At 46.1% G+C, this 288,358-nt stretch overlaps 3 protein-coding genes and 1 pseudogene across 5 annotated transcripts; 3 read left to right on the top strand and 1 right to left on the bottom strand.

Annotated features, from left to right (window-relative positions):
- The first annotated feature begins 64,217 nt into the window (after positions 1-64,217).
- On the top strand, positions 64,218-136,126 carry NPAS2 (neuronal PAS domain protein 2). Its single transcript, XM_065891595.1, has 20 exons — positions 64,218-64,261; positions 64,320-64,468; positions 71,931-72,022; positions 79,228-79,317; positions 90,856-90,976; positions 91,969-92,082; positions 104,136-104,254; positions 105,061-105,143; positions 105,886-105,992; positions 108,815-108,962; positions 111,302-111,386; positions 114,495-114,636; positions 115,159-115,259; positions 117,924-118,013; positions 123,117-123,263; positions 128,753-128,950; positions 130,756-130,931; positions 131,274-131,366; positions 133,898-134,063; positions 135,959-136,126. Exons 1-20 carry the CDS (start codon positions 64,218-64,220, stop codon positions 136,124-136,126), a joined length of 2,433 nt encoding a protein of 810 aa, XP_065747667.1.
- On the top strand, positions 77,576-78,768 carry LOC136134144 (protein Njmu-R1 pseudogene; annotated as a pseudogene).
- A 4,873-nt stretch (positions 136,127-140,999) lies between the features above and the next one.
- RPL31 (ribosomal protein L31) lies at positions 141,000-146,191 on the top strand. Of its 2 annotated transcripts, XM_065891109.1 has the most exons (5): positions 141,000-141,032; positions 141,434-141,540; positions 144,588-144,713; positions 145,684-145,796; positions 146,127-146,191. In XM_065891109.1, the coding sequence occupies exons 2-5, from the start codon at positions 141,434-141,436 to the stop codon at positions 146,156-146,158; spliced, it is 378 nt and encodes a 125-aa protein (XP_065747181.1). In that variant the 5' UTR covers positions 141,000-141,032; the 3' UTR covers positions 146,159-146,191. The 2 variants fall into 2 exon arrangements, with proteins under 2 accessions (XP_065747181.1, XP_065747180.1); XM_065891108.1 differs by lacking the exon at positions 141,000-141,032.
- An 809-nt stretch (positions 146,192-147,000) lies between these two features.
- On the bottom strand, positions 147,001-270,456 carry TBC1D8 (TBC1 domain family member 8). 2 transcript variants are annotated; one of them, XM_065890718.1, is made up of 20 exons: positions 270,330-270,456; positions 230,121-230,276; positions 203,107-203,225; positions 198,639-198,867; positions 196,006-196,246; positions 178,912-179,119; positions 177,387-177,581; positions 176,281-176,457; positions 174,854-175,004; positions 173,080-173,294; positions 172,117-172,234; positions 169,053-169,338; positions 168,149-168,278; positions 167,914-168,012; positions 167,260-167,328; positions 161,519-161,759; positions 160,604-160,669; positions 149,935-150,024; positions 149,422-149,519; positions 147,001-148,050 (listed from the first exon to the last, which is right to left on the bottom strand). In XM_065890718.1, the coding sequence occupies exons 1-20, from the start codon at positions 270,454-270,456 to the stop codon at positions 147,589-147,591; spliced, it is 3,477 nt and encodes a 1,158-aa protein (XP_065746790.1). In that variant the 3' UTR covers positions 147,001-147,588. The 2 variants fall into 2 exon arrangements, with proteins under 2 accessions (XP_065746790.1, XP_065746791.1); XM_065890719.1 differs by having other exon boundaries at positions 230,166-230,276.
- Positions 270,457-288,358: the final 17,902 nt, after the last annotated feature.

Below are 288,358 nucleotides of genomic sequence, written 5' to 3'. Positions count from 1 at the left end.
AGTCTCCCATTATTGGGTGCAATATTTCATGTATGTCCATTAGATCTCTGCCATTCGATTTTATATGTACTAATTGTCGTATTGCCTGATGTATCATTTATGAAATGAGATATGTCAAACATGTGAGTGTGATAGAAGAGTTGTCAGTTTCTCCTTATAGTTCATTGCTTTTTGCTTTATATATTTTGATGCTCTGTTGTTAGGTGCATACAAGTTTAGGGTTCTTTAATCTTCCAGGTGAATTGAAACTTATAATATTCTGTGACCCTCTCTAGTTGTGCGTATTGCCTTAAAGTCTATCTATCTGATATTAATAGAGGCACACCATATTTATTTTGTTAGTATTTAGCTGGGATTTGTTTTTTCTCCTTTCACTTTTTAGTTCGCTGTCCTTACATTTCAGAAATGTTCTGGTAAACAACATTTCCTGTTTTCTTAATAAGCAAGTCTGATGATCACTTTTTTAAACTGGAGAGAATAGTCCATATCTTTATTATGATTACTGAGATATTTTAATTTATTTTTTAAGAACTCTTTTTTTAAAAAGTATTATTTATTTATTTGGCTGCACTGGGTCTTAGTTGAGGCATGCGGGATCTTGGTTGCTGCGTGTGGGATCTTTGTTGCGGCGTGTGGGATCTTTAGTTGCAGTGTGCGGGATCTAGTTCCCTGACCAGGGATCGAACCTGGGCCCCCTGCATTGGGAGTGTGGAGTCTTAGCTACTGGACCACCAGGGAAGTCCCTTTAATTTATTTTTAATCATTTTGTAGTATACTTGATATCTGTCCCACTCTTTCTGCTTCCTTTTTTCTCTTTTTCTTCCTCCTTTTGGATTTTTCTTTTTCACTTCATTACATTTTTCCCTCTAATTTGAATTTATAATGTCTGTGCCTCTGAGTTTAATGATTGCCCTAGTATTTTAACATGAATACTTACCAGAGTTCAATATTAATAATAGTTTTCTTCTTCCCACCAAACACAAGGACCTTAGAATGATTTATTACGTACATGCTGTTGTTATCCACCATTTTATTTCCATCTCTTTGCACCCTAAATGGGTCATTACTATTATTGTTATTATTAGTATAAAGCACAATATCTTTTCCCACCGTTTCTTCTTGCCTCTTAGAACTCCCATCTGGGATAATTTCCCTTTTTCTGAAGGATATCATTTAGAATTTAGTTTGGTGAGAGCTTGTTAGTGGAATCTCCTTTTTTTTTCCTGCATCTGAAATCTCAATTTTATCTCAATTCTTGAAAGACAGTTTTGTTGGGTAAACAACTCTAGAATGATGGTTGTGTTCTCTCATCACGTTGAAGTTAATATTTTCCTGTCATCTGGCCTCCACTGTTGTGCTTGCAAAGTCTGGACCAATCCAGTTGTTGTTCCTTTTTAGGTGTTCGGTGTTTTCTCTGTCTGGCTTCATGTAAGATCATCTCTTTGGCTTTGGTAGTCTGCAGTTTCATGGTGACTGTCTCTAGGAGTAGATACATTTTTATTTATTCCATTTAGGATCATTGGGCTTACTGAATCTAAAGATTCATGTTTTTCATAAATTTTGGAAATTTTTCTTTTGAATATTTCCTGTTCACCATTCTCTCCAATATCTCTTACTAGAACCAGTTTGACATGTATTAGATCTCTGTCTGTTAGACCTCATTGCCCTCTGTAGCTCTTAAATTACCTTTTCTGTTTTCCGTCTTTTTGTCTCTCTATTCTGCAATCTAGATCATTTCTTCAAATGTGTCTTAAACTTTACTGATTCTTGCCCCACCTGTGTCTCAACTTAATTTTAACCAGTCCATTGGCTAATTTAAATGATTGTATTCTTATTCTTTCTTCCTTTGTCAAAATTTCAAAATGTTTTGTCTTCCTTTTTAGTAATTCCTTGTTCCTTGTTTTTATCTTCAGGCCTCTTGTTTATATCTGTATACATATTAAACATACTCATTGTAGAGTTTAGGTGTGATCCCTCCAATACTTGGAATCATTGCAAATCTGATTGTGCTCTTTATTGTTTCTGCAACTGTCCTTTTTCCTTGCACATTTTGTAAATTTTGACTGGGCTCATATCCCTTGGAACTCGATCTGTGAAAATTTTTTGAAGCTTGGGTTAAGGTTACTTTCCTCTAAAGAGGATTTGGGTTTGTTCTGCTCTGCACCTGAGTCCTGTCAACCTGAAACCACTTAAATGCTCTCATAGATTTTCAAATCACACAAGTGGAATTTGGGCCTGAAACCTATGTGAAGACCATCTTGTGATTATGACTGTTTGGAAGAGATGATTTTTCTCCTTGGGATTGAAAAGTGCAAATTCCTTCCTGTCCCTTCTGTGTAATCCTTCTCATTCCCATCCACACTGATCATAGCCCTCCTTAGCTTTATGCAAGGGTCTCCTATTGGATTCCCAACACGGACAGGCTTTGTGTCTTTCCTTCTGCCTCATCCTACACAATGTCATATCAAAGGTCGAGGTCACCAGGGTTCGCCTCCTAGGAGAACCTAGCTTCAGCCTCATTTACTCCCAGGACCCCTACTTCCACTCTGTGTTTGGCCTGTACAGACTCCTGTTTTCTTATCAGCTCAGCAGTGATTTGGATATTCTTTTATTCTTTTATCCTTCATTCTTAGTTGACTTCAGCAGAGGGTTGTCCAAAGTATCTGGAATTAGAACCATGTACAGTTAATCTGCGTTCTCTACTGTGAAGGCCAAGGGTCGCCATCTTGTCCCTCACAGATGCCTCTTCCATCCAGTTGCTCAACCGAAGGGTGGCGTGACGGGCCCCGTCTTCTTCCACATCCTTGGTCCTTCAACACCCGCAGCCCAACCATCACTCTAGCGTGAGGGGCTGTTTGGATACCAGCAGACATGGGTGTGGCAAAGGCTGATGCCTCAGACGCCTCCAGGTGATGGTTCCTGTAGGGGCTCGGTGCTTCCTTTTGTGCCTCTGAATTGAGCTGTGTGACGCTTAGTGGCACCTTGGACTTTGGAAGGGTCACGTCCCGTATCACTCAGGCCCGAGATCAATGACTCTTTGCTCTTTGTCACTGCTGTTCTGGCAGCCTCCTCCCAGGAGAGGCTAGCTAGTGTCCTGCCACACTGCCCCAGGCATCCTGTCACCCCTTTTCAGCACCCCGCCCCCCGGCTCTAAGGCAGGGGCTGGCATACAGCCTACAGCTGCATCTCACTCACAGCCTGTTTTTGTAAATAAAGTTTTATTGGGACACAGCCATGCCCGTTTGTTTTGCACCGTAATGTCCCACCCACAAAATGGAAAATATTTACTATCTATCCCTTTACGGAAAGCATTTGCTGGCCCTGCTCTGAGGCCTCACTAGGCTACTCTCCCCTCCTTCAGCTCCTCCCTGGAGCGTCCTGTATCCAGATGCCCCTTCTGCATTCCTGTACTCACAGCCCCACCAGCTCAAGCCTTGTTCCCCCGATGGCTCCCTCCTTTCCTAAGCCTGGTCCTCATTTGCCCTTTGAAACACTAGAAATGCGTCTCTGCTTGTTAAAAGACAGCGCGTGACGTGCCCTGAGAAACCCTCCCTTAATGAAGTTGGACTCTGATAGTTGCTGTGCGCCGTCGGGAACCTTCCTGCACCTTGGAATGGGTCTTCAATTTCAGACCTTTTGGGGAAGACAGCTATCTTGCCTCCATCTATTTACATATTCACGGCAGATACACGTTTCAAGCAGCAGACATAGTCTTGGGAATAAGACAACAGCAAACATGTAAAACACTATTTTAGTGAAGTTAAATAGCACTTAATGGCATTAGAGGAGCTTTTCTTTTAAAGCAAAATCTTGAACAGTGGAGAATTAATTTATACCGAAAACAATGCCTGTTTTGCAGAAGAGGCTCATCTATAGCTGAAAGGACACAGGCCGTTGATGGCCTCATGGCCAGGAGCATGGACTGTGGAGCCAGACCGCTTGGTGGCAGTGCCAGTAACTAGCTGGTGACTGTGGACAAGTCACTTAGTCTTACCGTGCCTCAGTTTCCTCATCCGGGTAAAGGGGTCAGAGGGCCACTAACAGGATAAAATGAGATCAAATGTTTTAAAGTACCTAGAACAGTGCCTGGAACCTAGGAGGCCTTCACGTGTTAGCCATTATCATGTTACTTAATTTTTCTGACCTTGTGTTTCCTCATCTGTAAAATGGACATCACAATAACAAACTTCTGTTTTGTTTGAGGAGTAACCGTGATGGGTTCAAAGCACCAAAACAGGGCAAATAAATGGTAGACAGATACTATTTTTTCAGGTGTCATTAATATTGATAATTGTCCCATATCTCTTTTTCCCTGCTGAGGCTATCTGTAAGTTCCTTTTTTAAAAAAATGGATTCTAGAAACATCCTCAATATGGTGGGCCTTCAGTGACTGCTTTTGGCTTGTTCTATGGCTGAACACTGCATGAGAAGCCCAGAAAGGTGACTGTTATCTTTTCTACCAACTCTGTTTACCCAACGCTCAGCCACCACCTCCAGGAAGCCATCCCAGATTTCTAAGCCCCACCACCTTGGCGCTTCTGTTACATCACACAATGACTTTGTCTGTCTGCAGAGACAGAATTATTTGTCTGCATATCTGTTGTGACTGGCAGACTATGTTCCAGTAGGTACCAAAGACCTACTGGTTCTGTGCACAAAAAAAAATTAACAGATAAACAGATGCCAATTAAAAGTTCTTTGAGAATACACAATGAATATACCTATCTTTAAGAATTGTTCAGTATGGCTCATTTTCTCAACACAATTTCAGTCTTGCAAGAGTACTCTATAAATAGAGGCCTTTTTTTCTCCCTGGCTCCAAATTGCAGAGTTAATGGAAATACGCACACAAGATCACCAGTGATATATGCCAGTTCAGCCATGTTGTCCTTTAAGCTTCTGTGTTTTCTTCTATTCTTTACATTTTGTTCAAATGCCACTTCACTTATTAATGTCACCTCTAAATATTTTAGAATTATGTTATTAAATGTTTAATTTTATAATAATTCAACGGGGATTTGTTTGGTTTACACAATAAGCAGGGTTGCTGGACCCACGTCATGGAAGGTCTGAGTAAACTCATAATCCCAGTCACCACCCTTTATATAGGTGTTGTGTCTTCTCCCTTTATATAGGTGTTGTGTCTTCTCTGTTGCTCCTTGTTGGAACTTTCTACAGCTTTATAGAGCTTCAGAAGTGCTTAAGGACAGAAAGTAGCTTTACAGTTCAGTGAACCTGAAAAATGGGAGGGGCCTCTGGTTGCTTTTTATCAGAGGGCGGTTTTAAATATGTAATCAAGGCTTGATTGTCCAGCAAGTAGAGAAGAGTCGTGGAATAAAACCCGCACAGTGGAGTGTGACAAAGATTGATCGCACTTGAACTTGCCACGTGCTGAGCACCCCACGTTGCCTCACCCAGGCTGGAGGCATGGTTTCTGCTTCAGCAGAGAAACTTGCGATTCTTATATAGCAATTACGATTTTAAGAGATAAAAATAAAGTAAGACATCAGTTTTCTGCAAGCTCTCTTACAGCCCTGCAGTGTGGTAAAGGCAGGGAACGCCCAGAACCCTGGGGCTCTTCACCACAGGCTGGCTGCTAACCTAGAATTTCGGGTGCTCTAATACCAGGTTCCAGGCCACAGCCCCAAGCGGGGTGGATAGACTCTTGTGACCATGTGGTGGGCCTCCTGCTGGATAATTTGTCTGTCAAGTTTGTAGTTATTGAAACTGAGTTTGGAATCCTGGACATGTTGGCAGGTTGAAAAGAGTTCTTTTCATCATCTGTAGACTCAAAACTGTAAGCGTGCATGGCATACACACACACACACACGGGAATATTATGCAGCCACGAAAAGGAAGGAAATTCGGACACATGCTGCAACATGGATGAACCATGAAGACATTGTGCATTTTGAATTATGGTTTTCTCAGGGTATATGCCCAGTAGTGGGATTGCTGGGTCATATGGTAGTTCTATTTGTCGTTTTTTTAAGGAACCTCCATACTCTTCTCCATACTGGCTGTACCAATTCACATTCCCACCAGCAGTGCAAGAGTGTTCCCTTTTCTCCACCTCCTCTCCAGCATTTATTGTTTCTAGATTTTTTGATGATGGCCATTCTGACTGGTGTGAGATGATATCTCATTGTAGTTTTGATTTGCATTTCTCTAATCATTAATGATGTTGACCATCCTTTCATGTGTTTGTTGGCAATCTGTATATCTTCTCTGGAGAAATGTCTGTTTAGGTCTTCTGCCCATTTTTGGGTTGGGTTGTTTGTTTTTTTGATATTGAGCTGCATGAGCTATTTGTATATTTTGGAGATTGATCCTTTGTCCATTGCTTCATTTGCAAATGTTTTCTCCCATTCTGAGGTTGTCTTTTCATCTTGTTCATGGTTTCCTTTGCTGTGCAAAAGCATTTAAGTTTCATTAGGCCCCATTTGCTTACTTTCGTTTTTATTTTCATTACTCTAGGAGATGGGTCATAATTCAAAAAGTCACATGTACCCCAATGTTCATTGCAGCACTTTTTACAATAGCCAGGACATGGGAACAACCTAAGTGTCCATCGACAGATGAATGGGTAAAGAAGATGTGGTACATATATATAATGGAATATTACTCAGCCATAAAAAGAAAAGAAATTGGGTCATTTGTAGAGATGTGGATCGACCTAGAGTCTGTCATACAGAGTGAAGTAAGTCAGAAAGAAAAAAACAAATATCATATATTAATGCATATATGTGGAATCTAGAAAAAATGGTACAGGTGAGCCTATTTGCAGGACAGGAATAGAAACACAGAGGTAGAGAACAGACGTGTGGACACCGGGGTGGGAGGGGAGGGTGGGATGCACTGGGAGATTAGTTTTGACATAGATACGGTACCATGTGTAAAATAGCTAGCTAGTGGGAACCTGCTGTATAGCACAGGGAGCTCGGCTCCGTGCTCTGTGATGACCTAGATGGGTGGGATGGGGGGAGTGGGAGGGAGGTCCAAGAGGGAGGGGATATATGTATACACATAGCTGATTCACTTCATTGTACAGCAGAAACTAACACAACATTGTAAAGCAATTATACTCCAAAATTGCTGAGTGAAAGAAGCCAGGCCCAAAAGGACAGTATTGCACAATCCCACCTGTGCGAGGTTCCTAAGGTTTGTCAGGTTCATAAAAACACGAAGTTCCATGGTGGTTGCCAGTGGCTGGCGGGGAGTTAGTGCTTAATGGCTACAGTTTCAGTTTGGGGTACTGGAAGAATTCCGGAGATGGATGGTGGTGACGGTTACACGACACTGTGAACGTGTACACTTAAAAAAGGCTAAGATGGGAAATTTATGTATATTTTACCGCAATTGAAAAAAAAAAAAGCTTAAGAAAACACATACCCGACACTGGGGGGTCATGCAGATGTGGTTTTGAAGCCTCATTGGGCTCTCAGAAGGGTGAGAAGGGACAGCTCCTTTCCTGAGGCTGGACAGAATCAGACCTGTGTGGTCCCTGGAAGCGTACACTTGTTGAGACCTGAAAGCGTGGGCAGGGCTGTGTTCTGCTGGCTTTGTAGACCGGAGGTGATTTCCTTTGGCATTTTTAACAAAGATTTAAAGCTTATGGAATTTGCCAGTCGGCCTGGTCTGAAGGCCCCGGTTAAGCAGTATGTACTCTTTTACTTAAATACAGAACAATAGCAGACGGCATAAAAGCTTTCCCAGGGCTATTTTCCCCTTGAAGTAACACAAAGGAAGATGGATGAGGCAAAAAACACCCACGTGGAATCAAATACTGCGGAAAGCAAATTTCAAACCACGGGATGTTAACACAGAAGGGAAAGGGAGACAGGTGAAAACCGTGTGAAGTGCAGAGGGTTCGCAAGTGAGGGCTCTTAAGCTATTTTTAGCATCCACAATGCTATAAATCCTGTTTTTCCGTGACACTCCGGTGAATTGAATTATTTGCGTTTCTCTGCTTTCACCACACTAATTGTTGGGTTTGATGGAATCAGAGCAGGCCTGCCTGAGCGGCAGCTGACCTCAGACAGAGAGGCCTACTTTGGGGTCAACTGGGCGTTGCTGGTTCGTTGATCTGGTCCTTGTAGTGACACACTGGAGCCACAGATACACTTTTCAGCATTTCTCCAGGGCAGACAGGACAATTGAAAGTTTTGAACCAAAGCTCGTGGCTGGTACCATTTTGGGGGGCCAGAACGAGCTGCGTGGAGAAACGTGTGGTCCCAGGCCGGCCTCTCGGGGCACCTCCACTGCTCTGGACACGCGGTCAGCGGGTGTCACTGCTGCGCTCCCTTCTGCTAGACCCTCAGGGCACGTGAACTCAGGTGTTGGCCTCTTCCTTTGGACCTGGCTTCCTGAGGAGGCTGTGTGTCTGAACCTCTCAGGGGCCCAGCACTCTGTATTTTAGTGGCTCTCCGGCTTAGTTCTGCCGCCCAGGCAGATCTGGGAACCACAGCTCTCATCAGTTCTCTTCCATCAGTGGCAGCAAATAAAGAGCTTAAATGGGAAGCTGGTGCATGATGGGTGGAGAGGCTGGGAGGGAATGGCGGTTACTAGGGGCGATGGGCCTGCGTTCCGGTGGCACAGCTCAGCTCTCTTAGGAAAGCCACACGGCGCTGGCATCCATCTCCTCGGCCATCTCACCTGTCTGGAACACACAGCCAGACAGGGCACAGGACCACCCCTGCTGAGCTCCTCAGGCCTTGGAGGTGGAGGAGGCCACCTGCTCTCCGGGGCTCAGGGAAGAAGTGCTGTGAAGGTGGGCAGGTGGCCCCAGTGACCAGAGAAGCTGATGGCAGAATAAAGAGGCTTGGCATTCCAGGTGCGCTTGACTTTGTACCCGGTCCCCCGTCAGGAGCCCCTCACCCCAAACATCACTCATCACAATCAACTTGACCCTGAGCCACCAGGCAGAGGGGACAGTTATGTTCACTTCACTCCGCGGAGGCAGGCAGGGAGGTGCGAGATCGCTGTGGGAATTCCTACATCCAACATGGATAAAATAATAAGAGAACTTTCCGGACCAGTTTGGCCCTGAGAAAGATTTGCTCTCCTACACAGCTGAGCCGCGTAAGGGCTGGCACATCTGAAATTCATCAGCCTCCCCGCCCCTGGGTGGGCTCTGCAGCCCCGCGCCTTCCCCGGGACTCTCATTTGAGAACTGCAGGGACCGTCTCACTAGTTCACAGGGCGCTGCATCCGCGTTTTCTGACGCTTTTGCGCTCTGTGGTCATCGCTCCAACCTCCAGCGGTGAATATGCCGTGAGTCTTGGTTCAACACCCTTCCTGACGTGTCTTAGGGAGGGCCCTCGTCTTCCTAAGATGCAGCTTTATCTTCAGTTGGTGAACCCTGATTTTACTCCAGCTTGTAAGAACCGTACAGTACCAGAGACCAAGGGAAACAGATTTATCAAACAGGGCTGAAACAGTGGAATACTCTTACAGCCTGGGGACTTCAGAATTTGTAAATGACCAGTGGTAGAGCTGAGCCCCAAACACTGTGTGTTTGTGGACCCTCTGGACTCCGATGCTGATTGCAAAAAGTGGTGACGACTCGGAGTTACCCAGCGTCCGTGGAAGGTTCTTCGGCAGCAGCTGAGATGGGCGGCCGGCAACAGAGGACAGTCTCCAAGGACTGGGTCAGTGCACGTGGCCGTGCAGGGGTCAGTGGCCCCCGGGCTCCAGATGCCAAGGAAGGCTGCGCAGGGGGAAGAAAGGATCTAGAGGGCTGTCCCAGGAGCTCCGCAAGGAGACGGGAGCAAGATATTTATGCCTGCTCAAGACTTCTACGGGCCGAGAGGAGATGGCGTCCCCATAACAAAATAGGCATGCTTTGGAAACAGCTGAGAACCCAGAAGACTAGTGGCTCATCTTTCCAGCGTTGGGTGAAAACATGGGAAAGATCCACAGCCATAAGCTAGGGGAAAACACCTACCTGAACAAAGAAATAAGAGAGAGATGTGGCTGCGTCATTTCTCCTTTAGAAGGCTCACCTGGCTTGAGCCATCAGTGGAAATGTACATTAGGCTCAATAGGAATACACGCCTTCAGTGATCTGCCAACGGTATCCAGGTAACAGCCTTGCTTTGTTGCAAGAAATGTTTGCTAATGTTGTTGGTGTTGAGTTTGTCGATTCTCATTGATACGCAGCTCTAAGGGCGTGATGTTTACTTGTCTGAAATTTATCCGAGTTCAGATAATATAACCTGGGTTTTAAATGCTCACCACTGATTTTTTAAAAAGGTATTGTGGAGCTTCCCTGGTGGTGCAGTGGTTGAGAGTCCGCCTGCCGATGCAGGGGACGCGGGTTTGTGCCCCGGTCTGGGAAGATCCCACGTGCCGCGGAGCGGCTGGGCCCGTGAGCCATGGCCGCTGAGCCTGTGTGTCCAGAGCCTGTGCTCCGCAACGGGAGAGATCACAGCAGTGAGAGGCCCGCGTACCGCTAAAAAAAAAAAAAAAAAAAAAAGATTGTGAATTTTTTAGAGGAAAATGCCCTCTAACCCTTTTCATGGAAGTCAGTAGCAAGTCTGGGACACGTATGGGTAGATAGGAATAATTTGCTTCTTTGATAATATTGAAATGCTCACCATGTTGTGGACCACATTTTACTTTACGTGATCTTAAAGTGAAGTTAAGTGAATTTCACCTCAATTTAAATAATCATCTGATCTGAGGGCTGTCGTTCTGTGTAGCCCTTGGACACATGAGAAGAAATGAGTATAGAAGGGCCAGGAGGAGGGATGGGGGGACAGGAGGGATGGCGGGACGGTAGTATTCTGGCTCAGTAGGAAGAACTTTCTAATAAGTTCAACTAACAGGAACTAGAAGAGGCTGCCAGAGAAAGCCATGCGTGCCCTCTCCGTGGAGACGGACCCCTCACTGGCTGGGATGCTGTGGGTGGCATTCAGGCTCCAGAGCAGGGGTTCTCCATCAGCAGTGGTTCTGGGTGGACGGGAGTCACCTAGGGACATAAAGAGTCAGGCTGGGCCCATCCCAAGAGGTGCTAATGCCATTGGTCTAGGACACAGCCTGGGATTCTGATCAAAGGCGCCCGGTGTCCATCTGCTTTAGGTGGAAGCAGGGGACACTTAGCATCCCTCCTGCCACCCACGCCTAGCGATCCTTGTGTACCTGCAGCTTCGTGCCACCAGGCGCTGCTTAGAAATGCAGGGTCTCAGCCCCGCCGCAGACCCACCCGCTCAGAATCACACTGTAACAAGATCCCAAGGTGATTGGTGTGTCCGCTGGCGTTTGAAAAACACTGCGGTAGACCTTTATTTGTCAAACACTTTGAACGGTTTCTTCTCAGTTTATCTTGTGAACCATTGCGACTAGCCACCAGGGCAGAGGCCACAGTCGCTGTTGCCAGATCAGATGTGTTTGCCTGCCGGCGGGGACGTCGAGGCCCCGAGGGCGTCTCTCCCTCCAGGCGATGTCAATCTCCTGATGCCTAATCCAGGCACACATCCTGCGATGCCCTGACCTCAGCGCAGGCTGAGTAAATATTTGATGTGCTGAGAAGGAAGAGACCAAGGATGGAGGAACCTCGGGGCCCCTTCTGTATCAAGGCCTCAGGCCAGAGGCACCTGAGCTTACCCTGAGCCCAGCTGCCTGTTTCCTGATCTCAATTCTGTGCTCGGGGCTCTGGGCTGTGATGTGAGGGCCCAGCTGAGGGTCCTGGTGAGGCTGAGGATGGGAGTGGATGCACACGGTGGCTCCTTCGGAGGTGAGAAAGGATGCAGGAGCACCCTCGGCCGGGGCTGGAGAGCGTCTTGTTTCTGATGCGCTGGAGTGGGGACCCAAGGCCCCTTTCCAAGTACTGACCCCCCTGGTTGGGGAAGGATTGTTACTAGCTAATGTCTAGGAAACATTTTCATGGTATGTGACTTTCTTAACCCCTCTCTGCTTTGCCTTCCTCGTTGGTAAAATGGTGAGCATTCCATGCAGCCCTCTGGGGCCCAAGACGCAAGGGGAGAAGGCCTGGGGGGCTGGTGACCAGCCAAGCACCCCCATATCAAACCAGTTCCTTTCCCTGCAGGAACTCACTGAAGAATCACGGCGGCGCTAGAGGCTGCCCTGCAGGGAAGTGGGAGGGGAAGGGTCACTAGAAGAGAGCCTGGGAGGAGGCCCTGGCGGCCCCGACGGTCACCAGGCTTCTTGTAAGGACTCCTTACGGTGTAAGCCGTTTGCCCTCCACGTGTGAACTTGCAGCAGAGCTGGTTTGCCAAGTTACCCTTTGAAAGTCTGCAGGCTCTGGGGATGTTGTGATGCTCGGTCAAACCAGGATGGGAAGATCAGTCAGTGGGACAGGCAGTAAAGACCTGGCCGGGCCCCGGATCTCGGGATACGGCCTTTCTCATCCCAGTGTTCACGGCGTCCAGCATCCACAAGCAGAGGGGTAGATGGGGGCATCTTGGTCCTCCCCCACCCCGCCCCCCCCACTGAGGGGCTCTTGCCTAAAGGAGCTGCAGGATTCTTCTGGGGGCCGAACCTGCTGGAGGAGGGGGCTGGAGGGACAGGGGGACCCCGGCCCAGCCTTGGGGCTCAAAGCTCTGCGGGTCCTCCCTGCTCTACTTGTCATTTGCTGTTTCCTTCCTTTTTTTTTTTTTTTCCTAAACTTGTTATTTTGAGATAATAACAGGTTCCTAGGAAGTCACCCTTTTCCCACCAGTGGTTAATCTTGCATCTCTAGGATACAAGGCCAAAGCCAGGAAATGGCACCGGCACAATGTGTGTGTACAGTCCTGTCGTTTTACCACACGTGTAACGTGGTGTGACCACCCCCATTCCCTTGATTTTTTTTTTTTTTTTTTTTTTTTTTTTTGGTACGCGGGCCTCTCACCGTTGTGGCCTCTCCCGTTGCGGAGCACAGGCTCCGGACGCGCAGGCCCAGCAGCCATGGCTCACGGGCCCAGCCGCTCCGCGGCACGTGGGATCTTCCCAGACCGGGGCACAAACCCGCGTCCCCTGCATCGGCAGGTGGACTCTCAACCACTGTGCCACCAGGGAAGCCCTTTCTTTCTTTCTTTCTTTCTTTCTTTTTTAAGAATAGTTGTGGGATCCTCACAAACTCCAAAAAGACTGATTTCCTGGTGGGGGGAAGGAGCTATGTACACTTCAGATGAAGGAGACACAGTTCACGTTGTATCCTGGAGTTGTGTGGTGCAGTGACCCTCTGCCTGGCCTACGTGAAGTCACTCACACGCACACGCACTTAGACACGCACACACGCACTGTGCGCACACAGATGCGTGCTTTGTCTGTGGAAGACGTGGCTGTGTTGGCAGCCTTTTCCTATGGCTGCTCCCTCCTTGCAAAGGAGAGGAGCCTGCTCTGTTGACCTGTCTTCCTTTTTAGAGGAGAAACCAGCATGAGGTCAGATAGCGATAGAAATGGAAGTTGCTTTCACGTGGAAGGAAAAACGACCCCACCCCACCATCGGGAAATGACTTGGAATCATTTGTGTCCTACACTTCCAAACACAGACATAGCCCTCAAGGACACGGAGTCTACAATGAATTGGAATCTAAACTAGAGGAAGCATTTGCACCCAGAAACTGTAGAGCAGACAGCCCACAAGTATTGCCATTTTACCTGTTTAATATTAAATTTCAGATAGAGGGGTTAATTTTGTTTTAACCCCAGTCCAGAAAACAAAGGCTGGGATCCACTGGGGCCAGGTGGTGTCCTCAGTGACTGAGTTTATGCCAGACCATCGGCAAGCTCGGTCACAGGTGGTGCAAATGAGGTCCCGGAGCCACAATGGGTTCATGGCGTAGTCCTTGCCACTGACAGCATCAGTACCTGACAGGAGACCGGAAGGCAGGTCCTTGACCTACATCTGACTCATCTGCTTGCAGACAGACATGTCAGAGCCACAAACCTGGACTTCAGGCACCACATGCTCCAGGATACTAAGGATTTACGTGCCCACTGTTAAGAGCAGAGCAAGCTAGCACGAATGGCCCTGATTGCACAATCATGGATGGAGAATGCTCTGTCGTGGCCAGGCTTTCCTCATCCTGCCTCCTTGTCACCTGTCTGGACACCTGGGCAGGTAATTCTCACCCAGAAGAGTACATGGGCTAAATGACCACCTTCAAATAGAAGACCACGTTTTTTAAATTGAAGTCTAGTTGATTTACAGTGTTGTGTCAATTTCTGCTGTACGGCAAAGTGATTGGGTTATATGTATACATTCTTTTTCATATTCTTTTCCATTGTGGTTTATCCCAGAATATTGCATCTAGTTCCCTGTGCTCTACAGTAGGACCCTGTTGTTTATCCATTTTATATATAATAGTTGGCATCTGCTAACCCCAAACTCCCACTCCCTCCCTCCCCGAACCCCTCCCCTTGGCAACCACGAGTCTGTTCTCTACGTCTGTGAGTCTGTTTCATAGATAGGTTCATTTGTGTCATATTTTAGATTCCACATATAAGCAATATCATTTGTCTTCGGCTTACTTCACTTAGTATATATAATCATCTCTAGGTCCATCCACATTGCTGCAAATGGCATTATTTCATTCATTCTTTTTATGGCTCAGTAATATTCCAGTGTGTGTGTACACATATATATATATATATATATATATATATATATACACCATATCTTCTTTATCCATCCATCTGTTGATGGACATTTGGGTTGTTTCCATGATCTGTTGATGGACATTTGGGCTGTTTCCATGTAGAAGACCACATTTTACACAACATTTTAGAGTGTACAGAGTTACTTCTTATTCCACCAAAGGAAGAAACCACAGTCCAAAAAAAGTGGGTGATTCCCCAAGCTCGTGCCGCTGCTCAGTGTGGATACCATAGCCCACTGAATCCTCTGATTCCACGTTCCCACGATAGAGGCCCATCCCTCACAGAGCAGTCCTCCTGTTTGGCCCTGGAGCGTGGCACACAGCCCTGCAGCATTTTGTGAGCTTGTGGGAGATACAGGAGCAGCCCCAGGTTCCATGGGGAGCCCTGCTCTGGACTCTGCTCATCCGGCCCCTTCCGGGCCCCCCGAGGGCAGGCAGGGGCTTGAGAGAACTGGACCCTGGTTCTGGATTCTGGCTTCCAAACCCAGCTCTGGCTGCAGCTCCATGGGGCATCTGGCAAGATGTTTGCTTTTGAGTAAAACCACGATATTTTTCAGTATTTTCAAGTTTCCTTGAGGCTGTTCTTCCCGAATTCAGTTCCTTCCTCTTTGTCTAAATCCAAGTCATGCTCTCGCCTTCTCCCTATGGCCATATGAGGGCACTTAGGATCTTATCAGAAAGCAAACAGTACCTTGGGAAGACAGAAAATTCATTCACTGCACTGGTTGCATCTGTTTTTCTGCAACCAAGGTAAGAGACAACAGAAAGAGGAAGGCATATGCTTGGGACGACTCGCCACGATCCCACCTCTGATGTGGACGTGTTCTTCCTGCCCCTGGCATTCTTGGCCTCATGGTGGTATAAATCCTACAGTGTTGCTGTCTTACTGTGTTGCCATGCAACACTTACGAGCACGCGGCACACACACGCACACACACACGCGCACACACACACACAACCGTACGTTGTTAAAATCGTACGTTGTTAAAATCGTAGCTAAGGCTTTGTTGTTTTTCATATAATTTTTCATGACCTCAAAATGTTTGCACTGGTGGCCTGGTGTCATTCTGACATAGACATGAACTTAACTTCTACTCTGGAACAAGGCAGAATAAACACTTTAAATCATGTGAAGGAGGAAAGCAGCTAGAGTAATTCAGTGAGCGTATAGGTAAAAAAGAGAACGTATTTCTAGAAGAAAGAGGAAGGACTTAGTATTCCTTACTGCCATTTTATTTTTTTACAATAATATATATTAGTAAGTATAGGGACGTCCCTGGCGGGGCAGTGGTTGACTTTGCCTTCCATTGTGTGGGGTGTGGGTTCGATCCCCGATCAAGGAGCTAAGATCCCACGTGCCTCGCGGCCAGAAAACCGAAACATAAAACAGGAGCAATAGTGTAACAATTTCAATAAAGACTTTCAAAGTGGTCCACATCAAAAAAATCTGTAATAATTGTATATGATGTATATAATAGAGAACTTGACTTTGCCTAATGAAACATGGCCTAAGATCTTGACCTTTTCATTCTGAATGAAAGAAGGAAGAAATTACAATGAATACGTATTGCTTCTCCCTCTGAAAACAGTGAGATAACTTTTTTTTTAAGGTTCTGATCTTTTTTATTTGTTTAACATCTTTATTGGAGTATAATTGCTTTACAGTGGTGTTAGTTTCTGCTGTATAACAAAGTGAATCAGCTGTACATGTACATATAGCCCCATATCCCCTCCCTCTTGCGTCTCCCTCCCTCCCACCCTATCCCACCCCTCTAGGTGGTCACGAAACACCAAGCTGACCTCCCTGTGCTATGCGGCTGCTTCCCACTAGCTATCTATCTTACGTTTGGTAGTGTATATATGTCAATGCTACTCTCTCACTTCATCCCAGCTTCCCCTTCCCCCTCCCCATGTCCTCAGGTCCATTCTCTACATCTGTGTCTTTATTCCTCTCCTGCCCCTAGGTTTTTCAGAACCAATTTTTTCTTTTTCTTAGATTCCATATATATGTGTTAGCATATGGTATTTGTTTTTCTCTTTCTGACTTACTTCACTCTGTATGACAGACTCCAGGTCCATCCACCTCACTGCAGATAACTCAATTTCATTTCTTTTTATGGCTGAGTAATATTCCACTGTACACATGTGCCACATCTTCTTTATCCATTCATCTGTCAATGGACACTTAGGTTGCTTCCATGTCCTGGCTCTTGTAAATAGAGCTGCAGTGAACATTGTGGTACATGACTCTTTGAATTATGGTTTTCTCTGGGTATATGCCCAGTAGTGGGATTGCTGGGTCGCGTGGTAGTTCTATTTTTAGTTTTTTAAGGAACCTCCATACTGTTCTCCATAGTGGCTGTATCAATTCACATTCCCACCAACAGTGCAAGAGGGTTCCCTTTTCTCCACACCCTCTCCAGCATTTATTGTTTGTAGATTTTTTGATGATGGCCATTCTGACCAGTGTGAGATGATATCTCATTGTAGTGTTGATTTGCGTTTCTCTAATGATTAGTGATGTTGAGCATCCTTCCATGTGTTTGTTGGCAGTCTGTATATCTTCTCTGGAGAAAGGTCTGTTTAGGCCTTCTGCCCATTTTTGGATTGGGTTGTTTGTTTTTTTGATATTGAGCTGCATGAGCTGCTTGTATATTTTGGAGATTAATCCTTTGTCAGTTGCTTCATTTGCAAATATTTTCTCCCATTCTGAGGGTTGTCTTTTGGTCTTGTTTATGTTTTCCTTTGCTGTACAAAAGCTTTGAAGTTTCATTAGGTCCCATTTATTTTTGTTTTTATTTCCATTTCTCTAGGAGGTGGGTCAAAAAGGATCTTGCTGTGAGATAACTTTTTAATATTTTCATTTAAACCAGACCATCTCCTTTTGTTTTATTTATTGGTGGGTTTCCTTTTCTTTCAGAGAAGTTTGTGGAAATGAAATGTACTTTTGTTTACGTTCATAACATCCAAACATCTGAGCGTGGCCGTGGAATGATGATTTCCTTCTGTCCTAAAGAATCTGATAGCTTTTTCACAGACTCGAGAATTTAGCACATTCTAAGGATTGACGACTGCGTGACTTTTTTAGGCGAAGATAAGACTATAACCCCATTATAGGAAAGGAATCTGAAAAAGAATAGAGATATATATAAGTGAATCACTTTGCTGTACACCTGAATCTAACACAACATTGTAAATCAACTCTACTTCAATATAAAATAAAATTTTTAAATAAACAGTGCCTCTAAAAAAAGAATATAACACCATTAAATATACTGAACTACTTAGTTAAGTAATCAAGTAACTGGAACATGCTTTGAGGTAATGCTGTATTAATTAGTAAATGCATTGAAGAGTAGATTGGACTGACAGAGTCAACTGCTTTTAACAGCATTTCACGTTCACCTTTGCTAAATTTGGCTAAACATATAAAATTAATTATTTAAAATTAAAAAAAAGAATCCACACTTCCTCCCATTTTACCTAGAATTTCAAAGTTAAAAAAAAAAAGTAGTTGTGGCCTCATGGAAAGCAGGTGTATGAGAGTCTGTTACGCAGACCCACGGGTGGCTGAGGAGCTTTGCTTTGCAGAAGGATCAAGAAGGAGGGTGGGCCGTGAGCCACTCACACATGTAAAGTATGATTCAGTTCCCAGAAATGTTGTTTATCACCAACTCTTCCGGAAAATTCTGTTATGCAAGCTGACGTCCCCTGTACAGGAACCTTTCGGATTGCAAGGGAAGTTTAAAAGGGCTTGCCTTGCAGGCTCCCTGCTTGCTGGTAAATATCTTTGGAATTTGAAAATGAAGCTAATTGACGTCCGTGGTTAGCATCTGTTATTGAAATGAGAACCTTGTGAAGGGTGCCTGGATTGCTCTAATAATCCCAACCACCTGAGCTAACACTCCTTGAACTTTTACCCCGTGGTTCACAGTCTAGGTGCTTGACAGGTATTATGTCCTTAAATCTCAGCCACCCTGTGAAGGTGAAAGACCGGGCAGAGAGAGGTTCAGTTAGTTGCCTGAGGTCACTCAGCTCGTTAAATGACAGAGTCACACTTTGAATGTGTTGGATCCTCCCGGACCGTTGCCTTTTTGTCAGTGGTGGGGTACCCAGGGCATAACGTGTGCTGAATAAGCATGTGAACCAAGGCCGGGAGGAGGAGAAAGGAAGGGCTGCTGTCGAGGCCCAGGGATGCCCTGGCCTCTTGCCTTTTCGTTCTTGAAAATGCCAAGGGGAAAACTTTTCAGAGAAGGTCGTGCCTGAAAGAGGTTGGGTGAATGTTCCCAAACTTGTGGGTTTTTAGATCTGAACACATCTCCGTAGTTTATTGTCAAAGCCTTCTGATACCTTTGTTACATAAATGAATACAGGGGAAGCAATGTCCAGCATCTTACACGTCCGCGTTTATAGACTCGGTCACTGTGGCCTGGCCAGGGCCACAAGGCCACTGCTCTCTTGGGAAATTTCTGTGGGGTGCCAGGCTGACTTGGGTCTTCTCCAGGGGCACCAGTGAGCTCTTTGAGGGGTTGAGCTAGGGGCCCGGGGGGAGCAGGACCTGGGCCCCAGCGTCCCCAGCATCAGCCTCCAGGTTTGTGCTGGGCCCTCCTGAGACCTGATTTCAGACACCGGCTCCGGGAAGTAGGTTAGCTCACTCGGGCCTCGGGGGAGACTCCCTCAAGGTGTCTGGTGCTTTGTTCGACTTCTGAGCCAGAGAGGCAGGAAGGGGTGGGCTTTCCATCTGCACAGCTGCTGTCACACCGAACACAGGCGTCGTAGGGACAGTACGGCAACTCCCCCTCCAGGCCGGGGCCCTGGGATGTGCCAGACACCTGACTCAAGTCCATCCTTGCCCCAGCAAGCACCTAGTTATTACCAGTAGTCAAGGGTGGAGGGAGCCTGCGAGCTGGGAAGCAGCTCCAAGGATGGCTTGCAGTATATGTGCACATTGTCAGGAGGGCACACCTTTGCAAGAGAAGCAGGTGACTTCACTGCCATAAAGACACTAACTGGTTTGTCTTTGAAGACGGGGAAATGGCAGAGGGCGTCTACACTGTTCACTTCCTGCAGTTAGCTTTTTTTTTTTAAGAACCATTTACCCACACTTTCTTTGAGTTTTCCTCATTCCCTGGGTCCTCTGTCTGTCCCTGAGGGTGCCTGAGACCCCCCAGGCTGGGCCCAGAGCCTCCGAGGGCCAGAGTGGGGTGGGACGGGGGGGGGGGGGCGAGAGGGGGCCGCCCCCTCCCCCGGCCGGCCCTGCCTTCACATCATTAGTTCATCACCGGGGAAGAACCGTGCTGCAGAGTTGACCTACTTTTCCTGTTTGCCCACATCAGGCTAAGCCTGTTTAGCATTGACCAGAGGGGCCGGGCGGAGCAAGGAGCTTTCCGAGTCGTACAGATGGCAGTCTTCAGAGGGAACATGATTTAATCTGGTTGCCCTGTTTTCCATTAGTCTAACGGGTTAGGACCCGGGGCCCGAGGTGACCCAGGGACACCATCCAAGCACAGAGGCCGCCCGGCTCCCAGAGCAGCCTCCCCGCCAGGGAGCCTGCGTTACGGTGAATGATTGCTGGAACCACAGGCCCGGGCTTCTCTCCAAACTTCAAAAACAGATTCTTAAATGGAAGCTCTCCCACCAGGCATCGTCTCTGCTGGGAATCTGCACTGAGCCCGGAATGTCTGCTGAGATGCAGAGGGTGGGCACCGTGCTGGCCTTTGAGGAGGTTACCATCCAGTCGGGGTGGAGGGTAGACAGCTAAGGCCAAGGTGGCAGAAACAGATGAATAATGAGGCGAGAATGGAGGAGGTGGGGCAGGGGGTAGGGCCCAGACCTTGGATGGCGTGGGGAGGGCTGGAGGGATGAAGAGGGCGGCGGTGGTGGTGGGAACAGGAGGGTGTCACGGCAGTGCAGATGTTGGGGAGCGTGGATGGGAGACGACAGGATGGGGTGGGAGTAGCTGAAGTCACAGAGGCAGCTCATCGCTGAGGGCTTTGGATGTGTGCTTGGGGATTCAGGTGTGTCCTGGAAGCCGAGGGGTGCGTACCAGTAAGTGTGCGTGCTACACACACTTTTATTCTTTTTTTTTTTTTGCGGTACGCAGGCCTCTCACTGCTGTGGCCTCTCCCGCTGCGGAGCACAGGCTCCAGACGCGCAGGCCCAGCGGCCATGGCCCACGGGCCCAGCCGCTCCGCGGCATGTGGGATCCTCCCGGACCAGGGCACGAACCCGTGTCCCCTGCATCGGCAGGCGGGCTCTCAACCACCGTGCCACCGGGGAAGCCCTACACACACTTTTATTCTTTTTTTAAAACTTTATTTTGTTGAACTATACTCGGTTTACAATGTTGTGTTAAGTTCTACTGTACAGCAAGGTGATTCAGTTACACATATATATACATTCTTTTTCACATTCTTTTCCATTATGGTTTATCACAGGATATTGAATAGCACAGTTCCCTGTGCTCTACAGTAGGACCTTGTTGTTTATCCATTCTGTATATAACTGTTTGTATCTGCTAATCCCAACCTCTACCTGCATCCCTCCCCCATCCCCCTCCCACTTGGCAACCACAAGTCTGTTCTCTGTCTGTGAGTCTGTTTCTGTTTTGTAGATAAGTTCACCTGTGTCATATTTTAGATTCCACATGTAAGTGACATCATATGGTATGTCTTTCTCTTTCTGACTTACTTCACTTAGTACGATAATCTCTAGGTCCATCCGTGTTGCTACAAATGGCATTATTTCATTCTTTTTTATGGCTGAGTAGTATTCCATTGTGTGTGTGTGTGTGTGTGTGTGTGTGTGTGTGTGTGTGTGTGTACCACATCTTTATCCATTCATCTGTTGTTGATGGACATCTAGGTTGTTTCCATGTCTTAGCCATCGTAAATAGTGCTGCAGTGAACTTTGGGTCACATGTATCTTTTCGAATTAGAGTTTTTCTCCGGATATATGCCCAGGGCTGGGATGGCTGGATCAGATGGTAACTCTAATTTTAGTTGTTTAAGGAACCTCCGTACTGTTCTCCACAGTGGCTGCGCCAGCTTACATTCCCACCAGCAGTGCAGGAGGCTCCGTCTTCTCCACACCCCCTCCAGCATTTGCTATCTGTAGACTTTTTATGATGGCCATCCTGACTGGTGCACACACTTCTGTTCTTAGCTGGGTGTCTCTGCGTTGCTGCCTGTGGACGCAGGATAATGTTTGTCAGAGCAGGGAACAGACATAGGATGAGATAGTCATGATTGAATAAGCGGATATGGGAAAACAGAAGTTGAGCTTTATCTGTAGTTTGTTTCACTAACTCATGTATTGTGTGCCCAGCACATGCCTCCTAGAAGGTGTCCTGGGCCTGCGCTTTCTCAGCCCTGGCTGAGCGTCTTGATGAGGGGTCACGTCTTGCACACTCCCTGACGTCCTGAAGCCTCCACCCGGGCTTCAGAGCTGGCGTAGAAGGGGTGTCGGGCCGGTGGGCGAGTTGTGCATTGATTAGGGTCACGTCAGGCTACGTTTGTAGGAGGAGAGAGCTCAGTCTCTTTTTAAAAAGAAAATATACCCTTCTCGCTCCCCTTGGAGTTTCTGCAGCGCTGTCCAGGGGTGGCTGTGAGTGAGGAGAGAGGTCTTCTAAGATAGCTTTAACTTACACCACGAATATCTGAAGGTACAAAATGGGGCAACTGGACATTTCCAGTCCTGCCGGGTTGACCCTTAAAGGTGTGAAAACCAGACATTTCTGGACCTGCTGACGCTCTGCTTGCTTGATGAACAGGACTGGGTCTCAGTCGGTGGCTTTCTTTCTGCCCGTGGCCGGGTCTTCCTGGTAGAGATGCTTCAAGTCCCCTCTCCCGGGGGAGGGTGCTGGGGGCTTCCTGCCCTACGTGCTGTTTGCGTCTGTTCTGTATCTCATCTCCCCTTTGTGTCGGAGGGCAGACCTTTCTTCAGACTTTGTGCGAAGGGTCTGCGAGTGTTTCTTGAGGAGAAAGGCCAGCTTCCAGGACATTTAGGGCCCACCTGCGACCCCCGCCCCCCGTCCTGCAGACCCCGGTGTGCATTTGATAGTGGCAGCCAGGGACGGAGAGACAGAGTACGGGATGCTGCTGGGAAGCCCCAGGGAGACTCGGGCCACTAATGTCCTTACCCTGGGGATGCTTTGAGGGCAGGCATCCGGTGGGAGAGGTGACAACACTATTCTTGTTGTAAATTGTCCCCTACCCAAAGCCCATGGTGCATCCCAAGATGTGACCCTGGTTCTGGGGCCTTTGATGGGTCCTTAGTCTCATGAATGCGGTCGTTCACTGGGGGGTGGTACCCCCTCCCTCATCAGGGTCTGCTTCCCGCTGGGTGGGGCTGGGCCCCTCTTTGAGGCCCCTGGGGATAGCGCGTTGAGAGCAGCAGTGACCTGGAGCAGAGACACCACTCTGCACGAGGAGCCCACCTCTTTTTTCCAGCACAGATAGGTCCGGGAATCAGTCACCAAGGCCGGTTTCCCAATGATGGGCTCCAGATCAACCCAGACTCTCATGTCATGTGAGGAGGTGTGTCCAGGCAGCTTGGGTGGACCTTCCAGCCTCACCCCACCCCGGGCAGCTCCCGCTTCCCCCAGGGGAACTGAGCTCAGCTGAATTGTATGTAGGGAGTGGACAGAAACAGTGTAGGATGATCTAACTTCATGGGTACCTGTGAAAAGTAAGCATGGAAAGTTGCAGTACAGTTGGAAGCATTAGGAAGGGTGTTCTGTGGGGCCCCTGCAACCCCTGAGCTCTGAGCAGAGGTGGTAGGCTGGAGCTCCCTGGCTTTGCGGAGAGGGCCGTGCTCTCTGTTTAAACTGTAAAGAAAAGAAGTGATTGCAATGATGGGAGAAGAGGGAAGGCAGTGCTTGGCACCAACCAGGTGTGCAGCAGTAGGTAAGTTACCTGAGACTCTGAAGATGCTGACCTGCTGTCATTCCAAAGTCATGGCTTCTGCTCACTGAACCATGGAAAGGAGGCGGTTCACCTTTCTTGCCCAGCCTGCCCTCTGCTAAGTGCTTTACACAGATGAGCTGTCCTGTTGGGTTCTCAGGAGGGAGGTGGAAAGTGGGGATCGTCCCCCATTTACAGATGAGCTCCTCATTCCCCAGGCTCTGTCTGGACCACCGCACTGAGTGAAGGAAAGAGGCAGGAGGACACACAAACCTAGGTCTCATTAGCTTCCAAACTACCTTTGCTGCGTCCCACAGTTAGCAGTTACAGAAGCATCCCACATTTTTATTAAATGTTATGTGGAGCTCTGATACTAAACCAGAGTCCACAGCCTGGGTGTCCAAAACAAACATGACTTCTCATCTCAGGGACATCTTCTTTTTCGTGTGCTCTCTTTGCAAACTTGAGCCCATTAGGATGAGCGCTCCCACGCCCAGAGGAGCGTTAGGACCAATGGTTAGGTGGCCGGAGATGCCGGGCTACAGCAGCATCTTATGGATTCATTCCGGTTTGTCTGTGGCAGCTGAACGGTGGCTCCCAACAAAGGCCTGCACTGACGCAGTTCCGAGTATGACTCATAAATCTCCTTCCCCCCCTTGCTGATTTTTATAGGCGTCTGTTGTCCACATCCTGAGCACGCACTGTCACCCATCAGATTCTCTGGTTGACTCGGTTTACACCATGCAGTCTAAATTCTTTAGAAAGGGGCCACTAAAAGGAATCGTGATTGGAACATAAGTTCCAGAGGTTGCAAGAATCACATGTCACGTTAGATGACCCGTCGATCAGGATATGGTAACGATTTCTATTTTGGAAATTCTTTGCTGACCGAACGATGTCATTGCAAATTTACTTAATACCAAATTTCTAACTTTCTCCTTCCATTCCTTCATTGCTTATGTCACTGTTTCCCTGAGTAGTGAATCATCAGACCCTTGGAAAAAGGAAAGCATGAAGGGGGCATTGTGATCATAACAGGCAGACCTTGACCTTGGAGATGCTTGTGAGATAATTCTCATAGGATCACGGAAGTGTGCTGAGTGAGGGTCTCTCTTTGGTTTCTCCTGGGAGTCTGGCTCTGTGAGGCCCCAGCCAGCTGTGGGGGAGGGGGGAGGGGGGAGGGGGAAGCTTTGGTAAAGCTTCGGTGAAGGGTGGACCCGTCCACCTTGACTTTCCCAATTTGCGGAATGTGAGAGATGATGCTGAGAATTCCCCAGCTGGAGAGGAATTGGGGTTGCAGGAGCGGGCAGCTCTCAGGTTGGCACTCTCCATTTCCTTTAGAAGAACTATTATTTTTCCCAGTGAATGAATCATTGCAATCAAAATGATGTGCCCTGGAGAGGAAGAATTACAATGTGGAAGTTATTTCCTAGCCTCCCCCAAAGGACAAAGGGAGACAAGTCAGCGCCGTAGCTCATCAGTGACTGTTTCTCAAAGCCTTTTTATTTCTTAAATATAATGAGGAAAAATCATTATCGAGCTCCCACGTGGGAGATCCAGATCTTAATCCAAAGCGACATGAGGTGCCTTCTCCAGGGGCAGGCTGGGAGGGCAGAAGGCATACTCGCTATTGACAGTAAATAAGCCCCCGCCGACCGGGGAGATACCTGCATGGCGGTGCCCCTTTGGATTGCCATTTGCCCTTGTTTGCAGTGTTTTTTTCTTTCTCATGATCGAAAGTCACCAGGTTTGGTCGGTACAGTGAGGAGGAATATTCAGATTTTCCAGCTACCTTGGGGCCTGTGATTCAAACCATTTCTCCACCAATTTTAAAAGGTCATGATTTTAGTTTGAAAAAACATGGGCCTTGCAACGCAATAGGCTTAGGGTAGTCATTTCAGGGGAAATTCATGATGATGTGGAGTGACCCACTGGGCCTCTTAAGGCTGTACAAAAAGTTCAAAATTAGAAAAGACACTGAAGAGGAAGGCTGAGCACCGACTCGAGTGATTCTTTCTGGCCCCCATCTTGTTTTTACAAATAAAGTTTTGTTGACACAGACATACACGCTTGCTGACACACCACCTATGGCTTCTTTCACACTATGATGGTAGAGTTGAGTGATTACAGCAGAGACTGGATGGCCTGCATCTAAAGTACTCAGCGGGTGGCCCTTTACAGAAAAGTGTTGCCAACCCCTGCTTTAGGAGAATGACATACCTTTCCATGTAGGTTGCATTAGCCTTCTCTGGAGCCTCAGGAGTGAGCGGCCAGTCCCCAGGGGCGTCCCTGTCCCCCGTAGGATACATTAATCTCTTGTCTCCCTGCTGACGCACTGGGGAGGGCAGATGTGACATGAGAAAACGGTCCCACTGCTACTTGCTGGTCCCTGTTCAAGGGCCAGAGTTGTGATCCATGGTTTAGTAGGTGCCTGTGAGAGAGAGCCCTTGGGGGCGGAAATTTCACTTAGACAATGGGGATGTCATTTGCCGACCTCATTTGGGTCCTTCTGTTCAATTAGGTCACTGCATGCTCATCGAGGATGTCCTCGGTCATTTCAACCTCTCTTTCTTTCACTCTCTCCTCTCCCTCCCTCCCATCCTCACAAGGACCAAGTTTCTATTATCACTAGATGCTGCAGGCAGCACCCCCTGGGCGTGTGTGTCTGTCTGTCTTTCCACCATGCCCACACACACACACACACACACACACACACGCGTTTTCGAGGCTGCCCCTTTTGCGCCAGGGTCAAATGAGTGAGGGACTCCGCGGCCCTGCTGGCCGGCAGCCATAGGTGGTCTCTGGAGGTGGGGGTCTCTGGAGCACGTGTCTGGTGCCTCTGCTGGAAAAGCTCGCCCCCCAAAAAACCAGCCCTCTCTTCCCTGGTCAGGAGTGCCCCTCTGAAACCTGAGGTCTGTGGCACCCCGTTCACCCATGGTGCCCTTCTCATTGGGCAGAGAGTGTGTACATTGACATTTAAGGCAGACAAGGAGAACGGATGAGTCTGGACGCACCTGCCTCCGTGGAGGCTCAGGACCACAGAGGGCATACAGAGGTTAGGGTGGTTACACAGGGCAGAAGTGGGGTGAACGGGGGCCTCTGTGCTGTAGGGGGGCACCCTGGCCCTCCTTGCACACATGCACCCTGTCACTTACGCCTCACATGCTCTCTGCCTGGTGACCTCATGAAGTCTAAGGGATTTGCTTCAGGTCAAATGGAACAAGTGGGTCGGAATTGAAATTGAAATTGGGCTGCCTCTGAGGTCAGGAGCCCACACGTCCCGAGCAGGCGATGGATCAGGTCAGCCCGAGGAGATGCAGTCCGGGGTGGGCTCTATCTGCAGAGCTGGGGTTCCCAGGGCAGCTCAGGGACCAATTATTTAGGGGAGGAGACTATGGCCCATTCCACCTACAGAACGGATGGAGAGGAAATGAGATGACGCTTTTCCGGAACACAGCGGTGGCCGAGGGCTGGTGAGGGAGCCCCTCGCTTCTCCTGAAGGCACTACTCAGAGTGGATTTTCCCTTTAGTCAATAGCTCCTGCACACATGGCAATTTTTGTTTTAATTTTTGGTCATCACCACGTCACTGTACCTGGATTAACCGTGATCATTGAGGGGTTTGTGGGAGTCGGTATTAGTCCATATTGTGGGAATTCAGACCGGGCTTTGGTCCTGGCTGTGTCCCCCTCTCTTCCTCCCTCCCTCTCTTCTCTCCTTCATTCCTCATATGTTCATTGAGCACCTGACACGGGTAAGGAGCTGGGCTAGACATCGTGGCCTGGGTAATGGGTAAAGACGCCTTGTACCTAATCCTTGCCATCCAAATGGGGAACCGGATGTTGAGTGTCTGCCAGGCTTGTGCTGGTCCTGTCACACGTGCCGACTTAATTAAGCTCATTTAAAAGTCACGGCTGTCCTCGGAGGTAGGTCTCCATCACTCCTCTGATCCAAACCTGCAGTGCCTTTCCCGTCTCACTCCAAGCAAAGGCCAGACTCCATCCAGTCTCCCCGGCGTGTCTCCCCCTCTCTAACCCTATCCACCACGCTGGCCTCTTGGCTGTTTCTGGCTCTTGTTGCTGTCTGTACACTCATGCCCTCTCTTCTCTCAGGCTGTGGCTCACATATCACTTAACAGTGAGGCACTCCCTGTTCCCCCAGGTTCTCCCAGACCACGGCCCCAGCCCACCAGAGCACTCCCTGTTCCCCCAGGTTCTCCTTTATCTTTCTCCACACCACTTATAACCAATGACAAGCCATATGTTTACTTACATAAGTGCTTGTGGCTTGCCCTCACCACCTGCCTACCCCCCTACCACCTAAGCGCCATGGGAGCGGGGGCGTTGCCCAGGCTCTCAGGGAATATCTATTGAATCATAGAACATCGCATGTGGGTGTCATCTTAGTGCTTCGGTGACTACACCTCGGTGTCTCTTCACAGAAAGACAATCCCAGTAAACATCACAGCAGGCATTTGTATAGAAATTGACAATGTCAATTCTAAAACTTACTTGGAAATGCAAAGGCCTAAAATAGCCAAGAATCTTGAGAAGGAAGAACAAAGTTGGAAGGCTCACACTCCATTGATGTCAAGAATTCCTACAGAACTCCAGGAGTCAAGATAGTGTGGTTCTGGCGTAGAAACAGACAAATACAAGATGCCACAGGATCAGCAACATAAGATAACTTTACTTAAACAGCAGGTTCCTTATGTTTTCAAATAAAACGCTCAGTGTGTTTCCAGGTGAAGTACCTCTAAATTTAAACATAGGTCCAACTGTTAATCTGATCAGAGTTCAATAATTATATATCAAAGTCTCAAAACACAGGGGAAATCGTGCATTTTGTGTACTTTTTTTGAGACTAATAATTGGACCTACCATCTTCAGTTTAGAGATTCTTCATCTGAAAACAGGATGCTTGGAAGTTGAAGAAAAACACATTGTACATATTATGTGTAAATGTAACTACAGTACGATTTGAAGATAAGTTTATTGCTACTTCAGTGGGTGACCACGGTCAACTTAACAGTGATACAGCCTCTTAATACCCTTGAGATGATGTGATGAGAGTGGTACTTGAGGACTTCCCTGGTGGTCCAGCGGTTAAGACTTCGTGCTTCCAATGCAGGGGGTGTAGGTTTGATCCCTGGTCAGGGAACTAAGATCCCACATGCCGCGCGGCCAAAAAAGAAAAAAGAAAAGAATGATACTTCACCTCTGTGGGCTTTCTCCTAAAAACCCATCTGCTCAATCTGGGAAAAACACCAGACAAACCCACATCGAGGGACAATCTACAAGTATTCCTCAACATGGTCAAGGTCATAAAAAACAAGGAAAGTCTGAGAAACTGTCATAGCCAAGAGGAGCCTGAGGAGACATGACAGCTAGAGGGAGTGTGGTTTCCTGGATGGGATACTGGGACAGAGCAAGGACATTAGATAAAAACTAAGAAAATATAAATGAAGTGTGGACTTTACTTAATAATAATGTATCGTATCAGTATTGGTTCGGTAATTGTGACAAATATACCACAGTAGTGTAAGGTATTGATAACGGGAAACTGGGTACAGGATATGTGGGAACTCTCAATACTGTCTTTGCATTTTCTATAAATCTAAAATTGTTCTAAAAATTAAGTTTACTTTTAAAAATAAGTTTAGGGAATTCCCTGGCAGTCCAGTGGTTAGGACTCCGTGCTCTCACTGCCGAGGGCCCAGGTTCAATCCTTGGCTGGGGAACTAAGATTGCATAAGCTGTGCGGCGTGGGAAAAAAAGTCAATTGTATTTCAGTATACTAGCAATGAATACCCCAAAAATGAAATGAAGAAAAGAAATTGTATTAAAAAAAATAAGTTTATCCTATGTGTCTGAACTTCAAGGATACCCTATAGATAAATAGAACTGAACAGAGATTCTCTGTACATACACACGGATATAGGATCACACAAGATATTTGACAAAGCGACAATGCAATTGGGAAAGAAATATCTTTTCAATAAATGATCCTGGAACAGGTGAGTATACAGATGGGGTAAAAAAAAAAAGGTGATCCTTGACCACTCTCTTACACCACACATAAAATTTAATTTGCAGTGGAGTGTAAATCAATGTAAAAGCTAAAATGATAAAGCTTCTACAAGAAAATGTAGGATAATTCTTCATGACACTGAGGTGGCAAAGACTTCTTAGGACACAAAAATAAAAAATATATAGATTACACTTTATCAAAATTAAAAACCGTTCATCAAAAGACATCATCAGGAAAGTTAAAAGACCAGCCACAGGCTGGCAGAAAATGTTCACAATACATATATCTGGCAAAGTACTTATATCCGAAAGAGAGAAGCTTCTACAGATCAGTATGATGAAGATAAACAGCCCAGTTTCTTTAAAAAAGAGGAAGAAAAAGAAAGAAAAGTGGGCAAAACACTTGAACAGACACACCACAAAAGAAGCTGTCTAGACAGGAAATAAGTCCATGAAAAGATGCTCAACATCATTAACCATCAGGGAGATGCAAAGTCCAATCCCGATGAGATCCCAAAACATACCCACTAGAATGACTAAAATTAAGAAGACATACCAAGTGTTGGGTGAGAATGTGGAGCCTCTGGAACTCTCGTGTGCTACTGGTGCAAATATAAAATTGTACAGTCACTTTGGGAAACAGTTGGGCAGTTTCTAATATAGTAAGCATATGGCTATACTGTGATCCAGCAGGTACACTCTTAGTTGTGTATACCCGAAAGAATGAGTGCTTATTTCCACCAAAACACTTGGATATAACTTATCCTGGTGAGGTTAATTTTGACCCCGGGTGAAGGTGGTATCTGCCAATCTTCTCTACTTATAAAGTTACTATTTTTCTTTTATAATTAATAAACGTCTTGAGGGAGATACTTTGAACTATGCAAATAACCTGATTCTCCTCAAACTTTTGCCCGTTAATTTCAGCATCCCTCAGTGGATTTTGCCTGCAACAGTTATTACTTTGGTGTACTGACGGTGATCTTTGATTTCCCTTCTTCCTTCTACATTTATTAATTGAAATTCTTCTGTAAGGGAAACCTGTCCCCTCCTCCATTTATTTATTCATTTAATTATGTATTTGTACCAGTGGACTCATGAGTATTTAGTTTATTCTCTGGGTTACTATCCATCGTTACGGATTTTGTTGTTCCAGTAGTTCCAGGCTCTCTTTTCCTCAGCCTCTCATCATTCTCATTGGTTATTACTTCTTGAGTGGTCAGTTAGTAGATGCAAATGCCTATACTTGAAATTTCGGGAGATGTTACAAGGTGTAAAAAGAATCCAAATAGTTTGTGTTCCAGAAAAAGCCAAGAAACCCAGAACTGGAAGAGCCCCCAAGAAATGAAATGTACTAGGTGGGCGGGGTCTCCTCCCTGTGCCCCTCTACCCGTCCCCACCATCCTGTCTGCCCCGGAGGCTCCCCTGTGAGGATGTCATAAGTAGCCTCCCTCTCTGTCTTCTGGGTGGTGTGGCCAACAGGAGACACAAGTGAGAGGCTGGGGAGGGCGGACAAGGAGGTGAGGTATTTATCCCCTCATCTCCCTTCTTACAAGGTTTCTTCAGGCTGACTGCATCCCTCCACCAAATGCCACCTCTCCTATATGACATACTCCTTCCAGGTCCAGGTAACCAGTTCCCTCTTGTCCCTTGATGCATAGAGGTGTCAACAGCTCTGCTGACACCAACCCTAGGTACCTGCACCATCTCTCCTGGTTTCCCTAGCCACCCCACCTCCACACGCCTTTACAAACAGCCTCTTTGCAATTAAGTCCTGTTGCCTATTGGGACTGTGACGAAGAAACCCCTAAATGTCTAGCCCATCTAGGATGTGTGGTTATCTGGAGTAAAAATACTGGGGCTTTCCACCGTTGATCACTTTGGGGGTTAATCTTATCAACAGCTATTTTCTCAGCTCTACACAGAATCTCCTTTGCCTTCATTGCAGCTCATGGTCATTAAAAAACAAACAAACAAAAAAACCTGCTGCTCAAAATCCTTTTTAATTGGAAATTCTTTTTTAAAAAATTTTTTTGTGAAATGTAGTTGATTTATAATGTTGTGTTAGCTTAAGTTATACAGTGAAGTGATTTAGATATATAGAGATATGTGTATTCTTCTTTTACATTCTCTTCCATTATAGTTATTACAAGACATGAAGTATAGTTCCCTGTGCTATACAGTAGGTCCTTGTTGGTTATCTATTTCATATATAGTAATGTGTATATTTTAATCCCAAACTCCTAATTTATTCTTCTCCCCTCTTAATTGGAAGCTCTTTATACAATTGGGAAAAGTCGCTGTCACCCCTTCAACTTCTCTGTTGTTCCTTTAACCCAGCCTCACAGGACTACTTTTCTTCCCCTTTTCCCTCTTTCTTGTGTGCTTTGGGCCCCTCCAGCTCCTCCACATAATGAATTAAAAGAGTGACTCAAAGATACAGGGGGGGAGGGACACCCATGTTCCTCATAATGGTCAAAAGGTGCAAGCAACCCAGGGTCCATCAACAGAGGATGGGTAAACAAAAGGCGGTCCGTACATACAGTGGAATATGATTCAGCCTTACAAAGAAAGGAAGGAAGTTCTGACACGTGCCAAGACATGATAAACCTTGGGGCATTATGCTAAATGACACAAACCCATTACAAAAGGACAGATCCTGTATAATTCCACCTATATGAGGGCCCTAGAGTCGTCAGAATCGTGGAGACAGAAAGTAGAATGGTGGTCATGAGGGGTTGGATGACGGAGAGTGGGGAGTCAGTGTTTAATGGGGACAGAGTTTCAGTTTTGCAAGATAAAAAGAGCTCTGGAGATGGATGGTGGTGATGGTTGCACCACAGTATGAATATACTTAATGCTACTGAGCTGTAGAGTTGAAAATGGTAAATTTTATGTTACGTGTACATTCCCGCAATTGTTTTTTTATGTGCGCTTAACTTTTTAATTTAATTTTTATTTTATATTGGAGTATAGTTGATTTAAAATGTTGTGTTAATTTTAGGTGTACAACAAAGTGAATCAGTTGTACATATACATATATCCATTCTTTTTCAGATTCTTTTCCCATATAGATTATTACAGAATATTGAGTAGAGTTTCTTGTGCTATATTGTAGGTCCTTGTTGTTTATTTTACATATAGTAGTGTGTATATGTTAATCTCAAACTCCTAATATATTCCTCCCCCCATCCTTTCCCCTTTGGTAACCGTAAGTTTGTTTTTGAAGCCTGCAAGTCTATTTCTGTTTTGTAAATAAGTTCATGTATCATTTTTTGAGATTCCACATATAAGTGGTATCATATGATATTTGTTTTTCTCTATCTGACTTACTTCACTTAGTATGAGAATCTCTAGGTCCATCCACGTTGCTGCAAATGGCATCATTTCGTTCTTTTTCATGGCTGAGTAGTACTCCATTGTATATACGTACCACATCTCCTCTATCCATTCCTCTGTTGATGGACATGAGGAAGGCATGGGAGACAACAGGTGTGACAAAACAGGACATTGGTGTGAAGCTTCTGGGGCAGGTGCTCCTGGGGAGCACAACTCAGGTGTGTTCTCTTCCCTCAGGTGCAGTGGAGCAGAGTGACTTAGGGGTCAAGTGACAGGAATCGGGAAAGGAAATGGGAGGGATGGGAAAGAAGAGAACGTGGGTGTAGAACATCAGGGCTTCATGGATTCAGGAAGTGTTTAAGAACAGAAAGAGAGGAATCAGAGCTGCCGCAGTTGATACAGAGTAGCTATTAGTCATTTGTAGGTGTTTCTACAACGTTTCATGTATGACAAAGCAGCCCCTGTCATCCAAACAGGATTCCAGATCCTCAGCAAAGCGGACCGAAGCCCACATCCTCCCGTAAACGTGCTCTGTCCAGGGGTACCTGGTAAGGGGCACGGCTTTTACCCTTTTACCATGGCTGGATGTGGGCTCATGCCCTCAGCACACGGGCAGCCACCACTTTCCGTGGAGTGCAGACCTGGGGTAGCACATCATTAAACGAATGGACTGCATTCTTCATGTCTTAAAGCTCTGAACAGATTCCATCTGGGAAACATTAAGCAGATGCCTGTTTGCAGATATGCTAACCCCATTCTAATTATGCCACAGGCCTCAACTGCTGAATGGGGTTTCTTGCGAATCTGTCACTAAAATATGTCTGCTATTAACCGAATGGGGCTTATAAGTAAACAGGGGCTGTGACTGCAGAATTCCTTTTTCTCTTTGCCTCAGACTCATGCCTGGGCTCACAGCAGACCAAAAACTACAAAACAAAATTATCTCAGAGAAAAGATTCATTTGTCCCATTAAAAATTTTTATCTAATGTTACAATTTTTTATTTTTTTATTTTTTTTTGCGGTATGCGGGCCTCTCACTGTTGTGGCCTCTCCCGTTGCGGAGCACAGGCTCCGGACGCACAGGCTCAGCGGCCATGGCTCACGGGCCCAGCCGCTCCGCGGCATGTGGGATCTTCCCGGACCGGGGCACGAACCCGTGTCCCCTGCATCGGCAGGCAGACTCTCAACCACTGCGCCACCAGGGAAGCCCAAATGTTACAATTTTTATGTATGGTTCTATTGGATTTGCTGTTTGGTTGAGAATTCTTATATTCATGTTCATGAATGAGATTGACCTAGAATAATTCTTTCTGTTAATATCCTTGTCTACTTTTGTTACAAAATTCATACTGGCCTTTTCATAAAATGAGTTATTTTAATAAAAAAAAAAAACCTGTGATCAGGAACTTGGAATTTTGAGAGTAAAGGTTAGTGCATTTGCAAAGTGTTGATTCTGGAGTTCTGATGTCAGGCCCTCCCTCTGTTTAGAGACCAGAAGACCAGACCAGAAGCATGTGGGTCATGGTGATTCCATTTCTTCTGTGGTCCCCACCCTTATCTCCACCACACTTCGCCTCCAGTTCCCCCAACTCTGGCCTCAGGGACACCCTGAAAGTCTTTCTGCATGGAGTCTTTCCGCCCCCAGACAGATGGGACTCTGGGAAACGTGTGAAGGAAGAGTAATCAGGGATGTGGCTCTGAGGGGTGAAGGACCACAGGCCTGTGTGTAGCAGGGGACACTGGGTCAGTCGGCCCAAGAGCCTTTGAGCCAGCGGCCTGGGAGAGTAGAGGCCCAGGCGATGAGGTTTGGGGCTGTGAGAACATTCCTGGATTGTTACTTCATTTTTCACATTTGTGTACCTTGACTATTTAGGGGGTGTACGTGCCTTAAAGATAGGGGAGCAGTTATACTTTTTGGGGCCCCGATCCCTCCAGGCTGCATAAGAGGAGTTTGTGTATTTAAATGAACAGATAAAGAAATGCTCTCCTTTAGAACGTCTCGGGCAGCTTGCAGGTTTGAAATAAACAGACGCTTTGTTGAGCTGGGTCCAGAAAGCAGTTCCCAGAGTGTGATCTAGGGACCCAGGGGAGGGTCCTTGAGGTCAAAACAGTTTTTCTAATGTTAACATATCATTTGCCTGTTTACTCTCTTGAGTATACAGTGGTCTTTTCCAGAAGCTCTTGGAGTTCTGTTGATGACGTCTCTCTGATGCTTAATGGAGTACTGTACATTTCAGATTTCTCAGTTTTCACCCACGTACACAAGAGGTCTTCAGAGCCCTCGGTCATTTTTGAGAGGGTGCAAAGAGTTGCTGGAACCAGAAAGTTTGAGAACCTGTGGATTAAGGCATGTGATTTAGATCAGACCAAAATGATGGCAACCAGAAAGACCTGTGAGAAAGGTCGAGAATCAGAGAGTCATCATCTGTTTTTTTTTTTGCAGGAAAAACTGCTGAGACAATCTAATGGATGAAGATGAGAAAGACAGGGCAAAGAGGTAAGAGGGGCGACTTCCCTGCCGCGGCTGTGTCGTGTGTCCGCCGTCTGAACCCCGCTTTTGCTCACTGTACAGCGGAAAGCACGGCCAGGCAGGGGGCTGGGGCACATGTGCTCCTTGAAATACTGTGTCACTCCGCTGAAAAAATTCAAACCAGTTCCCTCAATTTTGTTCCTTACCCAGAAATTACTGATTGTTTGGGACTTGCCAAGTGGTTTATAGTTTTCACATGTCCATGTGGTGACCCTGTTGACTGGGGCCTCCTTTCAGAAGCCTCCAGTTACTGCATTTCCAGGATGGACACTGCTTGGCAAGGCATCCTGATTAGAGCCAGGCCAGGCTGGGTTTAAATCTTGGATGTGCTGTCAGGGAGCTGTTGGCCCTGGACAGTAATTGGAATAATCATCGGCACGCACTGAACATGGAATAACCATCCTCACTGGGCTAAGCTCTCCCATATATGGTATCTCAGCTTCCTCATCGGAAAATGGAGATATCACAGCTGCTTGGCACTGTTGTCGGGTTGACCAGAAAGCCTAGCTTGGTCGCTGGCATGTCAGCGCTGTTAGAACCACGTCCATGCTTATTCCTTCACTGGACATTTATTGAACACCTACTGTATATGAGGTGGAATCATAAAGTAGATATTTTGTTTTATTTTATTTTATTTTTATTTTTTGGCCTCACCGCGGGGCATGCGGGATCTTAGTTCCCTGACCAGGGATTGATCCCGTGCTCCCTGCATTGGAAGTGTGGAGTCTTAACTACTGGACCGCCAGGGAAGTCCCCCATAAAGTGGATATTTTGAAGGTAGAGGCCAGTCGGATGTTACCTATCTCGTACGATCAGACCGAGTTGGCAGTGACCACACCAGGCTCTGGGGTAATAAAGATGAATGAGAGGCATGCCCATGGGAGGGCCCAGGTGAATGGTGGTGATGGGTAGGTGACCACGGATCATTAGGTTGCACGGGGACTGGCCCAGCAGTGGTGTCCTATGGCGACACGGGATGTCCTGTCTCAGGAAGGCCTTCACTCAGGCCCGGAGGACTAGCCTCCTTCCTCCAAGCTCTTTGCTCTCTCCTCCTGCCACCGCCTGTGGCTGGCAGGTCCCTCCGCCCTCTGACAGCCTCTTAAACACCTACAGGGCTGAAGGGTTTGCCCACCTCCCTTCACAGAGCCCACTACCTGGTTGTCACCTACAGAATCCTCCACTTTCGAATGACGGAGCCCTCAGAAGTCGCCCAGTTCAGCAGCCCCGGGGGTGTCTGTCCTTCCACGTCACCTGGTGCGGGGGGAAGCCATGAGAACAATAAATCCCCAGCCACTCAGACCTCTGAGGCCTGAATCTTCCCCTGTGGGGCGCAGGGGAAGTGTGCACCGGTTGTTAATTTCCCAGATATTTCCTTAAGAACATCAGGGAGCAGGGCAGTGCCAGAGGGGTAGGCAAACTCAGGTTGGGGTGGACTGAGGATTGTTGGAGCTGGAGGACCAAGGTAAACAAACAGTAATATGAGGAACTCCCCGGCTTATTCTGAACTAACAGGCACATCACTTGGCGCTGGGGACCATGGCTCCCTGAGACCACCACCTACAAGGGCTGTAAAATCCACGTGGGTCCCAAGCAACGTGCAAATGAATAGATCAGACGAGACCAGACTGGAACGGAGTCCTTATGCCATCTCTCCCTGGCAGGCTTCCAGCTCTCTGCTCTGGGGCATCTCGCCTCTTGGTTGCATGCCAGGTCGCTGTGGAGACAGGGCAGGAGGCAGAGGCCTGAGCTGCATTCCTGGCTGGCCCTGTTCTACCTGATGGATTCCAATAAGCCCCTTCACCTCGCTAAGCCTCCACCTTCTCAGCTGCAACACGAGGGTCATCATTTCTGCCCTGCCCTCCTCGCGGGCTATTCTGGGAACAGCCACAAAATACACCAAGAAGCTTTTTATTTTTTAAGTATTAATAGCTACCTGTATGTGAAGATGTAGGACATTTTCCATTAACACATTTATAAGCTACTCCCATTAGCAATAATGAAAAGGTCAGTGGTGCTGGCTAGTGGTCACTGGGCGTGTCCTGTGTGCCCTGATAACTTTCGGGTGCACGGTACCAGGCTAAGTACTTTTCTATGCATTATCTCGTATCAACTCCTCCACACTCCTTTGAGGTGTGTATCATCGTTATTCCCATTTTACAGATAAGGAAACTAAGGCCCAATAAGGTTAAGTAACTTGTCAAACACCCTAAAGCTCTAACAGGTAGCAGAAGTGGAAGATAAATACAGGCTTCCTAAACCTTGGACTCTGTTCTTATTCTCCGGACCACACACATATCTCTTCACATGAGAACTAATTTGGTCTCTCTGGCAGGCCCAGACCGTGTCCTGATGTGACTTTGAGTCCATAGGAGTTTGGCTTTTGCCATCATCATCTTTAATGTCACCCCCAGGCCCACAGTCTTAGTCCTGTCTTTTTAATGCACGGCTTACCTCAAAATCAGGAAGAGGTAAAATGCATGTTTAGGCTCTACCATGCTCAGAGATCATCCAATATAGATATTCCAATAAAATCTTGGCTAAAAACTCTTAGAAATCCAATTGTATGCAGTTTCTTGCCATTTATTCCCACCCCCATTTGCTTTGAGCCGTTGGCACCCATGCCACCAAATCGCCTATTTGGAAACCTCCCAGCATAGACACTGGGCAGTGAGGCAGCTGGTCCTTATTCCCCTCTTGTCCTCAGGTGGGGAAACGGGTTTTAGAATGTTCAGGAATACCCAGATCTCTTGGCCAGAATAGCAGCAATAATGCAGTATTCTTCGTAACACGTGGGGGAAAAAAAACAAGGACAAAACAAAGACAATCCTAAAATTGTATCACTTCCAATGCCTCTAGCTATGTGGGTTTTCTAGCAGCAACATGGGAGGCCCTTCCCCTAATCCCACCTGGAGGTCTGATATGAATTGTTTTCACTCCCGGTATTTTTGATGAGATTAGAAACGTTTAGCTTCAGATCAGATCTCTTGTTGTCTCCAGAACACATGAGCTATATTAGGCAAGGTTTTCAAAGCTTTGGGGAATTCATGGTTTATTTGGATTGTTTGATCAAGTATTCTAAACCAGGACACGGATCCACTTTCTGCTGTGAATTTCCATGTAAATCCAGTGAGCATTGAGTGCCCTATTGTGTGTACAGAACTATGTGCTTTTTCTTTAGGGAAGATGTAAAAACATGGTCCTTGTACTCAGAAAAGAAACAGTTTGTTTGAGAGACATTTGGATCCCTAGATAATGAGGCACAGTTTACCAGTCATAAGCACATTTTTCTAATTCTGATGTGACACCGTTTGGCAGTGTGTGTGTGTGTGTGTGTGTGTCATCCAGGAAGTAGTGTGGTGTGGCAGGAAGTGCATGGGCTTAGAATCAGACAGTCCCAGCTTTCATTCTTGCCACTTTTACTTTCCGTCCTTAGATGAGCTAAAAAAAAAAAAAAACCTCTCCTAGCCTCAGTTTCCTACTGTGTAAAATGGGGGTGTTAATAGTAGCACACTCTTCCTAGGGTTATTGCAGGAACTGAATGGAGCTCAGTGTAAGACCCTAGCACAGTGCAGGGTACACAGTGCTAATAAGAAAAGCTAACACTTCCGGGGCACACACTGTGTGTCTGCAGCATTTTACATGCATTAACTCTAAACCTCGACATAGGTTATTTTTAGTCCCATTTTACAGTGGAGAAGCCGGAGGCTGAGGGGTCACACAGGCAGGCAGGGATTCACGTTCAGGCAGCAGTTCCTAAAGTCTGGGCTCCTGACAACTTCTCATAACATGGTTCACCCACGTGCCCAAGGGGCAGGGACAGAAAGCGTTGGAAGAATCATCACTTTCCAAAGAAAGCAAGCTTCTGTAACTGGGCAGTATTGTAAAATACAGCTCATTCCATTTCTTGATAGAACTGAATGCTAAGAAGAAAGTCTTTCATGTGAGCCTCCTTTAATCCAATATTAAATGGTCAGTTCATTGGCATTAACTAAAATTACATGATCTCTTATCAGTGAAGGTCTATTTCCATAACCTCGTGCATTTTCACTGAGGGAGGGAGGATGGGTGGTGAGTTTAGAACTGTGCTGCCCCTTGCAGGACATTTGGTCCTGTCCAGAATGTCCATGAGACAGTTGGTCCATAAAATATTTGGTCCACGCCAAAAGGCCCTTGAAACTTGCTCCTATCCCAAACATCCATGAACATATTTGGTCCATGCCAAATGGTTTTGGACAGGACAAAAATATCAAGGACCTTTTGGCATGGACCAGATGTCTCCCTGGAAGTTTTGGGTAGGACCAAATTTCAAGGACGTTTTGGTGTGGACCAAGCATCTTATGGACCAGATGATTTATGGATGTTTTGGACAGGACCAAGTGTTTGCTAACCATGTCACCTTTTTTTAAAATCAATGTATAGTTGATTTCCAATGTTGCGTTAGTTTCAGGTGTACAGCAAAGTGATTCAGTTATACATACATATGTATCCATAATACATACATATTTTTTCAGATTTGTTTCCCATTTTCAGATTCTTTTCCATTTTAGGTATTATAAGATACTGAGTATAATTCCCTGTGCTATACAGTAGATCCGGTTGTTTATCTTTTTTTTTTTGCGGTACGTGGGCCTCTCACTGCTGTGGCCTCTCCCATTGCGGAGCACAGGCTCCGGACGCGCAGGCTCAGCGGCCGTGGCTCACGGGCCCAGCCGCTCCGTGGTATGTGGGATCCTCCCGGATCGGGGCACGAACCCGTGTCCCCTGCATCGGCAGGCGGACTCTCAACCACTGCGCCACCAGGGAAGCCCCTGTTTATCTATCTTATATATTGTAGTTTGTATATGTTAATTCCAAATTCCTAGGTTATCCCTCCCCCCACTTCCCCTTTGGTAACCATAAGTTTGTTTTCTGTGTGTGAGTCTGTTTCTGTTTTGTAAATAAGTTCATTTATATCATTTTTGAGATACCACATATAAGTGATATCATATGGTGTTTCTTTCTTGTATGACAGACTTCACTTAGTGTGATAACCTCTGACCTTCATCCATGTTGCTGCAAATGGCAAAATATCATTCTTTTTTGTGGCCTTTTGTCAATAAGGATCAAGAGTGTCAGGCAAGAGTAGCTGCTGCTTGGAATTCTCTGCAGGGCGAGAACTGGTTCTGAAACACAAGCTAGACCATTATATTATTCTTTGACCCTAATCCTTAGTCTCAACACCAGTGAAATGGTTCAGGCAAGAGGGAGGAGTTAAAACACAACAAATAAGATGCTTGTACATTCAGTTTTTTAAAAAAATTTATTATTTTTGGGGGGGCTGTGTTGGGTCTTTGTTGCTGTGCACGGGTTTTCTCTAGTTGCGGCAAGCGGGGTCTCTTCTTCAGTGTAGTGCGCAGGTTTCTCATTGCGGTGGCTTCTCTTGTTGGGGAGCACGGGCTTCAGTAGTTGTGGCACGCAGCCTCAGTAGTTGTGGCACACAGCCTCAGTAGTTGTGGCTCGTGGGCTCTAGAGCGCAGGCTCAGTAGTTGTGGCACACAAGCTTAGTTGCCCCACAGCATGTGGGATCTTCCTGGACCAGGGCTCAAACCCGTGTCCCCTGGATTGGCAGGCGGATTCTTAACCCCTGCGCCACCAGGGAAGTCTCTACATGCAGTTTTGCAGAAGCAGGCATTGCAGAAGGAAAAGCTTCAGTATTGGGAGGCTGGTTGTTACTTCCGGTCCCTCCTGGGGGTGTTGGTTGATGTGGACCAATGACAGCTGCCATTCCATCACCCTCGCATCAGGATTGGTTAAGTAAGCATGTGAGCAAGTGGAAGATACAGAAGGGGATATGGAGCATTACCCTGCCCTCCAAGAGCTTTGAGGCAGGTTGGGGGCATCCTCCAAGCATAAAGGGGAAAGAACATACCCGAGCGGTGTGTTAGGCAGAGCCGGGAGGATGACCAGAATTTGTGGGCCCTGCTTTCTCAGCCGGGTGTCCTTTCGTGGAGAGTAACTTGGTTAAGAGGGGAGACTGACCTCGTTGTTTTATTTCTCTGTTGTAAATTATGTAGGTGTAACAGGAAAGGCCGGCCTGCACCATGCAGGTTGTAGCCCACTTGGAGGACTTCTGCCCTGTGCACACTTGCCGATGCCCCTGTGTCAGGCTCAGTGCGGAGTGAAAAAGCCTGGCCCTGGGCAGTGCACGTAGCTGTTCCCAGCTGGAGCCCATCTATCATGCTAATTTTGCTGTGTTTTTCTTTCTTAGGCTCCTGACTGGGTGTTATGTACATCGTCATAAGCCCACACACAGGGAAAAAACGGCAGTAAAAAATTCGAGGCTCCTTTCTGTCTCTTTTATTTGGTGATTAAGGCAGCAGCAGGCATTGCGAGAACATAGTGGTATCAGGACACACGAGTCATTCCTATTACCCTGTAGTTTCCAGATGAGTGACTCTGCATTCAAAGCAAAGGGGAGGGTAGCAGTGTACTTGCAGGCAGAATGCTAATTCTTACTGTGGCCCAGTAAACAGAGACGGGAACGGTGCCTCCTTCTGTTTGGGGCTCTTGGCTTTCACCCTAGTGGGGTCCCTTGGTTGACAAGAAGACTTGTCAGAAGGAGAAATGTTTTCCTGGTAGGCCTAGAAACTTGGGACTCTCCCAGCTCAGGGAGACCTGGCACCTTCCTGGGGGCATCTAAGGCAAAGGGTAATTTCCTTAACTCCCTTTCAATCATTTCAATAAATTTTACTTTTCTATTTTTTATTTTACATTGGAGTAGATTAACAATGTTCTGTTAGTTTCAGGTGTACAGCAAAGTGATTCAGTTATACATATACATATATCTACTCTTTTTTTAGATTCTTTTCCCATGTAGGCCATTACAGAGTATTGAGTAGAGTTCCCTGTGCTATACAGTAGGTCCTTATTAGTTATCTATTTCATATATAGTAGTGTGTATGTATCAGTCCCAATCTTCCAATTTATCCGTCCCCCCTTCCCTGCTTACCCCCCAGTAACCATAAGTTGGTTTTCTACATCTGTAACTCTGTTTTGGTTTTGTAGATAAGTTCATTTGTAGCCCTTTCTTAGATTCCACATATAAGCAGAGTATCATATAATATTTGTCTTTCTCTGTCTGACTTACTTCACTCACTATGATAATCTCTAGGTCCATCCATGTTGCAGCAAATGGCGTTATTTCGTTCTTTTTTATGGCTGTGTAATATTCCATTGTGTATACGTACCACATCTTCTTTATCCGTTCCTCTGGTGATGGGCATTTAGGTTGCTTCCATGTCCTGGCTATTGTGAATAGTGCTGCAATGAACATTGGGGTGCATGTATCTTTTCGAATTATGGTTTTCTCCTGATATATGCCCAGGAGTGGAATTGCTGGATCGTATGGTAGCTCTATTTTCAGTTTTTTAAGGAACCTCCATACTGTTCTCCATAGTGGCTGCACCAGTTTACATTCCCACCAACAGTGTAGGAGGGTTCGCTTTTCTCCACACCCTATCCAGCATTTATTGTTTGTAGAATTTTTGTTGATGGCCATTCTAACTGGTGTGAGGTTATACCTCATTATAGTTTTGATTTGCATTTCTCTAATAATTAGTGATGTTGAGCATCTTTTCATGTGCTTTTTAACCATTGTCTTTGGAGAAATGTCTATTTAGATCTTCTGCCCATTTTTGGATTGGGTTGTTTGTTTTTTTTGATATTGAGCTGCATGAGCTGTTTGTATATTTTGGAGATTAATCCCTTGTCGGTTGCTTCGTTTGCAAGTATTTTCTCCCATTCTGAGGGTTTTCTTTTTCTTTTGTTTATGGTTCCCTTCACTGTGCAAAAGCTTTTAAGTTTAATTGGGTCCCATTTGTTTATTTTTGTTTTTATTTCATTATTCTAGGAGGTGGATTGAAAAAGATCTTGCGATTTATGTCAGAGAGTATTCTCCCTATGTTTTCCTCTAAAAGTTTTACAGTATCGGCCTCACATTTAGGTCTTTAATCCATGTTGAGTTTATTTTTGTGTATGGTGTTAAGGTGTGTTCTAATTTCATTCTTTTACATGTAGCTGTCCAGTTTCCCCAGCACCACTTATTAAAGACACTGTCTTTTCTCCATTGTATATTCTTGCCTCCTTTGTCATAGATTAGGTGACCATAAGTGTGTGGGTTTCTCCCAACCTATTTTAAATTGAAAAAGGATGCTCGGAAGTGCACCATCTTGAAAATGCAGCCTTCCTTCAGAAAAGTCTAAACATTTCTCTTAGAATTTCGGTAACAAGTTCCTAAGGATTGTGTTCCCATGAAATCCTCCCCCCAGGTAAACATTAAGTAAGAATCACTAGGAAATGAGGCCGGCTTCCCATTTAAGCCTCAACATTTTCTGATAACTCTGGTTAAGAGTCAAGATGTCCCCGTTACATCTCACAGGAGAACAGGCTCAGTGCACCTCATTCGTGCCCCAAATGCTTAGTCGGGGCTCTGCAGTAGGAAACAGACTGAGTTGCCGGATTTTTCTGAGATGAGAGTGGCACCAGCCTGACCCATCTTGATCCCTGTAGGGTGACTTCCCCTCCCCACCTCCCATACAGATGACGTTCTCTCTCTCTCTCTCTCTTTTTTTTTTCTTCTGATGTTCTCTTCTTTTTTTTTTTTGTTTTGTTTTTGCGGTACACGGGCCTCTCACCGCTGTGGCCCCTCCCGCCGCGGAGCACAGGCTCCGGACGCGCAGGCCCAGCGGCCATGGCTCACGGGCCCAGCCGTTCTGCGGCACGTGGGATCCTCCCGGGCCGGGGCACGAACCCGCGTCCCCTGCATGAGCAGGCGGACCCCCAACCACTGCGCCACCAGGGAAGCCCTGATGTCTCCTGGGCTCTGCAGTGCCCACAAACCCCGCTGCCTTGGTGTGCAGGGATGCTGCGTGGTTATGGAAATGAGGAGGGGTGAGCCGGACCTTAAACGGACCTTGCTTTAGGCGAGAGTTTCCCAAAATGTATTCTAGGAAACTAATCCCAGGAAGTGCCCTCAAAACCACGTTTGAGCCGTGCTGTTTACTGTTTCTCCCTTTTGGAAAGTTTCAAGGCTTCTTAGCACGTGATAGGTACTCCGGCTGCAATTAGCACATAAGCACACCAAACTTGGTTCCATTTTATGTCACGCTGCATTGAAAAAAAAATTATCTGGAAAAACTTTTTTTAAATAGTAACAACAAAACAAACTTCTCTGTCTGCAGTTCTTCCCCTTTCTCCAAATAATTCTTCATGATTTTCCATGGAAGACCCTTAGCCCAATACTGTCTTATGCAGTAGGCATGTCAACTTTATTCCCATCATTTTGGGTATGTTTTCTTATACATAAACAATACCAAAACAACACTTGAAAAACACTGAAATGTTGGGACTTCCTTGGTGGCACAGTGGCTGAGAATCCACCTACCAATACAGGGGACACGGGTTCAAGCCCTGGTCCGGGAAGATCCCACATGCCGCGAAGCAACTAAGCCCGTGCGCCACAGCTACTGAGCCTGCTCTCTAGAGCCTACGAGCCGCAACTACTGAGCCGGCGTGCCACAGCTACTGAAGCACACGTGCCTAGAGCCCATGCTCTGCAACAAGAGAAGCCATCACAACGAGAAGCCCACGCACCACAATGAAGAGTAGCCCCCACTCGACACAACTAGAGAAAGCCCGTGCACAGCAACAAAGACCCAACACAGCCCAAAATAAATAAATAAATTTATTTTAAAAAAAAGAAAAATACTGAAATGTTTGAAGAAGTAAACAAAGTTGATTTATAATCATACCACCTAGAGAACAGACACTGTTAATGTTTTGACATATTTCCCATCATGTTTTTCTACATTTCCATCAAATTCTAACAGGAACACTCTTTTTAAAATTTATTGAAGTCTAGTTGATTTACAGTGTTGTGTTAATTTCTGCTGTGTAGTAAAGTGACTCACTTATATGTGTATATACATTCTTTTTCATATTCTTTTCCATTATGGTTTATCACCAGATATTGAACATAGTTCCCTGTGTAGGACCTTGTTGTTCATCCATTCTATATATAATAATAGTTGGCATTTGCTAACCCCAAACTCCCACTCCATACCTCCCCCAACCCCCATCCTCCTTGGCAACCACCAGTCTGTTCTCTGTCTCTGAGTCTCTTTCTGTTTCACAGATAAGTTCATTTGTGTCATATTTTAGATTCCACATCTAAGTGATATCATATGGTATTTGTCTTTCTCTTTCTGATTTACTTCATTTAGTATGATAATCTCTAGGTCCATCTGTGTTGCTGCAAATGGCATTATTTCGTTCTTTTTATAGCTGAGTAATATTCCATTGTATAGGTACCACATCCTCTTTATCCTTTTATCTGTTGATGGACACTTAAGTTGTTTCCATTTCTTGGCTATTGTGAATACTGCTGCTGTGAACATAGGGGTGCATGTATCATTTTGAATTATAGTTTTGTCTGGATATATGCCCAGGAGTGGGATTGGTGGATCATATGGTAACTCTATTTTCAGCTTTCTGAGTAACTTCCATACTGTTTTCAGTAGTGGCTGCACCAATTTACATAACAGGAATATTCATTTAAAAATTTTTTTTTAATTTTATTTATTTTTTTTATACAGCAGGTTCTCATTAGTCATCAATTTTATACACATCAGTGTATACATGTCAATCCCAATCACCCAGTTCAGCACACCACCATCCCCACCCCCTGACGGCTTTCCCCCCTTGCTGTCCATACGTTTGTTCTCTACATCTGTGTCTCAACTTCTGCCCTGCAGACCGGTTCATCTGTACCATCTTTCTAGGTTCCACATACATGCGTTAATATACGATATTTGTTTTTCTCTTTCTGACTTACTTTACTCTGTATGACAGTCTCTAGATCCATCCATGTCTCAACAAATGACTCAATTTCGTTCCTTTTGTGTGTGTGTGTCTGTGTGTGTGTGTGTGTGTGTGTGTGTGTGTGTTTGTTTCTGCGGTACGCGGGCCTCTCACTGTTGTGGCCTCTCCCGTTGTGGAGCACAGGCTCCGGACGCGCAGGCTCAGCGGCCATGGCTCACGGGCCCAGCCGCTCCGCAGCATGTGGGATCTTCCTGGACTGGGGCACGAACCCGTGTCCCCTGCATTGGCAGGCAGACTCTCAACCACTGCACCACCAGGGAAGCCCAGTTTCATTCCTTTTTATGGCTGAGTAATATTCCATTGTATATATGTACCACAACTTCTTTATCCATTCGTCTGTCAATGGGCATTTAGGTTGCTTCCATGACCTGGCTATTGTAAATAGTGCTGCCATGAACATTGGGGTGCATGTGTCTTTTTGAATTATGGTTTTCTCTGGGTATATGCCCAGTAGTGGGATTGCTGGATCATATGGTAATTCTATTTTTAGTTTTTTAAGGAGCCTCCATAATGTAATCCATAGTGGCTGTCTCATTCTACATTCCCACCAACAGTGCAAGTGGGTTCCCTTTTCTCCACACCCTCTCCAGCATTTGTTGTTTGTAGATTTTCTTATTATGCCCATTCTAGCTGGTGTGAGGTAATACTTCACTGTAGTTTTGATTTTCATTTCTCTAATATTAGTGATGTTGAGCAGCTTTTCATGTGCTTCTTGGCCATCTGTATGTCTTCTTTGGAAAAATGTCTATTTAAGTCTTCTGCCCATTTTTGGATTGGGTTGTTTGTTTCTTCAATATTGAGCTGCATGAGCTGTTTATATATTTTGGAGATTAATCCTTTGTTAATTCATTTGCAAATATTTTCTCCCATTCTGAGGGTTGTCTTTTCATCTTGTTTATGGTTTCCTTTGCTGTGCAAAAGCTTTGAAGTTTCATTAGGTCCCGTTTGTTTATTTTTGTTTTATTTCCATTGCTCTAGGAGGTGGATCAAACAAGATCTTGCTATGATTTACATCACAGAGTGTTCTTCCTATGTTTTCCTCTAAGAGTTTTACAGTGTCCGGTCTTACATTTAGGTCTCGAATCCATTTTGAGTTTATTTTTGTGTATGGTGTTAGGGAGTGTCCTAATTTCATTCTTTTACATGTAGCTGTCCAGTTTTCCCAGCACCACTTATTGAAGAGACTGCCTTTTCTCCATTGTGTATGCTTGCCTCCTTTGTCATAGATTAGTTGACCATAGGTGCGTGGGTTTGTCTCTGGGCTTTCTATCTTGTTCCATTGATCGATGTTTCTATGCCAGTACTATATTGTCTTGATTACTGTAGCTTTGTAGTATAGTCTGAAGTCAGGGAGTCTGATTCCTCCAGCTCCATTTCTTTCCCCTCAAGACTGCTTTGGCTATTCGGGGTCTTTTGTGTTTCCATACAAATTGTGAAATGTTTTGTTCTAGTTCTGTGAAAAATGCCATTGGTAGTTTGGTAGGGATTGCATTGAATCTGTAGATTGCTTTGGGTAGTATAGTCATTTTCACAATATTGATTCTTCCAATCCAAGAACATGGTATATCTCTCCATCTGTTGGTATCATCTTTAATTTCTTTCATCAGTGTCTTATAGTTTTCTGCATACAGTTCTTTTGTCTCCTTAGGTAGGTTTATTCCTAGGTATTTTATTCTTTTTGTTGCAGTGGTAAATGGGAGCGTTTCCTTAATTTCTCTTTCAGAGTTTTCATCATTGGTGTATAGGAATGCAAGAGATTTCTGTGCATTAATTTTGTATCCTGCTAGTTTACCAAATTCATTGATTAGCTCTAGTAGTTTTATGGTAGCATGTTCAGGATTCTCTATGTAGAGTATCATGTCATCTGCAAACAGTGACAGCTTTACTTCTTCTTTTCCAGTTTGGATTCCTTTTATTTCTTTTTCTTCTCTGATTGCTGTGGCTAAACCTTCCAAAACTATGTTGAATAAGAGTGGTGAGAGTGGGCAACCTTATCCTGTTCCTGATCTTAGTGGAAATGGTTTCAGTTTTTCACCATTGAGGACAATGTTGGCTGTGGGTTTGTCATATATGGCCTTTATTATGTTGAGGAAAGTTCCCTCTATGCCTACTTTCTGGAGGGTTTTTATTATAAATGGGTGTTGAATTTTGTCAAAAGCTTTCTCTTATGGTTTTTCTCTTTCAGTTTGATAATATAGTGTGTCACGTTGATTGATTTGCATATATTGAAGAATGCTTGCATCCCTGGGATAAACCCCACTTGATCATAGTGTATGATCCTTTTAATGTGCTGTTGGATTCTGTTTGCTAGTATTTTGTTGAGGATTTTTAAATTTATGTTCATCAGTGATATTGGCCTGTAGTTTTCTTTGTGACATCTTTGCCTGATTTTGGTATCAGGGTGATGGTGGCCTCGTAGAATGAGTTTGGGAGTGTTCCTGCCTCTGCTATATTTTGGAAGAGTTTGAGAAGGATAGGTGTTAGCTCTTCTCTAAATGTTTAATAGAATTCACCTGTGAAGCCATCTGGTCCTGGGCTTTTGTTTGTTGGAGGATTTTTTTTTTTTTCGCGGTACGCGGGCCTCTCACTGTTGTGGCCTCTCCCGTTGCGGAGCACAGGCTCCGGACACGCAGGCTCAGCGGCCATGGCTCACAGGCCCAGCCGCACCGCGGCATGTGGGATCTTCCAGGACCAGGACATGAACCCATGTCCCCTGCATCGGCAGGCGGACTCTCAACCACTGCGCCACCAGGGAAGCCCTGTTGGAAGATTTTTAATCACAGTTTCAATTTCAGTGCTTGTGATTGGTCTGTTCATATTTTCTGTTTCTTCCTAGTTCAGTCTCGGAAGGTTGTGCATTTCTAAGAATTTGTCCATTTCTTCCAGATTGTCCATTTTATTGGCATATAGTTGCTTGCAGTAATCTCTCACTATCCTTTGTATTTCTGCGGTGTCAGTTGTTACTTCTCCTTTTTCATTTCTAATTCTATTGAGCCTTCTCCCTTTTTTCTTGATGAGTCTGGCTAATGGTTTGTCAATTTTGTTTATCTTCTCAAAGAACCAGCTTTTAGTTTTATTGATCTTTGCTATCGTTTCCTTCATTTCTTTTTCATTTATTACTGATCTGATTTTTATGATTTCTTTCCTTCTGCTAACTTTGGGGTTTTTTTGTTCTTCTTTCTCTAATTGCTTCAGGTGCAAGTTTAGGTTGTTTATTCGAGGTGTTTCCTGTTTCTTAAGTTAGGATTGTATTGCTATAAACTTCCCTCTTAGAACTGCTTTTGCTGCCTCCCATAGGTTTTGGGTCATCGTGTTTTCATTGTCATTTGTTTCTAGGTATTCTTTTATTTCCTCTTTGATGTGTTCAGTGATCTCTTGGTTATTAAGTAGTGTATTGTTTAGCCTCCATGTGTTTGTATTTCTTACAAATTTTTTCCTGTAATTGATATCTAGTCTCATAGTGTTATGGTTGGAAAAGATACTTGATACGATTTCAATTTTCTTAAATTTACCAAGGCTTGATTTGTGACCCAAGATATGATCTATCCTGGAGAATGTTCCATGAGCCCTTGAGAAGAACGTGTACTCTGTTGTTTTTGGATGGAATGTCCTATAAATATCAGTTAAGTCCATCTTGTTTAATGTAACCTTTAAAGCTTGTGTTTTCTTATTTATTTTCATTTTGGATGATCTGTCCATTGGTGGAAGTGGGTTGTTAAAGTCCCCTACTATGATTGTGTTACTGTCAATTTCCCCTTTTATGGCTGTTAGTATTTGCCTTATGTATTGAGGTGCTTCTATGTTGGGTGCATAGATATTTACAATTGTTATGTCTTCTTCTTGTATTGATCCCTTGATCATTAGGTAGTTTCCTCCTTTGTCTCTTGTAATAGTCTTTGTTTTAAAGTCTATTTTGTCTGATATGAGAATTGCTACTCCAGCTCTCTTTTGATTTCCATTTGCGTGGAATATCTTTTTCCATCCCCTCACTTTCAGTCTGTATGTGTTCCTAGGTCTGAAGTGGGTCTCTTGTAGACAGCATATATGTGGGTCTTGTTTTTCTATCCATTCAGCTAATCTGTGTCTTTTGGTTGGAGCATTTAATCCATTCACGTTTAAGGTAATTATCGATATGTATGTTCTTATGACCATTTTCTTAATCGTTTTGGGTTTGTTTGTTTTGTTGGTTTTTGCGGTACGCAGGCCTCTCACTGTTGTGGCCTCCCCCGTTGCGGAGCACAGGTTCCAGGCGCGCAGGCTTAGCGGCCATGGCTCACGGGCCTGGCCGCTCCGCGGCATGTGGGATCTTCCTGGACCAGGGCACGAACCCATGTCCTGTGCATCAGCAGGCGGACTCTCAACCACTGCGCCACCAGGGAAGCCCTTGGGTTTGTGTTTGTAGGTCCTTTTCTTCTCTTGTGTTTCCCACTTAGTGAAGTTCCTTTAGCATTTGTTGTAAAGCTGGTTTGGTGGTGCTGAATTCTCTTAGCTTTTGCTTGTCTGTAAAGCTTTTAATTTCTCTGTCAAATCTGAATGAGATCCTTGCTGGGTGGAGTAATCTTGGTTGTAGGTTTTTCCCCTTCATCACTTTAAATATGTCCTGCCAGTCCCTTCTGGCTTGCAGAGTTTCTGCTGAAACATCAGCTGTTAACCTTATGGGGATTCCCTTATGTGTTATCTGTTCGTTTTCCCTCGCTGCTTTTAATATTCTTTGTATTTAATTTTTGATAGTTTGTTTAATATGTGTCTTGGCATGTTTCTTCTTGGATTTATCCTGTATGGGACTCTATGTGTTTCCTGGAGTTGATTAATATTTCCTTTCCCATATTAGGGAAGTTTTCAACTATAATCTCTTCAAATATTTTCTCAGTCCCTTTCTTTTCCTCTTCTTCTTCTGGGACCCCTATAATTCGAATGTTGGTGCATTTAATGTTGTCCCAGAGGTCTCTGAGACTGTCCTCAATTCTTTTTTTTTTTTTTTTTTGCGGTACGCGGGCCTCTCACTGTTGTGGCCTCTCCCGTTGCGGAGCACAGGCTCCGGACGCGCAGGCTCAGCGGCCATGGCTCACGGGCCCAGCCGCTCCGCGGCATGTGGGATCTTCCCGGATCGGGGCACGAACCCGTGTCCCCTGCATCGGCAGGCGGACTCTCAACCACTGCACCACCAGAGAAGCCCTTTCCTCAATTCTTTTCATTCTTTTTTCTTTATTCTGCTCTGCAGTAGTTATTTCCACTATTTTATCTTCCAGGTCACTTATCCGTTCTTCTGCCTCAGTTATTCTGCTATTGATCCCTTTTAGAGAATTTTTTATTTCATTTATTGTGTTGTTCATCCCTGTTTGTTTGCTCTTTAGTTCTTCTAGGTCCTTGTTAAATGTTTCTTGTATTTTCTCCATTCTACTTCCAAGATTTTGGATCATCTTTACTATCATTACTCTGAATTCTTTTTCAGGTAGACTGCCTATTTCCTCTTCATTTGTTACGTCTGGTGGGTTTTTACTTTGCTCCTTCATCTGCTGTGTGTTTCTCTGTCTTCTCATTTTGCTTAACTTAGTGTGTTTGGGGTCTCCTTTTCGCAGGCTGCAGGTTCGTAGTTTCTGTTGTTTTTGGTGTCTGTCCCCAGTGGCTAAGGTTGGGTCAGTGGGTTGTATAGGCTTCCCGGTGGAGGAGACTGGTGCCTGTGTTCTGGTGGATGAGGCTGGATCTTGTCTTTCTGGTGGGCAGGTCCACGTCTGGTGGTGTGTTTTGCGGTGTCTGTGGCCTTATTATGATTTTAGGCAGCCTCTCTGCTAATGGGTCGGGTTGTGTTCCTGTCTTGTTAGTTGTTTGGCATAGGGTGTCCTGCACTGTAGCTTGCTGGTCAGTGAGTGGAGCTGGGCTTTGGCGTTGAGATGGAGATCTCTGGGAGATTTTCACTGTTTGATATTATATGGGGCTTGGTGGTCTCTGGTGGACCAGTGCCCTGAACTTGGCTCTCCCACCTCAGTGACTGTCCTGATGCCTGGCTGGAGCAGCAAGAACCTGTCCTCCACACGGCTCATAATAAAAGGGAGAAAAAAAAGAAAGAAAGAGGAAGATAAAGTAAAATAAAATGAAGTTATTAAAATAAAAAATAATTATTAAGAAAAATTTTTTTTAAGTAAAAGAATAAAAACAGATGGACAGAACCCTAGGACAAATGGTAAAAGCAAAGCTATAGAGACAAAGTCTCACACAGAAGCATACACATACACACTCACAAAAAGAGAAAAATGTATATATATCGTTGCTCCCAAAGTCCACCTCCTCAATTTGGGATGATTCGTTGTCTATTCAGGTATTCCACAGATGCAGGTACATGAAGTTAATTGTGGAGATTTAATCCGCGGCTCCTGAGGCTGCTGGGAGAGATTTCCCTTTCTCTTCTTTGTTCGCACAGCTCACAGGGGCTCAGCTTTGGATTTGGCCCCGCCTCTGCGTGTAGGTGAGCGGAGGGCGTCTGTTCTTCGCTCAGACAGGACGGGGTTAAAGGAGCAGCTGACTTGGGGGCTCTGGGTCACTCAGGCCGGGGCAGGGTTGGGGGGGGAGGGAGGGGCACAGAGTGCGGGGCGGGGTTGCGGCGGCAGAGGCCGGCGTGACATTGCACCAGCCTGAGGCGCGCCGTGTGTTCTCCCGGGGAAGTTGTCCCTGGATCCCGGGACCCTGGCAGTGGCGGGCTGCACAGGCTCCCCGGAAGCGGGTGTGGAGAGTGACCTGTGCTCGCACACAGGCTTCTTGGGGGCGGCAGCAGCAGCCCTAGCGTCTCCTGCCCGTCTCTGGGGTCTGCACTGTTAGCCGCGGCTCGCGCCCGTTTCTGGAGCTCCTTTAAGCAGCGCTCTGAATCCCCTCTCCTCGTGCACCAGGAAACAAAGAGGGAAGAAAGAGTCTCTTGCCTCTTCGGCAGGTCCAGACTTTTCCCCGGACTCCCTCGCGGCTAGCCATAGTGCACTAACCCCCTGCAGGCTGTGTTCACACCGCCAACCCCAGCCCTCTCCCTGCATCCGACTGAAGCCCGAGCCTCAGCTCCCAGCCCCGCCTGCCCCGGCGGATGAGCAGACAAGCCTCTGGGGCTGGTGAGTGCCGGTCGGCACCGATCCTCTGTGCGGGAATCTCTCCGCTTTGCTGTTTGCACCCCTGTGGCCGCGCTCTCGTTCGTGGCCCCGAAGCTTCCCCCTCCGCCACCCACAGTCTCTGCCCGCGAAGGGGCTTCCTACTGTGTGGAAACCTTTCCTCCTTCACAGCTCCCTCCCACTGGTGCACGTCCCGTCCCTATCCTTTTGTCTCTGTTTATTCTTTGTTTTTTTGCCCTACCCAGGTATGTGGGGAGTTTCTTGCCTTTTGGGAGGTCTGAGGTCTTCTGCCAGCGTTCAGTAGGTGTTCTGTAGGAGTTGTTCCACGTGTAGATGTATTTCTGGTGTATTTGTGGGGAGGAAGGTGATCTCCGCGTCTTACTCTTCCGCCATCTTGAAGCTCCTCCATCGCACCATGGATTTCTCATCTAGTAGCGGCAGGATATTTTTTAAATGTCAAAAGAAAAGAACCATTAGCCCGGAATTATATATCCATTGAAAATATCCTTCAGAAATGAAGGTAAATGAAGATATTCTCAAATGCAGGAAACCTAAAAAAGCTTCTTATCAAGAGACCTGCTCTGAAAGAATTGCTAAAGGATTTCTTTTTTAACAGAAAGGCAGTGATACCAGATGGAAACTTGGGATATGAAATAGGAAGAGTAACAGAAATGGTAAATATTTGCCTAAATATAATATTAATAGATAGTCTGACATTTGGGGAAAAAAGTAATCTGATCTGATTCAGCGTATGTAGATCTGATTCATCACCTGTAGATGTGATTCAGCGCGTGTAGATCTGATTCGGCATATGTAACATAACTGCAATATAAAGACGGGGAGGGTAAAGGGAATTATTAGGAGTAAAGTTTCCACATTCCACTTGAAATGGCAAAATATTCTAAGTAGGCCCTGAAAAGATGTTTTTCTATTATAATCCTTAATTACTAAAAACTATGCAAAGAAATATAGTAAATAAAAACACAGTAGATATTTATCTTTTTAATTGAGGTATAGTTGATTTACAATGTTGTGTTAATTACTGCTGTACAGCAAAATGACTCATTTATACATATATATATTCATTCCTTTTTTTAATATTCTTTTCCATTATGGTGTATCATAGGATATTGTATATAGGTGCCTGTGCTACACAGTAGGACCTTGTTGTTTATCCATCATATATATAAAAGCTTACTTCTGCCAACTCCAACCATCTCTCCCCCAACACCTTCCCCCTTGGCAACCACCACTCTGTTCTCTGTGTCTAGGAGTTTGTTTCTGTTTCGTAGATGGGTTCATTTGTGTCATATTTTAGATTTCCCATATAAGTGGTATCATATGGTATTTGTCTTTGTCTGACTTACTTCACTTAATATGATAATCTCTAATTGTATCCGTGTTGCTGCAAATGGCATTATTTCATTCTTTTTTATGGCTGAGTAGTATTCCATTGTGTATATGTACCACATCTTTAACCATTCACCTGTCAGTGGACATTTAGGTTGTTGCCATGTCTTGGCTATTGTGAATAGTGCTGCTATGAACATAGGGGTGCATGTATCATTTTGAATTATAGTTTTGTCTGGATATATGCCCACAAGTGGGATTGCTGGATCATATGGTAATTCTATTTTTAGTTTTCTGAGGAACCCCCATATTGTTTTCCACAGTGGCTGCACCAACTTATATTCCCACCAACAGTGTAGGAGGGTTCCCTTTACTCCACACCTTCTCCAGTATTTGTTATTTGTAGGCTTTTTGATGATGGCCATTCTGACTGGTATGAGGTGGTCCCTTGTAGCTTTGATTTGCATTTCTCTAATAATTAGTGATGTTGAGCATCTTTTCACGTGCCTATTGGCCACCTGTATTTCTTCTTTGGAGAAATGTCTATTTAGGTCTTCTGCCTATTTTTTGATTGGGTTGTTTCTTTTTGTTGTTGTTGAGTTGTATGAGCTGTTTGTATATTTTGGAAATTAAGCCCTTGTCAGTTGCATCATTTGCAAATATTTTCTCCCATTCTGTAGGTTGTCTTTGCATCTTCTTTATGGTTTCCTTTGCTGTGCAAAAACTTGTAAGTTTGATTAGGTTCCATTTGTTTTTGCTTTTATTTCTATTGCCTTGGGAGACTGACCTAAGAAAACATTAGCATGATTTATGTCAGAGAATGTTTTGCCTGTGATCTCTTCTAGGAGTTTTATGGTGTCATGGTGTCATGTTTTATGTTTAAGTCATTGGAGTTTATTTTTGTGTATGGTGTGAGGGTTTGTTCTAACTTCATTGATTTACAAGCGGCGGTCCAACTTTCCCAGCACTCCTTGCTGAAGAGAATGTTTTTTCCCTTTGTATATTCTTGCCTCCTTTGTCAAAGATTAATTGACTGTAGCTGCATGGGTTAGATAAATTGAAATGGAATAAACCCAAAAGAAGGCAGGAAAGGAGAAACAGGAACAACAAAAAAACAAATGAACAAACAAAAAGTGAAAAAACAGGAAACAGGTGGTATACCTAAATCCAAACATATAAATAATTACATTAAATGCAATGGCCTAAACATGCCAACTAAAAGACAGATCTTCAGAATGGATTTTTTAAAATGACATGACATTCACTTTATATATGATGATATAGATAGGTTAAAAGTCAAACTATGGAAAATGATATACCACATAAATTAATTAAAAGAAAGCCAGAGTGGCTATAAAATACTATAAAATAAAGTGTACTTCATAGCAAAGAAGATTACCAGGAATAAAGAGTGATATTACACAATGATAAAGAGTCAGTATACTAAGAACACATAACAATTCTATATGTGTATACACCTAACAACAGGGCTTCGAAATACATAAAGCACAACCTAAAGAACTGTGACAAGAATTTAATATGCCTTTCTCAGTAATAGAACTAGTAGATAGAAATTCAGTAAGGATATAGAAGAATTAAAAAATACTATATACCAAAAAGATATGCTTGACATTTGTAGAAAACTCCACCCAACAGTAGCAGAATACACATTATTTTCAAGTACACGTTGAACGTTCAATACGATAAATCAAATCCTTCTTCACAAAACAAATGTAAAAAAGTCTAATGAACTGAAATTAAATTAGAAACAGAAATATAGTGGGGGGGGGAAGATAGCACTTTTTTGACAATACATTTCTAAGTATCCAAGGGTCAAAGAGGAAGTCTCAAGGAATATTAGAAAGTATTTTAAACTGAACAAGAGTAAAATTATAACATAGCAAAATCTGTGGGTTGCCTCTAAAGAAGCGCTTAGAGGGAAAGCTATAGCATTAAATGTTCATAATAGAAAAGAGAAAAGGTCTTAAATCAAGAACTTAAGCTTCCGCTGTAAGAAACTAGAAACGAAAGAGCAGAGTAAGCTCAAAACAAGAAGAAGAATGGAAATTATAGATATAAGAGCAGAAATCAATAAGAGTGAAAACAAAAATAATAGGGAAAAATCAGTGAAACCAAAAGGTGACTTTTAAAAAATCAGTAAAATTGGTAAGCCTATTGCAAGAATGACGAAAAAAGAAGACATAAATTACCAATAGCAAGAATTTTATAGAGGAGATGTCACTGCACCACCCTTCAGACATTAAAAGGACCATAAGGGAATTCTTTGAACAACGGAACCTTTATAAGTTCAACAACTTAGATGGGAGGAACCAATTACTCAAAAACTATAAACTACCAAAACTCATAGAAGAAGAAATAGAAAGCCTAGAATCCTGTAACTAATAAGGAAATTGAATTTGTAGTTTAAAATCTTGTGAAAAAGAAATCTCCATACCCACATGGTTCCACTGATGAATTCTGTCAATCATTAAAAGAAGAATTATCACCAGTTTTACACAGTCTCCTCCAGGGGAGGAAATACTTCCCAACTTATTTTGTGAGATCAGCATTACCCAGAAAAAGACAGTACAAGAAAAGAAAACTATGGACCAATATTCTTCATGAACATAGATGCAGAAATCCTCAACCAAGCATTAGCAAATCATGTCCATCTGTCTATCTATATCTGTCTATCTGCCTATCAAATACATCATGACCAAGCAGAGTTTTATCCAGGGAAAATAAGGCTATACAATATTTGAAAACCAATCAGTGTATCAGTGTAACCCACCAAGTTTGAAAGCTATGGAAGAAAAACCAAACCACGATTATATTAATTGATGCAGAAAAGGAATTTGACAAAATTCAACTTCTATTCATGATATAAACTCTCAGCAAACCAGGAGTAGGAGGGAATTTCCTCCTATTTATGCATTTACATAAAAGGCATAAGGGCATTTACATAAAACCTATGGCTAATATACTTAATGGCAAAAGACTGAATGTTTTCCCCCTAAAATGGTAAACAGGGTGAAATTATCTGCTCTCAGGACTTTTATTCAATATCACGCTGCTAGTTCTAACCAGAGTAATGAGACAGTAAAAGAAATCAAAGGCATATTGACTGGAAAGAGAAGAAACAACACATTCCTTATTCACAGACGACATAATTGTGTATATAGAACATCCGGAGAGACTTACCAAAAAAAAAAAGCTCCTATAACTAATAAGTGAATTTAGCAAGGTCACAGAATACAAAGTTAAAACACACAAATCAATCATCTTTCTATAGGTTAGCTATGAAAACTATTAGAAACTGATATTAAAAACATAATTTATAATCAATCGCCAAAAATGAAATACTTAGGTATAAATCTAATAAAACGTGTGAAATATGTATGTAAAAACTGCAAAATGCTCATAACAGAAATCAATGAAGACCTCAGTAAATGGAAAGACAATGTATTTATGCATTGGAAGACTCAACAGAGTAAAGATAGCAGTTTTCCCCGAATTGGTCCATTGATTTAAAAGAATTCCAATCAAAATCCCAGCAGAACTCTTTGTAGATAAAAACAAGTTCCTTGTAAAATGTAATGGAAAGGCATAGGCACCAGAAAGGTCAAATTCAAGAAGAATGAAATACTGCCATTTGCAGCGACATGGATGGACCTAGAGATGATCATACTAAGTGAAGTAAGTCAGACAGAGGAAGACAATATAATATCAATTATATGTGGAAACTGGGGAAAAATGATACAAATGAACTTATTTACAAAATAGAAACAGACTCACAGACTTAGAAAACAAATTTATGGTCACCAAAGGGGAAAGGTGGAGGGGAGGGATAAATTAGGAGATTGGGATTAACATATACACACTTCTATATATAAAATAGATAATCAACATGGACCTATTATATAGCATAGGGAACCCTACTCATTACTCTGCAATATCCTATATGGGAAAAGAATCTTAAAGAGAATAGATACATGTATGTGTGTAACTGAATCCCTTTGCTGTACACCTGAAACTAACACAACATTGGAAATCAACCATACTCCAATATAAAATAACTTTTTAAATTTAATTTAAAGGTATAAGCACTAGAATGGTCAAAATAATTTTGAAAAAGAATAAAGTTGGAGGAATCACATTATTAATTTTAAGACTTACTATAAAACTACAGTAATTGCACAGTATGGTACTGGTGGAGGGAAAGCTCCACATATCCCTGGAACAAACAGAGAATAGATAATCCAGAAACTGAATCACATAAAGTTGACCAATTGATTTTTTACAAAGGTGCAAAGGTAATTCAGTGTAGAAATGTCATTTCAGAAAAGTGGAGTTGGAACAACTGGACAGCCAGCCATATGCAAACAAACTTTCACCTAAACCTTACATGTTATAAAAATAACTCAAAATGGATCATAAGTCTAAAGGTAAAATGTGTAAAACTCCTAGAAGAAAACACAGGAGAAAATCTTCGTGGCCTGAGGTTAGGCCAAGGGTTCTTAGATCTGACACCAAAGCACAATCCATAAAAAGCAAAAAATGGTTAACTTGGGCTTCATCAAAATTTAAAACTTTTACTCCGTGAAAGACACTTATTAAGAGAATGAAAAGGCAAGCTGGAAAAATATTGACAAATCACATGTCTGACAAACGATTGTATCAGAATATATAACGAACTCTCAAACCTCAACAGTAAGGAAACAAACAGCCCCATTTAAAAATGCCGAAGGGCATGAACGGATGCTTCACCAAAGAGGATATACAGATGGCATAAAAGTACATGAAAAGATGTTCAACATCATTAGCGATTAGAAAAATGCAAATGAAAGCCCAATGAGATAGCACTGCACATCTCTTAGATGAGCTAAAATAAAAAGTACTGACAATACTAACTCCCCTTGAGGATGTGGAACATCTGGATCACTTCTACATCGCTAGCAAGAGAGAAAATGGTACCGCCACCCTGGAAAACAGTCTGGCGGTTTCTTAGAAAGTTAAACATACACTTTCCACGTGATCCAGCCATCCTACTCCCAGGTTCCTTCAGAGAACTGACCACTTATGTTCACACAAAAACCCGTACACAAATGTTTACAGCATCTCTACTTATGAATGAAAATGGGAAACAACCCAGATCTCCTTCAGCAGGTGAATGGATAAGCCAGCTGTGTTACATCCATGCAGTAGAAAACTACTCAGCCATGAGAAGGGGAAGGTGTTGGTAGGTGCAGCAACTTGGACGAACCTCAAAGGCATTGTGCTGGGTAGAAGCCAGCTCATAAGTTTACATGCTGTCTGATTCTGTTTATGTGACATTCTCAAGAAGAGAACACAATGATGGAGAACAGAACCGGGGCTTCCAGGGGTTACAGATGTGGAGAGAATGAGGGAGTTGTAGAGGGAGTTGTAGAGGAGGTGGGAGAGTGCAGTGCTTCATAGCATGGGCACCTGAGTTGGCCTTCTCCACCACTTCCTAGTCCTGTGACATCAGGAGTGCCTCAGCTTCACCTGTGAAATGGGAATGATAACAGTACCTACCTGCAAGGGTCATTGTGAGGATTAAAAGAATGAATACATGTAGGGCAGTTAAAATAGTGCTATTACATAGTTAAGTGCCCAGCAAGTGTTACCTGTTGCACCAGTGTCCCGTGGGAGACATCAGAAAAGATAACCTGGAGCTCTTTGAGCCCTGTATTCAAAGTCAAAGGCTGAGGCTTATATCAATGTATGCTTAAAACACACACACACACCTTCCCTTCCTCCTGGACCTCCTCTCTTTTTTGCTCTCTCTTAAACTCAATAAAAAGAAGACAAACAACCCAATTGAAAAATGGGCAGAAGATTTGAACAGACACTTCCCAAAAGAAGATATACAAAAGAGGGTTAAGCATGTGAAAAGATGCTGACATCACTCATCATGAGAAAAATGCCAATTAAAACCACAATGAGATAACGCTACAGGGGCTAAAGTGAAGAAAGACTGACAATGCCAAGTGTTTGCAAGGATGTGGAGCAACAGGAACTCTCATACGTTGCAGGTGGAAAAGCAGAAACAGGACAGCCATTTTGTATAACTGTACGGTCCTATGCTACAATGTTAAACATACTCTTATGATATGACCCAGCAGTTTCATACCTTTGTACTTACCCCTGTGTCTACACAAAGACAAGGAAATGAATACTCAGAGCAGTGTTATTATTTTTTTTAATTTTTATACAAATTTTAAAGGTTACTTTCCATTTACAATTATTCCACAACATTGGCTTTATTCCCCGTGTTGTATAATAAGAGCAGCATTATTCTTAATACCCCCGAAGTAGAAACAGCCCAATTGAATACTAGTCAGCAGTCAAAAGGAATGAAGTATTAATATATGCAGCAGCATGGATGAATCGCCGAAACGTTATGCTAAATAAAAGTCAAAGATTCTGTGCTGGGCTTCCCTGGTGGCGCAGTGGTTGGGGGGTCCGCCTGCCGATGCGGGAGACACGGGTTCGTGCCCCGGTCCGGGAAGATCCCACATGCCATGGAGCGGCTGGGCCCGTGAGCCGTGGCCGCTGAGCCTGCGCGTCCGGAGCCTGTGCTCCGCAATGGGAGAGACCACAACAGTGAGAGGCCCACGTACCGCAAAAAAAAAAAAAAAAAGATTCTGTGTTGTCTGATTCCATTTATATGAAATCCTCGAAAAGACAAAACTACAGTGACAGCAGACCAGTGGTTTCCCGGGGCTGTGGTCCGGGGGAGATCAACAGCAAAGATGCAGGAGAAAACCTTTTAGGATGGAGGAGCTACTTCACAGCTCAATTTTGGTGGTGGTTCCACAGTTACCAAGATTCATCAAACTGCGCACATAAAACGGATGAGTTTCACTGAACATAAATAATGCCTTAAAGGAAAAAACAAACCCAAAGGCTGATTGTTTAAGTGTCTTTCAACCTGTTTTCCCAGTGCCTTAGGCATGGTGGTCTCGGGGCCTGCCGAGCCAGACCTCCTTATCAGAAATAAGGTCATTTAAGGCTTTTTTTTTTCCTTCTTGGCTCAGAGCTGTGGATTCAGCTGACACTGACCAATTTCCAGTGGGCACCGTCATGTGTCCCGGGCGGAGGCTGACAGAAACAAGCTTGTGTTCCTGTCACTAATGATATGAGCCTTCATCATCGTCTCTGCCAGGCTGTGTTCATTGTCATTATACCCACTGAAGAAGAGAACAGAGTCATAATGAGCTGGGTGTTATCTGCTCACCAATAATTTATAATGGGCAAACTAGGACAGGAACAGAGCTTTTTTTGACTAAGGAGGTTGCATGTCACTCTTCAAATCTAGGCCAAAAAATTATTTATAATGCATAGACAGTCACTCAGAAAGTTAAAAGGTTCCTTTCTTCTCTCCCATGTGTTTGAACAGTATGCTTTTTACCTTGGACTGGCACAAAGGCACCTTGGCATCTTACTGCTACACCTGCAGTCAGACTGTGGGAGAGATTGGGAGAGAGTGTACTTGAAGATAGTGACTAGCCTAGGAGGGAGGTCTTTGTAGAAATGCCTTGAGGATTTCGGGTCCTCCCGGAAATCCAAGGAGAGAGAGGAAGGAGGGAAAGGTCAGGAAAAGGAAGAGACCCTTAGGTAAGGGTAGCTACCACACGCCTTAGGTGAGCTGTGAAGAATTACCTCAGCTGTTATCAGGAACCCCTCCAAACTGAGACGAAATCAGCAAAAGATGACTTGTATACGGGTGGGTTGAAACCAAGACAGGTCGTGTGCGGTTAGGCAGTGACGAGCGGAATGGTTGCGGCCATCACAGCATCAAGGGAAAGGGTGTTTGGGGGGTGTGCCTCTGTTTCTAAGGGCTGTTTGGGGAAGCTGAATCTATGGTGATACTGACACCTGTGGATATTGGTACCTACCCTAGGGGAGGTGAATCCCTCTGAGGGGAAGCTGCTGAGTTGTCACAAGCCGCCAGCATCCTGTCCTGACCACGCATTGGCCAGTGGCCTCCTGGTGGGTGATTTGCTGCTCCAGGCACCTTGACCCTGGGCCCCAGGGGGCCTGGACCAGCGAGTTCAATGGACCCTGCAGCTGTGGCCCTTGCTCTGTCTCGGTGAGCTGACTTTCTGGAACGAATCCATCTGGGGTGAATTTGGGAGGGGTGGGTCAGCTTTCCCGGCCCTGGATCAGCTTTGAGTAAGCTGGCTGTTGGCCTGTGGTGTGTCTAAGGATCAAGGCCTCTGGGGTGCCACAGATTCTCAGGCTTCTTCAGGCTCTGGGGGGCGGGTTGGTCCCTTGTCTAGTAGAGCAGCCCCTGCAGCCGTGATTTCCTATCCGAGTTCCTGGGATCCTGGGCTGCCTCAGTGCCTCAGTGGCTCAGAGCAGATCCCTTCCCCTCAAACTGAGCAGCTCCACTTTGATCTCTTCTGTAGGCATGCAGTGTAGTGTGTCATTTAAAAAAAAAAAAAAAAAACCTCTATTTTTAGAGCAGTTTTAAGTTCCCAGCAAAATTGAGTGGAAGGTACAGAGATTTTCCATATGCTCTCTGTCGCTATATATGCACAGCCTTCCCGATTACAAACACGCCACCAACATGCCTGGTCCATTTGCTGCAACTTATGAAGCTACATTGACACATCATTGTCCCACAAAGACCGTAGTCTACTTTAGGGTTCACTCTTGGGGTTGTATATTCTCTGGGTTTGGCCAAATATATGACACACATCTGCCATTATAGTATCATGTAGAACAGTTTCACAGCCCTAAAAATCCCCTGTGTCCACCTGTTCATTCCCCCACCACCTCAGGCCCTGGCAGCCGCTGATCTTTTTACTGTCGCCATGGCTTTGTCTTTTCCAGAACATCATAGAGTCGGAGTCCGCGAGTGTGCAGTCGTTGCAGATTAGCTCTTTCACTTAGTAACATGCATTGATGTTTCCACCATGTCATTTTTAAAAGGGTTCAGCAACATTTAGCAGCTTGTCACATGCAGTCCCTGTCGCGTTGCCTCTGAACCATGCGTGGCTTGTAGGTGGTTTTGTGTGGGGTGTGCCTGGACCCGCCAACAGGGTGATGAGCTCTGGGGCAGTGGGCAGGACGTGTGCCCTGGGTGGCACTGGCTCTCTACTGGACACTCAGGATGCCTGATTATCCCTCGTGACTTGGCATCAGGGGCTAGGCGCTCTGGGTTGGAGGGGACCTGGTTTGGGCCTGAGGACAGACTGTCAGAGCAAGCCCCTCGGGGCTGTTTATCTTGATAATCAGCATGTCATTTGTTCTCTGGAGTCAGAGCATCTGGCCACAGAGCCGATCTGTAAGATTTTGCATCTGAGTCGTGACTCACTGATCCTGTCTCTCTCTGTGGCCAGGAGCCTAGCGTAACATTTTTTCTGTCCCTGTTACTCAGCTTGGAAATATGGTGCACGTTTCTTTCCTTGAAAAGTTTTGATTCGATGATCTCAGCGGAACACACTCTGACCGAAAGTGCCTCCGTCCCGTAAGGAAGGCTTCCAGAAGTGGAATGTTCCAGTAACCTGTGTATTTTGCGTTGACAGAGCTTCTCGAAACAAGTCTGAGAAGAAGCGTCGGGACCAGTTCAATGTTCTCATCAAAGAGCTCAGCTCCATGCTGCCTGGCAACACGCGGAAGATGGACAAGACCACCGTGCTGGAGAAGGTCATCGGATTCCTGCAGAAACACAACGGTAATGGTTACGCTTCTCTCCGTTTTTACTCTGTTCCTGCCATTTCCATTTGGCGATGACTCCATCAAGTTGGTCTTCCTGCTTGGTTCTCTCTCCCCAGCAAACCCGATCTCCTCCGTCATAGGTTTCCTCTTTCCAAGGCACTCCACCCTCTAGAAAAACCCTGTCTCCAGCAGGTTTGGGACAGGACACTCACCTCCCAAATTGCTTTCTCAGCCAGAGGAGGGAATCCAGAGCAGACTCGCAGGTCGCACCCAACCCAAGCAGGGCGGCACTAACAATGGAAGCATCTTGATTAAAAATGTCTGGAGCAAGCCTTTTCGTACAGCCCTGCCATGCCCAGGTATTCATTTTCCAGTGGATCAGACGGCACTGGTGTCTCCATCCATTGCCGCCACCGCCCCTAAACTCTTTGGCCTTCTACCAAAGAGTTTAGGTAGAAGGAAAAAATTAATACCATGGAAAAAAGTAATCAAAAGTAATTAATGGACTTAATATCAAATCCATTTTTTAATTGAGATGTAACTCACATAGCATGAAATTCACTACTTTAAAATTTATAGTTCTCTGGCTTTTAGTATACTCACAGGTTGTGCAACCATAGACACTATCTAATTTTATCATCCCCCAAAGAAACCCTGTACCCCACTAGCAGTCACTTCCTATTTCCACCCTCCCTCCAAGTCTTGGCAACCACTGATCTATTGAATACTTTCTGTCTCTATAGATTTGCCTGTTCTGGGCATCGCATACAAATGGAATCATACAATACGTGGTCTTTCGTTTCTGGCTTCTTTCACTTAGCATCCTTATTTTAGCGAGTATCTGTGTTTCATCTCTTTTTATGGCCAAATAATATTCTGTTGTGAGGATATACCACTTCACTTACCTGTTTACCAGTTGACAGGTATTTGGGCTATTTTCACTTTTTTGGCTGTTAAATGATGCTGCTGTGAACATTCCTATACAAGTTTTTGAGTGGATATATATTTTCAGTTCTCTTGGGTGTACCTAGGAGTGGAATTGCTTGGTCGAATGGTAACTTGGTGTTTAAATTTTTGAGAAACTGCCAGGCTGTCTGCCATAGCAGTGGTACCATTTTTACATTTCCAGCAGCAATGGATGAAGATTCCAGTTTCTCCACATCCTCACCAACACTTGTTATTGTCTGATTGTGTGTGTGTGTGTTTATTATAGCCTTCCTGGTTGATAAGAAGTGATATTTCATTGTGGTTTTGATTTCCATTTCCCTAATATCTAATGATGTTGAGCTTTTCATGGGCTTACTGGCACATGGCAAATTTGTATGTCTTCTTTAGAGACTGTCTATTCAAATCCTTTGCCCATTTTTAATTGGATTATTTATGTTTTTGCTGTTGAGTTGTAAGATTTCTGGATACTAGACCCTTATCAGATATATAATTTGCAAATACATTCCTCATTCTGGGGGTTGTCTTTTCACTTTCTTAATGATGTCCTTTGACATGGGAAAGTTTTAAGTTTGATGATATCCAATTTATCTTCTTGGTGGTGGTGGTGGTTTCTTGTGCTTTAGGTATCATATCTAAGAAACTATTGTCGATGAAGGTCGTGAAGGTTTAAATCTATATTTTCCTGTAATAGTTTTATAATTTTAAGCTATAATTTAAGCAGTTAGATATAAGCCATAGGTTAAACATTTAGATATTTGATCCACGTTGACTTAATTTTTTGTATATGAAGTAAAGTAGGGAGTCAAAATTCATCCTTTTACATGTGACTATCTAGTTATTCCAGCACTCCACTCTTTTTATTTAACTTTTCAATACTTTATAAAGGTATAACACTCATACAGAAAATACAGATCATAACTGTACAGTTGAATTAGTTATGACAGAGTGAATACAGCCAGGAAGCCAACACCCAGGTCAAGAAATAGAAGCTTCCCCAGTAGTTGCCCCTTCCTATTTACCTCTGCTTTCCCCAAAGGTATTCTCTGGCTGACTTCTAATACCAGAGATTGGTTTCGTCTGTTGGGCCCTTACTCAGATGAAATCATACATTATGAACGTGATGTTTGTGTGACTAATCTGTGTTCTTCCAGTGCAATGGCTAATTCATTTTCATTGGTACCTAGTATTCCGTTATGTGAACTTATTACTTGAATCCATCCTTGGACTTATGTCTTTCTCAAATCATCCTGTCTCCATTTTACTCTCCTTCCACCCCTTTTACCTCTTAGCACGGCCCACCCTGCACTACTGCTCCCCTGTGGATGGTACAAAAAAACTGAAGAGTGAGGGGAGGGTTCAGGAGCTACTAACAAGCGAGAACAGAATTCTTTTTTTTTTTTCCTTAGCCATGACACCAAACATATTAAAGTCAGAAATGTCACATTACTGAGGAGATAATTGCAGATCTGTGCTTACCGTGATGCTTCTCCTTCACTGAACATTTTCCTAGACAAGATGATTTCATGGAAGAGGGCACAGCTGGGACACTAGAAAGTTTCATTATACTTGTTATTCTTTTATTATTTCTGTAATGATTGTGTATGCCTATTACAAATGTGACAGTAATGATATATCTCCTTTTTTACCCCAAAGCTGCCCAGGGGAGAGTAAAGAATATGTTAATTGCTTTTGTTAAAAGTCGGGGAAGAACAGTCAAGCCGGGAACAAGAATAAAGGATTGCAGCGATAGTTGATTGCCCCCAATAATTTAAGCAGAATGGTTATATTTCCTAAATGATGATTTAGCTAAGTGAAAGGGCAGGTTGGTTTGATTACCAAGATATTGTGTGCAAATTACTCAAACTAGGTCAGTGCCACCGAGAAATAGGATAGCTGAGATCAAGTTCATCAGTGTGGCATTTATGTTGGGCTCTGTCCACTGTGAAATTACAGAATTGTCAAATCTGGGACCTGGAAAGGATCCGTCAGCAGAAATGCAGCCTCCTACCACCAGGAGTGCCTGTGTCCATCTCACCTTTTTCTTAAGACTAAGGCCTACTCCACACAGCCCCCTGAAATGCAACCAGGATCAACCCCAGATCTCCCTCATCCTTATTCCACATTCAAAAGAAAATAGAAAATCCAAGACAGATTTCATTGAGAAACATAATGGTTGGACCAAAATTTAGATTAAAGCAAAAAACAAACAGTAACTTAACTTATAATCCAAATGGACATGAACTCCGCAAGCATCTGCAATGGGGTGGAGGACAGCAAGGTTAGCATTAATTCGGGGCTCACCTCGAGCCAGGCAGGCATTGGTCTAAGGGCTCCATAGAGCGACTCACTGGAGTGCATCTCATCTGAGCCTTACAGTGACCCTTTGGGTTGGTACCTTTTCACAGATGAGGCAGCCAAGGCACAGAGATGTTCAGCCACTATTATCAGACAGCCAGGAAGGTACAGAATCTAAACCAGGCATTCTGTCTCCAGAGCCCAAGTTTTTAACATTACACCGTACTGCTTCTCCACAAGACGTGATTTATGGGACTCTTATAGATAGAGACATCATAGCTACACTATAGCTGTTTATTAGTGTGGCCGTTTAGACTACTGGCTCTCACTCTTGGTGGTCCCTTAGAATCACCTGAGGAGCTTTTAAAAATACATGTAACTGGGTCACACCTCACAGGCCAACACCTCAGAATTTCTAGGGGTGGAACCCAGGTTGTGAGCTGGAGCCGGCTCAAACCAGCTTGCAAAAGGTGATTGTTAAATTTTCAAGAGTTTTCCAAGCCAGTTGACATCAAGTTGGCAGCTAGAAATCAGCCAGGGTCTGAGAATTTACACCATAAAAACAGGCAAACACTACTCTTGTGGGTGTGGAGATCCTTTTACCAGCTCACCCCTGGGTCAGGCCTAAGCATCAGTATTTTTAAAGCTGCCCAGGTGGTTCCAGCATGCAGCCAGGGTTAAGAACTGTGGATTTAGATGTACTTTCTGCCTTCATGCTGAAGGTGGACCACGTGATACGTCAGGCATGATGATGAGGTGCAGGTAGTCGTTATAATGATTTAGCTCTTTCCTCAATAATCTGGCAAGCATCCCTGTTTTCTCAGCCTGGGAGATACACCTTGATCCTGGAGTGCATACGTTTTCTCTTTGGAGTAATCCAACTCAAAATGAGAATCTGACCGTGTTTCTCTGTAGGGAACTGTTGTGTCATCAGGATCTGTTACAGGAGAGAAACCCCTAAACTGTGTAGATAACAAGGCGTATTGGGCAGCCTTATCCACACCCGTGGAAACGTTACTTCTACGAGACCAGGCTGACCTGTGCGCTTTCCTCTGCCTGTGCGAGTCTCAGCTGATTCGGTGTCACTTTCTCCCAACATCAAATTCTAGTCTTCATCCTTGCCCCTTCCGTACGTCTGCCTTAGTGAGCGGGGGTGGGGTGGAGATGGCGGCAGAACAAGGAGAAATGTCCCTGTTGGACAGGGTGACAGTTATCCCATCCAGCCTATTTTCTGCCCCATTTTCCAGACCCCTCCTTGACCGTATATAACCTAAAGTCGTACCTGCTTGTTCATGCGTAGCATGAGCTGTTGGGAGGTGAACGTTCTAGGGCACAAGTACAACTTAAACTCTGGTAGACTTTGGGGGTTCAGCTTCTGATTGCAATGTTCCCCTGCAAAATTGCTCCCCGATGGTTGTGCTTCCCTTGCTGTTTAGAAACCACTCTGACGATATCGCTTTGCTAATCCTGCCCTGTCACCTATAGCTTGTAATATTGTTCCCGTAAAATGCCAGTAGAGATGTGATTATAACACTGAATTCGATTTCCCAGTTTAACTTGCTCGGAGACATTTTATCTGTATATTTTTTAACGTGCTGTGGATGGAGCCTTAACTTGCAAGGGCTGTAATCAGATTATTGAAAATCAAAGTGAATGAAATGGCAGCTTTCAGGATTATGCTGTTGCTATGGAAAGTATCTAGTCGTACTGAATGATCTAAAAGAAACGTAAGTTGGATGGTCCTTGTCTATATCAGATTTGGGCTGCCAGAAAGACTGTTCTCCTAGACAAACGATTAACCTACAGTTTCATCCTGATGGTCAGAGGAATTTTATAGAAGAGCGTATGTGTTGGGAAAAGGGGGAGGGTATTTATGGGTTCGTTGATAAGCATAGCCGCAAGTCCATCTCTTTTCTAAGTGGTAAAAGGGTCGCAGTCATTGATCTGAGGAACTGGGAGTTTCACCCTCTCCTCTTTGGCTCAGCTGGGACCCCAGAACGATAACTGGCCCAGATGTGTGTGTAGCGCCTGGCCTCTGCTTCCCAGGATGCCTTTCGCTGGGCACAGCCTGTGGCCACAGTGGCATCAGCTGAGAGGGGTCCCCACACTGGTCCCCGCTGGTGGCCCTTCAGTGCTGTTGGCTGACGACCTGTCCACCACGGTTGCCTTTCCTGGGTTTCTTCCTGTGTCCAGTGACCAATGGCTGTTAGTGGCTCTTTTGTGCTCCTTTCAAATCATGAAAGACAAAACTTCAGTTGTATGCAAGAGCAGCAAATATTCTTTCAGAAATCAAGAAGGGAGATCTCCTCCCCGCAGGGAATGCGGGGTGACTGAGCCCGGGGAGGTTTACAGAGTCACACGTGTAACTCACCCTTCACAGCGTCTTCTTTCAGCAGTGACCACTTTCATTCACTCACATCCATTCACTCAGATGTCAGGATGAACTCACCAAACTCCCTGCGGAGAAACTACCAACAACACAGCGTCAAAGGAGAAGGCCTTTCAATGTCCCTCCTCGTTTAAGTTTATAGATTATCTGCCTGGACAATTTGCATTTTCTAGGAGGTTGTTGAACAGAATATGATTCTCTCCGAGGTAAAGAGATAAATCATAGCTACGTGGGTTTTTCTCAGCACCAAGAAAATAACCCCTAAAGAAACCTCTTACTGCATGAAGTGGAGCAAAACATTGGTTAAAGATGGAGGATAAACTGAAGGAAAAACAAACATATTCAGTATAGCATTTGAGCTCCCTGTAATAATCTTATAAGAGATATTTTATTAATAAAGCACCCTCTTTCAGAAAGGCAGAAGCCAGACATGGAAACAACCTAAGTGTTCAACGACACTTGAATGGGTAAAGAAGATATGGTACATATATACAGTGGAATATTACTCAGCCATAAAAAAGAGCGAAATAATGTCATTTGCAGCAACATGGATGGACTTGGAGGGCATTATGCTAAGCGAAATAAGTCAGACAGAGAAAGATAAATACTGTGTGCTATCACTTATATGTAGAATCTAAAAAATACAACAAACTAGCGAATGTAACAAAAAAGAAGCAGATTCACAGCTATAGAGAACAAACTAGTGGTTACCAGTGGCGGTGGGAGGGGGTAGACAATACAGGGCTGGGGGATTGAGAGGCACAAACTATTGGGTGTGAGATAGGCTCCAGGACGTATTGTACAACACAGGGCATAGAGCCAATATTTTATAATAACTGTAAATGGAAAGTAACCTTTAAAAATTATATAAAAATTAAAAAACAAAAAAGAGGTTTGAAGATTAGTCAGTAAACCAAAAAAAAGTGAAATGCCCTGAAATCTTACAGTTTTTATAGGAAAGAAACTTGATTGGTGTTTTCCCGAACTTGACAAAAATCCTAAGAATTTACATGAAGTTACCGAGTTGTGAAGCAGAAGGAAATTATTCTAAGTCATGAATAGTAAAAACCAATTTCCATCAACTATGATAAAGAAAAGACAAAAGGGCAGGAGAGCTAGAGTGTTTAAGGAGTCCTGTGTAGACCAATGACTATTAAATTCACAAATATGAAAAACGTCTTCCAAACAACGTAGTTACTTGAAACGGGCAAAGTACAGATTAACCCAAAAAAGTTTTGGGAAGAGTAAATTCTGGCCTTAAAAGCAACTAAGTAACATGTTTTCGTATAGCACATTATACTTCAGGAACTGGAAATGCTGAAAAATACATTACAATCTGTACAGACACAGTAGGTTAGATGCTACGCACCTAAGATGTTTCTGGAATTTTGAAAATACCAGCTCACTAAAGCGTTTTGTTTCACCTTGACCATGAAGAAGCAGCTTAAGGATGTGACCCTCCATCCCTGTCCTCGTTCCTGTTGCCTTGAGAGGTGGCAACCACATAACTCCAACTGCTGATGGGCTTTGTCATGTAGAAATTCAAGGGCATGGTACCACCTGCTAATTGTAGGCACTACACCCAGTGCAGAGGGTGGGGTTCTCTCCTCACAGAAGCCTCATTAAAGGGGTGTGAAAACGTCAAGAGGTGTTTTTAAGCCCATTGTATCCAAAGCACCCAGTCCTCAGAAATCAGAGTAACCTATGTCCTTATATCAGCTTCTTTCATTAAACTACACATTTACACAAAATCACATAGAAATAATGTGTGCTTCATCTGTTAATTCCAATTTCTAGGTGCCTTCCCATCTAAAAGCTTGTTTATGCTTTTTTTTTTTTTTTTTAGAAGTCTCAGCGCAAACGGAAATCTGTGACATTCAGCAGGACTGGAAGCCTTCATTCCTCAGTAATGAAGAATTCACCCAGCTGATGTTGGAGGTGAAATGCACTTTCCAATTAGCTTAACGGGTTGCAAATTAAAATGTAGCTGCTTGCTCCAGATAAGACCCTGTGCCCAAAGTAAACAACCGTTCTTGACCCTGCAAAGAGGGCTGGGAACAGATAGACTCTTGAAAAATCTGCCTGCCCTCGCTTATGTTTTGGCTACCGAGTTGGGCAGTAGAAGCGAGAATCCCCAAACTCAATGCAAGTGTGTACCGTTGCCATGGTGACTGCCAGCCCACTCACATCTCCCAACCAGAGGATACCTAGTTGGGGAGCCAGGCAGGAACAGAGTTGGAGGTAGGGAGAGTGAGGGGATCACGTCTCTGCCCTGTGTTTATGTAGAATATAATGCAGCAATTATATATTTTTCCCTTAGTAGGACACATTTTGAAAGCCAAAGTCTTCTTTTAAAATAATGCTTTTAACTTGATCTCCCATTCCATCAACGTGACGGGTGGATATCAGCCATACGTGACTATGTCTCCCCACCCAGCACGTGGTCTCTCTGTGCCAAGAAGGATGCTCACATTTCTTCCTCCGGACAGTTAAGGGCCCACGCCCATCTGCTGGGCTGGATTTGAGGGAATCTGACCGATCTGAGTGCCTGGCCTTCTTCAACATCGTGTTTCTCTATGGGTGAAACTTCTCAGTACAGATGAGGATAAGTCACTGCAAAAACATCTAGATGGTGCTGACTTCTGAACTGGGGATGAGACTGGGAGTGTTCGGATACAACGGTGGACGGAGAGAAAGCCCCAGACATGGCATGTCTGGGCCCTTGAATTAGAAGAAGAAACCTGGGATGGATGGGTTCAGCCAGAGGAAGTTAGACACTGGCTGTGTCTGTGGTTCCTGGCAGGGTTTTAGAGAATGGCTCTTTGGGAATCTGTCTGTCTAGATCTCATCTTATGTGCCTATATAAGACTGATGTAAACGTTAATTTACATAGATTAACTGTGCAGAAAACAGAAAGTTACTGGAGTAAGAAAATGCCAGAATGAAGATGTCCAAATATTATGAAATATAAAAGCATTAATGTACATTTGCATGAAATGAAAGATACTTAAATCTGCGTGTGAACTATATTTAAAGAAAATACAGAACTTTCTCCAGAAGCAAATGCATTTTAAGTACGTTAAATTTAGAGGAGCTTGTGAAATACCATGTTGAATTAATGCATCATTATGCTACTTCACAGAAATCATTTTATCGTTTAATTCTTAGGGGAAAGTAATTAAGACACATAACCCTCTAGCATATAACCCTCTTAAAAAGTCTGTAGCACAACTTTCCCCCCGCCGCGAGGAGTTTCAGGGTATCAAAAGTACTTGAGGGAACAGGACTTTTATAAGGTTAACAGTGTATAATAGTTGCTTGCAGTAGTCTCTTATGGTCATTTGTATTTCTGTAGTGTTGGTTGTAACTTCTCCTTTTTCATTTCTAATTTTACTGATTTGGGCCCTCTCCCTTTTTTACTTGCTGAGTCTGGCTAAAGGCTTATCAATTTGGTTTATCTTTTCAAAATACCAGCTTTTAGTTTTCACTTATCTTTTCTATTGTTTTCTTAGTCTCTATTTCATTTATTTCTGCTCTCATCTTTATGATTTCTTTCCTTCCGCTAACTTTGGGTCATGTTTGTTCTTTCTCTAGTTGCTTTAGGTGTAAGGTTAGGTTGTTTATTTGAGATTTTTCTTGTTTCCTGAGGTAAGCTTGCATCGCCATAAACTTCCCTCTTAGAACTGCTTTTGCCGCATCCCGTAGGTTTTAGGTCATCGTGTTTTCATTTGTCTTTAGGTATTTTTTGATTTCCCCTTTGATTTTTTCAGTGATCCATTGGTTGTTTAGTAGCATATTGTTTAGCCTCCAAAACACGTGTTTGTGTTTTTTGCAGTTTTTTTTTTTTCCTTGTAGCTGATTTCTAATCTCATAACGTTATGGTCAGAAACGATGCTTGATAGGATTTCAGTTTCCTTGAATTTACCGAGGCTTGCTCTGTGGCCCAGCATGTGATCTGACCTGGAGAATGTTCCATGTGCACTTGAAAAGAATGTGTATTCTCTGCTTTCAGATGGAATACTCTATAAATATCAATTAGGTCCATCTGGTCTAATATGCCATTTAAGGCCTGTGTTTCCTTATTGATTTTCTGTATGGCTGATCCGTTGATGTAAGTGAGGTGTTAAAGTCCCCCGCTATTACTGTGTTACTGTCAATTTCTCCTTTTCTGTCTGTCAACATTTGCCTTATGTATTGAGGTGCTCCTATGTTGGGTGCATATATGTTTACAATCTTTGTATCTTCTTGGATTGATTCCTTGATCATTATGTAGTGTCCTTCTTTGCCTCTCATGACAGACTTTATTTTAAAGACAAAAATTGGGGCTGAACTGAGACTTAGGAGACGGAAATTTCTAGAAAAAGAAGATTTTAGATTTGTATGGGTATGCTCTATGCACTTTCTTCTGCTCCCAGTGTAGACTCCCTAAAGCCAGTCTAAAGGAAATCATGCTAGATGAGTGAATTGGACCCCAAAATTAAGCCTATACAGCAAGTGGACCTTCTGGGTGAATTGCATCTTTGAGGCATATGGGAAACCCACCGACTAGAACTTTTGACTTATCTCTGACTGTTGCGGCTCCTCTTCTACCCTCTTGCCCCTCAGTAGACACAGGCCGGGTGATGGGTGACGGGGGCCTCCTGTACCTTCCCCATGATGGTTCCCACAGGACGATGCTCTCATTTTCCAAGATGCAACTTCTCCATAGTGTGGGTCCCATTCCAGCTGCATATCCCCCTCCTTTGTTCAGAGCCATTTCAGGGAGCATGAGGATCAGATGCCATGTCTTCATAACCAGGAGGTTCCTTTCTAAATGAAGATGAAACCCAGGACAGAACCCATCAGGCCCCAGGGAACTGCACTGCGGGTGCCGTCTGGATGTGAATCCCTCCTTCTTCCCTCTTCTCCCAGAAGAGCCCCAAACCAGACTCCATGAGAACTCATACAGTTATGGAATTTGAAAGAACAAAATGACTTGGTCGCAGACCAGCCAAGCTGGTTGAGTGTAAACTGGCCAAGATGGTGGCTATAAGCGTTGGAACAAGTAAACTCAAAAAAGGGAAAGCTCTTACTGACTGGCAACTAGGGAGTGTGTGGAATTTCTGAATTTTGTTCAGAAAAGCTACAGCCATCTCTTAGCCCAGATGTTGTCCCAGAGAAGACAAAAAACATTCTGTCAGAGCCAGGAATGGGCAGAAAGGGGTGGTTTCATTTCCTTCTGGTGTGCGGCAGGTATGAAACTCGGGCCGTTACGGTATCTCTGGCGTCCCTGAAGCTCCTGCCAAAGTTCCCATTGCAATAAGAGGGGCACATCGCTCTTCAGTCACGTTCTATTGAGTCCCTCTCAAACGCTGCGGGTGGGACTTCCACAACCATCGCGAGCATTCTCAAAGCAGTGACTCGGTGTAATTCTTGTGCATTTGACGGAAAACGCCGACGGGCGTTATCTTCCATCTATAAATATCTTCAGCTCTTTAACACCCACTCGCTTTACAACTTCAAGAGGGCATGGGCTCCCTGTGCAAGAAGAGAATTTATGTTGTTGCTGCTTTTCCCGATATTCTAATCTACTTTTTCTAAAATGGTCCAGCTGACGTCATCAACGGTGCCTCCACCTGTTCAAAAAAATTCACTTCCAGGAGCACTGCTACTATGATTTTTTTTTTTTAATTTAGAAAAATACTTAAGGGAAAAAGAAAGTTCAGTAGGATGTACCTCTGTGTTCACCATGAGCCATAAATCTGATCCAGGATCTCTCCAGCTCAGCGCTCTCGGCATTTCGGACCTGATAATTCTTTGTTGTAGGGACATCCTGTGTGTTGTAGATGGGAGGTTTCAAAGCATCCTTGGCCTCTACCCGCTAGCTGCCAGGAGCACCCACCCCAGAATTGGCAAGCAAAAATGTCTCCAGACATTGCCAGATATCCCCAGGGGGGCAAAGTTGCTCCCAGTTGAAAACCACAGATAAATTCCAAGAGGATGAGGTCCACTTAAGAAACGTGCTTCAATATATTTTTCAGTCTTAAATCCTGCAGTACGTAAGTGTTAAACGGTAAATGGCCCACATGTTAATCTTCCTGGTGAAAAGAACTCTTTCCCACTTTGGTGCGTGGTGATGGTGGGTGCCCTTCTCTGCGCACTTACTGGACTATTTCCGCTTACTGCTGCCGTGCACTTGGCCACACCCTCCTACCCTGAAGGAATCCGTGCCCTTTGGCTGTGCAGATCTCAGTAACACCCTAGGAGGATATAGCCGAGTGCATACAGAATGTTTCCAGAACTTTCTAAGCACATATTTCAGTTTGGGTTTTTTTCCCCCAAAGCGGAAAAATTCCCGTATTTGCAGATGCTATTTTTTTTTTTTTTTTTTTTTTTTTTTATGCGTTACGCGGGCCTCTCACTGTTGTGGCCTCTCCCGTTGCGGAGGACAGGCTCCGGACGCGCAGGCTCAGCGGCCATGGCTCACGGGCCCAGCCGCTCCGCGGCACATGGGATCTTCCCAGACCGGGGCACGAACCCGCGTCCCCTGCATCGGCAGGCGGACTCTCAACCACTGCGCCACCAGGGAAGCCCCTGCAGATGCTATTTTAACAATACAGTCAGTGAGGCAACAGTGATAGTTTACAGGGATGGTCTGCGTGAGCGTATTGCGTCCTCAAACATTTGTTTCTGGGGAGGTGGACTTTGTTTTTAATCTCCTCCATCTCATCACTGTGCCCATAGAGCCAGTTGCCAGGATGACCCCATTCTCTGCTGAATAGAGTCTGAATTTTAGAAATCACCTTTCTCGTGTGTCTTATGAGAGCACCTGATAAGGAATCTGAAAACAAAACAGTGAGTCTGTGAGATAACACGGACGGCCTGTATCTCTTCTCTCATGGGCACCCAGAGCAGTGCATCTAGCATGGAGCAGGCACTCAGTAAAAACTTCTAAACAGATGAATTTTCCGGTTATTTTGAAATACAGTTGACCCTCCGTGTCTGTGGGTTCCGCATCCGAGGTTGGTTGAATCTGAGAATGTAGAGCCCAAGGATACGGGGGCAACTCTCAGGGACTTAAGCATTCGTGGATTTTGGTGTCTGCGGGGGTCCTGGGACCAATCCCCCACGGATACCGAGGGACAGCTGTTCTCATGGATCTGGTTGAGTTACACAGCACTTCCCCATCGGTCCTTACTTTTCACTTTGGTGGATTCACGTGAATGTTCTTTACGAACACTTCCTTCAGGAGGTCTTTATATGGCAATGGATGTAAGCAGAGGTCTACGCCAACCAGCAGGCACAGTGGTTCTTTTCTCTAACACCTCTGTGAGGTCTGCTATCTTTTAGTGAATGTTTACCAGTGAACTCAGAGTGTTATTGGGGGTAGGACAAGGACTGTAAAATATCACTGACAGCTTTTAATGGGTCACTGTGATAGTTCTGATTCGGCCCAAAGGTACGCTTATCATTAAAACCACTTAGGTACAGGGCCGTTCAGAGGCCGCCGCCATGCTCCCCTCCTTGCAGGAATCGCTGGATGGAGGTGAGGGGGGAGCGAGAGAGCAGCGAGGAGGGCGGCCCCACCGAGGAGCGGAGACTTAAGCCACTGCCCAGCAGCCACTACTGTGTCTGCAGCTACCGTGGAAGCAGATTGGCACAGCAGCGAGCGTTCAGTGATGGTGGAAGCCCAAGTGGCACAGATGCAGAAACTCCCTCCGGTGATGATTTCAGCCTCTCCTTGGCGGATGCAAATCTACCCTCTGAAGTGGAGGCAGAGCCGCGCAGTTTCATCGCTAAGCGTCTTTCTAAGGGGGCAGTCTTTGAAGGGCTGGGTAGTGTTGCGTGAGTGGAGCTGAGAACTCCAGGTTACGGAGTCAGTTGTTACTACCGCCTTTTCCACAAGAAAGACTGCTTCACTAAACAGCAACGACGGACTCCGAACATAACTCTTGAGTATCTGGTCTGCTTTTTAGGAGGGTCTGAAAAAGGACTTGAGCTTTTCAGGCTTGAATTGGACAAGTCTATTCAAGGGCTGAAAAATAGCAGGAACTGTGAGGAAAGGGGTGGGGAGAGCCGCATACAGTCCTACCCGAGCAGCTGTTTTGAGGATGCGGTATGCCCAATCCAAAGGGTGGCTCATCTCTTTCAGAAGAAGCTTACCTTTCTGCTACATGCTGCTCTGAGTTATACTCCTGTTGAGGTTAAAGAATCAGATGAAAAAGCAAAAAGAGACATTCTCAGGCTTCTGAGTGTGGCCAGTCTCCAAGGCCTTATTCACGAAGGCACCGTGACGTCTCTGTGCATGGTCTCCACGGAGAAGCAGCGTAAGTCCGTGATCATCGACGCTAGTAGCTCCCAGCCTCAGTTCCACGGCGCAGGAAGCAACTGGTCTTGTGAGGATGGAATGCAGGCTTTTTTGAATGGTGCTGACGGAGGTAACCCTTTTCTTTTTCGGCAAGTCCTGGAGAACTTTAAACTAAAGGCCAGCCAGACAAGACGCAGATAATTTGAAGAGATTTCTCTGGCGGGCTGAAATGAATCATTATGCTTTGTTTCAGTGTTTCGTGTTCCTAAAGAACTGTGGTAGTGGAGATATCCTTCTGGAGGTCGTTATAGTGGAACACGAAGAAATGCCCAAAGCCGAAAGCGTGGTAGCTATCCTCAAAGGATTTATGAAAGAAACTCCTGCCCAAAGTTTTTGATCACATGTTTTGAGATGATTGTATTGTGAAGTTATGCAAGCCTTGGTGTTTGAAATTGCTGTTGTTATAACTGTCATAGGATTGCTATTTCAGATTATTTGAAACACATTCGAGATTTTTTTCATTTTGTACTTTTAGGATTAAGCCTGATTAGACATTTAAAAAAAAAACAAACAACTAGTTAGGTAGTTTCCATGGCTAAATTCTGTTTCATGACACCAGTAGGTCCCGTTTTTCACCAAGCCTTTTTGTGCTTTGCAAGCAGTTTGCCTGGGCTAGACAAATTCTGTGTAAGAAACCGCCTTGTGTGCCAGACAGGAAAGTACCGTGATAGTTGTGAAAATATTTGAAGGGTTACGAAATAAAGTTGGCATCCTAACCCGGGGTCCTTGGCTTCGGTGACCCTCTCGTCCATGAAAGCATGACTGAGGAGCCTTCAACCTGTTGTGTTTTCCGCAGGCATTAGACGGCTTCATCATCGCTGTGACGACGGACGGCAGCATCCTCTACGTTTCTGACAGCATCACGCCTCTCCTTGGGCATTTACCGGTGAGTTTCTGTTCTGATGGCCTTTGCCAGTACGTGTGATCCTCTTTCCTGGAGAGCCATTCAGACCTCAGAGCCGGGGCGCTGCAGGTGTGCGGGAGTCTGTGTGTGAGGAGGGTCAAGGAGTGCCCTCCACCAGGCCGAGGCCAAGCCTCGGAGGCTTCCTGAGGGAGGCGGGTGAAGGCCTGTGTCATCCTGGAACAAGCAAGACCTGGAACGGGGGCTGTGGTGCAGGTCCTCACCCTCCGGTGCCCCAGAAACCGCCCAGGAGCCGTGAGCCTACAGCACAGTTAGCAGAGCTCAGAGCCTTTACGGAGGCTGACAGACAGCTGCAAAGAAAGACAAGGTCCCCCTGAGAGCTGGTGGAGGGATGTGCACCAGACGGCTGGGGACAGAAGGGGTTTGGGGGTCGCTGGAGATGTAACTGAGATGCAGTAGGTTGTGACACATGCTGGTGGTGAGGGTTCAGTGCCGGGGATGATGGTGGGAGGGGGGAGTGAGATACTCTGGGAAGATGTTGTTGGACCAGGAAGGACTTGAGAAGCAAGGAGGGTCTGGGCAGGAGGGCAGGCTCTGCCGTCCTGTCCCGGGGAGCCAGGTGGGGTGCGGAGAAGGGCGAGTGCCGTGTGGTCCCGGGCCCTTGCCCCCATCTCCCTCCCTCCCCCCAACTCCCTCCCTCCCCCCAACTCCTTCCCTCCCCCCAACTCCCTCCCCCCTCCCCTCCCTCCCCTCTCTCCCTCCTCCTCTCTCCCTGCCCTCCCTCCCCCTCCCTCCCCCATCCCTCCCCATCCCTCCCTCCTCCCCTCCCTCCCCCTCCCTCCCCCATCCCTCCCCCTCCCTCCCCCATCCCTCCCCCTCCCTCCCCCATCCCTCCCCCTCCCTCCCTCCTCCCCTCCCTCCCCCTCTCTCCCTCCTCCTCTCTCCCTCCCCCATCCCTCCCCCATCCCTCCCTCCTCCCCTCCCTCCCCTCCCTCCCCCTCCCTCCCCCATCCCTCCCCATCCCTCCCTCCTCCCCTCCCTCCCCCCTCCCTCCCCCCTCCCTCCCCTCCCCTCCCTCCCCCTCTCCCTCCCCCTCTCTCCCTCCCCCTCTCTCCCTCCCCCTCTCTCCCTCCCCCTCTCTCCCTCCCCCTCTCTCCCTCCCCCTCTCTCCCTCCCCCTCTCTCCCTCCCCCTCCCTCCTCCCCTCCCTCCCTCCCCTCCCCTCCCCCTTCCCCCTCTCCCTCCCCCTCCCATCTTCCATCACACTCCCTCCTCTCAGCCTGAGCCTTGCGGGCTCCCTGGTACCCCCATCAGGATGCTCTGACTCACAGAACAGCACCCGGCTGGTGGAGGGTCCACCTCGGAGGGCCCCTCAGAGGCATTTGGTCAGCCTTCCATTTCCCACCACACCATCGTTTATTCCCACACAGACCCATCTGGAAGGAAGCTTGTACCCACCTGTGGGACTGATTGGGCTAAAACGTCCTCTCTTCTCTCTCCTCCCCAAAAGCCCCGCCAAACTGCTGAGCCCCCACCCCTGACTCCCGCACGTGGGTGGACGCGCGGCCAGGACACAGATGAGGAGGGTGGCAGCTGCCTGGCCAGGTGATGCTGGAGGACCATGGTGGCCTCTCCCGAGCCGCACCTGCCCGGGAGCACTGTGGCCTTGCTGTGTGGGCAGCTCACCCCCCGCTCCGCAGGCGGTGGTGACCCCAGCTTCCCTAATGGCCCAGGATTCCACATCGTCCTGGATCATTCTTTTCCTCAGAAGCCGCTCCCCACTCCGGTTGCTGCTGCAGACAACGCTGTGTGTAGATCAAAACCACCGTCCATGTTTTTCCTTTGTGGGTCACTGTGTGTTGTAGCCCAGAAAAGCATTTTTTGCGTTGCAAGGCAGATACCTTTGCATTACTTTGAATCCATCTGCCCTTTGTGGTTCAGCCCATTTCCAGGGTGCACGAGGCTGGTGGTTCTCTGCTCTGAGAGCCGTCAGAAGAGGCTGGTTCTCACTCAGCCCTAAGGAGTCGGGAAAACAGTTTCATCTTGATTTTCATCTCATGCTGGAGTAGTGATGAGACCCCATCAAATCAGCACAGCTTCTTTGGGCTGATCTGAGGAGGTGGGGCGCTTCTTTGGAGGGGGTTGGGTTTTGAACCGAGTGGACGGGATCGGGCAGTGGGAGGCGCTGATGAAAAGCAAACAGGTGTCAACCCCGGAACGGCCTGGAGTGTGGCTGGAGCTGTTTGGGGAAAGAGGATTTGCAGTGTTCTGATTTCTCCTCTTGGAATTACCTGATGACCCAGTTGCCATACGTGGCAGAGCGAACTTAGAAAGTTGGGGACTCTGATTCGAAATTCTCGAGCAACTCAGAATCACCTTTTACGAATTATTTTCTTACTCTGGAAGGGCCAGAGAAATGGCCCTTCCAGAGTAAGAAAATGACCCCAACTCTCATTTGTCAATGCCCGACCCATTTGAATGCTTATTAAGTGCCTGTCTGTGGACCCAGACACACACCGAGTCAGCCCTCACACTCCCCAGCGGAGGTGAGGCCAGGATGGACGATCTCCACATTTACTTGTAGCTTTTACCCAAACCGTCATCTTCTTCCCTTTTTACTTAGGATTCGCTGTATCCCTGCTAGTGGGTGGACAAGAAACTTCCCTGGTGCCCATTACACAGCTGCCCTGTCACCTCCACTTGACAGAGGATGAGACCAAGGTGGCCCAGCCAGCAAGGAGCAGAGCAGGGCTGAGGCCCGGCCCACTGAGCACAGAGCCCAAACTCGCCACCACTCTACCTAGTACTTTTCTGATGCTGAGGAGTTGGGTTGCCACTTAGGAATTCTGCTTTCAGTTTAGTTCACTTCAATTCAAACTTGCTTATTTCTCAGTACAAGCCCAGGACCTGTCCACAGACAATGCAGTGATTCAAATGGCCCATATGAGGTTCTTTTTTTTTTTTTTTTTTTTAAATTTCTATTGGAGTATAGTTTTTTTTTTTTTTTTTTTTTGCAGTACACGGGCCTCTCACTGTTGTGGCCTCTCCTGTTGCGGAGCACAGGCTCTGGACGCACAGTCAGTGGCCATGGCTTACGGGCCCAGCCGCTCCGCGGCACGCGGGATCCTCCCAGACCGGGGCACGAACCCATGGCCTCTGCATTAGCAGGCGGACTCTCAACCACTGCGCCACCAGGGAAGCCCCTGGAGTATAGTTATTTACGATGTTGTGTTAGTTGCAGGTATACAGCAAAGTGAATCAGTTATACGTATACATATATCCACTCTTTTTTAGATTCTGTCCCCATGCAGATCATCGGGGAGTATTGAGTAGAGATCCCTGTGCTATACAGCAGGTTCTTATTAGTTATCTATTTTATGTATAGTAGTGTGTGTATGTCAATCCCAGTCTCCCAATTTATCCCTCTCCCACCCTTTCCCCCTTGGTAACCATAAGTTTGTCTTCTACATCAGTGACTCTATTTCTGTTTTGTAGATAAGTCCATTTGTACCATTTTTTTAGACTCCACATGTAAGTGATATCATATGATGTTTGTCTTTCCCCGTCAGGCTTCACTCAGTATGACGGTCTCTGGGTCCATCCATGTCGCTGCAAATGGCATTATTTCATTCTTCTTTATGGTTGAGTAGTGTTGCATTGTATATATACCACATCTTCTTTAACCATTCCTCTGTTGATGGACATTTAAATTGTTTCCAGGTGTTGGCTATTGTAGCTAGTGGGGCAGTGAACATTGGGATGCATGTATCTTTTCAAATTATAGTTTTTTCCGGATGTATACCCAGGAGTAGGATTGCTGGGTCATGTGGTAGCTCTATTTTTAGATTTTTAAAGGAGCCTCCATACCGTTTTCCATAGTGGCTGCACCAATTTACATTCCCACCAACAATATAGGAGGGTTCCCTTTTCTCCACACCCTCTCCAGCATTTAGTGTTTGTAGATTTGTTTGATGCTGGCCATTCTGACTGGTGTGAGGTGATACCTCATTGTAGTTTTGATTTGCATTTCTCTAATGATTAGTGATGTTGAGTATCTTTTCATGTGTCTCTTGGCCATCTCTGTCTTCTTTGGAGAAATGTCTGTTTAGATCTTCCGCCCATTTTTTGATTGGGTTGTTTGTTTTTTTGATATTGAGTTGCATGAGCTGTTTGTATATTTTGGAGATTAATCCCTTGTCAGTCGCTTCATTTGCAAATCCGTATGAGATTCTTTAAACCTTAAGGGTTTGCAATTTTGTTGAGAGATTTCACCTGTTAAGCCATTAAAGACTAATAAAAAGGTAGCCAATATTTATTGAGCATTTACTATGTCCCAGGCACTATTAAGAGTCCCTTCTATGCATTAATATGGCGAAAGCACTTAGAAGGTCCATTTTCCTTATACTGATTGGTCCTTATGATGACTCTAAGAAATAGGTACTTACTCCTGTTCACAGAAGAGCAGACCGAGGCACAGAGCAGCTGAGGTCCCACAACCAGCACGTGGTGCGGCTGGGATTTGAACTCGGACACTTTGACCCCAGAACTTGGTGCTCACCCACCACTCAGGCATCTACATGTGACAGGGAAGCTGAATGCTCTCTGGTGGGGTGAGGACCTGGAAGGCAATGTCCTGTCTCGTGGAAGAGGCAGCCATCAATCGAGGCATGGCCGGCAGAGACAACCCGCTGGAGGCCAAGGGCCTCACAGCAGCAGGGACGCCCCCCTGTTGGCATCACGGGCTGGCATACCCTGCGTTGGGTCCCACCGCGCCCTGTGTGGCCAGGCTTTGGGGGACCATTGGCGATTTGGGGGGGCGGGGGGGGAAGAGCAGCAAGAATTCCTTTCTTCTTCTAAGTCTGTCAAAAGTCTCAGTATCTCTCTGTGTATCCTTCCTACCACTAGAAACTCAGACACTCCAAAATTCACACGGTAGATTTTTGTACAGCAGCGTCCTGTTGAAAGATCCTTGAGCTTGCTTTTCCAGTTTGACAGAGAAAAGCTAGAAGAAAATAGCTCAAAGCAGAAAGTGATTTTAAGGGAACGTCACAACTTACCCGTGGTGGTGACGCCAGCACACTTCGGCATCTAGAATTAACACAGGCGGTCAAGGCAGAGACCTGCCCGGTAGGTGAGCGTGCTGATGGAGGAGACCCAAGGGGCGAGCGTCACACGCCTTGGACATAATTGGGGAAGAGTACGGCCGAGGCAGAGCCAGATGACACCCACAGCGGGCACGGTCTGTGTTTCCTGTTTGGACGTTGATTTTTTAGAAAATTTAACTTCCCGGATTGCTCTTCCGACCTGTCAATGAACGCGATGTTGGCCTAAGGAGCTGGATCACACATCGCTCGTCAGGCACAAGCCCTGTCCCCAGCCCCGCGCAGATACCCACATGCCCGAATGCTCACTGAATGAGGGACTGGGTTTGCAAGTGGGGCTCCTGCATGGAGAGCAGTTGCAAACAGCTTGGCACAAGTGGGCAGTGCCTCAGGAGTGAGAAATACAGGCGTGGATAACACAACTTCCCCCCACCCCGCCCCCGAAAAAAATCTAAGGCACCGAGTGACTTATAAAGTTGGAGAAATCTACTCACCAAAAAAATACCTCTGTGTAACGCTGTTTCTCCAAGTAAAACCTCTGGCTGGAAGTACAAGGTCAGAGGGGACAGTGGGCCAGGTTCCTGGGTCAAGGGTCACAGCAGGGAGAAGAGGTCACAGAGGAGGAAGACAGAGCGCCTGGCTTATGACACCATGAAATGCAGCAGCAAGTCCCTGGCCACGCAGGGCTTTCCAGGAAGCATACCTCTGCCCTCCGTCACCCACCTGTCCTCACCTGCTGGGAGAACCCACCTGGTCCAGGTCAGCTTGTCGGAGGTGGCTTCATGTCAGGGCGGACCTGGGCGGATGCTCTGTCTAAGAGGGGCCCCAGTAGGGAGGTGTGGCTGCAGCTCAGGGTTGATCACAGGTTAAAAGGGTCCAGGTTGCCAGTTAGATTTGTTTGATTTTTATGTGCCTTTTGATCTTTCTGTATCATACCTGCAGAGTTATGTATAAAACGTAGGTTCCATTTTAAAACTAATGATAAGGTGAGCGCAAGCATACATGTAGCTGTCACCAAGGGTATGAAACAGAGCATGACCAGGCCCGCAGAAGCTCCTGTCTGCTCCTTTCCCGTCACACCACCCCCTTCCGCATAGAGATGACCACTTCCACATCATCGTGTCCTTGCTTCTCTCTGCAATTCTGCCAACTTTTAATTCATCATTAATCACTGTAATTTAGTGTGACCTTTGGCTTAACTTTATGTAAACAGGGTCACAGGAAGTGTACTCTGGTACACTCTCCTTCACTCAGCTTTGCTAAGGGATTCGTGGTCTCACACCGTCCGGCGTAGCTGTCGTTGGTTTGTCCTCATTGCTGTAGGCACATGCTACGATCCCTGCCCCCAGGCCAGTGTGGAACTCTGAGAGGGTGTGTCTGTGGATGTCTGTACGTATTTCCTGATGAACATTTGCAAGCATCCTCCAGAGAGCTGACTGTGTGTAAGATCGCTGGGTTGTGGGGTAGGAACCCGTCACCCTTACTAGGTGATACCGAGTTGTTTCCGTGGTGATGGCACCACTCCACCATCCAGCAGTGGGGTGGAGAGTTCCAGCTCCTCCATTTCACCAGAACTTGGTATTGTCAGAACTGTCAGTTTTTGTCAACCTAGCGTGCGAAGGCATCTCACGGAGTCTCGATTTGCTTTTCTCCCAGTTGATGGTGTGACTGAGTGTCTTTGCATAGTTTATCGGCCGTTTGGAGTTCCTTTTTCTGTGAAATGCTCTTTCAGGTATTTTGCCGTTTTCCTACTGGATTGTCTGGGTCTTTTGTGTAATGATTTGTAAGCGTTCTTTCCACGCTAGTCCTCTGTCGGGCATGGTTTTAATCGCGTCCTCGTCACTCTGCCCTAGGGTGACAGGGATGGCCAAATACACAACAGCCGATACTGGACAGGTGAGACGGTGTATTAACTGACGGTGTGTTAATCACGTGTACTTACGGCCCCAGGGAGGAGCGTACCGCGTGCCATGCAGGGACGCACGGGGGCTGCACTTGGGAACAGAGTGAACAAGCAGGGGTGGTGTGGTAGTAGCAAGAGGTTGGGGTGCCCCCTGGTTCCCACAGAGGATGTGATTGGCTGGCAGGGCACTGAAACCCACTTGCAGGATGAACAGTAACTGCGCCTGGTCCTCTCCACCCCCAGCAGTAAGGAGGCTTGTTTAGCCAGGGGACCTTATCAGTGGCAAGAAGGAACTTGCCGTCAGAGTGGGGAGGAGAACTTTGGTTGGTCCAGTCAAGGCCCTCTCGATTTTGCCAGACGACAAGGCAGCATATCACACTGACCCTTCCTTCCGGGCTTATACCACAGATCTGTGTGCCGCAAATATCTGATCTCGCTTTGTGGTTTGCCTTTCCCTCTCTTCAGGCTCTTTTGATGAACAGAGAGAGTCTTTAGAGTTGGTCCTTCTTCTACCTGAATTTATTCTTCACTCCTCCCGGGTCGGAGCTATTCTCCGTACTGTCTTCGGAAAGCATCCCTCTCTGGCCGTCAGTTTGATTCTGAATCTAACCTGAATCAAAGCAGATGACGTATGCCTCCCATGCCCCGGTCGTTCGGGAGCCCGGGGCCCTCTCTGCTTGCCGAGCCCAGTCCTGCCTCTTCTCTACATGAGGCTTCTCACCGATCCCCCTTCTAATCGTGGCCGACACAGATCTCCAGTCAGAATTGCCGGGGCCCCTTGGGGACATCCGGAACTGGATGTCCACACGGCGCGCTTCCAGCTCAGCCGGCCAGTCTGTGGACTCCGGTGCAGGCGCATTTAACTTTGCTGGTACGACTGCACCGGTGCTGTGGGTTCAAAAGACAGAGAGAGGAATATGCTTCCTGTCTGTTCACATCCGCCCCGGGCTGTCCCAGGGCCTCCAGAGAAAAGGTAGGAGAAGTGCTGTTGGGGATTTAGAGCAGGCATCTAGTGCAAAACTCAGAAAAGGGCCGGATTCTTGACAAAGTAGCCAAGGGCATAGCAATAAGTTTGGATGGAGAACCTCCCGCCTCCAACAGGTCAGTGATGTTCCTGATAAGGTGATTCAGCTGTGAGGATGGTGCCTTCCCTCCCTTGTCTCTGTAATTGCCATGATTTTAATAAACAGAGCTCAGTGCATTCAAGGGACAGTTCAGTTGCAGGTATAATTTACTCTCCTGTAAGCGCTAGGCTTTAAATTCTCAAAATATCATTGTTCGTGTTGGTTTCCAGCACATGGAAATGGCCTGATGGGAGTATAATAGCAAAGGCATAGCAAGTGCTCGTTCTTTGCCAGGTGTGTTCTCAGCCCTCCTCGTGTGTCAACTCATAATCCTCATGACCCCCGCCTCCCTCCAGTGTTCGTCTTTATTCTGTGCAGAACTTGTCACCTGAGATGCCCTGTCACCTGCCAACCGTGTCCCACAGGAGCAGCGAGGCCAGGCGGCCCCCCACCCTGCGCTCTGCCACCCCCTCCATCAGGGAAGTGGGCTTCTGACTGGCCCTCCGAGAAAAGACCATGTGGTGACGGAGTTAGCATTTTCAAGTATCTGAAATGTCTTTAAGAAGAGAGAGTACTGTCATGTGTGAGCATTAGTCATGTTCTAAAAAACTAAAGGGATTGGGCTTAAAATAAAGTCAAGAACATCAGAAGGAACTTGGAGAAAAAGCCAGAATGAGAAAATGGTAGCACAGCTAGTGGCGGGGGGGTTGTGGAGTATTTGTCCACAGAGATCCAAACAGGTGCGTCCAAGCAGGGAGCCTGGGGACCCCCAGAGCCCCTCCTTCCACTCCTGCCCTGCCCTTCCTCAGCCACCAAGCACATGCTTACAGTCCTGGAACCGTGGCTGCAGGAGGGGAGGGACCTGCCCCCTTTGCCGTGCTTCCCTCCGGTGCCGGAAGCCGCGGCTGGCACACGGCACCCTGAGTCGGTGTCAGTCGGATGGTGGTGTTGGCTGAGTCGTCTGGACACGGCCCCTTCCTCTGTGTCTCCCCTTCCCCGGACCTGTTCAGACTTCGACCACCTCTAGCCTGGCTCCTGTGCCCCCTTCCTCCCCAGGCCACTAGAGGGTCCGAAATACAAGCACAGTCCTGCCCACCTTCCTCCACGCACCCTAGCGGGTCCCCTGGCACACAAGCTCAGCCTTGACTCCTCTGTGGGCTGCTAGCCCCGAGCCCTACTGCCCTTCCCCACTCCTCCCCCACCCACGGTGCTGTCAGGGCTCCCACCCTCACCCCCATCCCCACTTCTGTGTGGGCTGTGCCCCTGCCTGGAGCACCCAGGCTGCCTGGTGGACACCGCCTTGTCCCCAGACACGCCCCCCCCGCCCGCCACAAGGATCCCTCCCCATGGGAACCGTCCCTGGGAGGCCCCCGCACCCCGTCATTTTGGGTTCTGCACCCCATGCTCAGAGTTCTCCAGGCGCCTGGTTTTCGCTTCCATCATAGCACTTGCCATGTTGTTCTTTCAGCTCTTCAACATGTTTTTCTTGAAGGCCAAGCACCATCTGATGTCAGGGGTACAGGGGAGAGGCAGGCAGGGGACACACGTTATCATGGGAAAGAACAAGAAAGCCTGGAGTTGTTTCCTACATGGTTAATGAACCCCTATCACGCCTGGCATCTGCCGTGTGCCCTTGTATCGGCCGCTGACTCAAAGCAGCCCGTGTCACCCTCACAGCCTCGTCATCTTCCCGTCAAGCAGAGTACAGCTTGGAGGGCAGAGCTGGCTCTCACACTCCACCTCCAGGGCTCTCACCTGCCTCGCCAGCCGTCCCAGGGCTTACTACGTGGTCACAGATGTGCCCTTCCCCAGTGGGTACAGATGACACGGGCGCAGCGGCCAGAGGAGCAGGGGCAGTGGTCCTGTTCTGGGTGAGGGGCTGTCAGGGCTGCTTTCTCAGAGGAGGGGACTTCAAGGCCAGGACCTGAAGGCAGCGCGGGAGTTCCTGAGCACAAGCAGAGGGTGCGGGATGCTCCAGCCTGAGGGTGCAGCCTGAGGGGCGGCCCAGAGGAAGAGGAAAGCCGGCAGCCCGGAGGAAAGGCAGTTTGGAGGGCTGGAGACGGGCTGGGAGCGGAGGCTGTGCTCTGCTGAGCCCAACTAGTGAACTGGGGAGCTAAGGCTTCATCCCAGGAGCAGCTGGAAGCCCACGAAAGTTTGTTTTTTTAAAATATTTATTTTATATTGGAGTAGAATTCATTTACAATGTTGTGTTCGTTGGCAAGGTGCTGACTTGGTCTGATACGGGGCCGCTGGCAGAGAGCAAATTGGACAGAGACGAAAGGTGATGTGGGAAGGCCAGTTTGGCCAGATCACTGCCCAGAGGACATGATGGCCTGGACTAGGGTAGAGGCCAGAGGAAAAGGAGTGAATGGATCTGAGGGAGTTCGAGGGAGGAAAATCTCACAGCACTGAGACCCTGTTTGGATGTGAAGACGACAGGGAGAGGTCAAGGATGCCAGCTGGGTGTCGGGTATGGGCAGGTGACTGCTTGACAACACCACACGTGGGGACAGAACACAGCGGGGGGAGGAGATGATGAGGACATTGGGGATGTATGTGGATCTGGGGTCCCCAAGTACATCTGGGAGGCAGATGGGATGTGAAGCCAGGACACCCAAGAGCGAGTTGCCTTGGCGTGCAGATGAAAGGGTGTGCACAGACGGTGTTTGAAGCTGTCGGAGGGGGTGAGTTTATTGAGGGATGGAGAAGTGCCTGTCTCCTCTCTCCCCACCGTGATCTCCAACCCGCACCGTCCAGTATGGGAGCCACCGGCCACACGTGGTGATTTAAATTTCAATTAAAATAATTAAAATTAAATACAATTAAAAATTCTGTTTTCAGGGACTTCCCTGGCAGTCCAGTGGTTAGGACTCGGTGCTTCCGCTGTCGGGGCCCAGGTTCAATCCCTGATGGGGGAACTAAGAATCCTACAAACTGTGCGTGCGGCAAAAAAAAAAAAAAAACCAACAAAATTCAGTCACACGAGCCGTGTTTCAGGCGCTCTGAAGCCATGTGGCTGGTGGCTTCCCTAACAGCCCGTGCAGGTTACAGACCATTTCCATCATCACAGACCGCTCTGTTGGATAACACTGAGTCTAGACTCCATTGCGTTTCCTGGCCTAGAGGTCAGAAAAGGAACCCATGGGCTCTTCAGGGGCCTTCATGTGCGTGGTTGGCCTCGAGCGGGGGCTGCCCGCCAGCCACGCCGCCCCAGCCAGGACACGGGGGTGTTGTCGGCACACGGGGCTCCAATGCGTGTTTGTCTGGCTTGAGTCTTAGTTCCTTCTCAGGCCCATAGGTAAGAGCACGTTTGCATTGGAACAGGTAAACCCTTTTAGATTACAATTCAAAATTACAGAGTCTTCACAGAAAATCAGATCTGGAACTTCTCATTTCAGAAACCGGTTCTGAATTGTCACGAAGTTTCAGCTTTTGCTTTTCATTTTTCGTCTTTGTGGAATGTGTGCCTTGGTTCTCTTTCTTTTCTTTTCCAGTCGGATGTCACGGATCAGAATTTGTTACGTTTCCTTCCAGAGCAAGAACACTCAGAAGTCTACAAAATGCTTTCTTCCCACATGCTTGTGACGGACTCCCCCTCCCCAGAACACTTAAAATGTAAGTTTAACTTCACTGGTTTTACGAGATAGAAAGATGAGAATGTCACTTCTGAAAGGAGGTTAGAATGAATTAAGAAGGGAGGACTAATTTTAAAAATAATTTTCCTTGTGACTCAGAACATTTCCAAGATCCTTAGAGGTATATTTTAAGTTCAAAGCTAAAACCGGAGTTTGGAATATGGAAGACGTTGAACTTTTATGCGGAAAATTTTAAAGCACAGAGCTTAAGAATAATAACTTGTTTTGCATGTAATACAAGAGATCCCTTTTTTTTCCCCACATGAGAGCCTTTTAGTAATAAAGTGTACAAAAATAAGTGAATAATCTTCTTATTTTGGAGGACACTGTGAGGTTAGATTTGTATTTGTGATACTAAGTAACCAACTAAAAACTGAATAATTAGGTCAAAACTCCAAATTCTCTTCTGAGGCTGTCATCTGGTTATTTATATACATTTGCAGGTTTTATGGAATTTTAAAGTTTTTGTCAAAATTGGCGACCTGGATAGAAAGCTGGTCTGGTCACCTAATGAAACGTGTATTTTGACGGCAGTAGCAAAGGTGCCTTGTACTTACTCAAGCCTTACTCCATTTTCCGTGAATAATGTGTCCCATGGTACATCTGATTTTCCTTCAGAGCAAAGTGGAAAGATTAAATTAAGGAGAGCAGCTCTGAGCAGCTTTATTTTAATATACAGTATGAAAACAACCAGAACTAATTAAGGCCGACAGAACCAACCACAGACATCTGTGAGCAAATTAAGACTAATCGGGTCCGAGTATGGAATGCAAAACATCTGTAAACTACAGAGGGGAAAAACCTGTGTTGCAAAGGTTATAAAACCACGTCTGAAAGTCAGTCATAATGAGAGAAATAGCCCGGCCATGTGTTGACCAAACCCTGTGGGTTTCACAAGATGCGACTTGTTTAGTCTAGAATCACTGTAGAGCTCTCATTCCCTCTTTCTCCTTTTTTCCTTTAATGGCCCAGCTGACAACGACTTAGAGTTTTATTGCCATCTTCTCAGAGGCAGCTTGAACCCAAAGGAATTTCCAACTTATGAATACATAAAATTTGTAGGAAATTTTCGCTCTTACAACAACGGTAAGCGTTCATTGTCGTATGATTGGGGCAGTGGCTTTTCTCATGCAAACGTGCAGGTAGGGGCGGGAGGGAGGGGCGCATATGTGCTTTCCATATTTGCATTTGGATTTCTGTGTTCCCAAGATGTGTTTTCTGTGCTCCTAAATGGTACCTCCCATTCGGGAAGAACACGCATCCCCACCTGTTTATGCCAGCACGTGACGTCCCCCTGAGACGTACCTTATTCATTTATTTATTTTCAGGCTAATGGAATAGTTCTATGCTGTGAGAAGCAACTTAACGGTTGATAAAGAACGGGCTCAGCCTACACACAGCCAAACAGGGCTTCATTGTGACATGAAGATCCCTAACCTTGGCTTCTGCATTTTTTTTTTTTTTTTTTTTTTTTTTGCGGTACGCGGGCCTCTCACCGTTGTGGCCCCTCCCGTTGCGGAGCACAGGCTCCGGACGCGCAGGCTCAGCGGCCATGGCTCACGGGCCCAGCCGCTCCGCGGCATGTGGGATCTTCCCGGACCGGGGCACGAACCCGTGTCCCCTGCATTGGCCTGCAGACTCTCAACCACTGAGCCACCAGGGAAGCCCATCCGTTTTACTTTTGACCCAGGCAAAATGGGGATGCAGGCCTGACGCCAGAGATTCAGAAACACAGGTCCCAACACGCAGCCCCACTGGGGAGCCCAGCACAGAGTGGCCAGTCCTCAAAACCCACAAAACACCTAACTTTGAAAGCTCTAACATTTCATAAAATAGCAAAGATGGGGCAGGGGGAATAGAAGGAAGTGTTGACAGGGAATGGTAGAAAGAGAGAAGAGGGGAGGAGAAAAAATGGCAAAGGGAAACAAATACAGAAAGGTGAGCCACGGGAAGGAGGGGGTGCGCCGGTGGGAGACACAAGGGAGTGGATGCTGGCAGCTGACCTGTGGTGCTTCGCTTGCTGTTGTTTAACTCTGGACCCACGGTCCAGTCTATTACCCCCGTCGGATGAGTCCCAGAGTTTCCACTAGAAGCAGCCAAAGTAACGGCACTGGGTCCTAATGACGGTCCCTGTTGTATGTTATTTGCGTACATATACATGCTTTGCTTAAGAGGCTCCAACTATAGGCTAAACAGCACGATCCTCCAGGCCCCGTGTTCAGGGCTGATGCCTGGATGATGGGCTCCTTGGCCAACTCGGGGCCCTTTGCGGAAGCTCCCCACCTAGGGCTCGGGGTGCCCGAGTGGTTGGGAGTGGTGGCAGGGCAGCCTTCCCAAGGGGGCCCCTAAATCTGGGCGAAGCGGGATGAAGCCGAGACCTGCCCTTGTCTAATCAGACTCATCTGAGAGGCTTTCCTGAACCTCATGAGACACGTGTGTAATGAACCACACGACGAAGTAAAGAAACTGACCTAAGGGGTACCTCGTGGAGAACTCAACGTGGTGCCAGCCCGGTGCTGTGGTTCCCTGGGTGAGGCAGCCTGTTACAATGCAGACTCTCAGATGTCCCTGGAAGATTCTAGTTCAGCACACCTGAGGGCGCGGCTGGGACTGAGCAGTTGGAAAACAACCTAGGGGTTCTGATGCAAAGGGTCATGGACTTTGAGAAACACTGCCCCATTGTAACGCTGCATGGCACTCCATAGGAATTTTAATGGCACTCCTCTTGCTTGTGGTGCCAGGCACCTCTATCCTTGAATTAATATAAGCAGTGGTTTGGAATTTGCTTAAAATGTGTACCGTGGCCATAATGCCAGCTGCTGGGGTAGCAGCCCATCCCAGTTGGCCGCATGCAAGGAAGGGTCCCCAGAGTGCCGAGTCTGTGGGAATTATGGGATGCTGCTCCCACGTGTCTCCGTGACAACAGCACACGCACTTAATGATGGGTACCGGGTTGTGATTGGCTGGTGAGCAGCGTTATCCTGTGAATGTACATTTCCACGACTCTCATTAAGATGCTACTGGGCGTCGCTTTGAAGCTTCCTGTCTTTTATCACATTTTAGAGGATTTCAAGGAAATAGGCAGGCTTCATTGTGAATACCTGAGACTTTTTTTTTTTAAACCAGCAAGGCTTTATTTTCTCTTCAAGTTGAGACAATGTTTGTTTGCCTGAAAGGATGTTTGGAAGTTATGTGTGATTTTTTTTTTTTTTTTTTTTTTGGTGGGGGGAACTGTTACTGCTATAAACACACGGCATTGAAAGTGGAAGTTTTAAACCCAAGAGTTTAAAACCAGAGTGTCTTTGCAGAGCCTGCTAAACAAACCAAAGTTAGGGGAGCTTTCTTGAGACAAGAGTCTCCAAATGTAATTGTGGACAAACTGAACTATAATTCTCACTTGGATTAAAACAGCAAAAGGTGTCAGTCAGATGAGTTTCTAAGATGGAACCCTATGAAGTCACCAACGTTCAACCATTTTTGGCCGCTAAAGTAAGGTTTAACATAAGAAATCATTCAGATTTGATTCTGTAGGTTTATTTCTCAATAAACGTGGAATGATGGGATCATAAAAATAGCTCACCTTTTAGGAGTGTTTCCTCAGTGCCAGGCCCTGGGCTCAGTCCTGACACTGGTTGTCTCATTGAATCCTGGCAGCAACCTCATGAGATGGTCCTAATGGCGTCATCCCATCTTTTTTTCTTTTTCTTTAATTGAAGTATAGTTGATTTACAATGTTGTGTTAGTTTCAGGTATACAGCATAGTGATTCAGTCTTATGTATGTATGTGTATATATATGAATATATATATTTTTCAGATTCTTTTCTCTTATAGGTTGTTACAAAATATTGAGTATAGTTCTCTGTGCTGTACAGTAGGTCCTGGTTGGTTATCTATTTTACATACAGTAGTGTATAGCTGTTAATCCTGATCTAATTTATCCCTCCCCCAACCCCCTTTCTCCTTTGGTAACCATAAGTTTGTTTGCTATGTCTGTGAGTCTGTTTCTGTTTTGTAAATAAGTTCATTTGTATCTTTTTTTTTTTAGATTCCACATAGAAGTGATATCATATGATATTTGTCTTTTTCTGTCTGACTTACTTCACTCAGTATGAGTGAAGGTCCATCCATGTTGCTGCAAACGGCATTATTTCCTTCTTTTTTTATGGCTGAGTAATATTCCATTGTGTAAATATACCACATCTTTGTTACCTAGTCATCTGTCAGTGGACATTGACATTGCTTCCATGTCCTGGCTATTGTAAATAGTGCTGCTATGAACATTGGGGTGCATGTATCTTTTCAAATTATAGTTTTCTCCAGATATATGGCATCATTCCATTTTTTTTGAATTTTATTTTTTTATACAGCAGGTTCTTACTAGTTATCCATTTTATACATATTAGTGTATACATCTCAGTCCCAATCTCCCAGTTCATCCCACGCCCCCCAGCCCCTCCGCTTTCCCGACCTTGGTGTCCATACATTTGTTCTCTACATCTGTATCTCCATTTCTGCCCTGCAAACCGGTTCATCTGTACCATTTTTCTAGGTTCCACATATAAGACCTCATTCCATCTTAACAGAGGAGGAAATTGATTCATAAAGGGTTAAGTCTCAAGTGCACAGGTGGGATGTGAGAGACCCAGATTCAGAGCCGTTCTAACCCTGAACTCATACTCTTAACCTCAGGCTTTGCTGCTTCCCACAGATCGAGGTGGCGATTACACATTTAGATGCAAACACAGGCCTCTCCCCGGCGCCTGGCATTCTGTTGGTCCATGATGTCTGTACCCGTGCACATCACGTGTCCTGTGCCCATGTACCAGGCTGTTTTAAGAGTACCCTAGATTTGTTTTAAATTAAATATGGTAAGACACACAGACATGGAAAGGACTGTGATGAAGAGGTTTATGCTTACAGAGCCCTAGAAACGGTCACAGCACGCCATGCAGGGCCACACACGGGGGCACCAGGATAGGCCAAAAGCAGAGGGAGCTCAGGAAACGTGGGCAGAGGCCTCTATTATGGTTTCTGCAAAAAAGAGCAGGCGAGGCAGAGTAAGCAGGCTTGGGTTTGGCTGGTTTGAATAATTACAGCAGGCTGTCGGGTGTAAGGGCTGGTCCTGGCCCTGGGTTGGGGGGGGTGGGCGGGGATTAGGGCAGGTGGGTAGTGGCTCAGAGTACGAGAGCCTGATAGAGGAGAGGGTGCGGGGTGTGAGCTCTGGATGGGTTGGTTTTGCCTCCGAAACGTACACTGGAAGTGAGTTGTTTACTATCTCTAGGAGTTGTCTGACCCTGAGAGGAGCAGCCCCTCTAGAGTCAGCACGGCCCCAAATGTCAAAGCATCAAATCCAGAAGCACGATTATTACACAGGCCACCCCGTGCAGCTTCCCCAAGGTCCCAGGCAGGCACAGGGTAAGGAGCAATAGGTAAAGGATAGAAAATATGACCGTGAACATCAGTTTTATTTTCTTTTTTTTAAGACTATTTTTTATACAGCAGGTTCTTATTAGTTATCTGTTTTATACATATTACTGTATACATGTCAGTCCCAATCTCCCAGTTCATCCCACCACAACCCACCCCCGCCTTCCCCCCTTGGTGTCCATACGTTTGTTCTCTACATCTGTGTCTCTATTTCTGCCTTGCAAATCAGTTTTATTTTCATAAAATACCTGCTCATACTTCAAAGAACTATGCAGAAAACCCTCCTTTGGTCCATTACCATGAAAAGTCCTATCATTTCTGTAGGGCTGAGGAGTTTGACGAGTGTTGTCTGATGTCTTCTTGTTTGATTCCTGTCAAGAGGAAATAATGGGTTGGAAAGGATGGGGAGTTTTACTCACCTGTGGACTCATTGCTCCCCTTCCTGGGCCCACACGGTCTGTGCCTGGCATATAAATAAGTGCCCAATGGACTCAGGTTGACCTACACTGAGGCTCAGTCCTCAGCCCTGGATGCACAGGTGGAAGGGGGCAGATCCAGGGTTCAGGCCAAAGACTTCTGACTTGTGGGGAAATAACGCCCTTCCCTGGGAGCTGAGGATGGAGCATGCCTTGGCTGAGCCCAGAGCACACTCCAGGGAAGGGGCAGCAGCTTCCTGGAGGGCTCCCGCCACTTCTTTGTCCCTAAATCCAAAGCGAAGATGAAATCCACTTTCGTACACACTGGGTAAACTGGAGTGTGTTACTTTCTGTTGCCCTGTGGACTGTCTGCACTGGCAGGCCTCTGGAGCAGTGCTGAGTGGTCAGAGAAGTTGACCCCTGGCCTCCATTCACTCCCCACTGACCCCTTCCCACCTGGGGTCTCGGGGTGCTGGGAGGCCAGTGGCCCCCTTCCTGATGTCTTTCCCAGGCCCCTCACTCGGGAGCCCCCCAAGAACTGTCGTTGACAACCTCTCCCGGCCTAGAGCTCATCTCAGCGACCCATCTGATAGATAGATGGGAACCCAGGCTGCTAAGTGCTGGCTGCTACCCCAAACTTACATCCACGGGAACCCTTGGGCCTTAAGCTGAAAGGCCCCAAGTTAAATGTGTAGGCTGCAGGGCAGGGAAGAGAGGGTGGGACGGAGCCAGAGAGGAGACGCTTACACCATGTAGATGAAGATGCCATCAGCTTCACCTGCTCAGATCCGTCTGGCCCTATGACCCTGGGAGGCCGGGGCGGGGGAGGACAAAGCACCTTTGCCCTTGTTGATGGGCTTAAACTCTCTAATTGGATGTTTCCAGATTCACCCATCAATTGTGCCACCTTACCTCCCCCGCAACACACACTCCTGGGCACTGGGACAAACACACCAACCATTGCCTAAATACTTGAGCGAAATGGAATTTCCCTACATCTGTATCCTTACGTCTTGGTCACTCCTTAGGATTCCATCATTTGCCACAGATGTTCTAGGGGACGGGACTTCCCATCTTTAACCTAGATTTTTAATCAGTGTGAAGACGTACGTGTCAGGAAATGGGATGAGAAAGTAGTTTTCTTCGAATTGTTTCACTTCGGGACAGTTTCTATCCTGCTCTGTGAAGCTTCCTGTAGGAATCTAAGCTGGGATGTAGAATCACATGTCTCATCTTGTCCCCATAAAAAGCCCACTCTGACCCCAGCCATGTGGCCTGGAGCCCCGGGGTGGACCACTGGTCAGAGCAGCCCCTGGGCCACCTCTGCTCTGCCCACTGTTTCCAGAATAGAGTTGAAACAAAATTACTTTATTTGGGACTATGTTTGTCTGCTAACAGATTTTTTTTTTTTTTTGAGCTTTCGAATAAATACACCCCCAACCCAAGTCAGGTAGCCCCAGCCCTACAGTCTGATTGGGAAGGAACCGTCCAGATGACGTTCACAGGCATAATGAACAGTCCTAAGAAGGGGCAGCTTGAAGGGGTCCTAAGAAGCCGGTCCCCGTTCCTCAAAGAACTTGGTGTCTGGAAGCAGGCTGTCCTCTCTGTGAGCCGACCTCCGCCCCCAGACTTGGATTTAAGTGTGCATCTGACTGAAATCCAGAAAGCAGTATTTCAAAAGTGGCTGGTGTGCTTCCAAGTAGGTCACCCTCAGCAAACATGCTGCTCTGGGCTTTCCAGAAACCACACACCAGAGGATAAAAGTTTCCCTGCCCTCATTTTACCTACTCACCTCTAACCACGCAACCAGATTTGAAATGCTGGCAGAAGTGGACGCTTTCCAGCTTTCCACCCTTGATGTTCTGTGGGATTTCCGTAGGTTGCCTCACGTTACGGCTTTGGCGTTTTGGGGTTTTTTTTCCCTGAGCCGAACTAATTGAGACGTCTCAGTGAAGGGAACCAACCGCACGCCCACCAGACCTCACTGGGAGTGGACATGTGAGTTTCGCCCTGAAGGACAGCTTCGTGGAGGGAAGTCTGATCTGTGTGTCCCAGGCCCCCGAGAGTAAGAAGCAGAGTGTCCCTGCCACCCAGACGGGGATGCGCGGCGTCCTTCTCCAGCCACGGCCATTGCTGCCAGATTAGATTGCAGAGGAAATCACGATCACAGTCAAGAACAAATTGTTACCCAAGGGCATCATTCCACATGAGCACCTGTTAAAATGGAGGGGTGGGGAACGGTCAGACCTTTATCAACCCCATCTTCCTGCTTGTTTCAGCCCGGGAGCAGGGAACTTTTGTCCGGCTTGTCCGATAATTGTGATAAAAGTGTGCACAAGATATCCACTTGGAGGAGGGGACGAGGGCCTGTAGGAAGTTCACTCCCCTGAGGATCCAGTAGTCAGGCCCTGTGGACCAACCGTCTGGGGAAGACCTTATCTGTGCCCTCACAAGCTCCTGGCCCCGACGAATACTCATTTTAATTGATGAATGCCAGGGCAAAGAAGAAATTCAAGTAAGACATGTATTTTCCCAGTAGGGTGATTTTTTTTTTTTTTCTTCAGTCCAGCACGTTGCAAACCCCCAGCTCCCTCGTGTGGCTCTCAGCCTTTCTCCGACATTGTTTTTTCCGAATGCCAAACAGAACTGGCAGAAAGGAAAGAAGAAGTGTGTATTACCCCAGCAAGATGGGTGGTGGCCCAGGCTACAAGCTACACGGGATTACCTCGCTGCCACTCTCCTAAGAGCCCAGTCACCCGGCTGGCTTTTCGCAACACACTGGGGGAAGGATACTGTGAAGAGAGAGAAAGAGAGTCTGGAAAGAGTACGTAGTTAGAGATGATTTCTCATGAAGGTGCAGAAAATTACTTTTCCCTCCACATTCTAACACTCCATCCCAAACATTTTGGACATTTATCACAAATGAAATTCAGGGACTTCATTCTTCCTTTAACAAACCTCCTCATCAACTGTTTCACGTCTTCCCAGACACCTACCGGATTTGTTTTTCGTTTGTTCCAAGAAGTGCAGAGAAAGCTATTTGTCACTCTCCTTGTGGACTATTAGTGTGTTTTCCTACAGCTGTTGCGACTAATTTATCAGCAGGCCATCTCTGATCAGAATACTCCACTGTGTGGGCCTGATGGCTGAACCGATGCTGAGGAGAAAAAGTTACCTCTTTCTCCATTTATTCCTAGTTTGTGCTGTTGGCTGACCTTCCCTGTCACCATCCCTGCCTCTCCCTCCATCTTTCCTATCCCTTTGGAAGCCCGTCCTCATACCCCCTGGGGTCTCCCTGCCCCCATGGTATCCTTATCTCCTCGTCATGACTGGTTTGGGAGCTCACCTCTGTCATCAGGCAGACTTGGAAGCCAGCCCCGGATGCCAAGTGAGACACACCTCATCATTCTTATCCTCCAGAGAACCTCTGGGATCTCTTGGTTTGGGGATCCTAAGAATGCCAGCCCAAGCAAAGTTCTTTGGGGATCTCTGAAATCAGAGGCTTCAGTGATGAACGATCTGGGAGTAAAGACGGGAATCCGTAACCCCGTAGACCCTTTTAACATCCTGCATCTCTCCAAGCACGAGGCCCACGACGGGTGCTTGACTGTCTTCCATGGAGTGCTTTGCAGCTGGTTCACATCCCATCTCACCCAGGCGTCCTTCTGACCGGTGTTAATGCATCAGGGGGCAGTGAGTCAGCCTGAGCCTCTGGAACCAGAACCGTGTCTGTGGGCCACCTTCCCACTGCGCGCCAGCCACCGGCAGTACCAGGCTGGGCTGTGGAAGGGAAGCCACCTTGGGGTCTTAAGGTCTGCCTGTTGGTTGCTGGCCAGGATCAGAAGGTCTCTTCCCGAACTAGGCTTTAAGCCGTGAGATGGAAGGTCATCTCATGAGAGCATCATTCAATAAACACATGTTGGACGCCTGCTGTGGGTAAGACGCCCACGCAGAGCTGGAGACAGACGCCTCGCCCCTGTTCCCACGTGGGGAAGGCTAGTTCTTTAGCTTTGGGAAAGACAAGGTCACTTCTTCTTTTGGATACTATAAAAGCTATGTATTCACTCTACACAGAACACGTAAATCACTAAAAAGTATAGTTTGGTGAACATTTTCTCCATTCCAGAACATACTAAATCAGTCGGGAATAACGGCTCTCTGTCTGCCTCGAAATAATCTAATTATGGCACCCAGAGTCTCCTTTACATCTGACGCAAAGTAAAATACTTATTCTGGGGATTGTGTCCTCGTATGTGTTTGAGGAGGGCAGAGGTAACAATTAAGTATATCTCTAGTGTCTTGCAGTCCCTGCACGATAAATCAGTTTATTACAGATTAAAACAGACAGTTTTTCATTATTTGTATTAATGGGATGCAAACACATACTGGATCCTTTTACACGGCAAATAACCACAAAATTACTTATCTTTGATAGTATATTGGGTTTTATAATTACACAAGATACAAATGTTGTAAAATATTGTTACGAATAACACACCTCAAACAAAACAGTGAGGCCGCACTGTCGTGATTCACTAGATTGTGCTCAGATCACTTCTGAGTAACTGGGGGGTGGGGATGGGAAGTGTATCAATAGCAAGCATTCGTCACTTTTGTTGGTTGTGAGTGCGTACACGCACGCCTGTTGGGTGGCGGGGGAAGGAAAAGTCTGGAAGCAGTCAGAGATCTGATAAGGTGGGGCTGTGCTGCAATGAGCGGTTAATCCTTCTGAGAGGCTAGGGAGGCCAGTTGTAATTAGATCTATTTTTTTCTACGACTTAAATCGAAACAACTAATTAAATCCTTAATTAATGTTTTTAAACCACCTCGGGTTAAGGAGTGCCAGAGAAGTTACTCTAAGTATTCCCTATTACCAGGAGGTCCCAGGGCACAGCCTGCTCTCGTTGACTCTAGAATTTGTGAGAAGGCTTCTGCTGAGAGAGTACAAGTCATTTCAGATGCAACTGGCCAAAGGTTGAAAGTGTCCTCCTCCCCCTGGTTTTCCCCCAAGGTTTTCCCCTTGCCCTCTGTTACAACTTTCAGCTTTGATTCACATTCGCCTTTGATCAGGCCTTCATCTGCTTCAGGTTTTGTGGAGGGAGAAGCTTGTTTAGAAGGAATTTGCTCAGTTCCAGGCCCCTCTGTAAAAGATCTGGCTTATCAAGTGCAGACTCCAAGCAATCTTGAAATTTCCCGCCTGGGAGATTTCCATCTCTAAAGCCTTCGAAGTTATAAAGGGACTCTGGTAAAACCACCTTGGGAGACACCCAGGCCAATGGCAAGGTCTGCAAAACACCCACTTAATTTCCATGATCTGAGGCTCTGCCCCTTGAAGAAGTGGTCGGCGGCGGCTGGTGTTCCCAACCTTGTCCCCCTCGCTGTAAATCACTGAGGAAGGCGCTTACTGACAGCACGTGAATTTAGCAGCCGAAAGGATCAAACCAGCTCATGGTTTAGAGACAGATTAAAGAGACTTTCTCTTAAATGCCTGGGAAGTCCTCAGATGTTCACTTGGAAGGTCTTGCTATCCTGAAAGAGAATTTTATTAGGTTGTTTTCTGGCGGGAGATGTCTGATAGATTCAAGCAGAGAGGATATTTCACATCTGGGGAATTTTAAATGTCTTTTTATTATGCAGATGTTCACATCTGCAGGCCCTTCCCTTATGTGGACTTATTTTCCTTTCTCTTGATGACTTCCTTGGCTCACCCTACAAATTAATCTGTTGAGGCCAACGACTGACAGATGTAAACTCTCTCGGGCCCACGATTTTTTATTTTACCCACTTTATATTCATGTTTGGAAACCTTTGTTAGTATTTATGTGGATGCGTTCAGAGACTATGTTTGGTAAAAGGAATTTATTCATGTTAGTGGGTAGAAGACCACTATAGATAGAAGACCCATTATAGATAGAATCACTTAGAAACCTGTAAACATAGAAAACAAAGGATTCCCGGAAAGCCAAAATCCAAAGAGAGTCGCGCAGATTTCATTTTAGAACGCAGTTAGTTTTCTGACGCTTTCTGTGTCCTCAGATTGGAAAACATAACTCTGTCTTAATCTACAAGTTCAGAAATGTACAAGATATAATCAAATACAGTTGAAAAAGAAAGAGGTGGTACCGTTTATCTCGAATAATTATCCTCAACCCTGGGGGCACGTTAGTAAATCTGGGGGGCTTTGAAAAGTGCGGATACCTGGGCTTCACCCCGAGTTTCTGAATTAGCTGACCTGGGATGGGGGCAATCATCTAGAAGGTTCTGGGGAATCTGGAGAGAATTCAGTGAGTTTTCTCATATTGAACAGGGCTCTGTTTCCCGCCTAGCAAACTCCACCTAAAATAGCAGAATTTTTCTCTGGCCTGGAAGGTGAAGCAGTTTTTCACAGGCACCATGAAGACAGGTACTCGGCTCCCAGGGAAACTGCTGCTAATGCCTAGTGGTACTTCCCCCAGGTCTCTGGGGGCCTGGTCTCAGCATCATGGTAGGCAGGAGCCCAGAAGAGCCCCCTCTTGGGAGTCCCAAGACCTGGGTGGAGGCCCGGCTGCATCATTTCCACTCTGTCACCTCAGTTAATATGCACAAGCTTCCTGGACCTCTCAGTATCCTCATTTGTAGAATAAGGGAAGTCACACCTTCCCGGACTTGTAAGAATACATAAGACACAGTGAGCAGGTTTTGTCACCTGTGCAGTGAGTTTTCTTGTGGACGCTGCATACCTGTTGGGGCCATCCCCTCAGGCAGGCCGCTGCATCTGCATGGGCTCCATGGGGGTGGGTGGATGGGGGGTTTCAGGACAGAAGCCCTTGAATCCCAAGTGGGCCGCTCCAGGGCCAGGGGCAGAGGTGGGGTCACCGTGTGTCAAGACCTGCTACTTCCCCTGAGCCCATCAGTATCAGAAACACCGCCTTACGATGCAGCTCATCCTCTAGGACACTGGCTGATGTGCGCACCCAGGCCCTGCTGCAGCATGGGGCCGGCTGCTCAGTTGGCAGAGACTTTTTCCCGGCACGGTAACCGCCGTGGCTGCAGGACTGTGGCGGGGGTGGGGGGTCGGGGGTGGGGCGCAGAGCACTGTGTTACTCACTCGAATTCCAGCTCTGTTTGGCCTTGTGCGAGTTGCTTCCCAGTCTGAGCCTCGGTTTCCTGTGCAGTGGGGATGAGAGTAGCACCTAGGTCCCCGAGTTGCCGTGAAAATGAGGTAGTTGATGGACCTGAGGCCTCTCAGTTAGTGCCCAGTGGGGCTTGGCTCTGCACCAGCCGGGGCTGACCTGTGTCTCTTCCCCTCTGCCCAGCGCCCAGCCCCTCCTGTAACGGCTTTGACAGCGCCCTTTCAAGGCCCTGCCGAATGCCCCTGGGAAAGGAGGTCTGCTTCATTGCCACCGTTCGCCTGGCAACACCGCAATTCTTAAAGGCAAGTACCTGGAGAGAGTTTCTCACGCGGAGCGAGTACCACTGAGTCACACCGAGTGACGGGTAATTCATTGTCTTTCTGGGAAAGAATAAGATTTCAGTGAGCTCGTCACCGACTCTGAGAACGTTAAATGTCTGATTTCTGTATGGTGACAGCCCCGCAAGCTCTTTCCCGAACTTTGGTGGCCTGCGAGCCATTTCTGATTTCTGTATGGTGACAGCCCCGCAAGCTCTTTCCCGAACTTTGGTGGCCTGCGAGCCATTTTTTTTGGAAGGCAGCATGAATTACTGGTCATCCTACAGAGATGCTCTTCTCGAACTCTGTAAGCCTCCCTACCCTTCACGTCCATGTTGACACCACTCAGGGCAGGCGGAGGTAAAAACTGAGTCAAATTGAGGGCTGGCCTGTGGTCTCTTACCCGTGATTGCTTTCGCATCAGAATTTAACGTCATGAACTCAACGTGAATTATGAGTTCAGCATTGCAGATTCAATGTTGCATGAACGTTGAGTTAAATCAGTCCTTCCAATTCAGATGAAAAGCCATTTTCCACGTGTTTACCACACGTCTAGGTAATAGGAAGGGAGTGGTGTGACATTTTGGTTCTTAGGTATCTTTCCCCAGCTTGTGAAATAAATTTAGCATCATCTAATACCAAAATTAGCTACAGATGCGGAGTTGCAGTCCAAGACAACTTGGAGACTTGCTCTAAACGATTTTAACTTCTGTTGCCGACCGCGCGTTCTTGAACTAACCGGGGGGGAGCATCTGGCACCCCGAGTAATAGCTTTCTTCCTCTTAATACAGGAAATGTGCATCGTTGACAAACCTTTAGAGGAATTCACTTCAAGACATAGCTTGGAATGGAAATTTTTATTTCTGGATCACAGGTTTGTGAAAAGAAAAACATATTTGGGTTGGGTGCTTGTTTCCATGAGCCAGGCTCTCCTTGGGGGAGGAAAGTCAGGCCCGGTCTCTGCAAGAAGGGCTCTCTGGCAGTGAGGAAAGTGCTTCCCAGCCGGGGGCAGGAGGTTTCCCTCCACTGCATTTGCCCCGCTCTGAGGATATGTCCTGGGTTTGGGTCAGAGCATCTCAGGAGAGCCAGGCATCACAGCCTGGGACATCTTCGGGATACCCTCCCCCGCCACCCGACTCGGGACCCTCTCCAGCTCCCATCAGGCAGGACCAGATGTGAAGGAAACTCTCATCTTATTTCTTTCACCACCCTTCTGTCCCTTTAACCCAATCTTCTTACTTTCTTTCGTGACATTTTTCACAGTTTAAGGACAAGAAATCTCCCCTCCCCACCGTTGGATTTTCTACTACACTTTGAGATTGGGCTGACCTAATCTATAGCTGTTTATAATTATTCAGTAGTGACCACATTTATGATTCTCGGGGCCAGGTCAGGCCAAGGGAACTGAGTATCTAAATGCCAAAAAATTTTGAACACTTTGGAAAACACAGCCTCTCCGGTTTTGACCATTGAAAAATTATTTTCCTGCTCTTATTCTCGGGAAATGAGGCCCCCAGGTTGATCATTACACATGCGAACCCGCCCCCTCGTCGGCCACCAGGGCAAGCCCTGCGGTACTTCCTCTCTGATGAATGACCCCCCACTGTGCTTGGCAGAGCTCCTCCCATCATAGGATACCTGCCTTTTGAAGTTCTGGGAACCTCGGGCTATGACTACTACCACGTGGACGATCTGGAACTCCTGGCCAGGTGCCACCAGCACCGTGAGTACCTCACACCAGCCCCGGCCAAAGGGCCCCCCGCTCTCTCCCCGGAGCCCTGACAGCAGGACTCTTAGGCTTTGGAAGTCAACTTAGTACTTGGTTTCTTCTGAGGTGGAGGGCTTGGTCTTCTCTGAGATGATCTAGGAGGAGGTGGAGGTCCCTATCTGGATTCCCCTGTGTTTTGCGTTCACCCGGAATTGACTTTGGTCTGTCTGCTTCCACCTCCAGCCCCTTCCCAGCACCCCTGACATATGCAGGCTCTTTGATCTTAAGAAACTAAGGTGATGCTGCTCCGTGTTTTTTTCTGAGTTACGCAGTAACGTTTCAAAGACAAAATACCGAATTCACTTAACCCTTCTTTAGTCAGCAGAGGTGTGTGGGTCACAAGCAACAGGTCAGATACTGAGCGAGGCCCACAGCAGAAGGATGACCAGAATCCCCTTGCTGCCCTGCAGGAGGAAGGTTTGATGGAAAAGCACAGTGACTTGACGGGATGTTGGTGTCTGGAAGGGGCTGTGCACAGGGTATCGAGGGGCTCAGGGGAGGGTCCCTCACCCCGCTGGGGGATGGGGTCAGGGAAGGCGCTCTGCCACAGACCAGGGGAACACACTGGCGAAGGGATGGGGGGCGAGGCTCATGGTGTGACGGAGGGGAAACCACAAGCACATCTGGGTCCTCACTTAGCAAGAGGGGTCGAGAATTCACCATTTAAAGCCGTATCTTTGGTGCCAGGTCCTACCTTTGAGTAGGAACATTTGTAGTAATACCGACCTACGGTTCCTGCTACACGACTTGACCACCAGCACTGCATTTTGCCAGATGCCCGTCTGTCCGACCCATTGTAATCTCGTTGACACGAGAACAGGCGTGAATTCCATCAGGAACCGCTCTTAGGTGTTAATAAGCGTCACCTTGAACACGTTAAGCCCTTGCTTCTCAAAGGTGGTCCTCGAGCAGAGCGCGGGTGTCAGAAGGAGTCTGTTAGACATATAGATCCTCAGGTTCCCCGCCGCCAGGCCTATGGAATCAGAGCATCCATTTTAACAGGATCCCCTAGCGCTCCGGGGGCCCGTGAAATGTGAGAAGCACGGCTACTTTAAGCCGTTGGCCGCTTCTGACTCTTCCAAGGGAGAAAGGCCACCCTGGGTGTAGAACTACCTTTAGCATCTGACGGACTGGGCAAGACACTCTCAGTTTGTTGGGCCTCTACCCTTACCCGCCCTGCCTTTTGAAGTTCCCTCCTTTTTTTTTAAGCTTTAGAACATTTGATTAACAATTATGATGATCCGGCCTTTTAAAATGATCTCAAGATATTAGTCTCCCAGGGAAACAGAACAAAGGTTTTTGATGAGGACAAACTATCCATTGAAGAGGTTTTTCTAGACACCCTGGAAGACAGTAAACAGTATGCTTCCTGTAAAGTATCAGGAAAATGTTTTCTGAGGACTCTGGGGTATATTTCAGGTAGTGGAAAAAGTCCCTCCTCCCTTTGTGTGAGGAGAGGCTGAAGGCATCTTGAGTTGAATAATCCAGTTGGCTCTTCCTGTGAGTAACTTAGTTGTCTACCTGAGTCTCCAGCTGTCCCCTTAGCAATGTGTTGGTACAATCTTCATTTAATCATGTCTCAGGCTCAAAGAATCTCTTACAAATATTATTTTATTGGTAGATTCAGTGCCTCCTTTTCACTTGAGTCTCCTAGTTAGGTTTTCTCTTGATCGTTTGCATAAATAGGAGCTAAATTCCAGGCACTGAGGCAATAAAACCCATTGGCTCTGCATAGCACGGGGAGATCAGCTCAGTGCTTTGTCACCACCTAGAGGGGTGGGATAGGGAGGGTGGGAGTGAGACGCAAGAGGGGAGAGATATGGGAACATATGTATATGTATAACTGATTCACTTTGTTATAAAGCAGAAACTAACACACCATTATAAAGCAATTATACTCCAATAAAGATGTTAAAAAAAAAATATATCCAACTGCTGGGACTTACCTGGTGGCGCACTGGAGAAGACTCCATGCTCCCAATGCAGGGGACCCGGGTTCGATCCCTGGGCAGGGAACTAGATCCCACGTGCATGCCGCAACTAAGAGTTCCCATGCCGCAACTAAGGAGCCCGCCCGCCGCAACTAAGACCTGGTGCGACCAAATAAATAAATAAAAATAAAGCCCAACTGCTCCTCTTCCTGGGACCCGTGGCCCAGCTTTCTGCCCTGCCCAGGCTTAAACCAGCAGTATCCGTGTGTGCCGGGTGCCCCCAGGGAAGCCAGAAGAGACTTAACCGTAGGGGCTCCACGCAGCCCTGCACGGTGGAGCCGCGGTGGAAGGCACCTGTGGCCGATTCTCTATTTAGAGCCGCGTAGAAGGAGGATGCACAGCAGACTGGCAGCCGCAGGATCTGTCCAGAGGCTGCTGGCTGGCATGTCTATTTTCAGTCTAGTTCTCCCAGCGTCTGGATCGTCTTTCCCACGCTGGGCTCCCGCAGCTCCAGAGACGGCTGCAACCTGCAGCAGGAGGATGAGCCCCAGGAAAGCCAGGGCCTCTCTTTAATTAAATTCCAGTTGGAGAATCTGCCCTGATTTAAGGCTCTCTTAAGCCTTTGAGCATTTGGGAAAGCAGACGAATCATTCCTCCGTCGTTTCAGAATACTCGTTACCATTTACCGTGACCTCGATAATGACTTAAAATCCATCACAAGTGGGGAGGTGACCGATGTGTGGCGCTGTCTTTTTGAAAGCTGGTGTTTTTAACAGTAACTTTGGGGCAAAAGGACCATTTTCGTCTTAACGTCGGTGATACGCAGACTCCACCTTCTGTCCACAGTGATGCAGTTCGGCAAAGGGAAGTCGTGTTGCTACCGGTTTCTGACGAAAGGGCAGCAGTGGATTTGGCTACAGACTCACTACTACATCACCTACCACCAGTGGAACTCCAAGCCCGAGTTCATCGTGTGCACGCACTCAGTGGTCAGGTGCGGGCAGGGGGCTGGGAGGGTGGGCCAGGCCCGCGGCAGCTCCGTCAGAGCCCCATCGTTCTCAGTGGACCCCGTTTCTGAGGAGCGAGCCCCGGGCTTGAATTCTTCAGCGGGGCCTGGGCCGTGCTCTGCAGTGAACAGGGTAATCCGCAGAGCTCAGGTCCCTTCCGGCTCCACACCCAGCCCTGTGCTCCCAGGGCTGAGGCTTCCTCCCAGCGTCCCGTCAGGCCCCTCTGAAAGCTTCATTGAGCTCTTGCAGGCGGCCAGGATGTTCCTTAGTAAGTTACTGCTTCAGTGACCTACTTACATATTTTCCCCTCATCTCCATCCGGCCCCCAGCCTTCCCTTGTTGCTGTTTGGAGAAGAAGATTAAAATTTTGCCTCTAAATAACTCAGAGACATAGTCCCCTTTTTGAACACTTTAAAAAACCCCTGCTGGCAACCGAGGCAGGGTTGGTACAAGAGCCAGGCTGCCGGTGGGAGAGGGTTCCTGGCGGTCCCGTGGCCTCGGGGGCGCCCCCAGCCCAGCGTGGGTGGGCGGGGCTTCCAAGGGAGGCAGCACAGCGGTATTCCCTGGACGTTGCCGTGCGGGTCACAGTCCCTCCCAAAGGTAAGGGAGAGGTGCTATTTGGGGGTTTCCCAACTATAAAAATTTTAAGAACATAAATCGGTTTTAAACTGGTCTAGAGGAGAGCATTGGAGGAGAGCAAAGAAAGAAGGGCTGCATTTTGTATATGTACATAACAGATAGATGATAGATAACAGATGATAGGTGGAGAGATACAGTACATACCTACTGCATTATATACATGTACGTAAGAGGTGGATTATTGATAGCAGATAATCGGCAGGTAGGTAGGTGGAGAGATGGATGGATAGATAATAGATTAATAGATAATGGATGGCTAGATAGATAATATATGGATAGATAGATAATGGATGGATGGATGGATAGATACATAGATAATAGATGGATAGATAATGATGGATGGATAGATAATAGATGATGGATGATGGACAGATAATAGATGGATAGATAGGTAGATAATAGATACATGGATAGATAATAGATGATGGATGGGTGGATAGATAATAGATGGATAGATGACGGATAGATAGATAATAGATGATGGATGGATGGATAGATGGATAGATAATGGATAGACAGGTAGATAGATAATAGATACATGAATAGATAGATAATAGATGATGGATGGATAGATAGATGGGTAGATAGGTAGATAATAGATACATGGATAGATAGATAATAGATAGATGATAGATGGATGGAGAGATATAGGTAGGTAGATAGATGATGGATAGACACCATACACACACACACACACACACACACACACACACACACACACAAGTAAATCCCTCGTCTTTAGTAAGGGGGGAAGGAGGAGAGATAAGAAGCACAGGTATTTCTCGGCCAGTGGCTGTGATCGTCGCATCGCGCACGCACTCAGGGACCTGCCCCTGGCCTCCCAGCCTACCCTGGGCACATCAGCAGCCAGTGGTTTCTGATTCCACGGCCAGTCCCCCCTCTCCGCCTGGGCCTTTGCCAGAGGATCCCTGTGCCCCCAGGGGAGGTGGACATCATCAGCTCCTTCCTCCTCAGATCTGACCTGGACCCTGTTCTTCCTCTGCATCTTCTATCTCCCAGATCCCAGATTTTCAGAGAAAGTAGGGAGTGACCTATTGAGTAAACGAGGTCACAAGCATTCTATAGGCCCAAGACCCCTCGCCCAGCCTGTGTCTCCACACACGAGGCAGAAGCCACAGCTGAGTCACTCAGCCATCACCACGTTGAACTGATTTACCCACGCTATTCAAAAAGTGGGTCCACAGACTAGTCGACAGTCTGGGTCTGGTTAGTTCTAGGTTTGGTCGAAAGAAAGCTTCCGGCAGTTTCGTAGTCTGTAATTACTAAAAAAAAAAAACTTATGTGTCACTTCCTCCTATGTATAGTCCAAACTGAGTAGGTCTTAAGAAAGTCTTCTAATTATTTGAAGGCTGAGGCTCATTCTGTAGAGGAAAGTAGGTTTCTAAAGGCAATTATGTTTGGGGGTTTCGGGGTAAGGGTAGAGATCAGTAAAGGAGAAGGAAATAAAAACATCCTGGAAAGGAAGATAATTCTGAATGTCCCAGTGCAAGTGACTGCAGTGGAATTAACGCCCAGAAAGAAACTCCATCCTCAAATGAGTAACAGGGCTAACCTTCTTGCCGGTGGCTGTTCTGGGAGGGGTATCACATGGGGAACCTAGCCCTCTTCGCTGGTGTCGTCCTGGAATGTACCCCCTCCAGCTGTGGTCTCTTGATTTCCTGAGCAGTTACGCGGAGGTCCGGGTGGAAAGAAGGCAAGAGCTGGCCCTGGAGGACCCACTTCTGGAGACCGTCCACCCTTCGGCACTGAAGGTATTCTGATGCCCAGCAGAGGGTAAAGGCCAAGTGTGGCTGAGTAGAATCTTCCGTGAGTTGTGATCATACAAACGGTCACACTAAAAATGGCGGGTCGTATTTATTGAGCTCTTGCTATGTTCCCAGTACTATTCAGTGTAATTTGGGGGTATTTGCCTATTTGCCCCTTGTGAGGTTCCTGTGAGGTGGGCACCGTTACTGTCCTTCTTCAGGTGAGACAGCAGCACACAGAGGATGTAGCTAATGTACCCAAAGCCACCGAGGCTGGGAACTCACCGAGCTGTGCGGGAAACAGCCTCTGGACGCGGGGCAGGGTTTGGCACTTTGCAGCCTTACGAGAATGGCTGTGCAGGCACACCTCAGAGGTACTGTGGGTTCCAGACCACCGCAATAAAGCGAGTGTCGCAATAAAGCGAGTCACACAAATGATTTTTGGTTTCCCAGTGCATATAAAAGATCTGTTTACACTATACTGTAGCCTATTAAGTGTGCAATAGTATTAGGTTTTTTAAATTGTACAAACCTTAATTTCAAAAGACTTCATTGCTGAAAAAGCGCTGAGCACCACCTGACAAGGCAGGGTTGCCACAAACCTTCCATTTGTACAAAATCACGCTCCCTGCGAAGTGGGATAAAGCGGAACGTGATAAACAAGGTCTGCCTGTAGTACGTCCACTTTGTGTGTGTCCCGCGGGTGAAAAGTTGGGGGTTACTCCGTCGTCCCATCGAGGCAGGGAATAGTCTGTGTGCCCTGCCCTCCCCTTAGCCTAAGGCTGATACTCTGCCTACAAAAGAGCATCCCACAAGCACGCTGCCCCTCGCACACCCTCGTGGCTTCACTGGTAGGGTGTACTTTCCATTTCTGTGTCTGGGGCTCTGAGCTGACAGCCTTGTTGGAGCCAGCTTTGCATCAGGGAGCTCCGAGAGGTGTTGGGGAGGTATTTCTCTTCCCAAAGCCCAGACCTCCTTCCTCGCCCAGCCTGAACCCTCTGGATCCCTCTGGCCAGGCTGCCCCCGTCTCTTCTCCTGGCGTGTCAGACACCTGAAAGGGAACTTGGAAGTAGACGAGAGCTCTGTTTCTCAAAGGTCATTCTTCAAGCAAACACAAACGTTGGGAGAAAAAGAGAGAAAGCAAGAAAGGGAGTGCTGTATTTCATCAAAGCTAAGAAGCCATCAGTTGTAAGGTCTACCATTATTTTATCTCCACTGAGAAAGAGAAGATGCTGCCGATCTCTGCAGTCAGGATTTCTTATCATTAGTTGAAGGACACATCCCAATTTCAGATATGTCAAAACGTGAGAGGGAAAGGGCCTCGTAGATCTGATGAGACAGGGTTCACGTTCCAGCCTGCCCGTGACCTAGAATCCAGTCTCTGGCCGGAAACTGACGCAGCAGCAGTGGTCCAACAAAAGCATCTCTGATCCATTGAGAACTCAGTTGGGAAGAGGGAGAAATCCCCTTTAAAGACCAGACAGCAGTCGCGTCTTGCTGAGCCTCCCCTGCTGGCGGGCTACGTGGTGACGTGTTGTACGGTGATTCATCACCAGCACGCGGATGAGACACCTCTGTCATCGCTTGTGGACGTGTTACCCAGCTCTGTCCATTAATGCATCGTGTATCACGTCCAAGGGTGGAATTAAGCTGTTAATAGGCAGGTGTTAGACACACCATACGCCACAGCTGAAGATCGGGCTGTGTGTATATCGTCCAGTCGAAATTGATCATTGAGGTTTCCAATCCTTTGGGAATATTAGAGCCCAACGGAACTTCTCATCAACCTGCCCTTATGTACAAGCACACACATACAATCTCAGGCTGCCAGATTAAAGAAGCCCCTTTTAAAGAAAAAGCTCTAGGACCATGCTTTTCAAACTCTCAGCGGTAATGGACCATTTGGTTTTTTAATTTCAAACCTGTCACTGATGGACGCTTTTTAAAAATGCAAATTCCCCTGCTTGGATGGGATGTGTGGCTATGTCAAACGGCTATTAAAGCTTCTCAGCTCCAACTCTTACTTCCTGTACTTACTTCTCTGCTGACCAGGAGCATACAATTCGCCAACGGCCATGGGCCAGGGACCCCACTCTGAGGGGTGTGATCTGGGGGAGACACTGACCAAGCAACAGGACCTCAAAATAAACATTTAGCACAGCAAACCGAGGCACATCCTGCGCTTCTGTTTTGCACAAAGACCCGTAGGTCTCGTAGCAATCATTTCAGCCGTACTCGGGCACACGCAGTGTCCACCCTCGCTGGAGCCGTGACTCAAAATACAGAGCAGCCATGTAGAGTCACACACAGAGATTTAAGAACTGAGACCAGGTAGAAGCCTAGCCCAGGAGAGAAAACATTGTTTCTTCTTTAGCTTAAAAATCATTGTAATCCCTGTTTTCTTAGGCTTATGACACCGACACCAATGCAGGATGGAAAGATGGTTCCTCAGGGTTGCAAAGTCACAGCTGCTTTCTCACCATTCTGTGCTCAAGGCAGAGGCATCCAGGGGGCCCAGCATCAGTTGGGATCCAGGGGTCAAGAATTGGAGACCGCTGGCCCTTTGCCTGTTCTCCACTCGGGGGCCCTGAGGTTGCAGAGGAAGAGCAGTGGGGAGATAGTGTCCAGAAGCGTCCAAAGGCGTTCGTTTCATGGGAGTATTAGTAATCCAGTACCACCAACAACCTTATTTCTAGACCCGGCCGCTCCACCTGCTTCTGGGGAAGCCATGATTCTGGGCGTGAGGTAGCAATTTTAAGGAAAAAACAAAATGCCAAATCCATTACGAAAATCTAAACTATCAAACTCAAGGCGAGAAAGTGTAATAAACACTGCGTACAGGCTACCAGCCTCTCGAAGATGCGAGATCACATCTTCGTATAAATAGTCCACCCGAATGTGTTTGGAATTATCTCCAAACCGTTACAGTATTTCTCTCCATACCCTTCAAAGGCTCCTAAGTATTTAGAGAACAACTGAAGTCACCTGATTCATTGCCGTGATCTCGATGCTGAAATGTGGAACTCTGTGTGCGTGTGTGCGTGCGTGCGTGTGTGCGTGCGTGCGTGTGTGTGTGTGTGCGTGTGTGTGTGTGTGCGTGTGTATGTGTTTCAGCACAAGGGCTCCAGCCTGGAAACTCAGCAGCACTTCAGTGCACTCGACGTGGGCACCTCGGGCCTTAACACCAGCCACTCACCATCGGCGTCCTCAAGAAGTTCCCACAAATCCTCGCGCACGGCTGTGTCCGAACCCACCTGTGAGTGTGACACCGCGGAGGGAAGGGGTGGGCGCCTGTTGGGCTGGGGTGATGGGGGGTATACAGAGAGTCCCACGAGGGACCCCCGAACTTGAGAAGCAGGACAGTCTGTGGTCTGAAGCAGAAGTTGCCATTCGGTTGCCGTGCCTGCCCTTCTATCCCGCGGGTCTCTTCCCCCCCCACCCCCGCCCCGGCTCCACTCTCTGGTTCCTCCACTGGCACACACAGCCGACATGAAGCAGGCGACGTGCAGACCCGGTGAGGTGTGTGATCAGGCAGCTGGCTGAACCATGTGGTGGACATAAAGCTCGTGGATGCTCTGCTGTCATCCACCTGCTCCCAGGTGATGCTGGAGGCGGGCAGAGCCTCCGTGGATCTCAAAACCACCTCACTTCCTCTGGGCTTCCTTTATCAGATTCCAACCAGGCCCGTGTTGCATGCCCACCGTGGTCACTGTTCCCCTCTTTTGATAAGAAAGCTTTTAAGTGTGTGCAAGTCTGAAAGGTGATGTGTTTCTTGCAGCTACTCCGGGCAAGCTGAGGGCAGAGGCCGGCACCACGGCTTTGCCAAGATCGGCTCAAGAGCTCCCCGTGCTAGGGCTCAGCCAGGCAGCCACGATGCCGGTACGTGAGTGACCCCAAACTTTTCACCCAGCCTGTGCTACGGCATCGCAGGGGCCTGCAGGGCCACAGGACCGTGTGCTGCATCTTCGCAGAGAACCAGCTGTACTTAGAGATTGCTGGTGGCAAGTGGGGGTGGGAAGTTAAGATGTTTAATTGGCAGCAAATTTGAAACATTTTTATTCCAAAATTAACATGGATGTATATCCATAGAATTCAAAATCCAAAAGAGTTTTAAAGATAAAGTTCAAAACTTCAAATTTGGGGTTACACCCCCAGAGCCTCTGGGGGTACGTGATTAAGACCCTCCTATTTTAGATCCCATTTCACTCCAGTGCAAATGTCTGAGAAGCTTGATGTCAACAAGAAGGTTCCCCTGCATATATCAGGCAGTGTCCCTCATATATGCGAGGCTTCTCCAGAACATCAGGGAACGTGTGGCCTCCTAGAAAGCGTGCTGGCTGGATGCAAAGTCACTGATGTACCTACCACACTCCCATTTCCATCACCATGGAACAAACCACATCAAACTCAGTGGCATAAAGCAACAGTCATGGGGCTTCCTTGGTGGCACAGTGATTAAGAATCCGCCCGCCAGTGCAGGGGACACGGGTTCGAGCCCTGGTCTGGGAAGATCCCACATGCCGCGGAGCAACTAAGCCCGTGTGCCACAACTACTGAGCGTGCGTTCTAGAGCCCGTGAGCCACAACTACTGAGCCCGCATGCCGCAACTACTGAAGCCTGTGTGCCTAGAGCCCGTGTTCCACAACGAGAGAAGCCACCGCAATGAGAAGCCCGCACACCGCAAAGAAGACTAGCCCCCGCTCACTGCAACCAGAGAAAGCCCACGCACAGCAACAAAGACCCAACGCAGCCAAAAATAAATAAGTTGAAAAAACACGAAAAAAAAGAAAGAAAGCAACATTTTCCATGTTCATGGATTCTGGGTCAGGAATTCAGAAAAGGCACAGTGGGAGTGACTCCTCTTTGCCACCTGGTGTCGGAAGCCTCCCCGATCAGGGCTGGGAGGTCCACACCCCCGGTGTGTCTGCATCCCCGGCTGATGGCTGGGCCCAGCTCAGAGCATGCTCTGTTGACTTGCTGGACCTCTCCATGCCATCCTCCTGGCATGCTCCTGGGTTCCAAGAGGAAATATCTGGAGAGGGACTTCCACGAGAGCCAGGCGGAAGTGCGTGGCTTTCTGTGACCTTGCCTTAGAAGTCCCACAAGGGCTTCCCTGGTGGCACAGTGGTTGAGAGTCCGCCTGCCGATGAAGGGGACACAGGTTCGTGCCCCGGTCCGGGAGGATCCCACATGCCGCGGAGCGGCTGGGCCCGTGAGCCATGGCCGCCGAGCCTGCACGTCCGGAGCCTGTGCTCCGCAGCGGGAGAGGCCACGACAGTGAGGGGCCCGCGTACCGCAAAAGTCCCACAATGTCACCTCTGCCATCCCTCTCGGGCAAAGCAGTCCCAAGCTCACCCACAGAGAGGGACACAGACCTCGCTCTCAATGGGAAAGGTGTCCCCAGATTTTAGGGCCACATCCACATAGTGGCCAAGTACTTCCCACTCATCCCTCGCTGACCTCTTTCAAGATGGGAGTGAAGTGTCCCCTTCCTTCTTGCTGTCCACCCTGCTGAAAAGCTTGGGCAACATGTTTCATTTTCAAGCAGAACATGACAAAGGCCGCTTTCTTTGTCCCCAGCCACCTTTTGATGAGCTTGTGAGCTATGATGGCCGCTCTTCTGATACTGGCTGTCCATGCAACCCTCTCTGCCACTGTTGGTGACAGTTCTGTCCCAGATGTGCAAGGGAACAAAGCTGGGGGAACCAGAGCCAGTCCCTAGGATTCTCACTCAAAACAGGTCTCCTGCTGCCTCTGCTTCTGATCTTGTTCTGGGGACAGCTTTCTTGCTTTTTGTAGTCCCCAGGGCCTGGGGCAGCTTTGGGATAACCTCAGAAGAAGCTTTTTACTTTTCTTTTTAAAGCTCTCAAGAGCCTCGTGAAGCTGACGGTTGCATTTCTTGTTTCTACACGTTGTCCCACCCCACCCCTGCTCCTCTGCCCACCCGAGCGATCGGGGCACAGAGGCTGGGACTCCGCTGACCTTGCAGGACTCTCTCCACCAGATTGCAGGCAGAGTCTGGCGAAACTGCAGCCACATTCACTGCCCGGGTGGGTCAGTGGGTAGAGCCGTGCAGGGCCCTGTCCATCTGCATTAGTGTTGAGCAGGAAGGCCAAGGTGTTGTCTTTCTGCTGGACAACACCGCTAAGAAAGTATTGATCTGGGAAAAGAGCGACCAAATCCGCCAAGAACGGAGCCTAGAAAAGGAGGCGAGGCAGGGTGGGGTGGAGATGCCCAGCTCCGGCCGGTGGCAGCGGCTCTGCAGAGCACACCGTGATGGAAGGCATCGGGCCCGAGTGCCCCCAGCGCCCCCCACCCTTCACCAACCGCGTGTCACCGCTGACTCCGTGGCCTGCAAGGGCAGCAGCCTGCGACCCCACCTTTCCCGGGGAACATATGCCTTCCAGAAGTAAGCCGTCCACTCTAGGGCAGAAGGGCCTCCTTGAGGCCAGAGAACCCAGCTGGCTGAGGGACAGCACCCGGCCCTTTCTGTAGCGGCCCAGAAGCTGCATTTGACAGCAAGGCCCCTCTCCTTTCCCCAGGCTCCCCTGCCCGCCCCGGCGTCCTGTGACATCACACAGCAGCTCCTGCCTCAGACCATCTTGCAAAGCCCACCTGCCCCCGTGACACAGGTGAGTCTGGGACTCAGGGCAGGGGAAACCCGGGGCGGCACTTCCCCGAGACAGGATGCTGGGGTCCTCTGGAGGGTGTGGGTGCACTGGTGCTGACCTACAGGCTCCACACCAAGGCCCCCCAGATGGGACTGTTTCTCCCCACGCGCAGGTGGGGCGTGTGGAGCTGTGGACGCTGCCCCTCCCCCGGCCTCATCTCCATCCGTCCTCCCACTGATCTTCTCTGGCGTCTGTTTCTCAATCCTTTTAGCGATCTTTCTTCATCTCTCCGCCATTTTTCCGTGTTCCTCTCATTTTTCACGACTCCTAATTGGTCACGATATTTTAGAAAAGGTCTGAAGGAAGCCAAATGTTACAGGAAGACTTTGCAAGGGTTTAAAAGCTCTGAGTCCAGTGTTATAAATACCACATTTTAAAAATAAAGGATCAGGGCTTGGCTGAGTAATTCCTTCTATGTTGCGACAACATTCAGCGAGTTACTGTTTGGGTGAGTCAGGAAGTGAGTGTGAAGGACGCAAAGATGCTTGTGGCGCAGCCCTCGCTTTTGGACTTGGAGTTCAAGGGCAAGATGGGCATATAAACAGAGAAACCGGGCTTCCCTGGTGGCGCAGTGGTTGAGAGTCCGCCTGCCGATGCAGGGGACGCGGGTTCGTGCCCCGGTCCAGGAGGATCCCACATGCCGCGGAGCGGCTGGGCCCGTGAGCCATGGCCGCTGAGCCTGCGCTTCCGGAGCCTGTGCTCCGCAGCGGGAGAGGCCACAGTGAGAGGCCCGCGTACCGCAAAAAAAAAAAAAAACCAGAGAAACTGCCACGGCAGGGCATGTGTTTTTATAGAACCAGTAAGAAAATATTCTGTCTACGGAAGTCCAAGGGCAGTTGAGCTGACCGGTCAGACCTCTGATTTCCATTCCTTTATGAGATAGTGAGCTCTGCCCCCTTTCTGGCCACAAGGGGGTCCCAGGGGGGCAGTTCACCAAGATGTGTCCCTGGCCACACACTTGCCAAAGTGTGGACGTCTGTCTTGGTGCAAATCCGTCACCACTGGTGAAAACTCTTTCAGAACATACATCCTTCCCACGAACAGGGGCCTCACATGTTTTCCTGGAATAAGAAAGACACACGCTGCTAGCACGTGCTCCTTGCCAGAGTTAGGCTAAAGTAAGGATATAAAACCTACCAGCCAGAGTCAGCTAACGCGAATGATCCATATTCATCCTCATTAGGAAAAAAAAGAAAAAGAAGGATTTTTTTTCTCTTCAAATTTCCAAGGCACATTTGGTATGAAATGAGTAACTTCTTCAGTCCAAAGGCCCATGAAATGAGAATTCCTTCTTCTTGTGGGTCTTGCATCGTAATAAGTCATGGTGTGCTAAAGGCCCCTTTGGAATCCTAGTTTTTCATATATTGATCTTCAGTTTAATTAACAGTAACAGTTCTTAGTCTCTTAGGCCTTAATAATAACCATATTTTTTTATTGGAGTATAGTTGCTTTACAATGTTGTGTTAGTCTATGCTGTACAGCAAAGTGAATCAGCTATACGTATACATATATCCCCTCTTTTTGGATTTCCTTCCCATTTAAGTCACCGCAGAGCATTGAGTAGAGTTCCCCGTGCCATACAGTAGGTTCTCATTAGTACTCTATTTTATACATAGTACCAATATATGTGTATATTTGTCAATATATATGTATACACACACACACACACATATATGTGTATATATGTCAATCCCCATCTCCCAATTCATCCCACACCCCCCTTCCCCCTTGGTATCCATACGTTTGTGCTCTATGTCTGTGTCTGTATTCCTGCTTTGCAAGTAAGATCATCTATACCAATTTTTAGATTCACATATATGCGTTAGTATATGATACTTGTTTCTCTGACTTACTTCACTCTGACAGTCTCTAGGTCCATCCACCTCACTACAAATAACTCAATTTCGTTTCTTTTTATGGCTAATATTCCATTGTATATACCTGCCACACCTTCTTTATCCACTCCTCTGTTGATGGGCATTAAGGTCGCTTCCACGTCCTGTATTGTATATAGAGCTGCAATGACCAGTAACCGTATTCTTTAAGACGTTCTTGTGTGATGCTGGCCTTTCAAATCAGATAGTTCTCATACCTACTCACGTGAAATAACGAGATTCTACAATTTTCTCTCTTTCCCCTCACTGATGTTATCACTGTGGTACCCTATCGAGGGAAAGGGGAAAAAAAAAGATCCACAATCTGGGAAACGGTTATCTGGCTAAGCGATGGTTTTGCTTCGTAGTGAATTGCTAATGTGTCTCTAAGTTAGGGGAGATCTCTTTATCAAAAAGGCCACAATCAAGAATATAACAAGAGACTCATGCTTGGGTGTCCTGGAACGCCTTGGGAAAATAAGGATAAATACATAGAGTAACTAACACTGAGGCTCGGTGCTGCCACCTTGCCGACCACTGGCCCCCTCACTGTTTCCCTTGGGAGCCATCTACCCCTGGGTGTGGACATCGTAGCCTGAACTGTCTCCAGACTTTGTAGAACCCAGCACAGATGCTTTTGTCTTTTGTTATTTTAATTGAATACCTGATACAGCTTTTCTTTCTCAGTCGAATTCTCTTTCAAAATCCCAGCTGGTGCTTTTTCTTTTTTTTTGCGGTACGCGGGCCTCTCACTGTTGTGGCCTCTCCCGTTGCGGAGCACAGGCTCCGGATGCACAGGCTCAGCAGCCATGGCTCACGGGCACAGCCGCTCCGCGGCACGTGGGATCTTCCCGGACCGGGGCACGAACCCGTGTCCCCTGCATCGGCAGGTGGACTCTCAACCACTGCGCCACCAGGGAAGCCCCCCAGCTGGTGCTTTGATGAGTGAGATTCTGACTGAGACTTCTGTGATACAGTCTCTGGTGTAGGTATTTTTAAGCCCATGTTCAGCAGGATTTTTCAGTGAAGTCTTGAGGTCAAAGCCGCTCTGATTGGGGTGGAATTGGGGCGTGGGGAGCTGTCATTGGCAAAGTCTCTTGGCCTCTCCCACCTCCTGAGACTCTGGGTTCACACTGCGGCCACCCCCCACCTTGCTGTGGACCTGGAGCCACTCACAACCTCTCTGCGTGGCGTGGGCGTGTTGCAAGGAGGTACAGGGTCCTGCTTTGCTGGCCTGGCAAGGGTAGGTCTCCACAAGTCGTGGCACCTGCCTCTATTATTCTTCCTGGTTCTTTTCCTTCTTATTCTGCTGCTCCAAAACTGTAGTCAGTGTGATTCCATCCTCCGGTTTATCCTGCCTGTATTCTAACCTCTCCCAGGCTCCCTGCGTTTCCATGGATGGGAGGGCAAAGGGCAAAAGAAAAGAGACAATCTCTGGAGGTGTTTGCAAAAGACAACGGGCAAGAAACAGACTCAGGAGGTTGTCGGAGATAGAGATTGAGGGGGAATGCAGATTAAGTCACTGTAAAAAAAAAAAAAAAAAAGGGGGTGGTGGTGGCGGGGGACAAAATAAAGAACAGAAGCCCCAGCGCAGCAAGCTCACTCTCCTCGATGAGCAGGAGTCACCGACAGCCCCAGCTTGCCCAGAGCAGGGCAGGCAGCCCAGGGAGCCTCAGCTTCACCTCCCATCTCATGACCTCCCCCTCCACATTTCCTGCAAGGAAAGAACCTTGTGTCAAGGCAGACAGGTGGCACGGGGCAGAGATCACCTGGGAAATCTTGCGAAAGCCAGCCTCCATCCCAGGAAGGAGTCGCGAGGCAGGAGGAAGGGGACTCTTGGGCTCTTGCCCACAGCAGACGTCAGTGCTCGTGCACAGTCACCTCCGCCAGCCGTACCCCCGGGGTGCACAGAAGGCGACTGTACTGTTTGTCTCCTTAGCTCTTTTTCACACAGATTTCCAAGAAGTGCAGGGACAGCCTGCAAGTGAGCCTGGGGAAGTGAGGGAGGGCGATGAGGCTTCCATGGCCCCAGCAGGGTTTAGAGTACCATCAAATCCAAGCTTGGGAATTCCCTGGCCGTCCAGTGGTTGGGGCTCCATGCTTCCACTGCAGTGGGGCACAGGTTCAAGCCCTGGTCAGGGAACTAGGATCCCGCATGCCGCGTGGTACAGCCAAAAAACAAAGAAAAAAACCCTCCAAGCTTGTTTGTGAATTGTTCCAGAAGAGCCCTGCTCTCCAGCATCAGTTTTAGGATAATGATAGGATCCAAAATTGCATGTGAAGCTGTCACATGCAAATCGTCATGCCCTAGATGAGAGATAAAAGGGAAGGGGGCTCTCTGATGCCTTGCTTTTCTTTTTTTTGAGATATGGTTGCTGGGCAGTATTGTATAAGTTACAGGTGTACAGCACAGTGATTCACAATTTTTAAAGGTTGCACTCTATCTATAGTTATTATAAAATATTGGCTATATTGCCTTTGCTGTACAGTATATCGTTGTAGCTTATTTTATTTTATACTGTGCTAGCTTATACCACTTAATCCCCTACCCCTATCTTGCCCCTCCCCTTTTCCCTCTCCCCACTGGTAGCCACTAATTTGTTCCCTATATCTGCATCTGTTGCTTTTTTGCTGTAATCACTAGTGTGTTTTCTTTTTTAGATTGTACACGTAAATGAGCTCATACAGTATTTGTCTTTCTCTAGCTGAGTCTGATGCTGACTTACTTCACTTAGCATAATGCCCTCCAGGTCCATCCATGACGTTGCACATTCTCCTGTCCTGCTTTCAGCATTCCTCTCCCAAACCATTTGTCCGTCTAACCGAATTTAGAATATGAGTTTGTAAGCACTGCACTGCTGACAAAATCATGTCCCGATTCTGTGGCCCTCCCAGACTCCAGTGCAATAAATGAGACCTGCAGGTTCCCATGGGCCTAAGAAAAGCTCACGGGGGGGTTGGGGGTGGGGTGGGCAGGGGGCCCTGGGCCACCCAGCCCTCAGCCAGAACCCCTGCTCCCTGGCGAGCTCCTCAGGTGGGTCACTCATTGCAACAGTGGGTCAGGGATGCTGCAGAGGGTGGGTAGAGGACCAGAAGTGAAAGTGTGCAGGGCCGCTCAGATCAGCAGCATCTGTCTGCAAGGCTGAAATAACTCTTTCATCGGGTTCTGTGTTTTGACCCCGCCTTCAAGTTTTCAGCACAGCTCAGCATGTTCCAGACCATCAAAGACCAGCTGGAGCAGAGGACGAGGATCCTGCAAGCCAACATCCGGTGGCAGCAGGAAGAGCTCCACAAGATCCAGGAGCAGCTCTGCCTGGTCCAGGACTCCAGCGTCCAGGTGATGCCCCTTCCTGGGCCGGTGGTGCGCTGAGCTCCGTCCTCCCCCCCCGCTCTGTGATGTGTCCTCATCCACCCTTGGCAGGGGCAGGCAGGACTTCCTCCAAAGTCCTCTGTGCTGCCTTACTGAGCTCTGCCTCCTAAACAAATTGAAACCTCCACCAATGAAGTGCGAGGAATGAATCCCACCTCCTCCATCCCCAGCTCCAGGCCAAACCTGAAATTCACATGACATCCTCTTCACTCACTCCTCACTCTGTTGGGCACGTTTCCGCATCACGTGCACTTTTCTTTCACGTGTTTGGTGGTTGCTGCCCTGCCCTGACTCTGGCCTCCCTCCTATGGGGTTTTGAACACCCAGCGCAGGCTGCCGACAGAGAGATGGAAGCAGGTCTGCTCTTCCCTCTCATCCAAAGCATGAATGCAGGGAGATATGGGAAATGATCTGTGCTGTGCACCCTGCACCCTGCGGGGAGCGGCAAAGGAGGTGGGAGCTGGAGGTCAGCACCCTGGCACCCCCGGGCCTCCCCGCTGCAGCATAGCGATTGGGGCAGCATTCTGCATGCTCTGACAGCAGCCGCTTTTAACTGTGACCCCACCCCACCCCACCCCCAGATGTCACATCTTTGAAGCCTTTCGAGAGATTCTCTCTGGAGGAAAAACTTTATATATTGGATCTCTTTCAAGGATAAATTATTTTCACTTAAATTAGTCCAGGACTATTTTTCTTCCCAAGTGCATGCCCTTGGTTGTAAATGTAGCCAACCTTGGAGTCTGCCCTGAGAGAGGTAAGCATTGGCAGCCACTTGGGGAGACAGAAGGAAGAAGACACCCCTGGGGGAAACGGCTGGAGCACTGGCCCTGCTGCCCCCTGCCCCAGCATCCACACGGCCCTGCGTGTGGACACAATAACACCCCAGCGGGCGCAGCCCTGAGCGGAGATGAACGCAGGATAGTGCAGAGGTGTTCGGCGGCCTGGAGACGCCTACAGCCGGCCATCCTGCCTCCCTGGGCCCCCATAGGTGCTCCCGGCGGGCTCTCCGGAAGCTCAGGGACCCCAGGCAGCCTTCTCTGTCCAGCGGGGCCCCTCCCCTCCCCAAGGCAGGGGAGCCCAGTCAGGTGCGCTTGCGTAGAGCCCTGGGCACCAAGCCCCGCCCACAGCCCTGCTCCCGGCCCACAGCCCTTCACCCCACCCACCTCCTCAGCGACACCCCCAAACTGCCTAGGGGCAAGACTGCAGCATTTAGGTGAAAACGCATGGAGTCATCAAGGTGTCAGTCCCTTTTTACTTATTCGTTCCCAGCAGTCTTATTTTCTCACTGATCCAGGATCCGATGGCTAGAACTCCTGACTCCAATTACTTGAATGGAATTTTTACACTAACAGGGAGGGGGCCTTGAGCTAGAAGCTGCTAAAAGCAAGGTAGGCGGGTAAACAGCCGCCTCACAGCCCGGACTTTTCTATTTTCAACTTTAAAGCTGAACTCTTAAATAACCGGGACACAAGGCTATCTCTTTCACTCTTTGACATGAAGGGTTATTGCTTTTCTTTGTCCTGATAGTGCATTTTGTTGACCCCCAACGTCTAGCACCTGAGCTTTGTCAGGGATGACGTGGAAACCAAGCCTCCTGCGTGTACCTCTCCTGGTTTCTTCCCTGTGACCTTATCTTTGCAGTGGAATTTTCCAATGAACTTGGAAATCCACAGATAGTCAAACCAGAGAACGATTCCTCAAGGACTCTTTCTTCATGTATTTTTGCAAGTCTAAGGATTTAAAGAAATACGTTCTGAAATGTTTAGCCAAAATGTAACGTTTAAAAAAAAAAATACGTGAGTCAAGCATAAAGGATAAGCAAGTAAAAGTTACTCCACTCCTCCCCCCGAGAAAAGTGGGGGGATAGATTAAATAAGAGCAAAACGTTGATAATTCCTGAAGCCTAGTGATGCTACATGGGACTTCATTATATAATATCTATTTTCTATACTTCTGAAACGTTTCGTAATAATAAGTATTTGTAAAGCTAAGCATATAAGAACAATGACAAACCATATGTGAGTGTAGGATTGGTTTGTTCTGGAAAATGGGAAGTATTTTTTTCCTCAAATGACTTTTTCCACTTGTATTAGGGAAAAGTTTTTCTCGTGCTTTCTATAAAACTGACCCCAGAGCCTAGTTAAGAAGTCATCTTCTTAAGCTATAAATTCTCCTTCATTGTCGCTAAAGCAGAGGCAGGAATGTGTACCCAGTAGCAATCCCCCTTGCGCCTCCCCCCCCCCAAGTCCTTTATCCCAAGTTCAGCGGACTTTCCTACCTAGTCCATTGGCTCGGAGCTTTCATTGAGACTATACTATGTGTGCCTGAGATGCTTGCTAAGTATGATTTTTTTTTCCAAAAAAGATTGGGTTATGAGGGCGAGGTTCTCAGGGTGTTGTGTTTGCACCTAGATGGGGTCGTGAAGGGCGCTACATAGATTGCTGTTCTGTTGAAAAGTTGTCACCCCTTGCGTCCGTGGGAGGCCGCTTCTTAATTTATTTTTGAGAGAGCATTCGCGCCCTCTACTGGCGGTTGAGAGAAATACCGAGAAAGACAACCTGTGACAATGGTCTTTGGTTCTTTAATCCATCCTTCCACCTTTCCTTCCATCCCCCTACTCATTCACCATCCGTCCATCCACACACCCGTACACCCACACACACCCCCGCCCCTCCATCCTTCCATCCATCCACCCATCTGGCAGACACCCAGTATGTACCAGGCCCTTGATTAGGTGCTGGGGGGATACAGAGACACACAGGACAGGGTTTCTGCCCTCAGAGAGCAAACATCAGTGGGACAGAGCAGCAGACCAAGAGATCTCTTCCATAACGCAAGCATAAACAGTTTCCCTTCTTTGAGCAAAAGCTTAATCTATTTGTCGGTTCATTTATGTGCTCTGTTCATTCCTCAGATAGTTTCTACATGCCCAGAGAGGCAAAGGAGCTCCTTTTCTATTTTAGTGTTATTGTTACTAGCTAATGTTTATTGAGCACTTAGTACTATGCCTTAGCATAAATCCCATTTAATCTTTACGAGGTATGTGCTGTTAATGTCACTGTTTTATTAGTGAGGAAACTAACAGTGACTTTGAAAAGTTTTGAAAAGGGCCCAGGGTCATACCACTAGTACGTAGTGGGGTTGGAATTTGAACTAAAGTCTGTCCGATTTAAGCTAGATTATACTGCCTGTCATGCATAAAGGTTGCATTTATTTGAACTCTAATTAGACGGTAAATTGTATCCCACCAGAAAAATGCATGTTATTTAGTTTGAATATTGGGTTTTTGCTCAAGTGTAAGTTACCCTGTGTGCTCTAAACAAGCCAGGTCGCTGAGATTGCGTAAAGCACTAATCCTAAAGGTTTGGGTGTTGAATCTGAGAGGATGAAGACCCAGAACATTCTTCTTCACTTCTAAAGTGACAAAGAGCCCTCATTCAAAACTGCAGGCTTTTCTGGTGGGGGTGGGGTATGAAGGAAAGTAGGGAGACCTGGTGGTGTGGCAGGAAGGGCACTAGATGGGAATCTCGCTCGGGTCTCTGGGAGATGACTTGACACCCCTTACGGAGCGGATGCTTGAACTAAGTGTCTGCCTGGCGTGATTTCACATCTGTTCCAAAACCCCTCTGTCACTCAGGAAATGTCAGCATGTCAGTTCCGTACTGGGTATGAGGTTATGCTACACCGAGTACAGGAATCGGGGTTGAAGGAGAGAGCCTTAGCCGTCAAAGCTAAGGGCCTAAAATGGAGTACAACACTACTTGTCAAGAATCTGATACAGACAAAGCGAGAGAGTGGCATGGACATATATACACTACCAAACGTAAGGTAGACAGCTAGTGGGAAGCAGCCGCATAGCACAGGGAGGTCAGCTCGGTGCTCTGTGACCACCTAGAGGGGTGGGATAGGGAGGCTGGGAGGGAGGGAGACACAAGAGGGAAGAGATATGGAGATATATGTATGTGTACAGCTGATTCACTTTGTAATAAAGCAGAAACTAGCATACCATTGTAAAGCAATTACACTCCAATAAAGATGTACAAAAAAAAAGATCTGATACAGATAATACCAGTTTTTAATGCCCAAGAGGAGCTTTTGTTAAAAGAGCTAGCTACAGGTCTTAGGTTTAAATTATTATTGAAATTACTGAAGTTGTTTTTCTTAAGCCTTTAGCATCAATTCACAGATTATATTTTATTTCCAAATCTACTGATTTGGCTGAAAATAGCAATGCTTTTACTTGTGTTTGTTCACGTTCAATCAGTTTATAAATTTAACAAATGTTAGTCAACATTCTCTACCAAAGCCATTAACTTACAAATTTAATATATCTGAACCTTTCAAACATTCCATGTACCTAAGAAGGCAGACTTATAAACCTAAGAAGTAAAATCTTTCTGGGCACTTAAGGAATTCTTTTAAATTGAATACACCAAACTTATAAACGAGGTGGATCGAGGTTCTCAGAACCACTTAAACACTCTTTATAAACTTCATCAAATTCTCTTAAACCTTTCCCATTAAAACAACCAGGCTGCTATACTGCAGCCTATTGAATGTCTGAGACATTTTAGGTAACATATAGAGATTAGCATGGTGATTGTAAAACGTGTTCTTTTTTTTTTTTTTTTTTTTTTTTGCGGTACACAGGCCTCTCACTGCTGTGGCCTCTCCCGTTGCGGAGCACAGGCTCCGGACGCGCAGGCTCAGCGGCCATGGCTCACGGGCCCAGCCGCTCCGCGGCATGTGGGATCCTCCCGGACCGGGGCACGAACCCGTGTCCCCTGCATCGGCAGGCGGGCTCTCAACCACTGCGCCACCAGGGAAGCCCCAAAACGTATTCTTAAACATCATTTTAAAGTACATGGACTTGATGTTATGTCACCCTTTGGATTTATTTGCTTTCCTGGGAATGCAGAGGCAACTAATTAACCAGAGCAGATCTGCCCTCTCAGCTGGAAGCTGGGGTGGAAGATGCTAATCGCAGGATGGGTACAGACCATGGTCACGGTCAGAGGTTCAAGACCAGGCACAGGTCCTACTGCCAGGACGATGCGCCCCACACCACTGGTCAGCCAACCCTCTGCCATTGTGATTGCATCATTCCCTCCATTCACAAGATGTTATTCCTTCTAATAAGAAATGGATAAGCCAACCCAGACTAAACAAGCATATCTAATGACATATCTGGGTCTCAGCATCTTTCACACTGGTAGAACCCCAGTCGCTCAACCGGAACCTTCTTGAGGGCAGGGTCAGCATCCGTCTGACCCACTTCCCCTCTCCGGGCCGTGCACTCTTCTGGTGGCATCCCAGGCACTCAGTCCAGTGGGTGAACCTCCCCAGGCAGGCCAGAGAAAGCTGCCATCTTGCCAGGGACAGGCCATACAAAGAAGGTGCAGGCCTGTGAAGGCACTGTGATCCCAGCCTAAAAAGCATTTTGCTTCTGCTTCCAGATGTTTCTGCAGCAGCCAGACGTATCCCTGAGCTTCAGCAGTGCCCAGCGGCCCGGGGCTCAGCAGCAGCTCCAGCAGAGATCGGGCCCAGGCCCCCAGCCCCAGCTCGTGGCCAGCCCTCAGCTTCTGGGGCAGGTGGCCTCTGCCCAGGTCACAAGCCAGCACCTGCTCAGAGACTCGAGTGTGATATCAACCCAGGTAAACATGCTCGTCTCCAGACTCGGTCCTTGCCACCAGCAGACCAGGAACCTGCCTCCCCTGTGACCGGAGCTGGATGATGATGGTGGGGTTTTTGTTTTCTTTATTTTGTCACTTCGAAGCCCCAAGTTCCTTTGGTTTCCTTCTCTGTTTTATCAGTATATTCAAATACCTTGACGGTATCACGCAGGGAATTCCCTGGCGGTCCAGTGGTTAGTACTCCACGCTTTCGCGCTTTCACTGCCGAGGGTGCAGGTTCGATCCCTGGTCGGGGAACTAAGATCCCGCAAGCCGTGTGGTGCAGGGGGGATAAATAAATAAATAAAAGGAACAACTTTACTAGGAAAAAAAAAAAGAAAAGAGGTATCATGCAGCTGAAACTTTCAGCTCTGATCCTGAGCTGGGCTGGAGGTGGTTATAGCCATCCCACACATGCACGCTGAAAGCCACATGTCCCCACATGCGTGTCCTTGGTGCCCGTCACCGACTGCTGGTTTTAGCCATTATCAGTGTGAGAGCAGTTATCCACTTCTGTTCGTCATCCCTTTCCCCAGGGCCACCAAGCTTCTCCCGGTCCCCCAGATTCCCTGTTGAGCCCCATCCTCACAGCCATTACCACTTACTACAAGCCACCAGTGACCTTGCAGTCTGACAGGGTCACCCATCAGTCAGTGGCACTGAATCCAATGGAATCGAGAAGTTCTGAGCCCTCGTTTCCAGATGATCACAGCTTGGAAGGCGGGATACGGCCTCTCCTGAAGCCTCTTATATTCACATGGAGTGACATCTGCTGGGCTCCCAGGGGAGCAAAGATAAATGAGAGCTGTCCTTGACCCCAAGGAGTTTCTAGTCTAGCAGGAGTTCTGGGACATAAACATTGATGTACAATAAAATATGGAGAAGTCTCTGCATAAGAGAGTGTCTCCATCTTCACCCAGATTTAAGGGTTTTACTTTAAAATGCAGCCTTTTGGTTCTAAAGGTTAACAGGAAAATTAGTGGATGAGACTAGCCAAGGACATTCTGGAGAAGAAAAAAACTGAGGTAGGATTTACACCACGTTCAAAGATTTTGTAAAAGCTCTGAGAATATGGCGGTACCATCATATTAATGGTGTCAGTGAAACAGAGTGGAAAACCCGAAAAGCAAGAGCACATGCAAGCTCATTCCCTCGTTCCTTTACAATTTCACTCAACAAATGCGTGCCAGGCACGAAGTCCTGAGCACTGAGGGGCGGCGGTGAACAACAGAGAAAAGGGAAAAATCTCTGATCCAAGCAGGGAGAGAGAAACAAACAAGTGACAATTAACCGTGTGACAATTAGTGATGTGAGACGGCTGGGGAAGGCGGGCGAGGGGCTGGAGGTTCACTGAGAAGGTAATATGCGAGCGAAGAACTGAGCCTGTGAGAGAAGGAGGCATACTGGTACCAAGAAGAAGAGCATTCCACGTAGAGGAAGTGCAAAGGCCCTGGGGCAGGGGTGGGCCAGGTGATTTAGAGAGTCAGCAAGGAGATCCGTGAGCCGGGAGTGGAATCTATGAAGCAGAAGGTAGTTCCTAGTTCCGTTCAATGCACGTTGGTTGCTTGTCTGCCGCAAGCCCAGCACTGTCCTTGCCCCAGAGGATTTAAAGAATCCTTGAGATGCTTACAGTCCAACGGGAAAGACACGTTCGCGACAGCTCAGTCAATAGTCATTGGGTCCTAAGCGAGTGCAAAGGCCAAAGTGGGTAAAAGACAGAGGTTCTGGGGAGGTGATACCTGAGTTGACTTGAAGGTTTACCTTTCTCACGGCAATGGCTGCTCCAGGGTCCAAAGCCATTGAGAAGCCCGCAGGTGATGCAGGGGAACAGCCTGACGCCCCAGTTCAGCAGCACCTCTGCTGTGCTCCCGCCGGCTCTGAGCCTGACCACGCCTGCTTCCGCCTCCCAGGAGGCCAGCCAGGGCCAGCCCAGCCCGGACTTCAGCCACGATCGGCAGCTCAGGTGCGGACACTGTCCTTGTTGGAAAGATAACTGAGACGTAGTTTTATACCGTTCGTTTCTGGTCTTCTTTCTGCCGGAGATGGAGGCAAAGTTCAGACCATTAGCCTCTAAAGCCTCTGCAGCTGGTCTCAGCTCAGGAAGCGGCAGGACAGGGCGAGGGTCTTGATGGCCAGAGGAGGTGACCTGCTGCCTCAAGGATCCTCTGAGGACGGAGCGGGCCCAGTGGGGATCCGGGTCAGCCAGAAAGGGCGCAGGCAGGCTGGGCGGGCGCTGGGTCAGCCGGTGGGCCTGCAGCATGGGCGCTGATCGAAGCTGCCCGTTTCTCTCTTCCTCTGCTCGAAGGCTGTTGCTGAGTCAGCCCATCCAGCCCATGATGCCCGGGCCCTGCGACGCGAGGCGGCCCTCAGAGGTCGGCAGGCCTGGACGGCAAGCCAGGTAGGTGGCCCGGGGGCGGCGGGAGGAAGAGCCGCACCGAGCGGTCTCAGGCTGCCAGGGTTTCACCTGCCTGGACCAGCTGCACCCCTTGTGAGTCTGGCACTACAGGCAGGGTCCAGGTGTGCCAACACCCTTCGAAAGGACTCTTCTCAGCTATCCTTTCTCCATTCCCCATGGCGGGAGAGAAAACTGTGTCGGCATCCCATGCCGAGAACAGGACCCGAAGGAAACTCTTAGTTATACGTCAAGTTTGTCACCACCTTCCGAGCTTTGCAGGTCTAAGTGGTAACATCCCAAGTAAATGGAGCCTTCCCCGCCTTCCCGAGGGCACTCCCGCAGCCCCAGCTGACCAGCAGATGCTGGCAAATTCCACGGGCACACCCAGCTCGCCTGCTCTGTGGTTCTGGTGCCGTGCCGGGGACTGGAACCCCCTGCAGTTGTGGGACTCTCCTGCCCTCCCAGACACGCACGCTTCTCTCTCTCTCTTCTCCCCCGGGCTCTTTGCTGGCAACCCTCGGGACCCGAAGAAGCAGCTTTGCTTGGCCGTTGAGTTATTAGGGACAGAGGTTACTGAAGACAGAGGGAATACTTGAAAAGCTACTGGAAAATAGTTTCTAGCTCTTGGAGATGAAGCAGACACCATTGTCGTATACAACACTGGTTTAATTTGTGTCAGAAGTTCACGGGGACAGTGCTGGCTGATGACGCCTGCCGCGCCCCCCGTGCGGGGGCCTTGCAGCCATCCCCTGGGGCCGTCCCCTCCGCTTCCTTCCTCCTGTGTCCTCCTTCAGCCAGTAATAATAGTAACATCGGATGGTTACTGGTCTTCTGAGGGTTGGGGCCTGTACCTACATCCGTGAAAACCCTATGATGGTAGAGGCGGGCAGGGGCTGGGCACTGCGGGGAAACCACCTTCAGATTCTCTGACGATGCTCTCAATCAGGCAGGGGGTGCGGGGAATGTTGGGTTTGGTTTCTGGTCTCTCCAGGTGATCCAAGTCAGTGGAAACAAAAACGTCGCTGCCCAGAGATGCCTAAAATGCAGTGAACTAGGCAAAACTGGAAATTCTTTCCTCTGGGAACTCTAGAGGAGAGCTGCCATTTTCGGTCAACCCATTTATTTATACTGTCCCCCACCTTCCCCACCTTCTCTTCCAGACATGACCTAACACTCCATCTTCTAGGGTGGGTCAGGGTCTGCCTGCCACACACAGAGGCCCCTTCAGGGGAATTTTGGAATCCCCAATGCCTGTTACTAAATGACCCATACAGAGATATAACGTTTCTAAAAATATAATGCTAAATGGACTTCTCTGAAGTGTCTTTAAATATCTGTTCTTGGTCTGGGCCCCTCCAGAGCTTTCCCAAACAGCCTTCCCCTTGTTATTGGACCGTTTTCATTAACTATGCTTTCTTTAAAAAAAAAAAAAAAAAAAAAGATGTATATTCTTCATAACATGAAATTGACCCTTTTATCTGTTTTCGAGTGTACAGGTCAGTGGCATTAAGTACACGCACATTGTGGTACAACCACTGTGCGTCCTCAGAACGTTTTCATCATCTCAGACTGAAACTCTGTCCCCATTAAACCCTCATTCCCTACTTGCTCCTGCCCCAGCGCCTGGCAACCGCCCTTCTGCCTTCTGTCTCTATGAATTTGTCTCCTCTAGGTACCTCATCTAAGTGGAATCGTACAGTATTTGTATTTTGTGATGGGTTTATTTCAGTATAATGTCCTCGAGGCTCACCCATGTCGTAGCATGTGACAGAATTTCCTTCCTTTCTAAGGCTGAGTAATAGTCCACTGTCTGTATAGACCACGTTTCGTTTATCCATCATCCATCGACAGACACTTGGGTTGCTTCCACTTTTTGGTTATTGTAAAAAATGCTGCTAGGATCATGCATGTACAAGTACCTGTTTTAGTCCCTACTTTCTCTTTTGGGGGGCATATACCCAGAAGCGGAATTGCCGGATCAGATGGTAATGCAAAGTTCAACTTTTTGAGGAAACTTCGTACTGTTCTGCACAGCGGCTGTACCATTTTACACTCCCACCAACAGTGCACAAGGGTTCCAGTTTCTCCACATCCTTGCCAACACTGTTATGTTCCGGTTTTTCTCCTAATAGCATTGTAATGGGTGTGAAGTGGTGCCTCATTGTGGTTTTGATTTCCATTTCCCTAATGACGAATGGTATTGAACATCTTCTCACGTGCTTATTGGCCATTTGTAGCTTTTCTTTACAGCGATGTCTGTTCAAGCCCTTTGCCCATTTTTTAATCAGGTTGTTTGCATTTGTTGTGATGGCTGAGTTGTAGGAATTGTATTTATAGCTTGGATGTCAATCTCTTATTAGATATATGATTTGCAAAGGATTTTCCAGCAGCCTTTTCCCTGCATGGATAGAGTGACGCACACAGGTCTTTGTGAAGAAGTGCAGTCTGTCTCTTTTTCCTCTTGTTGCCCGTGTTCTTGGTGTCATGTCAATAGCTTTTTTTTTTAAAGGTCTTTCTTACGTGTCACCAAACAGGTATCCACAGAGCCAGGCCGCGTGTCCAAACCCAGACGTGCACACCACCACCAGCAGCGCCTCGACCCCTGTCCTGTTGATGGGGCTCCACCCCCACTTCCCCACCTCCCAGCCGTCGCCCCTGAAGCCCGCGCAGACCCAGCAGCAGCCTCCGTGCTTCCTGCAGGTGGGGCCAGGCTGCACCTGGGCGGGGGAGACAGGGCCGAGCCCCCAGCCCAGGCCTGACAGGCCCTCCCTCCCGGGCTTTCAGTAGGGCTCTGGTCCTCAGTATCAAAATAAGCCCCAGACAGATTTATAGTTGAATCTTCATAGTTTCTAAAGTTTATAATGCTCAAAGTTGGTAAAGTCTATGTATATACAGTGTGAGAAATTTAGAAGCAGCTCTTATGCCTCATGTGGTTATGTGCTAAAAAGGTCCGTTTTTTTTAAAGTAATTTCTATTATGGTGTCTGGAGTTTTTAGAGCAAATATCAGACACTGATTGCTATGTTTGTTGGACGTGTTAGTGTGTCTCATACAAATATAAAATTAAATCATGTTTAAAGATTCATCAAACTTCCTTTACATGAATGAGATGACGTTGCATGGAATTGGGGCTGTCCAGGAAAATGGGGGCATGTTTCCTTGTGGTCACTTCTTACTTCCAGCAAGTGCCACGTACACTGGAAAGAAGGAGGGGGAGTGCAAGTGGCTGGGGCTTCAGACGGGACAGAGTGTCTGCTGGGGCTCTGGCCTTCCCTCCCGCACCTGCCCGGGTGCCCCTTCCTGCCCCAGCCCGACCCTGTCATGTGGGGCCTCCTCCCCGGCCTTCAGCCCCTGACCGCACCCCACCCCCGGCTTGGGCCCCTTCAAAGCCAGAGGGGGCTGAGCAAGGTGACCGCGGTGCAGAGTCTTCCTTGAGGTCTAGAACGTAATTGAATTCCAGAGCTGCTCAGCTGTGGTATAGTGTTCAAATCTCCCTGACTCCAGGCCTAGTGGGAGTCAACTCAAGACGTCAGCTTCGCCTGTCCCGTCAGCCCGCAGGACCCCCGAGGGATCTGAGCTGGGAAATGATGGGCTGTGAGAAGGCAGGGAGCGTCTGTCTGGGGGCGAGTTAGAGGCCGCCCATATATTCCTTCATCGGGAGTGACAGACGCGTTGGCAGGGCTCGGGGTACAAAGGGCGCTCAGGGGCCTTGAGCGCAGGGGGACAGGGGACATCGCAGAGGGCGCCCAGGCCTGGGTCTGTGTGGGTGGAGCGCTGTGGCTAGGTGGCCTGGCGGTCCAGCGGTTACGACTCCGCGCTGCCACTGCCCGGGGCACAGGTTCAGCCCCTGCTCGGGGACTAAGATCCCCGCGTGACATGCTGCTGGCTTGGCCCAAAAAAGGGGGGTGGGTGCGGGGAGAGGCCCTGGTGGAGAAGGGACGGGGGCGGGGGGATGCTCCAAGTGGGGGACGGCTGAGTGGGGGCGGAGGGGACCGTGTTCCAGCAGGTGAGGCAGCCTGAGCCAGAGTGGGGGCACAGCCATGCCCGGGCGGCTTGGGAAGCAGGGCAGACCGGACTGCTTGGCGGAGGAGATTTCGTGGATGGGGACCGTGGGAGGCGAGATGGAAGGACCCAGAGTTAACGTTTTACCAGTTGAAGGTTCTGAGCCACAAATTAGGGTGCTTCCTGGTGGGTGCCGGCCAGTGATGGCATCCGGAAGTAGTTCTGGAATCAGGGGCCACCGCTGGAAAGTAGGCAGACGGCACGCAGGCTCGGATGCTGCCCCATCCATTATGTGTGTGTGGTCTCAGGTTCCAACATCCCAAAACCCACAGGCGACGTGGAGCACGTGCTCAGGAAACCGTTCCCCGGCAGCCTAGGCCCGGCCGCTGGGCCAGGAGGAACCCCTAGCGCTGGCAGAGAGCTGGGCTTCAGAATTCGCACCCTTCCGGCAGAGCCTCAGCTTCCTCTCTCCCAGCCTGGCGCTCCCCCAGGCCCCGGCCGGGAGGAGGGTCTTTATTCTGACCACATCACCGCCCCAGCCGTTCAGGGGAGGAGTCCCTGAAGCGCAGAAAGAGCCATTTCCTTTCTTTCCAGGTGCAGGCACCAACCTCTTTGCACAGTGACCGGCAGGACTCGCTCCGCCTCTCCACCTACTCGCAGCAGCCAGGGACCCTGGGCTACCCTCCTCCCGCACCCTCGCGCCCTCCCCGAAGGCTCGGCAGCCTGTCTGAGTCCTCAGGCCTCCAGCAGCTACCCCGGTAGTGCCCTGGCGCCTCAGTTGGGTCACATCAGCTTTAACCAATGGACGGTCGAGGGGGGGATGGCCAGGGAGTTGGGGAGAAGAGTTTAAAGGACACCCCGGCTTTCGTGCGCGCCGCATCCGTTTCAGAGTTCCTGAATGGTGACAACGTCTGAGCACAGCGGCCGGCCCGTGGAAGTGGGCAGGGACACTGGCCGTGTTTCCCTGTCCCTGCACTTTACGGCCACAGTCTACAGCCATACCTGGAAGGGACCGCGGTCCCCACGGGAGTGCATCACTTAGTTCACCTTAGGGACGGCTCATCTCGCTGCATCCGGCCCCCGCCCCTGGAGCGCCGCCGATCACTCCCACCGCTGTCCCCCGTGCGCACGTGCTCATTGGCCTGAGCTCTCTTGACTCTCTTTCCTCTGCGTTGGAGAAGCACCGGGTCAGGGGATTTGTTGAAGAGAGAGAATAAAGAGATGATTTTTTTCGTTATTTCTAGATGATTGCTTCTGTTTTAATTTGCACAGCTGCACAAGGAGATAACTTAGGCACCTTCCTTTCTTAAAAATACTGTCTCCTCTCATGACTTCATTTGGAGACCCCAGTAACAAAAACAGCCCCCCAGTCAGATGGCAAAGCTGGTGGTCAGTCCCAGGCTGCAGCGCCACACCCTCCGGCCTGACCCTAATGGAATAAGGCTTTTCACCCCACACCGTTCCGGTGGGGTTTGGTTTGGATCGGTTTGGTTTGGGGTGTTTTATTTGCCCCCGAATATAACACTGGACTGTTTCCTGTTTACTTCGGCGATTACAACCACGAAGGCGGACTCAAAGCAAAGCACAATCCCGTAGCTGACGTTCTGGAATTCTCGTTGAGGACTTGAGGACTGGGAAGGCCTTACCAGCCAGACGGGTCCGTGGAGCGGCAGGTCCCCAGGAAGCCCCATCACGTGCTGGCCCTTGGAATGAGAATGCTGCATCTTTCTATATATCTTTCCTGATGAGACCGAGGATTGGATTTCCCTTTTCAAAATGCACTTTGCTTTTTTTGTATGTTTTGTTATGTTGAGATGTTTCTAAAGAAAAGATTTTATGTAATTATAAGATGATGTGTAGTGAATTGTACAGCTGTTGTAATAAGGACCTATTTCTATATAAAATAAAATTGTATGGATCATGTGTAAATTATTTTGTATCTGAGACACCAGTTCCTTTCCCAAATATAAGAGGATAAAAGTTTTCTTGTGTATTTCTGTGAGTGGACATTTTGTAATAAATTAACAAATTTGTATGATTTCCTTTGGAGGCAGTTTCTGTCCCTTTTTCTAGATGCACGCATACATCTTTTCATCAATAAACTTTTTTTTTTTTAATTTCAAGATGTTTTTAAGGATCATCAAAGATACGGAAAAGGCGGGAGCCAGCAACAAGTAAGCCGGGTGATGACCTTAGGATTTTTGACTTCAACACGCGCTTCAGCCTGTCGGGACCCCGATCTTCATTTGAGAGATTGTGCCAGAAGAAAACAACAGTTCACTGTAGAAATGACAGCAAAACAAAGTGACAAAACCAGAAAAAGTTCCTGGAAACATCTCCACCTTAGAGACACAGGTAATCCACGGAGATGGCCAAGCTGTCATCCACCAAAGCAGGCACAGCCCATAGTTAAACTCACCTGGGCTGGAGTTGCACGGGCTCTGCCTGCTAGCACTTGCGCAGGGTTTGTGTGTCTGTGTGGGAGATGTGTGCCCACGTCATGTGGACGGGGGAGATACAGCAATAGCAGACAATCCCCCCCTTCCCCGTGAGGCTTCAGCACGCTGGAGTGAGGGTGCCCTGGCACACCGTGATTGAGAATCACTGACATGGCCATGCTCAGCAGAGCCCTTTCTACAAGCATTGGCCCAAGAGAGCTGAGTTCCTTTCCTTGCTCCATCACTGGAGTTCTGTGCTTCTACCTGCTTCCCTGCAAGATAGGGGAAACTCCTCTCTGTTCTCTGGCCAGGATCAGTTTTCAGTGGCATCAGAGGCTGCCAGGTAAATACATCAAAAGGAGTTTTATTATTCACACAACTGCAGTATTCCTGAAAACAGGTAAGTCTAAATATTTTGCATGTATTAGGATCATTTACTCTTTAAAGGAACCCTCGTTTTAAAACAAAAAGTCTCTGTGACACTGGATTACCTATTTTGTGATTTAACTGTTTTGTAAATTCAAAGGTTTACAGATCTGATTTTTCTGTAAAAGAATTTGTATTTTAATTGGCTGTCAGAATCTGCACTTCTGAGTAGAACAACTTTTTTAATGGAAACAGCGTATTTGTTTTCCTAGGATTTTCTAGCTGGAAGCCATTAGAAAAGGGTGGAGTATGTCACGCTATTAATTTAATTTAGTACTGCTTAAACCTTACACATGTTCAGAGTCTGGATAAACTCAGAAAACTCTTGTTGGGTAATAATTCTGTAAAGCCACATAGCATCAGGGGAAGTTTAACCCCTTAGCTTCTGATTCATTTAATTTTGCTCATTAAAAGACTGTTTTGCCATCCTGTTCTGTTTCGAGAAAAGCCATGACCTTTCTATTTGGAGAACTGTAACATCTTGGCTCTTGAGAAGTGACTGAAATGTGAACTCTGGAATACACCAAGTTTTAGAATATGTTAAACTAACTCAATTAAAATGTAGTATCTTCTGTCTCTAATGGCAACTAACGTCCATTAAATTAATTAAAAATTTTTGTTTATACAGGCAACACGGTGAACTGATCGACTGTGAGATCATTCTAAGTGATGACATGTTGGACTCTTGCCAAAATTATCTGGTAAAATGTGGGTGTTGGGTAGAAAATTGCTTCAGTTTCTCTCTTCACTCTATGGGAAGCCTGAAGGTTTTAAAGTCATCCCTTAATAACCTAGACAAATAACTAATTTGGATCCTCCAGAGACATGACATATGTGGCTTTTTGGACACAGACGTATGAATTTCATACTATGCCTATGTGCGACAGTACAAATGACAGCATACTTCTGTATGCATAACATGGTTGATTAATAGCTGAAATATACAGCCTTATGGTATCTGTGAAGCAGCTTTATTTTTCCGGGTGAAAAAAGCTCATCAGAAAGAAAAAAAAAATTTCCTGTAGGATTATTCCCTAACCAGCCAAGGTCCAGTTATGGGAGAAGCAGGGTAACCCAGCAGCACATTCACTGAAATAATACAGGCCTTAAAATATATACTCCAATATTGGGTTACCACTTTATACACACTTAAAAGGTCCTGAATTTAATTCAGTATGTGGCTCAACTTCCTTTAAAGCCATCTGCCGCTCCCGAAGTCCCCACCTCTTTCAGTGGAGCCACGACCCCACCCATCGACATAAACTGAAAAACTTTATCCTCCATGCTGGTAAATTCCTTTCTGTCAGAGGGGATTTTGTACGTGGAGAGACAGTCACCACTAACTAAGTCATTTAATGTCCAACTGACTAATCTTATAAATTCATCGATTAGAGCATTCTTTTAACCATTAAATAGTCAACATTTCCCTTATTGATCACATGCTACTTAAACAACAAATGAGTCAATATTTAGGAATTTACCCCCCAAATTTTCCCGATTATGAAAAGAGATTACAAATAACCCTTGTAAGAATTAAAATCTCAAGTCTGATACAGAAGCTTTGTTAAAAGTTCTAAAAGGATCCACAAAATAGAACTATATATATATATATATATATATATATATATATCTTTACATCAAAACTGGTTGCAAAATGTGAACATCACAGATTCAACGCGTCTGTATTTTACAACACGCTCATCCTCACACCTCAGCGCTCCAGTTTTAACAGACCGTTCTAGGGTTTCAATAACTCACCCAGTCAAGTTTTTACACCTCCCTAGGTTTAAGGATCTTATCATGCCCTCGCCCCCTCCAAAAGAGAACGCAATTTCTCATCAGCAGACTGAAGGTCCAGAGTTGTGAACCCGTGGGTGTGGCCTGGGGACGCGGGACTTGGCTCTGTAGTCTGTCAACTCCCACCCGACCTCCTGGCGTCAGGTTCCTCCCTTTTCATTCTCAAGGTACGTATCTTACATCAGGTGTTGGATAAAAGTGCTGCTTCTGTTGTTATTGGGCCATCTTGTGATAGAGCGAAAAACAGGTATTTCTTTAAGGTCGTGAAATCACATTGATTTCTCCAATATAATAGATTGTATATAGTATTTTACTCTCCCTTTCTTGAGGTGATTTTGTCAACTACTAACAGTCTCCTAAATTGATACCTCATATAGTCAGTTACAAACTGGCGATTTTGATTTCGAAACACTTCTTGTGCAGGCCTCTGCTCTGCCCCCCTCCTCGCCCCTAGCCCAGGTCCCGCTGCGGCTGATCGCGGCCCTCCACCCAACCCCGAGAGGCTCCCCGGTCCGGGCAGCGAGGACGCCCTTCTCGCGAGCCCGCTCTGCCCGACCGGAGCCCCTCCAGGGCGGCAGCCGCGTCAGTCATCTCCGGGCCTCCAGCCGGGAACACAGGGTCAGACACCGCTGGCCGAATCACTGAGCGAGTGGGAAAAACAGAAGAGCGACTTCCCTCTCCGCCACGCTCTCCTCCACCTGGGTACCAAGGTCCCGTTTCCTCTGAAGGGTAACACCGAAGGCGCAAGTCCCTCCCACACTCGTTCGCACGCAGGAGGCGGGGTCGCGCGGCAGGAAGCAGGCGCCGAGAGCGCGACGCCCCAGGTCCCGCGCCCGAGGCCCGCTAGATTTTCCTTCCCGGCGCGCGCCGCTTACGTCACAGCCTCGCCTCTTCCCTCCTCTCACCCGCCCCCTCCACCCGCCTCGAGGTGACCCGGAAGTAGTATTTGCGACCTTGCTTTCCTTCTCCCACAATCCCTCCCGGTCTTCCTTTCTAACCCCGGACGAGCAAGGTGAGTGTGTGCGCTCGGTGCCGGCTACAGGAATCCGGCGGCATCCTCGCCCCGGATTGTGTCGACTAGGACAGCGGGCGCTCTCCTCACCCGGCCCGGGGCCCCGCGTTCCGACGGTACGGGAATCTGCGCTGCATTTAAGGGCTCCCGGAGACTGGGAGAGAGAGTGGCCAAGCTTAGGGGAACCCGGGCCGCAGGGGTTTCCGGGGCGGGGGCACCTAAGGGGCGCGGATGCTTGGGCTGCGCGGGGTGGCCGGCTTGGCTTTGCCCAGACCTGGGGTTTCAGGGGCCTGGCCGGACCCTCTCCGAGGGCGGCTGCGTGAGGCCGGGCCGGGAGGGAGGACTTGGCTTGGGTTTGTCCCACTCGCTCTGAGCCTCCTTGTTGCCTGGGCTTAGATGGCTCCCGCGAAGAAGGGCGGCGAGAAGAAGAAGGGCCGGTCCGCCATCAACGAGGTGGTGACCAGAGAATACACCATCAACATTCACAAGCGCATCCATGGAGTGTGAGTACCCCTGTGGTCGTCGATGCCTTGCTGGTGGGGGATCCCGAGATGGCGGTCTGGTTGTCCCTGGGGTCAGTCTAGTCGTCTGGATGCTGTGTGGTCTAGAAATTACGCATTTGTTCAAAAGCTCGTCTGTATTCCGTGGACCCTGTTTAAGGCTTACGGGGGTTAAAGCGTAATGCTCAGAGGTTAATACCTAGACAAGATTAGGTTGCTGGGAGAGCCAACTTGGAGAAATACGGTAATGATAAAACCCTTTCACTCTGTTTCGCAGTTATACCTTGGCAGGCCTGAAGGGTGAAAGATGTGTATATGAGGGGAAGCAAGCTTCTTCGATGTGTCTAGGCCTTAGTAAAGGTAACCAGTTACCTAAAGCTGTGCCCGGCCCGGAATACGAACACTCCGCTGGGCTTCCTTTAGCTCGCTGACCTCCACAGATGCGTAGTGACATCGGTAAAGCTGTAGTGCCGCCGCGCAGCTGCTGGAGGGACCAGCAGAGAGCGTATCGGTGGGGTTATAGGGCAGTGTTCGTGCCGGCGACACCTGGCGGTTGTGGACGTGTGAGGTGCGAGCACACTGGGAACGTGCTGGTTCTTGGTTTTCGTCTCTGGGGTTTGGTTGTTTCCTGTTCTCAAGCTTACTTAGCGAGGCTTTCCCTTTTTTCTGCACATGGTAAGCACTAGCGATAATGGAGAGCAGACCTCTTGAATACTGTTGCTTGGGGTGTTCCTGATAGCACACGTTGCACCGCAGCATACTCTCTTGGGGCGCCGGTCCGTGGAGCAGAATTTCCTGCGCGTGCTCGGGCAGCCTCGTACCTGGACGGCGCATGTTGTGAGGGAGCTCAGCGTGCAGCAGCGTCCGCGTTGGGCCCGTGTGTGAGCCGAGGAGTGTCGTGTACGTGGGGTCTCGAGGCTTTTGGGTCAGAAGTCCCGTGCCCTTTTGTGCATAGATGCTGCTGGTAACCACGTTCTCTTCCCCTCACCCCTTCATTTGAGGGGCGCGCGTATATTCATTTGGGGAGCGTATTAGGCACTTACTGTGTCTGGGGCTCTGTGGATTCAACAGGGAAGCAGAGGGCCTGCCTTCCTAGTTTACTTAGTAGGGCAAGTTAGACAAGCATCCAGATACAAAATGGTGGAAAGTTGCAGGTGGAAAGTGAGTCACAAGGTGAAAGGGGTGGTGTTTTAGAGGCCACACAGTTAGCGGACATTCGAAGAGTGGGTGTGAGGCATTGTGGGTGGGCAGGTTTTTCAGGCATTTTGTGCTTTGTTATAAGAGCCCTAAGTGAAGACCCTCACGGAACTAAAACCTTCGGTCATACTTGATGGGCAGCAGTTGACAGTTCTTTGTTCATTCTTCGTTTTACTTCCCAAGTTCCCGCAGTGGTGGTTTTCGTGCTTCCGCGGCTGCTGCCCCTCCCCAGTCTAGTCTGTTGTTACTCACAGCCCGTCCTCTTAACGTTGAGTCCAGGGCTCAGCCCCTCTAACTATGCTTGGTAACAGCGACTAGCTTTAGGGCCTCGCGTATCCAGCTGCTATTAACCTGTATACTTGGGTGTTTAAATGGGTATCTCAAAAATTTTACATGGCCCCACACCAAACTCCTAGCGTCCATCTCCACCCCCGACCTTCCCATTTCCCTGTGGCCTTCTCGGCAAGTGAGTGTGTCTTCTTGGCTCGGCCTTCCCCAGTCTGATCGCACTGGTCCCACCAGCGTTCTCTTGATGGTTGCAGTTAGCGGCTCCAGCTCCTGCCTCCCTCTTCCAGCCCGACACCCGGGCTGTTCTCAAGGCCCCCACTGGCTTCCCATCTTAGCTCAGATGAGAAGCCAAAGTTCTTGCCATGATTCCACATGGGTTGGCCACTTTCTTTCCTAATCAAAGCAGGCAAGTACCTGATTCAAGCTCGCAGTTTGGTTTTAGTTTTACCTTTTTTCCCCTGCCGTGATGCTTTTTCTATTAGTAGATAAATGGTTGCCCTCGTCACCTTTGGGTCTGGACCTCAGTGTCTCAGTGGCCATCTTACTTGAAACCTGCAGCCCCCTTCCTTCTCTAATGCTCCCTTTTCCCTGGTTTATTTTTCTCTGTGGCGCTTGATACCATCTGACATACTCCATGTGTCAACTGCGAAGGCTACGTGGGAAACGGGCTTTTGTCTGTTAAACCTAACTGCTGTTCTCTCTAGTGCCTTGTATTTCTAGGTGGTTAAATATTGAAGTGAACCTTGCTTGATGGATTCAAGGAGGCTGGTGAGGGGTAGAGCAGAGGGAGCAAGGGGGACGTGGTAACTGACATGGCTCCTTCTGACATTCACAGTCCTGGGGCGGGGGAGGACACCCTTTAAGCTTCCGTCTCTGCCCGACTTGGAATAACCTTTGCTTATCCAAATGCTTGACCATTTCAGCCGGTAGTAAACTTTGGCTTTTTCACGTTTTGTATTTAACTGAAAGCATGAAATTCAAAGGAATTTATTTATCCTCATCAAACAACAGGTTAATGGTGCCTAACACATGCCGAGAGATCCGGAGCATTAACTGTTGCCCTCATCGTGTTTCTTGAGAGGGAATTGGTACATTTCAGGCCCCTGCTCTTTAAGCATAGACCAAGTTAATAATGAACCGTTAAATCCGATGTCTTAAGATGTGGCAAATAATTTAATAATGTTTTGACCCGAGGACACGGTATTTACTTCTGTGTTCTTTATGTTCAAGCATATTCTAACATCATTCTTAGATTATACTCTCCCTGGCAGATGGTATTAGACCTTGGGGGTGTTTTTGTTTTATCAGGAAAGGGTTGGCCAGTGTGTATATTAGCATCTCTTAAGGATCGTATACAGAGTCCTTGCTCTACGTGACTGAAAGTAGATTGTGTGTCTTCTGTGTCCCAAGTATTATAGTAGTTGCTGGGCATTACATAGTGGTGGAGGAAAGAATTGTTCCTGCCCTGTTCAAGGTTTAGTTTAGATTTGTTTTATGAAAATAGGACATGGTATATTGTGTATTTCATTTAATTTTGTACTTAATTGATTATGTTTGAATCTCAGGGGTTTCAAGAAGCGTGCCCCTCGGGCACTCAAAGAAATACGGAAATTTGCCATGAAGGAGATGGGAACTCCAGATGTACGCATTGACACCAGGCTCAACAAGGCTGTCTGGGCCAAAGGAATAAGGTACTCAAGTTGTCTGTGTTATAAGATGAACTTTCACAATTCCACTAGCTAATGCACGTGGAGGTATAAATAACTGACTCAGAGAGTGGGGTAGTATCTGCAGAGAAGCCCTTTGAACTGAGACCCAAACGACGTAGGAGCCAGCAGTGTGAGGGTCAGGTAAGAGCATCATGCAAAGCGAGAACAAACTTCAGTGACTTGGGGACAGAGGTGGGTGAAGGTGGAGCAGGTTGTACGGCTTGAGAACAGTGGGGATGGAGAGTTAGGCAGGGGACAGATCTTGTAGGTGGTGGCACAGAGTTTGGATTTCTGTCTGGACGACTGGGAAGCCGCTGGAGCAGAGTTGCTGGGGGACGGGGGCGTTTTGGTTGTCAGTAGTGGGGGGTGGTCACGGGCCAAAGATTCTGCTAAACGTGGTACCGCGCACAAGGCAGGCTACCCACACACACGCAAAAGCAAGTATCCAGCCCAAGTATCAGTAGTGCCGAGGTTAAGACCTGCTTATAAGCAGGGGGCTGGTTTTGCTGTGGAGGACGGTGGAAGTGGGACCGGCCACGGGGCGTGGAGCTGGCGGGGACTAGGTGATGTGTAAGATGGGGGGGGCGGGGGGTGTCGTGTAACATTGGGGTCCGAGGCGGTGACAGGGACCTGAGATTCAGCCCTGCAGTAGGCTGGCATTGGTGCCTGTGAGCTCCCTTGAGATAGGGGAGGAGTGGTATGGCACGAGCCGAGAGAAGTTTCAGGACACCTTCTGTCCTTGGATCAAGAAAAGGTGGGGATGCAGTCACTTGCAATGCTGCTGAGAGGTTGGCCGAGCCCGGAGGAGGAGCTGTGTGGGAGGGGGGTAGCTGAACCTTCAACAGTTGCACGTGCTCGGTATAGCCTGCAGGGTCAGTGCTGCCCCAGCGTGGCAGTGGTGGCTGCCTACTGACACTATTACGTCCTGACACCAGCGTTCTCTCTTTTTCAGGAATGTCCCATACCGTATCCGTGTGCGGTTGTCCAGAAAACGGAACGAGGATGAAGATTCACCAAACAAGCTCTATACGTTGGTTACCTATGTACCTGTCACCACTTTCAAAAGTAAGTTCTACTTCATCCCACAAAGCTGTTAGTTTAAGTCCTCAGCCTTTTTGTAACCTGAATTCATTTGTTCAAATACTGTGCACCCATATCCCTGGCATCCTTCCAGTAGGGATATAAGCTACAGGCATAATCGGTAAACCTTTTTTAAATTGTGTCATGGTGTGGGAAAATGCAGAAGGATACAGAATAGGTCTTGTTATCTGGGTTGTGAAAGGTCACGTGGAATAGTAACATTTACCTAAACCCTTGAAGAAAAGGTTCTTGGGGTGTGAAAGTATGGGACAGGGTGTGTGGGTGTGGAAGGTGACGGGCTGTCTTCTTTTGCAGATCTACAGACAGTTAATGTGGATGAGAACTAACTGCTGATTATCCAATAAAGTTACAGAGCTGCCTTCGCATCTTGATTTTCCTTTTCTAGTTGCAGGTAAAATAGGCTTGTCTGTCTATTTATTTTAAAGCAGTTCCCAGTTACAGGAGCGTTTGGAGAGTGTTTCCTAACTGCTGTGCCTGGGCCCCTTCTCCCCATTCCCTGGAGTTTCTGGATATTTGCACAGGGCCTAGGCAGGTGTTCTAAGGTGCTTTTGAAATGCATCCTGGCTTGGTAATGGCTGTTCAGGTGGTTGGGACACTGGGGGTATGATGTTAATGCTTTTACAGGTGTGTTTTGTGAATTCTAAGATAACATTTTTCCAGGCACTGGCATGTAGAACTTAATTGCCACTTTTAACATGCTAAAATGGTACACTTTGGATACTCTTAGATTTAATGAAGTATGTACAGTTCCTTTTTAGCTCACTTACTTGTGGTGGCCCCGTGAGGTGTTTTTAGTCCTGGTTTACATGGAGTTAAAAGCTCAGGGGTAACCTTTCTTAAAAGGTTGCTAACAGAGTCTGCTAAATTCGGCCTGAAAGCAGGGTGTTGCAGGGATCATATTTCATCAGTGCTTGTACCACTGATACGAATAAAATGCCAGAAAGAGGTCCCCTTTTGAAGCCCTGGTGATGACAGTAGTGGGTTGGGGGCTACCTGCAGTGTAGTGTACTATCCGCCGGGAACATGGTGGGCAGAGGGACCTCCAGGTTATCCATTCACTGGCGCAGTCCAGACCTCAGACGCTGAAATAAGTAAAGATAGATATAAACAGACCAAGTCAATACAAAAATTTCTTATTAAAAAAACTTGGAGGCCAACATTGAAAGCGTGGTTTGTACACATTTTTTGGAAGGACACAAAGTGAATACAACAAATATATTAAAATGGTTTCAATTACCAGCATTGAAACGAAATTAGTGCAAAAAAGCCAAATACAATTGCACAGATAGTGGCTCTTAAATCTTGAAAGTGAACTTGATTCTCAATCCCGCCCACATGAAGTGAAGGATGAGTGCTTGGGCTTTTCTCCTCTCTGGGTTAGTATCATACATTTGACTTTCTTATATTCCATCTGAGAACAAAATACTAGCATCACAGCAGAAGTGCCCTTTACAGCAAATCTGGTAACAGTGAAGTTGCAAGTCATAGCATCAAGGGAACTGATGTGAGACACTCTAGCAATGACAGTGTCCAACTGAATTCTCTTAAAGAACAGATAGGAACGCTGGAAGGTTGCATCAGTTCCCCACCCCCCCACCCCCTGCCACAGTTGTGGCTGTCAGGTTGCTTATCCAGATGCCCAGCTTGTAAAGTGTACTCACAATGAACTAGACAAACCTAGATTTATGGGCTGACAACCCACAAACCTGGACTGTGCTTTGGTATGGAGACTCGTCTCAAGCCAACCGCTGTCCTGCTACGGGCTACTCAGCTTGAGTTCAGGCTGTGATTGGCGGTTCATTTCACAAGTTTTGAGGCTGTACTGATTGATCTTGGCATTTTCAAGTTTGGATTTAATGTCCAGTGGCTTTTCAAAAAAGTTGACTAGTGACTGTTCAGTCAGAAGTGAAGCTAAAATATGTTCAAGGGAGACAGTCCAGTCCCCTTGTGCCGCTTCAGGAAATGCCTGGGACTCTCGGGGGCTCTTCCCATTGTGGGTGTCTACAAACACGGAGTCCTGCTCAGGAGAAGGAACCGGAGCCTGCGGCTCCTCCCCTGCTTCCTGGGAGCAGCTTCCAGAGCTGCTGCCCCGCTGCCCCACTTCCCCGATCTGCAGCAGCAAAGTGGTTACCGTGGCAATGGCTTGATACAAATCATTTTCTTCTGGATCTTCGTGGAACATACTGTACAGTGTTTTACAGAACTGGATAAATTCTCTCTGGAATTGAGAAAAAATAAGTCTGCATGTAGCAGCGTAACAAGAATAGAAGCATATCGTGGGCTTTTTTCAAACTTAATACCTAGTTCTTTGGAAAAAAACCACATAGTACTTTTTGAAGGCAGAAAATAAGAGGTATTCTCTGCCCTTCCATCATACTGAAGACACACCATTAATAGTCCAGGGGATTTCAGCACACGTGTAGACTTGTTGCTGTCTATACGGAAGTGTTGGACCCTTTAACCCAGCAAGACAACTGATGTATTCAAAAGCTGTGCACAGAGATTTGTTCATAAGGACGTTTAGGCTAGGGTTTATTATAGCAAAAGGTTGGAAACAGCCTAAATGTTAAGATTGAATGAGATTATGATTTGGTAATCTGCTGGGAATGCCAAGCAGCAACTGAAGGCCATTAAATGAAGTAGAACAGTGATGCCTGATGCCTTGTCAAGCTTCACACATGCTCCTGCCCAAACAGAACCTTTATGTCGTGTGATAGAGGTACCGCAGGTGGAACTTAGCTGTGCAGTTACTCCAGGAACACGAAAAGGGTTGAGCTACTAATTTAGTGTTTAATGACCTGCGAGAAACATCCCTGATTGTTAACTGAGGTATGACTGACAACACTGAGATTTAACTGACCTTATATCCAAAGAGTAGAATATTTGAAAGCAACTCAACAGAGTTGAGCAACGCTTTGTTTTGTGGGAAAGACAAAACAAAACAAAACAATGCTGCTAAAGGGGTTTGAGTCCTATAATAAAGGGACGTTTTCAACTTGAGGCCTTATCAGGACAGTATAATACGTAGTCAGTGATTTTCAGGAAACCAGAAGGAGTACACTATTACATGAAGAATGCTGTATACACGTTCCCCCAAATAGCTTCCATCACTCGAGGGCATAAATCTGCATCACAACCTGGTAAATGAATTTGGTATAAAAACTTCAGGGACTCCCCTGGCGGTCCAGTGCAGGAAGTCCCTGAAGAGACTCCACACTCCCAATGCAGGGGGCCCAGGTTCGATCCCTGGTCAGGGAACCAGATTCCACGTGCCACAACGAAGATCCCACGTGCAGCCAATTTTTTAAAATTCTCTTATTAAAAGTAAAAAAAAAAAAACAAACTTCAAAGAATGAAGTGTGTGGCAGCCTCCTGAAGAGCTCTGGGTATCTGGACAGCTGAATGGATCACAGTTTAAACGTTTCCCATTTAAACCTCACAGTGTTCAGCTCCCAGAAGTTATAAAGGCCTTTCTTTGATGATAGCTCTGGAGGTAACGGGGGAGGGGGTGCAGCTGCATTAAAAAGCCTACGTCTGAACCGGTCGCTCGGCAAAATGGTGAACCCTCTGCACAGAATACAGTCCATACCTGGCTCATTTTGGGCAACTCCTTCTCCGTCTTGTCTTTCTCTTTGGCTAAATCTTTAATCATCTGCTTCAGCTGTTTCTGATAATCAACTGCATCACCTTGAGACAAAGGAGACAATATACACTTTAGTCTAAGTAAGTTCCCTGAGAGCAGAAGGAAACTAGGCAGAAAGGAATGGTGAGGGGAGGAGGAATTCCACTAAGCAAGTGCCGTATATACAAACTGAAAAGCAGAGACCAGAAGTCTTGCTTTACAGAAAGTGGCCACAAATAGATGACGGTGGCCGAGTTACCTCTTGCTACAAGGGGAGCCCTGAAAGACGAAGAGGAATAAAGTGGTGGGGGCGTTGAAGGCAGTTTGGAAGGTTTCTGGCCTCTGAAAGCAGTGGTCTCGGTGTTAACTCCCAGGCGGGAGGGAATAGATTAGTCTGCTTCTAAGAAGAGCCGTGAAATCCGTTGCCCTTAACCATTGCAGTGGTGTACCTGACGGAAGATAATGAAAAGAGGTATGTACCATTGGACTTGCCAAAAACCAGGGGTCTTGACGTCGACAACAGAGGATTCTTCAATGGTGACTGGCTGTCTCGGTCATTTTCAGTGAGTGCTTTTAAAAAATAAAATAAAAATTTTTTAAAATTAAATTGAGGAAATTGTGTCTTAACCAAAACTGACAGTAATTTAGCTTTTGAGGTAAGAAAACTAAAGGTGAAGCTAGGAGCCCCAGCCTGATGGCCGCAGGGTCTTCCCAGGGTCTGTGAACCCTGTGTACTTCAAGAAAACATCACACACCAGTAACGCCTTTTCCCAGATGTCTGTAGATGTAATGATACACAGGTTCACAGGACAATGCTGATACTGACCTAGAAAAGTGTATGCGTGGTAAAATCCCATTTTGTCAAACTAAATGTAAGTATATACATGCACACATGGAATTCTAGAAATAAATACACTTAGATTTCTGGATGGTGAATTAACAAGTAATTGCTTTAAACTGAGGGGGTTTTTTTTCCAGTAATTAGCACATACTGCTATACTTATATAACTTCTAACAAAAACTGAAAAAAGCTTAAGTGAAAGCATGTTACCATTATGAGTGTTCTTGAAATATACAAAAATACAATTACATCAGAACCCTCACACACTGCTGGTGGGAATATAGAATGGTATAGCCATTTTGGAAAGGTCTTGTGGATCATCAAAAAGGTGCCATTTCTACCCAGAAATTCCACTCCTGGGTATATATCAAAGGGAAATGAAAACACATCCACTCAGAACCTGTACACAAATGTTCACAGCAGTTCCAAAGAGCCAAAAAAGTGAAAACAAACCCAAATGTTCATCAAGTGATGACTGAATAAATTGGGGGATGCCCACCGGAGTGTCACTTCGGCTGTAATAAAAGGAGTAAGCGCCGACATGCCACACCACGGGCGAGCCCTGAAGACATACTAAGAGAAAGCAGCGAGACACAAAAGGGCACGTACAGCATGACTTCATATGGTATGAAAAGTCCAGAACAGGCGTACCTACAGACAGGAGGCAGGGGCGGGAAACGTGTGGATCGGGGACAAGAGCTAAAGGGCACAGGCTTGCTTTTTGGTGCGAAAATGTTCTAAAATTGTGATGGTGGTTGTGTAACTGGATATACTAAAAAACATTAGACTGTACACCTTGAAATGTATGGTATGTGGATTACAGATCAGTAAAGCTGTTACCAAAATTATAAAAGGGATTGCAGATGAAGGATCCTCATTTTTAAAAGGTTGAAACTTAATAGCCATTCACAGAGTAAATCGAAGGCAAAATTCTGTCGTGATCCAACAAATATCCACAAGATGGCACCAAAGCCTTGATTAATCTACCCTCCTTCCTACTTGGGAAGCAGGTTCCTGGGGTTTGGAAGGTGGGAGGCTGTTTGGGGTGGTATCTTTTGTTTTTTCTGTTGGTCCTTCTTTTTTTTAACAAAGTTATTGAGTCGTTTTTTTCCAACTTCACCCAAAACATTGTATTAGGTGGCACATGTGAGAATCCACTCAAACTGAATAGGAGGAAAATTACAAACCCTGGATGGCACGTGGGGCAGTCACGATAGAAATGGCTTCCCAAGTAATAGCCGCTAGGATGTCTAGCGGATACTGGGTCCCTATCCTCAAAGAGCTCAGCGTATCAAACAGAAACATGTACACAAGTCACTCTAAGAAGATGCTCTAACAGAAGAACCAATACACACAAATATCATGAGAGCACAGAGAGGAACGATTAATTCAAGGGGTGGGTGAGTGTCCAGAAAGGAGCCAGGTCAAGTGCCAACAGTGACAAGGAGCCAGAAAGGCCAGCCAACCTCTCTCCAGTCCCTGCACACAGAAAGCACCAGCATCCGGACTGGACACGGGACAGTGGAGTCTTGGCGCTCACTGGGAAACACTCATGCTGCTATCTATTCCTACCAGAAATGTAAGATACAGTGCATAAGGAAAAACAGTAAACACTGAGCGTATACCACCTTTAAAAATGTACTTTCAACCTTTTAAAATGAGATATTTGAGCTTTTATAAATGTAACATTTTTACATTCCAATATATGTGTAATTCATAATTCAAGACTGTAAGTGGATTGAGAGACAGTTCTATTAAAGCTTTCACCGTGTCTCACTTCAAATTCTGCACGTGTTAAAACTGGATGAAGGATCTGTATTTGGTTATCTTGAAGCTCCCAATCTCACATGTCTGTGTGACTGGTGGGTAAGTACATTGCTTCAATAGACACAAGCACGACACCCTCCTGACGGCTTCAGGCACTTTCATTAGTTGGTGCACATCCTCATTCCCTGTAACACTGTCGTCATCACCGCTACCTCAGCACTTTCTAAATGGGATGCTTGTGGAGGGAAAAAGCCAGTTCCACTGAAAGTTGCTTCTCTCTGGCAGAAGAGTACATGGACTGCTTTCAACACAATTTGGCCTTCACACAGTTGACACCAGTCATCAAAATAATACCATTTTCCAATATGTTTTCTTCTTGGAAAAGCCATACAGTGCCCCCCTTCTACCCCTCCATGTAGGCTAGAAACAGCAATCAATTTCTAAGGGAACAGACTTGCATTTGGATTAATTAGGAATTCCAGGATAACCAAGTCATTGATAGGAAAACCAAACAAAGTATCCAACTTGTGTCTCATATCTACTATAAGAAAATCACCTGAGCTGCAGCAAGTACTGGATGCTGGGACCATAAATCCCATTTTAGTGGCTTAACAATTTGGACGACACTAGGGATCTTAAGCACCTAGCTTTTCTCTTTTAAAAAGCTCAGTGCAATCTTTAAATTTCACAAAACATTTCTCAGGAGGTTTATATACTACACTTTTCATATTTTGCAAAACCCTCAAGTGACATTTTCAACTCAGGATCCCGATACAAAGAACAGACTTTCATCTAGCCTAAGCTGTCTTTCACCAAATCAAATGTGCCTGGTATCACTTCTGATGTAGCTGACGTCAGTACTACCTAAGTTATTAGATGTAAACTATCATTTTTGGATCCTGTGATAAGTTAACCTTTGTTCGAACATTATTAGATTCAGCATTTTAAGAACGTCAGTTAATGTGGATCCAGACCAGCAGGGACACCTTTTGGGGAGCTGCTCTGCAAGTCCAACAACGTATTTCCTGAATCCCAGAGTTTCCAGGAGGAGCAGAACTGTGCTAGCAGCTCCACCCACAGTGTGCTGTCTTTACAGGAAGCCTCCAATGCCTCATTTGTTTGTGTTAATTTACCAATTCTGATGTGTCATTCTTGGTAGCTTGTTTTGATGCTTCTTCCTAATGAACCTAATGTTCTTCCAGGAAATGGTCTTCTGGATGTCCAATTAGTGTAATTAGCTGAGTGAAATGACGAATACTTACAGATTTAGCAATTTTCAGTGAAAACTCCTGATTCAGTAATCTTCTAGAATACTGTTCATCCCTCCATCACCTAATTTGGTATCAAATCATCTGGAATATTTCTCTTCTATTTGCTAAACAGTGTTGTAGTCACCATGGAGCCAATGAACTGAGCTCTTCAAAACCTGTGAGGCCTTGGGCTTAGGGCTTCTTTGCTTCCCGAGATGCATCACCTTTGTAAGTGATCTGACAAAGCCCTCTGCCTCCTGTTCGACCCTGCAGAGTTCCAGCGCTCTCTGCACAAGGCGGGTGTTTGAGGCCAGAGGCTGGTGTGCTTCGTTTGGTTTTCCACCTCCCATCAGGGAAATAAGACATCACTCTTTGGGCACACAAATTCAAACCTGTAATCCTCAGTATACTTCCTAATTAGTGAGTTAAGCTTTTTTCCCCACTAGTGTGTTTGTTCCACCTTTAATCAAAATGTTATTCATGAGGGTGGAAAGTAAATATTTGTTAAAATTAAATCTATTTAAATGAAAAGTGCCTAAATGTATTGTGGATCTTCATGGCCCTGTCAAATTGATGCATTTAAATAGAGGTTTTAGGTTGTCTGCATTCTTAAGACTTTTTTTTTAACTGCATCAAAAATTCAAATATTAAATATAGGTAAGTAAGGGAATGTAAATTGCTAGACTCACTATGGAGGTTCCTTAACCTAAAACTAGAGTTACCACATGATCCAGCAGTCCTACCCTTGGCATATATATCTGGAAAAGACAAAAATTATAATTCGAAAAGATACATGCGACCCCAACGTTCACAGCAGCACTATTTACAATAGCCAAGAAGACATGGAAGTAACCTAGATGTCCATCAGTAGATGAATGGATAAAGAAGATGTGGTGTGTATGTGTGTGTGTACACACACACGCACTGGAATATTAGCCATAAAGAAGAATGAAATACCATTTGCAGCAACATGGATGGACCTAGAGATGATCATACTAAGTGAAGTAAGTCAGAGAAAGACAGATATGATATCACTTATATGTGGAATCTCAAAAGATAATACAAATGAACTTATTTATAAAACAGAAACAGACTCACAGACATAGAAGACAAACCTATGGTTCCAAAAGGGAAAGGAGGGGGAGGGATGAATTGAGATTTCGGGATTAACAGATACACACCACTACAGTATATATAAAATAGATAAACAATGATTTACTGTAGAGCGCAGGGAACCGTATTCAGTATCTTGCAATAACCTATAATGGAAAAGAATCTGAAAAAGAGTGCGCGTGTGCAAATTAAGTGAAAAAACAAAACTCAATGAAAGGCAAGGAACTTTCTGATGCTCAACCGTCTGTACTAAAGCAATGAGTCCGTGAGAAAGCAGAGTGGGAGCTGCGTGTGGCCGTGTGGCTGCCGGAGGGTGTTTCCGTAAGCATCACGTGCACGACAGATGCCAACTCCGTCATGGCTGAGCTCAGGAAGTGTACTCAGGGAGCCCACAAGTAACGTCCACACGCATTTTCAACTTCCGTATAGGTGTGGGTTTTAAAAGCCACCTGGATCTTGTGCACCTGGAAACCTCACAGCTCGCCACCTCCCCAGGGTCCCTTGTTAGAAAGTTCTATCAGAGAAACCGTCCAACACCAGAACCGTGGGGTCCAGAGACCCTCTGGGATTCCTAATCTACCTCTGTCAGTTTCAGAGATCCAAGGAATACCTTAAGGGAAATGCCAAGCCTGATCTCACAGGTTTCAAAACTACTTCCTTTGTGTCCGGTTACCACTGCTTAAATTTGGAGGAAGCACGGTCTTAACACGCTGGACAAATGACACGTTCCTTCAAAACCAGTAGCTGGGGCTGCCGAGGAGCCAGAAACCGTGTCACGTCAGCACAAAACCAGGTCACAGAGCTTGAACCTACTCAGATTGGGGGGATGGGGGCAATCCAAGATGGCAGCATAGAAAGTTCCTGGACCCACCTCCCCCCATGGACTCACCAAAACTACAGCTACATATAGAACGAGCGCTGCTGAAAAAGAACAGCAGTAGCCGAGCAGCTTCTCCACAACAAGAGGCAAAAGGGCCACACGGAGATGGGTAGGAGAGGCAGACACAGAGTCTCACCAAAATCCCCACCCCCGGCCAGGCGACCCTCAACAGGGAGGAGTCTCAAAGGTCCAGAGCTATTCCCTGAGGAGCGAGAGGTTTGAGCCTCACACCAGGCACCCCAGACCTTGGGATCAGCGCCAGAGAAACGAGGCCCCCAAACTGTCTGGCTTGGAAACCAAGGGGGGCTTATGTCCCAGGGACCTGGGGAGTATAGGGATCTGAGATACTCCTTCTGAGGGTCTCACTGGTCCTAGGACCCAGCGCAGAGGCAGCAGTTTAAGAAGTGCCTGGACTGCATGTGAAGGAGACCCATTTGCTAATCTTTTTTTTAGCGGTACGCGGGCCTCTCACTGCTGTGGCCTCTCCCATTGCGGAGCACAGGCTCTGGACGTGCAGGCTCAGCGGCCATGGCTCACGGGCCCAGCCGCTCCGTGGCATGTGGGATCCTCCCGGACCGGGGCACGGACCCGTGTCCCCTGCATCGGCAGACGGACTCCCAAGCACTGCGCCACCAGGGAAACCCCCCATTTGCTAATCTTAAAGCTTCTGCTGGAGGGGCAGAGACAGGTGGGACTTCCTTTGGGAATGAAGCACCATTTTTCCCTTTGTTCACTCTACCTATACCTTGCTAGTGGAGGTGGGCGCACAGTCTCACTGAAGTCACAGGAGTGCCCCACCCCAGGGCTCTTCACCTGCATCACTAAAGCTGCAGGTGTGTCCCATACTCAACCCTCTCTCCTGCAGCCTTGCAAAAGCCAGCAGATGAACGTGGTCCACACAGGGGCTATCCGTTGATCCCCTGGCCCGGGAGGGCATGAGTTCTGAGGCCCCCACAGGACTGTAACAATCAGAAAGACGGTTCTGGGAAGGCTACCACACCCAGGGCACTGCACAGACAACAGACTGGAACACACCCCCAGCCCACCTGCACAAAAGGGCCCATTTACTTGTCCTAGAGCTTCAACTTGAGGGACGGGCTTAGATTTGCCACACACCTAGAGGCTACAGAGGCGCACCTGGAATGTAGGCAGGGAGGCATAACCCTTGCACCCTCTCTTAGCCTCACCACAGCTCGCTGGTACCTTCCAAGGGGCTTATACACTCATCTGAAGTCCTGATTTTTGTAACTGTTGCCTGGGGAGCACCTCCAGGTCTCCTGGTCTGGAGGTCAGCACAGTTTACAATTACAGTCCCATGGGACTCTCCCACAGCCCAGAGGATTCCAAATACAATGAACCCAAAGAGACACACACCAAGACACACTATAACTAAAATGATAAAAGTTACAGATAAAGAGAGAATCTTAAAAGCAGCAAGAGAAAAACAACTTGTTATGCACCATGGAACCCCCCCATAAGACTATCAGCTGATTTTTCAACAGAAACTACAGGCCAGAAGGGAGTGGCACAATGCATTCAAAGTGCTAAAAGGAAAAAACTTCCAACCAAGAATACTCTACCCAGCAAGGTTAATCAGAATTGAAGGAGATCGGGCTTCCCTGGTGGCACAGTGGTTGAGACTGGTCCAGGAAGATCCCACATGCCACGGAGCAACTAAGCCCATGTGTTGCAGCTACTGCACCTGCGCTCTAGAGCCCACAAGCCACAACTACTGAGCCCGCACACCACAACTACTGAAGCTTGCATGCCTAGAGCCCATGCTCCGTGACAAGAGAAGCCACCACAATGAGAAGCCCGCGCACCGCAATGAAGAGTAGCCCCCACTCGCCGCAACTAGAGAAAGCCCACGCACAGCAACGAAGACCCAATGCAGCCAAAAAATAAATAAAATAAACATAGATAAATACAAAGGAAAGAACATTTGAATAGTCCTATGTCAACTGAAATGAATTTTAAAAAAAGAAAACAATTGAAGGAAAGATAAAAGAGTTTTCAAACAAGCAAAAGCTAAAGGCGTTTATCACCACTGAACCAGCCTTACAGGAATGTTAAATGGACTTCTTTAAGAGAAAAAGAAAAACCCCTAGCTAGCAACAAGAAAACATGAAAGTCAAAATGTCACTGATAAAGGCAATATAAAGGTAAAGCTAGATCAACCACTTACAAAGCTAATATAAAGGTTAAAAGACAAAAGGATTGGGTTGGCCAAAAAGTTCGTTTGGAGTTTTCTGCAACATCTTTCAGAAGAACCTGAATGAACTTTTTGGCCAAACCAATAGTACAATTAACTACACCAGATTTGATTAAGGGATATACAAAATAGAAATATGTAAAATATCACATCAAAAACAAAACGTAGGAGGAGGGAATAAAAATACAGTTTTTAGAATACACTTAAGTTGCTATCAACTTAAAATAGACTGTTATATATATAGGCTGTCATATAGTGAACCTTGTGATTAACTACATAGCAAAAACCTACACAAAAGATAATGAGAAAGGAATCTAAATATAACACTGAGGAATGTCATCAAACCACAAGGGAAGCGAAAAAAGAGAAAAACAGAGGAACTACAAAAAGCAATTAACAAAATAGCAATAAGTGTATACCTCTCAACAATTACTTTAAGTGTAAATAGACTAAATTCTCCAATCAAAAGACAGAGTGGCGGAACAGATGAAAAACCAAGACTCATCTACATGCTGCCTACAAGAGACTCACTTCAGATGGAAGGACACAAACTGAAAGTGAAGGGATGGAAAAGACAGTCCCTGCAAATGAAAGCAAAAAGAAATCTGGGGTGGCTGTACTTTTATTGGGCAAAATAGACTTTAAAACAAAAACTGTAAAAAAAGACAAAGAAGAGCATTACATATTGATAAAAGGATCAATCCAACAAGAAGATATAACATTTGTAAATATTTATACACCCAAGAGAGGCACACCTAAATAAATAAAGCAAATATTAACTGACCTAAAGGGATAAATTGACAGCAATACAGTACTAGTAGGGGACTTTAAGACCCCACTTACATTAATGGATAGAACATCCAGACAGAAAATCAATAATGAAGCATCAGCCCTAAACCACATATATATTCAAAACATTCCACCCAAAAGTAGCAGAATACACATTCTCAAGTGCACAAGGAACATTCTCCAAGATAAATCGCATGTTAGGCCACAAAACAAGTCTCAATAAATTTAAGAAGACTGAAATCATATCAAGCATCTTTTCTAAACACAACAGTATGAAACTAGAAATCAATTGCTGGAAAACTGGAAAAATCACAAATTATGTGAAGATTCAACAACATGCTACTGAACAACCAATGGGTCAACAAAGAAATCAAAGAGGAAAACAAAAAATACCTTGAGACAAATAAAAATAGAAATTCCAAACTCTATAGGATGCAGCAAAAGCAGTTCTAAGAGGGAAATTAATAGCGATAAATGAAATAGAGACTAAAAAGACAATAGAAAAGGTCAATGAAACTACGAATTGGTTCTTTGAAAAGATAAACAAAATTGACAAACCTTTAGCTAGTCTCACCAAGAAAAACAGAGCTCAAATAAAGTCAGAAATGAGATGTTACAACGTACAACAGACAAAAGATCATAGGAAACTCATATGAACAATTATACACCAACTAAACAAACAACGTAGAGGAAAAAGATAAATACCTAGAAACATACAGTCTTCCAAGACTAAATCATGAAGAAACAGAAAATCTCAATAGACCAATTAATTACTAGTAAGGATATTGACTCAGTAATTAAGAACATACCAACAAACAAAACCCCAGGACCAGATGGCTACACTAGTGAATCCTACCAAACGTTCAAAGATTTAATACCTAAACTTCTCAGACTCAAAAAACTGAAGAGGAGGGAATGCTTCCAAACTCATTTTACAAGGCCCAAACTACCCTCATACCAAAACCAAACAAGGATACAATAAAACAAAGAAAATTATAGGTCCATATCCCTGATAAAAATAGATGCTAATACTTTGAGGGTTTTTAAAAATTTAATTCAACAATACATTAAATGGATTACATACCATGACCAAGTGGGATTTATTACAGGGATGTAAGGATGGTTCAGCATCCACAAATCAACATGATACACCACATTAACAAAATGAAGGATAAAAAACACACAACTGTCTCAATAGATGCAGAAAAAGCATTTGACAAAACTCAACATCCGCTTATGATTAAAAACTCTCATCAAAGTGGTTATTTAGGGACCATACCTCAACGTAATAAAGGCCATATGACAAACTCACAGCTAACATTATAATCAATGGTGACAAGCTAAAAGCTTTTCCCCTAAGATCAAGAACAAGACAAGGATGCCTACTCTTGCCACTTTTATTCAACCTGGTATCGGAAGTGTTAGCCCAAACAATTAGGCAAGAAAAAGAAATAAAAGGGGAGGAAGAAGTAAAACTGTCAGATACCATATATAGAGCAAACCTTAAAGGCTCCACCAAAAATTCTTGGAATAAATGAATTCAGTAAAGTTGCACACACACATACATACACACAATGGAATACTACTCAGCCATGAAAAAGAAGGAAATCTTGTCATTTGCAACAATACAGATGGACCTTAAGGGCATTATGCTAAGCAAAATAAGTCAGAGAAAAACAAATACTGTATGATTTCAGTCATATATGCAATCTAAAAAAATGAAACAAATGAATAAAACAACACCCATTGACTGTTGGTCACCAGAGGGGAAAGGGGTTGGGGGAGGTGGGCAAAATGGGTGAAGGGGGTCAATTTTATGAGGACAAATGGTAATCAGATTTACTGTGGTGATCACTTTGTAGTGTATACAAAGACTGAACGATCATGCTTTACACCTGAAACTAGTATAATACCAATTTTACCTCAATTTTTCAAATAATAGTAAGCTAAAATAACCATCTGTAAGGCAACCAGGGTTTGTCTTCCCCCACATTCCACAGGCCCGTGGTTCTCAAAGTGTGGTCCTCAGACCTAGCGGATTAGAAACTGGGGTGGGCCAGGTATCCTGTGTTATAACAAGCCATCCAGATGATTCTGACGCACACTCAAGTTTGGGAACCCCTGCCATAGGCCATACAATATGGTACTCAAAATCTGTCATCAGCCACCCCAAACTAGAAACATCTGTTGCCTCAAGTCTAAATAAATTTAAAAAGAGAAGAACCTCAAGGTCATGCACAAAGCTGATTTACGTCAAGGCAGAACAGAGCCTAACTTTTCTACTTGGAATTTCTTACCTGGAGGGATATGAAGCCTATATAACAGTTTAATTTTCTCATTCATTTCTCCATTATACATAATATCTGCAAAATCCAAAAAGAGAGAGAGAGAGACTGAGTACATGCAAATGGTTTAAGTACATGTGTCAGGACACAAAGTCACTGTAGAGAGAACGTAGTAAGGTCAGTGTCTGTTGACCTGACACTTCATCTACTGCTACCCAGACAGTGTGCACCTGAAAGGAAAATGTGAAGGGTAGTGACTGGTGACTGCTGAGTGGCAACATGACCTCAGGAATTTTGTCTGGCCTCACACCTTCTGAAAGATTTTAATTTTAGCTGCAAGAGTTAGGAATGTGGGGGGGGGGGATAAATTAGGAGACTAGGATTAACATATACACACTACTATACATAAAATAGACAACCAACAAGGACCTGCTGTATAGGACAAGGAACTATACTCAGCAGTGTGTAATAACCTGTAAGGGAAAGGAATCTGAAAAAGAATATATATATATATATATACACACAACACACACACATATGTGTGTATAACTGAATCTCTGTGCACCTGAAACTTACACGATATTGTAAATCAACTAGACTTCAATTTTAAATTTATTTTTTAAAAAAAAATGTGTCTCAGGACACATTCCTAACAAGACACCACCACACCCTGGATGCCCAGGAGAACAAGGTCAACAACCATGTATGTTGAGAGCCTGGGCTGCCCTCCCCACCACCCGCTTAGGAAACATAAAAGTGGTCACGAGAGAAGCCTGCAGAGGGACTTTTAAAATCCCCAAATCACATCAGGCGACTCCCAAACCCATTTCACTGAGTGGATGTGCCTGCTTGACAGTCTACTTGTCTTGTATTCACAGACTCACATCCCAAATGAACTCACTGCAGGAAAGACCCACAGAGTCATACCGAGACAGCTCACGAATGCTTTGAATTCGATCAGATGGTCCATGTTTTCATCCAGGAGCCTGAAAGTCCTTTCAGCGAGGATTTCTGTGTGGGCCCCGCAGGTCCACGGCGAGACGAGCTGAAACAGGCGTGCAAACTGCCGGGCGTCTATGCGGTACTGCTCCGCGTAGGGCCTGCTGGGGTCATGGCGCAGGGCCACGGGCCTGGGCTGCTCCCAGTAGCAGCTCATCATGTGTTCTCTCTAACAGGGGAGCAAGAGGGATCTGTGAGGGGCGGCGGCCCCCATGGGAGGCCGCACACGTAAAGGCCAAAGCCAACACAGCCTTCTCTCCTGACTTGCTTTGCCTCGTAAAATTCAGTATTGAATAAGCAACATTATAAAACAAACAAATGAAAAAATTAACTCACAATCTCACCACTCCGACCAGAAATGTAGTTACAGGTAACCCTGTAGTAACAAGCAAAAACTTTTTCCTTTTTATTAAGGTTTCTTTTTTCATTGTAGCAGAATATACATAACAAAATTTACCATTTTAACAATTTTTAAATGTACAGTTCAGCTGCCATAGTTTTGTTTTGTTTTTTTTTTTTTAATTTTGGCCACACTGCACAGCTTATGGGATCTTAGTTCCCCGACCAGGGAATTGAACCTGGACCCACAGCAGTGAGAGCGCAGAGTCCTAACCACTGGACTGCCAGGGAACTCCCCTGCCATAGTTTTAATTATTGAAATCATACAATTTTTATTCTGATATTTTTTCTTAAATCATATTATTTGAAAGTCAGAAAGTACTAGACAAATCTATAGGATACAGAAGAAACTATTTACCCTGGTAACCTGTGAGGATGGAAAACGGGGGCAGGGACCCAGATGGAGAAGCAAGCCTTTTTACTGTGTGCTTTTTTATATGTTCTGAATTTTGAACCACATGAATATATTAACAATTCAAAAAAATTAAAAGTAAAAAAAGCAAAGGCAATTTGAAGTCTTGGGAATAGACTGAAAACTAAAGCAATCAAAACTGGCCCTGTCGCCTAGGACCGGGTTAGCCTCTTTAGAATGTTTCTTTTACACCTGTACTAAATCACCTCTTGGGACATCTCAACTCACTTGAAATAGTTCCCAATGACTGCAGGTCTCTTCACGATTTCAATGCCCTCTGCCCATAAGGATGGCACAGAAACAAGTACAGATGCTTTAATATCCAAGTGCCCATCCTTGGATGGAAACCAAAATGCCATTTATAATTTTACTGCATATTATCTGGAGCCATGTTCCTTAAATAACCTTTGCAGAATCATGAAAAGTACCATAAGAATGTTCAAGTGTGAAACAAAGGTCTGCTAAATTCCCATTCCTCAAACCCAAGACACACTGTGAATTTGCGTGTATATTCGCCATCCTGTGATGCTAGAGGCCCTCAGAATCCTACCCAGAAGAAAACAGTTATAAAGGCCACGGACTAGTACAACCAGTTTACACAGAATCCTACAGAAAAACAAGTCAATATAAAAACAGGCAAAGGATATGAAGAGGTGATACAAGAAAGTATATGATTAGCCAATAAACTTATGAGTAAACAAATGTAAGTCAAAATGAAATGCAATTTTCTACACAACTAGTAAAATTTTGAAAGATCCATAACGTTAAATGCTGGGTGAGTGGGGAACATAGGAAATGAGCACCCTTAGACATCATCAGTAGAACTGAAATTTGAAAAATCTAAAACGCTTTAGCAATAGTGACTAAAACTTGGTTTGTGCATCCCTAAGGAACCCATCCTACAGAAACAGCAGCACAGGTGTCCCAAGAAAGGCACAAGCATGCTTGATACAGCACTGTTTATAAAGCAGAAAGAATTGGAAATGAGATAAATGTCCCTCAGCAGGTGAATGGTTAATAAAGTATGGTTAAGCCCTACCATCAAATCCTGCAGCCATTAAAGAAGAATGAGAAAAGATCTGTAGATACTGAATCTACAAAAATGTCACAGGCACTGTTTCAGGTCCTGAGTATTTCCAAAAGTAGTCAATGACATCAAGTGTGTATTATATTGTTCCCATCTTACTTGAAGAGAGAAGACTAATGAAGCTGTTTTCAATTTCAGAGGATAAGGGACAGACATTGCAAATCTAAATTTACGTAATTTAAAACATTGCTTTATAACCTGGACGGACCTCGAGGGCATTACGGTAAGTGAAATAAGTCAGAGAAATACTATATGATCTCATATGTGGAATCTAAAAAAAAAACAAAACAGCAACATGGGCTTCCCTGGTGGCGCAGTGGTTAAGAATCTACCTGCCAATGCAGGGGACACGGGTTCGAACCCTGGTCCGGGAAGAACTCACATGCTGCAGAGTAACTAAGCCTGTGCGCCACAACTACGGAGCCTGTGCTCTAGAGCCCACGAGCCACAACTACTGAGCCGCGTGCCACAACTACTGAAGCCCACACGCCTAGAGCCCGTGCTCCACAACAAGAGAAGCCACTGCAATGAGAAGCCTGCGCACCGCAACGAAGAGTAGCTCCCATTCGCTGCAACTAGAGAAAGCCCACGTGCAGCAACGAAGACCCAACGCAGCCAAAAATAAATTCAAACAAACCCAAAGTCACAGAAAAGGATCAGATTCATGGTTACCAGAGGCTGGGGCTGGCCGTGGGTGCGGGTTATAGAACGGGGTGAAGGGGGTCAAAAGGTACAAATCTCCAGTTATAAGATAAATAAGTCCTGGGATGTATGTACAACATGACAGCTATAGTTATCAGTGCTGTACGGTATATCTGAAAGTTGCTAAGAGAGTAGATCCTAAAAGTTCTCGTCACAAGAAAAAAATCATTTTTGTTCTTTTTTTTTGTATCTATAAATATATGACATGATGGATGTTAACTTACTGCGTATCATTTCGCAATACATGTAAGTCATTATGCTGTACACCTTAAACTTAGTGCTGTAGGTCAATTATACCTCAATAAAACTGAAAGAAAAGAAAGAATTGCATTAAGGCATAAAAGAAAGATTGCTTTCCATTCAGAATAAAAATAGATTTCATTAAGTACCCACTGTTCATCTTTAATAGGAAAGAGTATGTAAAGAAGACAGGGCGGGCTATTCCTTGTTAACATAGAGAATGGTCACACCTGTACGTTCCAGGCTTAGGGAAGGAGGCAATGAAGTTAAGGAATGGACTCCTTAATAAGACCCTATCACATATTTATACAACAATGTAAGGGTATCTCTATGTGGCCCTTTTCCTTGGGAAAACAAATTTCTGATTCAAGAGACAAGAGATGCATGTAAAACCCAACTAGGGACCATTATACCTCACAGTACTTAAAGAAGCATTAAAATATAAGAGGCCAGACTATGAAAGCCAAGGGAATTCAGGGAAGGTCAGCAGCAAGGGGGGAAGTGGGAGCGGAGGAGGACAGCCTGAGGGGGGTTCTGTGGCGGTGAGGATGGCTCTGGGCACATAGAGGAGGCACCTCAGGCTGTATGATGGAATTAGACACCGTGATGATGACGCTATCGTCCTGGAATTTCTTTTGGAAGTGCATTTTGAAATTGGTCTTGTATTTATAGTTGAAGTTTCTATTCATAGTTAGTCCTACACAAATGAAAGGCCTGCAGAGCTAAAAAAAAAAATACGAAAATGAATTTCACCCACATTGTTCACAGAATAGAAATAGGACACAGGAAATAGCTGTCTTCTTTAAATACTCCTTGTATGAAAGATTAATGATACAGTTAGTACTTAACGAAACTTATTTTTATGATGAATTTAAGGCAGTCTCTTAAGTCATATAAATTCAAATGTGAGACGCGTCTTATTCTCTCAAATTGAGACGTTAGCCCTAAATAAGGGAAAGACGTTTTATGCTAAACAACACGTTTGTTAACCTGCTTTTGTGTTTCTAGTACTCCCTGTTTTTCCTCCTTGAAAGTCAAAGAGAGGTGGCGGTGTGGGACACTAAGTCACCTCTGCCTTCGTATTTTCTCTTCATGCAACAGAGGAAACTATAAAACTTGAAACCCGGTGATGTTTACAGGAGACGCAGCCTGAGGACTCATCGCGCATCCTGCTGACCAGGCGTGAGGAGTGCCGGGAACCTACTAAGCCAGCCACCCATGTCAGTGACCACAGGGAGACGGGACACGACAGCCACAGGAAGGGTCTGACAGTATCCGCGGCTCTGCTCAGGAAACCCAAGTGCTGCTTAGGATCATCTTGAGCACGCAGCCATTTGAGCGCAGAAGTGCTGGCGGCTCAGAGGCCCCACCGGAACAGCTCCGGTGGCCGACTCCTCCAGGCTGGCCTGCCTTCTGCGGCTGTCCTCTCCCCGCTTCACTGCCAGGCTGTCGGGAGTGGGTCCACTGTCTGCCTCTCTTCCCCATTTTTACTGACTGTTTTGAGCAAGAGAAAAGGCACCTGAAAATGGTCTTTGCAGGGTGATTTAATTCAGCAAGGCTTCCACCTAAATATCCAAATAGCCGAAATACAGTTCAGCATGTTAAGTATTACCAACATGACAGGTTTTAAATGATTTAAAAATGAGTAAGACCATAGGGCAATGTGAAAAAGTGTTAATGACAGCATCAGGGGAAAAGAGAACATGAAGTCAGGCAGACCAGCCACACAAACACAAGAATATGTACACGCGTCATGTGGGTGAGGTTATGATTAAAAAGTATTTGAGGTGATACAGGGAATTGTATTCAATATCTTGTAAAAACCTATAATGAAGAAGAATATACATATGGGACTTCCCTGGTGGTCCAGTGGCTAAGACTCCACGCTCCCCATGCAGGGAGCCCGGTCCGATCCCTGCTCAGGGAACTAGATCCCACGTGCATGCCGCAACTAAAGATCCCGCATGTGGCAACTAGAAAATGAAAAAGATCCCGCATGCTGCAACGAAGACCCCGCACACGGCAACGACAAAGATCCTGCCTGCCACAACTAAGACCAGCCACAGCCAAATAAATAAATAAATATTTTTTTAAAAAAGAATATATATACGTATAACCGAATCACTGTGCTGTATACTAGAAACTAACACAACATTGTGAATCAACTATACTTCAATTTAAAAAAATAATAGTAGAAAAAAGTATACGAGGTGATAATTTCAATAAGGGTCACTGTTGCATCCACTTTTTTTTTTTTGTAGTTTTTAAAATAAATTTATTTATTTTTGGCTGCATTGGGTCTTTGTTGCTGTGCGAGGGCTTTCTCTAGTCGCGGTGAGTGGGGGCTACTCTTCATTGTGGTGCGCAGGCTTCTCTTGTTGTGGAGCACGGGCTCTAGGCGCACGGGCTTCAGTAGTTGTGGCACATGGGCTCAGTAGTTGTGGCTCACGGGCTTAGTCGCTCCGCGGCATGTGGGATCTTCTTGGACCAGGGATCGAACCCAGGTCCCCTGCGCTGGCAGGCGGATTCTTAACCACTGCCCCACCAGGGAAGTCCCTGAATCCACTACTGACTGGGGACTCAGCCTAGGGCAGTGAAGGACATGTTACCAGCACTGAGGGCCTCTCAGCCGAGTGCAACAGCATCCGTGCTCGGGCCCAGGAGGCACGGCCAAGCCAGTGCTGGCCGGGGGGCCGCTCCAGCCTCGCTGCCACCCAACAGGCACATGCTGACCCCTCCAGCCTCTGCACCCTCCCGCAGGGAGGCGATGACATCAGCTGGGGCCTGGCTCAGGGCCTGTCACTCCCTCATCCTCCCAGATTTTCCTACCTTGAATAAATCGTAGAGTTCCTCTAGGTCTTCTGGAAGGACTGAGACTTCGGGGATAACGACTCGCAGCTTGAGGAAAGAACAAACGGTCATGGAGTGAACTCTGCCCGCCCCTGGGAGGACCAGAGGCCGAGAGGGCGCGTCCCGCTGGGGTGGACGCCAGGCGCCCAGCTCCTCCCGGGACAGAGTCTGTTCCCATCACAGAGATCACTTTATGGCGGCTCTCTCAGGGCTTTTTATCCTCAACTTTTCTGATTCACACGTCCATGACTCAGGACAAGCATTTTAAGTCCTAATGGGAGTAAACAGTAGCAAGGCGACAGCTTGGGCAGGAAGTTCCTCCTGCATAGCCATCAACACTGCAGGCCCGCGGTGCCGGGCATGCTCTATACTGTCCCTCATTTAAGCCCATACGGTGGTTAGTATTATCCTCATTCTACAATCGGGGAGACCGAGGCTCACAGTAGTTAGTCTGCTCACAATCTGACTCTCAAACTAAACCCACGCTCTTTCTCCACCAGCTCACCCTGTCAAGTTGTTAATTCAATGCAAAAAAAAAAGCTGGCTTTCTCCTGTTAGGAGACCAGCAGGGGACCCAGCCCAGGTCAGCACCTGGCGGCCAGGAGCAGTGGTTCCCAGGAGGCCTCTACTCACCACATTCTGCTTTGTGGTGTCTTCGTGGCCCTGGAGGACCCTGATCCTGTGTTTGCAGCGCATGTGCTCAATGTGAGCCACAGACTGGTCTCCGAATTTCTGCAGGGAAGGAGGGGTTCACTCACTCACAGAATCCCTTATGCATCCATACAGGAAACAGAAGTAGCCTGGAAAACCTCCCTGGAAGTCCATCTCCCAAGAGAGCTGGGGTGGGGCAGGGATGGGGCCCAGGTACCTCGTAGGAGTCCCGGATCAGGTCGGCAATGTCGGTCATAGGACAGGGCTCCTGGTCATCCGAGAAAAAGGCATGGTGGCTGCCTAGTGGGGGTCCAGGGCTATCCTCGTTCTTGATGTGATCCAGAAACCTGGGCACACCATCCACCGGAAAAGCACAGGTTTACCCTCCCCTGGGCACCATGCGACACCTGCCACCTTCACAGGGGCCCCTGGACACGTGGCAGCCACTGTCAAACCAGCTCGTCTGCCTCCAAACAGTGGGAGGAGTGCCAGGCAGCAACTGCTACACTCATTTTAGAGAAAACGAGAGACGTGCGTGAAGCCAGACTTGTAGACCTGGGCGCTACGGGAAGGTTTCCCGGGGCCTGTGACCCTCCAGTGACATAAATACAAAATCTTGTGCATACTGCAATTTTAAGCTTCCACAGTATTCTGAAAAGGAGCTTTTCATTTGTCATCCAACTTGCCCTCAGCTCCAAGGGACCCGGGTGCCCATCCTCAGCTTCGCGGGACTTTGCCTTCCCTGCAATGCACCATCCCCTATGCACAAAATGTCCAAATCCTCCAGCTGGCGGCCTGAGGCCCACGTTTTCCCGTGTCTGCCTGCCCGCCCCCGTTCAAGGCCACTATGAGCCCCTCTAGACTCAGGACACTTGAACCTGCTCAGAGAAAGGCACCGATACCCTCGCCCCTCCTGCCTCTCACTTGGCGGACAGGAGCGAGGGAAGGCAGAGTCCTCACCGCACACGGGTGACGGGGTTGCCTGATGGCCTGGCCCTGGGGGCACATGGGGTGACGAGTGGTAGAGTGGAAGAACTCCCACAGCGACAGCCCAGCCGCCTGGACCTGCCGTCTGGCTCCTGGAGTCCCGCTGCTGCCCCTCCACCCCAGGCGGTCCCCACCTGCTGAGGACCATCAAGGCCTGGCTGTCGTCCTTGCTGCTGCACAGGTCCTCGGCGTTGGCCTCCAGCACGGCCAGCCCCAGCTGGAAGATAGCCTTGATGCCATCATAGAAGAAGCAGTCGACCACGTTCACCGCGCTCTCCAGGGGCATGATGCTGAGGAACAGTGTCAGGAACCAGGAGAGGGAGATGGACGCCAGGGCCGAGAGGTCCTGCATGTGCTCTGCCAGCTCGGGGAGCTGCTCCTTGATGAGCTCCTCGAAGACCGATTGGTCCACCTGGGCCCCTGGGAAAGGAGGCCACAGAGATGTGGCTGGGGAGAGAGTCACTCCCTCCAAAGTCAGCCCCAAATTAAAATGACTCTGAGCTATGCACAACAATGAAACGGGACTGGAGACCAGAAAAGGACTTGCACTTAGTTAGTTCACTGGTTTTTGATGTTTTGACCAAGGTAATTCTACGGGGAAAGGACAGTATTTTCAAAAAATAGTTGTGGGGCTTCCCTGGTGGCACAGTGGTTGAGAGTCCGCCTGCCGATGCAGGGGACGCGGGTTCGTGACCCGGTCCGGGAAGATCCCACATGCCGCGGAGCGGCTGGGCCCGTGGGCCATGGCTGCTGAGCCTGCGCATCCGGAGCCTGTGCTCTGCCACGGGAGAGGCCACAACAGTGAGAGGCCCGCGTACCGCAAAAAAAAAAAAAAAAAAAAGCTGTGAATTGGGAATTCCCTGGCGGTCCAGTGGTGAGGACTCGGCGCTTTCACTGCTGTGGGCCCGGGTCCAAACCCTGGTCAGGGAACTCAGATCCTGCAAGCCGCACAGCATGGACAAAAAAAAAAAAACAAAAAATAGTGCCAAATCAAGTGGATATCTGCATGGCGTGGGGAAGAAAGAACCTTACCTCCTACTTCACACCATACAGAAAAATACATTTGAAATGTGTCATGGACTTAAGTATAAAAGCTAATGCTAAAAAACGTCTAAAAGAAAATACAGGAAAAAGGCAAATGTCTTAGGACACAAAAGCATTAACCATAGAAAAAAATTACAAATTGGACTTCATCAAGATTAACGACTGGTGTTCTTCAAAAGAGACCATTAATGAAATGAAAATGCAAACTTCAGACTTGGAGAAAATATTTGCGATACATATACCTGACAGAGGTTTCATAATCACAATAAAGAACTGATACAACTTAGTTGTAAGAAATCAATAACCACATCTTTTTCTAAAAAGAGGTAAAATTTGGACACTTCAAAAGTGATGATAAATAAATGGCCAGTAGGCACAGAAAAACAGGTTCAACATCATTAACAATTATCAGAGAAATGCAAATTAAAACCATCATGACATTCCACTTCTTACCCACTAGGATGGCTAAAATTAAAAAGACAATTCCAAGTGCTAACAGGGATGCAGAGCAACTGGAACTCTCACACATTGCTGGTGTGAGATAATATGAAGGCATTTCATCCACTTTGGAAAACTGACAGTTTCTTATAAAGTTAAGCATTCATCTAACTAAGACCCAGGAATTCTACTCCTGGGTAAAGACAAAGAAAACTGACAATATACATTCCAAAAAGACTCATACATGAATGTTCATTGCAACTCTACTTATAATAGAAGAAACTGGAAACTCAAATGTCTATCAACAGGTGACTGGATGAACATATCATGGTATGAATGTACAGTGAAATACTACTCAGCAGTGAAAAGGAACTGCTGATGCACCAACAACGTTGTGTTACGCGAAGGAAGCCAGAACATTCTCTATTATTATGTTTATTCCAAGTTCAAAAATAGGCCAGGTTCATCTGTGGTGACAGAAGTCAGTACCAAGCGTTGCGTGTGGCAGGGAAGAGGCAGAAGGGAACTTTGTGGGTTATGGAAATGTTCCAAATGTTCTACCCTGTATTGCAGTGGTGGTCACATTATCATGGAGGGTCTACTGATCACTGTTGAGTACCATCTGCCCCACAGCAACACTCTTCACCTAATGAGGGCTTGGACAACATGCTTCCCAATGACTGCGAGGTTCTGGTTACTCCTTGCTGCTCTGTACAACATTAAATACCTCGCGCGATATGAGGTGAAAAGGGAAGGAAACCAATTAACCACTCAGGCACAGGAAGGGGGCCGAGGAGGACAGTCAGAGGTCACCAAAAGGCCACCTCCTTCCCAGCCAAGCCCCACCCCACCTTCCTCCGAGTGGTCATCACACTCCCTTGGTCCGTAGACTTCAGCCTTCAAGCATCATCTTCCTGCCTTGTCCCTACATCCACTCCTTTGCCAAATTCCATCTTGAATTGGTTCTTTTGTTTCTGTTCCCATGGCTGCCACCCTAATTTTAGGCCATCTCCATCTCTCATTCTGGATTACTAAAAAGTGTCCCTAAGAGTATCACCAGGCCAGAGCAATTTTTATGTCCTTTTCCCCACAAGGAGGTTGCTGGACCACAGAGAGGATGCAAATTCCAATCTCAACCGCACGAAGGACAGCGGCTCAAGTGCTTGAGCACTGATGGGTCAAACACAGGTTTGCCCAGAGCCCAGGCAGCCATAAATGTGCTTTCTTACGATCAAGCTGTAAGTGAGGCATTTTCCTCCTCTGCCCTTCATGTCGGCCCTCAAGGGTCTCCAGTATTGCTCTACTCCCCTCCTCTCCTGTCTGCACAAACTCCTTGGGTACCAGGAGCAGACCCCCCTCCCTTTCCAGGCCTCAGCATCAGTGAAAAATCTCTTTGGTTTTCACTTTTTGATTTGCTTTTTGCGCCTAGGTTTTTCTTTCCTGAAGTTCAGCTATCCGCATAATTCGTTTGTTCTTTATCCAAAATCTGTAAGAGTTTGTGGCAAGAGAGCAATCAGGTTGCCACATTCCACCCTTTTGCCCAAACTGTGCAGAGAATTACACAGTTAGTTTTGCAAATTCAAGAGTCAAAACGGTGTTTGTGCAGAGACTAGCTGAGTGGCACAGGGGACTTTACAACCAGGACTGGTGATCAACATCTCTGCCCTGGCTCGGTCACTACCCCCGGGTACAGAGGAGGAGGGAGGAGGCAGTTACCAATGACTCGATGGTTGAAGTAGTCGGGTAGCATCCGCTCACACACAGCAACCAGCAACCAGAAGGCTTCCTCCTCCTCGGCGTATAGCAGCAGAAGGGAGGTCAGGATGTTCATGGACTGCTCAGGGGGTTCGCAGGGGAGGGGACAGTTACTGACAAGGCCACACAGTGCCACAGAGACACTCAATAACACACAAGCCCAAGTGATCTGCAGAAGTCAAGACTGCATGATGAGAGACCCAGCGTACCCACCCACAGCGACACTGAGCTGGAACGACCACGGTGTCACCGTGGCCTCCCAAGACACACCGGGCTGAGCGACCAGCCACCGCTCCATCCCTGAGCCCATGGTGTAATGCTGGATTGGGCTGTGGAGCACGCCTCAGGCTCAGATCCCACCCAGCTGTCTCTGTGTCTACGTTCGGACAGAGACACACACACCCACACTCACCCACTAATTTCGCTTACGTACAGGAGACAAAGTTTAAAATCCTCTGTTTTTAAGGGTCAGTAGCTTCTCTCACCCAGCCTCGTGCCGGGGTTTTATTTTGTGCTTGTTTACCACTCAGAGGATGTCTTACCTCCACTCGTGCATCCTGGAGGAAAGCGATCCACCCCAAACAGCTTTTTCCTCCCCAAATAGCATTTAAAAAAGAATCCCTATGACTTCTGTACGGTCTGGAGGGAGAAAGCTCCCACGGCAGCTTTATGGATACCGTCCTGCAGTGGAGGCCCGGAGACCGTGAAGACTGCACGGCCTCCCGTGGACAGAGGCCCAGCCTGTGCAACGCTCTCCCCGGGCACTGGGTGACGTTGCTCCTTCTGCATCATCAGCCTGACTACACGAGGTTGATTCCCTCCACACAACAGTCCTCGGTACAGACGGCTGAGAACACAGACCCGAGGCCTGGGTGGCAGCCCGGGACGGGGGCTATGACCTCCACCCCGCAGCGCACAGCTCACCTGGCAGTACCCGATTCTGGGGTTCCGGTGGGCATAGGCCGTCAGGACTCTCCTCAAAGCAGCGATCCCCGTTTCGTTTTGGAAGGCGGGGTGCTCCGGTAAGGAGCGATGCAGGTCCCGTTCTATCTCCTCTGTCACCAGGCAACACTTTCCCATGGACTCCTCCACCAGGTTGCCATAGTAACCGGGATGCGAGGCGAGGTCAGTGACGGCATCTGATGATTTAAAAGTAACGTTTCAAGGGGGACTGATTACCAGGAGAGAGTCCACATGGGGAGGGGCCTGTCCGGTCAGAGGACCTCAGTGGGGTCCTGCTACCTGAGGGACATAAAAAATAGTTTGAGACCACACACAACCAAAAGGAACTTCAGTTCTGCTAAGAAGAAAAGAGAAGAAAAAAAGAAATAACATGGCTTTTCTAAGAATAACCTTATAGAGAGGGGGAAAGAGCTCACACTAGAAATAGCTTTATTACTATGCTTTTAATAAGTTGTATTCCCTGGTAACAGAACTGGTGTGTGTGTGTGTGTGTGTGTGTGTGTGTGTGTGTGTGTGTGCGTGTGTGTGTGTGTGTGTGTGTGTACTTTAGGTGGTGGGATTTTGAGCCGTGTCACTTTCTTTGCTTGCTGCTCCATATGAATATGGACTGTTTTTATTAAACACAAAAATACTGGGAGGATGCTTTTTGTAAGTCCCCTGTATTTTATTAAATACAAAAATACCCTCATCTGACAGAGGAAAGGTTTCATGGGCATGCTGTTGGCGGGCAGTGAGAGAGACAGGCCAGGAGGCAGTGGGGAGACTCGGCCTGTGGAACAAGGTGAGCGCTGGGAGGAGAGGAACCAGTAGACACCCGCTCAGCAGCCCCAGCGCCCAGGAGCCGACCAGCATCGGGTCTGGGTCTGGGCCTCTCGGGCAGCAGAGGAGAGGGGCTGGGCGACTTCGGGGAGAGACGGGGAAGAGGGAGGAGAGAGGTGACCAAGGGGGAGGCCGACGGAGGGAGGAACAGGGACAGGGCGCGGGGAGGACGGGTCCCCAGGCCTAGCCTCCGGGAGAGCACAGCAGGGTCCCCGGGGCAGGCGGAGCCCTGGCCACCCCACCCCTAGCATCCTGAAAGGGGCAGCAGTCACACTGTCCTGGACCACAGGGCCTTCCCTTCTTGCTGGCAGGGCCCCAGCCGCTCCGCCGCGTGGCACCAAACGGCTGACAGAGAAATGCCCGCTCGGAACGCCTCTGGGGACCGCGGCCCCAGCCTCGGCTCCTCCGTCAGCGAGTGTCCTGATGAGAGATGCCCCAGAGCAGCAGCAGGAGAGTCCCCGGTCCAGCGGTGCAGCAGGAGGACGCAGGCGGGAGAGAAAACCCTGCGGCTCTGCCTCGCGGGGACGCTGTGCGCCCTCCACAGAGGGGCGAGAGGAAGCGTGCACTGAGGGATTCACTACAACACACGCAACTGAACACCTTCTGCAGATGTGTTCGTGTCCTCTACTTCAGGACTCACGTCCTAGAAAGACGCTGCACGTCAAGGGCGTCCTGAACAGAATTCTGGGGACAACGAAGAGACTCACAGTCATTTCTAAAGGAGACGCGATCCCTTGGCCAGACCCTGCACTGACCCAGGACATCACAGCCAACGTGGGAAGGTCCTGAGGTCCCCGGTCGGACACGTCACAGGCAGAGGGGACCCCTCTGCGCACACACACTGCCCAGGTCGGGGCCTTTGTCCCGTGTCCGCTCCAGAAATAAAAGTTGGCCTGTAGACCCCTGAAACGCTTACCAGAGAAAAGGAGCCAGAGTTTGCCGCGTAACGACTCGGGGATCCCCATGGCCACCAGCTTCCGGATCTTCTCCGTACGGAACATGCACACGGTCCTGCCGTACTCTACGAAGTGGTCGTTCCACAGTCTCATCTTGATCTGCTCTCTGGGCTGCAAGTGGAAACACGCTGCATGTACAAAGAAGGTCGTCCGCACCCTCCACAACCCGTCACAGAGAGAGGCTCCTTCTGCTGACGGAGGGACCAATGGTGACAGGCAATTCGCTCAGCGGATACTCCTGAACCTCCACCAGGAACAGGGGACCAGCCCTTCAGGGGTTCAGGGCCCAGTGGGAGCACTGACACAAATATTGATAAAACGCCCAGAGCAGATGGGAGGGTGGGGTAGGGCTGGGTGGGGAAGCCTCTCCGGATGCTGACACCAAGCCAGCTGCCGAAACGGGTCAGCTCAGAGGGCAAAGTGGAGCAAGGGGCTCTCGTGATTTCCCTGGAACTTTCTGACAGCCAGGGGAAAAACCGCCAATCTGAAAAACTTACATTCTTCTCACTAGCAGAGATGAAAAAGACACGATGTCTCTAGGTGACTGAAAATCCTTTAAAATTATGGATTTTTAAAATCCTTTAGAATTCCTAGCTGACAGGAATTTCTAGTGCCTTTTAAACAAGATGTTTATGTATGCTTTTAATTATCTGTATTCTCTAGTAATGGGAGACGTTTACAGAATACTGACGTTACATACACTCAATATTCTTACGTGTTTCATCGAGCATTCATTGAGCATCTCTGTAAAGTACATCAGAAGGCTCAGTTCTGAATGAATGAAGCTAACGATCTATGATACACGAGCCATTAAGCGGCCAAGGGGCAGCAATCATGTTCATGGCCACCCTGGTACTCATGGTCCCAACACAGCACCCCTCGTGCCAGGGCACCATCTCAGAGCATGATTTCTAGTCTATTTACCATACAGGCATTGCCCTCAGACTCTCCCTACAGAGGAGAAAACTATACAAATGTGACAAAAGTATTTTTAGTTCAGTAAAACTAGAAGACAGCCAGGGTACAAAAAAGAAACAGTGTACCAAAGAGCCACACAGACACCACCGGATAAAAGGAGATAGACTTGTTCTGCACCCGGAAACCCCACAAGGGACGGCATGGACGGATGCCACCTGAGGGGCAGGTGGGGAGAGCCATGGCCCTCTGACGTCCCACCACATCCTTCACCCACCGGGACGCACTCTCAGGCCACTAGCACCACTGATCACTTCCCCTTTTTGCCAATGAGGAGAAGAGGGAGGCAAAGAGGGCGCATCACGTGTCCCCAGTGCCACACCAGGCCCACCCTCCAGGGCCCGCGGGAAGCCACGCCCCTGACACCTCCGCCTGTGCCCGTTGGTGGCTAGGGCAGAGCCTCATCACCCACCAGTCTCGAGTCGGGGCTCTGGCTGCCCGACCGCCGGAAACCGGCGACCAGGGCCTCGGGGTGCAGCTGCGGGCTCATCTCTTTCTCCCTTTCCTCGCTATTTTGAGAAGACACCATCTCAATACGCCCAAACCTGTGGTCACCGCACATGCTTGTTGAATGAAACACAGACGAAGTCTGCATGGGGAGGAAAAAAAAAAAAAAATGAGAGAGAAGTCACTGCCCTCATTATAAGACAGTCTTTGTTTTGCCTTTGGATGCAGGAGCCTATTAACAAACTCAAACACGCCTCTCTGTTTAGGACTTCCGGGAAACACAGACTAACACTAGACCCAAGAGATTTGATCCTCGGCAAGGAATATGGTCCACACGGCGCCTTCCCGGCGAGGCTGCTCATGGCACACAGAGCACTGCCCCCGTGGGGTTGGGAAAGCACCATCGCGCCCTCAGCTTTCAGAACTGAGGATGGCCATCTCGAGAAAACTGCTCTCAGGTACTGAGAGACTTTCCCTCCCTTCCTCCTGTCACTACTTGGATGAAAAGAGGTCCAGAAAGAAGGGGGATGGGTGTGAAAGAATTAGGGACTGGGTCCCAGCAGATCCGGGTCTATATTTGCAGCTGTCCCATCTTAACGACAACGCAACATCTCTTTCGGCAAAACTTATATCCGTCCCCAAATAACATCATCCCCTCCAACCTCGGGGGGATGGGGGGGCACTGACCTCTCTAACCAGTAAAGAGGGTGTCCACTCACCTGTGGGTTGATTCCCCACCAAACCCTCCAACCTCTGAGGGGGTGGCCTGTCAATCCCTCTGACACATGGGTATACCCCATCTATCCCTGTAACCTGTCAGGGGGGCATCCTGTGGGCATCCTCCAACCTGTGGGTGAGTCCCCATCAACCCTCCAACCCTGCCACACCCACTCAGGACACCGGTGCCATCAGAGATGATACCACACCGTCTGCTACAATCATTGCTTACATTTTTCTGGTACCCAAGTGGATCATCGTTACGTGCACACCCCTTTGGAGACCCCTGGCCTCGAGGTGCTGAAAAAAAGGGATTTTCAGTTTACGGGATCCCACAGTTTCCAAGGATCATACCAGGTCCTCATCCCGTGTGGTGTCATAGTGCACGGGGTGGTCGGCGTGCACCTGCTTCAGCCTCGCCAGGAGACTCTCCACCAGGCTGTCGCGATCCGTGAGCTCAATGAACTGGAAGGCCATCTTGCTCCTGACGCTGACAATGATGGGGTTTGGCAGCAGACTCGTGTCCTCCATTTTCTCAATGCTCACGACCTGTTACAAACAGTCATGCGCACAGAGGCACAGCAAGAGAGAAGACGGGCAGGCGTTTAACTGCATATTCGGAAAACATCCCGAGAGAGAAGGCAAAACCCAGTAACTGCAATAAGGACCTGGTACGAAGTTAGAAAGTACGGAATGCGGCATAGGCACCACGGCACAAAGTGGGAGTAACTCAAGTGCCCTCGGCTGGATGAACCAAAACGTGGGCTCTGCATACAATGGAATATTATTCAGCCTTAAAAGGGATGGATATTCTCACAGGTGCTACAGTCTGGATTCACCTTGAGGACGTTATGCTAAGTGACATAAGCCAATCACAAAAGGGCAAATACTGTAGGATTTCACTGATATGAGGGGCCTAAAGGAGTCAGATTCATAGAGACAGAAAGCAGAGCGGTGGGTCCCCAGGGCTGGGGGAGGGCAACAGGAAGCTACTGTTTAATGGGGATAGTGTTTCAGTTTGGAAAGATGAAAAAATTCTCGTGATGGTTGCACAACAAGCGTGAATGTACCCAGTACCAGTGAACTCTAACAGTTAAAAACGGTTAAAATGGTAAATGTTATGTATACGCTACCACAGTTAAAAAAAAAAAAAAAAACTACATAAGGCAATCCAGGATTTCTTCCTCCACTCATAAGTAGGAATATTTGTAAAATGAAGACACCTGCTACAGAAAAATGGAGGTCAATCACATGAATGGAAAAATTGAGTTTTTCTGAACAGTACTTAGTTCATATGTTATAATAGCAAGAATCTGGAAGTCTTGACATGTGACAGAGCCGTGGGTCCTGTCACAGCTGACATGCCCTGAAACCACAGTACTGAGCTCATCAGATGTGGAAGCAGACTCCATTTCCAAGAACAGAATTGTAGAATTTTACAGTTGAAAGGAAGCATGTTTCTAAATTTTTACCTAAAGTTCCAGGAGGGTATAAAAACCAAGCAATTTGACATTTATTTTCAAAAGATGATGCTTTTTGTAAGTCCCCTTTTTTTTCTTTTCCCTTTTGTGGGTGAAAGGGAAGGATTCATCCCTAAGGGCTGTTGGAAAAGCTTTCATTGCTAAGCTGGTACTTTATAATAACAGCTTTATCAATAATGCGGAGGCCAGGGTGCCCTGTTCTCACCATTCAGGTCTATGCAAATTTCAGGTTGCCAGGCAACAACAGAACAAGCAAAGGCCCCTGGTCAATTCAGGCTATGCATCTCTCCAGCCCCGCCCATCCTCGGTGGCAGAGCCTTGCAGCGTGAGCACCCATCCCCGCCAACGCCCCGTCTCACAGCAACCACAGCTCCCCGACAGGAGGAAGACCGGTCTACCTCTCGGAACGGGAGGATAACTTTGCAGCAGCCAGCTTCCTTGCTAGCAAAGCAGATGTAACTGTCGGAGGCGAACATCCGCCCGGCCGTGTGACAGCGGCTGAACGGGGTCCAGAGGGAGCAGTCCAGGACGGCGTGCAGCTTCTCCCGCCTCGGCAGCCTGAAGAAGGCCCGGAAGAACTCGTTCTGTGCCCTGGCTTCCAGGTCCCTGGTGAAGGAGGGAGGGGAGAGAGAGAGGCAGGAATAGTGACTGAACGCACTAGATTGTGGAGGAAAACACTCTTAACCCCTCGGCACAACCTGACATAGAAGGGGATGCAGAAAGGTCCTCCCCAGGGCACCCCCCCATACCCTGAATCTTGGCTCTCAAACCCAATCAAGCAACAAGGCAGCCAAATCACAACATTTAAAAATACCAGTGAATTTATGTCATAACCCAGAATTTTAGGAGGAAAAATTCCAAAGAACAGAAGTAAAAACTTGTCTTTGTCACATGAAATAAGCATTCTAGGTTTATCTGATAGAATTAGACTTTGCTCAGAGTCAAAATACGACCTTGTAGCTTCCTTATTAACTGTGCACCCCTGGATGAGACTTGGTGTCTCATCCTGACATCTGTAAAATGGAAATAACACCTAAACTTTCTGCTTCAGGGGATCCCTGTGAATATATATATATATTTTTTTTTTCGGTACGTGGACCTCGCAATGCCGTGGCCTCTCCTGCTGTGGAGCACAGGCTCCGGACGCGCAGGCTCAGCGGCTATGGCTCACGGGCCCAGCCGCTCCGCGGCATGTGGGATCCTCCCAGACCGGGGCACGAACCCGCGTCCCCTGCATCGGCAGGCGGACTCAACCACTGCACCACCAGGGAAGCCCTCCCTGTGAATATAAAATGATGTCCACAGTATTGTAAAAGAGAAAAAGCAGGTTAGAAATAGCATCTACGGTATGATCACATTTACATAAATTCTAGAAAATTTGCAGAAAGTGACACGTAGAAAGACTTTCCCTAAAATGTTAACAGTGGCTATCTCCGCATAGTGGGATTTCTGCTTTCCACTCTGATTCTGCTTAAATTTTCCACCTGACCACATATTAGCTTAAAAAAAAAATTAAGGTACTTTCTTCTAGGAAAAGAACAAATCTTCAAATGTTGCGTAAATGCAAGATATTGAACTCCACACCCTGGACTCCGCACGGAGGTCCAAGTGATTTTTTAGACACAATCTGGTCGTGGAGCCCCTGAGATGGGACCTCACCTCCTTCCCACACAGATGCCCATTCCGCCCTAGCTCTCATTTCCAACCCAGACCTCATTTCAGACCCTCGTGCAAGTGTCTTCCCAGGAGACATCATACAGAGATGCGGCAGTCCACAGAATTTACTCTTCAAGGCTCACAAAGAGAAGATACGCACACGTCCAGAAAGCCCTCTGGGCGTAGAGAGAAATGATACAAATTCCACAGATCGAGATGGCTCCAGTCACAGTGCTCCGAAACTGCAGCTCCTTAAATACCTGCTACAACGTGGATGGCTGTTTCCAAGGGGGCTGAGAGGTGATGGATGAGTTAAAGAACTTGACTGTGATAATTATTTCACAGTGTATGCAAGTATCAAATCTTTGTGTTTCTAACTTAAATATATGCATTTTTATTTGCAACTTAGAGCTCAATAAAGCAGGAAGAAAAAGAAAAAACTTCAGAACTTCTCAATTTATAGACTCAATCTATAAATAGCTTAAGAAAAAACCCCTATCTTTTAGCTTAAAAAAAAACTTCTATATGAAAAACTGGAAGATAATCTTTGAGAATTGGTTTACACAAATACTTCCCAGTAGAACCTGAAACACAAACAAAAAAATTCAAAATTGAATTGCATCAAAAATTAAATTTCTGGGCTTCACTGGTGGCGCAGTGGTTGAGAGTCCGCCTGCCGATGCATGGGACGCGGGTTCATGCCCCAGTCTGGGAAGATCCCACATGCCGCAGAGCGGCTGGGCCCGTAAGCCATGGCCACTGAGCCTGCGTGTCCAGAGCCTGTGCTCCGCAAAGGGAGAGGCCACAACAGCAAGAGGCCCGTGTACCACAAAAAAAAAAAAAATTAAATTTCTGCTTTTGAAAAGTGATGTTAAGATAATGAAAAGACAAGCCACAGGCCATAAAAACTATTGTCAAGGGCTTCCCTGGTGGCACAGTGGTTGAGTCCGCCTGCCGACGAAGGGGACACGGGTTTGTGCCCCAGTCCGGGAAGATCCCACATGCCGCGGAGCGGCTGGGCCCGTGAGCCATGGCCGCTGAGCCTACGCGTCCGGAGCCTGTGCTCCGCAAAGGGAGAGGCCACAACAGTGAGAGGCCCGCGTACTGCAAAAAAAAAAAAAAAAAACCTACTGTCAAAAGACATATCTGGAAAAAGGACTTGTATCTAGAATATATCAAGATCTTTTACGATTCAATAGAAAGTGGGCAAACAATTCAGTTCTTTTTTAAATGGACAGAAGACGTGAACAGATATGACACCCCCAAAAAAGAGATACAACAAATAAGCAAATGTGTTCAATACCATTAAGAAAAAAGAGGAGGAGGGGGTGGCCTGAGCATCTTCCAGAGAGGAGCTGGGAGAACACAGGAAAGTGCCGTGGTTGCCCTAGAAGTTCGTGCTCTGGGAGAATGGGAGGCAAGGCCCCTCCAGGTGAGCCCCGACCCCTGAGAGCAGACCTACGTCTAGCACGTTTGACTGGAGAACTTACATCTTTGTCCTCAGAGTATATGCGGCTCCGGTGGAAGTGAGGCCAGTGCTTTCACCCGCACACGTCTGACATATGTGGCTGCAGCCACTGCCAGATCCAACTGCTGGCTCTTCCTTCTGGACGCACATCCCCGCCTCCTGGGGAGATGGCTGGAGCCGAGGTGAGAACAGGGCAAGTAACACAGGCAAGTAACACAGGGCAAGGGTCATAGCAGCTTGTGTGGAGCTACAGGGAGGGTCGGGGGACTTGCATGTATATTTACATTGTGCCCAAGCCTTCAGACTAAGACTAAGGTGTTCAGTTGTCTGAGGCGGATTAAAAACAATCTTTTCTGTTCAGTGCACCTGCTGCGCCAGCCGTCAGCTCGGCTCAGCCCCCTTCTCTGCGGCCTCGGCGCAGCTACGCGCGGTGTCTGTCCTCCTTTCGGGGCTGTTCTCCTTGCCCTGTAGAGGTCTGTCTCTCCCACACTCCGTAGCCAGAGCCCAGTGACCTCAAGTTACCAAAAGGAAAGCAGCAGCGGGAGGGGGGGGGACGACTTTCCTAAATTATCTTCCTTCCTCCCTACTAGAAAGCTCTCTTCCAATCCCACCTTGAAATATGAGTTATATGTGATATTTAATGTTCTAACGTAGCTGAGATGACAACACGACACCTTGAGAGATGGGGGACCCACAAGCCCCTGGGGAAGCCCAGCACAAGCCCCAACCCCGCACCCCTGCCAGCCTTGAGGGCCCTTTCCCAGCGGGTGGTCGTTTTGATGCTAAATATATCATGTCCTCTTTCTGAACAGCAGAGAAACAAAGCCCACTGGTCACAACTGGCCTTTCGGACCTTCCAACGCTTAGTAAATATCTCCACTGTTCCTCCATACAGACCACCAGACGCAGGTCATGACCTTACCCTCAGAAAGTGGCAGCCAATCCCAGGCTTGTGGCCCTGGCAGAAGCGCCCTGCGATGATGGAGTGAGCCGAGCCATCAGCCCTAGAGACACTGCCCGCCCACGGTGCTCACCGCTGGGGCGGCGGGCACAGGCCACAGAACAGCAGGGGAAGGGGCCACGAGTCATCCAACCTAGATACATGCCGTTTTAGGAACCAGGAACCACGTGGGTTGACCAGAATACAGAGCAGTGGACACCAAGTTTGCTGTCGAAGACGAAACTAACATGTGCAATCAGACATAACAACTATGCAGAAAATTCTAGGCTATACGCACACATTTTAAAAATTCAGGGCACTTCCCTGGTGGCGCAGCGGTTAAGACTCTGCACTCCCAATGCAGGCAGCCGGGTTCGATCCCTGGTCCGGGAACTAGATCCCACACGGTGCCGCAACTAAGAGTTCGCGTGCCACAACTAAGGAGCCCATGTGCCGCAACTAAGAAGCCGGCCTGTCGCAACTAAGACCCGATGCAACCAAATAAATAGATTTTCTTTTTTAAATTTCAGGTGCCAGTCCTAAGACCTCAGACCCGAGAAATTAAGCAATAGGTAGTTCTTTTGTTTCTCTGCATAACTTAGAATGAGATTTTTCTTTCCTGGATTAGGTAAAGATGGATCAGAAACAGGTGTGGCTCTCTCTCTCCCCCCTCATAACCTTTTCTGGGAGAAGAACTGTGTCAGGCCTCACACCAACTCTCACTCCCTCACATCATTTATCCCACAAAGACAAACTTACGTGAGTCTGCAGACCTACAGCTGCTTCAAGGCCCCATGCTTCCCCAAACTCAGGCTAAGAGATGGGCTGGGGAGGCGTGCAAGGACATCCCATCCCTGGAGCCACCTCCTGCCTTTCTGGAACACTCAGGGCTCTGCAGCCAGGCTGCCTCATGAAGAAACACAGAGACTGCAGAGGCTCTCAGTTATGTGCCTGCTGGTGCATTTCAAACTCTGGGAACTACCAAGGACCAGCAATGTAGAAACAAGGCAGAGAGGCCAGACACGTGCTTCTCCTTCCCACCCAAGTCTGCACAGAAAACACTGCCTTTCTCAAACGTGTGTTTATTCAAAACAGCTTTCCCCTGTGATGCCCCACGAGCACCAATGAAACGACGGGAGCCGTTGCCATGCGGCATCTTGCACAGAGCACACGGCAGCCCAGGACCTCAGGGGACGGGAGGCCAACCTGGCCCTCAGACGACGGGCGGCTGTGTGAAGGACTCAGCTGGCTCCACAGTCCCCCCATTTTCCCTTGAAAATCCACCCCTGGGGCCCTGACAGACCAGAACTCAACAGGCCTGGACATCTATGAGACTCTTACAGCTGAGAAGAGTCTCCTGCCGCCATCCTCCGCTCTCCGTCCTGTCCCAGAGAGAGCCAGCGCCTCCTGTCAAGCACGGAGCAGCAAGGGCTCTGCAGGGAGCGGGGCGCGGACTTCCCCCCAGAACGCGGGCTGGGCGCTCTGGGGCTGCAGAAGCCCCTGGAGAGGACTCTGAGCCAGAATCAGGATGCAAAGTCAACTACATCACCCCTGCAAGCCTGGGCCTTCCTAGAGGGAAGGAGAAGAGCAGGAAAAGGGATGAATCTGGGTGGGAAAGGCCCCAGAGGGTCTGAAAAGCCAGTCCGGAGAGTGAAGGGTCAGCCAGGCGACGGAGAGGAGGGCTTTCCACTGAGGACATCAGCCCCCAAGGCCACCACGGTTCACCTTTAGATACTGACAGCGTGGGAAATGGAGGCCATTTACTGCACTGCCTTGAGCCTCCCTGTAGCATTCTCAGCCCGTCGAAATGAATTTCAATGAAGATGTTATTTAATTTAGACTCAGGGAAGCCCATCACCTCTCCCTTCTCACCCCCCTAAAATAGTGGGCTACACTCTTCTCACCCTATGCTTCGCACCTTCAGAATCGATATTTCCTGGTTGAAGTATCAGGGCCAATCAATCTGTTCCCTCATTCCCTCCAGTCTCCCTCCAGGAAACCCCCTCCCCGGCCTCAGTCCCCCTGCCCCCCTGGATCCTGTAGCTGCACCTGGAGGGTCCCTGGTCCAGGGCGTCCTCTGGGGAGTCCCGCCAGCCCTAACGTGTCTGCTGGACCGCGGTGCGCATGCCCTGGCCCATCATCCCTGCTCTCCTGGGAGGTCTGAGCTCCGTCTGCTCTGTGCCCCTAAGTCCCAGGGGAGCGACCAAGCTGCAGGCATAACTAATCCATAATCAGACCCCAAGGCACCTTTTAAAAGCAGTTATCTGAGACTTCCCTGGTGGCAGCGTGGTTAAGAATCTGCCTGCCAATGCAGGGGACACAGATTCGATCCCTGGTCTAGGAAGAACCCACATGCCACAGTGCAACTAAGTCCATGCGCCTCAACTACTCAGCCTGCACTCTAGAGCCCGCAAGCCACAACTACTGAGCCCGCGTGCAACAACTACTGAAGCCCGCGCGCCACAACTACTAAAGCCCGTGTGCCTAGAGCCCGTGCTCTACAACAAGAAAAGCCACCGCAATGAGAAATATACACACCACAACGAAGAGTAGCCCTGGCTCACTGCAACTAGAGAAAGCCTGCGCACAGCAACGAAGATCCAACGCAGCCATAAATAAATAAGTAAATTCATTTTTTTAAAAAAAGCGGTTATCTGGGAAGGGAAGTAAAAATACATCAACAAAAGGGGGGCGGAGGAGCATTCCAGACCCTGTGATTGTACCCTTAGCATGAAGAGACTGTTTTCCTCAACGTTCAACCTGGGCTGTCTTGGCAGGATGTCAAGTTGACTGAGTCATTACCTGTTTATGTCCACAGGCCAATGTCTCCAGGACAGAAAGCTTCAAGCGAGAACCCGCCAGGAACTAGCGGGAATGGCACGCCTTTCACTTGCGGAGGAAGTCACTCAAAGTGCCGTGACCAGTAAAACGTGCCATGGACCAGGACTCTGCCATCCGTCTTGGGGACCCGGGCACCCATGGGCCAGGCAGCTCCACCACTGGCCATCACTGGGGTCCTTTTTGCCCTTTCTCTCCTCCCCTCTCTACAAGTTTCCAGGGCTTGCGGGGGCGGGGCGGACAGCCTTGTAGAATTCACCTGTTTCTGGAAGAGTCCCAACACCACTGAGTTTTCTTCCAAAATGGATGATTTTTCCCAAAGGGTCTTAAGTGCTACAGACCTTCCACTTTCCTCTCCTTTCCTCATTTCTATCCCAAATTAAAAATGCCACATCTGGAAGTACAGCCGTGCTAGAACATCAGGAAATTTGTGAAGAATCACCTGAGATCCCAAAGCCCAGGGGACTGACCAGAACACAACAGCTACGAGCTGGCCTCCCCTTCCAAAAACCACCTGGTTACAATTCCCTCACCTGCACATCTACGTGCAAACATGGTGAAAGAAGTCAAAGCTCTAGCTGGTAGTCTCCATGAGCCCTTTTAACAGCCTATACAATGGAGATGGGTTTCTTCATCTTTAACAGGTCTTTGTAAGCTGGACTAAAAGCACTGAGGTACCAAACTATATAGAGGTAGTTGAAGAAATATGGGCACGAGTGGCTCCCTTGTACTGGGTTGTCTTCTTGAGGCAGGAAATAGCTGGGCCCCAGGCTGAGCAGCTGGAGTTGCCCCCTGTGGACAGATACTCCAAACTAGCAGGATCAAGAGAAGAGCTGAGCCCTGCCCAGATAAGAGTTCAAGAGACCACACATTCCTCGTTCTCACAGTCAAGGAGACCTTCACGACTACACATGTGCAGAAAGGCTCTTTGGAAGTCAAAAAGGGAGTGATGTCAACCCACCCAGAGGTCTCTTTGCTAGAATCCACCTTGGCTAAGAGGTGCGCACACACAGATGGGAGGACCCTGAGATAAACAAAATATGGACTCAGAATCAAGCAAAGCAAGATGATTGGCCAAAGGAAACCTGGAAGAAACGCCCTATAAAAGCGATTCAAACTACCACGGGGGCAAGACTCTCTCTCTGGGCCCACCCGTGTGTCGAGCCACATGTACCCTTTTTCCTCCTAATAAACACTTCACTTGTTTCACTACTTTCCGTCTCTTTGTGGGAATTCATTTCTGCAAAGCTGAAGGACCAGGGCCTTGCCACTGGCCACTGGTCTAGTGGCTAGGATTCAGCGCTGTCACTGCCGTGGCCTGACTTCAATCTCTGGCTGGGAACCGAAAGCCTGCTTCAAGCTACTGCAGGCCAAGGGCACCCGAGATCATTCCCGGCCCTGAGAAGCCAGAGACAGTGATGGGAAGCCTGGGGCCAGAGGTACAGGGAGGAGCTGGGCACTGGGAGTCGTAAGGCCAAAGGCGGCGCTGGCCCCAGGGCCCCCGCTCACAGGAGTGCTGGGCAGCAGCCCCACCCTACAAAGGAACTCTCAGATTACAGAGATGACGCAAAACCAAGTGAAATTCAGTGGAGTTTTACCCCAAACTCCACTTGTATACATGATCGATTTAAAATATGCACACACAGCAGGAAGGGTCTTTGAATTCTTTCTGAACGCATGAAAACTCCTAGACACTGCCATTCAGAGACCACTAATTAGAAAGACACACATTCCCCTAAACGTTCAGAGAAGGCAGTAGACATGTTTAAGGAATAATAGGAATGGTAAAATAGATGAATGATTAAAAAAAAAAAAGTTTTAATGACTAGTGGTTCCTAAAACCTTAAACTAGAAATACCATATGATCCAGCAATTCTACTTCTGGGCATGTGACCAAAAGAACTGAAAGCAGAGTCTCAAAGAGATATTTGCACATCCATGTTCATAGCACCATTATTCACAACAGCCAAAGGCAGAAGGAACACAGTGTCCACTGATGGATACACAGGTAAGCAAAATGCAGTATAAACATACATTGGAGTATTATTCAGTCTTAAAAAGGAGGGAGATTCTGACAATCTACAGCATGGGAGAACCTTGAGGACATCAGGTTAAGCAAAGTAAGGCAGTCACAAAAAAGACAAATACTGTAGGATTTCACTAGAGGAGGCAGATTCAAAGAGACAGAAAGGAGCAGGGTGGGTGCCGGAGGCTGGGGAAGCAGTGGGGAGTTAGTGTTAATGCAGACAGAGTTTCAGTTTTGAAACATAAGAGCTCTAAAGATGGATGGTGTTGATGGTTACACAACAACATGAATGTATGTACTTAATACCACCAAACCGTAGGCTTAAAAATGATTGCTAATCATTGGGAAAATGCAAATCAAAACCACAAGGAGATATCACCTCACACCAGTCAGAATGGCCATCATCAAAAAGTCTACAAACGATAAATGCTGGAGAGGGTGTGGAGAAAAGGGAACCCTCACACCTACCCTCCTACGCTGTTAGTGGGAATGTAAATCAGTGCAGCCAATATGGAAAACAGTATGGAGATTCCTCAAAAAACTAAAAACAGAAGGACCATATGACCTAGCAATTCCACTCCTGGGTATATATCTGAAAAAAAAAACAAAACAGAAACACTAATTCGAAAAGATACGTGCACCCCAATGTTCATAGCAGTGTTATTTACAATTTCCAAGATACGGAAACAACCTGAGTGTCCATCAACAGATGAGTGGATAAAGATGTGGTGTATGTATACAAGGGAATACTGCTCAGCCATTTAAAAGAGTGAAATTTCAGCTTGCCCTCCACACGGCACAGGCCACGTGCCAGGGGCGCGTGTGTCACAACAGGGGAACCTGCAGCACCATCCTCCTCCTGGGGGGTGCCTTCTCCTTCCACTGTGACTGTCCACTCCATTCCACCACCTGGTTCTGTGAATTAGCCGTGTGGCTGACACGGTCTTTGTGCTCCAGCCAGGTGTCAGGCCTGAGCTCCTGAGGTGGGAGAGCCAAGTTCAGGACACTGGACCACCAGAGACCTCCCAGCCCCACGTAATATCAATCGGAGAGAGCTCTCCCAGAGATCTCCATCTCAAGGCTAAGACCCAGCTCCACACAATGACCAGCAAGCTACAGTGCAGGACACCCTTTGCCAAACAACTAGCAAGACAGGAACACAACACCACCCATTAGCAGAGAGGCTGCCTAAAATCATACTAAGTTCACAGACACCCCAAAACACACCACCAGACGTGGAACTGCCCACCAGAAAGACAAGATCCAGTCTCATCCACCAGAACACAGGCACTAGTCCCCTCCACCAGGAAGCCTACACAACCCACTGAACCAACCTCACCCACTGGGGGCAGACACCAAAAACAATGGGAACTATGAACCTGCAGCCTGCGAAAAGGAGACCCCAAACACAGAAAGTTAAGCAAAATGAGAAGACAGAGAAACACAAAGCAGATGAAGGAGCAAGGTAAAAACCCACCAGACCAAACAAATGAAGAGGAAATAGGCAGTCTACCTGACAAAGAATTCAGAGTAATGATAGTAAAGATGATCCAAAATCTTGGAAATAGAATAGAGAAAATACAAGAAACGTTTAACAAGGACCCAGAAGAACTAAAGAGCAAACAAACAATGATGAACAACACAATAAATGAAAATTTAAATTATCTAAAAGGAATCAATAGCAGAATAACTGAGGGAGAAGAATGGGTAAGTGACCTGGAAGATAAAATAGTGGAAATAACTACTGCAGAACAGAATAAAGAAAAAAGAATGAAAAGAATTGAGGACACTCTCAGAGACCTCTGGAACAGTATTAAATGCACCAACATTCAAATTATAGGGGTCCCAGAAGAAGAAGAGAAAAAGAAAGGGTCTGAGAAAATACTTGAAGAGATTATAGTTAAAAACTTCCCTAACATGGGAAAAGAAATAGTCAATCAAGTCCAGGAAGTGCAGAGAGTCCAATACAGGATAAATCCAAGGAGAAACACCAAGACACATATTAATCAAACTATCAAAAATTAAATACAAAGAAAAAATATTAAAAGCAGTAAGGGAAAAATAACATACAAGGGAATCCCCATAAGGTTAATAGCTGATCTTTCAGCAGAAACTCTGCAAGCCAGAAGGGAGTGGCAAGACATATTTAAAGTGATGAAAGGGAAAAACCTACAACCAAGATTACTCTACCCAACAAGGATCTCATTCAGATTTGATGGAGAAATTAAAACATTTACAGACAAGCGAAAGCTGAGAGAGTTCAGCACCACCAAACCAGCTTTACAACAAATGCTAAAGGAACTTCTCTAGGCAAGAAACACAAGAGAAGGAAAAGACCTACAATAACGAACGCAAAACAATTAAGAAAATGGGAATAGGAACATACATATCGATAATTACCTTAAATGTAAATGGACTAAATGCTCCCACCAAAAGACACAGATTGGCTGAATGGATACAAAAACAAGACCCATATATATGCTGTCTAAAAGAGACCCACTTCAGACCTAGAGACACATACAGACTGAAAGTAAGGGGATGGAAAAAGATATTCCATGCAAATCGAAATCAAAATAAAGAAGGTGGAGTAGCAATTCTCATATCAGACAAAATAGACTTTAAAATAAAGACTATTAGAAGAGACACAGAAGGACACTGCATAATGATCAAGGGATCAGTCCAAGAAGTAGATATAACAATTGCAAATATTTATGCACCCAACATAGGAGCACCTCAATACATAAGGCAAATGCTAACAGTCACAAAAGGGGAAATTGACAGTAACACAATATAGTAGGGGACATTAACACCCCACTTTCCCCAATGGACAGATCATCCAAATTGAAAATAAATAAGGAAACACAAGCTTTAAATGACATATTAAACAAGATGGACTTAAATGATATTTACAGGACATTCCATCCAAAACCAACAGAATACACTTTCTTCTCAAGTGCTCATGGAACATTCTCCAGGATAGATCATATCTTGGGTCACAAATCAGGCCTTGGTAAATTTAAGAAAACTGAAATCATATCAAGTATCTTTTCTGACCACAACACTATGAGACTAGATATAAATTACAGGGAAAAAAACTGTAAAAACTACAAACACATGGAGACTAAACAATACTACTTAATAACCAAGGGATCACTGAAGAAATCAAAGAGGAAATCAAAAAATACCTAGAAACAAATGACAATGAAAACACGACGACCCAAAACCTATGGGATGCAGCAAAAGCAGTTCTAAGAGGAAAGTTTATAGCAATACAATCCTACCTCAAGAAACAAGAAACATCTCAAATAAACAACCTAACCTTACACCTAAAGCAATTAGGGAAACAAGAACAAAAAACCCCCAAAGTTAGCAGAAGGAAAGAAATCATAAAGATCAGATCAGAAATAAATGAAAAAGAAATGAAGGAACCAATAGCAAAGATCAATAAAACCAAAAGCTGGTTCTTTGAGAAGATAAACAAAATTGATAAACCATTAGCCAGACTCACCAAGAAAAAAAGGGAAAAGACTCAAATCAATAGAATTAGAAATGAAAAAGGAGAAGTAACAACTGACACTGCAGAAATACAAAGGATCATGAGAGATTACTACAAGCAACTCTATGCCAATAAAATGGACAACCTGGAAGCAATGGACAAATTCTTAGGAAAGCACAACCTTCTGAGACTGAACCAGGAAGAAACAAAATATAAACAGACCAATCACAAGCACTGAAATTGAAACTGCGACGAAAAATCTTCCAACAAACAAATGCCCAGGACCAGATGGCTTCACAGGCAAATTCTATCAAATATTTAAAGAGCTAACACCCATCCTTCACAAACTCCTCCAAAATACAGCAGACGAAGGAACCCTCCCAAACTCATTCTACGAGGCCACCATCACCCTGATACCAAACCAGACAAAGATGTCACAGAAAAAGAAAACTACAGACCAATATCACTGATGAACATAAATGAAAAAATCCTCAACAAAATACTAGCAAACAGAATCCAACAGCACATTAAAAGGATCATACACCATGATCAAGTGGGCTTTATCCCAGGAATGCAAGGATTCTTCAATATACACAAATGAATCAATGTGATACACCATATTAACAAATTGAAGGATAAAAACCATATGATCATCTCACTAGATGCAGAAAAAGCTTTCACAAACATTCAACACACAAAAAAAAAAAAAAAAAAAAAATTCAACACACATTTATGATAAAGACTCTCCAGAAAGTAGGCATAGAGGGAACCTACCTGTTGGCTGTGACAAACCCACAGCCAACATCGTTCTCAGTGGTGAAAAACTGAAACCATTTCCTCTAAGATCAAGAACAACACAAGGTTGCCCATTCTCACCACTATTATTCAACATAGTTTTGGAAGTTTTAGCCACAGAAATCAGAGAAGAAAAAGAAATAAAAGGAATGCAAATCGGAAAAGAAGAAGCAAAGCTGTCACTGTTTGCAGATGACATGATACTATATAGAGAGAATCCTAAAGATGCTACCAGAAAACTACCAGAGCTAATCAATGAATCTGGTAAAGTTGCAGGATATAAAATTAATGCACAGAAATGTCTTGCATTCCTATACACTAACAATGAAAAATATGAAAGAGAAATTAAGGAAACACTCGCACTTACCACTGCAACAAACAGAATAAAATACCTAGGAATAAACCTACCTAAGGAGACAAAAGACCTGTATGCACAAAACTATAAGACACTGATGAAAGAAATCAAAGACGATACAAACAGATGGAGAGATATACCATGTTCTTGGACTGGAAGAATCAATGTTGTGAAAATGACTATACTACCCAAAGCAATCTACAGATTCAATGCAATCCCTATCAAAATACCAATGGCATTTTTCACAGAACTAGAGCAAAAAATTTCACAATTTGTATGGAAACATAAAAGACTCCGAATAGCCAAAGCAATCTTGAGAAAGAAAAACAGAGCTGGAGAAATCAGGCTCCCGGACTTCAGACTACACTACAAAGCTACAGTAATCAAGACAGTATGGTACTGGCACACAAACAGAAATATAGATCAATGGAACAGGATAGAAAGGACAGAGACAAACCCACGTACATATGGTCACCTTATCTTTGATAAAGGAGGCAAGAATACACAATAGAGAAAAGACAGCCTCTTCAATAAGTGGTGCTGGGAAAACTGGACAGCTACATGTAAAAGAATGAAATTAGAACACTCCCTAACACTGTATACAAAAATAAACTCAAAGTGGATTAAAGGCCTAAATGTAAGGCCAGACTCTATAAAACTCTTAAGAGGAAAACATAGGCAGAACCCTCTATGACGTAAATCACAGCAAGATCCTTTCTGACCCACCTCCTAGAGGAATGGAAATAAAAACAAAAATAAAGAAATGGGATCTAATGAAACTTAAAAGCTTTTTCACAGCAAAGGAAACCATAAACAAGAGGAAAAGACAACCCTCAGAATGGGAGAAAATATTTGCAAATGAAGCAACTGATAAAGGATTAAACTCCAAAATATACATGCAGCTCATGCAGCTCAATCTCAAAAAAACAAACAACCCAATCCAAAAATGGGCAGAAGACCTAAATAGACATTTCTCCAAAGAAGATATACAGATTGCCAACAAACACATGAAAGAATGCTCAACATCATTAATCATTAGAGAAATGCAACTCAAAACTACAATGAGGTATCATCTCACACGGGTTAGAATGGCCATCATCAAAAAATCTACAAACAATAAATGCTGGAGAGGGTGTGGAGAAAAGGGAACATTCTTGCACTGTTGGTGGGAATGTAAATTGATACAGCCACTATGGAGAACAGTATGCAAGTTCCTTACAAAACTAAAAATAGAACTACCATACGACCCAGCAATCCCACTACTGGGCATATACCCAGAGAAAACCATAATTCAAAAAGAGTCATGAACCACAATGTTCACTGCAGCTCTATTTACAATAGCCAGGACATGGAAGCAACCTAAGTGTCCATCGACAGATGAATGGATAAAGAAGATGTGGCACATAAATACAATGGAATATTACTCAACCATAAAAAGAAACAAAATTGAGTTATTTGTAGTGAGGTGGATGGACCTAGAGTCTGTCATACAGAGTGAAGTAAGTCAGAAAGAGAAAAACAAATAACATATGCTAATACACATATATGGAACCTAAAAAAAAAATGGTTCTGATGAACCTAGGGGCAGGACAAGAGTAAAGACGCAGACATAGAAAATGGACTTGAGGACACGGGGAGGAGGAAGGGGAAGCTGGGACGAAGTGAGAGAGTGGCATGGACATATATACACTACCAAATGTAAAACAGATAGCTAGGGGCTTCCCTGGTGACGCAGTGGTTGAGAGTCCGCCTGCCGATGCAGGGAACACGGGTTCGTGCCCCGGTCTGGGAAGATCCCACATGCCGCCGAGTGGCTGGGCCTAGGAGCCATGGCCGCTGAGCCTGCGCATCCGGAGCCTGTGCTCCGCAACGGGAGAGGCCACAGCAGTGAGAGGCCCCCGTACCGCAAAAAAAGGAAAAAAAAAAAAACAGATAGCTAGTAGGACGCAGCCTCAAAGCACAGGGAGATCAGCTCGGTGCTTTGTGACCACCTAGAAGGGTGGGATGGGGAGGGTGGGAGGGAGAGGCAAGAGGGAGGGGATATATGTACATGTATTGCTGATTCACTTTGTTATAAAGCAGAAACTAACACACCATTGTAAAGCAATTATACTCCAATAAAGATGTAAAAACTAAATAAATAGAAAATAAAAGAGTGAAATTTTGCCATTTGCAGCAAGAAGGATGCTTGGAGGGCATTATGCTAAGTCAGACAGAGAAAGACAAATACCATATGATATCACTTATATGTGGAATCTAAAACATACAAGAAACTAGTGAATAAAACAAAAAAGAAGCAGACTCAGAGAACAAACTACTGGTTACCAGTGGGGAGAGGGATAGGGAGAGGGGCAATCTAGAAGTAAGGGATTTTAAAAAAGGGTTATTGTGGGATTATATGAAATCATGTGGGTGAAGCTTTTGAAAATTGTAAAGCACTATAGAATTTAAAGAATCTTTCATTCAATTAAAAAAGTTTTTAAAAAATAAAAATGGTTAAGATGGCAAATTTTACGTTATGTGTACTTTACCACCAAAAAAAAGTTTTTTAATGACAAGCAGTGTGCAGACAGCAGTGGTGACTCCGTAACTACATCAAAAACATCCAGCCAGGGCAGCACTTCAGGGATAAAGTGTTTTTCAAAGGATGCAAAGGTGAACTTTTACAAAGGCATCAGCTCCGCAGTCACCCAGTGTGAACCACGAAGCCAGAAATCACAGTCAAGCTCAAACACCAGAGTTTGAATTTTAGGTAATAAAATCGAACTGCTTTAAATTGGCAAATAATTCAAGCAACGACCTCATAAGTCCCCATGACCAGTATCAATTGGGGGCAAATAACAAAGAATGCTGGCTTACTATCAGTAAGGCACATTTCTTGTGACAAATTGGTACCAAAAATATATCCAGTGCTCCTGAAAACGTCTTCTACAACGTAATGTGATATGAAAAAACAACATTTCTTAATGTGCACTAATAAAGCCCCATGCTGAATAGAATGCTATCATGAGGCTACCTGTATTGTATTTTCTGAAAGTTTGGGTTTGCCTGGCCACACTGCGCGGCTTGTGGGACCTTCGTTCCCCGACTAGGGATCAAACCCAGGGCCATGGCAGTGAAAGCGTGGAGTCCTAACCACTGGACCACCAGGGAATTTCCTGGAAGGTTTTTTTTTTTTTTTTTTAAATGAAAATGAATTTTGAAATACTTTCTGGAAAAAAAGGGGAAATTGGATCCAGGAATCAAAGCCTACTGCATAAAGGAAATGAATAACCATCATTGCCAATTATTATCTCTCTGCCATGATTAACGACATAGGAAAATCTGGATGACGCCACGAGGGAAATTTCAAACTAATACAATGAGGTTAACAAAGCACATGTCCGGAACTTCCCTGGTGGTCCAGTGGGTAAGACTCCATGCTCCCAATGCAGGGGGCCTGGGTTCGATCCCTGGTTGGGGAACTAGGTCCCACATGCATGCCACAACTTAAGAGTTTGCACGCCTTAACTTAAAAGTCCGTATGCCTCAACTAAAGATCCCACATGCCACAGCTAAGACCAGCGCAGCCAAAATAAATAAATATGTTTTAAAAATATACTTATAGGGCTTCCCTGGTGGCGCAGTGGTTGAGAGTCCGCCTGCCGATGCAGGGGACACGGATTCGTGCCCCGGTCCAGGAAGATCCCACATGCCGCGGAGCGGCTGGGCCCGTGAGCCATGGCCGCTGAGCCTGCGCGTCCGGAGCCTGTGCTCCGCAACGGGAGAGGCCACAACAGTGAGAGGCCCGCGTACCGCATAAACAAAACAAAAATATACTTATAAAAACAAAAAAAAACAAAACACATGTCCATGAAGGTGGCACATGGGCTGTGGTCCCCTGTGAGGTTAGGAACACCTGTGTATGGAGGTTCCTACCTCTTGGTGATCTGGCTGGGCTCCTGCAGACCTGGGTCCAGGTCAAAGCCCTCATTATCCAGCAGCCTTCGGAGTGTCACGTCAGCCAGCTGCTCCATGATCTTGAACACCTCATCTAGGTTCAGAAACATGGAGAAGTCCCGCTCCTTATTCTGTGTGGTGATGCGGATGGTATCTGTCAGAAAGACGTTGGATGTCCTCTCCAACTTCTGGATGTCAACCCAAGGGACTACAAGTTTAACTAGAAAAGAAAAACGGGCAAATACAGATTTTACCCTCAAATGTAACCCAAACTTGAATGCACCAGCAACAGTGCAAAGCTTTTCCTGCAGCTGAAATGCAAATAGCTTTCAAACCAGAGCAGGAAAGAGGAAACACAGGAACTGCTTCACAGCTGTTCGTTAGAACCCAACCCATGTTCTAACAATTATCTTAAAGATTTAAGTAAAACTTCCCAAGTTGCTGGCTACCGCACACATACAAGGGACATCATTCTGCCATACCAAGTTAACAATGTGAAAACTTTCCCCCAAATAGTTAAACTCCAATATTTGCAAACTACACAGATGTTTCTTGATCCACATAAATTCTGGTTTCAGTAGCAGCATTCATGGCATAAGCTATGAAAAACAGAGGTCAAAAGAGGGTTCGTGATCTGGTTTAGAGGCACAGGCCTAACATTTAGATTATCTCAAGTGACAGCTGCTCAAATCTTCGAAAACAGAGCACAAGTAGTTTTTACTGAAGTACTATGGTACTAACTGCACAGTTTATAAACGAGCATTCTGTTCTCAGAAGTGTTTCCAGTGCACTGGTAATTAGGCTAGCGGGCTGATGCAGAGCAGATGGGGAGGGACATACGTAACAAGTCAAAATGATAAATGTTATCAAATATTAGGAATCATTTCTTTTTTCCAAGTTTTATCAACTTAACAAAATCAGGTTTAGTGACAGTGACTGATAAATATCAGAAAATAACTCATTTTCCTTTTCAAGTGAAAATGGGAACGATGAACTGTTTTTATTTCTATCATGTCTCTCCATTTATTTTGCAATAATGGTTTCAGTGCTTTAATCATTTAAAAGTCCACTTTTCTACATTAGGCATGAGAATAAGCTTCTTCAGCTACTCTAGTTGCTTTTATATAGTTCTTTTCACACACACCGACACACTCCATCTACGCTATCAGCTTTCTCTCTTAAGCATCTACTTTGTGAAGAGCCCTGCACTTAAGAAGCGCGTTCAAATAGGAATAACAGACATGTAAACAAAGAAGCAACCAGGGACCTGACAGGACCCATAACAGATTCAAATAGAGGACAAATTACAAGGGGACCAGGGAAGGCTCCCTGGAGGTGAAAAAATGTGAACTGAATTTTAAAGGATGAACGAGAGTTCCCAAATGGGCCTAAGAATGGGGAAGGCCGGGAGAGACAAGGTGTTCATTTTGAGAAGCATTTCAGAAAGCAGAAGAGCAAGGATGGCAAGAGTTAGGTAAGAGCACATCCCAAGGGTGAGGAAGGCTGTGCACACAGGGGGCATGTACTGGGGTGTCTGAGCCCAGGCTGGTGGCATAGGGAAAGACAAGGCGTGACCACGTGCAGGACGCTGGCCATAGCAGAGTGCAAGAGGAGCCCTGCACACTGGTTCCACTGAAATATAAACAAACGCAGGAAGAAAAAAATATATACTTAAATATATAAATATAGATACAGCACATATACCACCCTGCGTGGGCCCTTGAAACGAAATTTGTTACGGGAACAAGTTCCAATGGTAATGACTTTGAATGTTTCAATATACAATTGACCCTGTGGCTTCCCTTTTTCAGCCTGGAATCCCATTGCCCAGAACGATGACAGTGGGCGGAAAAATGATTGAGAAGTGAATCCCTGCCTGGATCTCAGGGGGACCCACGTGAGGAACCCCCTTCTAGGAACAACTGCTAGTCTCCCAGGAGCAGTCATAACCTTCAGGCCTAGGAATTCTCTAAATGGCCCCCCTGGATTCAGAAGCACAACCTGTCCCATTCCTTTAGAACTCCTGGGCCATCAGTTACAACACTGTTTTCAAAGTAATAGATAATATAGTAGCAAAAACCCTTCCGTACGGTTTTTGCATGAAGGGAGCTACACAGAAAGGATCCTTAAGGCAGGACAAGAAATGAACTCCCGCAAAACCAAACCTCCTTAGATTGGGACTGACATGTACACACTCCAATATATAAAATGGATAACTAATAAGGACCTACTGTATAGCACAGGGAACTCTACTCAATACTCTGCAATGACCTCTATGGGAAAAGAATCTAAAAAGGAGGGGATACATGTATATGTAGAACTGATTCACTTTGCTGTAGAGCAGAAACTAGCACAACATTGTAAATCAACTAGACTCCAATAAAAATTTTAAAAAGAAAATCAAACCTGCTTCGTGGTCGTCGTGTATGTAATACAATATGATTGTCTGCAGAGGGCATTTGGAAATTAATCGTGTGTGACCTGTTATGTCTCAACCACTTATTTAAATCTTTTGTCATCTAACTAGTCACGTAACGAGTGGTCTCGGGACCAGCGCTGAGCATCCCAGGGGCCAGGTCCACCGGGGAGGGACCCAATCGCCCCTCACTTACGCTCCTTGCCCAGGAAGAAGGAATAGAAGCAGAGGTGGTTGATGCTGAGATAGAGCCAGCCTTGACGGGGCACCCTGCCCTTCCAGCAGCAGCACGAGTAATAGGTGACCAGCTTCTCGGCCTCCGGGAAGTTGAACCTGGCCTCGAACTTCACCAGGGCCTCCCGGAACTTCTCAGGCTCCTCCTCCTGTTCGGCCAGCCTGCTGCTTGCCTCCTCGGCGATCAGAGCCTGACGCACAGAGAGAAGGGTCCCTGGGTCAGGAGAAGGGCAAGGACAACCGCGCATGCGCAGCCAGGGAGCCGGCCCCGCTCAGACAGACCCACAGGGTGGATGAGGACCCCGTGCACCCCCCAGAAACACGTCCCCGTGGGGAGAAAGCAAGCTGGGGGGGGAAACCTCAGCACCAGTCTCTCTCTTGGCTGCTCTCCAGCCATCAGGCTTTGGAAATCTCTGACTCCCAAGCTCCAGTTCTCAAACGTGTTGCTATTTTATAATCTCTCCCTGCTCCTGCCTCCAGAGACACGAGTCAGAGAGAGTCAAGTGACTGTCCCGGGTGTGTGAACTCAATGCATCAACCCTGAAGAACCACCCAAGCTGGAGTTTAAAAGTTGGTCTTTTTACAGAAATGAACCCATCTACGAAACAGAAACAGAATCATGGACGTAGAGAACAGACTGGGGGATGGCAAGGGGGAGGAGGGTGGGAGAGGGATGGAGTGGGAGTTTGGGGTTAGCAGATGCAAACCATTACATATAGGATGGATAAACAACAAGGTCCTACTGTAGAGCACAGGGACCTATATGTTCAATAGCCGTGATACACCATAATGGAAAAGAATATTTTTAAAAAATGTATATATAACTGAATCATTTTGCCGTACAGCAGAAATTAACACAACGTTCTAAATCAACTATACTTCAATAAAAATAAGTATATAAATAAATAAGTATTGGTCTTTAAAAAAAAAACAACTCACGAATGTCTTCCTCATTGGGTTCAAAAATTGGGTGTAAAGCCAATTATGCTTGCTTGTGTGACACCTGATACATTCCACCACCACTATATCACCTCTAGTCTTCTAAGGTAGAAAAGGGGCAGGGTGGCTGAGGTTCCTGAGGTTGTCAATACCTCCAAAGCACCTCGGTATACGGGGAGGCAAGATGGGAAAGAAGAATCTGAATCTACAATTGTTTTGTTGATGACAAACAATAGTGAGGATCCTCTCTAAATCTGGGGCGAGGGGGTAGACGTGCCTAGAATGTAAGCTGTGGCCTGATCCTAAGGGTGACAGCACACTGACAGTATCAGAATTCTGATTCCCATTCCTGAGAGCTCACGGTACATTTCTTCTGTTCAAGAACTCCCCGACCTCAGGCCTTACATATGCTACTCGATTTTTAAAATACACTGTAATTCTATCTTTTTATTTATTTTTATTAGCACCTTCCTTCCTTTCTATTCTTGTATGGGTGGTTTCACAAAAGGCTAATAAGATAAGGCCACTTTTGGGGGAACTGCTACCCAATCTGCATTGCACAAGCAGTTTTAGAAAATATCCTGGGCATTACCATTAAAATAAAAATGTAATTTAAAATTACTTTAAAAGTCAATCTGAAATTTCAAGTGATTTGCATTTCCCTCATTATGCTTTTCTTTCTTTTCCAAATTTTATTTAACATTATAAAATATAAATGTTATTTAAGAGAGGTATTTTTTTTAAAGTGTGTCTAACATATAATAAATGCTCTGCACCTTGAAACGTGAAGGGGATTTTTTCTTTTTAATTTTTATCTCATTTTTTCACTGCACCACACAGCATGTGGGATCTGAGTTCCCCAATCATGGATCTAACTCGCACCCCCTGCATTGGAAGCACGCAGTCTTAACCACTGGACCGCCAGGGAAGTCCCTGAAGGGCATTTTTTAAGAAGCCTCTACAGCAAACAGTCACGGCTCCAGACAAGGGCGGCCACACAGACTGCTGGCTTCCTTGTCTGCTGGGTCTGGTTACAGCACAGCTCAAAGCAGAGGGATTCCTTTCCTGCTGGCGCACTGGTTGAGAGTCCACCTGCCGATGCAGGGGACGCGGTTTCGTGCCCCGGTCTGGGAAGATCCCACGTGCCGCGGAGCGGCTGGGCCCGTGAGCCATGGCCGCTGAGCCTGCGTGTCCGGAGCCTGTGCTCCGCAACGGGAGAGGCCACAACAGTGAGAGGCCCGCGTACCACAAAACAAAAACCCTCCATAGAGCAGTCGATGGTCAGGTTTTGAGCAGGAAAGCCCCAATTCCCAGATCCTTCAAATCTGCCCAGGGCAAAGGGAGAACCAACACCACATGGTGGCCCCAAAGGCTCGACCAGCCTCCGACCAGCCAGACCCCTCAATCCCCAGCCCCTGCTCCAGGCCAGCAGCCTCCCTGGGAAATAAAAGGCATGTTCACTATGAAGTGTTAAGGGATCAGAATATGCCACCCCATAATATGCCACTCTGGCATAAGAATTATTTTGAGCTAAAGACACTTGACAAACAGCAGATGCCAAAAAAGCTCTCTGCCCTCCCCCACTATTTACCTAAAAACAGGACACAAATCCCCACTTCTAAAGGTGTCTCCCCATCCTGTGCCAGAAAGAGGAAAGCAGCTCTCAGACTCTGAATCACCAGAGACAACTCTGGACTCTGACCAACTCCAGAGGCACCAGCAGGAGCCTACAGGATGAACCTGACTGGAGCAGTCAGTCTCACTCCAGTATCCAGTGTCCGGCAGTTTGCTGCCCTAAAAGGCCGCACTCCCGTTCCTTTGACTCCTCACTTCTCTACAAATGCACTGCTCTTCGTTACGATGCTGCCCAAGCCCCAAGTCCTAAGCACCCCTTTGAGTTACTCATCACAGAGTTTCTCCTACCTGTCTGTGGGCCGCAGAGGCTGATAAACTCTGTTTTTCTCATTAATCTGTCTTCTGTCAGTTTAATTTCCAGGCCCCTGGCACAGAACCTAAGAGGGTAAAGGAAAAGTTTTTCCCTCCCCTACAGAAGCTTTCTAAAAGCCACTGCAGCAGAAATGCATTTCCTCGCTCCCAACTAAGAGGAGAAACACCTAAATCAAAGAACCGCCACAACCCATGCGAGACCAAGAAAAGGGGGTCAATGTGAAAAATAACTGTGAACCGGGTATTTCTGTTGCTAAGCCCCAGTGCAGCCTGACCCAAGGAACCAAGTTGGACCGGGCTGTGGTGGTAACACACGAGACGGACAAGACCCGCCAGGACTTACGCCTACCTGCTAATCCCCACCAGACAACACTGTCATTCCACCTGGCCTCAGAAGACTGGTCTTCTACCTGATCCCACAAGTATCCCCAATCCCCAAATGAAAAAGGTGCTCTTGTTTTATCCTTTCAAATTCGAGAATTCACTCTAAGACCCTTTACTAAAAGCCAAAGCACATGGGGTGCTGGAAAGGCACACTTTTGGGAAGAAAAAACAACACTCTAGGATGTTTTACCCTAAGGGATGAAAACTGTATTACAGGCTCATGTGTTAAAGTGTTTAGTAAGACAGTTAAATTTAAAATGAGAAACCGTCTCTCCCTGCCTGAGAGGGGTTTTGGTTTTTTTTGTTTTTTTTTGATAAAACATGACATTTCATTTTATTATTTTTTTTAACATCTTTATTGGGGTATAATTGCTTTACAATGGTGTGTTAGTTTCTGGGCAGTCTACCTGAAAAAGAATTCAGAATAATGATAGTAAGGATGATCCAAAATCTTGGAAATAGAATGGACAAAATGCAAGAAACATTTAACAAGGGCCTAGAAGAAATAAAGAAGAAACAAGCAACGATGAACAACACGGAGAGGGTTTTTAAAGCACCGGTTACCAATCATGCTTTTGCAGTGAGACCTGTTAACATAAGACATAGCTCACAGCAGGTATGTAGAGACCTCCCCAAATAGTCCTCTCTTTTCTCAAAATGTATTTGGTTTTAATTCTTCACTTAACGTATTTTAAGAAAAAATATCCACTTTCAGAAGGAGGCAAGTGCTAGGTCCAACAAAATAAAAGACAGACAAGGTGTCACAGCTGCAAAAAAAGTTGGGAGTAACTAGCTTCAGGGGTCAAATAACATGGTTGCTGTGCAAAAACACGAACCTTAGCATTTTTTTTTCCCTGAGATAAAAAAGGACCTTCACTTCTATAAAGGGTAACGAAACCTCAGGCCTGAGAATGAGGCTTTTGTTGGGTTTTTTTTTTTTTTTTTTCGGGTGAATTTTGTCAGACTGACTCTGCAAAATTTGACTGATGGCAAGTCAAACTCATTTTGCTTTACGTATTAAGCCAAGAAGTTCAATTATCATGGAGAACACTGTTCAGGGAAAAGAATATGATTAAAAATGCTGTAGTGTCTAGAAGGTTGTAAGGACGTGATAAGAAAGATGGGGAAACGGGGAGAAACATCACAGTCCAGGGACCTACCTTCACCTTCCCTTTGACAAAACTGGCAATGTCATCTTTATTATCAAAGACGGACAAGGTGTGGAGGAGATTTTGCTCCAGCCAGTCCCAGTGCTGGTTTATTTCCTCTAACGTGGCACCTGGGTTAGAACAGAAAAAGACACAGAGATTAAGAGACAAAAGCAATTCTTAGAATATGAACTCACTTTCCAAATACGAGTCCTGCATTTATGTTATTAAAACATTCCGGCTTCTCACATCCCAGCTTGCTGGCTGACAAGGCAGGCACCCTCCACCGGGGCCCTGGTCCCAGTCACCGCAGCATTGGGGTTTGGGAACACCCATCCCTCTGCCACACGGATGGGCCAGCCAACCAGACAAGTCATCCCCGGGACCTCTCTGTGGGCGTCCTGCCAGTCTCACTAACGCGTGGAATTCTGACCATTTCCACTCAAGTGACAAACATCTATAATCATACAGCCATTCCAGGGGAAACAAGCCCCAGGGTGACCAATTCTGAACATTCTCACAGAATTTACCCCGTAAGAATGAGGGTCCCTCAAAAGGGACCTCAGCCCAAGTTCACAGAGAGAAGACCTCTTGAGATGGCTCTGCCAGTGGCCCAAGGGCATTGCCACTAGGACATTTCCAGGTTTATCAATCTGTACTTCATATCTTTTATTTAAAAATCCCTTAAAACAGATATAAAAAGAGGTTTTATTGTACATGTTAAAACAAAACCACAGAAACATTAAATAGTACCTAGTAAGTTAATTTCTTTCAAAGGCAACTAAAAACACAACCAACCTATTAGTGAAGCATTAAGCAACATTGTTACCAAAAAGCTTAGACATCTTAGTTGTCATTATTTCCTCCTAGACCTCCCCACTGGACATGGGCACCTTGGCACGGGGACTGTGCCAGCTCCAAGTGGTGTGACAGAGGTTTGATCAAGTCCATGACTTGAAGCAAGCACGGTCCTGCACAAGAAGAAGCATGTGTACATCAGGTATGTCTAGTGTGGAAATAGGTGAATGCCCGGCTAGGAGGGCCGGGTTTCCCAAGTGGGAAGCCGAAGATACTCTAACCTCAAAGGGCTGGCAGACAAGCAACAGTGCAGAATAATCTAGCCAACATGAGAGGCATAACGACCAACAGAGTCATGTACCACTTACAGAGAAGCCAGACATGCATTATGCTACCTCTGAGCTTTCTCTCTCTCTCTGTTACCTGCAGCATTGCTCTCCCCAGAGTGTGAATGTATGTGAGGACCTTATAAATACCCCCCGCATAGAAATGCCAGAGAACTCACCTTGGACCTGTGGATTTGGGGTGAGTATGGAGAACATCCGTACTGGACTATTGTTCTGATGGGCACTTTGGGAAGGAGTAAAAAGAAGTATCTAAGAGAACTCTCATTTTTCCTCATAAGGAAAAATAAGAGTTTAAACCAATGGTATTTATTTCCCTGTATTCTCCCATTTTTAGGCATGGCATTGCCAAAGCAATGTCCTTTGGTCATCACTAGAGCAGACTTCTTGTCCTTCTGATAAGGGCACTAATCCCATCAGGGTGGCCCCACCCTCATTATCTCATCTGAACCTAATCACCTCCCAAAGGTCCCACCTCCAAATACCACCACATTGGGGGTGAGGGCTTCAACATTTGAATTTGGGGAGTTGAGGGGGACACCATTCAGTCCATAACAACCAGTGACCCTACCCAGCTCTCCATGAGTCCTACCTCCCGTCTTGCTCTTTTGGGATCATAAACCCAAGAGGCAACCCACTTGGGGTAAGTGGCCACGAACTCTATCTACTTCCCATCCACCTAGGAGGCCCCTGCAGTCTCAGGAAGCCCCTGGCCCTTCAGGCTCCCTACCCCGCTTATGGGAGGGAGAGATCATTTTGAAACAACAGCCTCACACCACAAGTTTCCAGGCTCCACAGCAGGGCTCTCTTGAAGTTTCCAAACAATGTCCCCCTGAACTGAGGACCCACACTGTCTGCTCCTCACATTCAGCACTGATGTGGCTGAGGTGGGCATCTAATTTACCTGCCTCTGGCTTAATTCTCCTTGCATGTTCAGTGTCCTCGGGTGGCAGCTATATAAGTGTCAGTCACCAGGACACCCCCTAAATCTCGTTGGTCAGCAATGGTTTCTTTGCAGGGTGGGTGGAGGGACAGCACATCACACAATTCATCTCAGGAGAGAGTCTCTGGGCCACTGAAGCCAATAAATTTGCACAGGCTCCTTGGGGTGGGCAGCTCTCTGCTCTTCTCTGGCACTTTAAGGTTTCCTCTCTCTAGATCTTTTTTTTTTTAATTTAACTTTTATTTTATATTGGAGTATAGTTGATTTACAATGTTGTGTTAGTTTCAGGTATACAGCAAAGGGATTCAGTTATACATATACATATATCCATTCTTTTTCAGATTCTTTTCTCATATAGGTTATACAGAGTATTTAGTAGAGTTCCCTGTGCTGTACAGTAGGTCCTTGTTGATTATCTATTTTATATATAGTAGTGTGTATATGTTAATCCCAAACTCCTAATTTATCCCTCCCCCATCCATAGATCGTTATCCTTTATTATGCATCATAATAAAACCAACTGGTCGGAATTTTTTTTTTAAAAAAAGGGCAAGGAATACATGGAAAAAAGAATATCCGTACTGGCCTTCAATCTATTGCTATATGTTTTCATATACTTCCTAATTTACCAAAAAAAAAAAGACTTGGAGGACTGAGGAGGAACAGAGAGGGGACAGGACTCACTCTGTGACCTTTCTGTCCCAGGCGTGGTCTCACTGATGTGAAATGAAGGCTGAGTGAGGAAGGGGGCCTCAGATACATCTCCAAGGTCACTTGTAACGAGTAAAAGGCAAACCAGGGTGTGAGCTCATTCTCTATGACCTTGAAGTGCCCTGGGGTCCTCCCATAGAAGCTGCATTTTAATTTTCAAGTAACACTTACATAATCCAGTCCAGTAGTTCAGTCCAGTAGTTCCTAGGGCTTGACACTAAAAAAGCTACTTTGTGCTTGCACATAGAGCACGCACTCTCCCCGCCATCACATTTTCCTGAGGGCGTCTTCCTGGATGACATGAGAAGAGCTTTTCATTGATCCTGTTCCTAAGCTCATAGGGCCAACAGGTAGCTGTGAAACCACGTGTGTCTTCTCCACCTGCTAACTACAGACGCTTTGAATAAAATTCCAACCAAGCCCCACCGCAGTATATCATGTGGAATTAAGACCTGAGGTCACATCATCCAAAAACTTGACTTTTATCCTTTAAGAAATTCTTCTACCTCCTGGGGAGAAGCCTTAAAATAGGGGAAAACCATTCTAGAACAAAAGTAAGCTCACACCTTGAGAGAGAAAATCAACACACGAGTAAAATCGATCACTGAGCCGCAGTTACGGGAGGTTGTAATGAAACCCGTCGCCCTGTCCTGAATCTGACACGGCTGTGTGCCTCTCCCAGCAAAGACAATCACCGTGATGGAACTTTCCCACTCGCCTGTCTTCTACTTCCTACGAAAGTTGCCAAATGGCAGGGAAATTTTCCGAACTATAATTTCCTCTGCAGGGAAGTCTTATGATGGGCTTCAAAAATACCGTAAATCAGTGCAAGCCGACTGCACACCAATGACTCAAAGGACTAGAAAGGAAAGTCACGTAACATATATGACACACTGAAGCTCTGAACCCACATGGCAGCCATGTTTCTCAGCTACATGAAGCAGCCCACCAGAAAACAGCTGTTTTTTAAAAAATGAAATATTTAGAAAATACATGCCACTTTGTAAGGGCAATGACTGACTCATGAAATACTCGTTAGTTATGCACACACTCGTAAATACATTTCTGTCTGTGGGTCACGGTCAAAATGTTTGAAAGCCACATTACAGACATATAAGTGGTGAAAAATGTAAAGAGGAGAAAATAAGAAAGTGAGAATTTGTCATCCATTGAAGGGACAGAATGATAAAAAGGCTACACATCGACTCAACACTACAGCAATATTCCCACTGCTTCTGCTGTGGGCGTTCCAAAGCCAAGATGGAGGAGAACTGTTATGGCCTGAGTTGGGTCCCCCCAAACTCATATGATGAAGCCCTAACCCCCAATGTGACCATATTTGAAGGTTAGGGCCTCTAAGGAAGTAACTAAGGTTAAATTAGGTCATGGGGCAGGGATCGTTATAGGACTGGTGGCCCTGTAAGAAGAGGAAGAAACACCAGGGATGCATCATGTGAGGACCCAGCAAGAGGGCAGCCGTCTGCACACCAAGGAGAGAGGCCTCAGGAGAAACCAACCCTGCTGGCACCTTGACCTTAGACTTCCAGACTCCAGAACTGTGAGAAAATAAATTTCTGTTCTTTAAGCCATCTAGTCTGCTGTATTTTGTTAAGGCAGCCCTAGCAGGTTAATACAGCTTTCTAAAACCAAAATGTATAGGCTTACTGTGGATTGTAACAGAAGTCCAATTAGCAAAATTACATCGGTACTTTGTTTCATTAAGGCCCCTAATTTTTGCTGAAAAAGACTTCTCTCTTTTCTAAGAAAATTCAAGTTCAGTGGATCTTACACATTACCCACACAAGAAGTCAACAATCGAATCTGTAAATGGCAATGCAAGACTAAAATACAGTATTAGAAACATCAGTTATGACCACAAGACAAACCACACTGCTGGATTTATAAATAACCAACTTGATGGTCTAAGAAAGGACTGCCAGAGGTGCAGGCACAGGACATTTTCTGAAGCCAGGCATCTTGTTAGGTATGTTGTACACTTAACCTTGTTCATCTTCATGAAACGCGTCACAAGATAGGTATTGTTATTTCTACCTCCTAGGTGAGAAATCTGAAGCGCAGACAAGAGCCTACCTTGAGGCCTGTTCTTCTGGCTCTTTCTGTAACTCACGGTGGAGACTGGAGCCTGGGGAGTAGGGTGGGGCGGGGGGCAGCTCCCAACAGCTGAGTCACTTTGAAACTCACACACAGTATTTATTATCTTAGGTTTGCCCCAGAGGTATTTTCAGGAAATAAAACAAGCATCTCATTGTCTATACTTACAGCTTCTGCACGGAAAACAGTCATACATAACTTGATCCCAGCTTCAGTTTTAAAAAGCAACTGTTTCTTTCTGCATAGTAAATATCCAATTGAATTAAGTATCTTCTCCAGATACCTAGATCCTACTTTACAATGACATGGGCATTGCGTGTGCATCCTTCAGATCTGTTCCTTTGCAATAGTCAACGTTTCTCTACTGTCCAAACACTAAAAGGCTTCTGTCTAAATGCCTGGACTAAAAGCCACACAGACCACAAAAGGACTAATTAAAAGTTTAACAGTCAAGGCAGTGTCATTCCTAAATTCCACTCAACACTCATCCTACACAGAGAAACACTGAGGCAAAGAATCTAGTAAAAATTACAAATGACAGGGGAAAGGGTTGGACCAAAGCTTTAATTTTCCGAAATCTCACATTCTTCAAGTGGATACTCTAACATCTAATCTATATTGTCTGAAGCAGTATCTTTACAGGAACATGTAAAAGTTGAATATCAACATCACATCATCATGATTTTTTTTAAACCTGTGTATACTTCTCACTATATAGCTTAAGAAAATAAATTCTAAACCTTTCTTTTTACATAATTTATCCTTTTTTGCCTTCAAATTAGAATGAGTCCCTAAAATTATTTGCGATAAGTGAAAAACAAACTCAACTTCCTTGACACTGAAAGTAAAATAGATTTTTAATTTATAATTGAAATAGTCATTAAAATGTCCTTGTTCTAGTGCCATTAGAAACACTTCTCAGAAATAGAAGCAGGGATGGTAGCAGAGATGTAGGAAAGTTTGACCTACGTAAACAAAACAAAAATCAATCAATAGAAACAGAATCAGATATGAAGCAGATTAAAAGACAAAGACATACAACAGCTGTTATAACCATGTGTTCAAAAAGTGGAGGAAAGCAAGAGGATGGTGAGGAGCTAAATGGAAGACATTAAAAAAATTCCAAATCAAACTTTTAGGGATGAAAAACAGTGTCTGAAATCAAAAATATACTGATACGATTAAAAGGAAATTGGACATTGCAGAGAAAAGGGCATTTGATAGCGAGAAAAACTCTGAAATGAAAAACAGAAGAAACAGGATGAACAAAACAGAAAGGACAGAGCATCAGTGAACTGCGGGACAATAACAAGCAGCTTGAAATCTGTGTAACTGAGGTCCCAGGAAAAGCGGGGTAGGGGAACCAGAGAGCAGGAAAAAAATGTTGTTTAAGTATATGTGCTACCAAAGCGAGAACAGAAAAACTTTTTTGAAGAAATAATGGTTGAAATTGTTTTCAAGTCTGATGAACACTATAAACCCACAGATTCAAGATTCTCAACGAACACCAAGTGGAAAAACCTTTAAAGAAAATGACAGGAAATCACACCATAAGCAAACTAGTGAAAACCAGTGATAAAGAAGGAAAAAAACACAATATTTACAGTGGAACAAAGATAAGAATGATAGTAGACTTCCTATTAGAAACGATGCAAGCCAGAAGACATGGAACAACAGTTTTAAAGTACTGAAAGAAAATTAATTTACAAGTAATTGAAGAAAACATGAGTGGATTCCTGAGTAACTCAGGAATGAGAAAACCTTCCAACCATAACTCAAAATCACGAAGTATAAAAGAAAGGCATGCTAAATCCCACTACATGACAAACCGGGGAAAGATTTTGTAATTTCACACCTCAAATAAAGGGCTAAAATTCCTAATATACAGACAGCACCTAAAAGTTGAGGAGAAAAAAGAAGCACCCAATAAAAAACTAGGCAAATGATAGGAATAAAGAGTTTCTGAAGATGGTCCTTAAACATGAAAGATGTTCAACTTCCTCAAAACAAAAGGAATGCAAATTAAAACTATGGAAATACACCATGTCTCACCTATCAGGTTGGCAAAATTCCAAAAATTTGACAATAGATCTGATGACAAGTCTGGGAAAACAGGCATTTTCATCCATTGCTGATTGGAATTTAAAAAAATAATACCATGCCAATGGAGAGAAGGGAATTTAATAATATCTAATTAACACTTTGAGGCAACAATCCCACTTCTAGGAATCTACCAGGTTATTCATTGGGGCATTTTTGTCATGGTAAAGTCTGAAAACAACAGAAATACCCATCAGTAGAGAATAGGTTAAATAAACTATGGTACTTCTAGGCAATCAAAGAAAGAAAACGAAAGAGCGGGAGAAAGAAAAAAAGGAGGAGGATGAATATCTCTCCTCTCTGATGTGGAATGATTTCCAGGATATGCTGATACATAAAAAAGGCAAGGCATAGAGCAGAATATATGTGACCTTTGTGAAAAAGAAAGTGGGCGTGGGGGGGAAGGATGGCTTCTCTACAAATATTTTGTTTTTATAGATTTTATAAATTTGATTAATCATGAAAGTGTTTTGTATTTTTTGAGTCAAATCAATAAGGGAAAAAATATCCCTAACAATTAAAAATTAACTTTATTAGGTTATTAAAATAATTACCAAGAGAAAATAACTGTTTTAAACAGTGTTTTGACTATACCTCCATAGTTAAATATATTCTAAGGCCAAATAGAGCTGCAAAAACTTTACTCGCTTTCACTACTCATTCTTTTTTTATATCATTTTTTTCTTTAATCTTTTGGCTGCACCACACATCATGGGGGACCTTAGTTCCCCAACCAGGGATCGAACCCAAGCCCCCCCTGCACTGGAAGCACAGAGTGTTAACCACTGGACCACCAGGGAAGTCCACTACTCTTACTCTTAATAGCAGTATTGATATTATTTAGAGACAATATGTTTGCATGCATGTACAATAGAGAACAATTACGTGAATATTGTTAGAAACCAAGATTGTCAGTGAATAAGAGGAGATAAACATATATAATATCAAAGTTAAATTATAACTACGTAGTTTTACAGCCGAATTAGAAAGCTAAGTATGAACTCATGATTTATTTTCCTTTTTCATACCTCTTTTTTCTTTTCTTTCACATACTTCTTAGCTCATACCTATTGGAAGAGCCTTAGAGGCAATGACAGCCCAGTAACAATGAGCAACCCCACACCCCAGACTGTGGTCCCTAAATACCATGACCCACACAAAGGAACCAGGGCTACTTGGAGGAATGGCTGATTCCAGATAGGAGGCAGGAAGTGCACAAGATAAACACTTAACATCTTATTGGCCGAGAGCAAGGAATCACTCAAAGATGAATGAGAGTGAGACGAAAGTCACAGAAGGCAGAGGAAGGGGTTCTTGTAGGCAGAAGGTGGCATGATCTGAGTATCGAAAAGGACAGCAATTAACTGAAACACATTGAACGTATAAACACCCCGGGCTTAGAGTGTTCACTGTACAATCCTTTCAACTTCTCTGCATGTTTGGAAATTTTCATAATAAAGTGTTGGGAGTGGGGAACAGGGACTTTGAAATGATACTCAAAAGGGAGGGAGGAAGGAAAAGAGAAAACTGAAACAAGACCAAAAATAACTCACTTGTCACCACTGCAGACAACCAGGGCACCAACTACTTACACAAACCACAGGCAACTAAAAGGCAAAAGTGAGCATTCTCTCCCTCCCTTTCCTAAATGTTCTCAGGGTGAGCAGACAGCCCTAGGTGATAAGGTAAAGTTCTTTACAGACAAGCTCAAGGTGATAGCTGTGAAAGTACTTATCAAATTAGAAAATCACCACTTTGCAGTATGTAGAGAAAAATTATTCAGGCAATATCGAAATGGGTAAAACCATTAGATGAAAGGTTGACAGGGGGTGAATGCAATGGAAGCTGTCACCTGAGCTTATCAACTAATATAAGCATCACTAAGAGTCAGACACCAGAGGATACATGACCCCCAGGCAGGATATAGGCCAACCACCTGTTCAGTATTCTTCTTTACACAACTGGATTCAACTGAACCTTTGTCATTACTGTCCAGTTTTCAGGAAATATGAGGAACCAAGTAATGGGTGAGATGATACCTTGAGGAAGGAAACAGACAAGTGTACCAGCGGGACATTCTGCATAAAAACTGACCCGGTTTCTTCACCAAGTCAATGACTTGGGGGAAAACAGTAGGGTGGGAGTGGAAGGATGGAGACTTTCTTGACTAAAAAAGACATAAGCCACACACATTCAAATGAGTGGTGTGTTTCTGGTTGAACGTGGATGAAAACAACCGGATCCATGAAGGATCTTGAAGCAGCCAGAAGCCCACGTCTGCACCAAGTGCAAGTGACAGCAAGGAGTCCGGTTACCTCTAGCAGCTTAATGATGCTACTGCAGTGACAAAGAATGGCCCTGGATTCAGAGATGTTCACTAAAATATGTAGGGGCGAAATAGCACAACTTCTAAGATTTGCTTTAAAATACATTAGTGGTGGAAAAAAGACTCAGAGAGTAAGAGATAAAGCAAGGTGGGCAAAACCTTGATCCTAACGTACCTGCGTAAGGACCCAGGAGGATTTCATTACACCGTCCTCACTACTTTGAGGTACGTTTGAAAATCTTCATAGTGAAAAAAATTTTCTAATGTTCTTAACGGAAAAGGCATGGCAGAATACTTAAATAGACATTTCTCCAAAGAAGACATACAGAAGGCCAACAGGCATGTGAAAAGATGCTCACCATTGCTAACTATTAGAGAAATGCAAATGAAAACTACAACGAGGTACCACCTCACACTGGTCAGAATGGACATCATCAAAAAGTCTACAAATAATAATGCTGGAGAGAGTGTGGAAAAAAGGGAACCGTCCTACATTGTTGGTGGAAATGTAAATTGGTGCAGCCACTATGGAAAACAGTATGGAGGTTCCTTAAAAAACTAAAAGAACTACCATACGACCCAGCAATCCCACTCCTGGGCATATATCCAGAGAAAACCATAATCCAAAAAGATACATGCACCCCTATGTTCATAGCAGCACTACTTACGATAGCCAAGACATGGAAACAATCTAAGCATCCATCAACAGATGAATGGATAAAGAAGATGCGGTGTATATACATAATGGAATACTACTCAGCCATAAAAAAGAATGAAATGATGCCATTTGCAGCAACATGGGTGGATCTAGAGATTATCATTCTAAGTGAAGTAAGTCAGAGAAAGACAAATACCATATGTTAACACTTATATGTGGAATCTAAAAAACTGATACAAATGAACTTATTTACAAAACAGAAACAGACTCACAGACATAGAAAACAAACTTACAGTTACCAGAAGGGGAAGTGGGGGGAGGTAAATTAGGAATTTGGGATTAGTAGATACACACTACTATGTATAAAACAGATAAGCAACAAGGACCTACTGTACAGCACAGGGAACTATATTCAATATCTTGTAATAACCTATAATGGAAAGGAATCTGAAAAAGAATATATATATATATATGTATTAACTGAATTACTCTGCTGTACACCCGAATCCCTGTAAATCAACTATACTTCGATTTTTTTTAAAAAGGCATAAACCTGGATGATTAACCTCCACCTATGTGAACATGTTGTAAAGTCAGAAGTGAAAGCAGGATAAGAACATGGGGCACAGAATTTCACACTCCCTGAATTTCCTTCTTATTTTTAGTTTGTTTTTGTTTTTTTTTTTGCAGTACGTGGGCCTCTCACTGCTGTGGCCTCTCCCTTTGCGGAGCACAGGCTCCGGACGCGCCGGCTCAGCGGCCATAGCTCACGGGCCCAGCCGCTCCGCGGCATGTGGGATCTTCCCGGACCGGGGCACGAACCCGCGTCCCCTGCATCGGCAGGCGGACTCTCAACCACTGCGCCACCAGGGAAGCCCTCCTCCTTCTTCTTTTTTAAATACAGATCACTCCCCAGCCCAGGGCCACTCGAGCATGCAAGGTTCTAGCAGATGTCAGAGAAGTGAGGGACGGCGACAGTTTCAGTCATGGAAGTCAGCATGACCTGAGGATGAGGACACACCCAGACCCACAAGTACAGCAGGGAAGGAGGGCTCTGGACACCACGTGAGTCAGGACGCTTCCACTCTGACGCTCTGCCTTCATCCACTGACGGCTAAGGAGTCAATCAGTAAAAAGTCACTGTTCTGAAACCCAGCTGCGTTAGTCACTCTCTCACCTTCTAAAATGGAAGGGACGGAACCGAATGTTTGCTAAGATCCCCTCCAGATGGTTTCTTTTGTCAAAGAAGCCATGCTCTGTGCAGAAGTGAGGCAACCTGTAAGATACTAAAGTTTGATTCCCAGCTTTCAAACTTTATGTTTTTGTTTAGGTCATATTTATTCTGAAGCATGTCAAATAAAAAAAACAAATCGGGATTTGTAAGGTAAGGAGAGACTACGCATAAGGATTATTACAAGAGGGAGAAAAGGGGCGATTTTTTTCCTCCCAGTTTTATTGAGATATAACTGACATAAAGCACTGTATAAACTTAAGGTGCACAGCAATAATGATCTGACTTACATACGTCATGAAATGATTATCACAATGAGTTTTAGTGTACACATCCTTCATCTCACACAAACACAAAATTCAAGAAATAGAAAAAAAAATTTTTTCCTTTTAATGAGAACTCAGGATTTACTGTCTTAAAAACTTTCATCTATTTATATATTTTTATATACATTTCATATATTATCATATACAATGATATTTCATATATAACATACAGTAATGTTAATTATATTTATCACGTTGTACGTTACATCCCTAGTACTTATTTATCTTATAACTGGAAGTTTGTACTTTTTGACCCCCTTCATCCAACTCCCTCTCCTCTCCACCTCCCCCCACCTTCGATAACCACAAATCTGGTCTCTTTTTCTATGAGTTTGTTTTTGAAGTATAACTGACCTACAACACTGTTAGTTCCTATCACACAACACAGTGATTTGCTATTTCCATATGTTTCAGAAAAGGGACTACTGCAACAGAGAAAACTCAGACCTTGGGGTCTCCAACAATCTCCCCAGTTTAAAAGCATTTTACAAAAATGACTTTTGACCTTCAAAGTCACTAAGTCTGAAAGTTAGACTCAGCACTTGCCTGCTTTTTAAGTAACTATAAGCACCATCGCTAATGCAAGAACACCTTCAGTGAGTTTAATTACTGAAAAATTACTTTATTGAAAACAATTAAGAGCCTGGTGATGGAAACATCCTAATAGAAAAGAAACGTCAACCACGGTCCCCCTCCGTAACTTCCAAGTGTAAATCCACGTGGAAAATGCCAGCCAGTGTTGTTCTGACGAATCCCAAGGAACCAAAAACAAGTGTGACCACTCATACTGCATGACCTTAGGAAGTGCTCACAAAGACGTTCTAACTTTCCTCCCGCAGGGCTGCCTCCCAGACTTTCCCTGAAGTGCACAGCAAGTTCTGTTCTTGAAAAAGGATCTGGCTGGCACCTCCTTTGCTGCCCTGGCACAAAGGTCACCAAGACAATAATCTGATCCACCCTGGAACATTTCCTCCCGTAAGAAAACTCTCTCTCCAAAGACAAAGCAAACAGTGATGCAGAAAACAAGAAACTAAAGCACCAGCCACGGTCAAGGACAGAGATAAGGGATGACACAGCAGAAAGAACAGTCTGACAGAACGTTCTGTAAGAACCCTCACCTGGGCCACCAGGGAGGTCCCCCTGATGCAAGATGTGCCCCTGGCAAGTCATGAGGAAGCTGGACGTTGCTTCTTCCCTCTCCAGGGCCAATAATTCCTTACACATTGCTGAGAGGCTCAGACAAGGAAAGTACAGGAAAGGAAGGGATTTTTTAAACTGGAAAGCATAACTCCTGTGATTCTCACTTTTTAAAAAACATATCCCACACGTTGTTAGCAAAACTATCACAGCTTCCTTCGACGGCCCTTGAAATTTCAAAATCATGTGTTTTCATTTTCCAAATCTAAAATATTAACAAAGTTTTATTCGAACTACACACGTACCTGCTCCCAAGATGCAGATGTGCTTCTGCCCGTCCAGGCTGTATCTCCCCCTGGTCCGCAGGAAATCCACACTCCGCTTGTCACGGCATCACTCTCACCTGCTAGCATTTGGCTCCTTTTTTTTTTTTTTCCTGTTTTCCTGCTCTCCCTCATTTCACTCAAGACCAGGGACAGACCACCTTGCTAGGAACACTAAAACCTTGCATGACACTGTCATAATAAACATTCACAAAACTAGCCGGGCAAAATGACTCTGGAGTCCAAACGCAGACCATAAGGACATGAGCATTATTAAAAGGCCACCTGGATAAAGATGTTATGAGCTTGGATTTCCCTGGTGGTGCAGAAGAGTAGCCCCCGCTCACTGCAACCAGAGAAAGGCCGCGCACAGCAACAAAGTCCCAATGCAGCCAAAAATAAATAAATAAATTTATTTAAAAAAAAAATATATATATATATATATATATATATATATATATATATATATATATATATATATATATGCTTCTTTAAAAAAAGAAAAAAAAGATTTTTTGATCTTCTCCTGAAGCTTCTGCTCTCTTGGCCATGTTCTTTGCAGGACACCACCCTGGTTGCCTCTAAGCACGGCAAGTCCTCCGTCTATAACCAGAAAAGACAGCCCACCCCCCATCTCAATGAACTGACATGACAAGGACTCAAATTACTGCATGATGAATTCAACTCCTGCAATAGTCCAGGCAGATAATCCAGAGCCTTGCCTCAGTATTCTCTGCTCCCTAAAAGCAGGCAAAGAAAAAACAACTAGCTCACTGTTTGGGGCCACGGTCAAGAATAAAATGTATGTGTGGATAACAGAGCAAACAGCTGTGAGAATCCCCTACCAACAGGAACACGAAATAACACATCAGTAACTCGCAGCGTGGCACGGCCTGGACTCGACTGCAGGCCTAAGCACAGCCGAGGCCACCAGACACAGAGAAACGGCGACAGCGTCCTGTTCCGAGCTCTTTGCAGCCTAGGTGTCAACTCAGTCAAAGGCCGAGCCCCCTGCAGGCTGGAGCCCCGTCCCTGATCCCCTCTCCCTGCTCTTTTCCCCTCCCCTCCTGTCCCTGACTAGGGGCTGCCTCCCAGGAGTCTCCTTTCCTGGTTCTACACACCGTGCACTTGGTTCCTACTCGTGCACCAATCATGCCTATCTGATTTCAAAAAGAAAGCAGACACACATTATTCAGCCTTAAAAGGAAAGAAATTCTGACACACGCCATGACATGGATGAACCTTTTTTTTTTTTTTGGCCTTTTTAATCATTTGCATATTATTTCCTAATTTGTCTCCAGCTTCTGACATGGCTGAACCTTGAGGACATTATGCTAAGTGAGATAAGCCAGCCACAAGAGGGCGAACACTGCAAGATTCCACTTACAGGAGGCTCTTAAGGTCATCAAGATCAGAGAGACAGGAAGCAGAGAGTGGTTTTCAGGGTCTGGGGGAGGGAGGAATGGGGAGTCAGTGTTTAACGGGTACAGAGTTTCCATGTGTGAAGGTGAAAATTCTAGAGCTGGATGGTGGCGATGGTAGCACAACAGTATGAATGCGCTTAATGCCTCTGAACTGTGCACTTAAAAACGGTTAAGCTGGGCTTCCCTGGTGGCGCAGTGGTTGAGAGTCCGCCTGCCGATGCAGGGGACGCGGGTTCGTGCCCCGGTCTGGGAGGATCCCACGTGCCGCGGAGCGGCTGGGCCCGTGAGCCGTGGCCGCTGGGCCTGCGCGTCCGGAGCCTGTGCTCCGCGGCGGGAGGGGCCACAGTAGTGAGAGGCCCACGTACCGCAAAAAAAAAAAAAAAAAAAAAAAACGGTTAAGCTGGACTATTCACAACAGCCAGGACGTGGAAGCAACCTAAGTGTCCAGCGACAGATGAATGGATAAAGACGTGGTACATTTATACCACGGAATATTACTCAGCCATAAAAATTGCAATAGTGCCATTTGCAGCAACACGGATGGACCTAGAGATTATCATACTAAGTGAGGTAAGCCAGAGAAAGACAAATATCATATAGTGCTTGCATGTGGAATCTAACAAAATGATAAAAATGAACTGATTTACAAAACAGAAGCAGACTCACAGACACAGAGAGCAGACTTGTGGTTGCCAAGGGTGAGGAGGGTAGAGGAGGGATGGATCAGGAGTCTGGGATTAGCAGATAAACAACAAGGTTCTACTGTATAACACAGGGACTTATACTCAATATCCTATAGTAAACCGTAATGGAAAAGAAAAAGAAAGAAAAAAATGGTGAAGCTGGTCAATCTTATATTTCACCACAATAAAAAAAAATTTATTTTATTTTTTTAAAGAAAGCAAGTAAGACCCCCGGTTTTGCAAGTTCTTCTACTGTTCAGTGGTCCTGGTGGCTGGTTACAGAGCTCAGACTCAGATAGCCCTGGGCTATCCCTGGCCCTGGTTTCTCAGAAAGGGCCCATGAAGTCTTATCTGTGATCACACGCACCACCTTCCTTCCCTTTCTTACAAACAGAAGTCTTGACTGCCGAGCCCTTGACCTTCTCTTGCATACTTTACCCCTCATTCACCCACGCTATTTACTGAGCTGACCACACTCCAGGCTCTGCCCTGGGCACTGGAGGGTCAGTAGTGAGCACGACTCTGAGAAAACTTTGATTTTCATGAGGCAGGTAAGCATTTAAATAAAAGGGAAACCTTCAAACGGCCTCCTCCGTTCTGGCCCTTGAGTCCTTCCAGTACTCAGCTCTACTAATGTTTCCCTTTTATAAAGCCTTGGGATTCTTTGGTCCATGTAAGTTAACAAAATACTAGTAATAGCAACTTCTCTCTCCTTCCCACCACAGCCACCCACAGATCTCTGTTGCCAAATAATAATCACGTTCACCCACGAAATTATCCCCCCAGCTCTTCCACCTCTGCTTAAAAAGAAACAGAAAAAGTTATCATGGAAATTCTCCCCATACTGCCGCGTGAGCAGCCAGAGACAAGTGAAGATATAAATCGTTCCCGTGGGCCACGCTTCCTGTTCCTACCACGTCCTGGTGCCGCCCAGGGCTTTCCTACAGCTCCTGTTTGTGCTTTATCTGAGATGCAAAACCCTGGGCAGGGAGCCTTTCTCAATGCTCAAGACACAATAAAAATATTAAATGTGGTGAGTCAATATCACTGTGCAAGATGGCCAAGTGACTCCCAGAAGAGGGCTAAGTACCTAAATCAATACCACAAGCCTGAGACACAAATCGCTTTCCCATCCTCTCTGCCCTAACCCAAGAAAAGAGGCACTGGAACGAACAATTGCCTACTCGGACCTTCTGTGGGCAAGAGGACAGAGGAAAATGAAGCATCTGCAGACCAGCCATGGGTCACGTCCAAGGCAAGCGCCTGCTCAAGTGGAAACCAAAGGAAGCAGATCTTTTTAATTTATTTTCTAAGTGGCGTCTAGTTGACTTACAATGTTGTGTTAATTTCAAGTATACAGCAAAGTGATCCAGTTATACATACTATGTGTGGATCTATTCTTTTCAGATTCTTTTCCCTTATAGGTTATTACAAGATAATTGAATGTAGTTCCCTGTGCATTATAGTAGGTCCTTGTTGCTTATCTATTTTATATATAGTAGTGTGTATATGTTAATCCCAAACTCCCAATTTATCCCGCCCAACCCCCCTTTCCCCCTTGGTAACCATAAGTTTGTTTTCTATGTCTGTGAGTCTGTTTCTGTTTTGTAAATAAGTTCATTTGTATCATTCTTTTAGATTCCACATGTAGGCACTATCATATATTTGTCTTTGTATGGCTTACTGCATTTAGTATGATAATCTCTAGGTCCATCCATGTTGATGCAAGTGGCTTTATTTCATTCTTTTTATGGTTCAAGGAAGCAGATCTTGGTTCAACAGAAAGAATGGCCCAAGAATTAAATCTGCTGAGAACAACGACACTGCCAGGGGTGGTGGGGATTCAGTGTTAGCTGCTGCAGCCTTTACAGAAGGCAGTTGGGCAATATACATATCAAAGGTCTTATAAATGTACATCCACTGGATGCAACAATTCCGTATTACGGGCACACCCCAGAGATGCGGTGGGCTGGGTTCAGACCGCTGCAATAAAGCAGACAGCACAATAAAGCGAGTCGAAAAAGGTTTTGATTTTCCGGGGCCTATAAATGTTATGTCTACACTATCCTAGAGTCTGTTAAGCGTGCAATAGCATTACGTCTACATAAACAATGGATATTGGTTCAAGATGGCAGAGTAGGACGTGTGCTCACTCCCTCTTGCAAGAGCACCGGAATCACAACTAATTGCTGAACAGTCATCGACAGGAAGACACTGGAACTCGCCAGAAAAGATACCCCACATCCAAAGACAAAGGAGACGCCCAGTGAGATGGTAGGAGGGGCGCGATCACAATCAAATCAAATCCCACAACCGCTAGGTGGGTGACTCACAAATTGGAGAACAATTATACCACAGAAGTCCACCCACTGGAGGGAAGGTTCTGAGCCTCATGTCAGGCTTCCCAACCCAGGGGTCTGGCAACGGGAGGAGGGATTCCCAGAGAATCAGACTTTGAAGGCTAGTGGGATTTGACTGCAGGACTTCGACAGAACTGGGAGAAACAGAGACTCCACTCCTGGAGGGCACACACAAAGTACTGCACACATCAGATCCCAAGGGGAGGGAGCAGTGATGCCACAGGAGATTGAACCCGACCTACCTGCTAGTGTTGGAGGGTCTCCTGCAGAGGCGAGGGGGGGCAGCTGTGGCTCACTGCGGGGACAAGGACACTGGCAGCAGAAGTTCTGGGAAGTACTCCTTGGTGTGAGCCCTCCCAGAGTCGCCATTAGCCCCACCAAAGAGCTGGGTAGGCTCCAATCCTGGGTCACCTCAGGCCAACCAACCAACAGGGAGGGAACTCAGCCCCACCCATCAGCAGACAAGCCTATTAAAGTTTTACTGAACTCTGCCCACCAGAGCAACACCCAGCTCTACCCACCACCAGTCCCTCCCAGCAGGAAGCTTGCTCAAGCCTCTTAGATAGCCTCATCCACCAGAGGACAGACAGCAGAAAGAAGAACTACAATTCTGCAGCCTGTGGAAGCAAAACCACATGCACAGAAAGATAAACAAAATGAAAAGGCAGAGGACTATGTACCGGATGAAGGAACAAGATAAAACACCAGAAAAACAACTAAATGAAGTGGAGATAGGCAACCTTCCAGAAAAAGAATTCAGGGGCTTCCCTGGTGGCACAGTGGTTGAGAGTCCACCTGCCGATGCAGGGGACACGGGTTCGTGCCCCGGTCCGGGAAGATCTCACATGCCGCGGAGCGGCTGGGCCCGTGAGCCATGGCTGCTGAGCCTGCGCGTCCGGAGCCTGTGCTCCGCCACGGGAGAGGCCACAACAGTGAGAGGCCCGCGTACTGCAAAAAAAAAAAAAAAAAAAAAAAAAGGCCCCAGAAAAAGAATTCAGAATAATGATAGTGAAGATGAACCAGGACCTCAGAAAAAGAATGGAGGCAAAGATCAAGAAGATGCAAGAAATGTTTAACAAAGACCTAGAAGAATTAAAGAACAAACAAACAGAGATGACCAATGCAGTAACTGAAATGAAAACTACACTAGAAGGAATCAATAGCAGAATAACTGAGGCAGAAGAACGAATAAGTGACCTGGAAGACAGAATGGTGGAAATCACTGCTGTGGAACAAAATAAAGAAAAAAGAAATGAAGACAGCCTAAGAGAGCTCTGGGACGACATTAAATGCACCAACATTCGCATTACAGGGGTCCTGGAAGGAGAAGAGAGAGGGAAAGGACCTGAGAAAATATCTGAAGAGATTATAACATGGAAAAGGAAATAGCCACCCAAGTGAAGGAAGTGCAGAGAGTGCCAGGCAGGATAAACCCAAGGAGAAACACGCCAAGACACATAGTAATCAAACTGACAAAAATTAAAGACAAAGAAAAGTTATCAAAAGCAACAAGGGAAAAACAACAAATAACATACAAGGGAACTCCCATAGGGTTAACAGCTGATTTCTCAGCAGAAACTCTACAAGCCAGAAGGGAGAGGTATGATATATTTAAAGTGATGAAAGGGAAGAATCTACAACCAAGATGACTCTACCCGGCAAGGACCTCATTCAGATTGAATGGAGAAATCAAAAGCTTTACAGACAAGCAAAAGCTAAGAGAATTCAGAACCACCAAACCAGCTCTACAACAAATGCTAAAGGAACTTCTCTAAGTCGGAAACACAAGAGAAGAAAAGGACCTACAAAAACAAACCCAAAACAATTAAGAAAATGGTAATAGGAACATACATATCAATAATTACCTTAAATGTAACTGGATTAAGTGCTCCAACCAAAAGACAAAGGCTCGCTGAATGGATACAAAAACAAGACCCATAATATGCTGTCTACAAGAGACCCACTTCAGACCTAGGGACACATACAGACTGAAAGTGAGGGGATGGAAAAAGATATTCCATGCAAATGGAAATCAAAAGAAAGCTGGAGTAGCAATACTCATATCAGATAAAATAGATTTTAAAATAAAGAATGTTACAAGAGAAAAGGAAGAACACTACATAATGATCAAGAGACCAATCCAAGAAGAAGATATAACAACTATAAATATATATGCACCCAACACAGGAACACCTCAATATATAAGGCAAATGGTACAGCTATAAAAGAGAAAATCGACAGTAACATAATAATAGAAAGGGATTTTAACACCTCACTTACACCAACGGACAGATCAACCAGACAGAAAATTAATAAGGAAACACAAGCTTTAAATGACACAACAGACCAGATAGATTTAATTGATATTTACAGGACATTCCATCCGAAAACAGCAGATTTCTTCTCAAGTGCACATAGAACATTCTCCAGGATAGATCACATCTTGGGTCACAAATCAAGCCTCAGTAAATTTAAGAAAACTGAAATCATATCAAGCATCTTTCCCGACCACAACGCTATGAGATTAGAAATCAATTACAGGGGAAAAAACGTAAAAAACACAAACACACGGAGGCTAAACAATATGTTACTAAATAACCAAGAGATCACTGAAGAAATCAAAGAGGAAAACAGAAAATACCAGGAGACAAATGACAAAGAAAATACTACGATCCAAAACCTATGGGATGCAGCAAAAGCAATTCTAAGAAGGAAGTTTATAGCAATACAATCCTACCTCAAGAAACAAGAAAAATCTCAAACAATCTAACCTTAGACCTAAAGGAACTAGAAAAAGAAGAACAAACAAAACCTAAAGTTAGTAGAAGGAAAGATATCATAAAGATCAGAGCAGAAATAAATGAAATAGAAACAAAGAAAACAATAGTAAAGATCAATAAAACTAAAAGCTGGTTCTTTGAAAGGATAAACAAAATTGATAAACCTTTAGCCAGACTCATCAACAAAAAGAGGGAGAGGACTCCAATCAATAAAATTAGAAATGAAAAAGGAGAAGTTACAACAGACACTGCAGAAATACAAAGCATCGTAAGAGACTACTACAAGCAACGCTATGCCAATAAAATGGACAACCTGGAAGCAATGGACAAATGCTTAGAAATGTATCACCTTCCAAGACTGAACCAGGAAGAAACAGAAAATATGAACAGACCAATCACAAGTAATGAAGTTGAAACTTTGATTAAAACGCTTCCAACAAACAAAAGTCCAGGACCAGATGGCTTCACAGGTGAATTCTATCAAACATTTAGAGAAAAGCTAACACCCATCCTTCTCAAACTCCTCCAAAAAACTGCAGAGGAAGGAACACTCCCAAACTCATTCTATGAGGCCACCATCACCCTGATACCAAACCAGACAAAGATACTACAAAAAAAGAAAATTACAGACCAATATCACTGATGAATATAGATGTAAAAATCTTCAACAAAATACTAGCAAACAGAATCCAACAACACATTAAAAGGATCATACACCATGATCAAGTGGGATTTATCCCTGGGATGCAAGGATTCTTCAATATATGCAAATCAATCAATGTGATACACCATATTAACCAACTGTAGGATAAAAACCATACGATCATCTCAATAGCTGCAGGAAAAGCTTTTGACAAAATTCAACACCCATTTATGATAAAAACTCTCCAGAAAGTGGGCATAGAGGGAGCCTACCTCGACATAATAAAGGCCATACATGACAAACCCACAGCAAACATCATTATCAATGGTGAAAAACTGAAAGCATTTCCTGTAAGATCAGGAACAAGACAAGGATGTCCACTCTCACCACTATTATTCAACACAGCTTTGGAAGTCCCAGCCACGGCAATCAGAGAAGAAAAAGAAATAAAAGGAATACAAATTGGAAAAGAAGAAGTAAAACTGTCACTGTTTGCAGATGACATGATACTATATATAGAGAATCCTAAAGGTGCCACCAGCAAACTACTAGAGCTAAACAATGAATTTGCTAAGGTTGCAGGATACAAAATTAATGCACAGATATCTCTTGCATTGCTATACACGAACAATGAAAAATCTGAAAGAGAAATTAAGGAAACAATCCCATTCCCCACTACAACAGAAAGAATAAAATACCTAGGAATAAACCTACCTAAGGAGGTAAAAGACCTGTACTCAGAAAACTATAAGACACTGATAAAAGAACTCAATGATGACATGAACAGATGGAGAGATATACCATGTTCTTGGATTAGAAAAATCAATACTGTGAAAATGACTATACTACCCAAAGCAATCTACAGATTCAGTGCAATCCCTATCAAATTACCAATGGCATTTTTTACAGAACTAGAACAAAAAAATCTTAAAATTTGTATGGAGACACAAAAGACCCCAAATAGCCAAAGCAATCTTGAGGGAAAGAAAGGGAGCTGGAGGAATCAGACTCCCTGTCTTCAGACTATACTACAAAGCCTACAACAGAAATATAATAGAAATAATACTACGGAAATAATACTACAACAGAAATATAGATCAGTGGAATAGGATAGAAAGCCCAGAGATAAACCCATGCACTTATGGTCAACTAATCTATCACAAAGGAGGCAAGGATATACAATGGAGAAAGACAGTCTCTTCAATAAGTGGTGCTGGGAAAACTGGACAGCTACATGTAAAAGAATGAAATTAGAACACTCCCTAACACCATACACAAAAATAAACTCAAAATGGATTAAAGATCTAGGGACTTCCCGGGTGGCACAGTGGTTAAGAATCTGCCTGCCAATGCAGGGGACATGGGTTTGAGCCCTGGTCCGGGAAGATCCCACATGCCGCGGAGTAACTAAGCCCATGCACCACAACTACTGAGTCTGCGCTCTAGAGCCCACGAGCCACAGCTACTGAGCCTGTGTGTCACAACTACTGAAGCCCACATGCCTAGAGCCCATGCTCCACAACAAGAGAAGCCACCGCAATGAGAAGCCTGTCCAATGCAACGAAGAGTGGCCCCCGCTCGCCGCAACTAAAGAAAGCCCATGTACAGCAGCAAAGACCCAACGAAGCCAAAATAAATAAGTTTATTACAAAAAAAAAAAGTGGATTAAAGACCTAAATGTAAGACCAGACACTATAGAACTCTTAGAGGAAAATATAGGGAGAACACTCTGACATAAATCACAGCAAGACCTTTTTTGACTCACCTCCTAGAGTAATGGAGATAGAAACAAAAATAAACAAATGGGACCTAATGAAACTTAAAAGCTTTTGCACAGCAAAGGAAACCATAAACAAGATGAATCGACAACCCTCAGAATGGGAGAAAATATTTGCAAATGAATTAACAGACAAAGGATTAATCTCCAAAATATATAAACAGCTCATGCAGCTCAATATTAAAAAAAACAAACAACCCAATCAAAAAGTGAGCAGAAAACCTAGACACTTCTCCAAAGAAAACATACAGATGGCCACGAAGCACATGAAAAGCTGCTCAACATCACTAATTATTAGAGAAATGCAAATCAAAACTGCAGTGAGGTATCACCTCACACCAGTCAGAATGGGCATCATCAGATAATCTACAAACAACAAATGCTGGAGAGGGTGTGGAGGAAAGAGAACCCTCTTGCACTGTTGGTGGGAATGTTAAGTGATACAGCCACTATGGAGAACAGTATGGAGGTTCCTTAAAAAGCTAAAAATAGATCCAGCAATCCCACTCCTGGGCATATACCCTGAGAAAACCATAATTCAAAAAGATACATGCACCCCAATGTTCACTGCAGCACTATTTACAGTAGCCAGATCATGGAAGCAACCTAAATGCCCATCGACAGACGAATGGACAAAAAAGATGTGGTACACATATACAATTATTACTCAGCCATAAAAAGGAACGAAACTGGGTCATTTGTAGAGACATGGATGGACCTAGAGACTGTCATACAGAGTGAAGTAAGTCAGAAATAGGAAAACAAATATCGTGTGTTAATGCATATATGTGGAATCTAGAAAAATGGTACAGATGAAACTGTTAGCAAGGCAGAAATAGAGACACAGATGTAGAGAACATCTACATGTTCTCTACAAGCGGGGGAAGGGGGGATGAATTGGGAGATGGGATTGACATATATATATGTCAATATGTCAATTGACATATATATATACTAATATGTATAAAATAGATAATTAGTTTAAAAAGAAGACCTATTAAGTAATAGAAGACATGAGGAGATGAAAAAATAAACTAACAAACAATGTACATGCCTTAATTTTAAAAAACACCATATTGGGCTTCCCTGGGGTGCAGTGGTTGAGAATCTGCCTGCTAATGCAGGGGACACGGGTTCGAGCCCTGGTCTGGGAGGATCCCACATGCTGCGGAGCAACTGGGCCCGTGAGCCACAACTATTGAGCCTGCACGTCTGGAGCCTGTGCTCCGCAACAAGAGAGGCTGCGACAGTGAAAGGCCCGTGTACCGCAAAACAAAAACGAAAAAGACAAATAAAAAACAAACAAAAAGAACGTTTCCTTACATGATTAAAGAAATCAATCTGGGGCTTCCCGGGTGGCACAGTGGTTAAGAATCCACCTGCCAATGCAGAGGACACGGGTTCGAGCTCTGGTCTGGCAAGATCCCACATGCCGCGGAGCAACTAAGCCCGTGCGCCACAACTACTGAGCCTAGGCTCTAGAGCCCGTGAGCCACAACAACAGAGCCCGCGTGCCACAACTACTGAAGCCCACGCGCCTAGAACCCGTGCTCCGCAACAAGAGAAGCCACTACAATGAGAAGCCCACGCACCGCAAAGAAGAGAAGCCCCCGCTAGCCGCAACTAGAGAAAGCCTACGCACAGCAATGAAGACCCAACGCAGCCAAAAATTAAAAAAAGAGAAATCAATCTGTGTCCTGGAAGAGCACGTGGAGTTGCAGAAAAATGTAACATGGTATATGCTCAAGGGAGTAACAGGTTATAACCAAGTTCCTAAAGGGACTAATGCTACTGAACTTCAGTGATAAAAAACAGTTATCCCCACAAAAAGCACATCACCCACAAGGGCGGGGGCAGGAATCAGACCAGCCTGAGATTTCTCCCTTTGCCACTTAAATACTGAAAGACCCCGAAGTGATGGCCACCAAACTCCAGAGTCTGGCCAGAGCCCATCAGACCCAGCCAAGGTCATTCGAGTTCAAAAGCAAGGCACAAACACTTGCAAATGTGAGATGTTATTAGGAGAAGAAAACAGGAATATAGCCAATTAAGACAGGAACCAAAATAAAAGACTCTGTGCTGGGAAAGCTGTACCTGATGGAAGCATTAAATCAATTTACATACAGAACTGAGCCAAATAATGGTGGAAAGTGTGGTTACAGAAGAGAATGGAAATTACCACGTACAATGAATAGTAAGACTTTTAAAAATGAGAGCCTAATGGACATATATACACCACCAAATGTAAAATAGGTAGCTATTGGGAAGCAGCTGCATAGCACAGGGAGATCAGCTCGGTGCTTTGTGACCACCTAGAGGGGAGAGATAGGGAGGGTGAGAGGGAGATACAAGAGGGAGGGGATATGGGGATATATGTATACATATAGCTGATTCATTTTGTTATAAAGCAGAAACTAACACACCATTGTAAAGCAATTATACTCCAATAAAGATGTTAGGAAAAAAAAAAAAATGAGAGCCTGGGGAAGCAGGGGAGGGATGAGAACGCTGACATCCCTGTCCTTCAGGAGGGGAGTCAATGAACACTGCCAGAACGGAAACACTGTCTTCAAAAGCCACAATTCTGACCTTGTCATGCTTTTAAACATCTCTCCCCTTGACCTTAAATGGAAAGTAAGTGCTCGGTGTTTATTTGAAGCATCTTTCCTTTTATTGAAATCCACTAAAAACAATATTTTTATCATAAACTAGCACGGTCAGAGAAGCTGCATTTTTATAAAGCTTGTCTATCCTTCTTCATAACTATCCCTGGACTTGTCTAAATGCATTAGAAAGTTGTGTTGGGAATTCTCTGGCGGTCCAGTGGTTAGGACTCAACGCTTTCACTGCCGTGGTCCCAGGTGTAATCCCTGGTCAGGGAACTAATATCCCCAAGCCATGCAGTGTGGCCAAAAAAATACAAAAAAAAAAAGAAAAAAAAAAAAGCTGCCTGGATGATGTGACCCCAGTGGCACTGGAGGTACCCTTGGGCGCCTAGGATGTGGGGCAAGATATATTTTCTTATCTGTACTTTCCAGTATTAGCTGATTATACTGAGCGTGCATCATTTCATCACTTAATGCAAATAGGGAATGATTTGTTCAAAAAAAAAAAAAACAGACTGGAAAAACATGCCAAGCTGTGAACAGCTATTAGTAATGGTGGATATGGATGACAATTTTCTTCTTTAAACTTTCCTGTATGTTTTCCAGGAAAAAAAAAATTCATCCAATGTTGTTTAAGAATGTGAGGTGACAATGAAAGTTTATGGTGATCAGTAAAATGTTAAGAGGAAACAAACACAACTAAAAACCTCTGTGGAGAGGCACATACGCAGACACAAGAGTGATGAGCACCAGATAAAAGGTTATAGGTGATTTCTTTCTCCTCCTTTCTTACCTATTTTCTAATTTCTTAAGGATGAACATTTATTACTTGTGTGATTAAAAAGACACATCTTGGGGTTTTTAATATACATTATTTTATTTTTATTTATTTATTTTATTTATTTATTTTTGGCTGCATCGGGTCTTCGTTGCTGCGCGCAGGCCTTCTCTAATTGCGGCACGTGGGCTTCTCACTGCAGTGGCTTCTCTTGTTGCAGAGCACTGACTCTAGGCGTACGGGCTTCAGTAGTTGTGTCATGCAGGCTCAGTAGCTGTGGCTCACGGGCTCTAGCACTCAGGCTCAGTCGTTGTGGTGCACGGGCTTACTTGCTCCGCGGCATGTGGGAACCTCCCGGACCGGGGCACGAACACGTGTCCCCTGCATTGGCAGGCGGACTCTCAGGCACTGCGCCATCAGGGAAGCCCCGGTTTTGTTTTTTAATAGAAGTGGCTTCTCAGGGTGCAACGATTCCCAGCCCCAGAGGAGCTGGAGTGACGAGGCGGAGTATTGCAGTGCATGCAGGAGGAACTGAAGCTCAGCTGGAGAGGATGCGAAGGTGATTTCTAAATTCCCGTAGGGCTCAGCCGTCCAGTGATTCAGCGCACACGTGGAACAAGGGTGAAGGCTGGCCTAAGACAGACCCAGCCCCAGACACCTCCCCTGCCCTGTTACGGTATATGCACACGCCCCGGACTCGTGTGTTATGTCAGACACAAGATGAAGAGAACAGCTGGATTCACAGGCCCCTGGACCAACACGCCACTTGAAAGCCTGGATGCCCAAGCTTAGAGCCTCTACACGCTTCCAATGGTTGGAAAAGAAAAACAAAAAAAGAAAGGAAGAACAAAGAGCTCATGGCAGCAGATGAGGTTCTAGAAGGAGTTACCTTCTAGCGTCACGACCATGCAGATACTCATGCCCAGACCTCAAGGTGGGGAACACTCCACCTGGAACAAAACTCACCCGTGGCCACGGCCCAGTAAACGTCCGATCCACTCAGTAACTCACCACATGCTATGGGAGAATACACCTGGGAGCCGGGGACCTGGAGTAGAATTCGAAACGGAGCGACCCGGGCGTTGGAATCCAGCACCGCATCCAGGGCACCCACCAGGCGACCTTCAAGAGACAAAAGGACAACACACGTGTGAGCACAGGAACAGACAGGCCAGCAGCCCACGTGCAGCCATCTGCTCCCCGCGCACGTGCCCTGCATCTAGGCTCGACCCCGGGCAACAGGCCTGGTGTCCAGCTCGTGAAGCCCAGAGATCTAGCTGCCTTGTCCCGTTTCAGAGCATCTGGAACAGAGTCTGGCATTTGCGGCCACTCAGCGCAGATTTGCAGAATCGATGAGTAAGTGAACAAGGGGCCCCCGACAAGCCACCCAAGCGAGCTGAGTCTTTGGTTCCCCCAGCGGCACGGTACAGGAGGCCACAGCACGCAGTAAATAAAGGCTAGGGATCCAGAGTCTGACGGCCTGACTTGAATTGTGGCTCCACTACTTTCCAGCTGTGTGACCTTGGGCAAGGTGTTTAACTTCTCTGTGCCCCAGTTTCCCCATTTGTAAAATGGACTAACCACAGCGTGTCTTCCTCACAAGGTAACTGTGAGAATTAAACCAGTTAATGTATGCAGCATTCAGAGGGCTCGGACTATCACCTGGCCATGAGAAGTATTACCTAAATGCTGTCCTTTATTATTATTATTATTATTATTATTATTATAATATCATCATCGCAAAGGTGGAAGAATAATCCAGCAGGGAACTGTGAGAAGCAAATAAGAAAACATACTGAGGGACTTCCCAGGTGGTCCAGTGGCTAAGACTCCACGTTCCCAGTGCAGGGGGCCCAGGTTCCATCCCTGGTCAGGGAACTAGATCCCGCATGCCTGCTGCAACTAAGAGTCTGCATGCCGCAGCTAAGAAGCCTGCCTGCTACAACAAAGACCTGGCACAGCCAAATAAATAAATAAAATTAATATTAAAAAAAAAAAAAAGAGGGCTTCCCTGGTGGCGCAGTGGTTAGGAGTCCGCCTGCCAATGCAGGGGACACGGGTTCGTGTCCCGGTCCGGGAAGATCCCACGTGCCGCGGAGCGGCTGGGCCCATGAGCCATGGCCGCTGGGCCTGCGCGTCCGGAGCCTGTGCTCCGCAACGGGAGAGGCCACAACAGTGAGAGGCCCGTGTACCGCAAAAAAAAAAAAAAAAAGCACACAACACAAAAGTTTACCATCCTGTTGTCATGAAAAGCACCATGAATCAACAGCAGAGGGAAAAAATGACAGCACCTGCTCCTGCCCCATCTTCTACTGCCTGGAACTCAAGATGGTTGAGAGGATTAAGACCCTCTAATTCTTACGTATCAGGCCCTGAGGAAGGGCCACAGGTTTCTGCAGAATGTCCCATAGTTTGGTTTTGTCTGATGCTTCATCATAATTAGAGCATAATTAGATTCAGGTTATACATCACTGCAATGAGTCACAGAAGTGATGTTGTATCCCTTTTATCCCATCCTATCAGGTGCAGGCGATTTTGTTTTGTCCCATTACTGGTAACACTCCTTTGACCGGTGGATGAAGAGTGTCTGCCAAGCTTCCGTCTGCGCGGCATCCCCTTTCTCTTTGTCATTAACAAGCACTCCGTGGAGAATTACTTTGAAACTCTGTTCCTCATTAACTTTTCAACTTATTCATTTAGCCGTATCAGTCTGGGCTCACGTTCTCCTACTTTATCCAACGGGTTTGAGGCAGGAGGGAAGGGGGCAGGGCACAACCCTTAAAGGATGACTCAGCCCTTGAGAAAAACTGGATACGACACAAACTGGTTGCTACCACTGTCCCCTCCCTGGCAGACGCCCCCCTCATCCTATCCAGGCTCCGACTGCCCACGCACCCCACCCCTACACTCACTGCGATCTGTCCCACTTAATGGCTTTAGGGGAAGAAGGGAGAAAGGGTGTGTGGGTTTTTAGAGCAATTATTCCTTAGGCTGCCCACAATTTTGGCCTCCTTACTGGTTGGCTGCTGACTTACAGATAGCTGAGAGGCCTGAAAGCTCTCTGCTTTAATGTAGAATCTAAGCAGCAGCTTAGGGGAGCTCTGATAGAACACACCGGCTGGGGGGAAGGGAGCAGAGTGTGGAGTTAAGGTTGCATTTGGGTAAGATTGATGAAACACGTTTGCCTATCAAAAAAGGGGGCGTAATAAGGAGGCCGATGGAGACTAGAACTAAAGACCCTCACCCATCGCACACATGTACACCTGGCGCTCCCACCAAAACTCAGAGCTCCGTTTGGTAAAACCCTGAGCAACAAAAGACGGAACTGGGCAGGCTGGGCAGTAACTCAGAGCAGAAGCAGTCTTTTTTTTTTTTTTTTTAATTTTACTGAAGTATAGTTGATTTATTATGTTGTGTTAATTTCTGCTGTACAGCAAAGTGATTTGGTTTATATATATATATATAAATATATAAAATATATTCTCTTTCATATTCTTTTCCATGATGGTTTATCACAGGATATTGAGTATAGTTCGCTGTGCTCTACGGTAGGACCTTGTTGTTTATCCAGCCTATATATACTAGTTTGCATCTGCTAATCCCACACTGCCAATCCTCCCCACCCCACCCTCCCCCTTGGCAACCACAAGTCTGTTCTCTATGTCTATGAGTTTGCCTCTGTTACGTAGATATGTTTATTCAGATTCCACATGTAAGTGACATCATATGGTATTTGTCTTTCTCTTTCTGACTTACTTTACTTAGTACTGATGCCAAAAACCTGGCCTCTGTGCACCGGTGCTGAATCGAATCTCAGAGACAGAGTTTTGGGTGAAGTAGAAAAGAATACCTCTATTGCTTTGCCAGCCAAAGGGGGATACAGCGAGCTCGTGCCCCTTAAAGACTTAGGTGGTAAAATTGTACATTATTACCACAATATCAACAGGCTCTAGTGTGACAGCAGATGACATCTGAAAGAACAGCAAGACCCCATCTGGGGAGGAGCCCAAAGACAAAAGAGGTCAAAACCAGGACACCTGAGGAATCTGAAACCTGAGGCACCTACAGCAAACCTTTAACACGGCCCAAGTCATAGTAAGAATAACATACGATTCACAATAAAGAACCACTCTTCAGTTCTTACTACCCGACACATCATGTCTGGCTTTCAACAAAGAATACTGAAAGGCAAGAAAAAACATGATCTGAAGAGCTAGCAAGCATCAGAATGGGCATCATACATGGCACAGATCTTGGAATTATCACACAAGGAATTTAAAATAACTGTGATTAATAGGTTAAGGGCTCCAATGCAAAGGTAGACAATGTGCAAGAACAGATACCTAACGTAGCAGAGAAATGGAGACCCTAAGAACTAGTCAAAAAGAAATGCTAGAAAGCAAAAACACACTAAAAGAAAAGAAGACTGTATTTGGTGGGCTCATCAGTAGACTGGACACAGGCAAGAGGAGCTTGAAGATAAGTAAACAGAAATCTCCCAAACTGAAATACAAAGAGGAAAAAAAGATGAAAAGACAAAAAAGAGCATCCAAGAACTGTGGAGCAACTTTAAAAGGTTTAAGATATACATAAATGGAATACCAGAAGAAGAAAGAGAAAACTGTTTGAAGTTATAATGGTTGAGAATTTCCTAGAATTAATTACAGACACCAAATAATTACAGATACAGGAAGCTCAGACAACATCTAACAGGTTAAATACCAAAAAATACACACGTAGGCATATCGTATTCAAATTGCAGAAACCAAAGACAAAGGGAAAATCAGAAATGGAAAAAACAGCTTACCTGTAGAGGAATGAAGAATTACAGCAGACTTCTTGTTAAAAACCATACAAGCAAGAGTGTGGAATGAAATATTTAAAGCATTGAAAGAAAAAAACACCAGCCTAGAATTCTATATCCAGCGAAACTATTCATCAAAAGTAAAGGAGAAATAAAGAATTTTTTAAGCAAACAAAAACTGAAAGAATACATTTCCAGTAGACCTAACCGGTAATAAATGTTAAAAGAAGTTCTTCAGAGAGAAACAAAAATGATATGTCAGAACTAAGGCCTTCATAAAGAAAGCAAGTGGTGTGCTGGAGAAGATAAAAAAGCAAACTAAAATATTTTCTTTTTCTTATTTGTAATTGATCTAAAAGATAACTGTTAAAGTAATAATAGTGAAAATGCACTGGGTGATCACAGCACATGGAAGAAGTGAACAGCAGCAATGTCAAAGGATCAGAGGGAAGACTTGAAAACACTCTAAGACAGTGTTATTCGAAGGTAGACTTAGATTAGTTTGAAATGTATATTGCAAACTCTAGGGCAACTCCTACAAAATTTTTTTAAAGAAGTATAATTGATATCCTAAGAGGAGAGAAAATGGAATCATAAAATATTCCATTGAAACCAAACAAGGCCGAGACTTTTTTTTAATGTAATGAAAACAAATATGGTGGATATTAATCCAACTACAGCTCACCCTTGAACAACACAGATGTGAACCGCACAGGTCCACATAATACACGGGTATTATTCAACAGTACATACTACACTGCTGCGTGATCCGCGGTTGTTGAATCCCTGGCTGGTCGAATCCATGGATACGGAGGAACCACAGAGCTGGAGGAATCATGGTATTTGGAGCGCTAGCTATAAGTTATACACAGATTTCTGACTGCATAGAGGGTCGGGCCCCCTAACCCCTGCACTGTTCAAGGGTCAACTGTATATTATAATCACTTTCAATGTGAATGGTCTAAACACACTATGAAAAGACTGAGATTTCAGAGTGGATTAAAAAAAAAATTTTTTTTTAATCTCAGTTATATGCTGTCCCCAAGAAACCCACTTCATTAAGAGTCAGATTAAAGGAAAAAGGATTGGGGGAGGAGGGGGAGGCACAGGCTTCCCTGGTGGCGCAGTGGTTGAGAGTCCGCCTGCCGATGCAGGGGACATGGGTTCGTGCCCTGGTCAGGGAGGATCCCACGTGCCGTGTAGCGGCTGGGCCCGTGAGCCATGGCCGCTGAGCCTGTGCGTCTGGAGCCTGTGCTCCGCAATGGGAGAGATCACAGCAGTGAGAGGCCAGCATACCGCAAAAAAAAAGAAATGGAGAAAGATATACCATGCTAACATTAATGAAAAGAAAGATGGAGTAGCTATATTAATTTTCAGACAGAGTAGACTTCAGAACAAGAAAAATAAAGGGGGGCATTACATAATGATAAAGGGGTAAATTGTGCAAGAAGACATAGCAATCCTTGTGTGCATCTAACAGAGCATCAAAATACATGTAGCAAAAGCTGATAGAACTGTAAGGAGAAATAGATTAATATACTACTATAGTTGGGGATTTCAATACCCACCTTTCAGTTATTGATAGATCAAGCAGGTAGAAACTCAATAAGGATCCATCAATTGGATCTAAATGACATGGATAGAACATTCCATTCAACCACAATAGAATACACACTCTTCAAGCTTGCATGGAATATTCACCAAGATAGAACATAGTCTGGGCCATAAAACATACCTTAACAAATTTAAACAGAATATAAAATCACATAAAGTACATTCTCAGATTACAGTGGAATTAAACTAGAAATCAGTAACAGAAAGATAGCTGGAAAATCCCGGAATATATGGAGCTTAAACACACTTGCAAACAACACATGGGTCAAAGAAGAAGTCTTAAGCTTTCAAATATTTGAACTAAATAAAAACGAAAACACAACTTAGGAAAAAATGTACAATGTAGCAAAAGCAGTGCTTAGAGAGAAATTTATAGCAATAAATGCATAAATTAGAAATGAGGAAAAAACTGAAAATCAATCATCTAAGCTCCTCCTTTAGGAAACTACAGAAAGAAGAGCAATGTGATCCTAAAGAAAGCAGAAGAAAATAATAAAAATTAAGCAAAAAAAAAACCCCAAAAAACCACAAAATTCAAAATAAAAAAACAACAGCAAAAAAATCAATAAAGCCAAAATCTGATTCTTTGAAAAGATCAATAAAAGTGATAAGCCTCTAGCTAGGCTAAGGAAGGAAAGAGGAGGGAAGATATCAATACAAATTACCAATATCAGAAATGAAAGAGAGGTTATCACCACTGGTCCCTTTGATATTAAAAGAACACTAAAGGAATACCATGAACAACTCTATACTCACAAATTTGGTAACTTACATGAAATGTACCAATTCCTTGAAAGACACAAGTTATCAAAACTCACACAAAGAGAACTAAATCATTTGAATAGGCCTATATTTATTAAAGAAATTGAATCAATAATTTAAAACCTGCCCAATAAAAGTAAATGCCAGGTCCAGATGGTTTCACTGGTGAATCTACTAAATGTTAAGGAAGACATGATAATAATCCTTCACAATCTCTTTCAAAAAAACAAAAGCAGAGGGAACACTCCCTACCTCATTCTCTGAGGCCAGCATTATCCTAATAACAAAACCAAATAAAGATTTTACAATAAAGGAAAACTACAAACCAGAATCTCCCATGCAAAAATCCTCAAAAAAAAATTAGCAAATCAAATCCAACAATGTATGAAAAGAATTAGGTGCCATAAACAAGTGGGACTTAATCCAGGTATACAAGGCTGGTTCAACATTTGCAAATCAATCAGTGTAATACACCACATCAACCAACTAAAGAAGAAAAATCATATGATCATATCAATCGATGCAGAAAAAGATTTGACAAAAATTCAACATCCATTCACGGTTAAAATCAAACGAACCATCTTTGGGCAAACTAGGAATCAAGAACCTCTTTCGTGTGATAAGGAATATCTACAAAACACCTACAACTAACATCATAATGGTGAGAAACTGGATGCTTTCCTGCAAAGATGAGGAACGAGGCAAGGATGTCTCCTCTCACTACTCCTACTCAACATCATACTAAAAGTTGTAGCTAGTGTAATAAGACAAGAAGAGTAAATAAAAGGTATACAGATAGGGAAGGAAGAAATGAAACTATCTTTGCTCACAGATGACATGCTTGTTTTTATAGAAAAATCCCAAAGAATCAATAAACAGACAAACAAACAAAAACTTACAGAATAAGCAAATATAGAAAGGCTGCAGGACAGAAGGTTAATATGACAAGTGTTTTCCTAAATACCAGCAATGAACAACTGGAATTTTAAAAATGTAAATACCACTGACAATAGCAAAAGGTGTTTTTATTAGGTAGAAATCTAACAAAATATGCACAGGATCTATATGCAGAAAACTACAAAACTCGATGAAAGAATTCAAAGAAGATCTAAACAAATGAAGAGATAGTCCACGTTCATGGATTGAAAGATTCAATACTGTTAAGATGTCAATTCATCCCAACCTGATCTACAGATTCAGTGCAATACAATAAAAACCCTGGCAAGCTATTTTGTAGATACTGACAAATCGATTATAAAGTTTACTTGAAAAGGCAAAGACCTAGAAGAGCCAATAACAATACTGAAGAAGAAGAAAGTTGGAGGACTCACGCTATACAATTTCAAGACTTAACTACAAAGCTACAGTAATCAAGACGATGTGGTATTGGCAATAGGATACACAGGTTAACGGAAAAGAATCAGATCATATCTCAGAAATATATCCTACAAATACAGTCAACTGATCTTTGACAAAGGAGCAAAGGTATTCAGTGAAGGACAGTCTTTTCAACAAATGGTTCTGGAATAATTGGACATCCATATGGAAAACATTAATTAACCTAAGACACCGACCTTCCACCTTTCAAATATTAACCCAAAATGAATCACATACCAAGTGCTGACAAGGATGCCAGCAACAGGAGCTCATTCATTGCTGATGGGAATGCTGATGGTACAGCCACTGTGGAAGACAGTTTGGTAGTTCTTGCTGAGCTAAACATATAGTCTTACACCATCCAGAAATCACACTCTTAAATATTCATCCAACTGTTTTGAAAATTCGTGTCCACACAAAAACCTGCATACAAATATTTATAGAAGCTGTATTCATAACTGCCCCAAGCTGGAGGCAACCAAGCTGTCCTTCAACAGGTGAATGGATAATCAAACCATTATTCAATGGAGTATTGTTCAGCGATGAAAAGAAGCAAACTATCAAGCCATGAAAATGGAAGAGAGAGAACTTAAATGCATATTGCTAAGTGAAAGAAGCCCTCCTGAAAAGACTGCATTCTGTATGATTCCAACCATTCTGGCAAAATGAAAAGGGAAAACTACAGCAAGGGTAGAAAAATCAGTGATTGCCAAGAAGAAGCTGAATTAGGCAAACATAGGGGAATTTTAGGGTGATGAAACTGCTCTGTATGATACTGTAATTGTGTATACATGACACTATGGCTTTGTCAAAATCCACAGGTGTTTCCAGCATAAAGAGTGAAACTTAATGTCTGCAAATTTTGGAAAAAAAAAATCATTTAGGAGGTCCGGGGGTTCCCGAGTGAATGCAGAATATGACCAAAAAAAATCTAACTGTATTACAAATGTATGAAACAAGGGAGCGAAGGCAGTAAAGGGAAACGGTGTTGATTTAAGTAACTCTGGAAATGAACAGTCTTTAGGAAGGCCAAAGGAACATACATAAGTTCTGTACTCCATGGAGTCTGGTATACTAGAAATGAGCAAATAAGAAAAAGGATGATGGAAGGTGTAAGCCAGGCTCCTAACTGGAGTGGGAGTTTACAGATAGGCAAGAATAATCTATACAGTAATGAATCAGAGTCAAAGGCACAGGTATAAACTGATGTTTAGACTATAGATACAAATGGCTACATATAGAGACACTTACTGATGTGTATATATACAAGGGTAATATATATAATTCCTTTCCCTGTCAGCTGAGAGGGCCCAGACGCCATGAGCACACCCAGTAACCAGATCTTGGTTTCTAATACCAACCTCCAGAAAAAGGGGATTAGTGCTCTTTGGAAAAATGGTTGATTCCAGGACTGGAGCATCTTGTAGTGGCTGAAACATAACAAAGTGCTCCAAAAAAAAAAAACAAAAACAAAAAAGTCCCACAGTATGGGAAGTGGAGGGAGTATAACTTTTCAGTGGAGAAACCTGACAAGCACTACCTTGGCCAGGTGATCAAGGTCAACATGTCATAAATCACGTTAACAGCATGCACTCTTGATATGATGCAATAAGAGTAACATTTTATCCCTGTTCTTCCTCCCAAACACCCTTAACCCCACTCTAATCATGAGGAAAACTTCAAATTCCAATTAAGGAACATTCTACAAAATACCTGGCCAGTACTCCTCAAAACTGTCATGGTCATTTCAAAACAAGGAAAGTCTGAGAAACTGTCACAGCCCAAATGACAACTAAAGGTTAACATAGTATCCTGAATGGGATTCTGGAGCAGAAAAAGACCAAGGAAATCTGAACAAAAGATGGACTTTGGTTAATAATCATATCAGTGTTCTACTGCTGCTGTGACAAGTTACCACGTAGTAGCTTAACATAAAACAAACGTATTATCTCACAGTTCTGTAGATCAGAAGTCTGATACGGATCTCACTGAGCGAAATCAAGATGTCAACACATGCGCTCCTTTCTGGAGGCTCTGGGTGAGAATCCACTTGCCTGCCTCATCCAGCTTTAAGAAACCACTCCCTTTACGTGGCTCATGGCCCCTGCTCTCACCTAAAGCCAGAAACACCAGGATGAGTTCCCCACACTGCCATCTCTCTGGTTCTCTCTTCAGAGTCCCTCTTCCAGCTTTAACAACCCTTGTGATTCCATTGCACCCACCTGGATAATCTCCCTGGTTTAAGGTCCACTGATGAGCAACCGTAATTCCACCTGTGCTCTTAACCCCTTTGCCGTGTAACCTAACATAGTCCCAGGTGTCAGTCATTATTATGCCTGTCACGGTAACTGATTAGTATCAGTTGGTTAATTGCAAGAGTAGTACATGTATTTCCTTACTAACATACTAACATGTCCATAATAGGACACGCTAGGTGAGGGTAGATGACGACTCTCTCTACTATCTTCCCAATTTTTCTCTAAACCTAAAACTGTTCTAAAAATAAAGCTTATTAAAAAGAAAAGGACAAGGAGAGTCAGCCCAGTCAGCGCCCACCTGCAGACAAGTGTGTGGAGAGGGGGGGTGACCCCCCCCTCCCCGGTCTGTGCAAATGCAAACTCTCCTGCAGGAACCCCAGGAGGGGGCAGGGGCATTGAATGGGGGAGGGGAGGGGTAAGCCAGAGCACTCAGGGTGGAACCAAAAGAAGCACAGAGACAAAAGAAATAAGGAAACAAGAGGCCAGGACCGCAGAGAAGATGCAAAGCTGGGAGGAAGGGCAGCGAGAGTTCTCGGCAGGAACACCAAAGTGAGAAGTGAAAACTCCGGAAGAGAAAATTATCCTTCAACTCCTGTTGTTGCACAGGTACAATAAGGAGGTTAACATGGCAAAGAAATCCTTCAAAGTTATTAGAAAATAGAGTAAAATGTCTGCAAATTTCAAATGGGTCAAAGACAAAAACATATACCCATAAATAGAGCAAACATACGGGGCAATGTTCAGGCATGGCTCCTAACGGCAGGGTACACAGCCCTGTTTATTCTGCCCTTTTATAAAGAAGCTGAAGAGAACTCACATGGACGTCTTTTACGCAGTATCTATTAGCCAGGCGCAGGCTCATTAAAAATATATATACAGCGGAGTTGTACAGTACTGTGTCTGTTTTCTCATGACTCGTCACAAAATCCTCACAGAAATGCACCGTCACCCACAAAGCTGCACCTCTACCTGCATTCACACTGAACACAGAGCTGTCCCTGTTCCTCCAGAAACAGCCCCCCAAAGGCAGGGCAGCGGGCGTGGAGTTTTCTGGTTTCCCTTCCGAGGCATCTCCATATGGCTTGTCTGGCGCTCCAGGGAAACCCTCCTGGTGCCCCGGGAGCGCAACACTCCTATTTTTAACCGATTAGAATAACAACTCAGGCGGAGATAGCTGTCGAGTGACATGTTTTATAATTAGGGCCCAAAGAGGGACCTAGGAATAATTTGCTCCTAAGAGAGAAAGCTGTAATTCTTTCATCCTGGCTGCATTTCATGCCTGTGGATGGAACCAAATTTAAGATGAAATGACAGCTACTGACCTGGGAACAAGCTAGGATGCTAGAAGAAGCCTTCCCACTGTAACCGAGCGGGACCCTATGGGGCCTTCCTGGGACAGGCCCCCCGCCCCCATATCCTCTGCTTCAGCTCCTCTCTTAAGTACCTAGATAACAGCATTTGATGCACATTTCCTAAGCTGTTTTACAGATGTGAAACCCACCTCCCCACCAAATGGGAGATGTTAACTACTTGATGACCCTGAGCACATAGCCCCAGGCCTCCTGGAGCCTAAAGACTGATAATGTGAACCCCTGAGACTCCACCCAGTTACCCAACATCAGCCAGAGAATTGTGCAGGAGCTGATCACATACCCTGCGACACCCCTCCCTCACCTGGCTTTTAAAAATGCTTTGCAGAAACCCTTCAGGGAGGTCGGGGCTTTTCAGGGCGTGAGCCACCCATCTCCTTGCACGGCCCTGCAATAAACCTTTCTCTGCTCCAAACTCTGACATTTTGGTATGTTTGGCCTCTCTGTGCATCGGATACACAAACTTGCGCTAACATCACTGCCTCCTGGCTCTTATAACCTCTATGCTGGGCCTGGAAACTCACCACAGGCAGCAGTGACAGTTCTCCACTCTTAATAGTAATAGCACCAGAGTGTAATGAAACCCATTTTCAAAGCCAGCAACACCCATCCCCCACGAAAAGCATTTTAATGGAAGTCAGTAAACCAGAAAGCCTGAAGTCTTTTTTTTCCCTCCTGCATTAAAGAAAGCAGATCCTCCTAATGGCCTTGGGCTTAGAAACAGTATACCTAAGCAGCCCCATGACAAAAACTTCCGTTTCTCCAGTAAAGGCCTTCTCATCACAGCTCACAAGCATCAGTGTGACAGTGCATTCACAGGGCATCAGCTCAGCATCAAAAACCCCATCGGGAAACCAATTTGGGCTACATCTCTGTCTTCATGTTAGGGCTGTGTGGTTTGGCTATTGTCTCTGTTTTGGAGGCTTAGGGGGAAAAGCAAATAAAGGACCAGAATAAATGTGAAAACTTTTAGTTGTGAAAAGTAACAAATAACCAAAAAGGATCACATAAAGTCCTTTCTACTGACTATCAAAGAGAGAAGATAAAGGTTAGGGTACTCGCATTCTCAACATGAGAATGTTGACAATTCCCCTATTCAAAATATATAAAGTTCATAACCCGAATTACTAACATTCGAGTTCCTTTTCACAAAGAATTTGATAGAATTTGATATATCTTTTCGTGGGATTCCCTTATGAGTCCCACACATCTCCACCAAACCAGGAGTTGCCTGTGCTATTTTCAGAGAACGCAGCAGCTTGGTGGGCAAAGCCACAGGGTAACCAGTCACGCAGTGGGTAACACGGGCAGTCACGTGCCCATCACGGCGGCAGGACGAGCATGCCGAGTCCACAACACGGGCCCACGAGCAAGTGACGGTCCAGAGACGAGGGCTCCAAGGGCCTCGCAAGAGAGGGATTCCAGGGACGTCCCTGGCGGTCCAGTGGTTAGGACTCCTCACTTCCACTGCAGGGAGCCTGGGTTCGATCCCTGGTGGGGGAACTAAGATCCCACATGCCACATTATGTGGCCAAAAAATAAATTAAAAATAACAAAAAAAGAAAAAGGGAGAGAGAAGGATTCCAGCCCCGTTCTCGAGAACAGGAGAGGCAGCCACCCAGCCCTCACCTGCTCACTGTGTCCCAGATACATGGGAACAAGGGCAGCCACACAATGACCCCTGGTTTCTCAGGAAACCAAGAGACAGCAGACAGAGCGTACAGCTGCTAGCTCTGATCAGCCAGGGGGACTCACACTGCCAGACTGGCTGTCCTGTTCAGGCTGGAATTAAAGGAGAGATTTTTTTTTTTTTGTCTTCAGTCCAAAACTGTGAAAATTCTTTATCGGGTACAGAGTTTCAGTTTTCTAAGATGCAAAGAGCTCTAGAGATGGGCAGTGGTGATGGTTGCATAACAATGTGAATGTACTTAACACCACTGAACTGTACACTTAAAGACAGTTAAGGCGGTCGATTTTATGTTATGTGTTTTTTACCACAATTTTCTTTAAACTGTAAAAATTCTAATGGTCAGAAATTTCTGCAGTTGGGCTCCTAAGTAAGTACAAAAACTTCTCCTAACCCCATCCCCCAACTGACTAATCATAAATGCATCTGAACATAAATGTCCACGCTGCTGAACCCTGGCACGTTCTTCTAGAAGCTCCATAAATAACCCTTGGATGGGGACCAAGCCGTCTGCTTTGGCTCACACTTAACGTACGGATCCTGCCATCGTGAACCTCCAAGCAGGGTGACGAAACACTCAAAATATGTGACAGCAAGAATCCTGCACTGAAACGCCATCGTGACAGCCAGTTCCAAAGCAGGGGCTGCCCTGCCTTACAGACACGTGTTCCTGTGGGTATGACGAAACGCTCTTCTGAAAATTGCCCAGAATGTCCATCCACTCGGTCGTCCATTTACCTGGTCTTCCGGTATGATGCTTATGTATAGCAATTAGCACTCAATTCTTGTAGAACAGGGATGATTCAAGGATATGAAACGAAAGGGCAAGGGACACCACAAAAGAAGGAAAACCAAGACTCAACAAAGGGCTGGGCTTTAAGATCTGATACAGTCGTCAAATGAAACACCAGCCGCCAGAGCATCTGGGGCAGACAGGGATGGATACTTGGTCCACCTCCACCGCCGAGCCCAGCACAATCCAGGGGCACCCAGAGCTCTTCCCTGGATACAGACTATGAAATGAAACTCTATGAAATGTGGCCTGACTGCTCCAGAACTGCCCACTCGCCCGCCTGATGGGTCCACCCCCGTGCTAATCCACCCTTGCCATTCTGCTTGGCTCTATCCAGAAACCTCACTGTCACACTCTTTTTTTTTAACATACAAAAAGCCGTACATAATTAACATATACAACTTAAGGGTTTTGAAGATAAGTATACACCCATGAAACCATCACCATAATCTATGCCATAAACGTTGTCCATCACCTCTAAAAGTTTCCTCTCGGCCTTTTATTAATATGTATATCTATAATGTGATAAGAACATTTAAGATCTACCCTCTTAACAAATGTTTAAGTATACAGTATTGTTAACTATGGCTGTTACATGCGGTGCAGTAGACCTCTAGGACGTATTCACCATGTATAACCAAAACTTTGTGCCGTTTGACTAACACCTCCCCATTTTCCCCTCCCCCAGCCCCCGGCAACCACCATTCCACTCTCTGCTTCTCTGAGTTTGATGATTTTAGATTCATCACATATGTGGTATTACGTGGTATGAGTCCTTCCGTGACTAGCTTGTTTCACTTAGCATAATGTCCTCAAGGTTTATCCATGTTGTCGCAAATGGTTGGATCTCCTTCTTTTTTAAGGCACGGTCACCTATTTTAATCCTGGAATTTCCTTCCTTATATTCCCTAACCTATGAAGATCTCCTAACCCCTGAAGACTAGACCATCCCTAACCCATGAAGCCTACAAAAACAAGTCGCAAAATTACATCATACTGACCGTGTTGCAATCAAATACAGCAGAAGACGCTGTATTCCCTTGCCAGTTTCTGCTACTTCAAAACAACCAAAATCCTTTGGCAAAACATTTCTGATCTCTCAATTCTGTGAGAAACTGTCTTGGGTCAAGTATTTTAATGGCCTGATGCATGTGGTACCTACAGGTTGTGAAAGGAGACTTTCCTTTTTTTTTTTTTTTTTTGGCCACACCTCTAGGCATGCGGGCAGGATCTTAGTTCCCTGACCACGGATCGAACCCACACCCCCTTCGGTGGAAGCATAGAGTCCTAACCACTGGACCGCCAGGGAGGAGACTTCCCATTTGAGATGGAATAATTTATCATTTTTGATGTCACATGGTTAATAAGCCCAACAGGTATCACCTGTATCCCCCAAGTCACACAAAGTTTATAAAGAACAGCTTTTCCAAAAATCTTCCCTAAAAAAATAAGACCCAGTCTCAATTTGTCCTCCTAACGCAGTCTGTTTTTTGGTTTTGATTTTCTTGGTTAAGAAATGAACACATTTTTGCTGTAGAAATTTGGGGAAATACATAAAAGCACAACGGAGAAAATTAAACTTAGCTCACATCTTGCCACCTGACAATAGCCCTTGGTATATGTCCTCATGGAGTCTTTTCTAAGTAGGCACAGATTTAGACGATTAAGTTCCCACACTGGGGATATCGCGGCTTGGAAGTTAAAAAAAAAAAAAACGACTGAACCTGAAACGCAAAGAAGTCTCCTTTCATGCTGGGAGACGGTTGCAGAAAGGCAGGTCAACTTGCTCAACAAGACTCCTAGGTGCTGCACAAACCAGTTTTACCAGCCAAATCTAATCATAAGTACAGCCTGCCAGCACCTGGAGCTGCTACAACCACGAGCTGACCTGCACCTCACAAACCTCACTTTTGCTTAATGGCCCTGTACATAATTAAAGGCAGGAAAGGGAGCTTAGCCACAGGCAAGGAGCACAGAGAAATAAATAAGATAAAGCAACAGTGCCTCCTTTGCAAAATGGAAATCAAGAGGAGGGTCCAAAAGGTCAGTGGAGCAAGACAGTTCCATCGGCTCAAGTTCAAAGTAAAAGACAGTACCCGGTGGGTTCCAGCCCCCAACTCCCACCCGGCTGCCCCAGGGGAGCCTGTAAAACTGCAAACAAGTCTTTAAAAGGGATGAGTCCGCCTGTTTCATCAGGCTTACCGATACGGCAGCTCGTGCACAATTTTTAAAACACACTTTTATTGACCGCCTACTACATGCCAGTGTTGTCCGTGTTTGTAAACTGCAGCCAGTGAGGCCCCAGCAGGTTCCATTCAGCTGGGAAGTGAAGGGTGCAGGCGTGTGGACCGAGAGGTCAAGCTTAGCACATCCAGTGTTTGCAACAACTGTCTTCCACAACCCCTTACGACCTTCGCAATCAAGCCCATACTCACTTCTGACTTTCATTTTGACACTTGTGTCCTTGACCATAACAGAGTCTTTTCAGGCATCAAATTATAGCTGATTCGCTACAACTAAGTGTTGGATGCTTACAACCCCCAGGAGCCCTCTTACTCTAAGTGCATGTTTAAGGGGATATAAGGGGGCGGGGCAGAGACCCTGCGTCAGCTCCCAACACATGGTGCACCTGGCTCCTCACGTGCCCTTAAGAAACATCTGCTGAATGAGTCCTTCGAATAAAATCAAATCAGAGAACACGGTTCTTTAAGCTCACTTGGGGGAAACTGTCTCCATATGCCACAAGTAGCTGGAGTTTTGTTCTCTGTGGATTCTGATCTTGAAATCTGATTACTCAAAGCCGGCCATCTGTCACCCCCTTTCAGTGACTCGAAGGCTCTGTTACAGAACTCCACTAATCTTATCTTGGGCTAAAGCAGAAGATAAGCGTTTCGGTAACTAAATTTATTGCAGGGATTAAGTAGGTTTTCTCGTTTTCTGTTTTTTGTTTTGCCTGCCCTCAATGTGTACTCAGAAATGCCAAGCCTTCCATTCTATAGGGTCCTACAGATTCAGATTAATGAACCATTAATTCAGGAAAGCAGAACACAGGAGGAGAGAGCAGGGGGTAAGGAGAATATACTCCTTCCCCAAGGAAATAAAGAAATGGATTTACCCCCATCACCCATGGTCGGCCTTCCCCTAGGGTGACACTGTTGCAGACCTGGTCTGTAACCAGCGTCTTCAGGTCCTAAGAAAGCCGTGGACCAGGCTCAGCCATGTGTGGGTCATAAGCGGTTCTGTGGCAGAAACAGGAGGAAAGGGAGAGAGGGTTAAGACAGCGGCTTGGCCCCCGCTCTAAGGCCATCATACATCATGGGAACAGGGGTTCCCTCACCTGTCTTTAGAAAATCTTTCTTTCTGGACCCAAGATGCACATCTGCCCACAGGCATGGGCAGAGACCCTGTGGGAAAAGCACACTTGGAGCCAGTAATCAGAAAAAAATCAAACTAAAATTTAATAAGTCAGAATGGGGGAGACTTAGCAGGACCAACTGACGTCCTCAGACTCACGGACGTCTCTTTATTCCAGGGAGTTTTCCACTGGGAATTCTGATCTTGAAATCTGCCTGTTCAAAGTCTGCCATTGCCAAAGTCACCGCAGCCTTCAAGGCTCTGGGTCCCGACAACAAGCCAGTGCAGGGCACTTGCTGGCAAAACGCTCTGACATTTACTCTGCAGATGCACGCCCAGCAGTAACCATGGAGGCAGGCCATCTCACGGCCGGGGGCCCTTCCGTTCTGAGCACTTTTATGCTGCAGAGGCCACTACCCAGCAGAAACCGGGTCAAGTCCATGTCACGTAAGGCTGATGACATACAAGGATCCCAAGAGACAAGCAACTTTCAGCAGGGTGTGGGTTAGCCAAGCTCTAAAAAGCTCTCTTCATACATTCAAGACAAGTTTAAGTTGTTAAAGTAATGAGAATGGAAATGGAAATAAAAAGAAACACAACCCGGGCTTGCCTGGTGGCGCAGTGGTTAAGAATCCGCCTGCCAATCCAGGGGTTCAAGCCCTGGTCCGGGAAGATCCCACATGCCGCGGAGCTACTAAGCCCGTGCGTCACAACCCCTGAGCCTGCGCTCTAGAGGTCGTGAGCCACAGCTACTGAGCCCGCGCTCTGGAGGCCGTGAGCCACAACTACTGAGCCCATGTGCCACAACTACCGAAGCCTGCACACCTAGAGCCCGTGCTCCGCAACAAGAGAAGCCACCGCAATGAGAAGTCCGCGCACTGCAACAAAGAGTAGCCCCTGCTCTCTGCAACTAGAGAAAGCCCACGCACAGCAGTGAAGACCCAATGCAGCCACAAATAAATAAATAAAAAAATAAATAATTTTTTTCAAAAAGAACTTTTAGGGCTTCCCTGGTGGCGCAGTAGTTGAGAGTCCGCCTGCCAACGCAGGGGATGCGGGTTTGTGCCCCGGTCCAGGAAGATCCCACATGCCACGGAGCAGCTAGGCCCGTGAGCCATGGCCGCTGAGCCTGCGCATCCAGAGCCTGTGCTCCTTCCTCAATGGGAGAGGCCGTGACAGTGAGAGGCCCGCGTACCGCAAAAAAAAAAAAAAAAAAAAAAAAAAGAACTTTTAAAAAAATCTTAAAAATAAACACAATCCTACCACTCAATCCTACCACCTCAACAAATCAAACGAACGTCTTGTTTCCATGTTTCCTTCTATTAAATGGGTGGTACCTATTTCATTCAGAAAGGCAAGGAGGGCAGGAAAGTGGTACCTTAGTACTTAGAGCTTAGTACTTAGATCTTAGTGCTTAGTACTTAGAGCTGCGTAATGTCTCCAATGCCCTGAGAAGGCCCAGAAGACGTATGGACTCCATTCCACTGGATACCCCAAAGAACCAACAGTCAGTCTAAATCAGGGAAGTCGTATGTTGTTCCAGACTCACAAAGTCCTGGGTTCAAATCCTGACTCTGTCCTATGTTAGCTGTGTGCCTTAGTGTCCTGTCCAATAGGGTCTGCATGGATGTTGAAACATGTACAGAGCACCTGGACCACACATCTGTTACAGACTGAATTGTGTATCCCCCCCAAAAAAAGATGCTGAAGTACCTTAGGGTGTGACCTTATTAAAACAGGGTCGTTGCAGGAGTAATTATTAGTTAAAATGAGGTTATACTGGTATAGGGTAGGTGCCCCTAATCTACTCTGACTGGTGACCCTGTGAGAAGATGGCCACATGAAGACAGACACAGGGGGAGAAGGCCTTATGACGATGAAGGCAGTGAATGGAGCGATGCAGCTGCAAGGGAGCCCAAAGATTTCCAGCCGCCACCAGAAGTGAGGAAGAGGCAAGAAAGGATTCCCTTAGAAGTGTCAGGGAGCCTGGCCCGCTAACCGCTTGATCTTGGACTTCTAGACCCCAGAACTGTTGTTCTTTTAAGCAACTCGGTTTGCAGGTCTTTGTTACAACAGCTCTAGGAAACGAATACACTGCCCAACTAGGGAGATTTCCTGGCAGTCCCTGCACATCCGCACAGAAAGTAGGACGGCTTCAAACGTGCAACAACAGGGCCTCCGCAAGCTCCCACAACAGACCAACCATCGCACCCAACGATCTTTCTGGACCCAAAACGGACTTCATAACTAATCTTTACTGACTAGTTGGTAACGTTATTTATTTCACCCATTGCCCTGACTTGTCAATAATCTAAATCCAGCAAAAGGCAAACTCAGGGAGGAGGCGCCCACGCATTCAAAGCCTTTAGCAGAGGCTGCCCTGGTGGCGCAGTGGTTAAGAATCCACCTGCCAATGCAGGGGACATGGGTTCGAGCCCTGGTCGGGGAAGATCCCACATGCCATGGAGCAACTAAGGCCATGCACCACAACTACTGAAGCCCACATGCCTAGAGCCCGTGCTCCGCAACAAGAGAAGCCACCACGATGAGAAGCCCGTTCACCGCAACTAGAGAAAGCCCGCCCGTAGCAACGAAGACCCAACGCAGCCATAGGCTGGGTCTTTCTCTCTAACTGGATGACGGTGAGCAAGTCGTTGTTTTAACAGATTGGCACAATCTAACCCTAAGTGTCAGGGAAAGCCGAGATGCAGGCAGTGGCACAGAACACCTCTCCAGTCCCAAGATCCTCGTCCAAAACACGAGGGTCTTACCCATTCACAGACAAGCCTGAGCTAGGGCTCAGAAATGTTCTTCAATGCTGACACTGACATGAGGCCACTGTGTCGGGGTCCCCAGGCAGCCTGGGGGGTGAGGCGGCGTGTCAGGGGCACGCACAGGAGGTAGGTGCCAATGCAGGACTCAGGTGAGAGGCTGCAAATCATGACACAAACCCACAAAATGCATGGGTGGCACATCTTCCAATGCTGTCATTCCATTAAGTGAAAACCAAGATACAAAACTGCATATACACTATGAACTCGATAATATCAACAAAATTCACAGATAAAGCTGGAAAATCAATACAAAAAGGTTAACTGTGGGATTAAGAGCTGTTTCTTCTTTTTCCTCTCTTTTTCCAATTTTCTACCATTAGCATTGATTGATAAGATCATGGGAGAAAGCATCATTACAAAAGAAATGTTTCTAGTGTTTTGTTTTCTAACTTACAGAACTAAATCATGACGGGAAATGGTCTTTTTAATACTACTCTACTGACTGTTTTATGACATTTTCCTTCCAAGGAGAGCCAGCTCTTGTGATAGTGTATTACATAATCGCTCGTGGAACCAAGATAAACTTCCAGACCAGTCAAGGTTCTAATTGTTCAAGGCTTTAAAATCAGTATTTAAATAAAATAGTACCCCCAAATTTCCAAGATGGGTCCACCTGTGTTTTCAGCCAGTGTGTTGTCACACCAGCCTGTCACAAGCCCTTCCCAGCGGGTCTGAACACTGGTCAGTGTGTAACCACAGTGTGTAACCACAGCCAGGAATGTATACATACTTATACGGTGGCATTTGTCAGACAAGCCATCAGGCCGAGCAGGTCATACAGCAATGCGACCTGGGTAGTTATGGCTACAAATAAAAGGGTAGGGGGACTTCCCTGGAGGTCCAGTGGTTACGATTCCACGCTTCCATTGCAGGGGACATGGGTTCGGATCCCCGGTTGGGGAACTAAGATCCCACATGCCACACAGTGCAACTAAAAAAGGAAAAAAAGGTTGAGGGGCACAGGAGAACGTCAAGGCAGCACCTGTGTCCACAAAACACGAGCTCAAGGCCTCAAGAAGCCATAAAACAAGAACAGGAGAGTCAAAGACTGACACAAGGTACAAAAGGGCACACGAGCCAACAGTGTGTGACCCTAAAACAGGGATCCGGCTGTCCCCGGGTCTGATGTGGTCAGCTACATTCCAGCCGTGTCCAAAGTCTGCATGACCCCAAAGATGCTGGGGAGCCGGTGCTCTGGACGGGGTTCTCTCAAGCATGCAAAAGCCTGATAAGTTACATCCCTCGGTCTCAACCTGTCCTGTAACAATCTGTGAAAGCTCTGTGGTGCTGAGCTGCTTTTCATGCTGTGATTCTAACCCCTGTTCCTAAGAGAGAACACACTGCCCTTCCCGTGTGGTATTATTATACTGTCCCCGCTGCCACTCTACCTTATAAAGGAGAGGAGGGTTCATTGGCTTAACAGACACCTGGTTGTTTAGGTTCGGCCAGGTGCTCGCGGAGTTAGCCCTGAAGTGTTAAGCCCTCCACAAGCCAGAGAAAACCTTCCCCTCCACAGCCAAGGCCCCCCCTCCTTCTAGAACCTGACAAACGTACCTTCCGAAGCTGCCAGAAACAGCAGGAGAGAAGCAGGGGAGGATTCACTGCAAAGCAATCTCCAAGAAGAGCAGTACGATTCAAACCTTCTTCCTTTCTTTACACACATTTTTAAAAGTATTTTCATCGTTACCTAAATACAGCTTTTAAGTGCTGTGTATCTAAGGAAAGTTCATTTGCTATTTCAAGGCTCTATGAGAAATGCTTTCAAATTTCCTAAAAACAATTTCTAGAGAGTCCTAGAAGGGTTGTTTGCAGGCTAACCGAGGTAAAAAAAACTACCATATTTCTATTCCCCAAATCCAAAACTACATTAAAAAACAACTCTTCAAATTTAAGGAAAAACTTCATGTTAATTCGATATATATTAGGTTGGCGCAAGTGAGTGAATAGATTTGGCCAGGGTTTTAAGTGATCGGTGGATAGGAGGTGAGCTAGGGTTATTCCCCCAGAGAACTCACCAAAGGCAAGACTGAATTTGAGGCCCAGCCTCAATGTAACTTTTTTCCCCCAACCTTCTTGAGGACATGGTCCCTTTTTTGGTACACAGCCTAGACCTACCAGCTGCCAGGAGTACTCGCAGATTATTACTGAGGAAGCCTGGTGGCGCGGGGGGTGGGGGGTGGGGAAGGGCGGATCCAGAGTGTCACGAAGGGCTGAGTGGGCAAGAGTCCTCTTCCAAGCCCTTGGAGACATGGTACAGCTTCCCCACAGCAGCAGGACAGGACACACACTCCCCCAAATGGGCTTGTGAGCAGACTCAGAGCCCTTGTCTCGAGTGCCTTAGAACTAAGCCCCTCAATCTGCAAACCGTCTCATGGACAAACAATACAAGATCACCAAGGAACAGGTTCATGACATGTGTGTGCGAATTCATTTCCTCTGAGCAAATGATATTTTTATGCCTATTTAAAAGACAAGCACTCTCCCATGACAGATGCATTCATTATCCAACAATCCAGAAGCCTTCCGACCACTCCTCTGGCCAGCATCTCTCCCTGTCAACAAGTGCAGTTGGCAACCCAGCGCCTCCGGAGTCGTCCCCGCCCCCACCGGGTGCCCGGGGCCAGAGTTCAGATTCTGAAAACACAGCCCCGCATTCCTGAACCTGCTATTCACAGCCGCTCCCTGCCAGGAGTAGTCAAGACAGCCGTTCAAGAGACACTGTAGAAAACACTCCATTTCCCGTGTCCTTTGCATCCAGACCTGAACACTACCGTTTTGACAGATTTATTAAACACTTGCTAAGTCAGGAACTTGAGGAAATATACACACAGACATTCAAAAAAGAAAAGAAACAAAGCTTCCTTCCAGAAGTTTTATTTCCATACATCCTGGTAGATTCTAATCTATTCCAGTTTCATTTATTTTAAAAATCCTTATTTCTGTTGCAAAGAAAGTCCTGGGTCAGCCCATGCCTTTACTTCCAGAGATCAACCTCCCAAACCACAAGCCCTCAAGATTAGAAATAAGTCTAGATAAACAGCAAGGTCCTACTGTATAGCACAGGGAACTATATTCACTATCTTGTAATAAACTATAATGGAAAAGAATCTGAAAAAGAATATAACTGAATCACTTTACTGTATACCTGAAATATTGCAAATCAACTATACTTCAATTTTAAAAATGAGGAAAAAAAGATTAGAAATAAGTCATGTTAGGCAATGTTTCCTGTCTTTACCCTAATAGTGTGAAATGGCTTGCAGAGATAAGCTATAGAAGCTTTCATGATGGACAGCCCAGAGGTTTAAGGGTATCTAAACCCATTGTTTAAAAACTGTCCCCTTTCCCTAATACCAGCATCAGGGAAGAGAACCAGTACTAGAGTATTAAATTCAGAGACATCCCCAAACTCTGAATTTATAGCTCTTCCTTCACCCATCAGACATTTTAATTACTGGCCTTAATTACATTACATAAATAACTACATTAATTACAGGTAACAGACTGGAACTCCATCCTCTTCCCCTTAAGACCCTATCAGGTCATAATGCCTTGAAGGTAAGAATTCTCTAACACAGCATCTCCGCTGGGCACATACGGACTTTCCATAAATACTTCTCGAGTGTTGCTGACTAGCCAGCTTCATAAAAAGAAAAGACAAGGTGCCAGGGCTCTGCTACCCATAGCTGGGCAAATCAGATGGCCACACCCACTTCAGTTTGCAACCTGAGGATGTCAAGCGGCCCGGACAAATCTTTATGTACACATTCAATGAGGTAAAGTCGCTGAAAAGTGAAATACAGTACACAAACATACCGCAGTATTATTACTGAGCTAATAAGCAATTTCTTTTTTTTTTTAAATAGGAAGATGGGAAGAAAAAGGCATTACCAGCTGCTGTTCTTTCTTGGAGAAAATGAAGACTGATAACCGTTAAGTAATACAGACAAGGGCAACTGCAGACAACGGCCAAGTCTTGAAGTGGGCAGAGAGAGAGAGCTCCCCTGTCCAATTCCTTGAAGACAGCTTCACTCTCCTTCTGAACAAGTGAAAATTATATCCACAACCCCTTCTACCTTCTCCCCATCCCTTTTCTTTCTCTCCTCTCCCTGCTGGGAAGGACTCTCCCATTCCCTTGCTACATGTGGCCAGGTCCCAGGGACACAGCCCAGGGGTTAACTCTTCACAGGTATTTGGAATTCTGGGCTAGAGCCAGAAACCTGGCACCCAAGCTGCTAACAGGAAATTCTGGATTTCCCCCCCCACCCTCCGCCGGCCCCGAAGCAGCAGAGCTTGAAATGCCAGAAATTCTCAGCTTACTTCACACTGCCCCCCCGCCCCCTGCCCAAGGGTTATGTCCACCAACTACAGAGAACGGACTTGATTTTGTAGAAAAGAAAAAACTCTGCAGTCAGGAGAAGACTAGGCAGGGTGTGGGGGGCAGGGGGTAAAATGGGTGAAGGGGGTCAAAGGTTCACATTTCCTGTTATAGAATAAATAAGTCCTGGGGTTGTGACTACAGTTAATAAGTCCTGGTGACTACAGTTAATAAGACTGTATTGCATGTTTGAAAGCTGCAAAGAGAGTAGATCTTAGAAGTTCTCATCACGGGCTTCCCTGGTGGCGCAGTGGTTGAGAGTCCAAATGCCGATGCAGGGGACACGGGTTCGTGTCCCGGTCCAGGAAGATCCAGGATGCCGCAGAGCGGCTGGGCCCGTGAGCCATGGCCGCTGAGCCTGTGCTCAGCAACGGGAGAGGCCACAAGAGTGAGAGGCCCGCGTACCGCAAAAAAAAAAAAAATATATATATATATATATATATACACACAAATATAAAAATATATAAAAACTGAATCACTTTGCTGTACACCTGAAACTCACATAATGCTGTAAATCAACTATACTTCAGAAAAAAAAAAAGTTGACGACCACCACACCCCCCCACATACAGCTTCCAGTTATTCCATGATAACAAGCAGGGGAGGACAGACAAATACTGACTAAGCCCAGTGGCTGTCAAGCACTGTCCTAGTACTTCACATGCATTTTCCCCAATTACTATTACAACAATATGTTAGGTAGGTAGTATTAGCCCATTTTACAGAAGAGTAAACTAAGGCCCAAGGTCATACAAGGAATAAGAACAAGACTTCTTTCCTTTCCTACCTCCTCATAGTCCTATTCTTTTTGCCAACAATGATGAAGGAAATGAGATATAGATGGAATTGAGGACATATTAGAACAATCCATCAAAACCAAATTAACTTTAACTATTCCACTCTATGGCTTAGTTATAAAACACAAAAGTACATGAAATCCAAAACAATCAATCAAACAATAAACGTGAAGATGTCCCGAAGTCAAATTCTAATTCTTCTTCCTCAATGGACTGCCATGTTCCTCTAAACTAGCTTCAGTTCTCTTCAGTTCTCCCCTCAACCTTAACGGGAAGAGAAGCGAGGGTCTCTAGAACCAGGCTGAGGGTGCTCAGGAAGCTGGGGACCCCAGCAAACTGAGTACGGTCCCAGCCATACAGTCAAGTCCACAGAGGCCCAGAGAGACAGAGAATCAGATGCAAAAATCATGTCTCCTCCAAAAATTAAACATGGAATTACCAAAGGACCCAGCAATTCCACTTCTGGGTATACACCCAAAAGAACTAAAAGCAGGGATCTGAACAAATATTTGCACACCTCTGTTCCCAGCAGAATTATGCACGACAGGCAAAAGGCAGAAGTAGCTTAGCGTCCTTCGATGGATGAACAGGTAAGCGAGACGCGGTCTGTACACACAATGGAATATTATTCAGCCTTCAAAGGGGAGGAAACTGACACAGGCTGCAATGTGGATGAACCCTGAGGACATTATGCTCAGTGAAATAAGCCGGTCACGAAAAGACAAATACTGCATGGTTTCACTTATATGAGGGAAATAGAAAAGTCGGATTCGTACAGACAGAAAGCAGAATGCTGGTGCCAGGGGCTGGGGGAGGGGGAATGGGAGTCCGTGTTAACGGGGACAGAGTTTCAGTCTGGGAAGAAGAAAATTCCAGAGCCACACAGTGGTGATGGTTGCACAGCAGTGTGGATGTCCTTAATGCCGCTTAACCATACACTTAAGAATCACTGAAATGCAAAGCTTTATGTTATGCATATTCTACCACAATTTTTTTTTTTTAATTCTGTTACTTAAACCATTTTTAAAGGAACAAAGCAAAGCAAGGGTCTTGAGAGACACCAGCCCAAGAGGAGGGGAGCAGGTCTGGAGGAGCTGAGCTGGGGGAAGGTGGGAACTGAGTCTCAGGGGCCCTCTAATCTTTCTAGAAAGGGCTAAACTCAGTCAAGTGACAACAGAGCCAGAGCATCTCTGCCTCGGATCAGACGGCTCCTCATCTGTAGTAAAGGAATACGGGCCGGTGGTCTCCAAAATCCCATCCCACCATCGCCCCCCTGTGACCCTCCAGGTCCGACCAGCAGGTGTCCCAGCAGAGAGAAGGTCATCCTCGTGATGGGAAGACTTGAAACCGCAGCTGCGGAGGTTATTCTTATTTTATTATTATTATATTTTTAGCATTCTTTTTTTTTTCTATTTATTTTTGGCTGCATTGGGTCTTTGTTGCTGCGCACGGGTTTCTCTAGTGGCGGTGAGCGGGGGCTACTCTTCGTTGTGGTGCGCAGGCTTCTCATTGCGGTGGCTTCTCTTATTGCAGAGCACGGGCTCTAGGCGCGCAGGCTTCAGCAGTTGTGGCTCACGGGCTCAGCAGTCGTGGATCGCGGGCTCTAGAGCGCAGGCTCAGTAGTTGTGGTGCACGGGCTTAGTTGCTCCGTGGCATGTGGGATCTTCCCGGACCAGGGCTCGAATCCGTGTCCCCAGCATTGGCAGGAGGATTCTTAACCACTGCGCCACCAGGGAAGCCCGGAGGTTATTTTTAAATAGGAAAATGAGACCATTTCATCCCAGTCACCTACGGAAGGTTGCGGAGCTGATTCACAAAAGGGAGAGGGACCGGGGCACCCGGAAGCACCCCGGGAAGCCAACTGTGTCAACACTTCACAGAGCGCAGGAGGGCTAGGCCCCCAGACACACCCGCACCCGAGGCCCAGGGCGGAACCCCGGGCCAGCTGTGCTCACAGTAGGTCCTCCACCTGCCGGTCCCCAGTGATGAGAAGGAGGCAGAAAGACTTCAAGGCGGCAGGAGCTACTTCAAGTCTTTTGGCCCCAACACGGAGCTTATAAATAATGTGCCCAAAGCAGGCAAGAACTTCAAAGATTTGGTTCAAAGGCCCTAACTGCCTGGACTAAATATTTCCGTTTCTAAGGGCAAAGGCCACAAAAGCCAACCTCTTACGGTGTGGTAGAAACATCACAAAACGTCTTAATGAAGTAAGTTTAAAATGACGCCCAGGCTGACATATTCAAAGGGATTTGCGTGCACACTTGACAATTCCAGTCCTAGGTTAATTACTAGAATAAGAAAGTAATTACGAGAGCAGAGTTGTTCTAGATTGATTGCTAGAGTAGTCACCAGAGCAGAGTCGTTCTAGGTTAATTGCTAGACTAAGTAATCACTAGAGTAGAGCTGCTCTAGATTAATTACAAGAGTAGAGTACATTCCATGAGGGCAGGACTTTGTCATGTTCACCGCCTGGAAGAGAGCTAGGCGCCCAGAAGCCCAGTAAATACCTATTCAATGAACTTGTTTCCCAAGAGCTTCACGCTCTTAAAATTCAACTGTTTACTGACCACAACGAAGGCCTGACCTAACACTGAAACACGCACACACGATATTAAAAAGTCCTGTGTCAAAGTCACTTCAAGCTTCGGGTGGTGCGGAATTCCGACCACCTGTCCTGCTGCACCTGGCAACCGGGACCCCAAGAAACCTCAATTCTTTAGAAGCCAGTGTACAAAAATGGTTGTTTCAACGAGAAAAGCAGAGGGTGGTTAGTTCGCACCACAACCAAGTTATTTTTCCTGCAGAAATTTCCTAAATAAAGGTTTTTTTTAAGTTCTACTTTATATTTTGTTATTGCAGGCTCAAAATACCTCAATCAAAGTGGACGAGTACTTCCGGGCTGACACTTAAATGTATTTGTTTATTTAACTTTTTATTTGGAAAGAACTGCAAGCTTAAGGAAAAGCTTCAGGAATTAAAATAGGACCAAGAACACCCATATACCCTTTGCCTAGAAACAGATTCACCAACTGCTAACAGCTCACCCCATCTGCTCTAACACCCTCTCTTTTTCTCATGAGAGATGATATGCGATGACCAGTATGATGTGATATGGTGCGCTATGCTCTATGACATAATGTGATGTGCTATGGTATGATGTGATGTGATGTGATACGATATTGAATACGGATATTCTCTTAACACAAGAGCCTAGCTGCCGATGTCACTCAATTTAACACATGCTATGCTTTTATCTACTCTGTGTATTCCAGTTGTGTTATGTTACCCAATAACAAACACCCATTAGAGCATTTTCCCCTCCAGCCCAGGACCCTCTCTAGGGCTGTGTATCACATTTAGTTATCATGTACTGCTCAGTTTCCTTTAATCCACAGCCCTCCTTTGTCTTTTAGGGTTGATGTTTTAAAGACAGAAGTCCCCATCTCCCTTTTTTTGTTTTTGACAGTTTTGATCCAAGAAGTTGTTTTTAGCTTGTAATAAAAATATTCTGACATCTGAAATACTACAATCTGATTCAAATTTATAGATTTTTCTATACATCTTTAATAATTTACTCTGTTCTTAAAATGGAGATCTCTCTGAGGCTTAAGTAATGGGGAAACTGTCTAATTTATACAAGTCTGATTCTAAATAAAACTTTTCAGGAATGCATATCACAATATTATACATGTAGCATATTAGAGCACATCTTCCCAAAGCTTCTGCGATTAGGATCTTTTTGTGTAAGCACATCAGCCATTTAAGTTTCTCTCTGAGGTTCTCCCTCCCTCTCCTTCTCTCTCCCCCTCCTGTCTTCCCGTCTTCCCATCTTCCCCCCCTCCCACCCCCGCCACAGACTTTCTAATGATCTTTCTGCTATAAAGGGATGCTCACCTATGGAGCCTATGGTCTTGAGTCTTAGTAGGATTTCAGGCACCATCAATACAATCAAATCTCTGGCTTTGCCTACAGTGTGGGTTTCTGTAGATTTTAATTCAAAAAAAGTAAATACGCTTACCATTATATGACTCTAACCTAACTTTTGGCTATTAATATACAGTGCTCAAATCCAGCCTTCCAGGTCATGCAGAAAGTTAAAAACCAGAAAAGGAAAGCAGCTCTTACAGTGGGACACGCATCCCATCAAAGAGAACCTTGCAGTTCCACAAGAGGCTTTCCAACCTCTCTTCTCCTCAAATCTCAATGTTTTATTTGGATAAATGAAGACACGCAAGAGGCTGAAAGACAAAACAACACCCGCTTAATGCAGACCTTTTCACAGCAAAGCCACCTGAGCATCAGACTTCAGAACTGCAGCCCTCGGACACGCCACCATCAACCTCACCTAACAGCAACTCCCAGGTTAACATACTACGCTGGGGCGCCATCTCTTATCAGCCTCACCTGGCCACGGAGCTGGCTCAGGAACTTGACTTCAACCAGCAAGAGGTGGTACAGCAGACACGCATCTCACTCTAATGTATCAAATTCAACCGCAAAAAACAAACAAACAGTGAGAGGCAAAACGTGGACCAAAACGCAGAGGGGACAATAAATTCACCTGGACAGCCCACAACTCCAGGAGCACATGCGCTGGTGTGAGCCCCAGGGGGGCTGGAATCTCCCAGCTCCACTGAGGCCTCCACCTTGCAGAAACTCCTTGTACCAGGAACAGATTACCAAGACAGGTGACCCTGCTGGTTTCAGGGTAAGTTTAACCGCAAGCAATTTCTGTCCTTCATGTTGATTTCGGAACCTAATCCCCACATTGAGAGACAGCTCTATTATATGGGGATGAAAAACACAGGCACACGTATGTACGTACACACACACACACACACACACACAGTTTTGTTACACTGGGTTTACCCAAATCTAGTCTCTCCAGCCAAATCCTTGCTGTGACTGAATCCTTGACAGATGCAAGATCATGAGCTATCTATTCTGAAAGTAATCTTAAGGCCTTGCTTACATTTTACATTTATTTTTAATTATAACAGCAAAACAGCAACATAACAGAAACTCAGAACTCACCTTGGCTCTCTGCTCCTGTAGCAGATGAAATATCTAATCTCTAAGGTGCGCTAACCTTTTCTGCCCTTTTTTTTTTTAAACAAAGTGTTCCTGTCATGTAAATACTGCTTCTCAAGTGAGAAACTCCAGAGGTTCCTTCCACACCTTGCGTCACTAGGTCCATCCCATTTTTAAAATGTTACCAAATTTCCTCATGAAAACATTCCTACATCCCATCATTGGGCCACAATTTAGAACCCTGTTAGATGGACTCAATCATTCAGGGCAGCCAAACTTCCTGGGGAGCCTTTGTAGTTCACTGAAATAATCTGCATTTTCCATCTAGCAATAAATTCTATTTTTTGAATCCTGATAACATGATTTACAACAAGACTATTTAGCTTTATGAATCTGAGAAATAAAGTCTGGTCAAAGCACTTAGTGAAGCCAGATCAGATTGCCACCAGCACTTACCCCAGACAAGAGGGTACAAGGGGCGTGGCACCAAATGCCAAACAAGCAACATTACTCAATTTTGTAAGTTGCCACGGTCTCCTCAAAGGGTTTCTTTTGCCAGGTGAAGCAATCACTGTCCAGGGCTAAGCCAACATCCTTGGGTTCCACCTAAATTAGTTAAATTCTCTTGGTGGTCAGTTACAGATCCTTTGAGGCATTTTTGTTGTTGTTGTTCAGTCCTGAGTACATAACCTCATTTCCAGAACAAAATTCCTTGGGAAACGCTCCTGAGGTCTCCCTCCCCTGGATGCCTTACCTACTTCCTTGACCTCTTCAAATTCTACCCACTGCTCATCTCAAGGCCCAGCTGCCCTTCCGCAAGCCCACAATACCTACAGATCCATCATTCAGCAGACACTCTGTTAACAAACAATAAATCTGTAACAGTGACAACAACAAAAACCAACCAAATTCCACCTTGACCAAGCTGTACCCACACGCGGTCCCTACTTCCTCACCACCCACCAGCAGCCTCCAGCCCACCTCTACGCCACGCCAACCGGCACCCAAACTGCTCTCGCTGAGGCTGCCAACGTCTTACAAGCCTGTTCCACGTACGTTGCACAGTTGATCCCTCTTCCCTCCCTCCTTCTTAAATACACTCTTCTCTTGCCTTCTGGAAAAATCCACTCTGCTGATTTCCTCCCCTCCCCAGCCACTCCTCACCCCCCTCTGTGGTTTCCTCCGCTGTCCAGGCCTTACTGGACAGCCCGTCAAAGCTAACTTATCCAAAGCAGGCTCTCAGAGGCCACAGGGCTTTTGCACGTGCTGTTTCGTCCACGCGGAAGGCTCTTTCTCTCACTCTGCAGCAGGCTAGCACCATCCTATACACCCTGCAGGTCTCAGCTGAGATCACAGGTCCTCAGAGAAATGCTCCCTGACACCTCAAGCTAATAGCTTCCGTGTTATTCCCTCTCACACCCCCTATACTTACCACCATTGATAATTCTGTATTTCGTGGTTTAATACTGCCCCCCACCAACCACAAGCACCTTGCCCCCTCCAGACCGTACGCTTCATGAGAACAAAGGGCCTGGCATTGCTGGATGCAATATTCTTTGGGCTTTTTCTTCTTCTTTACATACAAATAATTAAGTGGATTTTGCCAACGTGTCTATAAAATATAACAGTTTGAAATATAAACACTTCCACAAAGCAAAAACTGCTGTTGTTGTTATATTATCACTGTTTTGCAGGTTAAGGAACTGAGACCCCAGAAGGAATGGGATCCAGTTATAGTACCTTACCTATAGGAAAGGGACAAAAATTATAATGTACTATAAGTGTATAACTCTAACCTGATTTCTTCTCTGGAGGAAAACAATCACCCAGAATAGATATATTTTAATTTCAAATAAAAGTACCTGTGGCTAGAGTAGGTGCATTTCTGAAAATAGGTTTTAAGCCTCTGTGAAACTGACATACCCCACATAGTTGAGACACTTTGAAGGCTAAATATAGTTTACTGAGAGGACAAATATGTGAAGCAGGGCAGTTCAGGAATCACGGCCATGAGGCACTAATACGACTGCTTCAATGCCTCTCCTGACCCCGTTACCCACGGGATCCCCTTTACCCAGAAAAAATGCCAAGCTCTCCCAAAGTTTTATCCAGTTTACATGTGCATGGAAAGAAGCATCTAACTGGACAAGGCCCATGAGAAACCCAGCAGCGCCCCCCCTTCACTCAGCAATCCCACCTGCCACTCACTCCTCAATTAGGCAACAGCCTGGGTTAGACCCGGAGTCGATATTTACATTATTGTAAGGATGTAAACATTACTGCAAGCTGACCTTTGTAGTAAAAGGATGAAATCTTTCCTAACCTACACAGCTTTTTATGTTCCCTGGAGCTGACAACTGCCCTGGAATTCCTGGCTCATTCAGCTTTCTATGTGTCAAGAATTCACCCACAAGCTCTCCCCTGGTGAGCAGATGTTCCTCCAACACGTGCAAGTGCAAGCATATCCCTGCTCTATCAGTTTCTCTTCTCCTAGGAGTTGTCCTGGAGCCTCCGCCCTGCTCCTATCTGGACTGAGGACCAGACTCTCATTTAAGGCTCTCCCTTCACCATCATCACAGAGATTCCCTTCTACAGATTTCTTCTTAAACAAGTAACAAAAAGCACAAACTATTAGAGGACAAGAATGGTACATCTGGCTGCATGAAAATTAAGAATTTGGTCCTTTAAAAGACCCACAACAGGGCTTCCCTGGTGGCGCAGTGGTTGAGAGTCTGCACGCTGATGCAGGGGACATGGGTTCGTGCCCCGGTCTGGGAAGATCCCACATGCCGCGGAGCGGCTGGGCCCGTGAGCCATGGCCGCTGAGCCTGCGCGCCCGGAGCCTGTGCTCCGCAACGGGGGAGGCCACAACAGTGAGAGGCCCGCGTACCGCAAAAAAAAAAAAAGAAAAAGACCCACAACAAAAATACAAAGCCCAGGCATGGAGTGAGATTTTTCAATACATATAATTGAAAAAGAATACAGAACACATAGACACATGTGCATGCACACATACAAAGACACACACACACAGCTCCTAAGATAAGAAAAAGACACAAACCTTTCTCAAAAGGCAAAACAAATACTTAATAAACACATAAAAAGATTCTTATCCCTATGAGGGAAACACCATCTCGGTGGTTCTCAAATACTATTTTAATACCTACTAGATTGGCCAAAAGTAACATCTCTGACCATGTCCACAGCAGCACAATTTGTAATAGCAAAACAACAGCAACTAGAAACCCAGATATCAACTGACAGGAGAATGAATGAATCAATCAATCAACAATGGTATATTCATTCAATGGGTCTCTACCCAGCAATGAAAATAAATAAACATGGTTACATGCATCAGCATGGTTCAATGCTAGAGAAACATAATTATACGTATAAAACTGTAACTATAATGGGGGAGGGGGGCAGAAAAACAAGCTTTGGAAAAAATACATAAACTATGATTCCCCTTGTAAAGAGTTTAAGAAAAAAACATACAAAACTAAACAGTGTGTTGATTAGGGATACATATAAATGTGTCAAAACTATAAATAAAAGCAAGGGAGTATTAACACATAATTCAGGATATTAATGCCCACAAGATCTCATAATTTAAAACTTCAGGCAAACTATCATCCCATTATATTCGAATATCCATTCTCTACTAGTAACTATTTATTCAGAATAAAACCAATCACACAGTACCTTTTCCTAAGGAGACCTTACTGGGGGCTGTTTATTTTGTTGTTGATTCCTCTTTCCCTTTTTTTAAAGGTAAAGAAAAAAAGGAAGCAGAAAAATAATAAAATCTAATGGTTACAACACACCCACCAAATGTTCGAGAATATTAATGACTCAGACTCGTAGAGCTGTGTTAGTTGGCTGGTGATGTGCTGGGAAAATCATTCTGGGTCTGTACAGGATCATTTCCATAAAGGTTACCAACAGGGAGTTCTAACAGCTGGGCTGGCGCAGCTGGCAAACAACCACTAATCCTTACAAGCACATAGGGCGGGTGTGTGAAATGGCAATAACAACCCTCTGTATTATTTATTCCTGTTTTCTTCGTAACTTCCATTTTCAGGATCACGCGAAACACTTCTCCACCTCAAAGGCTCACAGCTATCAATTCTACGTGGGCATCCGTGTATTCACTAAATACATATCAACAGCGCTCCAGCACAGTGGTGAGGGACGCAGACCTGGGACCTCCCTTCTGGAGCTCAAGGTCTGGTTTGCTCGAAACAGATAAAGCCACAAAGAGCCACATCACAACAAACAGTGGTCAGTGTTATAAAGGAAAAGTAGAGGGTGGGACAAGAGGATGGGGGCAGCGGGGTCCATGTCCAAGCAGTGAAGCTTAGGCTGAGACGGGAAGGAGAGGTGTGAGCACCCCAGGCAGAGGGGACAGCCCGTGAAGGCCCAGGAGAGGAAAGTGACCGACACTGGAGGGTCTTTGCTCGAGAGCAGAAGGCAGAGGAGAAAGAGCCTTAGAGGTGGTGCAGGGGTAGCTCACGCGAGCCCCCAGGAGCTGTGAAAATATGTTCAGGGCTGCTTTCGAATGCAATTGACTAAAGCTTTACAAAATAAGGGGGAAAAAAACCTGTGCTGGAAATATGATCAGATTTACTACTTTCATTTTAAATAAATCCCTCCTCGATCCAATGCTCCCAGAATATGGCTCAAGTAGATGAATTCTTTAAACGTTCCAAGCCTCCCAATCATTTCCAGCTCTTCCTAAAGAGCCCCAATTAGGCTGAAACAGCCTTCACTACCCACACATTTGTACCTCATATTATTTCCTGGAGTGACACAGCCCAGGCCTTGTTTGATTATCTAATTACAAATGCATGGCCCTTATTATGTTCTCATTAAATGCATCTGTTGGGAACCCCAAAGCTTTTGTTAATGGCTTATCAGCCCTTAGAGATAACACCAGTTACTTTACTTATATAAACCTTCTGATTTATGCTCCTGGAATCAAAGTACTTCCGTTGTTTGTGATTTCTTCCTTGTTGTGCTTCTGGAAAACAACACCAAAGTATGGAAGACTCTAGAGCCAATATGTGGGCAGTCTGCACAATGCAATGGCCGCCCTGTTGAGCCGAAGGGGTTTTGCTGGTGGCGGGGACGAAATCCACCACCAACTTCAGCTACCTGAGCAGGACTCCAGCTGACGTCAGGCGGACTAGCCATGAAAGGCCACACTGGTGCTGGGCTTCACCATTCCAGCCATGGAACAGAGTCATTCTGAGCAAGCTCTGGGAGCCCCACGGGAATCCCTAGATGAAACTCCCCCAGTCATGGGGACACTGTTCCAAAGGCAGGAGACGATTCACCCTGGGTACAGCCGGCCACTCACACTCAGTTCCCTTTATTTACTAGGATTTAATGTGGTCAAAGACCCCCTGTATCCAAATCCTGCTGGCACAAATTGCGATTTAAATATTTAATCTTCTAATTACACTTAGTAAATCCTGCGCTAATAGATAAACGTCGCTTACATCCTTCACTACAATGAAAACTATTTCACGACACTTGTGTTCTAAGAAGCGCTCTTGTTCTTCGGTTTTTTTTTTTAAATGTTACTTTCCTTTGCTTTTCTTCAAACCTACCAGGTGACGAGCACAACTAAGCCCTTCATGTATGTTGTTTATTTTCATTCTAACCCTTATAATAATCGGAAGCCTTGTGCATTGCTGATGGGAAAGTAAGATGGGGTAGCCATGGTGGAAAACAGCTTCTAACACTCTAAAGTTTTTGTCCGTGCCTTAAGGCAGAGTTATAACGAAGGCTCAAAGAAGCCAAATAAACTGGCCCAGATCTGTACCCAACAAACTTATCTTGACTCCAAAGCCCATATTTTCCACTCCCACTCCATACTTCCTCCCTTGACCCTGTTAGGAAATCGGTTACCCCATAACTGCTACAAATGTGGTGACAGGAACAGGGGCCAAAGAGAAACACTCTGAAAAGTAGAAAACATCAATATGTGATTCAAATTATAACTTTTAAACTGCCAGCCTCTTTGGGGAAAGGACTGCAAGATTATACAGGAATGTGCGTAATAAAACACTGAAAAATAAATTAAATCTTCAGAGGGACACATCTGGGTGGTGATATTCGGTCTTTATTTTTGTTGTTGTTGTTGTTAATTTATTTTTAGCTTCATTGGGTCTTCATTGCTGTGCACGGGCTTTCTCTAGTTGTGGCGAGCGGGGGCTTCTCACTGCAGTGGCTTCTCTTGTGGCGGAGCACGGGCTCTAGGCGCACGGATTTCAGTATTTGTGGTGCACGCGGCTCGCGGGCTCTAGAGCGCAGGCTCAGTAGTTGTGGCGCACAGGCTTAGTTGCTCTGCGCAGGTGAGATCTTTCTGGACCAGGGCCCGAACCTGTGTCCCCTGCATCGGCAGGCAGATTCTTAACCACTGTACCACCAGGGAAGCCCATCGGTCTTTAACGTTTCATTCATGCTGCTCATTTTAAGTGCATCAGAGACCCCCGGGGGTGGGGGGTGGGGGTGGGCAGTGATGCTGGGTGTCCTTCTGCCCACCACCTCCCAAAGGCTAACTGCTCCCACTCTGTTCTCCCAGAGCTGCACTTTTATAAGAAATATTCCCACAGGCTGGAGACCGTATCCAAGGGAACACTGTATAACTTCACTTCCTCCCTTCCAGGGCAGCAAAAATCACTCTGTCAGGAGAGTTGTGGAAACATCTTACAATACTGTGCTCAGCCACGCCATGTTCACACTGGAAGCGAAGGTCACTGCCTTCTACCACCACCTGCCCCCTCCCCAGCCCAGGATCTCCTTCTCCAAGCGGGTCCCTGGGGCTGGTAATTGAAGCCACCTGAGAGGCTGGTGCCCCGCTCCTTTGCCCTCAAAGGAGAAGCTACAAAAATAGACAGGAGGTTTCAATTCCCACCCACTCTCTCCAGCTTTTGGGTGGGTCAGCCTGCAGGTACACAGGAAGCCGAGGAGAGAGAGGGCATGTTTCCTGGCCCATGTGATCAGCTCAGTCTGAAAGCTGGGCCTCCACACCCAACCAACTTTTGAGAAAAAAAGTGGGCTCCATCATTCATGCATGGACTCAACCATCTATTCATCCTACAAATGTTAACTGAGCATATACGCAGTGCTAGGCACCATCACAGGTAAAATACCTGCCTCACAGAGCAGGCAATTTAGTAAGGGAAACAATGAACAAAATAAATATTTTGTATATTAGAAAGGGCTATGGAGAAGATAAACCTGGAGGTGTGTATAGGGAGGGAGTGTGTGTGTGTGTGTGTGTGTGTAAGCAGGAGGACAAATTACAATCCTCAATGAAACAAAACCTTCTATTTCTGAGGGTGGGCAAGTTTTCAACATGTCAGATTACTTTAAACGCCAATGGTGACCTCACATTTTTAAGCCCCTACTAACTACCTAATCTCAAACTCAGCATCGCAATACAAGAAGAGACACTTCCTTTCACTGCTCCTTTACATTTTATCTCCAGCCCTCTTACTCATCCTCTACTTGCTTCTCTCCAAAGAAAAGCCTAAAACCAGTCAGAATGCACACCCATTGATTTCATAGATAAACTCAGTTTAAGCTTTTAAATCTTTGAAATAAATTGCTAAATATCTGCCAAATTAGAATTCGATGTTTTCTGACAACCGCCACCAACATGGAGCTGGCCTCTGTGTCACGTGGTTTGATTTTACAACATTATTAAGAGCCCCAGTAAGACCAGCCATCGGAGGATGTGGTAACAGGGTTGCCTAACTGGTACAGCCATTGGCTCCCCGGCTAAATGTCCAAAGGTGGAGTGTTCAGCTGCCGTAGGGGATGCCACCCTTTCACAATCACCAGGAGGTTCGGAGTCTCCAAGAAATAAAGCAAAGTGCCAGGGGTCTTTTTGTGGGGAATTTTCCTCCCTTTTTTGGCCAATCTTACTGCCTTCAAGAATAAGAAAATTGGGCTTCCCTGGTGGTGCAGTGGTTAAGAATCCGCCTGCCAATGCAGGGGACACAGGTTCAAGCCCTGGTCCGGGAAGATCCCACATGCTGTGGAGCAACTAAGCCTGTGCACCGCAACTACTGAGACTGCGCTCTAGAGCCCGCGAGCCACAACTACTGAGCCCATGTGCCTAGAGCCCGTGCTCCGCAACAAGAGAAGCCACTGCGAGGAGAAGCCTCCGCTCGCCGCAACTAGAGAAAGCCCAGGCACAGCAACGAAGACCCAACACAGCCAAAAAATAAATTAAAAAAATAAATGAAGAATAAGAAAATTGTGCATACTCACAGCAAACCCAAACCAAGGTAAAGCCCAAAGGCACAGGTGCTACAGCCCTGCTTGATTCTGGAATGCAGCAGGAGTGAGAGCATCCTTTCGAGTTCATCTCAGACAGACTGGACCTCAAAGCAGGCTCTCCAGCAGGGCAGGCGTCCTGAACCTCCATCAGGCACGGGATCTGAGGCCTTGCCCTCCAGGCCTGGACCCTCCTCCCCTGCTGGATGGTGAATAACCTGAAGTCCTTCCCAAAGTACCCACAGGAGCAGCATCCCACAGTCCGTGTGCGCCGAACTAAGTCAATGAACGTTTGCTGGACCGACGTTGCTATGTTTGCTGTGTCACAAATCTTCAAGTCCTGTCCTCACCCTCTACTAAAGGAGACCATTTATAAGCCAGGTGCTGTGTTTAACGCACCAATGATTGAGATACACAGCCTCAAAGGACTGGGAGATGAACCCCTCCTCTGGCCTCTTCACCTCTGATGAGCCCCACAGGGCGCCACCAGCCTCCGTTTCCCAAGAGCCCAGGCCCTAAGTGTCACTGTGCTGCCCAGGGGCCCAGGAGGCCCACCCAACCTCCTACACTAACTCCCCCACTCAGAGCTTCACTGAGCTCGTAGAGCAGGCCCACCTGCTGCCCACCATGACCACAGGTCACCCCATTGCCCCTTCCATCCAGAAATCCCACCAACTCCAGCTGACTCCTTGAGGCTCAGTGAGGTCTACCCTCCCTACCGAATCCAACTGCCTGCTTTCCGGCCTCCCCGGCCTCAAGTATGGGAAGGGTAATGCCCTGGTTCTGCCTTTTCAGGACGTATGAATCGCATTTCCCCGTAGCCTTTACTCCAGGAGGGCCTCCCCCAGAATAAACAGGCAGCAGTCACCAACAATGGGCCAGGGGATCCAAGCTCGTCCCCTGGACTGCCCTCTCCCCGGCCTTGGTCTCCTCCTCGGCATAAGGAGGGACAAAATGGGAAGATCTAAAGTCCCTCTTATTTCAGATTCCAAAATCTGAAATTCCATCTAGCTTCCCTAGATACAACTGGAAAAGCCTCATATTGTTCCTCTGTTGACCTTTTAAACAGGTGTCCCAGCTAAGGCAAGTTATCCAAAGGCCTGATTTTTCAAGGAGTTTTGGACCATAACTTTTAGAGGAAAAAAATGCTTTTTTAAAAAATAAATTTTACAAGCCTGAGTTTTTTTCCTCCTTTCATTCCTAGGAGGAAAGTGAAGGGATGGGGGCGGGGAACTGACCTGCTCAGTTCTGCTATTAAGATCACGAGCTCGCGATTCGTACCACCTGCGTTCCTCCTCCGGGCGTGGAGACCGTCCCAGGCCCGCCCGGCCCGCCCCGTTCACCCGCCCGACAGTCCCGGATTGCCAGAGCCTCCCGAGCTGCGCCCCACCGTGGGCCGGCCGTGTGTCCCCAGCCGCGACACCACCTGGAGCCTCGGGCGCGTCCAGATGGCCGGGGTGCACCCGCTGTCACCTGGCCCCGCACGACGGCCCCGCTCCTCCCCGGGCGGCCCTCGCTCCAGCCGGCGTCTCTCCTTCGCTTCCCGAGCCAAGCCTGGCCTCCGGGCGGTCACCGGGCCAGGCGGCGAAGGCACCTGCCCCGCCCGGGAAAATGCACGAGCCCTTAAGTCCCTTCTGCCACCACCTCGACGGGAGCTTGCAGGAGAGAGGCAGGAGAAAGGAAAACAAGCCCGAGGCAGGGCCGGCCCGGCGTCTCCCACAAAACCGCCACCTGCGCCGCAGCCCCGGACTGGGGCCGCGGGCCTGGCGGGGAGCGAGGTCCGGGCCCGGCCGCTGCGCCCACCCGCCCCGGCGCGCCCCTTACCCGTGAGCCGGCCGCCCCCCTCGCCGTGCCCGCGGCGCCGCTGCAGGATGAAGTAGCAGCTGCTCTTCTGAGTCACCCAGAGCTTCAGGGCGTTCTTCAGCAACACCTCCTCGGGCTTGAGCCACATCGCGGAGGTCCGGCCGCGCCCGCGGGCCCCGGCTCACATCGCCCCGGCCGCCGGGCCGAGCCCACTCGGGAGGAGGAGGAGGCGGCGGCGGAGGGGAGCGCAGCCAGCCGGCGCCCTGCGCTCGTGAGTCCAGGGAGCGCGGCGGTCGCAGCTCGCCCCTCGCGGCCCGCGCAACCAGCGCGCAGGCCCCGCCCCGGCCCCGCCCACGGGTCGCCGCGCCCCGCCCACCGGCCGCGCCCCGCCCACCCCGCCGGCTCCTGCGGCGCCGCCAGGGTTTCCGAGTCCCGGCGGCTCCAGCGCAGTTCCGGAGTGGAGGGAGGAAGTCCAATCCCGGCTGCCGGGCTCCCCGCCTCTCCCCCTACGCTCGCGGGGGGCGCCGCGGCCCCTCTTCTCTCCAACGCCCCTGCGGGGAGGCAGCCCGGAGAGCAGCAGGAGGAAGAGGAGGCGATGGTGAAAAAGACATCTTCTTGTCCCAGCTGCAGTTTGCCGAGCTAGGGCATGTATCTTTGGGGGGACAGAATGCACCCCAGGAAATCCACGTGTGTTTGGAATAACACGGCACTTAAAATAACAAGAAACGTTTTTACAAATAACCAGAAAATAGCGTTAAAAGCTAAAAATTATTTTCCGAATTTTTTAAACGCTGAGCGTACGTTTTCCGTGATCTCACGAGGGATCCCTCGGAGCTGCTGAAGAAGCGGCGATGTTGTAGGACCCTGCGGCAAGGTTCACACCAAACTCAACACCGGACGCCCCTCGTGGGCACAGAAGATGCCGGTATTAGGGCTCCCCTGCAGGTCCCCTACCCAGGAACGAAACCAGGCACGCTGGTTCTCAGAGAATTGAAAAGCTGGGAAGTATGGAGTAGGTGATAGTAAAGAAAAGCTATAGCGAATATGCAGGTAGGGCTTTAAAAGTATTTCCTCAAAGCGTGGTAGAAATAGACACGTGGACGCTGGCCTCGAACAGCTGAGGGGGACTCCGAGGCATCTCCTCAAGGAAGCAGTTAAATCCAACATCCTAGAAAGAGAGGGAAAGAAACTCCAACACGACCCTCGGGTTTTGACGAAGGGACCCCTGACAACATGTGACTTAATTAGGACAAAACTGAAGTAAAGCTCCCACAAGATTCCTGGGAACTGAGTAGAACTGCTTCACTGGAGGCCAAGGAATCTGTTTGTAGAGGATCAGAAACCCATATGTGACCCAGCATGTGAGAAGCCAGGTAAGAGCCCTGTGCCCAGGACAAACGGGACTGCCCACCCAGGGGGCAGGGGCAGCTGTGGTCCAGAAGTGCAGGCCATGGACAAATATCCCCTGAGCACAACTGAGGGAGGGAGTCAGCTGTTCTCAGGGGGACTTGGGTGCCGCTGAGCGCTCAGGGTGGGCAGGGATGACTAGAAAATATTCCTTCCAGAAATAGTTGCCGACACCCACCCCCGACGGTCAGATGTGCTGCCAGGCCCTGGAACTGCGGACATGAGTGGAACAGGGTTCCCTGCCCTGAAGGACTCAGGTAGGAAAGCAGGCACAAAGTGTCGTGGGCGTCATGCTGGGGACAGTGGGGTACACAGAATGAAGGGTCAGTTCCTCTGGGAGGGGACTGAGAAAACCCCGCAGAACAGCCGTGGTTTGACTGGGGCTTGGAAAATGAACGTGTTTGGCACAAGGTCAAGTCGGGAGGGCAGGTCTAGTGAGCAGATCAGCACATATGTCTTTGTGGTTTAGGGCATACCTCTAGGGACAGACTGCCCTAGATCAAATCCCATTCCTGCTACTAGTTCACTGTGCAACCTTGACCTTGGGCAAGATAGGAAACTCAGGGAGTCTCAGTCTACTCAGCTCTAAAATTGGGATAATCATAGCACCTCCTTTATAGGTACTATCCAGTGTATAATATATTCAAGTGCTTAGAACAAACATAAACAATAAATGTCAGCTATTATTACTAAATGTACAGAAGTTTTTGGAAGTGAAACAATCCACATATACACTCACCCATATTTTAAACATTATTAAGCTCTTAATATCTGCCAAATAGTAAATATAAACTATATGACATTAAATCACGGAAAGTGATCTATGAAAGCAGCTGGGAGAGGTTGGGAAGGGTCCTGTGGGGTATGGTGCACTGACCTCTCTCTCCTCCCACCCACGAGGCTCCTGCCTGTGCCCATTAGCCAAGTCAAATAGAAGCCAAAAGGCAAGGGAGCCCAGGCGATGCCGTCTGTAGAGATCGGGCTCTTGGGCACAGGGCAAGGTGAAGGTTGGAGAGGGGAACTGGAGGGGCCAGTGGAGAGTATCCAGCACAGGTGGTAACAGCTTCCCACTGTCACTCATCTCTGGGCACTCAAGGTTGGTGTTAGGGGTGTCCCCCAAAACACTCATACGTTGAAGCCCTAATCCCTAGTATCTCAGAATGTGACCTTATTTGGAAATAGGGTCATTGAAGGTGTAATTAAGTTACAATGAGCTCGTTAGGGTGGACCCTAATCCAGTATGACTGGTGTCCTTATAAAATGGGAAATTTGGACACAGACAGGCACAAAGGGAGAACAGCATGTGGAGATTATACGTGAAGACTGGAGTTAGGTTATCACAAGCCAAAGAACTACCAGAAGCTAGGAGAGAGGCCTGGAACAGATCCTTCCCTCAGAAGGAACCAACCTTGATCTCGGATTCCCGGAAGTGTGAGACAATGTCTGTTGTTAAGCCACGTACTTCGTGGTACTTTGTTATGGCAGCCCTAGCAAACTCATACAGGTGGCTTCCTAATCTTGCCCACGCCTGCTCAGTAGCAGGTCTCTTGAGTTGGCTTCTGTTTCCTGCCCGGACCTTGACTGATGCCAGGAAGGTCCCCAGCACACACAGTTCCTCAATATGGAATTCTGGCTGGGCTACTCACATATTTGTGCATGCATTGGGAGCAAAAGGGGTGTGGTAATCTGTGACATAGAGCGGCCACAGGATTACTCAAGTGAGCGCTGGTGGTAGTGTGACGGGCAGATGGGGGACAAGGCATGGAGGGCCGTTGCTGCTGTTACACTGATTGCTATCACAATGATGATAATTACAACGAGTGTAGGGTGAGATGACTGTTTCTCACTGCCCTGAAGAGTTTTTTTTTTAAATAAACATGAAGTTTTAAATTTCAATCTCAATATACAGATATGGTGACATTCAAAGAATCCTTTATAGGGTACAGCCGCAGGACACACAGGGGTCATCCTCAGATCCTAAATATAATTGTTCAGGTTACAAAGTTGTTGCAAAGTTGGGGGGGGTTGGTTTACTGAAGTATAGTTGATTTACGATATTGTATTAGTTTCAGGTGTACAGCACAGTGATTCAGATAGATAGTTATGTCCATTCTCTTTCAGATTCTTTTCCCTTTACTGCAAAATTTAAGTGTTCAACCTCAGCAAATTCTCTTGCTAAGATTAGGACACTGACCACGAAGGAGCAGGACCATAGATTGTGATGGGAATATTTGGGTGGACACAGACAAAGTGATAATTGTGTGATGCCATAGAGGTGTTAGCTAACGCTACAATGGCCATCATATTGCAGTATAAATGTATCAAATCAGTATGTTGTACACCATAAGCTTACACAGCGTTTTATGTCAATTATATCTCAATTTTTTAAAAAGTGGAATGCAGAAACTCAAAGAAATGAAGAGGAGACAGAGAACAACAGAATTAGAACATATATTGATAAAATTATCCAAAACATTATCAACAAAAGTTATTAAAACAAATGTGTAATAGAGGGACTTCCATGGTGGTCCAGTGGGTAAGATTCTGCACTCCCAATGCAGGGGGCCTGGGTTCGATCCCTGGTCAGGGAACTAGATCCCGCGTGCATGCTGCAACTAAGAGTTCACATGACGCAACTAAGTAGTCCTCATGCCACAACTAAAAGATCCCACATGCCACAAGTAAAGATCCTCTATGCTGCAACAAAGATCCCGCCTGCCTCAATGAAGATCCAACATGCCGCAACTAAGACCCAGTGCAGCCTAAATAAATAAATAAATAATAGAGAAAACAGATAAACCCAAAAGTTGGATATTGAAAAATTAATACACTCTCTAGAGATACTGATCAATAGAAAGAGAAAGAAAGAGGGAGGGGGGAAGATTCAAAATAGAGCTTCATAAATGCAAATGAAAAAACATAATTGTAGATTCTAGAGATGCTGAACAAACAATACTAATATATTATTAAATTTTTTTAAAAAGCTGAGCTCCCGAACCCCAGGCCTCCCCTGCCTACAGAAGCAGCCCCTCTTCCCCTGTTTAAGGAAATTAGCAATCACTCACAAGAAGACCTTTCACCTGGGGCATTTGTCTCCCATTTGGATGCCCGTTCTCAAAACCTGCCCACACTGCACCTCATTGACTCCAGGCCCATAGCAAGAATAAACTCCCAGCTGAGCCCAGAAGAAAACCACAAGGTCTGCTGGGGACGAGGTGGAGGTAGATTATACACCAAGGAAGTTGGAATATCTTGCCCATGTGTATTGAGAGGAAGCTGAAGGTCATGTATGGGAATGGAATCTACAGTGTTACACCAAGAGGGATGAAATGTAAGGTTGGAATCAGCAAGATTTACGAACGTATATACACTCACTCGGGACTCCTGATGTAATGTGTTATATTCAGCACATCTGAGTGGCTCTAAGGTTTGATTCCTTGGTTTATTGAAGCCTGGATTTAACAATGGCCTAAATTCAATGAGGATGAGATGCTAAAGCTTCTCTGGCATATTGTAGACTAAGGAAAGGGTTTGAAGGCTTAGGAGATTAGAATGTTTGAGTTGATATATTATATACAACCTGCTCAACCAACACCCCACAAGCATACCATACCCCTGGCCATCAAGACCACTACCCTACAACCACAACATGCATCTTTGCATTGAGAAATGTGGGAAACTTCTTCTAGTACTGGCAGTTAAAGACCAATCCTCTTGCCGAGAACCACCATAAAAGCTGGACAAAGTATTGTTTTTAAATCTGTTTCTTCAAGTCATGAGAGAACTACTGTGGCAGCAAGGACTTGAGGTGGCAAGAATCTGAGGAGGTGAGCCAGACATATGATCAAGTTCTTCCCCTCTAAGTATTTGCAGATTCCAAGTGGCAGTTCGGAGACTAAGAAGCCAAGCACACCTTCTGGACATTTACAGGGCCAGAGAGATAAAAACTGGAGTTAGGATCCCCAAAGCGTTACATCCTCAGAGTAGAGAAGACCCAGAAGAAGACAAGCCTTCACAAAGACTAGACCTGCCAAGCCCACAAGCATCCCAATGCCTGATTCAAATGCTTCCCCCAATCTTAATGACCCACCAGGAGCAAAAGTAAATTCTCCCAACAGATGATAACACCATCCAAAGACTCACTTTTTTTTCCATGGTCTTTCATAGTCCATATTCAGCATCAATACATTACCAGGCATAAGAGGAAACAAGACCACATGACTAAAAATCGAGAGAAAAGAACAAACCCTATTAGTAACAAATTCATGAACTAGCCAGATATTGGAGTTACCAGATACAGAGTAGAATATATGTAAATAATAAGTTCAAGAATTGCAATGAAAATATAGAGAATTTCAGCAAAGAAGTGGAGATATATATATATGTGTGTGTGTGTGTGTGTGTGTGTGTGTGTGTACACACACACACACACACACACACAGAGGTCAAATGGAAATCCTAGAATGGAACAATACAATACCTGAAACTGAGAACTCCACACATGGGTATAACAGTAGATCACACAAAGTGCATTGGTGAACTGGAATATTAAAAGAAAATAGCCAGAGATTTCTCCCAAGAAGATATGCAAATAGACAATAAGCACATGAAAAGATGCTCACCATCATTAGCCATCAGGGAAATGCACATCAAAGCTACGGTGAGATACCGCATTGCACTCACGAGGATGGCTGTAATTAAAAGAAGAAAAAACATGGACACTAACAAGTGTTGGTGACACTGGAACTGTCATACATTGCTGTTGGAAATGTAAATGGTGTAGCCACTTTGAGAAACAGTTTGAAAGTTCCTCAAAAAGTTAAACATGAAGTTACTATTGACCCAGCAATTCTACTCCTAGGTATATATACCCAAGAGAATGAAAACATTGAAGACCTATGTTCTGGATTCCCCGGACGGTCCAGTGGTTAAGAATCCGTCTTGCAATGCAGGGGATGCCGGTTCAATCCCTGGTTGGGGAACCAAGATCCCACATGCCACGGGGTATTACTAATCCCGCACGCCACAACTACTGAGCCCATGCTCTGGAGCCCACGCACCACAACTAGAGAGAAGCCTGTGCACCACAACGAAGAGCCCACTAAGACCCAACGCAGCCAATAAATAAATAAATAAACAATTTTTAAAAAAGAAAGAAAACCTATGTTCACGCAGAAATTTACATGAAGGTTCATAGCAACATTACTCGTAATAGTTAAAAAGTGGCAACAACCCAAATGTCCAACAGCTGATGAATAGGTACACGACATCTGTTATATCCAAGCAACAGAGTATTATTCAGCCATGAATGAAGTACTGGCATATGCCTCAATGCCACATGGATGAATCTTGAAACCCACTATACCAAACAGAAACCAGACACGACGAAGCACATATTATATGATTCCATTTATATGAAATGTCCGGAATAGGCAAATCCATAGAAATGGAAAGTAGATTACTGGCTGCTATGGGCTGAGGGGAGGGATGAATGGGAGAAATTAAGAGTAACTGCTTTATGGGTACAGGGTTTCCTTTGGAGTGGTGAAAATGTTTTGGAAAATGGGGTGATGCTGGCCCAACATTGTGAATATACTGAAAACCACTGAATTGTACACTTGAAAAGATAACTTGTAGGGCTTCCCTGGTGGCGCAGTGATTGAGAATCCGCCTGCCGATGCAGGGGACGCGGGTTCGTGCCGCGGTCCGGGAAGATCCCACATGCCGCAGAGTGGCTGGGCCCGTGAGCTCTGGCCACTGAGCCTGTGCGTTCGGAGCCTGTGCTCCACAACGGGAAAGGCCACAACAGTGAGAGGCTCGCGTACCACAAAAAAAACAAACAAACAAACAAAACAACTTGCAGAAAATGGATAGTAATACAAACAATTCTTGTCCAAAGCAATGCAAATAAATTTCGGTCCGTAGAGATACCCCCTCTAGGATATTAATCAGTTTTGCATGTTAGCAAATTCACTTAAGCATTCTTGAGTAATATCTGTGTCTGTACCTATTTCAAATTCTCCTTTGAACTAGTCTTAACATCTTACTGGTTTCATCATTAATTAATGAGTTGAATAAAATTGTTGGTCTGTGTTCGTTTTATGTTTGCAATAAGAGGTATGCTTTTAACTTTTTGAAAATTATACTTTAGCAATTAGAAGAAGGGGGACGTGATTGCTAGATGCTGAAATAATTTCCCTATAGTAGAAAGATGGAAAGTGGAGAGAGAAGTTAAGACAAGAGGAACTTCAAAGATACTTGTGCTCCCCTACACAGGATACAAACACCCCACTAAATATACTGCCTGGCCTTAAGAAAAGATGCTAGTCCCTTAGTCTAACACCCTTGGCAAAGCATATCTGTAGATGCAGGCCTGGTCTCTGACACATGTCTCTGCTCTGAGAGCACCCAAACCCCAGTGGCCGTCTGCTCCGCTCTGACTGGCCATCTGACAAAACATGGGGACACCGGCACAGAAGCGTGCCCTGCTGTGCAATGATGGGCATTAAGAAATGAAAGCACGCCACTCATCCAAACTTCATCACCACGATTTGCTTAGACTTAGGGTCAGGTTACAGTTAGAGCTAGGGTTTTGTCAGGTGGCTGACCAAATTGGCCACAGGTTTGTTAAGAAACACTAAAAGCCTCTTCTCCAGGAGTGGAGGGAAGTTGCATGTACAAGTCCATCTATATCATCATTGCTTCTACTTGGGGTTGGCTCTGGGCTGGGAATCCTCTCTAGACCCCCAGCCCTGACTCCTATGTCCCTGCCAAGACTGCCTTGTCAGTTTCCTTCTCACCTCCTCTCTTGCCCCTTGATCTTCCCTTCACACATGCAATGGATAAAAACTGAAAATGAAAGAGGAATTGGAAATGAAAAACTGAATATTTCAAGACTTAGACCTGAAGCACTGAGGAACTCCTAAGAGAACATGTTTGGTTTCTGTTCACACCATGCTATTTAATTCTTAATAAAATTGTCAGTTTTGTTATCTGTAATCCTCCATTAGTTTCCAATTAGATACTAAATGTAATAGTTTAAAATTTTTAATCCTAAACAATATATGTTTGTGAAATTACTGGTTTTCTTTTTATTTTTATTTATTTATTTTTTTTGCGGTACGCAGGCCTCTCACTGTTGTGGCCTGTCCTGTTGCGGAGCACAGGCTCCGGACGCGCAGGCTCAGCGGCCATGACTCACGGGCCCAGCCGCTCCGCGGCACGTGGGATCTTCCGGGACTGGGGCACGAACCCGTGTCCCCTGCATCGGCAGGCAGACTCTCAACCACTGCGCCACCAGGGAAGCCCCTGGTTTTCTTTTGAACAGTACTTCCGGTCCTCCTATTTGACTTGACTGTCGGCTCACATATTTAGCTTTATGACTTCTCCAAATCACGACTTTGTTTCCTCTTAGATCAGGAATCCTGTGAAGGGTGGCCCTGTCCTTTAGGGCGTGGATTGTATTTCCACTCCTGACTGCCCATTTGATCTTAACATGCAGTGAAAGTCCCCCCCCCCGCCGTGCTTGTCCGCATATTCCTATAACACTGCCTTCCTCCCCGAGGGCTCAAAGCCCTACTCACAATCAGTCACAGAACACGTTCTAGATCAGTTAAGTCAGAAAACATTCAGTGAGAATGTTGAACAGGCTAGCGCTGTCTGAAGTTCCTGGGGTGCAAAGATGAGTGAATTTCACATCTGCCTCGGTATCTTACCAAGGGGACATTCCCCCAAGGGAGAAAGAACACAGGCAGACCGCTATGCATTAAGTACAGTACTTGCGGTATTTCCAATGTCACTCATTTTTCACAATCAATTCGAAAAGAAAGTAAAATGAGTCCCATTTTACAGATGAGGAAACTCAGGCCCATAGGAAAATTTAGTACTTGCTAATAGCACGCATCTGGTAGGTGGCAGAACCAGCATTTATTCCTAGGCTTTTCTGAATCACAAACTAACACTTTCTTCATTAATGGGCACTTAGTTGATTTCAGTCTGATTCACAGAAGAGTAACATCACTTTTTTTCCTTACCATTACTTTCGATGAAGATTAGAGCCGTCACCCGAGTTCCATGGGCTTCAAAGAAGGCAGACCTGGATTCCAGATTCTGCTTCCCCACTTCCCAGCCGTGAGACCACAGGCAAGTTCCTTAACCTCTTACAGTTTCCATTTCTTGATTGGAATATGCGCGTCTCACTGAGATGTTACAAGGCCTAAATGAGGTAAGCTAAGTCTCACACCTACCACAGGGCTTGCCCCACGTACGTCTTCCAAATGGCAACTGTTATAATCACCTCTGGGTTAATCCCACCCTGGCCCTGGCCACACGCGCGACATCTCTTTTCTCTGCCGGCAGTTCTGAAGGTGCTTTCAGGTGGTGAAGGCATTCTCTCAAGCACAGGGGAGCATAGAACAGCAGAGGCCACTGGACTCATTTTTCACTTTTAAATCCAAGAAAGGAGGTTAGTAAGTCACGAATCATGACCTAACCACATGAACCACTATTGAAAATAGACCTTAGTCAGTGTGGTCATACGTAACTGGTAGATTCTTTTTTGGTAAATGTCAGTAGGCACCACTGGTTTGAGATAAGTCAGGGCTGAAGGTCCCCCCACCCCACCCCCAGCCCCATACACTTAACAAAAGGTAATTTGTTTGAATGGAAGCAAGTCACAGACCAAACGCAAACATGTATTGAACATAAAAAGAAAGCCCAATATAGTCCTACACCATGTTTTGGTTTTTCTTTTTTTTTTCTGGGTTTTTTTTGGCTGTGTTGGGTCTTCATTGCTGTGCACGGGCTTTCTCTAGTTGTGGCGAGCGAGGGCTACTCTTCGTTGCGGTGCGTGGGCTTCTCATTGTGGTGGCTGCTCTTGTTGCAGAGCACAGGCTCTAGGCGTGCTGGCTTCAGTAGTTGTGGCACACGGGCTCAGTAGTTGTGGCTCGCGGGCTCTAGAGCGCAGGCTCAGTCGTTGTGTCCCACGGGCTTCGTTGCTCCGCAGCATGTGGGATCTTCCCGGACCAGAGCTCAAACCTGTGTCCCCCGCATTGGCAGGCGGATTCTTAACCACTGCGCCACCAGGGAAGCCCCTACACTGTGTTTTTGAAGCTCCCTAAGTCTCAGGTCTCACCGCACCTGGCATTATATGTTAATGTCAAGACAAAACCACAACCATGTCCCAGAAGTAATTCCCTGGTTGGCATCAGTCAACCAGAATCCCCTGAGTCAGAAGTTGGACATAGGACCATTCAGTTCAAGCCTTAGATACCGTTCCAGGGATGAGAGGTGAAGGGCTTGCTAAATTTTAGCCAACCTATCTCTCAAACGAAACGAATGTCAACAATAAAGTCACTTTTCTAACACCCATTGGACCAATTAACAAATTCTCTGTTGTGGATTAGAGAGAAAGACAGCTGGAGTGTGGGCATTTGATTATATGCTCCCTAGCCACCCCTGGAGTGTGTATCTGTGCTTAGCATTAGGGTGTCTGATGCTGTATTTAGAGTGAGGATTAAAATATACATATATATATTTTTTTCAAGGTAAGTTACTGCCAACACTACAACCACTGTCTGCCCTCCAAGGATCACAGGACTCTACGGATCTGTGGCTTAGTTAGAATACAGCCATCACGACTTCGCTGGCAGTCCAGTGGTTAAGACTCCATGCTTCCACTGCAGGGGGCTTGGGTTCGGTCCCTGGTCGGGGAACCAAGATCCCTCATGCTGCGCTGCATGGCCAAAAATATAAATAAATAAATAACATAAAATAAAAGCAGCAGTTTAAAAAAAAAAAAAAGAATGTAGCCATTAAAAGCACCCTCTTCAGGGTCTGGTGCAGCGGGAGGGTCCTGACATCCCCTTCTAGACTCTAGGACAGTTCATCTAACCTCTGCTTGCATTTTCCCCCCTATGTCTGTACTTACATAAAGAATGTTAACATGTTTGGAAAGAGTCCAGCCAAATACAGCTCACATCCATCTCCTTAGAAATTCCCCTCTTAGGGACTATGCAGCCTCAACCAGATCAGATTCTTCTCCCTGGGAAACTAAGGCACAAGAATGAGGCCAAAAGAGTCAGGAGAACTAGGGAGGGGAAAGTAAATCTTATGTTCTTAGCGCTTTTTGCCTTTCAAAAAAAGTTATAATCGGAGAAATTGTATCAATTGGCAGTGCTTGTGAGTCTGCACATGTGCCAACGAAAATTACACAGTTAGGAAATGTACAAAGGAGCCATGTCCTGTTCCAGATTCTTTCCCTACTTTGCAACTGGTTTGTTTCATTTCTTTATGAGACAGAGAACCTATACTAATAACCCCCACAAAATAGATGGTCCTTTCATTTACACCACAATAGGATTAAATCAAAGGACAAAGCCTTGAAACACTCTAATGAGCTCTGAAAGATTGCTGATCTACATCTGATACATACTCTGCCTTCTATTTCAATAATAAGCTTCTTAGTAGAAAGAGGATTTTGATAAATTAGAAGAATCTCCGTAAACTAGAATCCTCCCAAGGTACAAATTATACTGTTCTTGCTGAGTCCCCATGATTTGGCTTAAAAATGTTCTCTTTGCATATTCATCCACCACTGGACCAATAAGAGTAGGGGTCCTCCTCTTATCCTGGCATGATTTCTGATTGTTACTCACTAGATTACATTTTGAATCCCCCTCTTTCACTTCATCACCACTATTGATGTTAACAAGGCCCCACTTTCAATGAAAGCTAAAATTTAAGGATTCCATCTAAAGGGTATAGCCCAACAAGCAAAAAACGACCTTTGCTGAGGCCCATCATCCTGCTATTTCAGAGGACCCAGGGTAAAAATAAGACCCTAAAACCTTCCAAGGAGGAGAGACAGATCACAAACAAAAGAGGAGGAATCAGAGCAACATTACACTCCTCAACCACAACACTGGAAGCTGGCAGACAGTGGAACGAAACCTTCAGAAATCTGAGAGAATGATTTTAGACTAGGAATATTATACCCAGCCAAACTATGAATCAAGCATAGTGTGTTAATCCAGTAAAGACGTACTCAGATATTTCAAAAACTTTGCTTGCCAAATATACTTGATCAGGAAATACTGAAAATTGTGAAAAGAGGGAGGAAATGGGAGCCAGGAAGTAGAAAACTCAAGAGAGGGGAGTCAAAGGGAACTCTCCGGACAAGGGTCAGCGTGGTCCCAGCACAGCAGTCCTGCATGGTGCAGGTAGCCCGAGGCAGCAGGACACTTATGAACCTAAGGACCATCATCTGATTGAAAGGAACTGGGTTGAGAGGAGCTTGATGGCTCTGGCAGAGGGTTTGAGAAATAATTTACTTTGAACACCTAGAAAACTAAGCCAATTTTTTAAAGTTAATTTTTATTGGAGTATAGTTGCTTTACAATGCTGTGTTAGTTTCTACTGTACAGCAAAATGAATCAGCTATACATATACATATATCCCCTTTTTATTGGATTTCCTTCCCATTTAGGTCACCACGGTGTGTTAGGTAGAGTTCCCTGTGCTATACAGCAGGTTCTCAGTAGTTATCTATGTTATACATAGTATCAATAGTGTGTGTGTGCCAATCCCAACCTCCCAATTCCTCCCACCCCCCCTTTTCCCCTTAGGCTAATTTTTAAAATGAAGAAATGTTTAACACAAGGGGGATTAAGTTTTACAAAGAGAGAGATGTAATCATATATAATTATGGCTTGGCTGTGATTAATTAAAATAACATACTTATATTATTGTATATAATAATATATAATATATATGATTAATATATTCTTGATTATATATTAAAATAACATGCTTATATTATACTTTAGTATTAATTTAATCAAAATAACATAATCACTGAGTGTTAATTTTAATGAAATATAATATGGCTGTGGTGGGAGGATGTGGGGCCAGTGTAGAGTTTCGTGGAAAGGGAAGGGTAGAAAAACTTCTCATCTTTCATGATAGGAAGTGAATTGATAATATATACATTAAAAATAAAGAATTAGCAATAGGGCTTCCCTGGTGGCACGGTGCTTGAGAGTCCGCCTGCCGATGCAGGGGACACGGGTTCGTGCCCCGGTCCGGGAGGATCCCACATGCCTTGGAGCAGCTGGGCCCGTGAGCCATGGCCGCTGAGCCTGCGCATCCGGAGCCTGTGCTCCGCAATGGGAGAGGCCACAGCAGTGAGAGGCCCATGTACTGCAAAAAAAAAAAAAAAAAAAGAATTAGCAGTATAAGCCTATTATTTTAAAATAGGGATGTAAATAGCAGAAGAAAGTACAAAAAGAGTTGAAAGAGGTTGTCTCTGGGGAGTAGCCATGACGGGTGGGGGGATGGAGCATGGGGGGATGTTGTTATAAGTTTAAAGAAAGATATGTCTTATAAAATTATGTACTCTGTTAAATACAGTTTTTTGAATTTTAAGGAATGAGCAGGAGTTAGAGAATGGGTAGAATGAATTAGGAAAGTCACCTTTAGAGACAGGAATGATTAATTTAATTCCTGATGGCTGAGGCCAGGAATTTCCTCAGTTTGCCAAGACAGATAGCCAACCTTAAATGATCTATTTCCATTGCTGAGAACGTGGGAAGATAGGCAACCAAAATCCACAGATTCCTCCGCGTCACCTAGCGACTCCAAGGAAGCACCGCTGGCAGCACTGACTCCCATTTCTTAGGTTAGTGCACCCACAAACGCTGTCCCAAGGGACTGGGCATTGTTTTAGATGCTTGGAAATGAGCCAAGGAGATTACCAGGGGTTCCTTTTCAGCACACTAGCCTTGGCATTTCCTTGTTTTATAAGTCCATAGGAACAGAGGTTAACTTGGAGATTTTTCTCTAGTGGAAATGCAAATTAATTTCTCTCCCATGGAACAGACAACCCCAAAGGCTTTGAAGGGCTTATGGCACTGTTGGACATTATCCAGTTCTGTATCCAAACTGGCAATGTATTAAATTGCCGATATAGCCCTAGTTTGGCAAATGCTTGTAGCATCTGATTACAAGCATCTGATTACAAGATGTCACAACGTCTTAATTGTTCCCTCGTTAACTGAGTTGACTAAATCTTTGACATTTTCATTTAATATTTGCATGAGAGTAATGATGTTACCTTTTGGAAAATTATACTCTAGCAAAGACTAAAATGAAACCTGTAGAAACATTTTAAAAGCTCCTCTTCTGAAATTATAAAGGATTAAGACACATGTTACAAGACGTTCAACTTAGTAGTAAAAAAGTGAAACGCAGATTAACTTGACGTGTTTATTCCCATCAGATTGGCAAACATTCACATGTGTCAACGTCAAGTGTAGGGATATAGGTCCTCTCATACATAGCTGGTGAGATTACAAATGGATGACGTCACTTTGGAGACCAATTTGGCAATATCTATTAAAACTTAATATGGGAAAAATAAATAAATAAAAGATAAAATTCCTATTCCTGGAACAAGCCCTTCAAACCCATACTTAGAAAAATCAAGACATTTCTTTTAAAAGCAACTAAGTAGATGGAACTGATGGGGTTTTATCTTCTTTGGTCTTCTGATTGGAGGTAACTGCTAGACTCAGTCAACCAAAAACAAGTATTTCCATGGAGAGCCTTCTAGACTCATAGGGTGGGCCCAGTCTTTACAGACATGACAAAATAAGTGGGACTAAGACAAAATCTTTTTCAAAATGAAGCTTGGAGGCAGAGATTTCTCTTAGAGTCTAGAGGAAAACAAAATTATGCTCTGGTTGGTAGGAAAAGCTTTTCCCCAAGCAGGTGCCCCTGGAGCTGGGACTATGAAAGGCAGGACAGGGAGAGGAAAGCACAGAGTGGACAGAGCCAGGAGGCCTGGCTGAGGAAGGCCTGTGGAGGAGGGAGAGCTTGTGGGCAGGAGAAGGAGATGGCTATTCCTCCATCCACTCACCTGCTAACTGACAATGTATTTCCTCATTTCGTTCATTCATTATTTTTTCGTGTATCTCAGTGTATTCGGGCTGCTCTAACAAAAATACCATAGACTGGGTGGCTAATTAACAACAGAAACATATTTCTCACAGCTCTGGAGGCTGGGCGGTCCAAGATGATGGTGCCTACAGATTTGGAGGATTGGAGTCCTGCTTCGTAGATGGCAGTCTTTTCACTGTGTTCTCACTTGGCAGAAAGAGCAAGGGGGTTTCCTGGGGTCTCTTTTGTAAGGTCACTAATCCCATTAGGATTAGTGAGGGCTCTACCTTCATGACCCGACCACCTCCCAAAAACCCCACCTCCTAAAAGCAACACATTGGGGAATAGGTGTCAACATATGAACAGGGGGGTGGGGGGCAACAGAAACATTCAGTCTATAGCATTGTGTTTTTGAATTAGATTGCAAGTTCCTTTGTATTACCGTAATTATTCTTATGGGATAAACAAAGATCGAAAAAACATACAAAGTGTACTGCTTTGCTAGGGCTGCCATAACAAGATACCATGGACGGGTGGCTTTGAAACAGGAGCGAAGGGGTCAGAACACAACCTTTAAAACAATGACATAGCCCTTGAGGATACAGCAAAAACTGGTTAGAACCAGCTAGGTCCAAGATGATGGAAGGTTCAACTTCCAGTAGATTATGAGCCTCACTATGCACTCACTCTAATATTATACATTAGCTAAATGACACACCCACAGGTGCCATGACAGTTCTGAGGCTGACCATAAAAGGCCAAAAAGTGGGCGGTGGCCCAATTCCTGGAAATCCCCGCCCCTTCCCCGAAATAGTTGGAATAATCCCCTCACTCATTAGCCTATGAAATTACCCAGCCCATAAAAACTAACCACCCCATATTTCAGGGACTCTCGCCTTCTGAGACAGACCGCATTCTGTCTCTGGCATGTGTCTCTCTCTAAAGAAATCCACTTCTTACCTATCACTTTGTCTCTCACTGAATTCTTTCTGCAGTGAAACATAAAGAACCTGAGCTTCGTTAAGTCCTGAGGCCAGGTGTGCGATCTCAATGAAAAGACAGTGGGTTCAGGTCCCAGTCTGGGTTCTGGCCAGGTTTGAGTCCCGGCCCATGGGTTCAAGTCACAATCTGAGTTGTGCGGTTTCAGCTTAACCAACATAAATTTTTTTCTCATGGTTTTGGGGCTGGAAGTCCAAGGTCAAGGTGCTTGGAAGTTTGGTTTCTGGTGAGATTTCTCCCTTGACTTGCAGGTGGCCGCCTTCCCGCTCTGTCCTCAAACGGCCCCTTCCCTGTGGGATCGCATCCCTGGTGTCCCTTCCTTTTCTCATAAGGACGCCAGTAATATTGGGTTAGGGCCCAACCATATGATGTCATTTAACCTTAATTACCTCTTTAAAAGTGTTGTCTCCAGTCCCATTGTGAGGTGTAGCAGGGGTCAGGACTTCAACATATGAATTTTAGGGGTACACACTTCCATCCATAACACATGGTAAAAACAGTACAAAAGGATCCACATTGAAAACGACATCTCGCATCCACCCTGCCTTCGGTCCTGTGTCCTCAAATGCACGTTATCATTCAGATTTTACATGCCTCTGAATGTAAGGCTTTTTGTTTGTTTTTTTGCTTTTTTTTTTTTTTGGCTACGTTGAGTCTTCGTTGCTGCGCGTGGGCTTTCTCTAGTTGCGTCGAGCGGGGGCTACTCTTCATTGCGGTGCTCGGGCTTCTCGTTGCGGTGGCTTCTCTTGTTGTGGAGCACAGGCTCTAGGTGCGCGTGCTTCAGTAGTTGTGGCACGCGGGCTCAGTAGTTGTGGTGCACAAGCTTAGTTGCTCCACAGCATGTGCGATCTTCCCCAACCAGGGATCAAACCTGTGTCTCCTGCGTTGGCAGGCGGATTCTTAACCACTGCGCCACCAGGGAAGTCCCTGAATGTGAGTTCTTTGAAGGCTGAGACCGTGTGCTGTAATCTCTACAAAAAGGAGCAGCGGGTCACATGCTCAGGCCTGCAGACAGAGGTGAGCATCAGACCTTATAGGCCAGCACCGCCCTCTGACCTCTGCCCTCTTCAGAACGCATGGAGGAGGGGAAAGAGGAGCACATGCTGTTTGCTGAGAACACACCTCTGGGTGCAGTTCTAGACAAAGGAGAAAATTGGGAAGGAACCATCATCCTACAGAACTCACAGGGAAGGGGGAGAAAGACCAGGGAAACAACAACAACAACAAAAACAAAAATGAGGGCTTCCCTGGTGGCGCAGTGGTTGAGAGTCCGCCTGCCGATGCAGGGGACACGGGTTCGTGCCCCGGTCCGGGAGGATCCCACATGCCACGGAGCAGCTGGGCCTGTGAGCCATGGCCGCTGAGCCTGCAGGTCTGGAGCCTGTGCTCCGCAACGGGAGAGGCCACAACAGTGAGAGGCCTGCGTACCCCCCAAAAAAAAAAAAAAAATTTAAATTAAATTAACTGGCCTGGAGATTTTCCAAAGTATTTTAACCTGGACAAAATAATATGTTGGCTACTGTATTTACATTTTGAAAATTCCTTTAATTTATATGTCTGCATAAATGTTTTTAGTTTTTTAATAACAGCTTTATGAGATGTAATTCACACATCATAAAATTTACCTGTTAAAGTATACAATCCAGGGACTTCTCCAGTGGTCCAGTGGTTAAGGCTCCACACTCCCAATGCAGGGGGCCTGGGTTTGA

Source organism: Phocoena phocoena, chromosome 14, assembly GCF_963924675.1.
Source record: "Phocoena phocoena chromosome 14, mPhoPho1.1, whole genome shotgun sequence".
Classification (NCBI taxonomy): Eukaryota; Metazoa; Chordata; class Mammalia; order Artiodactyla; family Phocoenidae; genus Phocoena; species Phocoena phocoena.
This window is presented reverse-complemented; position numbering and strand designations above follow the sequence as displayed.

Bases quoted from the DNA above. Each gene is read 5' to 3' on its own strand.
- NPAS2 (XM_065891595.1), top strand. From the start codon at position 64,218: ATGATCTCAGCGGAACACACTCTGACCGAAAGTGCCTCCGTCCC. The intron at 64,262-64,319 runs GTAAGGAAGGCT...TTGCGTTGACAG, and splicing joins ACCGAAAGTGCCTCCGTCCC to AGCTTCTCGAAACAAGTCTG. The intron at 128,951-130,755 runs GTAAACATGCTC...TGGCTGCTCCAG, and splicing joins CGAGTGTGATATCAACCCAG to GGTCCAAAGCCATTGAGAAG.
- TBC1D8 (XM_065890718.1), bottom strand. From the start codon at position 270,456: ATGTGGCTCAAGCCCGAGGAGGTGTTGCTGAAGAACGCCCTGAAGCTC. The intron at 173,295-174,853 runs GTAAGCGTTTCA...TTAAATCATCAG, and splicing joins ACTCTGGCTCCTTTTCTCTG to ATGCCGTCACTGACCTCGCC. The intron at 150,025-160,603 runs GTAAGAAATTCC...ATTTTTTAAAAG, and splicing joins TAGGCTTCATATCCCTCCAG to CACTCACTGAAAATGACCGA.
- RPL31 (XM_065891109.1), top strand. From the start codon at position 141,434: ATGGCTCCCGCGAAGAAGGGCGGCGAGAAGAAGAAGGGCCGGTCCGCC. The intron at 141,541-144,587 runs GTGAGTACCCCT...TTTGAATCTCAG, and splicing joins CACAAGCGCATCCATGGAGT to GGGTTTCAAGAAGCGTGCCC. The intron at 144,714-145,683 runs GTACTCAAGTTG...TCTCTTTTTCAG, and splicing joins GTCTGGGCCAAAGGAATAAG to GAATGTCCCATACCGTATCC.